The sequence below is a fragment of the Rhinoderma darwinii genome, chromosome 3 (assembly GCF_050947455.1).
Source record: "Rhinoderma darwinii isolate aRhiDar2 chromosome 3, aRhiDar2.hap1, whole genome shotgun sequence".
Lineage (NCBI taxonomy): Eukaryota > Metazoa > Chordata > Amphibia > Anura > Rhinodermatidae > Rhinoderma > Rhinoderma darwinii.
In genome coordinates this window covers 34,291,998-34,580,355 of record NC_134689.1, presented here as the reverse complement: position 1 = coordinate 34,580,355, position 288,358 = coordinate 34,291,998, and the positions used below count along the sequence as shown (strand labels likewise).

At 43.3% G+C, this 288,358-nt stretch overlaps 2 protein-coding genes across 3 annotated transcripts; one reads left to right on the top strand and one right to left on the bottom strand.

Moving 5' to 3' along the window:
• The first annotated feature begins 20,620 nt into the window (after positions 1–20,620).
• On the top strand, positions 20,621–31,261 carry LOC142750948 (proteinase-activated receptor 3-like). Its single transcript, XM_075859929.1, has 2 exons — positions 20,621–20,703; positions 28,642–31,261. The coding sequence occupies exons 1-2, from the start codon at positions 20,628–20,630 to the stop codon at positions 29,670–29,672; spliced, it is 1,107 nt and encodes a 368-aa protein (XP_075716044.1). The 5' UTR covers positions 20,621–20,627; the 3' UTR covers positions 29,673–31,261.
• A 24,100-nt stretch (positions 31,262–55,361) lies between these two features.
• On the bottom strand, positions 55,362–225,185 carry ARAP3 (ArfGAP with RhoGAP domain, ankyrin repeat and PH domain 3). 2 transcript variants are annotated; one of them, XM_075856211.1, is made up of 34 exons: positions 224,953–225,185; positions 153,365–154,414; positions 144,548–144,609; positions 139,563–139,633; positions 137,457–137,533; positions 135,100–135,366; positions 133,947–134,016; positions 121,363–121,483; positions 112,906–113,084; positions 112,092–112,198; positions 110,714–110,913; positions 109,377–109,462; positions 104,390–104,572; positions 102,870–103,014; positions 93,821–93,952; positions 91,133–91,286; positions 89,491–89,593; positions 89,207–89,405; positions 88,211–88,274; positions 87,805–87,968; positions 87,275–87,487; positions 83,271–83,376; positions 80,814–80,961; positions 77,570–77,638; positions 77,342–77,416; positions 75,642–75,756; positions 75,268–75,396; positions 73,342–73,475; positions 68,059–68,141; positions 66,462–66,497; positions 65,432–65,495; positions 64,905–65,042; positions 57,417–57,455; positions 55,362–56,409 (listed from the first exon to the last, which is right to left on the bottom strand). In XM_075856211.1, the coding sequence occupies exons 2-34, from the start codon at positions 154,336–154,338 to the stop codon at positions 55,792–55,794; spliced, it is 5,325 nt and encodes a 1,774-aa protein (XP_075712326.1). In that variant the 5' UTR covers positions 154,339–154,414; positions 224,953–225,185; the 3' UTR covers positions 55,362–55,791. The 2 variants fall into 2 exon arrangements, with proteins under 2 accessions (XP_075712326.1, XP_075712327.1); XM_075856212.1 differs by lacking the exon at positions 57,417–57,455.
• Between the last annotated feature and the right edge of the window lie 63,173 nt (positions 225,186–288,358).

The following is a 288,358-nucleotide window of genomic DNA, read 5'->3' as shown; positions in this document are numbered from 1 at the left end:
GTTGTTGTGAAAGGAAAATTTTAGTGCAGAGAATTCTATATAGATATAAAGAAGACAAATGAGTTTGCATGTATCACTTCTAGTTACTGCTCAATGTGAATGTTTAATGTAAAGATGTTATTTGTTAATGTTTTTCTTCAATTTAATTATCTGATTAAGATCAATTAATGATTATGCAATGAAAAAGATTGTTCTCCACAGGAAGAGTCCATTTGGGAGCGGAAGGCGTGAAAACCGGATTCTAACAGAATCTGGACGGATAAAGGAAGGTGAACCAGTAGCACCCAAGGCACTCTTGATGGCAATTGTATTGATGGTGTGACTTCACATATGCCCCAAGACTGCAAGGATCGATTTGGAAAGATCTAATTTGTATGTCCCAGGTTTTTACAGCTGATGCTGCTAAATTCTGTTAGAGCTGTTTGATTTGCCTACAGAACAGTCCTGGCAGACCGGTACCAACCTTATCATACCCGCCTCCCACGAAGAGAACAGACCTTGAAAGGCCTTCCCAGACAATACAAATCAGAGTAAGTAAAATTGGTTCGAGACATTTGTCAGATAAACATGGGGAATCTGTGAATATTTCTGTGAGTAGAAGCTGTTCCAGGTAATCAGCTCAGATAAAGGTAAAAATCCTGCTGAAAAGAGTAACACCAAGTGAAAATACAATGTACCCAGTAACTACACATCTTCTAGGTGCCCTGTCCATTGGGACAGAGACATTTTTCTTATATAAAGGTGTGTGTTTGATTTAGTTTAAGGGTCTCACATTGCTATTGTATGTACTTAGAGCAATTTTTATATTATGTAAATGTTATCACCAGATTAGTATTTATTTTAACAATTGACAAGGGTTTGGGGTCCCCAGCAAGTGCCAGTAAACATGAACTAAAGGACTTTAACATGATGAACTTTATCACTGAGATGCGGCAGGCGCAGCCTGAGCCAATACGACGCGCTTGTCCTGAACTGATGGCAGTTCACAATTCTAAGCAGCCACACAGACAACTAACTTACCGGAGGAAGAGGACAGATGCGGAGGGTTTTTGGTAGTCACAATAAAACTCCACTAATCCGTCTACGTGGGAACTCACCCCAGGCTCATAGCATGAGGTGCTATGTAGAGCCCGGTGATGTATACTAAAAGAGATGGTGTCTGACAGATGAGAAGGACCAAGCCAAGTCCTGATGACATTAGCAAAGGTCAAAGTAAAGCAAAGACCAAAAAAAGTGAACCCGTTAGCAGCATCCAAGTTTTTTAAGTAAGTGACTAGGAGGGGGTAATAATAAATCCCCCACTGGACACCACCGTACAGTCTGACACCATAATTGTGTGGGTTACCCTAAGGGTGACAGTCAGTGAAGAGCAGAAGATAGAAGAGAATGAATATGATGTACAGGACTTGTCAATGCACTGGTGGGACCCTATACCCAAATTGGACATTGGTGATGGCATCATATTAGTTGTGGCCCTATTGATATATTTTTTGAGTTTTATAATCATAATATATAATTTCTGTAATTTAATATGAGAAAAAGGGGTGTTTGTGAAGGATGGTTTATTTACTTATATTCTCTGTATGAAATTACATTATGAATTATCAAGCAAGATGCTGAATTGCTCAAATAAGTAGTCTCCATTTTGTAATGAACTTTCCTCTATATAATTCAAAGAAACATCTTATCTTCATGTGTTAAACGTGTGGCCTTCATAACCCATTGTAGCCGGTTGGCTGAACGCCCAGACATAAAGTGCCACTATTATCGCAACAAACTCCCCCATGAGAACAAATCACTGACAACTGCCCATTATATGCTCGTCTCCATGTGTTACCTGATGTCAGCATTTAAATGAAGAATTAGAATTATATATTTGAAATATTCTTATGGTCTGCTATTGGCTGAATAAGAGTTATTGTCACATTGCCTCTGATTGGTTAACCTCAAGTCTACAGCCCATTTGAATGATATTATTATAATTGAGTTTGGAAATAAACCTCCAGAGGAGTATTTTGAGCATACCAGCAGTGTCTGTATGTTATTTCTCCTCTCTCGATATATATTGGTATAAAATCTCCTGATTAGGATGCTGGATAAAGTACCTGGCGTGAGTGTCTTTTGGAACACTCGTCTAAATTTCAGTCTAATATATTTTGAGCCATTGACTTCCACGACAGTTACATAGTTCGTACGGTTGAAAAAAGACACATGTCCATCAAGTTCAACCAAGGGATGGGAAAGGGGAAGTAAAAAAAAAATCTACATATAGGAGCTAATATTTTTTTGTTCTAGGAAATGATCTAAGCCTTTTTTAAAGCCAGCTACTGTCCCTGCTGTGACCAGCTCCTGTGGTAGACTATTCCATAAATTCACAGTTCTCACAGTAAAGAAGACTTATCGCCTTTGCAGGTTGAACCTTTTTTTTTCCAGATGGAGGGAGTGCCCCCTTGTTTTTTGAGGGGGTTTTACATGGAACAGAATTTCACAGGATACTAGCATTCACTGCTGGTACTCTTTTATTTGAAAAATAGAAAACTTTACAAAAATATACAATATTTACAAGACAACTAAAACTTAGGTACATTCCTGTACATCTTCAAAAATGACCACGCCTGGCCATTCTTACATACATCCCCATGCATACTTAACTATAAACCCATACTCATTTATACTCACACCTATACCCCCCGAACCCCAAGAAAACATAATTAGAACACAATTTTACTACATACTACATACTTAATATAACACACTCTTATAACATTGTGCCAACCAATGCCCCCCCCCAAATTCCTACATATATATTTCAAATAATATTAATAATCAATAATAATAACAATAATAACAACAAAATAATAATAATAATAGTAATAACAATCTAACTCTAAAAAAATAAAAATTACCATCCCATGGTGCACTTACTTCAGTGCACCATGTAAATGAAAGAAAAAGAACAAAACACCAAAAAAAACTATGAATAATCTTATATTTAAATTTTTATTTTTTTTATTTTTTTTATATTTTATTTAACTTATCTACATTCATACCTAACTTTATACATACTAACTTATTCATCACCACCCATCACCTCCCCCCGACCAACATCATGCCTCATGTCCTCCCATGTCCGCATAGTTCAAATGCTGGCCCCCACCACCCAACATAACACCCACCCAGCCCGAACTCACGTCTCATGTCCTCCTCACGTCCACATAGTCCAGAATCGGGCTGGGCACACCCCCAGGCCCCCCACCCCACCTATCTACTGCCCATCTTACCTAAACATTCACACAAACCCATGTATACACCTATACACCATATAATCATAACAGAAACACATAACTATAACCAAAAACCATGCTATATACATAAACCCGAAAACCTAAGTTTGGACGCTTGTAAGCCCTTTTTCTGTCTCCAAAAAGCTCAAAACAAAAACCTACTTGTGCTTACTCAGCCCATCACCAGAGGGAAGAGAGAGGAATGCCCCCCCAGAGCACCAAACCAGAGGCCAAAGCCACCCCCAACCACCACCCCAGTCCCTATCGCTAAACCTATCCAGATTGCCCTATCTCTATCCCCTATTACTTTATAAACTAATCTTTCCCTCATTCTGTCCCTATCGCTATTTCCCGGTGTCATGGCCAGGTGTAGACCCCTACCCCCAGTCTAATACCCAGGGGCACTCCCTCCCCCTGAAGGTGTCAGGGATCATTAGCCTGTATATTGCTTGCAAAAACATTATTACTTTATATAAACTAAATATCAGTATATTTCACAAAGAACTTGAATGTAACAAGATGGAGCCTGCATAAGGAACACGCCTATGGAAGACACCACCCCTAGAATGCAAGAGGAGTGTACAGATGAACTCACAGCTGAATGGAGCCAATAGGGCTTAAGCATGTCCCACATCTCTAGGGAAGAAACTTGTAAACTCTTTGTTCAATAAAGTTTAATTGTACTTCCTACTTCACTGAGGGAGGATGTCTACCACCATTTATGTCTGGCATATCTCTTCCATGCATGCCCTCAGTTTCCAACTTACAGAGGTGGTTATTCGGTGTGAAATAACAGGGAAAAGGAAGTAACCCTGTCAAAGGTTGGTTCGACCTAGGGCACGCTAAAATTAAAGCCCCTCCAAAGTCAAGAGGCCTTGGGTGCACCCAGTCTCTCAACCTCCAGCGAACGGACCTTCACCAGGTCACCCATGATATTCCTACACACCTTGTCCTCCAGGAGGATTTTAAACTGAGTCGACACTAAACACTGTGCGTTCCACGTGACATAACTGACCACTAAACTAACTAAAAAAGAAGTGCAATGATCCCTTCCACCCATGTCTCCCAGTGCCCCATAGGCCCAACCAGCATAGGAGAGGTTGGTCAGACCGGGCCAACTGATGGAGGCACCAACCCATTTGTAAACCTCTGTATTGAAGGGACACTGAAGCAAGAAATGGTCCATGCTTTCCAGCGTATCACCGCACTCCTCCCGAGGACAATCTCTTTCATCTGAGTTTCTGTACTTCAGATTGCCCCTTACATACAGCCTCCCATGGAAGCAGTGCCAAGCCAGATCCCAAAACTTCTGGGGAATCCTCACAGAGCTTAAAGTTTTAATCCCACCCCAAGATCTCTACTTGGGCAGTCCCTAAGTGCCAGAGGCTTCTGGAAGCAGGTCAACAAGACCTTTCTGTCAAGAAATTTTCTCAACATGGTCTTGATCTCCCATGCTCCCAGACACCACCAATGAACAACCTTCAGAACTGGGGCGGCATAAGCCGGGAGGTGCCCATGGGGTGAGCTCAGCTCTTCCGCTTGGCCTACTGTCTCCCATTCCTGGAAGAAAGGCCGAGACCATCCCCTGCAGGAGGATATCCACAGAGGAGCCCTTTCTCTTTCAAAGAGGTTCTCCAAATTGATTTTAATGAAGGTGTTTACTAGAAACACGACTGGGTTAACCATACCTAACCTACCTAGTTTCCCCGGTAGGTAAGTAACCTCCCTCTTGATTGGGTTAAGCCTGTTCCCCCATAACAGTTGGAAAAACAGGCTAAATACCCTGGTCCAGAAAAGTTCTGGCAACATGCACACACTGCCAAGGTAGAGCAACATGGGCATCAGGTAAGTTTTGGCCAGGTGAACCCTTTCCCTAAGGGACAAATCCCTTCCATTGGCAAACTTTCTGGGCAGCTATTGATAGCCTACCTTCCCAGTTGTTCTTGGGATAATCACCCAGGCTAAATTCAATGCCTAAGGTTTTAGCAGACCCTTTTGGGCTCTGGGAGGGTGTCCGGGAGATCGAACTTGGGGTCTCCCCCTTCCAGCCAGAGACTTTCACACTTGTCCCGGTTGATCCTGGACCCAGTAGCGCTCAACTTCTGACATCACCCACTCTGCCTCCCCTCTCGAGGAGACAAAGATAGTGACATCATCCGCGTACGCAACCACCCTCTGAGTGGCTTCCGGCCCCTCCAAGTCCATCCCTGCCAATGGCCCACAATCGACCCGCCTAATAAAGGGCTCGATCGCGAAAACATACAGCAAGGGGCTTAAGGGACAACCATGGCAGACGCCAGACCCAAAATCAAAGGGGGTTCCAGTCCAACTGTTCACCAGTACAAAAGACTCCAAAAGAACCAATTAACAAACTCACCCGGTAGACCATACCTCAGAAGGACTGGCCAAAGGTACTTATGATTCACCCGGTGAAAAGCTTTAGCCAGATCCAAGGACAGCATGTACCCCTCTCATCGGACAGAATGTTCCTGCTCCACTTCACCATCCGATTAACTTCACCAGCCGATTAAACAGTACTTTTGCGAGAACCTTTCTGTCCGTATTAAGAAGCACTATGGGACGCCAGTTCTCAATACGGGTCAAATCCTTACCCTTAGACAGAATGATCAAGGCCGACTTGCCCCATTGAATTTGCCCGAGGAGAGACACTCATTAAAAACCGCAGTCAAGAGGGGAACTAAGGTTCCCTTAAAAGCCTTAATAAACTCAGATGTTAAGCCATCTGGGCCTGGCGACTTCTTGATGGCCAACCCATTAGTCGCCAGCATCACTTCCTCTTCCTTGATTGACTTTGTCAAAACACCAAGCGAGGGGTCTGCTCCTGGCTAATGGATGGTTTTATCCAGGAAAGCCGACATTTCGTCTCGGTTTAGATCCTGCTCACCCAAAGGCTGCAAATAAAAGGATCTGATGCCCTCCAGGATCCCTGATTTGAATCTCATCATGGAGCCTGTACTATCTACCAGTCCTGTCACCACCTTACGACTCACTGTCATCTTGCAGTTCCTGTAAGGGTCGGGCGAGCTGTACCTCCCAAAATCCCGTTCAAGAACCAAAGATGTGTGTCTATCATATTGGCATCTTTTGAGCAGAGCTTTCACCCCAGAGATTGCCTCTCGGCTACCTCCGGTTGAGACTAGATGTTCGAGTTTTCTACTCATGTCTTGATACAGATGATACCTGCTCATGGACCTGATGCATTTTTTGAACACCTCCCACCACTCAGACTTAGTACCACCTAGATCCAATAAAGGTACCTGGCTCTAAAGAAAATCCTCGAAGGCCTGTCTTATCTCTGCTTCTTCCAGGAGAGTAGAATTCAGCCTCCATATACCTCTTCCCATCTGGAGGAACTCTGCAACATTCAAAGAAAACATAATCATACAGTGATCGGAGAACTCCACGTCAGCAACGGACACTGCCGAAGAGATGGTTTCCTCCTTTAAAAAAAAACAGTCTATTCTAGACTTACAACTACCTATGTGCTAGGTGAACCCAAAGTGGCCTGGGGTATACCGAAGGTGGACGTCGTCCAGGCGAGCATCACTAACTATTCTATTGAACTCGACACTATCATAGACCAGTACATTTCTGGAACCTCCTCTGTCTCGGGGCCTAACGACAGTGTTAAAGTCCCCTCCAAAAATGTATTTTCGGCCTGTAAAAAGGAAAGGCTTAATTCTCATGAACAAACTTTTCCGATCCCACCTCGTCTGGGGACCATAAATGTTGATAAGTCTTAATTCTTGTCCCCCCATGAGGACATCTAAGTTCAAGCACCTCCCCATTTCTAACTCGATCATCCGCCGGCATGTGACCGGTGCGGTAAAAAGTACCGCCCCCCTGCTATATGGCTCAGCCGCAAGAGACCAGTAGGAGGGCCCATGTTGCCACTCCCCTCCTAGCTTTCACGACCTCTGCCAAAAGTGATAGTCTGGTCTCTAGCAAAAACAAAATGTGAGCTTCAACCCGGCCGAGAAAATTAAAGGCTGCAAATCTAGCCATATCCGACTTAATGCTGGCAACGTTAATCGATGCCAGCGTCAATGGAGTGGGGCCGCAATAAAAAATGATTGAGTTAGACGGTTTTCTTCTTCCCACCCCTTGCTTTTTCCTCTGAGGGGGACCCCTCTCCCTCTTTACCTCTTTTTTTTTAAGTCGAGGAGTCCATAACATCTACCCACTCCCCATTTTTTCTCATCTCCTGGGTCCGGGCCGACCCCCTCTCTCGGGGACAGTGGCCCCCACCGAAAAGGAGGCTCAACTACTCCAAGATTCCCTACCGCGTTGGGGGAGCGCACCAGGGGGGTGCAGGTTTTGCCTTCCTTGGCTGGGGCGGGGCCATATGTTTTTAGCCCTTTGGTGTTGTTACCCGGTGTCCCCTCTTTTGCTTTAGGCTGTTACCTCCCTTCCTCTTCCACACTTTCATAGTGGGAGTCCTCAGCCCTCTGCTCTCTCCATCCTCCTTGCCTCCTCATTCAATACGGCCTCCCCAAGAGCATCAGTGTCCTGGCGGGCATTCAGGTCCGAGCCAGAGGAGTTCCCAGTTTCCTGGGCCCTCCTCAGCTCACGTTCCCTTCTGCATTTTTCCGCCCTTCTCTGACGAGAAGGGGGTCCCCTCCTGGTGTTCGTCCTTTGCTCTTGGGCTCTATCGCCTCTGTCCATCCCCTTGCCCACGGAGACCTCCCTCCTTACACTCTCTGCAGGGTTGGAGCAGACATTGACAATTGAGCGTGGACACTGACTGAAAGGGTGACCTAGGTCACCACACAGGTTACACCTAATCTGGTTACACGATGCGGCCAGATGGTCTACCTCCCCCACAATGAAAACACTTCTACACAGGGGTCGCAACACCGGTGACACAGCTTCGGCTGCCCCTGGTAGAAGACAAGGATTCGATCTCTTCCCAAGAAAACAGAAGATGGTATGTTGGACACCGTCTGCCCCAGATGTCTAAGTTTCACCATAAACATCCAGGCTCCCGACCAGATGTCAAATTCATCACAGTTTTTCCATGGCATCTCTGCTGCCTCACCTTCTTCCCAACCAGGTCATGATGTCCACACAGGAAAGCAACTCGTTATGGGTAAGAACGGTCACTTTCCTGAGACCATTCTGGTGAGAGACTGCTTGCGCAGCAAACCCTCACCAGTCGGGCTCGCTCTTCACCAGCTCATAGTTCTCCCAGAAGACCTCAAGGCCCGCCGGGTGAACAAAGCTGATGTCAAACTCAGCCGTACCATGAGGATGTACCAAGGCATAGATGTCACTTGCCTTGAAGCCCATCTCCAGCAGCAGCTACACCACCCTCTTACGAGAAGGGCACGCATCATTGCCATGCCACTGGAGACTAACCACATTCCTCCTGGCTACGGCCGGCCCGGTTGTTGGGAGCGACCACTGATCTCCCCGTCTCTCTTGGAAGGCATCCAGACCATATCTATTTATCCAAAAGGATAGGTCCTTCTGCACTCCCCCTACTGTTAGTGTTTGCTTCCCCTCCCTTAAGGTTTCTAGGAGAAACCACATTAACATCATCAACATTAACATCAACAATACTACCACCACTATCAACATTACCATTAATATTTCTATTTACATTTTCACTTAAAGTTTTTACTTACTTCACTTCTCCCCACACCTTTCATTCCGGCCAGGCTGGTCACAGAGTTCTCTCTCTTATCCCCCGGTTTCACGTATATCTTACGCTTTGTTTCTGAGGTCTCTACATCATCGGGTGCTACTAGTTTTGGGGCGCCTCCAGATGCCACAGGCAGCGCTCCTTCAGCACCCTCCGTTTCACTTACTTTCATGTCTAATGCAGTACTGGGATTATTTCTGGGATGTTTGGGAGGAGGGGTGCCGCCACCCTTAGTGCCTGCTAAGCCCCTCCCACCCCCACCGCCTTTCGGCGATGCAGATAGAGGGACTCCAGACACAGCTGGAGCTGCTCCTGACACCAAACCACCCCCCTCCCATCAGAGGGGCTAGCAGTGCCAGAGCCTCCCCTACCACCATCGCCAACCGCCGCACTACTGTCCAGTATGTCCGCTGGCAGACTCACCTGACTTCCGGTTTCCCCCATCCCCCGGCCTCCAGCTTACACCAGAGGCTGGCTTCTGAGGTTCCCCATTCACTGGACACGGGGACACGCCCCCTAGCGCCTCGTAGCATTAAACAGAACAGGCACCATTTTTTCTGCCCGCTTTCCCACTCCGACCCCACCGCAGAGGCCGGAGCTGGGAAATTTGTTGGGCTTGCGTCCCGAACCGGGCTCTCACCCGGTCTGGAATGCAAGGAAGACAGGTAGAAATATTTGTCAGATACTCCACCTGTCTTCGCCTTTGTCATCTTCCTCCTTATCTTTTATAGCGTCTTCTGCTGCGTTTTCTCCTCCGGTAGCAAATGAGCTCTAAAAGTTCTGGAAGGACACTGGGGACTCCTGCAGCCATATTTGTGTGAGCAACCCGGGGTGTGCTCACTGCCCGATCCAAAGTTTTCCACACCTCGTCTGCAGGAAAGTTCCCCACTCGCCTCCCCATTTCTGCTTTTCCAGGGGGCATCCGAGCCCGTCTCCATCTCCTCACAGGTTGGCGCCCTTTCCTCCTCCACACTGTCCTCCATTTCTCCAGCCTCTACTTCCCCAGCCTCCACTTCTATGGCCTCTATCATCATGGCCTCCTTTTCTGCAGCCTCCTTCTCTGCAGCCTCTGCAACCATTGCACTTTCAGCAGCCTCTCCTTTTTTTCTTCCTTTTTTTCCTTCCCCTTTCCAGGGACTATGGATCTGGGGTTGCCCCTGACAACACTGTCCATATATAGACAGTGACGTCAGGAGCTGTGTGGCACTACCTGGGAGGAGGGGGCTGTGTGGCACTACCTTGGAGGTGGGGCTGTGTGGCACTATTTACAGAGGGCACTAAATTTATGGGTGTACAAACTGGGGGCCTAACTTCTATATGGGGGCATAAACAGGGCCTAATGTCTATATGGGGGCACAAAGTGATGATTTTTGGCATTTTACTGCCGCCATGAGTTCCCCCGCAAAGGGGCACACTAAGTCTGTGTCGCCCAAGGGCCCACATAAACCTGGAGCCGGCCCTGGCGAGAGATGCCAGATGGTATAGCCGGGGGCGGCAAGAGCTGCAAGATTGAACAGCGGGGCAGTGCAAGAGCTGCCAGATTGGACAGCCGGGCAGGGCGAGAGCTGCCAGTTGAGATTGCCAGGTAGGGCACAAGCTACCAAGTGACCACCAAAAAGACTTTGTATTGCTAGACTGAGTGGCTTATCGCTTGCTCAGCACTTCATATGAAAACAAAGATCCCCTGCACCCCCATTAGCCAACACGGTGTCCCGTTCTCACCAGTTAAATCAGAAAATGACAAGTATAGTACCTATTTATTAGTGAAACCGGCTAGCTCAGGGGTCTCAAATACGTGTCCCGTGGGCCGCATGCGGCCCATGAAGCTGTTATCTGGGGCCCGTGGGACACCGAAGTTCCCTCTGAAGAGAGCAGGCCGAAGGAGGAGTGCGTCGGCGCTCCTTCATTGCGTCATGAAGGAGCGCATTCCCTTTCCTGTTCTGCTGGATAGTTGGTGGTACAGCCCCCTGTAGATAGAGCAAGCCCTCCCCTGTAGATAGCGCCAATGGTGGATTATCATAGGTCATTTTGGGTGGCCGCCGGGGCCCGAGGTTCCCGGGGGGGCCCATGGCCGCCCAAAGTACATTGTAGTTTTGTCGTGTCTACAAAAACCGCGACGAAACTGCATTGTGTATGTCCTGTAAAAGGACCTTTAGACATAAGGTGACATGACCTTATCTCTGAAGTTCTTACTACTGCTTAGAGACCAGCTGGTCACATGACCGTAGGTCCGTGAGCAGTAGCAGCAGCAAGACTCCACAGAGAAGACTGAGCTGCTATGTAAGTATAAGGGGATGGATTTGTTTAAGGGGTCTGTATTTAGGGGGACTGTATTTAGGGGGCCTGGTGTGGGGGTCTGTATTTAGGGGGCCTGGTTTGGGGACTGTATTTAGGAGGTTTGGTGTCTGTATTCGTTTAAGGGGTCTGGTCAGAGGACTGAAATAATTTAGAAGGTCGGGGTCTGTATGTATTCTATGATCTAGTCTGGGGTCCAAACTTATTAGTCTGTGTAAAAGGGGTTGTCCGGGCACATCGATAGGCCATCAGTATAAAAAAACGGTCCGTGCGTGGACAACTCCTTTAATGTATGGTCCTGGGCCTTGGCGTCTAAATTTGTGTGTTTCTATAGAGGCTGGAAATGGCTGCAGAAGTGATGGGCAAAGATGTCTCATCAGGAGAAGTCGCCATAACGGTCTGCGTCAGATGAAGAGGAAAAGAGAAAGACTCCCATCAGAGAAGACGTCACTTGTGAGTCACTGAATCTATAGGGGATCAGTCCCCTCTCCTGACATGTCTGTTGCAGGTAATCCTTGTATTCTACATATCTTTGTGTACCCATGACTAATAGACAAATGTGTGTTACCATTCCCATTGCCAAGAGGAAATGTCCCTGAACAGTATGATACTGTCAGCGATGGTTGGAGATTGTCAGCATGTAAGGACACAGCCCTTTCACAAGGGGAATCGTAACAACCATTTGTCAATGCTCGCAAAGAAAGGTGGTGTTCACTATAGACACGGCAGAGCGGCGGTGGGGAAGGGGGGCCCAAGTTTGTGGAACAGCCCAGGGCCTATGCTCTACTTAATCCGTCACTGGATAGCGCCCCACACACCCCACCCTGTTGACAGCGCTGCATCCACCCTCACTGTAATTAGCTCCATTGGGGCTTCCTCTAGGAGTGGAATTCCCAGCCAGAGCGTTGCCGACTCTTTGGCCGGGGATTCCTCTGTTAGAGAAGCCCCTGAAGTCACTGTCCATATAGAAGTGCAGTCTGCAGAACTTTTGTATCCATGAAAAAAAAAAACGGAAACCTAGCGAATGGAGACAAACGCAAAGCAACTGAAACAAAAGAATTACCATTAAAATCAATGATAATTCTAATGGAACCGTTGCTTTCGGTTTAATCTTTCGATCCTCTCTTCGTATGATGGAAGAGAGGTAAACGTATATTAACAGTAGTGTGAAAGAATCCTTATATTAGTTCAAATAACTAATTGATTAGCAGTAATTTTATATTGTATCAACTTTTAAAGTAATGTGGCCCGTCAACTTCAATTTTTTCTATGTTTGGCCCATTTACCCGGCCGAGTTTGAGATCCCTGGTCTAGCTTACATACCAAATATTGTAACCATGACGATTGTGCCTCTGTTGGAGTAAAGTTCTGTTCAGCATCTTATTCCTGTGTTGTCTAAAGTTCTAGCTGTGGAATTTCCTCTGCGGAACAGTAACCATCCTAAACCCACTCCACCTGTTACATGACTAAGAGAAAAATTAGCCTGGTTGCCCATAACAACCAATCACAGAGCAGCTTTCATTTTCCAAGAGCAGTTTAAAAAATTAAAGCTGCTGTGTGATAGGGTGCTCTGGGAAACAAAGGCTAAGTTCCCACAGTGCAGATTTGGTACAGATTTTGCCTGCATTTTGGAAGCCAAAACCAGAACTGGATCCAGGAGAGCAGACCTGTAAGGCCTTTCTTTATATATTTCTGTTTAGGTTCCATTCCTGGTTTTGGCTTAAAAAACGCATGTAAAATCTGCAGCAAATCTGCACTGTGGGAACCCAACCTAAGACATGTTCACTGTTTGATAACTGAGGCCCAAAGTGTTAAACAATACCTTTACTTAGACTTTGGCTGTGCACGGTAGAGTTGGGAAATGGAATTTCCTCTCCATTCTTTTTATACATTTAACAGAATTTAGTTTTTACTGAAATGAGGAAGTCTTGTTTTTCCGTTTTATCACTAATTCTAAGAAAGTTTACTGGTAACTATTCTGGAAATGTTGTGTGCCTGTTCCTTTGCCCCGTTCCCTATTTTACCTAGGCAATACAGCTATTTTGCTCCATGGCACATTTCAAAAGGACATTTCCCCCTAAAAAAAAGTCCTTAGGTCTCATGCACACGACCGTAAAAACACCCGTTATTGCGGGTCGTAATTACGACCCGCAATAACGGGCACATAGACTTCTGTTACCCACGAGTACCTTCCCGTTTTCTCACGAGAAGGTGCCCGTGCCGTTAAAAAAATAGAACATGTTCTATTTTTCTATTTTACGGGCCGTGCTGCTATACTTTATAATGGCAGCACGGCTCGGAAAAGCGGCCGGCTGACCGTGGCCGGCCGTGCCCGGCCGTGCTCGTAATTACGAGTCGTAATTACGAGAACGGTCGTGTGCATGAGGCCTTAGGTCCCATGCACACGACCGTATTTTTTCCCTCCAGTAAATACTGGCCGTAAATACGGGCCCTTTGTCACACATTTTTAACCCGTATTTAACCTGTATTTACGGACCAGTGCTGGAAATGACGTCACAATCATGTCCAAACTCCTTAGAAGGGTCACTAGATTGCTCAGACTCCATTTTCTCTGCTTCTCTTTATTCAAAAATTGAAATCCCTTGACGTCGCCTAGCAACGCTCCCGTAATTACGGGTGCACACACGTAGCCACCCGTAATTACGGGAGTCCCATAGACTTCCATGGGTCTGCCTGTGCCGTAATTAAGGCCTGAAATAGGACATGTTCTATATTTTTCAATGGCCCGGGCACCTTCCCGTAAGCAAACGGGAATGTACCCGTGGGCAATAGAAGTCTATGGGCCCGTAATTACAGCCCGTAATTACGGCCGTTTTTATGGTCATGTGCATGGGGCCTTATTGTCCACCTCAGTAAGTACTGTAGATCAGTATTTAGTTTGTTCAGACATTTCAGATTTCACGGCGGACTTGCATTACCTTCTCCGCTGGCGGCCATGCATGGTGCGGAATGAAAATTCTGTACCGCAGTCTATTTTCCGTAATTACTTTTTCCGCATTGTCTGCACCAAGTTACCCATAAAGCGATAGAAAGTAACGGAAAAAAAAGCCTGATGTGGATTTCCACTGCTGACTGTTCGCAGCGGAATTCCACATCAACTCCGCCACGTCTGAACGTGCCCTAAAGGTGATTTCTTTTTTAATTTTATTTCTTCGTTTACCTTACTTAAATTGTTTTGTATTTTTTTTTGCAGGACACATAGGACTTTCTTTTTATTTCAAATTGATGCTGAAATCAATTCATTTTAAAGGTCTTATTTAGGGAAAAATGGTCGGAATCAGGAAAGAAAGAAAGAAAGAAAGAAAGAAAGAAAGAAAGAAAGAAAGAAAGAAAGAAAATATTAGTTTATTTCATTTTTTCATGTTCTGTTTTAAGCTAGTTTGTTCAGTGAATAATACTTACTCCAAACCGCAACCCTTTAATTCTTTATTTTAAGATATATGAGGGTTTTGGTTTTTTTTCAGGACGACTTATCATTTTTATTGGTTTCATGTTGGGATGCATACAACTTTTTGATGCATTTTTATTGCATTTTTTTAAAGGCACCCTGCCTTTCGCCCTGAACAGAAAACAGCAATTATAGCATTGTTTTTTTTATTACATTTTTTTTAAGGTATTCACTGTGCATTAAATAACATTATCATTTTATAGTTCAGGATGTTACAGATGCGGCAATACCAATTATGTGTACCTTTTTTTTTTTTTTTTTTTTTTTTAAATAAAGCATTTTTGGGGGTTTTTATATATTTTTTTTAAATGTGATTTTTAATTTCTTTATTATTAATTTTATGAAAATGTTTTATGGGACTTCACTATGTGATTGTTTGATCGCTTTTATAATACACTGCAATACTTCTGGAATTTCAGTGTATTATGCCTGTCGGTATAAAACTGACATTTTAGGCATACACTGATGACAGACCTGGGGTCCTTTGTAAGGCCCGTGGCTGCCACGGAATCCATCGGCATCCCACAATCGCGGAGGCACCCTCTAGTTGTTGGTGAAGTACAGCTGGGGAGGCAGTTTTGGCAGAAGTGATCATGAGCTGCACAGGACTTTTTCTGGTGGCACCAAATTCTGTTTCAGCACAGAATTGATTACTTTTTTGCATATTTTAAAGTTATACTGGGTTTAGGAAACAAATAAAAGGTAAATTAAGCAATATTTTTAATTTTGGCATTGGCATGAACTTCAACCACTGGTGCTAAGGCCCAAATATTGTTCTGGCTGGTGAGGACTCAGTGGAAAGATTTAGGAAGCCCATCTCTAAATAAATTCAGATTAGACGATCCTCGAAAATAAATGAAGACCCCATACCAAACTATCCTCTAAAACATACAAACCTGATTAGCCACTAAATAAATGCAGACCCTAAACTAACCCTGAAATGCAGACCCAGGACCAGACAATCCCCAAAATGTAGACCCCAGACCAGACGTTGCCCAAAATGCCGATCTCAGACCAGTTGTTCCCCAAAATGCAGACCCTAGACCAGAATTTGCCCAATATGCTGACCCTAGACCAGCATATCCACAATATGCAGACCCAGACCAGACTTTACCCAAAACACAGACCCCAGACCTGAGCAGTGGCGGATTAAGTAGACCATGGGCCCTGGGCTGTTACCCAAACTTGGGCCCCCCTTCCTCACCGCCGCCCTGCCGTAACTATTTTTAACACTACTTTTCTGGGCAAGCATTAACAGTGTTACGATTTCCCTTGTCACAGGGCTGTGTCCCTACATACTGAGAGTATCACACTGTGCAGGGACACAACCTCCTGACAAGGGGAATTGTCTATCAGTCCTGGACTGCAGAAAGACTTTTTGTGAAATACAAGGATTCCTATAATAAACATGTCAGGAGAGGTGACAGATTCTCTATAAATCTAGTGACTCACAGGTGACGACGTCTCAGATTCTAGTAGTTTTTTTCCTCTTTTCTTCTCCATCTGGTCCAGCGCTCATGACGACTTCTGCCGGCCATGACTCATTTCTGTAGAATTTGCCACTCAGACGTCTCCTCACTTTTCCAACATTTCCACACCTATAAACGAAAATAAAGTTATCATGGTGCCACATACTGTGCCCCTAAATATAATAGCACCAAACACTGCGTGCCTGAATATAATAATACCACACACTGTAAAACACCACATACACACAGCCCCCTGTACATAGTGCCACACACAGCCCCTGTAGATATTACACACACCCATAGATATCGCCATACACAGCCCCCTCTATATATCACACATCCCCCCCGTAGAGAGCGTTACACACAGCCCCATATAGATAGTGCCATACAGCCCCCTGTAGAGAGCGCCACACAGACCTCCCCCTCTTGTAAATAGCACCAAAAAGCCCCCCCTATAAAGAGCGCCACACACATACCACTGTGGATAGCACTACACAGCCCCCCTTGTATATAGTGCCACACAGCGCTCCCCCTTGTATATAGTGCCACACAGCGCTCCCCCTTGTATATAGTGCCACACAGCACTCCCCTTGTATATAGTGCCACACAGCGCTCCCCCTTGTATATAGTGGCACACAGCGCTCCCCCTTGTATATAGTGGCACACAGCGCTCCCCCTTGTATATAGTGGCACACAGCGCTCCCCCTTGTATATAGTGCCACAAGGTTATGTACACATTTAAAAACTTTATATCATCATTTTATATATATATATATATATATATATATATATTAGTATGCGTGTGATTGATTGATTTTATTAAAAAATATTTTCACTCTTTGAGATACAGCTGCTTTGTATCCTGTATCCGTCAGGTCAGCAGGACTGACAGGATCAGTGACACGCAGGATCCACCTCAAATCTATCACATCTAAGATTATAATTTGGCGCAAGGCCCGTTTCACTGATCCCGTCAGTCCTGCTGACCTGACGGATACAGGATACAAAGCAGCTGTATCTCATGGAGCCTGACAATTAAATTTGTTAGGACAGCTCTGCTATTTACTATTTCTATGGTTTATAGAGTGGGTCCGGTCCTAGGTTTAATGAACGATGAATTTATCATAAAGTGAATGTCCACCTTTGAACACAGTTTAATTTTTTTCAATAGGTCAAACAATTTTGCACTGATTAATTTCATTACATATCTTTATAGAGGTTGGAGCTCCAGTTTCATGCAGGCATATAGTTAAATAATAACATTCTGGCTGCCTGCAGCCATCACTAGGAGCTTGTCACAGACCAATTTATGCTGCTCGCATTATATTCAACTATACATTCTTGACTTAAAGGGCTTGTCTCATGATTTAATATTAATTCACTCTGTGAGGCCCCATGCTCACGACCATAAAAAATCTCCGTAATTGCGAACTATAATACGGTCCGCAGTTATGGACCCATTCAGTTCTATCGCTACGGATAGGTATCTGTGCCGTAGAACTGTGCCTGGAATTATGGAGCATGTCCTACTTTTTGTATTTTACGGGCCGTGCTCCCATACAATTGCGGGCCGCGATTATGGGCACGGCCGTGGGCATGAGGTCTGAGATCCCGCAAAACATTAACATTTTTCAATTGGAATCATTTAGCCCTTTCGGGATGCAGCCATTTTTTTATTTTGGTTTTTATTTTGTTCTTCCCACTACCCAAAAGCCATAACTTTTTTATTTGTCCGTCGATATAGCCCTATGAGGGTTTGTTTTTTGCAGGACGAGTTGTAGTTTTTCCACGGCACCATTTATTGTACCATATAATGTATTAAGAAACTGGAAAAAAAATCTCTGTGCGGTGGAATAGGAAAAAAACCGAATCCTCAATCTTTAGAGGGATTTCTTTTTTACGGCTTTCACTGTGCGTAAAAATGGCATGTTAACTTTATTCTACCGGCCAATACAATTACGGTGATACCAAATTTATATAGTTTTTTTGTGTTTTACTACTTTTACAAGGAAGAAGCTAATTGTTAAAAATAAAATTTGTGTTTTTTTGCCACATTCTGAGAGGCATAGTTTCTATTGGTACCATTTTGGGCTACATGAGACTTTTTGATCACTTTTCAGAAATTTTTTTGTGGGATGGGAAGTGACCAAAAAATAGTGATTCTGGCGTTTCTTTTTACGGCGTTCACCATACCCATTAAACAATGGTATATTGTAATAGACTTTGACGGATGCAGCGATACCAGTTTTATATATATTTTTTAATTTTTTACAATACTTCAGAGGAAAAATGGGAAAAGGTGTTTTTTTTTTACTTTGAATTATTTTAAAAATTTTTTACACTACTAAAAACTTTATATAACTTTTTTCAGATTGCTGGTACAATACACTGCAATACTAATGTGTAGCAGTATATTGTCATTTTCACAGGGTCCTGTTAAGCCCTTCATTAGGACCCTGGGCTGCCATGGCAACCAGTGGTGCCCCCCCGATCACGTTGCTGGAGGGGGCAATGAGCTGTCACGGGGGTACCTCCCTCTCTCTAACGTCTTAGATGCTGCAATTGTGCTTGATCGCAGCATCTAAGGCGTTAAACGACCAGGAACAACGTGATCGCTGTTCCTGGCCGCTAGTCCCGGGTATCATTTGTAAAACACAGCTGACACCCACAGCGTACGGAGAGGGCTTAGTGGGTGAGCCCGCTCCAAACATCACCCCCCCCACCACCATGACGCAATAGTACGCTGACAGGTTAAAAAATAAGCTCTTGTGTCTAGATATTGTTGTTACTTACTCGTTATGGCGCCCCTGATGTTCTTTTGATTCCCTCTGAGAACGTCCAACCAATGTGTCAAGTGTCAATGGTCACACATTCTCAGTAGCGCAATTTCATTGTCTGGATCCTCTTGTACACAGGCAGTGGGGTGATTCCTGCTATTGTGCAGACCAGCCAATAAGAATTAGAGCACTAGAAGTGGCTACTTTTCACCAGCAATGAACACATTAAGTGGACATTCTGATAGGGAATCAAAACAAAAACTTTGAGTGCCATAACAAGTATGTAACTGCGAAATCTAGACACAGGAGAATATTTCTTAAACAGGTTTTCCCATCAGGGACATTTATGACATATCCACAAGAAATGGAAATGTCAGATAGATGCGCGTCCCACCTTTGGGACTCGCACCTATCTCTAAAATGGGTCCTCTAATCCTCGCTCTATCACTCTGTGCTCTGGCTAACGCATGTGATTCCCAACCATGAAGAAGAAAACAGCGTAGTTCGCTGAGCTACGCTGTTTCCGTAAGTCCCATAGAACTGAGTAGTAGTTACAGAAACAGCATAGCATGCGAGCTACGCTGTTTGCGTAACTACCATTCAGTTCTATGGGACTTATGGAAATCACACACTTTAGCCGCAACACAGAGTAATAGAATGGGGTTTAGGGGGCTCCGTTCTAGAGATATGTGCGGGTTCCAAAGGTGGGACCCACATCTATCTGACATTTATGACATATTTTGTGGATATGTAATAAATGTCCGTTGATGGGAAAACCCCTTAAACCCCTTGGCGACATCTCCAAGGGGAGGTATGGAGCGGGCTCACATCAGCGTTGTCTGCCGTTACACCCTCTGGATGAATGCCATAGGGGGACAAAAACATTCACAATGCCAGAATTGGCATTCCACAAAAAATGGAATAAAAAGTGATCAAAAAGACGTATTTACTTGAAGAAAAAAAAGACGTATTTACCCTAAAATGGTACTAATAAAAACTACAGTTTGCCCCATAACAAACAAACCTTCACACCGGCCCCATTGACAGAGACATATAACAGTTATGGTTCTCAGAATAGGGCGACACACAGGATTTTTTTTTAACAAATCGTTTTTTCTTTGTAAAACGAATAAATTATTTTTCTTTGTAAAAAGTAATACATCATAAAAAAAAAATTACATAAATTTGGTATTACCGTAATCGTTTTGACCCACAGAAAAAAGTTAACATGTAGGATTTACTGCACAGTAGTAACTACAACTCGTCCTGCAAAAAACAAGCCCACATACGACTATGTCGACACAAAAAATGTGATGGCTTTTGGAAGGAAAAAATTAAAAAGAAACACTGAAAAATGCCTGAGACGCCAAAGGGGTTCAATGATTCCAATTGAAAAATGGTTATGTTTTATGTAATCTAAGAGGGGAAATTATTATTTAATCAGGGGAAATCCCCTTTAACAAAGGAAATAGGAATAAAAACTGCTCAAAAATGCCTATGAAAAAGCATACAAACACTCTAAATTTCATCACAAATATTCTCTGCCAGAAAAGGATGTGAAGGGAGGTATCTATGCAATGAACAGATAAGACAGTAACTCTTCAGAGTCTGTTCACTGACAAGTCATTCAGCAACTGTGAAAGAAGCTCTGGCACTAAGGATTTCGCAATGTCTTCACGGGTTCTTTGTACGCTTGTGGTTCTTCTATCTCTACTGAGCATTTTAAAGGCTTCCTGCCCTAGAGGTAAATGAAATGCTTTTTTGTATATGTGTATCGATCGATCAATAGATAGATAGATAGATTTAACTCTCAAATTTAAGTAATACCCTGCAGGCCTAGATAAAATTCTTATGATATAATGATGAATTGTGCAATATGACAAACTCAGAGCTGCTGCATTTACATATATTGTATTTACCTACTGTATATAATCTTCCTTTTATTTTACCACATCTACTGTACTTTTCTTGTACTTTTATGATTTCTCTCAAATTCCCCCGCCCCTCGTATCACAGCAGTCTATGTATAAGTGATTCATGCAGATAAAAGTACAAAAGAAATTACACTTGTATGACTTATATAAATGGAAGGAACTCTTGTACAGATGACTATATATGGAAGAGGAAATGCAACAGTTTTAATTTTGTAAGCAATTTACAAAGGATTAATAACGTTAATCCACTCAGTGAATAGGTCATGTATTGTAAGTTCATATCATCGTTGGGAGACCCCCATTCACATTCGATTGATGGTCGGTACAGTTGAAATTTTTATAATGTGTATTGTGAGCTTAATCCAGGGGAAGGCAAAACAACCCCCAAGAAGCAAAAGACAAATGTCCTCAAGTGAAAAATTCCATCCTGACAATCAGAATTGGTCCGTAGATTAACGACCCATTTCCAGTAATCTAGTAGTTCACATCATTTGTATTATTACTTTTAGGAAAAACATCTAAACTCCTTTTAGTCTTTCAACGAACTATCCATAATTTGTTTAAAGAGATTTAAAGGAGATGGATAGATGGATGGATGGATCGATAGATCGATAGATCGATAGATGATAGATAGATAGATAGATAGATAGATAGATAGATAGATAGATAGATAGATAGATAGATAGATAGATAGATAGATAGATAGATAGATAGATAGATGATAGATAGATGATAGATAGATAGATAGATAGATAGATAGATAGATAGATAGATAGATAGATAGATAGATAGATAGATAGATAGATATGTGATTGATAGATAGATAGATAGATAGATAGATAGATAGATAGATAGATAGATAGATAGATAGATAGATAGATAGATAGATAGATAGATAGATAGATAGATATGTGATAGATAGATAGATAGATAGATAGATAGATAGATAGATAGATAGATAGATAGATAGATAGATAGATAGATAGATAGATAGATAGATAGATAGATATGTGATAGATAGATAGATAGATAGATAGATAGATAGATAGATAGATAGATAGATAGATAGATAGATAGATAGATAGATAGATAGATAGATAGATAGATAGATAGATAGATAGATATGTGATAGATAGATAGATAGATAGATAGATAGATAGATAGATAGATAGATAGATAGATAGATAGATAGATAGATAGATAGATAGATAGATAGATATGAGAAAGGGAGATAGATCGATAGATAGATAGATAGATAGATAGATAGATAGATAGATAGATAGATAGATAGATAGATAGATAATCATTCAAATATATGTCCAAGACAGGCTGTGTACACCACAGTGGGAGCTATTCTGACCAGGCAGCATCTTGCTCTTGCTCATAGTAGGGGGTCCTGAGCGGAGAACTTTCCTCTATGAGGGCGTGTGGACAGGGGTTCTCATTGAGGCCACTTTTTTAAGGGTTAAAAATAGAAATATATAGATAACTAGTTGAAGTGGCCCTTTTTTTGGTTAATGATTTTAAATTGGAATATTTTTTGACCATTGCAACTTACTAGAATGTTTGCGCCATAGCCCTGCACGCTATTTCCAGCTGTGTTTTAAACGTACTTATGTCTGTATAGATTCACAAGGGTTTTGCTGATAAACTGGTCTTAACTATTGGAAATATTTAGAGGCACAATTGTAAACATATTCCACTAATGTCAGTAAATTAGAGAAGAAGGGGAAAGGGAATACTCAAAATGCTAAAAAAGCTAAAAAGTTGTGGTTGGGAAGTTTTTCATACAGTATATGATGTAGGTCAGTATGAATAGAGCCAAAGATATAGACAAGTACAACAAATGATTAGTTATGTATAGTTTGCAGTGTTTCCAAAGAACATTCAAACAATTCAAGCCTAAATGATTATCTTCAATAATGTGGAGAAAATAAAATGTCAAAGGCAAAGGCACAGTTATAGTTATGAAACAAAATAGTTGTGATTGGGAAGGGGTGAGCACATACTCCCCAACCATCCCATTTCTAACGAGATTGTCGAGCAAAACAGAACTCAAAGGTGTTTATGCAAATGATCCCTAAAGTGGGTGTTTCTGGGAAGTTTTGGGGGCGTACTTGGCAGGTCAGGGGGTAAAATGGCCCATTAATGGGGATTTAAATGTTGGCAGTTATGTAAACTAAGTGCCTTCATTTTCTTAATTGATAACTAGTAAGTTGGAGCTCCTGGGCCCCAGTGAAAAATCTCTAACAGGCCCCCCACTGCCATGTGTAATTTATAATATTGGTGTCTAATGTGGCAGAGGGGCCTTTTGACCCCCTCAGGTACCAGGGCCCATTTGCAGCAACCTCTGCAGCTATGCCCCTGCATAAAGGGATTATGCCATATATAAGGTTGACAATGAGGTTCTACTTGGGTCTCAGGAGCTTGTACGGAGTCCCTGAAGCGCCATACTAAGGAGCTGCAAGGATTATGTAGTGTCATTCAATGTTCTGTACAGCTCAGTATGTTGGAAATATTCTTTCCTAGAAACCTAAGTAAATACCACCATACATTGCTTAAATAATACCAACGTACAGTGACCAAATAATACACTGACAATAATACATTGACAATCACACTGACAGGAAGCCTATGAGGACCAGCTTCCGTGAATGGCAGACCGGAGGCCGTTGTATGGCCTCCGGTTTTGCCATGCAACCGACAGCAGCACCCGCAATCGGTCCTCGGGAAAGTTTGTTGTAGCAACAAACTTTCCAGTTTGTTGCTACAACAAACTTACTCTGCAATCACATGATCGGGACCTGAACCAATCAGGTCCAGGTCATGTCTCCGGGACTAGAGGCAGGGGTTAACAGCGCGATCCCGGTGTCAGCACTACTCTGAGACACCCAGATCGCGCTTTTAACACCCACTATGAATTCACGTCGGCGCTGCACAGAGCCCAGCAAGCGCCGACGTGAATTTACTGTGGGCGGTCTGGAAGCGGTTAATACCGGTGATCATATTCTCTGTAGCCGAACCAATCATGGCGTTGCAAACGTTACATGGCACCAAAAACCAATCGAGCAAAATACGTGCTCCAAAATCCAAATGGTGCTCCAATCAGCAGTTTATTACCACATATGGGGTATTGCCGTAATCGGGAGACATTGCTTTACAAATGTTGTGGTTATTTTATTCCTTTATTCCTTGTAAAAATTAAAAATGTCTATATTTTTTCAGAAAAAAAGTAGATTTTCATTTTCACGGTCTAATTTCACTAAATTCTGCAAAAAACCTGTGTGGTCAAAATGCTAACTAAACCCCAAGATAAATTCCTTGAGAGGTGTAGTTTTCAAAATGGGGTCACTTTTGGGGTGTTTCCACTGTTTTGGCACCACAAGACCTCTTTAAACCTGACAAGGTGCCTAAAATATATTCTAAAAAAAAAGGAGGCCCAAAATCCACTGGGTTCTCCTTTGCTTCTGAGGCCAGTGTTTCAGTCCATTAGCACACTAGGGCCACATGTGGGATATTTCTAATAACTGCAGAATCTGGGCAAAAAAATATTGAGTTGCATTTCTTGGGTAAAACCTTCTGTGTTACAATTTTTTTTTTATTAGAAATGAATTTCGGCAAAAAAAATTACTTTTGTAAATTTCACCTCTACTTTGCTTTAATTCCTGTAAAACACCTAACGGGTTAAAATACTTTGTGAATGCTGATTTGAATACCTTGAGGGGTGCTGTTTTCAAAATGGGGTGACTTCTGGGGATTTTCTAATATATAAGGCCCTCAAAGCCACTTCAGAACTGAACTGGTCCCTGAAAAAATGGCCTTTTGAAATTTTCTTTAAAATATGAGAACTTGCTGCTAAAGTTCTAAGCCTTGTAACGTCCTAGAAAAATAAAAGGATGTTCAAAAAACGTTGCAAATATAAAGTACACAATAGGGAAAATTTAACTAGTAACTATTTTGTGTGGTATTACTATCTGTTTTATAAGCAGATACATTTAAATATAGAAAAACGCAAATTTTAGCAAATGTTTTCTTAATTTTGGTGTTTTTCAGATACAAATACCAAAATGATCGACCAAATTTTTTTCACTAACATAAAGTACAACATGTCACGAGTAAACAATCTCAGAATCGCTTGGATATGTAAAAGTATTCCGATGTTATTACCACATAAAGTAACACATTTGAAAAAATCATCTGTGTCCTGAAGGCCAAAACCAGCTGGGTCCTGAAAGGGCTAAGTGTGCCACAAGCTCGCCTGTTCAACTGCCAGCTCAGCCTCCTGTCTTTAATTGCACCTTACACCGAGAGCGCCCCAATCGCCAACAGGCAGGAGTCTGCCACAAGGGAGAAAATAATGTCATCATCATCATTTGTGTAACCTCCTCATCACTAGCTGTGAGCAAGTCCTGAGAGTGTGGGAAGGCCTGTTAGTCACCGTGATCCACACTAAGAGCCTAGTCAGTCCCCATTTTGTGGTCCTACGCCTTTCCCTTCCGTTCTTGGGTCTCCCGCTCACACTCTACAATAAGAACTCTAGCAGTTACAAGTGCCCCTGAGGCAACCCCCTTCAGCAGGGGTGGCTGTGGCACTCTGTGCCGCCACACAGGACGCACACCCCTAGGGCTGGCCATGACCTGATGTATAACCTTTGTTTAGAGAGCAAACCAATCTCTAACATGGGTTTCCAGACATCTGTATATATTTAGGTCTCTTTACCAGGCTTATATTTACACATGCAGGATTATAACTCTATGTTTTACTCTGTGAGCACTGTTTGTGTATCTTAGTTTCCAAGTTTACCAGTAATAGCGTGTGCTAGCCAACCCACTTCTTGCCAGAAAATTAAATATAATCCTCATATGTCTTACAGATGGTCCGAAATTAATTCAAGCCAGAGTTTTTACTTCCTAAAAGAATAGCCACATGTAACACATATTGATGAAAGTGACATGACAAAACTCTATAAGGGGCATTTCCAAAGTATATTTGGTACACAATAGGCTTAAAGAGGCTCTGTCACCAGATTTTGCAGCCCCTATCTGCTATTGCAGCAGATAGGCGCTGCAATGTAGATTACAGTAACGTTTTTATTTTTAAAAAACGAGCATTTTTGGCCAAGTTATGACCATTTTCGTATTTATGCAAATGAGGCTTGCAAAAGTACAACTGGGCGTGTTGAAAAGTAAAAGTACAACTGGGCGTGTATTATGTGCGTACATCGGGGCGTGTTTACTACTATTACTAGCTGGGCGTTGTGTATAGAAGTGTCATCCACTTCTCTTCACAACGCACAGCTTCTGGCAGTGCAGCACTGTGACGTCACTCATCGTGTCGGCACCAGAGGCTACACTTGATTCTGCAGCAGCATCAGCATTTGCAGGTAAGTAGCTACATGGACTTACCTGCAAACGCCGATGCTGCTGCAGAATCATCTGTAGCCTCTGGTGCCGACACGATGCAGGACCTGTGAGTGACGTCACAGTGCTGCACTGCCAGAAGCTGGGCGTTGTGAAGAGAAGTGGATGACACTTCTATACACAACGCCCAGCTAGTAATAGTAGTAAACACGCCCCGATGTACGCACATAATACACGCCCAGTTGTACTTTTACTTTTCAACACGCCCAGTTGTACTTTTGCAAGCCTCATTTGCATAAATACGAAAATGGTCATAACTTGGCCAAAAATGCTCGTTTTTTAAAAATAAAAACGTTACTGTAATCTACATTGCAGCGCCGATCTGCTGCAATAGCAGATAGGGGTTGCAAAATCTGGTGACAGAGCCTCTTTAAAGAATTAAATATTTTATATTATGAATCTGACAGCTATTCAAAAAAATAACAATCTTAGTAAGTCTTTTATCTATTCAATTACAAACTTAAAAGACCTTAAACATAACATACAGAGAACACATGAAAAAAAAGTACTGAAATATAGAGGCAGAGTTGGTTGAATTTAAAGAGGCTCTGTCACCAGATTTTGCAACCCCTATCTGCTATTGCAGCAGATCGGCACTGCAATGTAGATTACAGTAACGTTTTTATTTTTAAAAAACGAGCATTTTTGGCCAAGTTATGACCATTTTCGTATTTATGCAAATGAGGCTTGCAAAAGTACAACTGGGCGTGTTGAAAAGTAAAAGTACAACTGGGCGTGTATTATGTGCGTACATCGGGGCGTTTTTAATACTTTTACTAGCTGGGCGCTCTGAAGAGAAGTAACATCCTCTTCTCTTCAGAACGCCCAGCTTCTGGCAGTGCAGATCTGTGACGTCACTCACAGGTCCTGCATCGTGTCGGCACCAGAGGCTACAGTTGATTCTGCAGCAGCATCAGCATTTGCAGGTAAGTAGCTACATCGACTTACCTGCAAACGCCGATGCTGCTGCAGAATCATCTGTAGCCTCTGGTGCCGACATGATGCAGGACCTGTGAGTGACGTCACAGCGTGATCTCTCGAGAACACGCTGTGTCTGCACTGCCAGAAGCTGGGCGTTCTGAAGAGAAGTGGATGACACTTCTATACACAACGCCCAGCTAGTAAAAGAAGTAAACACACCCCGATGTACGCACATAATACACGCCCAGTTGTACTTTTACTTTTCAACACGCCCAGTTGTACTTTTGCAAGCCTCATTTGCATAAATACGAAAATGGTTATAACTTGGCCAAAAATGCTCGTTTTTTAAAAATAAAAACGTTACTGTAATCTACATTGCAGCGCCTATCTGCTGCAATAGCAGATAGGGGTTGCAAAATCTGGTGACAGAGCCTCTTTAAGTCTACTCTGCCTACCTCTTGTCTTTGCCATGCATGCCAAGGCATGTTGTGAGCTACTATTGTTTAAATCAGAACATATTTCAAGAAGGCTCCCATCCATTTTCTAGTTTTGAGAAGACATTTGTCTTGAATTTGGCCTATTAAATACATAGCACTAGAGGGGGAACTCCAGTTTGTTGGACCCCAAAATTAGTGTGAATGCCATGACTCCATTTACTCTTTTGTAAGGTGCCCACTATGACTAATTTCTTGGGCTATAACAGGTTCTACATTGTATATGTGTTACCCCTGTATAAACTAACCTTGAATTGCACATGTAGCAATTTTTATCTTGACACTTGCGCCATGTTCAGATGTGGCAAAAATTTTCCACTGCAGATTTTGCCGCAAATTTGTGCCAATTACGCAATAGACTGAGCATGCTGCAGAATGTAAATTCTGCACCATAAGCTATTTTCCACGTTGTTGTTTTCTGCAACGTCTGCACTAACAAAGCTAAAAAACTATAGAAACCAAAGAAAGAAAAGTCTGCTGCAGATTTCCAGTGCGGCCTGTCTGCAGCGGATTTCTGCTGTAAATCCGCCACGTCTGAAAAAGCCCTAAACGCCTTAAATATCCAGTTGCAACAAACTTTAACTTGACTTTTTCAATTAGTTTTTAATGGCTTTTGTGGTGTGACTTTGCTATATCTGTACATGGAACAGAATTATGTCTGCCAATGAGATCTGACACTCTTTAACATGGTTGTATACATTGATAACCATTGGCTATATCAGGACCTTCATAGAGAGTAAAGCTACAATCCTCTCCATCACTATTTTACTAACGGTACCAATGTTTCTGCATCAGGTTGTACTTTCACCGCAAGAATGGTTGTGGCCAATAGTATACAGCCTCTTTATATTAACAGTTTTGTACAAGAAACCTTAAGACATATTAATGTAATCTCTTTTTTTTTTTTCTACAGCTCCTCTAAAGAAGGGCAAAATCTTCCAACTCAGTAATTGTAACTTGTCAAGACTAGACAATGAAATTCATAAGCAGCTGTCGTCTACCATCACTACCAGGGTTGTGCCTGCTTTCTATTCTGTGATCTTCTTCTTGGGTCTTCCAGCAAATGGTGTTGCTTTATGGGTGCTCATTTTAAAAGCTAAGAAGATGCCTTCTACCATTTTATTAATTAACCTGGCCGTTGCAGACTTATTGCTCATGTTGGCTTTGCCCTTCAAGATAACTTACTATTTCATGGAAAACAATTGGATTTTTGGTGAAACGCTCTGTCGGATAGTCACTGCCGTGTTTTATGGCAACATGTATAGCTCAGTATTCTTTCTCATGGCCATCAGTATTGATCGCTACATTGGTATAGTTCATCCATTTTGTGCCAAAAGTCTACGTGATCGGAGACGTTACACCTGTGCTTCTACTGGACTATGGCTTCTAGCAATAGCTGCTGTATCTGTATTTGCGTTTGTACCGCAGACAAAAAGTTTTCAAGAACCATACAGGGTCACCTGCCATGAAATCTGGGCAAGCTGCACAGGCTATAAATGGTACACACTATATTTTCTTGGACTTTTTTTTGTGGGATTTGTCATTCCATCGGTGGTCATTTTGTTCTGCTATGTGCTGATTTTTATGGCATTGGCAAAGAAAAATGAGTCCTATAGACGTGTCACAGGATTAATATTGCTAGTGCTTCTCATATTCATCCTGTGCTTTGCGCCCAGTAACATCTTACTTGTACTTCATTACTTGGAAACAGAGTGGGAGTGCCATAACCAACTGTACTTCTGGTATGTGGTGGCACTGTCTTTAACGTCAGTGAACAGCTGTATTGACCCTTTCATCTATTGTTATGCTTCTAATGATTTCTGGACCCTGGTAAAAGATACACTTTGTATTAGGAGAGAAGAAAACAGCATTTCATCAGGAAGCACTAAGAAGTCTAAGATTACATTGTCTTCAGATATAGAGATTTTAGGATCTGGGGCCTAGAATCTTAGTTTCAGGCACTCATGTTTGACTGTATCCTAATAGGACATTGTAAATTGCTAATTTTAAGGCTATATTCACACGACAGTGAAGAAAAAAAAAAGGCCATTAAAAACCGATTAACTGTCAGTTTTTCATGGCTGTTTTGCATCAGTGTGTGTCCAAATTTTCATCCATTTCCAGTCCGTCTGTCACTTTATCATCCATTTTTCATGGCCATTAAAAAAAATGGATGTATTTAATTTGTCAGAGTTTTTTTTGTCCCAATCCCCTGAAAACACCACAGTGCCCATGTAGATAGTGCCACAATGCCCCTGTAGATAGTGCCAGTGCCCACATAGTACCACGGTGTGCACATAGTGCCACAGTGCCCACATAATGCCACAGCACCCACATATAAAGTGACATAGTGCCCACATATAAAGTGTCATAGTGCCCACATAGTGCCACAGTGCACATGTAGATAGTGCCACAAACCCCCATATAGTGCACCATACACCCCCTAGGTAGTGCACAACAGTAGCTTCCTCTAGAGTGGAATCCATATATGGATAGTGACGTCATGGGCTCCGTCTAAGAGCGGAATCCCCTGCAAGAGCATCAGAAGCGCTCTGGTCGGGGACACCACCCCTAGAGGAAGCCCCTGACGTCACTGTCCATATATGGACAGTGACGTCAGAGCTTCCCCCTAAGAGTGAAATCTACAGTGGCACTATCTACAGGTGGGTGGTGATATATAAGAGTGGAATCCCCTGCCAGAGCGTTGGCAACGCTCTGGCCAGGGATTCCGCTCCAGTGGTAGCTCCTGACGTCACTGTCCATATATGAATAGTGATGCCAGGCACTTCTCCAGTAGCAGAAACCCCGGCAACGCTATAGACGGGGACTCTGGATATATTGCCAGTGACGTCAAGGGCTTTCCCAAGACTGGAGTCCCCAGCCAGAGAATCTGTGATGCTCTGGCCGAGGACTCCGCTTCTAGAGGGAGCCCCTGAAGTCACTGTCCATATATGGATAGTGACGTCAAGGACTTCCCCTGGTTCAGTGCTCAAAGTAGCACTGTGTCCAGGGAGTCTTTGGCCAGGATCAGTTTTTACAGTTCTTTCTTTTTTGACGGCCAGTATTCACGAGCCGTTAAAAAAAACGGCTATGTGAATATACCCATAGAACTTCATTGTTCTGTAAAGCCTTGTATATAGCCCAAAGGTAATCTCCCTAAAGTGGTTCAACCACCCCCTAGGTCATGAAAAGGTTTGTCCCCAGTAGCACAGCATACAGATGTGTCCTTCCTTAACTTTGCTCTTTTCTCAACATATCCTGAGATGTGCGGCGCAAGATGACCAGCTTTAAAAAAAATAAAAATAAAATTAGTTTGCTATAATCTGTCATGAGATGTTTATGCTATGAATGTCTATGTTTGGCCACCCAGTAGTTGTGATGTGACTTGCAGTCTGTCAAGCGTTTTTCTGGCATGTCGCGATATAGTCCTTAATCAATTTCACGAAAAGGTAAGGACACATCTGTACCTTACAAAAATATGTTTTAAAATGTCTTGAATCATATGTAAATGAGTCCTGAAGTGTCCGGCGATTTATATTCTAACCCAATCCATCTTTCCTTGATTGATATGGCTTCAATTCCCTTCTGCACATGCACCGATCTTGATTTGGAAAAGACTATGGATGACGCAGATGTTCACATCAATCAGGAAAAGATGGGTTGAGTGAGAGACGAAAATGACAGACACTTCTAAACTGAGTAAACCTACTGAGCTGAGTAGGTCTTTACATGACTAAGAGCGTGCTTCGACCACTTTAGGGGGTAAAAATTTATGACAGGTTCCCTTTCACGTTGCAAGTGGAAGAAACCATTCTCTGAGCTGAATCAAGCTGCATATAAACTTTTCTCACCAACCCCTTCTTCCACACATGATGTAGCTAATAGCTGGCTTCTTTAATGAGCATGATTCTTTATAAACATATCCTTACACATTATAAGCTGACCATACACATCAGATAAGTGCTGACAATCTAATTTAATCCGGGTAGCCCACTTTCCCCTAAAAATAAGTGCTTCCAGAAGTGTTTGCTTATCTCCCTCTACCTATGGCAGTACACATGCATGCTCAGCTGGTCCGAGCATGCATGTTTGATGGGTAGATGCCAGATATCTTATGTATATGGGGAGGGGCTTTAGTTTGATTAAGTCTATACCTTGAAATGTTCTGCCATCTTTGTTTGAACATTACACATTGTTTGGGCCAAATAAGTGTAGAAGAGTGACATTTCTGCATTTGATCTAAGATCCAACCATGTAACAATGCTTGTCTAGGGCTATTGCTATGCAGCTAAATCATGCCTCACAGTGATGCATCTGAGAACTTTATCAAGTTAGCTGATTTGCTTAAATGCAGGGTAGTCTTGACATTTTACCTATCAGACATGGGCTTGCTTTGTTAAGATATGACTCTATAGTGTAGGTAAATTGTACCAGGCAACCAGGTTCAACAAGACCTTAGGGTCTGCTTTTGGTTGGTTGGTGCCCTGTGTAGTACCATCTATTCTTATGGTGTATCATATAGTGCCCAAATAACATTGCCATGATGTGCCCAAGTAACACTACCCAATCATTGAACTAGGGGAGATCCAAGTGGCCAGGTCATCAGGAACAGTGGCACCCCGTTTAGTAGTGACAGGTGATGCGCCTTGTGCGACTGGACACTTCTTAGAACCGCCCTCGGTCTACTTTAAGGATTGTGTATAGGAGCCCCATTCAACATTCTAAATAATTAGGAAAGAACATATGGTAGAGTCTACTCTTAAATGTTGAGTATTCTTCAGAAACAAAATATTTGTGGTTTGCTGCTCAAGCTATGGTCTTTCTTTTGGCGTGGGGTTGTAAGTTACATTGTCTTACTAATCATAAAAGTTCTTAAAGAGGCTCTGTCACCACATTATAAGTGCCCTATCTAATACATAAGGAGATGGGTGCTATAATTTAGGTGACAGCAGTGCTTTTTATTTAGAAAAACAATCTATTTTTACCACGTTATAAGCAATTTTAGCTTTATGCTAATGACTTTTTTAATGCCCAAGTGGGCGTGCTTTTACTTTAGACCAAGTGGGCGTTGTACAGTGGAGTGTATGATGCTGACCAATCAGTGACCAGTCAGCGTCATGCACTTCTCTCCATTCATTTAGTCAGCGCATAGTGACATTGCGTTATTCACTTTGTGATGTCTTATACTGACACATTAACGTTACTGAAGTGTCTTGACAGTGAATAGACATTCCTTCCAGCCAGGACGGGATGTCTATTCACAATCCCGACACTTCGGCAACGTTTCTGTGGTATTTACAGCAGAGCAAAGCGTAACCTGTCAAGCGAGATTACGCTTGCTCTGCTGGAAGTACCACAGAAACGTTACCGAAGTGTCGGGATTGTGAATAGAAATCCCGTCCTGGCTGGAAGTGATGTCTATTCACTGTCTAAACACTTCAGTAACTTTAATATGTCAGTATAAGACAGCACATACTGATCTAGCAGGATTCCTATGGGCTGACTAAATGAATTTAGAGAAGTGTACAACACCCACTTGGTCTAAAGTAAAAACACGCCCAGTTGGGCACTAAGAAAGTAATTAGCATAAAGCTAAAATCGCTCCTAACGTGGTAAAAATAGATTGTTTTTCTAAATAAAAAGCACTGCTGTCACCTACATTATAGCGCCCATCTCCTTATAATCTGTAGTGTGTTTGATAATATTTGTAAATTATACACGGTATAATTTACCTGATATAACTGATGTATATATTGTATGTATATATATGATGTGATGATGTGTATTATATAATCTAGATGCCTTGGTGTGCATATATTTGCATATATTTCCTCATCTATCTATCTATCTATCTATCTATCTATCTATCTATCTATCTATCTATCTATCTATCTATCTATCTATCTATCTATCTATCTATCTATCTATCTATCTATCTATCTATCTATCTATCACTCGGTTAACTCATTTTTATATAACATTTGTATAACTAATGGTTTCCATTTTCACTTTTACATTCTGTTGCTTCAATATTAAACAGTCTTTGGTGTAAGGCTTTTTAGATTCTTTTTGAATTTTTACACAAATATATCAGGGGTGGATGGCTAACTGCTCTTTGCTCTTTAGCTAGCTGCCAAAAATGTATGTGTCACTCACAGTATATTTTATAGCTGTAACCCTCAAACCAGGGGCGTAACTAGGAAAGACTGGGCCCCACAGCAAACTCTTGACCGGGTCCCCCCCCCGGGTGCCACAAGCACCCCCCCCTTATAAATAGTGCCCTCTGTAGAATGTGCCATACAGCCCCCCTGTAGACAGTGCTATATAGCCCCACATATAGACAGTGTCACACCCCATTTGTAGATAGCGCCCCCACCTCCCCTTGTAGATTGTACCGTACAGCCCCCCTGTAGATAGTGCCATACAGTCCCCCTGTAGATATCGCCATAAAGTCCTACTGTATATAGCGCTATACAGCTCCCGCTGTATATAGTACACACAGCCCCCTCCCTTGTATATAGTGCCACACAGCCCCCCTTAGTAGAAAGTGCAGCACAGCCCCCCCCTTAGTAGAAAGTGCCACACACAGACCCCTGTAGATTGCGCCACACTCAGCCCCCTGTAGATAGAGCCACAGCCCTCCCCCTTGTAAATAGTGCCATACAGTTCCCCAAGTGTATAGTGCCACACAGCTCCCCCTTGTATATAGTGCCACACAGCTCCCCCTTGTGTATAGTGCCACACAGCCCCCCTTTGTGTATAGTGCCACACAGTCCACCCCCTTGTGTATAGTGCCACAAGGCAATGGCGCATCCGAGAAAGTTGTATCAGCCAGGGAGATGTCACTCAAACATGGAAAGGTGGGTTTGGAGGCAGGACTACGTGACTCTTCAGGAGAACGGCACCGCACCATAACCCTCTAATGAGTAATTAGCATATAGTGTGCACCGTTTTAAAAGTGGATTTTAAGGATTTTGGTGCATCTGAAAAAAACATACAAGGGAATGCTTGGAAATATTGTCAGGTTATGTATTACCGCATGGTGGCGGTTCAAGGGGTTAAAACTACCAGACAGGTTCCCATTAATAAAAAAATTAATTGAGAACAATTCCATCTGCCCTGCATTTTTCTTATTATAAATATATCCTATATAACTACAGATCCAGAACCAAGCTCTGACATATATACAGTACCACAACCAAGCTCAGTACATAAATACAGCACCAGAACCAAGCTCAGTACATATATACAGCACCAGAACAAAGCTCAGCACATATATACAGCACTAGAACAAAGCTCTGACATATATACAGCACCAGAACAAAGCTCAGTACATAAATACAGCACTAGAACCAATCTCTGACATATATACAGCACCACAACCAAGCTCAGTACATATATACAGCACTAGAACCAAGCTCTGACATATATACAGCATCAGAACAAAGCTCAGTATATATATACAGATCCAGAACCAAGCTCAGTACATAAATACAGTACCATAACCAAGATCAGTACATAAATACAGCACTAGAACCAATCTAAGTACATACATACAGCAGAAGGACCAAGCTCAGTACATAAATACAGCACTAGAACCAACCTCAGTACATAAATACAGCACTAGAACCAAGCATTGACATATATAGAGCAACAGAACAAAGCTCAGTACATATATAAAGCACTAGAACCAAGCTCTGACATATATACAGCACTAGAACCAAGCTCATTACACACACACACACACACACATATATATATATATATATATATATATATACATACAGCACCAGGACAAAGCTCAGTACATATACATCACCAGAACAAAGCTCAGTACATATATACAGCACTAGAACCAAGCTCTGACATATATACAGCACCAGAACAAAGCTCAGTACATAAATACAGCACTAGAACCAAGCATTGACATATATACAGCACTAGAACAAAGCTCAGTGCATATATAAAGCACTAGAACCAAGCTCTGGCATATATACAGCACTAGAACCAAGCTTATTACATATATACACAGCACCAAAACCAATCTCATATGTATATACAGCACCAGAACCAAGCTCAGTACTTACATACAGCATCAGAACCAAGATCAGTACATATATACAACACCAGAACAAATACAGCTCAATTTAGTCCAACCCCTGCCGTATAGGTTTGTACGGCATAAAACTACAGCTCCCAGCATGGCCCGAACAATGGTGAGGATATGCTGGGAGATGCTGTTTCACAAAAAAAAAATCATACCACTCATCATCTCGCTGCAGATCGAACAGTGACTACAATATTGACTGGAGGCAGAATAAACATTTCCATTAAGTGACTCACTGGTGACGTCTCAGATTCTAGTTCTTTTCTTCTCCCTCCGGTCCAGACATCTATGATGGATTTCTACCAGCCATGACCCACTTCTGCAGTTTTCCGCTCAGATGTCTTCAGCTTCTCACTTTTAAAACATTTCTGCACCTATAAACGAAGTTAAAATTCTCAACACCTCTAAATATAATAAAGCACCATACACTGCACCTCTAACTATAGCGCCATACACTGTGTCCCAGATTATAATAGTACCATACACTGTGTCCCACACGCACACACCGTGCCCCCTGTAGATAGTGCCCCCATAGCCCCCTGTAGACAGTGACCTACATAGAAGCCCCTGTAGATAGTATCCCACATACAGCCTCCTGTAGATATTGCCCACATATGGACTCTAGAGCTTCAAGGCAATAGTGCTAACCACTAAGCCACCGTGCTGCCCTACATATAGCTTCCCCTATAGACAGTGCTCTACGCATAGCCCACCTCTGTAGATAGTCTCACATATAGCTCCCTCTGTATATAGTGTCCCACATATAGCCCACCTTTGTAGACAGTGCCCTACATATAGCCACCCTGTTGCTAATGCCCCACAGGTAACCCACCCCTGTATATAGTGTCCCACATATAGCCCACCCCTATAGAAAGTGCCCTAAAAATAGCTCCCCTATATATAGTGCTCTACATATAGCCCACCCCTGTATAGTGTCTCACATATAGCTCCCCCTGTATATAGTGCCCCACATATTGACCCCCCATAGATAGTGCCCCACATCCTCACATATAGACCCCCCTGTATATAGTGGCCCACATCCCCACATATAGACCCCCCTGTATATAGTGGCCCACATCCCCACATATAGACCCCCCTGTATATAGTGGCCCACATCCACACATATAGACCCCCCTGTAGATTGTGCCCCACATACAGACCACCCCTGTAGCTAGTGCCTCACATCCCCACCTATAGACCCCCCTGTATATAGTAGCCCACATATAGACAACCCCCCTGTAGATAGAGCCCCCACTATATATAATGGAGCTGAACGAGCGTCGTCCAATGACACTGATTGGCTGGGCTAGTCAATCAGCGTCATTGTAAGGCGCTGAATGCCCGGCCCATACTTATTGGAGTCTCGGCGGCGCGGGCCCCATAGTAGGCTGGTAGCGGCGCCACCGGGCATATGGGGTGGGCGTGTCGGCTGGCGATACGGGCCCCCTCAAGCCACGGGCCCCGTATCCGCCGCTATGGTGGCTACCGCGGTAGTTATGCCACTGCCTCATACTTCCTCTTGTTATCTCGGTCACACCTGCAAAACCAACCCTATTTAAAGCCTCATGGCAATCCTGTAACGTCCGCCTCGGTGCCCAGAACTAGTGATACAAATAACACTTCAGAATAGTAGTGAAACCACAAATTGTCTTTTGTGTAGGGCCACAAAGAACCTGCACCATACATGATTTTGCCACCTAGCAGCTAAGGCCTATTATTTATGAAGTGTACCAGCACAGTAAAACATCCACACAGAATTGGTAATTCCCATTGTTCCTTACAGCATTACTATATGGTGCTACCCATGAAATACAGTACTTCTAGTCTACCTACTATTAACTCAACATTTCTAAATAGGTTAAATGAATATGGGTTTCTAAACAAACCCTTTAAGTCAGGAGAACCCAAATATGCCTGTGGTTGTCTACAATGAAAAAAATTGCTAATAAATAAACCAATGTCACTTTTTATCATGTGACTAAGGCCAGGATCACAGTTTTGATGCGGTTTGTGGCTCAGTTTTTTGAGCCACAGCCAGAATAGGATTCAAAAATAAGGAAAGGTATAAAGAAAAGAGTGATGCATCCCCTTTCTTTTGTGTCCACTACAGAGTTAGGCCCCAAAGACTGAGCCAAAAACTGCATAAAAAAATGTGTGTGTGATTCTGGCCTAATAATATCAAAATGTTTACTCCGGTGGTTTCATACATAGCATTTTCAGGAAAAACATCACTTTTTTTTCTGGCAAGAAACACTGCAGTGACAGGTTAGCGGTAAATCAATAGGGAAATATTAAACGCACTACAAAAGGTGCTTTCTTTTGTGACATTTTACCTCACTTTTGGTGTGTTTTTTTGGTTTATGTAGTTTTTCTTTCAAAACGCAGCATGCTCTAGGTGGGGCATTTTTTTCCCCCATACATTTTCTCATAGGCTTCCCAAAAAATGCTAGCAAACAATGCATTAAATTCATGGTGTTTTTGACAAGCCCCAAAAATTACAAACCTTTACAAACACTTTTTTTTGTGGTGTTTTCTTTGTGGCTTGTAAAAAAACACCATGTACTGTATTTCATTTGTATTTTACAGGCGTTTCTTTGGTGGCATTTTTTAACATGCATTTTTTCAGGCATTCAGTGCTATAGAACATCCTATGGGAAAGTGCCTATACAAAATACTACACCTGCGTTTTGAAAGAAAATGCCATGGCCCCAAAGGCTGACCAAAGTGAGGAGAAATGCCATAAAAAAACCACACTAATTGCAGTGTGTTTAATATTTCCCTATTAACTCACATCTGGACGCAGTGTTTTATGCCTGAAAAAAGCAATAAAATACCACCAAAAACCATTATGTGTGATACCACCCTAATGGCACAACTCACAATATATTAGTCACACTCCACCTCAGGGCATGCTGGGAACTACAACTCCCAGAATACTCTGATAGTCCATGTCAATCGGTGCATGCTATGAGTTGTAGTTTTACAACAGCTGGAGAGCTATGTTGCAGATTACTCATTTCCACATAACGGAAGTCTAGACGTTACTTCCTCTTCTGAAAACCCATACAGACGAAACAAATATTGTGAACTATACTTATTTTTTTTGTTCTGTGAAAGTGCTTAATAATTTATCACATGTATATAATATAAACAGCATACCATATCTGTCACATGACTGTGGTTACTAATGTTCTTTGTCATAAGCAGAAACTAGTGAAGTGGTTTATTCCTGTCACTGCGCCGTACTGTGAATCGCAGACACATTTGTAGCGGCAGTTCACAGTATTAGGCTGAGTTCACATAGGGGCGGATACACTGTGTAAAATGGTAATGCTTCCGTTGCTAATGGTTTCCAATTGTCTCCATTCCGCAAGGTTTCTGTTTTTTTTTTTACAAAATGAATTCCTCCTACGGAAAGGTCTGACAGAACCCATCAACGGAAACCGCATGCTGATTTGAACACAGCCTAAATAGAAGAAGGCTGTAATACTGCGAAATGCGACTACAAGTGTGTCGGCGATGCACAGTATGGAGTAGGCAAGGAATGAAGGGCAAAACCAAGAGTGGACAGGCACACCGCCTATCTGTGGAGTACAAAGTCTATGCCCTAGAGCAAACAACTAAAGCTACCATAGAAAGTAGGGCAAGAATTTTTTGACTTGCACCTCCAAAATGGTATCAAGTGAGTAACAACATTTTATTGACACCAAGAAGAAGACAAACAAGTTTAAAATGTTGTATACAAAAATTCAAACAGTGATCCATAATAAGATACACCGTAAAGTGTGCAAGAGACCCAAACTAAATCAGACCTGTTGGACACATTAATGGCGCTAACAAGGATCCCACTTCAATACATGTGGTAATTCCTAAAATAGGATGAGATCATGAATAAATGTGACATACAATGCAAAAAGGCACATACCTAAAACATCATAAGAATAAGACAATAGATACAAGCCAGGCAGAGGGGCGCACACTTAAAAATAAGACCAGCCCCACACGTATCGCCAGGAGAAACCTTTCAATATGTGCTGTGTGTGGCCTGTCGCAGGCAGGCGCGATGATGTCACGGCTGGTATTACATAGTGAATGGGGGAACAGAGAGCTGACGGCTCCCTGCTACACCATTGGATTCAACTCTATCTGCGTCCTGAGGAACACCGCCCGCAATCTGGGACTGCCCCGCCGGATCTGGGACGGTTACTTTTTAGGGTATGTGCACACACAAACTCAAAAATCTCTGAAAATATTTCTTACCACGTCACCACGTCACCTTAGCTGCTACTGTCTTGATGCCTCTGGTGTGGTCAATTACTGTACACAAATTGATGACGTCAAATGATACTTACTGGTATGAGTTGTGTGTTCAAAGGTAAGGTCACATTTTTGAGTTTGTTTAGAAAGTTAGATGTATCTCGTATGTATGAGGTAGCTTCCACTGCATAGGTTCTCAGTATCTTGTCAAGAAAGATTGCAATGTGACAAAAGATTGAGTCTATCCCTGATACAATAGGCCGACCTGGAGGGTTCATCAGTGATTTATGGATATTAGGGACAGTATATAATACAGGAGTTCTGGGTTGTTCAATGATAAGATAATGGGCCAGATTTTCATCAATAATCCCGCCCATTAGAGCTTCATCGATAATAATTTTAATTTTCCTATGTATTTCAAATTTAGGGTCGTAAGAGATTTGTCTATATATAGAGGTGTCACTTAGTTGTCTTTTAATTTCATTCAGATACATAGGAGTATCCATAACCACCACCGCCCCAACCCTTCTCAGCTAGTTTCATTGTGATGTTGGTGTCACTGGATAGTTCACCAATAGCCATTATTTCAGTTTTTGTTAAGTTGGGATGTAAGAAAGCTTTATCATTCTCATGAGACTTAAAGAGGCTATGTCACCAGATTTTGCAACCCCTATCTGCTATTGCAGCAGATAGGCGCTGCAATGTAGATTACAGTAACGTTTTTATTTTTAAAAAACGAGCATTTTTGGCCAAGTTATGACCATTTTTGTAGTTATGCAAATGAGGCTTGCAAAAGTCCAAGTAGGTGTGTTACCTGCAAACGCTGATGCTGCTGCAGAATCAACTGTAGCCTCTGGTGCCGATGTGGCCGTCACGATGCAGGACCTGTGAGTGACGTCACAGATCTGCACTGTCAGAAGCTGGGCGTTCTGAAGAGAAGAGGATGTTACTTCTCTTCAGAGCGCCCAGCTAGTAAAAGTATTAAAAACGCCCCGATGTACGCACATAATACACACCCACTTGGACTTGTACTTTTAAACACACCCACTTGGACTTTTGCAAGCCTCATTTGCATAACTACAAAAATGGTCATAACTTGGCCAAAAATGCTCGTTTTTTAAAAATAAAAACGTTACTGTAATCTACATTGCAGCGCCTATCTGCTGCAATAGCAGATAGGGGTTGCAAAATCTGGTGACAGAGCCTCTTTAAGTATATTTATATCATTTTTAACTGCTGCAATAAAGGCATTAATGGCAGGCACGCTAGTGGGAGGCAAAAAATGGCTACCTTTAGAAGGTCCACATTTTTTGCAGAATTTTCATTTGTTTTACATATTGTGCGCTCAGAAAACCACCATTTAACTTTTATAACTCTAAAAAATGAAACATATCAGTCTCTATTTTAAATCAGTCCGTCTGAGATGAGGGACAAAAAGATAACCCCTTACCCAGAAGTGAAATTTGAGGTTCAGATAATGTCTCATACCACTATCGTCTCCTTAGCGGCATCGCCCCTTTGGTCATCAGTGGTCTCGATATGTGGCTTCAGTGGCGTAGCTATAGGGGTCGCTGCGGTCGCAATTGCGACCGGGCCCAGAAGCCAGAGGGGCCCGCAGCCCCCCGCACCACATCAATGAAAAGTTACTATAGTAACCGGGGCCTATGTAATAAACTACACGGGCCCCTGTTACTATAGTGACTGACATTACTTACCCCTCCTCTTCCTGGAGCGCATTGGAGTGTCTGACGTCACAGCGCTTTGCGCAGCGCATAACATCACGATGCTATGCGCTGCGCACCGCATCCCGACAGTTGATGGAGTGAGGACCTACGGCAGAAGAGGAGGTAAGTTTAATTTTAGAGTCTTGCTGATGGGTTGGGGTCAGACACCCGGGACCCCCGCCAATCAGCTGTTTTGAAGGGGTTGCGGCCGCTCGTACGAGTGCTGCTTCCCCTTCATTCCGGTCACTTTCTCGCACTGAATCGCCGACACGGACGTGTCAGCGATTCACAGTGTGAGCAAGTGAGGGAAATGAAGGGGAAGCAGCATTCATACGAGCTCTGCACCCCCTACAAGACAGCTGATTGACGGGGCTCCCGGGAGTCTTAGTGACATGTCAGAAGTTTGTATTGGTGGGGGTCCGAGCACTGAGACCCCCACCAATCTCTAGAACGAAGCAGCTGAAGTGCTCGTGTGAGCGCTCAGCTGCTTCGTGTCTGTTCGGCTAATTCCGGAAATAAATGTATCGGTGTATGGACTCAAGAGAAAGTCTATGCGCCCGTCCTCTGATACATCGGCTTTCCGGAAAAAGCCGAACAGAAACGAAGCAGCTGAGTGCTAATACGAGCACTTCATCTGCTTCGTTCTAACGATTGGTGGGGGTCTCAGTGCTCGGACCCCCACCAATACAAACTTCTGACATGTCACTGACATGTCAGAAGTTTGTCGAACATTTAGCTACACTTTAAAGCCTACCGTGTGTTAGGCTTAGATACAGGGCCCCAGCTTATACTGCATATAAATACTGTCTGTTGCACCCTGTATCTAAGCCTACATTAGGCTTAGATACAGGGTCCAACAAACAGTATCACACATGCAGATGGGCCCTGTATCTAGGGCCCTGTATCACACATGCACATGAGCCCTGTATCTAGGGCCCTGTTCACATCATCGATGCCCTTCCGTTGAGGGGTTCCATCTGGTTAACCCCACAACGTAAAGGCAAACGGAAACCTTAGCTTCCGTTTGCATCACCATTGATCTCAATGGTGATGGAAACTTTGCTAATGGTTTTCGTTTGTCACCGTTGTGAACAGGTTCCGTTTGGCGGAATCAGTCGACAATGCAAAGCAGCGGAACCCTGCTACAAAGGTGAGAAACTGAAATCTTTAGCAATGCTTCTGTCACCATTGAGATCAATGGTGAGGGAAACTGAAGCGGAGGTTTCAGTTTGCCTTTCTGTTGAGGGGTTAACACGACGGAACCCATCAATGAAAGGGCACCGGTGAAAAGGCTAACACTAACCCCCATTATTACCCCGGTACCCACCTCCACCAGGGGTGCCAGGAAGAGCCAGGTGCGATCCAGTACCCGACCACCTGTAGTGATGGTCGGGCACTGGGCTGACCACAGGCTGGTATTATTAGGCTGGGAAAGGCCAAAAACAGCGGCCCTTCTCACCCTGGTAATGCTAGCCTGCTGCTGCTGTGTTGTATCTGGCTGGCTATGAAAAATGGGGGGGGGGACCCCACATCATTTTTTTAATATAAATAATTGGACAGCACGATGTGGGGTTCCCCCATTTTTATAACCAGCCAGATACAACATAGCCGCAGCAGCCTAGCATTACCAGGGTGGGAAGGGTCACAGTTTTTGGCCTTTCCCAGCCTAATAATACCAGACTGCAGCCGCCCCAGTGCCTCTCTGTCACTACAGATGGTCGGGTACTAGATCATACCCGGCTCTTCCTGGTGGCGATGGGTACCAGGGTAATAATGGGGATTAGTGTTAACCTCTCCATGTCTAACATTAAGTCCCCCCATTAGTAATGGGCGTTGTGAATCAGCCAGCGACAATTACTAGGGCGGTAGTTATAAAGTTTAAACAAATACAAAGACATAGATAAAATATTTTATTGAAATAAAAATTCCACACAACCCTCGTTATCCATTTTATTGAGAATAAAAAAAACGCAGTTATCGAAGTAGTCCTCAAATATGAAGTAGTCTAACAACCGAACTTGTAAAAAAACAACACACAAAAATAATTCGTATCACGTCAAAAAGGAAAATAATTATTATTCTTACCTTTCCCGGGTCCAGTGCTGGAGCTGTAATGTCAGCGAGCTGGGCCCTATATCCAATCCAATCATGTGTGATACTGTCTGCTGAGCCACTGTATCTAATCCTATCATGTGTGATAATGTCTGCTGAGCCACTGTATCTAATCCTATCATGTGTGATACTGTCTGTTGAGTCACTGTATCTAATCCTATCATGTGTGATACTGTCTGTTGAGTCACTGTATCTAATCCTATCATGTGTGATACTGTCTGCTGGGCCCTATATCTAATCCTATCATGTGTGATATTGTCTGCTGGGCCCTATATCTTATCCTATCATGTGTGATACTGTCTGCTGAGCCACTGTGTCTAATCCTATCCATAGCTATAGGATCGTAGTGCTATAGATATGCTGTCTCATATATATATATATGCACATATTCATACACGCACACATTTTTTTGGGAGGAGGGCACATATGTATTGGGGCTATTCCCCCTGATGATTTAAGTCCTTAGTGACGCCCCTGGCTGTTACTGCTGCATTGTTGGATTACTTAGGAGACCCAGCGATGCAGCTGAAAGCTGCGAGCCATCGGCCCTGAGAAGTTTGGGGGGGGGGTCCAAATCTTTGCATCGGGGCCCATGAGCCTTTAGCTACGCCCCTGTGTGGTTTCTTTGTGCTTGAATGCCAGTAGTGTCTTCTTCTCCCTCTCCTGGTACACTTCTTACTGGTATAGACTCTTGACCTAAAGACCCGGTTAAATCAACACCAATAGACAATAAGGGAAAAGAGGTTGGACTTACCTGTGTCCAAACATTTCTCAGAATTAGGACACAATGAGAATCAGCTTAGATTCTGGATACTGGATCGCATACGGGGGTAATAGAACAAAATTGCTTAAAATTAAAGAATTAAAATGGATTGAAAAACTTAATACATTGAGACCTAATATCTGCAATGTCTGAATTACTTGTCGAATATGCAAATGTTGGTGCAGATTCGTTGCGTAATTGCCCCGAATCTGCACCAACATTTGCAGCGGAAAAATTTGTGAACGTGGCCTAAATTGTCCTTGCAGAGATAGGTGTGGACCACCAGGGCGTTTATAGTCTATGGGCAGTCAGCATTTATATTCTACTTAGGGTAAGGCCAGACGGAGCAGCCCTGACACGGTCGCAACGCGGCCAACAACCGCGCCGGCACCATGTTCGGTACAGCTGTCAAATAGCCTATTAGTGGTTAGTTATTAATATACCCTTTATGCCAGCACAATTTTGCAGGTTACAACAAGTTACCCCCTATCCATAGGGTAAGGGGTAACTTGTTGATCGGTGGGTGTCCAACAGCTCGGACCCCCACCATTTACGAGAACATGGAGCCCGAAGTTGCCCGAACCCCAAGTTTGAACCAAGCGGCAGGTCGCTCATGCGCACTGCCGCTCCATTCATTCTCTATGGCAGCGCTCCGGCGCTCCCATAGAGAATGAATGGAGCGGCAGTGCGCATAGGCAACCTGACACTCGGTTCAAAGTTGGGTTTCGGGCAACTGCGGGCTCCCCGGTAAACGGTGTGGGGCCGAGCTGTCAGACACCTCCCGATCAGCAAGTTACCCCTTACCCTATGGATATTGGGTAACTTGTTGTAACCAGAATACCCCTTAACAAGTTATTTGACAGCCGTGCCTAACATAGTGCCAGCGCGGTTATTGGCTGTGTCGCGACCATGTCAGACCGTGTGTGGCCTTACCCTTATAAAAATAGCTAACTGCTAATTCCCTTTTTCAGTTTTTCTGTCTGTAATAAAGTTTCTCCTTTTAGTGAACAGATCAAGTTATGTTTGGGGGTAACTGGCATCAATGGAATGTGTATTGGTCGTCGTAGAGCAGGGTTCCATAACCGTAAGTTTATGGACAGTCCATAAAAATCAGGTACTTTTGGTGAAAGTCAGTAAAAAAACTAATCGATGGGTCCATGAATTTCGAAAGCTGGAGGAGATGGTGAAGATTATTGTGATTGTATTTATCATAATTAAACAGTTAATGATATAGACATATACTGTGTAATGACCAGCGGGTTGTGGACCAACTGTGCTACTCCCCCAATTTGACTTAGGGTCACATCTAATGGTGTTGTCTAATTAGGCTACCAGGTCGTTACCTCTTGAGGTGGTCCCTACAGGGGGGGCTGTACGGCGTTCCCTACAGGGGGGGCTGTACGGCGTTCCCTACAGGGGGGGCTGTACGGCGTTCCCTACAGGGGGGGCTGTACGGCGTTCCCTACAGGGGGGGCTGTACGGCATTCCCTTCAGGGGGGGCTGTACGGCGCTCCCTACAGGGGGGCTGTACGGCGTTCCCTACAGGGGGGCTGTACGGCGTTCCCTACAGGGGGGCCTGTACGGCGGTCCCTACAGGGGGGCTGTACGGCGTTCCCTACAGCGGGGGCAGTATGGCGTTCCCTACAGACCCCCTGCAGGGAACGCCATACAGACCCCCTGTAGATAACGCCATACAGTCCCCACTGTAGATAACGCCATACAGCCCCCTGTAGATAACGCCATACAGACCCCCTGTAGATAACGCCATACAGCCCCCCTGTAGATAACGCCATACAACCCCCCTGTATATAACGCCATACAGCCCCCCTGTAGATAACGCCATACAGACCCCCTGTAGATAATGCCATACAGTCCCCACTGTAGATAATGCCATACAGCCCCCTCTGTAGATAACGCCACACAGTCCCCCTGTAGATAACGCCATACAGCCCCCCTGTAGATAACGCCATACAGACCCCCTGTAGATATCGCCATACAGACCCCCTGTAGATAACGCCATACAGCCCCCTCTGTAGATAGCGCCATACAGTCCCCCCTGTAGATAACGCCATACAGTCCCCCCTGTAGATAACGCCATACAGACCCCCTGTAGATAGCGCCATACAGCCCCCTGTAGATAGCGCCATACAGCCCCCCTGTAGATAGCGCCATACAGCCCCCCTGTAGATAGCACCATACAGCCCCCTTTGTAGATATCTACAGAGGGGGCTGTATGGCGTTATCTACAGGGGGGGGCTGTAAAAAAGGCACTATCTACAAGGGGGGGGGGTTGTGTGACACCGAGGGGAGGGGGGGCCCCAGTCAAAAGTTTGCTATGGGGCCCAGTCTTTCCTAGTTACGCCCCTGCTTGTGCATAATCAGTTAACCTACCATACTGCATTTGAAGCAACTGTGGAAAATAACATCCTAGCCTAATAAAACCGAGTCAAATAAAACTTCATAGGGACTCAACCCTGTCCTTTTGTTGGGTGTATATCTCACCGAAAAGAGGCCTAATGGTAAACACTCGGTCCATGGTTTCCAGGTTTCCACCATTGCCTTTTGGATTTTTAATTTTAGAGTCCCATTTAACCTCTGCACCTTCCCACTACTTTGTGGATGGTATGGTGTGTGGAACGCTTGATCTATTCCTAAAGCTGTCATGATCTGAGTCATTACTTCTTCTGTGAAGTGAGAGCCTCTGTCACTCTCAATTACCTCGGGTACTCCATGCCGACATACCATTTCAGCCATTATTTTCTTGGCAGCGGATATTGCAGTCGCTTTGGCCACTGGGAAAGCTTCTGGCCAACATTAAAACAAATCGATGCACACAAGTACGTATTCATAAATTCCCACCTTTGGTAATTGGATGTAATGGATCTGTAGTCTCTGACAAGGATACAAAGGTCTTGGGGTATGTTTTTGAGGTACTTTTACAGTTCTTCCCACATTATTGTGAGCACATATCATACATCCCTGGGTGTATTTTGAGGCCATCAAGCTGAAACCAGGGGTGAATCAATGTCTATTTACCAAGTCACTCATGGCTGTTTTTGACTGATGTGTCTTACCGTGAGTTACCTGGGCCATCATAGGGTGTAACGTTCTGGGTAGGCAGAGCCTATCTTTCAAAGTCCATAACCAATCTCCTCTTTGGATTGCACCTTTTTCCTGCCATGTCCGCTGTTCCTCTGGGCTGGCTTGTTTCTGCAGAACTTTTAACATTTTAGGGTTAACAAAGTCACGCACATCCTCCGGGTGTAGTACAGTCATTGTGGCAGCAAGGGGGGCAGATGTTTTTGCTACTCTATCTGCTAAGTCATTACCCTTGGTTTCCATGCTGTTCACCCTAGTATACGCTTTTATTTTTATAATGGCTACCTGAGTAGGTTCCATTAGGGCTTCCATTAAGACTTTTACCAGGTCTGAGTTTTTGATAGGTGTGCCTGCTGACGTGAGGAACGCTCTAGTTTTCCATATAGGGCCATAATCATGAGCAATCCCAAAAGCATACCTTGAGTCCGTATATATGTTAGCTGTCTTATCTTTTGCTAACCTACAGGCTTCTGCGAGAGCTTTCAACTCGGCTTCCTGTGCTGACATGTGTGATGGTAGTGCCTCGGCTTTGTGTACTACTTGTGTATCTACTATTGCATATCCTGTATGGAAATTACCATCCTCAAAGTACCTTGAACCATCCACAAAGAGAATAAAGTCAGGGTTATGTAATGGTGAATCCTTGACATGTGAAAAGCCCACAGTCTCCTGGGCCATAAGGGCCATGCAATCATGATCTTCCATAGAAGGAAGAAATTTAGACCAAATACCTGTATCTTCTCCCCCTTGCTCCATAGGCAGTGAGGTAGCAGGATTCAGGGTGGTACATCTCTGGATGGTCACCTGCTCAGGAAGAAGCAAAGCACATTGTAATCTCAGATGTCGAGCAGTAGATGGGTGTTTCAGCTGGACCTGTGTGAGTACGTCTGAAATGTCATGGGGGGCGTAAACAGTCACAGGGTGGTTGAGTACAAGATCTGCTGCCTTGTCCAGGACTGCCTGCACTGCTACTATTGCCCTGACACAAGATGGGGCCCCTCTGGCTACCGGGTCGAGTCTGACAGAGTAGTAGGCAACAGGACGGTGTTGTTGACCATGTGAATGTGTAAGGACAGCGGTGGCATGTCCTTGTAATTCAGTGCAATAAAGCCTGAAGGGTTTGGTATAATCTGGAGTTCCTAAAGCGGGGGCTGTTTATATGGCTATTTTAAGAGAATAAAAATTATCCAGTGCCTCTCCTGTGAGAGAAAAAGGTTCAGCTTTAAGACAATCATAAAGTAGTTGCATAAGAGCTGAAGCATTGCAGACCCAGGGTCGACAATATGATACTAGCCCTAAAAAGGTACGTAGGGCACTAAAAGTTTGTGGTGGAGGTATTTTTGAAACTACTTGCACCCTTTCAGGTGTTAGGTGTCTAATCCCTTGTGACACACAGTGGCCCAAAAATATCACCGTGGTACAACAAAACTGACGTTTCGCTCGTGAAACCTTGCAGCCTTTTGTCGCCAAAAACTGCAGTAATGACAAGGATGTTTGGATACACTGATCCTGATTGGGGCAACATAATAAAAGATCATCTACATATTGAAGAAGGACCACTTTGGGGTCGGGATCCAAATCTTCAAGAACTAGGCCCATTGCAGCCGTATACATGCTGGGGGAATTCTGGGCGTCTTGTGGGAGCACCTTCCATGCGTACTGTTTGCTGAAATGAGTGAAGGAAAACAGGTACCAACAGTCAGGATGTAATGGCACCGAAAATAAAGCATTTGCCAAATCGATTACAGTAAAATGTGTGGCATTGTAAGGAATTTGGGCCAACAAGGTATGGGGATTTGGCACAATCGGGGAATTAAATACAGTAGCAGTATTGACAGCTCTAAGATCATGTACCATACGATATTGGACTGGTTCCCCCTTATCCGTCTTCTTTTTGACTGGGTACAATGGGGTATTACATGGGGACACTATTTCAGTGAGGATTCCTGCTTGCAGAAAATCCTGAACACTAGCAGAAATGGCTTCTGACTGAGCCATGCTCAAAGGGTATTGTTTCTTCTGTGGGAGTGGGTAGCCAGGTTTGAGACTTACAGTCACTGGTGGGGCTGGAAGAACTCCTACATCCGTAGGACAAGCTGCCCATAAGCTGACAGATATTACGCTAAGGTTTGTATCCACTTCTGATGGGGACAGACATAACATTTGAGACGACGGCCGTTCATGCCAAGGGTTAAGATCACACGAGGCAATAAGACATAATTCTTCCTCTCCCCAGTGTCCTGTCAGCTGCACTATCCCATCTTCTAGATATTCTATACTGGCCCTGAGCCTCTGTATCAAATCTGCTCCTAATAAATTTACAGGGGTAGTTTCACTAGTGACGATGTCAGTGACTACAGATTTGTGAGGACCAAACGAGAGGACAAGTGGCTTTGTGAGGGGATTCTGGACTACTTTCGCCTCTACTCCCACACATGGTTGTGTTTCACCAGAGATAAAATGAGTGGGTATTTGACTGGCACTTACTACTGTTGTGGCTGCTCCAGTACCAATGAGAAAAGGAATTGGCCTCTGCCCTTCTATGGATAGAGATACTAATGGGGCGGGTTCTAATTTAATGGGCAGGATTGAAGCTATTGTGCCAGCTCCTGGTTTGCAAATTTCTCATGATTGATACCCATAATCCTCCTGATTCGGGCGATGCCTGCCCGAGTGCTGCAGAGGAGGTTGTTCTTGAGCTCCTTCCTGTGACTGAGCTTGTGGCTGCCAATTGGGGTCTCTAGGTCTCCTTGGGGTTTACAATTTATGGAAATATGTCCAGGCTTATCACAATTGTAACAAATTATCTGTTTTCGGGGTCCCCTGCCTTGTCCCCCTTGATTCTGATTCTGGGGGTAGTAGGGAGCCACTCCCGCTACAGGATTTTTCTCTCTGTTGTTTCTGACTTTGTTCTAACCCTTGCGCCACTTTCATGAGGTCTCGTGGGTCTAGGCTCCTCCATTCGGGGCGGTCTACTCCTACAGCTTCTTTTATGGGTTTCTTTAACCCTTCCATAAAGGATAAATACCTTTTTCTCTTTCACTTCCTCATTCCTTTCTTTGTTCCCGTCATCATCCCCATCTCTTACCATCATAACATTCATAATAGAACTTTCCTCGACATTCGATTTCCCTAGTCCCTCCTCTCTGTACTTCCTTGGACACTTTTTCTCAGGCATTCTCTTGCTCTGTGAACTTTTTATCTTCGCTTTTAACCAACCTGTATGGGTTCTACATACCTCACCCCTTTCATAAATCTCCTCAGGTTTTTAACTGCATCTCTCCCTTGCCTTTATTTTACTATATCCACTGGAGAAACTCTGGGTTTCTTCTTCTGGGGTGTCAGTGTCACTAAATTCCCCATCTTGGTCATGCTACGTGTCCCAGCATCACTCTGTCTACTGGAGGATGGCAGACTGATAGCTACAGTCACCCACAACTTTTCCCAGCTTCAACTTGTCTACTGGGAAGGGACTGATAGCTACAGTCACCCAAACACGCACTTGTCCCAGCATCACTCTGTCTACTGCGACAGTGTTGATAGATACTCACTTACTATGTATTTTCTACAGTCACCCACAAAATACTCTGTCCAGAGCTTTAAACTGTGGACCAGGGTATCTGACACTGACCCACACCCAGACCAATACAATATAGTAACAAAACTCCAAAAATGGTAATGCAAAACAACAATCCTAGCATGAATGAGGCATGATCAAAAACTCATTCTTTACCTAAAACACATTCACACAACCGTTACAGAAATCAGGCACTTTTTCTGAGGGAACAAGGATTCATGGACCGGCAAGCATTTAAGTCCCTCTTACCTTATGTCTCCCACTCCCCGAACTCACAGTGTAGGGCAGAGAAGGTACAGAGCAAAGTTGTAAGAATAAAGGCTTCTTACCTTATGCTGCAGCGATGGTCTGCACGTTCCTGGCTAGTCACTGCAGGATATTCGGAGAGTCAGGGGAGCACCAAGGTGTAGCTTCCGGTCCCTGTTCGGGCACCAATTTCTGTGGTCGCAACGGTACAATTACACCTTGATTTCTGTAGGTTCCAAATTAGAAGTAGGTATATACCAGCTGGAGAATCAGTGACGCTGAGACCAAGTTCTCAATAGGAAAGATTCTAATTTATTATCATATACAGCGTATATATTTATAGGACACAGAACAACTCAGTTATGAGTTATGACTCAGAGCGTAATCAGCAAAGGGAGAATCCCTCCCTCTGACCTTGCGTGCCATCCCGAACTGTTACTTGTATAAACTGTTTTACTGCCAAGAGAAATAACTGAGTATTCTGCAGAGCATCTGCAGATTATTACAAGGCAATCTAAAAAAACAAAAATGAATATCACACTGTGCAGTGTATACAGACACAAAATACAAAACATAGAATTTTGAAATTATTCCTTCACAGCGTTTTACGTGCAGATTTCCTGCACAGGTAAATCTGTAGCGTAATACAGTACCAGCAAAGTAAATGAGACTTCAAGTAATCTCATCTACACGTTGAAGAATTTTTCTGCACATAAATTGAGCTGCTTTGCGTATTTTATAATCCGCAGCATGTCAATTTATCTTGCGTTTCCGTGTCAGCTTTACATCTGACAAGTTTCTAAAAAAAACAAAACGAAAAACGCAGCACAAAAAAACGCACCTATTTCCGCATCAAAATATATACATATAAAGCAAAGCATTTTCCTGCGGAACTATATGTGTTTACCTGCGGTTTTAATGCAGATTTTCCGCATCAAATTACGCAGCATGTGCATGTAGCCGTAGGATAAAAGACAGCTGTGTTGGATCCACATTTCCATACTGGAAATGTCTTATAAAGGGAACTTGTCACCAGACAGACCCCTTTAATAAGAAGCATCTCTAATATGGTCATAGTATTGTGCTTCATCAGGTGCTGCCCACAAAATCCTGTTCGGGCGCCATCGAATAGTGCATGCCGTATGCTAATTATGCCATCTACCAGCCTGATTGGGCGAGAAGAACCATGTAGCCTTGGGTGCTGCACCTTTCAGCACACAAGTGTGCAGATTCCCTTTTGTCGGCATATTTGCAAGATCTACCTACTCTTTTTAAACTGCAACTACAGCAAGTATCAATGTTAAAGGAAAACTTTAGGAATTACCATTGTAATCATTTGTCAAGGACTCTTTCAGACTCTCTAATAAATAAAGTCCCAACCACACGGATAACTAAGCATTTGCCTCGCTGCTAATGTACGCCACTAGGTGACAACACTAGTTATGTGTAGCATTGTGTAGATCCATATTTGTTACCTGCATTGAGATGAAGGGCTGGAGGTGAGAATTCGTCAGGTTCTCTGACACTTTTAGTCACAATGCCAAGGAGAGGAAAATGGCAGCAGTACATGGCACTAGATTGTTGAGTGTTCAATGAGCCTGGACCGCAAAACACGGCGGTAATAAGACATGTCCTATCTTTTTGCGGTCCACGGACCGTGTGCATGGGCCCATTGAAGTGAATGGGGCCGCAATTCAACCGCAGATTTGCGGGTGAATTGCGGCCGCAAAAATACGTTTGTGTGCATGGGGCCTTATACTGCTCCCTGTAGACCGAAGAATTGTCTACCTGACGCGAGTTGTCTGAAGCTGCAAATAATTTCCTTATTTAAACATTTCATGTCATTTGTCCTTTGCACTAAAAACTTAGTTGTGGTGGGGGCTCTTGCTGTTGCATGCTTCTGAAAGCCCCCATGATCAGCCTTCTGCTGCCAGGGAACCAAGCTCATGAAAATACCTGGCACCTAATGAAACCAATGGGTGTTTAGGAAGGTACCAATTGGGGGATCCCCATCTATCAGCTCAAGTACCGTAAACAGTAATAGAAGGGCCTACCAACTGCTCAACTGCAACATATTAACGGCGTTCTATGGGACTTAACATTGATAGCCTACCCTTAGACTAAACAAACTCAAAAATACATTGCATTGTACATTTGGGAGTGGTGACTGCCTAATTCTTAGTCGTGCACTCTTCCCATCTGTCCAATGCTAATTTTAATTACAGCAGAATAAATCTGGTTCCTGCCTGCCCTGAATTTCTTTTGTAGGCCCAGGACAAAGATAGGTGAGTTTCTTACTGTACAGGTAAAGTATAATGTTTAGTGTAGGGACTGCCTGTATGAGGTTGCCTTGTTTCGACAGGTGGGTTGGCACAATTTGCACCTCACATTTAGAAGTATAGTAAATATAGCGCTAATGCTCTTTAAATAAATCCCTATATATAATGTTGGTGTATATCTTGGCGCCCGCAGAGTGCTGCTGTATTTTTGTGTTTGTTTGGTTTGGAGTCAGTGCAGACGTGCACCTGCACATTTATTTCACTTTGTTAGGTGGTGCTGACTAAGGGCCTGTTCACATCAGCGTTCGCTTTCCGTTCCGGGGTTCCGTCTGAGGTTTCCATCGTGGAACCCTGCAACGGAAAATCAAACGGAAACCTCAGCTTACGTTTGCATCACCATTGATATCAATTCCGGCAGGTTTCCGTTTTAATGACGGAATGAATAGCGGAGTCAACTGCGCTATTGATTCCGTAAAGAAAACGGAAATCTGCCGGAATGGTGACGAACGGAAACCATTAGCAATGTTTCCGTCGCCATTGATATCAAGCTTTGGTTTCAGTTTGACTTTCCGTTGCGGGGTTCACCCAACGGGAACCTCCAACGGAACCCCGGAACAGAAAGCCAATGCTGATGTGAACAGGCCCTTGTTTTTTTGCACCTTTCTTAGGATAAGCCATCGATGTAGTATCAAGGGGGTCAGTCCTCCCAGAAACTCCCACTGATCACCACAACCAGGGTACCAGGCACAGGGGACCAGCTGTCTGTATGTAAACGAAAGAGATGTGGTGCTTGCAATGGCCTCTTCATTGTGTTGATCGGCAAGGGTCCTGGGGTTCAAAGCTTCATCAATGAAACATTGATGGCCTAACCTAAGAATATCTCTACAATGTTAAGGGGAATCTTTCAGCAGTTTTGAGGACTCAAAACTGCTGACAGAGCGATATAGGCGAGGGCATTGTAAACATACCTTTTGTCTTGGTCATGCAACTTGCACAATGTTTAATTCCTTTGGTGCCGCGATCACTAAGGTGGGCACTTGATGTTCAAGTGCTCCTGACTGCACACTGCCCCACCCCTATGCTCTGAGCAACGGCTCTAGCGGTCTCCTGATTGGTCGCTGGAGCCGTCACTCATAGCAGAGTGACACATGCAACTGCTATTGATTCCAAGGGAATCAAACATTGGCTTCTTGGTCATGCAACTTGCGTGATTGTGACCAAAGGCATTTTTACAATGCCCTTCGCCTACCCTATATCGCTCCATCAGCACTTTTGAGGCCTCAAAACAGCAGACAGATTTTGCTTTAAAGTCTCGGAGATGCCTTATGATATTGCCCTATGATAATAACCGATGTTTGGTAATTTTCTTGGCATAGCCTCCTGCTACACTTACCCATAGAAAGCTGCATTCCAGAAGTTGCCTTTTATAAGAGGGTACAATTTGTGAAATGTACAGTCATTAACACGGGTGACATTTTCACTATTATTTAATTTAAAGGACACGGTGTACTTACAAACTAGCTACACTTTAGATTACTTTACAGAAGTCTGTAAGACATCAGATAACGGCTTGATGCGAAGGCTGGCAGCTTTGTCTTTAAAATTATATAACTTAATAGTTTCAAGACTTAAATAGTTCACACAAGGACTCTATACATGGATAGTTTTGTGCAGAATCATGGTTCTATCAGAAAGACATACATGACCATGAGTTTATACAAAGCAGATACCTAGAATACATACAAGTAAAAGCTAAACTCAATCAGTTGGTTGCCACCATATAAACTTAGGTTGCAAACACCATTTTAGTCCTTTGATGGTCTATAATATATGGAAATACTCTAGGAGGCCATATTAACATTTACTGTTTGACATTCATCTGACTGTGACAGTTCTCAATCACGTTACTTGCTGACCTGGCCCAGACCCAGGGTCACTTTTCTTATTGAGCATGGTGTTGAGTTCCTGGAGCAGTTTGTCTTGTATATTAGAGGACATCGGGGACACCTTCTTCCAGGAAGGGATCTTTGTTGGATCTGAGGCGGCTGCTGGTTCAAAAAACAATGGTAATGTGCTCAAGTCTAGTGCACTCTTAACCACTTGGCTTCTCGTAGCAGTCTGAGTTCGATTTGGCTCCACCTGCCTTTCAAGGGAAGCCGTTTTCATGATTAATGCCCCAGGACCTCTGTCAGGCATGGGGGATCTAACACCATCACTGGGGACCGTCTTAAAATTATCCAAAATAAGGTTTCTGTCCAGAGATTGTGTCTTGGAGTAACTCTCCCGTTCTGGTGAATGGGTCTTCATTGGCGTTGGCTTTATTAGTTCATGGTTTAGTCCTGGCTTTTTTGTCCGGTCCAAGGGAGGTGGCAATTGGAGTCGTTCTGTTGAAAAAATACAGTCTAATTCTGTTGGCTGAATGCTCTTGAAATTTCCAACCTCCTCGTACAAGGGCTCATGTTCCTCATCTTGTTTCTCCTGTAGCTCCTCCAGGGAGTCTTGATGCATCTTCATTGGCTAGAAAAAGGCAAAATATTTTAAATTGTATTGTGTAATTTGGTATCTGTTATATTTAAAATTGGTAGTTATTCATGCAAATACTGATATTCAAGCACATGTATGAGTATGTCAACACAACAGACACATGCAAAGTGATGTGCATTCAGGTTAGTAACCAAATACAATATTTTTAAAACATTAGGTCAAGGGATTACTGCGTGTGCAAAAAATTATTTTTAGAGAAATGTGTTAAAGAAAGAACAAATGATTAAAGTTACACTTTAAATAACCAGGAAATGCTCTTCAAAGTACCAATTGTATATTTAGAGTGGTTTTGTAACTTTCTTATACACTTTTTGCATCAATTATTCATTAGTCTGAAGATCTCTGTTTGCGGTCATTGAATGGAAATCTTCTACAGCCAGAGACTGAAAATCCATCATGATCATGTCAGACTGACAGAGCTGTGCACTGAGTGTATCATAACTTTGTTTCGTAATGAGCTGTGCACCTGAGCCAGTTAAACATGATCAGGACAGGTTTCCATTCACTGATGACAATATTAAAACAATGAGGAATCAAAGTATAATAGAAAGTTGCAAAGCTTTAAAATAAAGGGGCTGTATGATATTAGAAATAAAGGTCTACTTGTGTTCCCTCAGAAACAGCACCACTCTTATTCAGTGGCTGTACTGGGTATTGCAGCTCAGCATTATTAACTTTAATGGTGTAGAATAGCATACATACTGAAAAACCATAAATGATTATGGCAAACAGTTGATGACTTTTATCTTAAACTCATACAACTCCTTTAATGCCTGTTTTTACAATGACATCAATGATTTGCTGATATTTCTTGGTTCACGTTGCTCTTTGGCAGAAGAAGTGGTTACAACGTTAGAACAAAAGTAGTGGTGACCACATGTTTAGTCTTCATGCTCGTTACCGCCTAGTAACCTGACATGCAATGTCCAAAGCATGTTAGGAGCACATGCAGGTGGGTATGTTGGCATGTAAATACTTACAAAGAACATTGACAGTGTCCTTCGTGTGTGGAGACGACGCTGAGGAACATAAATAAGGTATGAAAAGGGAACAAGAAATTCAAAGATATTTTTAGCAGGCCTGTTGAGGAAGAACCACCAATCCAAAGAAAGTTTAAGTTATTTACGCTGTCCTCCAGTATGTGAGTGCAGTATATGATAGAGGGATAGAAGCTAAACGCATATAAACCTATTAATTATAGAGATCTGCTTCTATCCCTCTATCATATGCTGCTGCCACATGGGGCACCATAAATCACTTATTCCTTTGTACTAATAGTTCTTCCCCTCCCAGCCTGTTACCGTTGAGCATTTGAGCTTTCATTTCATGTCTGTACTCTTAAAGGAGAAGTTCAACCCGGTGGAAATTTCTGTAGTTAATAAATGTATAAGGCACAATACATGGACAAAAGTATTGGGACACGCCTCTTAATCATTGAATTACAGTGTGTAACTCAGTCCCATTGCCAAAGGTATATAGAATCAAGCATTAAGAATGGGTCATTATAAAGAGCTCACATGGTACGGTAATAGGAGATTGCGGTACTGTAATAAGATGCCACCATTACAAGTCAGTTCCTGAATTTTTTTCCCTCCTAGATATTCCACGATCATCTGTGAGTCGTATTATTGTAAAGTGGAACCATTTAGGAACCACAGCAACTCGTAAAGTTAAAGAGCGGGGTTGCCGAGTGCATAAAAGTCGCCAACTGCAGAGCTTCAAACCTCTTCTGGCATTAACATCCACACAAAAACTGTGCTCCTGGAGCTTCATGGCAAGGGTTTCCATGGCCGAGCAGCTGCATACAGGCCTTATATCACCAAGAACAATGCCCAGCGTTGGATAAAGTGCTGTAAAGCATGCCACCACTGGACTCTGGAGCAGGGGAAACATGTTCTGTGGAGTGACGAATTACCCTTCTACCTCTGGCAGCCTGATGGACGAGTCTGGATTTTGTGAACGTTACCTGCCTGACTGCATTGTGCCAACTGTAAAATTTGGTGGAGGAGGAGTAATGCTATGGGGTTGTTTTTCAGGGGTTGCCCTAGGCCTCTTAGTTCCAGTGAAGGGAAATATTAATGTCTCCGCATACCAAGACATTTTGGACAGTTGTAGCTTCCAACTTTGTGGGAAGTTTAGGGAAAGCTCTTTTCTGTTTCAGCATGACTGTGCCCCAAAGCAAAGTCCATAAAGGCAAGGTTGGGGGAGTTTGGTGTAGAAGAACTTGACTGTCCCGCACAGAGCCCTGACCTCAACCCCATCAAACACCTTTCGGATGGACTAGAACGGAGATTGTGAACCAGGGCCTCTCCTCCAACATCAGCGTCTGACCTCAGAAATGATCTTCTGGATGAATGGGCAAAAATTCCCACAGACACACTCCAAAATCTTTTAGAAACTCTTCCCAGAAGAATGAAGGCTGTTTTAGCTGCAAAAGGAGGACCAACACAATATTAATGCCTATGGATTTAGAATAGGATGTCCTAAAAAGCTTCTGTAGGTGTAATGTGTAGGTGTCCCAATACTTTTGTCCATATAGTGTAGGTTCCTATTGCCTATCCATGAAAATCTGGATTAAGATAATCTATGGTGCAGTCACTAAACATCTTTCAAATCCCTGTGATTCTACCTCATACTGGACAGGTGCCCAGAAAACAAAAGTCTTTATGTCTATGGCCATCTCAAAGACCTTGTATAGACTCTTTCAGTCCATACCAGTCTTGGGACCCCCGTCTATGAGTCAGATCGGAAACAACAACTGATGGACCCAGCCCGTCTATGTATTACATTGATGGCCATACATTCGATTTGCCACATGCAATATTACATTTCACCTGTTCCCCAGAAATGAGTTGGCGGCTCTCAAGAAAGAAGACATCGTTTCTTACAGCTCCTTACTTCTTAATCGTTTTATGCACCGCGCTCAATGAATTCTGTACATACTATCAGTAGGCAGCAGTGCCGTCCCTTGAATTAATCCGGTGACCATGACTTTATAATGAACATTAAAGCTACTGTATAACTAATGCAAGGGATCAATAATCTTGGCAAGGGAAATACATATATTTTTTTAACACATTAGCAATAAGACAGACTGTAGTCTGACCCAATAGTGACCCCAATCACCAATAAAAGCTTGTATTGCCCTGATAGCGGAGGATGGGGTCACTGTTGGGTCAGACTACTGTCTATCTTATTGGATGTGTTTTAAAAATGTAAAAGATATCCAAAATGTATTTTTGGGGTAAATGTTATAATACAGGATGATAAAAAAAGGGCCCGTTTAAACTATGTAAAGCCCCTAGAGTTGCCCTCAAAACAGTAACCTAAAGGTTTTTGTATATGAGATCATAGGGACCCATTTTTATAACTAGATTTTAGAGACATTAATTGTTTTATATTTATAGGGGTATATTTTGTTCCCTATAACCCTAGTAAATAAAAATAAAAAAGCCTAATAATTCTAAGAAAAAAAACATACAGATACTAGCAAATAAATAAAAGACACAAAAATCACTGAAGAATATATGAAAAATATATATTCACTAAACCAGCACGTAACCAAACATTGGTAAGGCTAAATTCACACACAGTGTACTGTCCGTGCACACTGGGAAAATCTCCTGAAGTATACACTGACGTGGGCAAACATATGCCAAAAGTGTTGTCCTGGTGAATTAGAATAAGATTGGCCAGTATACGCCATTTAATTGCTGTCAATGGCAGATGTATGTAACTATATAAGGATACAGTTGAATACATCTGTCTATAAATTCAGCAGGACTGTTTCAAATGGTTCTGTCGAATGTGGATACTAAACAAAGTTTGAATTTAGCCTAAATAGTGTCTGGTCATAAGGGGGTTAAAATATGTGGTCATGACGTGGCCTTAGGGAAGGTTCAGACGTGACGGAATTGCTGTGGAATTTTACATTTGTTTCAATACATTTTTAGGCAAGTTAGTTCAGACGTTGCGGAACACTCCACTGCGGACCATAGGCTGCGGTGCAGAATTTCCCCTCCGCAGCATGCACTGACTGTTGCGGAGAAGCGGAATTTCACTGCGTATTTCAGCCTTTGCAATGCAAAAACTGAAATCTGGCAAGTCCGCTGTGTTTTCTGCAACGTCTGAATTACCTGTCAAATATGCAAATGTTGGTGCAGATTCGTTGCGTAATTGCCCCAAATCTGCACCAACATTTGCAGCGGAAAAACTCTGCGACGTCTGAACGTGCCCTAAATGTTTATCTAGCTTAAAGTAAATAAAGCGTAATCACTTTATAATGAAAAGTATTTCAACTCCTCACTGTTTTCAAATTCTCTCTATGATGTCAGTGAATGACTACACTCAGAGGCCGAAAACCTGTACAGACCTAATACTTCCCACAACTAAAGCTGACCATACACATGACGTAAAAGTCAAATGAACGATTTTGGCTGAACATGGTTTAAAAAAATGTCTTCCCAATGGCGGACTTCCGTCCGTCAAAAATGTGATCGGCCAAGTTGGAAAAACGATGTGTATATGGCATGATCTGCCCAATCATTTGCCACTTTGCATCAGCCCTAAGGAGCCATTTTTTGTTTAAATTGACTCCCTGATCAGCCAGTTTAGTCTCTACTGTTGCTGGTGGGATAGTTTTTACGAACGATCTCATGGACGATCAATCAACCACATTCTCGCCGATCAAAATCCTATGTGTATAGCAAGCGTAAAGGCTATGGGCACCTTTTAATGTTATTTTCTTTTATTGCATTCTACTGATTTTGGGGTAAAAATAATTTTCTCAATAGGTCTTTATCAAAAATGTTGTATCTTCTTTCTTGTGCAGCCTGCCTATATTCACACACATTGCAGGCCGCTCTGAACAGATCAACTTGACTGGGAATGGGGCAGACCAGCCTGCAATGTATGTGAATAAAAAAAAAACATTCAAAAACATTCAAAGATGTCCATAGCTTTTAAGAGTTTGTTACAATTTTATCTTGTCTAGGTAATTTTCTGTGTCTTTTAGGCTGAGTTTACACAACCATCAGAAGATCCATTCAGAGTCTTCCTTTATATTTAACAGGAAGAATAGAGCAGCATGGAGCGCTATTCTTCATGTCAAAACGACGGACACCACGATCGGGACCACGACGGATCCTATTACAGTCAATGGAGTCTGTCAGACGCCATTGGTGTCCGGCATGTCATGGTTCCTGCACCACCGTCATGGTTTCCGTTATAATGGATTCCATAACAACGGTGTGAACAGAGCCTTAGCATAACTGTCTAGACTGATATATTGTAGCAAACTATGTGGACCAGAGAAATGTTTGTGCTGCTTACAGGTGATATCCTAGATTGATACAACTGCAAATTCTGCATTAAATCTGTAAATGTTTGCTTCCTCTGATGGAAAAAAGAAAATGTTTATTTCCATTCACTGACGGCCAACAGAGATCTTGAAAATAGTAACGAATTAAAACACAAAAGAATTATATTAAAAAGTTGCATAATTTTTTATTATACGATGATTAAGCTTTATTTACATAAACCGTAGAAACCTTAATTTAGTTTCCCATACAACCAGTTGTCTTCATCTGTGCAGTTGTTAAAAATACGATTTAGCCAATTCAGTTATCTCAGTTTCTTGGAGAGGTTGGAGGTTGCTTTCTAGACTCCTGTGTAGATGGCGCGTTGCTTAAGAAAAAAGTTTATGGCCAGGTTTTGACACGATATGCGACACGACCTCCACAGCGACATTTGGTTACCTGCAAGTTGTGGTAAAAACGCGACTTGCACTTAACCCTAATGTTTCCCGAGTGCAAGAATTCTGACTCTGCACAACTTTTTCTCCCATAGGGAAACATTGAGGTTGTTGGTCGAGGTAATGCCATCATTTTCCATTCACTCATGGGCGACTATTTGTCACTATGGATACTAAGGGAGGATTTACACGAGCGTGTGCGTTTTGCGCGCGGAAAAGTTACTTGACAGCTCCGTGTGTCATGATCATATGGTGCGCGGCTGCGTGCTTTTCACGCAGCCGCCATCTTTTCTGTTTGCAATCATAGTTTGCCTGCTGTTGCGCAAATCACGCAGTCCCACGGAGGTGCCTCCGTGTGGCATGCATGATTTTCACGCACCCATTGACTTCAATGGGTGCGTGATGCGCGAAAAACGCAGAAATATGGGACCTGTCGTGAGTTTTACGCAGCGGGCTCACGCTGCGCAAAAATCACTGACAGTCTGCACTGCCCCATAGACTAGCATAGGTCCGTGCGACGCGGGTGAAAAGCACGCGCGTTGCACAGACGTATTACACGTTCGTGTAAATCCGCCCTAAGTCTACGGCTCTTGTAATACATAGTTGAGTCACATTATTTTGACCAACTCCTACTTTCGATGTCGGCAGTGTGTAGCCCATGAAGAAAGTGATGTGTTGTGAGCTGGCTTGGTGGTATATAAGGCTGTCTGAACACATATCATTCATTGTTGCCATGGGTAAAAGGGGCAATTTATCACAGTTCCAAAAAGGGATGATTATTGGCTTTCGGGACAAGGGTGGCAGTATTTATAAAACAGCGCAGTTTGTGAACTGTTCGCATGCTGCTGTGGTGAAAGTGAATAATAACAGACGTGGAAACTGCAGAGCACCACGTGCCATTAATGGGAGAGGTGAACGTCGACTATGAATGTGCACGAGGGCCGAATGACACGCCCAACCTGAAAATCAACCAGGGGGCTACCAGCGGTGTGTCTAAAACAACAGTTCAGCAAACCCTACTGCGTATGGGGCTCCGAAGCAGATGGATGGTCACTGTCTCTATGCTAACAAAGGTGCATTGGAAAAAAAAGGCTTCAATTTGAACGGCAGTATCGGAATTGGACCACTGATGATTGGCAAAGAGTTGCCTTCTCCGATGAGACACGTTTTCTGCTTCATCAAACGGATGGACGTTGACTTGTCAGGCAAGAGACATCAAAGAACAAACACCCTGCAACCATTGCTGGAAGAACACAAGCTGGTGGAGGCAGGAATTTTTTCATGGCATCCACTGGGCCCACTCAACCATGGGGAAAGCTCTGAACCGATTTGGGTATGAATCCATCGTTGCAGATCACGTCCAGCCACAAATGCTGTTTGTCTTCCCGGGGCAGATTGAATTTTAGCAGCAAGACAATGCGACATGTCACACGGCTAGAAATGTCCGAAAGTGGTTGGAAGAGAACGACCAAGACTTCCAAGTACTTCCCTGGTCCCCTAATTCGCCAGACTTGAACCCAATTGAGCATCTGTGGGACCACCTCGATCATCTTGTTTTCTCTAAGGATCCTCCCTCCACGCACGCTCCAGCAAATGTGGGATGTTCTGCAGTCAGCATGGCTCCAGATACCTGAGACAACCTACCAGCACCTTATTGAGTGACGGTGGTTACTCTGGATATTAGCTGGTGCTCATAATAATGTGACTCGACTGTGTATGTTTTCAATAAGAATAAATGCAGGATACAAACCATAACAGCTCTGTCACAAGAGCCCTGTCCTATCTCTCATTACAGTCTAAAAGCCATTGGCTGCAGCAAGTCACATGACACATATCATTGGGCATGGCTCATCTTAGACTATAAAGCTGTCATACACATGAGCTAAAATGTGCCCGAACCCGCTGATTTCGTCACGATCGGACAAAGAGTTTATGTGTATGGAGGCCTCCCAACCGGTTAGCAGACTATCTTCAATATCGGCCATTTTTTTTCCAGCAGTTTACTAGGTAAGAAATAGATAAATCAAATTCTTAAAACAACTTCCCGGTCCCAGGACAATATATATATATATATATATATTTATATATAATATAAAAGTGATGGAGTATATGGAGTAAACTTACCTGGTGCCACCAGAGAGGCGCCCCTCTGCCGTGGATACGCAGATTTGGGGTCCCAAAATGGCCACAGCACTTTACAGACTGACTCGAAGACACTTCATTTGTTATCGAATTGGCAAGAACTGCTCAAGTGAGCAGCTCTGGCCAATCCCAGAACAGTGGGAGTGTCTCAGACTCGTAGTCTAAGAAGCGCAGCAGCCATGTTGGGGCAACACAGGGGGGACCCTAAAATGGTGGATCCACGACAGAGGGTCACAACTGGAGGGCATCATATATTATTACTCCATATTCATCATATTAAAAATGTTGTTGCGGAATCGGAGGCTCGATTTAACGGTAAACAAGAGGCCTTATATATACATGGTATTCAGTTAAAGGGATATTGGACAAATACAAAAATGAGAATGATGGTGTGGACGCATCAATTGCTAACACTTTTCATATTACATTCTGTATTGGCGCTTTTATTGGCTATAGAGATGGGAGGTGAGGAGGAAGCAGAGAAGAAGGTAAGCATTTCTGCAGCTGCGCCCCGAGCACTGACGCGGCTGCAAACTCCCTCTCGGCCTTCCACTATGAATACAGTAGAACTCACCAGTTGCTGATTTGCAGTCACCATGGTGGTGTTGGTGTCATCTCCTCTGATTGGCACTAAAGGCATGGTGCCAAATTTTTGTTTTGTTACATCAGAGGAAGAGTGTCGCCTTAAAATTACCGGGCGGAGATCATCGTGCTGAAAAAACAAAGCAGGGCATTTCTTTTTACGCAAAAGTGTATGACATCTTATGGTGAGTTTTGAGTGGTTCTTCAAAAGTTAAAGGGGTATTCCGATTTCAGATATGTATAGCATACCTACAAGCAGATCATATACACTGGAGCCCACACCTATGTAGAGTATGGGACCCCTGAAACACATTCCACTAGGCAAGGTGGCTAGACTGAATAGAGAGATGGTCATTCAGGTCTAAGGGATTAATGGAAGGAGCCGAGCAACCTGTGGATATGCTCATAAAAGAAGGGAATGTGCCTTTAACCATATACGAAAAAATGTTTAATATTCTATATAAGCCACTTCTCATTGCACCCAATATTTACACTGCCGAGAACCCCCAGGAGTGTTACCTGAGCCTTGAGAATACTGGTGATCCAGTCCCACATCTCTGCCTGTGCTGTGCAACATAAGCACCTGCAAAATGCAAACAGATACACTTACAATGTTATACCTTCAAATTAGATCAATCACTAGTTTTACTACAAGCAACAGATTATACTGAAACATCAGGCGCCAGAACTATGACAGACAATAAATTGTTGGCCACTAGTCATATAGAAAAACCTTAAAGTGATCATCCAGGATGAGAAAAAAAAAAGGGCTTTTTCCCACAAACAGATTTTTTCTTATCAATGGTCTTTGTTCGTTATTGTATCTTATGCCCATTTAAATAAATAAGGCTGAGAAGCAATACCAAACACAGCCCATAAACAAAGGTGGCGCTGTTCTGGGAAAAATAGAAGATCCTTTTTTTTCCAATTCAGGACACCCCTGCAGGGAGAACCTGCAGAGAGCAGCATGAGTTAGAGACGGGGACATGCAGCATAGGCAGTTAGGTTTTTTGAAAACTGCTGCTGTGGTTAAGGCCATGATCACACATGCCGTTTTGATCGTTTTGATGCAGATTTTGGTCCAGGTTTTAGATTCTACAGCCAAACACAGGAGTGGACACAAAAGAAAGGAAATACATCAGTATTTTCTTTATAGCTCTCCTTCCTTTTGGATCCTCATCAAGCTTTGGATAAAAAAAACTGATTTAAAAACTTGCATCAAAACTGCATGTGATCCTGGCCTAAAGGATATCCTATCTTATGTATTGGGACACAGCCAGTGTAATGTGCCAGGCTCTGGAAGATGGGTCTAAAGGGGGGCTCCCCTCCTAACCACCTTGCTCACTATGACTAACATACATTATGTCTCCCTATACACTGATATAGAGATATTCCTATGCTCCGTGTCCCTGTAACTAGCTTATGCCTACCTCAGATTAGGCAGCATGATCTTAGTGATAGGTTACCTTTGTTTTGTTTTTTTTAAATGAGATTATTATTTTTGTAACCATTATCATAATTATTATGATCTATAATATATCATACTTACAACTGCTGTTTATCCATGTAGACTGTCAAGCCCCATCTAGTGGATAAATTAAGGAACTGCAGTTAGAACAGCAACAGTAACAATCTGGGTACTCAACTTTTAGGCTAGGGCTACACAGCGTCTTTGGGCGCAAAACAGGTCAGACGGCCAAAGATTACTGCGTTACGCTGCCTGCATTGCAAGTAATGTGAATGTGGTCGCGTTACGTCCCGCAATTTTTCTGCAACACGACAATCGCAAGAAGTCGCAAACCGCTGGATTTCTTGCAACTGTCGTGTCCTGTTGGCAGCAACTTTAGTGTTCACATTCACCTTCATTGCTTGCGATGAAGGCAGCGTAACACAGTGAACTTTGACCGTGTGACCTGTGTCGCGCCCAAAGTAGCCGCGTAGTCTTATTTGGAGCCTTATTTGAAAAGAAAGTAATACTTTGGGTTTAAATGAACAAAGGATAAAACATTAGTGCCATGTGAGACACACGTACAGCAATGAGTAGAGGGTTTTCACTCGACCGAGAATTTTTTTGTGTAGAAAAGTCATTGATTAAGTTTGGTTTGTCGAGGATTAGCGAAAAACGTGTGCTTTTTTTTTTTTTGCATAAATGGTGCCACTCTTGTCCATGGGCTGTGTGTGGTATCACTTGAATAGGACTCAGTTGCAATAACAGACAAATCCTATGGTGCTATTTCTGGAGAGAAAGAAGACCCTTTTTATAATTCTAGACAACCCCCTTTAATTTGATTAATTAGACTTAGGAGACCCATTATAAGGAGTGCCCCTCACTCTGGTTGACCTGGTTTGTCTGTGCAGGAGCGCTCATACCATATGTGCAACTTACAGGGGCCCAGTAAGTCTAGGGGCCCACTGTCACCTAAAAAGCAGCTTTCTACTGTTTACCACCATGCATGCAAGGGACTTGGGTAATGAATTTCATGGAGCACAATTACTGGTAGATTGTTAGAGAGACATGGGGGTAGTTGGATTCAATTCAAGAGCGATCAAACTGTTCTTCAATGGGGACCCTTCCCTGTGTGTGTCTTCAGATGGGGACCCTCTGCTGTCTGTGTCTTCAGATGGGGACCCTCCGCTGTCTGTGTCTTCAGATGGGGACCCTCTGCTGTCTGTGTCTTCAGATGGGGACCCTCCGCTGTCTGTGTCCGCCCCTGTGTCTGTGCATTACACAGATGACCCATTCATTTCAATGACCAGGAGCTCCTTCAAAGAAAGTGTGTTGCCCAAACTAGACAATCCCTTTACAATGCAGGAGTCATATATAAAATCTACTGTACAGGAAAACAGCAGTGTTACTTATTGCAACCAATCATATGCCTGCTGATGTTTTCTGAGAAGTGAAAACAGACTGGTTGCCATTGTTTGTTCCTATTCTTTCCCTTCTTTTTATTTTTAAGATTTCCATTTTTTTGATCCCTTATGTCAAGTTCATAAAAAATTCTAATTGACTATATGAAGGTTTTAGTTGGAAAACTAGGAAAAGAAAAGAAAGATGGCCGGTGAAGTTCCTGTATTAAACGTCTGGTAATTCTGAATCTTTAAATACATCGGTATTAAGGCAGTCCTTAAATAGGGGAAACACTTACGGGGTCGGAGGTTTCAGCTTTTTCCGGATTCCCATGTAAATTTTGGCATTTTCAAGAGACCATTCTCTCTCTGGTTTGGAACTCTGTGTAAAATGATACAGAAAAAAATCTGAATAAACTTGCTACATAAAGTGCGGTGCATTTCACATAATGAATCTACACATATACCAGACAGTTAAATAAACATCAATTCCCTAATATATTTTTATTATTGGAACCCTTCCCTTTACAAGTGAGAGCTACTGTATCAGCCTGCACAGTCTGTGTCTGATGATCCATAGGCAGAATACAGGCTGCAGTAAAGAGCAGCTTGCATTCAGCAGATGGACTTGTGGATTATTGCATTGAATAGCTTTTTTTATTTTGCTATTTATGCAGATCCCTAATACACAGTTAGGGGGGATTCACACGAGCGTGTATTCGGTCCGTGCGGGCCGCGTGGTTTTCACGCGGCACGCATGGACCAATACAAGTCTATGGGGCAGTACAGACAGTCCGTGCTTTTTGCGCAGCGTTTGTCTGCTGCGCAAAATGCGCGACAGGTTCAATAACTCTGCGTATTTCGCGCATCACGCACCCATTGAAGTCAATGGGTGCGTGAAAATCACGCGCACCACACGGAAGCACTTCCGTGGGACGAGCGTGATTCGCGCAACAGCAGTGAAAAGGATGAATGAAAACCGAAAAGCACCACGTGCTTTTCTGTTTCCGAACATCCAAACGGAGTGTCTTTGCGATGAGCGAAGCCGGACAAGCGTACCGAACTTCACCGGGTTCGGCCAAACTCGTTTTGGCCGATCCCGGCAAAAAAATTATCGGTACGCGACGTCAGGAGATAGTCACTGTCCATGGTGCTGAAAGAGTTAAACTGTTTCAGCACCATGGACAGTGACTTGCGATCCCAAAATACATGAACCTGTAAAAAAAACCGAAGTTCTAACTTACCGATTACTCCTGTCTCCTTCCTGCAGTCCGACCTCCCGGGATGACACTTCAGTTCAAGTGACAGCTCCAGCCAATCACAGGCCAAGCACAGGCTGCAGCCAATCACAGGCTGCAGCGGTCACTTGGACTGCCGCGTCATCCAGGGAGGTGGGGCCCGATGTCAAGAGAGGCGCGTCACCAAGGACGCGTCACCAAGGACGCGTCACCAAGGCAACGGCCGGGAAGTTCTCGGTAAGTAGGAACTTTATCTTTTTTTTTTACAGGTTTTTCGCTGTTGTGTTCGGCATTCACTGTCGAGGGTGCTGAAAGAATTAGCTCTTTCAGCACCTTGGACAGTGACGGGCGTCGACAAGCCTCATCTCTATGATGCCGGCTGCGCGAAAATCACGCAGCCGCGCATCAGACACGCATGACACACGCAGCTGTCAAATGGTTTTTGCGCTCGCAAAACGCCGCGTTGTTTGCGCGCGCAAAAACGCAACGTTCGTGTGAATCTCCCCTTAACAAGTGTTTTCCTAGATCCAGTAACATAGTCACAGATTTTGGATACTGTCCCGAAAGCTAAGACGATCTTAGTGAATTGGGAACCTTCTTTGTGGCAAAACAAGTAATGTCAGTTATGAGATATTACTAGCTTAAGCGGCTGCTGTCAAAAGAGAGAAGCACCACCCTCCTGTGAAGCGCAGAAGAGTTCATCGTCACCACAGGTATGAGAGAGAGGTAAGTAGTGATGCCAGAAATGTAGGCACTATATAGGCACCAGACGAACTGTCTGGGAACAGTGTGGTATTCTCTACGTTGTTTTGGCTTTATGTGGGCACAGCATGACTTTGTCCAAAATATGGCATTCTATGAGAACTTTATGGCATTACATGGGCACTATTTTGGGCAGTATTTGACTCTATGTAGTTATAGTATGCGGGCGCTGTGTGGGCATTGTGTGGGCAAAGTATTACACTCTGAACACTGATTGGGGCACGGCACAATGTGGATACTGTTTGCCTTTATGTGGGCACACTTTGACAATATTTGGGCACACTTTGCCTCAGTAACACAAAATGAAAGACCCAGGTAGCTGGTGGGCTGCAATACAAACAAAACACATCAATATTGCCAAAGGCAAATAGATTAGCCCTTGTTTCCCAGGTACCTATTGAATGATTATAGTATTAAACGTGTAACTTTATTTATCAATGACTATAAACGGACTGTCTGAACAGCCCCACTGACTAACATAGGTTTGTGCGACGCGTGTGATTTTCACGCGCGTATCACGGACGTTAAATACACTCATGTAAATAAGGCCTAACAGAAACTGACAGAAAAAACTCTGTATGCCTCCGTATGAATACAGAGGAATACAGAGGAAACAGAGGAATACAGAGGAAACAGAGGAATACAGAGGAAACCAGGAATACAGAGGAAACAGAGGAATACAGAGGAATACAGAGGAAACAGAGGAATACAGAGGAAACAGAGGAATACAGAGGAAACCAGGAATACAGAGGAAACAGAGGAATACAGAGGAATACAGAGGAAACCAGGAATACAGAGGAAACAGAGGAATACAGAGGAATACAGAGGAATACAGAGGAATACAGAGGAAACAGAGGAATACAGAGGAAACAGAGGAATACAGAGGAAACAGAGGAATACAGAGGAAACAGAGGAATACAGAGGAAACAGAGGAATACAGAGGAATACAGAGGGATACAGAAAAAACAGAGGAATACAGAGGAAACAGAGGAATACAGAGGAAACAGAGGAATACAGAGGAAACAGAGGAAACAGAGGAATACAGAGGAAACAGAGGAATACAGAGGAAACAGAGGAAACAGGAATACAGAGGGAAACAGAGGAATACAGAGGAATACAGAGGAAACAGGAATACAGAGGAAACAGAGGAATACAGAGGAAACCAGGAATACAGAGGAAACAGAGGAATACAGAGGAATACAGAGGAAACAGAGGAATACAGAGGAAACAGAGGAATACAGAGGAAACAGGAATACAGAGGAAACAGAGGAATACAGAGGAAACAGAGGAATACAGAGGAAACAGAGGAATACAGATGAAACAGAGGAATACAGAGGAAACAGGAATACAGAGGAAACAGAGGAATACAGAGGAATACAGAGGAAACAGGAATACAGAGGAAACAGAGGAATACAGAGGAAACAGAGGAATACAGATGAAACAGAGGAATACAGAGGAATACAGAGGAAACAGAGGAATACAGAGGAAACAGAGGAATACAGAGGAAACAGAGGAATACAGAGGAAACAGAGGAATACAGAGGAAACCAGGAATACAGAGGAAACAGAGGAATACAGAGGAATACAGAGGAATACAGAGGAAACAGAGGAATACAGAGGAAACACAGGAATACAGAGGAATACAGAGGAATACAGAGGAAACAGAGGGATACAGAGGAATACAGAGGAATACAGAGGAAACCAGGAATACAGAGGAAACAGAGGAATACAGAGGAATACAGAGGAATACAGAGGAAACAGAGGAATACAGAGGAAACACAGGAATACAGAGGAATACAGAGGAATACAGAGGAAACAGAGGGATACAGAGGAATACAGATGAAACACAGGAATACAGATGAAACAGAGGAATACAGATGAAACAGAGGAATACAGAGGAAACAGAGGAATACAGAGGAAACACAGGAATACAGAGGAAACAGAGGAATACAGAGGAAACAGAGGAATACAGAGGAAACAGAGGAATACAGAGGAATACAGAGGAAACAGAGGAATACAGAGGAAACACAGGAATACAGAGGAAACAGGAATACAGATGAAACAGAGGAATACAGAGGAAACAGGAATACAGAGGAATACAGAGGAAACAGAGGAATACAGAGGAAACAGAGGAATACAGATGAAACAGAGGAATACAGATGAAACAGAGGAATACAGAGGAATACAGAGGAAACAGAGGAATACAGAGGAAACAGAGGAATACAGAGGAAATGAGGAATACAGAGGAAAAAGAGGAATACAGAGGAAACAGAGGGATACAGAGGAATACAGATGAAACACAGGAATACAGATGAAACAGAGGAATACAAATGAAACAGAGGAATACAGAGGAAACAGAGGAATACAGAGGAAACACAGGAATACAGAGGAAACAGCGGAATACAGAGGAAACAGAGGAATACAGAGGAAACAGAGGAATACAGAGGAAACAGAGGAATACAGAGGAAACAGAGGAATACAGAGGAAACAGCGGAATACAGAGGAAACAGCGGAATACAGAGGAAACAGCGGAATACAGAGGAAACAGAGGAAACAGAGGAATACAGAGGAAACAGAGGAATACAGATGTACAGTAAGAGCCAACCGACTTATATAGGCTCTGTATTGAGGCTCCGCACAACTCAGATGTAGTATGGAGCCGTAATATGGCCATGTGAATGAGGCCTGACAACTGAGGAAAAAACGCAAGTCACACTATAGGGTTTAAAAACTGCACATTAATAAGAGAGTAATCTCACACAGATGGGAGAGTTTACTGCAGTGTCATGACAGAAAAAATAACTGCAGATCCATGACAAGAGAGTACATCTGCTCTTCACCATTAAAGAGCATTTCCAATGATAAAACAAAAACTCACTAGTAACTGTAAGGCCTGATTCAGACGAGCGTGTCCGTTTTGCGTCCGCAAAACACGCACAGTATTTAATGCATTTCAGTTCTGTGAGCCATCAGTGTTTGTTCTGTGTGCCATCAGTTTTTAATGTCAGAGTTGGTGCACATTTTTTTATTTATTTCTTTTTTTTTTCAGCATTTCTTTAATCACGGACAGCACACGGACGTACATCCGTGTGCCATGCGTTTTTCGCGCAACAGTTGCTAAAGAAATAATAAGGAAAATAAAAAACACCTCTTTCAGTTTATTTTGCTGACGTAAAAAACGGAACAGCAATGCAAGAAAAACGCTGTGTTTTTTACGCGCGCAAAAAAAAGGCCTAAAACTGAGACTTGTGTTGGTGAATTCAGTCAACCTTGACTATAGTGAGTAGCAGACAATATAGGCTAAACTTCAATCCATCTGATCCTATTGTTTCCAAGATAAGCGTCGACAGAGGTGTCTGGCAGCAGCTTATCCCTCCTCACACCACACAAATAACACTCTAATGATTGGGTATGACTGAGTAGCATTTTTGTTTATTATTTGACAACACCCAGACTTGCATTCACAGGTGACTGTTTGATGTGAGGTGGAAATACTGTATAACATTTTCATACTATTTTATGCTCTGAATTCTGCTTCATCTGTAAATATTGTAAAAAGCACCAATTCTAGATTATTGCATACCTTTTTCTCCTTAAGAAGCAGCAGCTTGCGATCCCTGATTACAAAGTATCTGCCCTGGAACTTACTGCAGAGCAGCTTCGGTGATTCCTCTCTGCATTTCAACAATCCACATTTTGGGGTTTCTCTTTTTGTACCTAACAAGAATTTTATATTAATCATTATGATGAGTTGTTTGCAAATCATGATTTATAATGAGAAATAGTACCGGGCCGTTTCCTATGTGCTATGAAGGATGGTGTACAAATGTACCCAGTTTTTTAGGCCTGCTTCACATGGCAATAATATGTCTATGTACTATGGCTACAAATCCTGCCACTGCTCCAGCTTCTTAACTAAACTTAGATTATCATTGGGTTCTATGGTAATGTAAGTTCAGTTCAGAAGAATCAAGGGGGAGAGGTATTTACCCTTTAATGTTTACCCAGGCGCCAGCAGCGCCATACATTTGGTTGTGGCTGTGCCTGGTGCTGCAGTTCACAGAAGCTCAGTCCTATTCAAGTGAGTGGGACTGAGCTGCAGTACCAGGCACAGTCACAACCAAATGTGCGATGCTGTGTCTGGGTAAACATTGAATAAGACACAGCTTCTTAATTTAGCTGATAGGCGAGGGTGCCGGGTGGGGAACCCCCACCGATCATTTATTGATAGCCTATACTAAGGACATGCCAAAAACATTATAGTCTCAGAAAAATCCCGCCCCATGCACACGACCGTATTTTTTCCATCCCGTAAATACTGGCGTAAATACGGGTCCTTTGTCACCCGTATTCCACCCGTATTTACGGACCCGTTTTCTCTGCTATATTGCACTGCACTAATCGGCAGCCACTTCTCTCTATCCAGCACTGATAGAGAGAAGAGGCTGCTAATCAATGCTGGATAGAGGGAAGGGGCAGCCCTTTCGGGCAGAGTTTCCGCAGTGGAACGCAGCGATAGAAAGAAAAAGAAGTTCATATGTACCCGTTGTCTTGGTGTTGTGTCCCTCTTTTGACATTCAGTCCGACCTCACTGGATGACGCGGCAGTCCATGTGACCGCTGAAGCCTGCGATTGGCTGCAGCGGTCACATGGGATGAAACGTTATCCCAGGAGGCTGGACTGGAGGAAGAAGCAGGGAGTTCTGGGTAAGTATTAACTTTTTTGTTGTTGCGGGTTTTTACTCACTGTCCAGCGTTAGTCACTGTCCAGGGTGCTGAAAGAGTTATTGCCGATCAGTGCAGCCCTTTCCCTCTATCCTACACTGATCTTTAACTCTTTCAGCAGCCTGGACAGTGACTATCCCCTGACGTCGCCTAGCAATGCTCCCGTAATTACGGGTGCACACACGTAGCCACCCGTAATTACGGGAGCCCCATAGACTTCTATAGGCCTGCCCGTGCCGTAATTACGGCCTGAAATAGGACATGTTCTATATTTTTCAACGGCCCGGGCACCTTCCCGTAAGCAAACGGGAAGGTACCCGTGGCCAATAGAAGTCTATGGGCCTGCAATTACGGGCCGTAATTATGGGCGTTTTTACTGTCGTGTGCATGGGGCCTAAAGTTGTGTAAAACTAGTCTAAATGAGACTTGTCAGTAAGGACATGCTGGCCGATCTATTCTCAGCTTGTTATAGAGTTTTATAAAGAACTATAAGAAACAGCCCAGAATTACAGCCCACAGCGAGTCCCTTAGCCGGCTTACTTCACCCACTGTCAGTGATTGACAGCCTTTAGTTTATGTATGCTTCCCCTATATGTGCCATCTTCTGTTGTAAGACCATTCTAACAAATCTTTTATGCTCCCACATCTAAGATTAGCCTTTGGGTCAGGCAGCAAATTGTACAGTTACTGATGGCTCCTGATAGGGTCCTATTATTACTCCCCTACAAATGTTCCTTTTCCACAAGAATCACATAAAATTAATAAAACCTTTAGCTGGAATTTACCTGTGAAAAGACAACTTCCTTCACCAAAGGAGATCTTCTTTACTAGCAGGAATGCAGAACTGGGCTCAGCCAACTTGCACCACTGCAGAGCTTGCTCTAGGACCCTCTCCTTCGGGTGTAAAGGTCTTTCTAGATAAAGATAATAAGTGGATAAAAGCAAGCAAGCACATACTCACAGGTATATAAAACCAGTCCTCTCCTTATTCTATATCTCCTACTCCACTATATTTCTATTCAGTAGAAGCTCTAAATAGTCAATGGAAATTGGTAAAAGGCAAACTAACTGAAATGAGAGAGGATATTTAGCTACTGGGCGTTTTTAAGGGAACGCGATACAATGTACTGAGTAACAATCTGTTAATTTTATTACTTACCCAGTTCTCCATTCTCAAAGACTTCAAAGGTCAACCAGATGTCCACACTGGCTGAAATATTCCGCATATCCAGGACCTGATTGGTGAGTTCTTCAGCTGTCATTACTGGAGAAACCTAAGTGGGAATTATACTTTAGTAACATGAATCCTATGGGAAATGTTAAAAGAGTCTAAAAGGCAAGGACTACTGTATATAGTGGTTTTTGTGTGTAATAAAATTGGCTTTATCGGAACAGGCTTTACTTTGCACTAAACTCCTGTAGCCCTCTAGAGGTGTCAATATGGTGACATGGTGATGCATCAGCAAGATTATTCACGTGTTTCTATGGAAACCCAACCTATGATTTCTTGTATTTATAGGGGCAATTCAGTCCAAATAATTTCCAAATATGCTGTAGAAACGTCTGGGAACACAATGATGAGGCTTGAAATTTCAGACCACCATTGATTACCAGAATGAAAGGGTTCTACAGACTGTTAAAACCCATTTGTACTGCTCAGATTTTTGTTAATAAAAATCTGAGACAACATTGTAAGCAAAGGTCCATTCAGAAAAATAAACGTGTGCTTAGTATGTTGTATCAGATTTTCATTACCAGAAGTTTCTGAGCAGTGCCATAGGGTTATAAAGAGGACCTGTCACCTGCCAAAAAAACCTGCAGTTGACATCTCAGTTAGATTGCAGACGCCTTACAGATTCTGATGCTTTTTATTTTTTTCTTCTAGCCCCCACCGTTTCAGAGATATCGGGGCCAATAGTTCTGGTGTCTGATATGTAAATGAGGCCTTTGACTGGCAAGTGGGCGGTTACCCCTTATCAAGTGACAGGTGTTACCCGCCCACTTGACAGTCAAAGGTCTTATTTGCATATCGGGCACCAAAATTAACAGCACTGATATCTTAGAAACGGTGGGGACTAGAAGGAAGAAATAAAAAGCGGTAGAATCTATTAGGTGCCTGCAATCTAAATGAGATGTCAGCTGCAGGTTTTTTGGGCAGGTGACAAATTCTCTTTAAAGGGGTTATCTCACGACGACAAACTCTTTATAAAGAGAAGCCGTCACAGTAACCAGCTGAATGCAACATTACATGCTAGTCTTTCCAGTGAAGGCTGGTCGTGTAGTTTTTTCTGGATTTCCTCTTTAAGTATTTACATAGAAATCAACGTAAGGAGCTTTCCCTTCATAGCGAGCAGCCCAGATATGGCTATGAACACTGTGCCTGCTCGCGCCTCATCCCAGTGCCCCTTAACTATTCTCATACACATGATTTTAACATGGTATACACTACAACGTGTGAGCACTCAATTCGCTTGTGTTGGCCTCATGTTGGTTTGTGCCTCGTGCAGCACCTTCTATTGAGACTCCTACTTATGGTGTGCTATATAATGCCCAATTAACATTGTCATATGGTGCCCAAGTAATACTGCCCAACCAATAAACCAGGCCATCAGGAACAGTGGCACCCCCTTCAGTACTGACCGGTAATGCGCCCTGTCTGACGGCACAGGTCACACACCCCTAGGTCCGGCCCTGGCCTGCAATCTCATGTCATAGAAGAGCAAAAAAAGAGACAATACACATACACCCAAACTACATTATTAAGTAGTATCACAAGTCAACCTTGCAGGATCTGCCGAGCGAGTGATAACTATGTTACCGAAGATGTGCCACATTTTAAGTAGTTTCAGAATTACTAACCTTTAAGGTCACACAACAATCTTGTTCCTTCCTTTCCAAGTAAACCTCTATAATGAGATCTCCGGCTTGTGACAGCTGTGGAGGGAAGAGAAAACAGCAGCTCAACATAGTGTGTTAATTGAAGAGCGGTTTTCTTTATACGTTTAGCATTTGACAATTCGGCAGAGCGGAGAAAATAACTTTAGAAGTCAGATATAGCCAGAGTCAAATCTGCCGCAGGCTCATTACCTGGACGTCTTTCCAAGTAGTGATTAAACTATTTTCTAAATCCATCTGCGTCACTTGTTCCTCATCAATCTGGAAGAGAAAGAAAAGATCTTTATGTCAGCGTATGTGTTAATATATCCTATTAAACTGGATAGCCCAGTAATTGCTTCATCTATTGAATTGGAAATAAATGCAAAAAGTGCAGATCCAATAATGTTCTGAACTCTCAATGTTTCTGACTCTCTATTTATAGTTTTGCTTTGTTTTTTTAGGTTTTTTTTGTTGCTGTTTTTGTCTAGGCTAATGTTAGGGCACAGTAAGTTATGCCTTAAGCCCCTTTCCCCCTGCAAGTTTGATGTATATATTGGGAAAGCTCCATGCACACACGTCAAACGTACTCATAGGCACCCATTATACCAACAGGGGCCAAAAGAGTGTCCTTTTGGGCTCTCCCGGGCAGTGTATGTTGATACAGTTTATTTGCTGGATTATATAGGGTAGAATCCAGCAAGAAAAGTGTACCACGCTGTATAATTTTTTTCTTTTTACATGGAAGCCTATGGGTGCTGGATGTCACTGTATGGCATATAACGCAGGCATCTGTTTAACATATACGTCATGAGCTTTTCAATAGTTTTTCATGACCCATCCGTTAAACAGAATCCATAATAGCCTAAGGGTGATAGATGCCTGTAATAGATGCCTAACAGTGGCATCCGTCACTCATAGACTATTATGGGATCCATTTAACTCATACGTTATAAGGTCATAAAAGTTCATGACAGATCCATTTAACAGATCCCATTATAGTCTATGGGTGACAGAAGCCACTGTCAGGCATCCATCACAGCCTCCATTGAACATACTGTATACGTCAGGAGCTTTTCCAGGTGAATACGTCAAGCGGAGACCATAAACGCAGTGTGAAAGGGGACTTAACATAGAGCATTGTCAATGCACAGCCCTGCGGTTCTACCCAGGACCAGGAGATGTCGTTATGTATGAAATTCCAGTACCGTATTTTCCGGACTATAAGGCGCACATAAAATGTTGAGAATTTCTCAGAAATAGAAAGTGCGCCTTATAATCCGGTGCGCCTTATATATGAACCCGACAGTAAAGAGAGGGGTTCATACAGGATCCTTTACCTCTATCGTGGGCGGCAGGGGTCGGCGGCGGCATACCACAGCACACACCATGCTCCTCCCCCCCGTGCGCCTATGAATTTATTCTTCACTTGGGTTTTTACAGTATCCATAAATGGATTGAGCATTACGGCCACCGTAATCAGGAGCCACACTGAGTGATACTTACAGCTCTGTAGGATCCTTGCAATATATCTTTGCTTTAGCGTTAACTATACCCACTACCCCAAAAAATGCCTCCTGTTAAGAGACATGCTTATGATGCAGGTTTCAAGCTTAAAGCTATAAGTTATGCAGTAGAGCATGGAAATAGGGCAGCTGCAAGAGAATTCAACATTAATGAATCCATGGTGCGTAAGTGGAGAAAACAAGAAGATGACCTCCGCCAAGTAAAGAAGACCAAACTGAGTTTCCGAGGAAACAAAGCAAGGTGGCCACAGTTGGAGGACAAAATAGAACAGTGGGTTATGGAACAGAGAAACGCATGTAGAAGCGTCTCCACTGTCTCTATTAGACTCAAAGCCACTGCTTTAGCACGTGACATGGAGATCAAGGACTTTCGAGGAGGTCCTTCATGGTGCTTTCGTTTCATGCAAAGGCGTCATCTCTCCATTCGCACCAGAACTACTGTGTGCCAGCAATTACCAAAGGATTATGAAGAGAAGCTGGCCATTTTCCGCACCTACTGCATAACCAAGATAAATGAAAAGAATATCCAGCCAGAACACATTATTAACATGGATGAGGTTCCCCTCACTTTCGATATCCCCGTAAACCGTACTGTTGAGAAAACAGGGACCAGTACGATATCTATACGTACCACAGGAAATGAGAAGTCATCTTTCACTGTAGTTCTCGCTTGTCAGGCTAATGGCCAGAAACTACCACCCATGGTAATTTTCAAGAGGAAGACTTTGCCTAAAGAAAATTTTCCTGCTGGTGTCATCATTAAGGCTAACCCAAAGGGCTGGATGGATGAGGAGAAGATGAGTGAGTGGCTGAGGGAGGTCTACGTCAAGAGACCGGGTGGCTTTTTTCACAAATCCCCATCCCTATTGGTCTGTGACTCGATGCGCGCCCACTTGACCGATACTGTCAAAGCCCAAGTGAAGAAAACTAATTCGGAGCTTGCTGTCATCCCTGGTGGATTAACCAAAGAGCTCCAGCCGCTAGATATCAGCATCAACAGGTCATTTAAAGTTAAATTGCGAGCTGCATGGGAGCATTGGATGACAGAAGGTGACCACACATTCACCAAAACAGGGAGGCAACGCCGTGCGAGTTATGCCACTATGTGCCAGTGGATCGTGGATGCCTGGAAGAATGTATCAGTCTCCAGTGTCATCCGAGCTTTCAGGAAGGCTGGAATCACCACTGAAGAGCCTAGCAGCAGCAACGAAACCGACTCGGATAATGAAGAGGAGGACCCCATGCTTGATGCCGAAATCGCCCAACTGTTCAACTCCGACACTGAAGATGACGGATTTGATGGATTTCTGGTGGAGGAATGAACTGAAAAAGTACGGTAAGGGTATGTGCACACACACTAATTACGTCCGTAATTGACGGACGTATTTCGGCCGCAAGTCCCGGACCGAACACAGTGCAAGGAGCCGGGCTCCTAGCATCATACTTATGTACGACGCTAGGAGTCCCTGCCTTGCTGCAGGACAACTGTCCCGTAGTATAATCATGTTTACAGTACGGGACAGTTGTCCTGCAGCGAGGCAGGGACTCCTAGCGTCGTACATAAGTATGATGCTAGGAGCCCGGCTCCTTGCACTGTTCGGTCCGGGACTTGCGGCCGAAATACGTCCGTCAATTACGGACGTAATTAGTGTGTGTGCACATACCCTTAACGTTTTGATTTGCAATTACAGCTGAACCAGTTGCAAGTTATTGTTAAAAAGTGTAATAAATTTTGACTTGCAGTCTGAGCAATGGTTTATTTAACGGTAATGTGCTGCGCCTTATAATCCAGTGCGCCTTATATATGAAACATGATTGCTTACAAGGCGCTCATAGAAAGTGCGCCTTATAATCCGGTGCGCCTTATAGTCCGGAAAATACGGTATTTGTTTTTTTAACTAATAGACATAAAAATTGAAGACTTCACTTACAGAGAAGACACTGGCATAGTTGTCAATCAAATCCTCCATTATTTTAACCTCGTGTTCTCCTTTTCCGTCAGTTTGAAATAAGCTGGGAGCGAATAACAGCGCGAGATTCTTGGTGCACATCTGGTTTAAATCTGCACATTTCTGGACCCTGCCATAGAAAAATTGGAAGAGAAGTGAATATGAGGAAGCAGTAGATTTGTATTGTATGCTATGGGGGTAAATTTAATGATGCAAACTAAGGTCCTATTCACACGACCTTCCCATTTCCCAGACCGAACACAGTTCAGGGAGCCGTACTGCTAGAATCCTAGTTATGTATGGTGCTAGGTGTCCCTGCCTCCCCACGGGAATACTGTCCCGTACTGTAATCATGTTTTCAATACGAGACGGTAGTCCCACAGGGAGACAGTGACTCACAGCACCATGGATGACTATGATGCTAGTAGTACGGCTTGCTAAACTGTGTTCAGTATGGAAAATGCGGCCTGACATATGTTCCATATCTCACGGACCGAACACGGCCGTGTGGATAAGTCCTTACATTATCCTTGAGTCGTACTCTCTACAGCCATTTCTTGGTTGTGTCTGTTTCTGGGAATTCTCAATGGCTGCCATTAGAGCTTTCTCAAGGGTTGTTATTGAGTTTCCCAGGTTCCTGAATGGCAAATATGTCTAGTTATCTGGTAAAACATCCTGCACTGCTGCATGACTAGGCAAATGTACCTTACAGGCCACTATGAACGCTGGCTAACAAGAGTGGGAATAGCAGCAAGAGTTGCCATTTTGGTTGTCACCCAGATTTCAGAGAAACAGATATGTCTAGGGATTGTTGAACAGAAAATTCAAACAACTTCTTGGAACTCTTGGTGATTTATTTTACTTTACATAGTAATGCCATTCAATTTATGAAGCAGGCAGAACAGGCTGAACAGTTGCTGTAGTTTTATGTAGTGCATTGTATTGTGGAAGAATATATAGGAGCAGTGTGGTCAGACTGGCATAACGTGGGCACGCCAGAGGAAACATGAATCTATCATTGAGCACACGTCATATCATCAATAAGTTATTTGTGAATGAACCCATAAGAATTGTCCCTAGCAGCAAGTGTAAAACTCAAAGTCAGCTTCAAATGGGGTTGTCTTCTGCTAGACCTTTGGGCTCCATTATTATTTCAAAACCTGCTCCCACCTTAGGATCCTCTGACATTATATTGGACCAGTCCAACAAAATATATATTAAATAACTTCCTAAAAAAAACATGTTTGTCATTAGAAAAGCTGGCAATAAAAAGTATTGACTTCCCTTCCTGAAACATTTATTACGGTGTAGTTTTTGGTCCTGATTTTGACATGGAAACCGCGTCGGAATCAGCGCCAAGTAACGCCCCCCATTAATTTCAATGGGAGGCGGAGACTTCTCCTTTCCAGAACGGCTTTCGGCCGCTCGCGGAAAAAAAAAGTGGCATGCTCTTACTTCGTGTGGTTTCTGCTTCTGACCTCCCATCGAAATCAATGGGAGGCAGAAAAAAACCGTAGCACTTGTTTTGAGCTTTTCAGTTTTTACATTAGATTTAACGGTTAAAATGAAACACAGGCAACAAACGCAGGCAAAAAAATTGGAAACAAAATTTCAAAAAACACTGGCAATTCAAAATCTGGGACATTTTTTCTGCCTGACAAAAATGTTTCCCCTAAAGAGCCCAACATAGCCCTATACTTGATATGTGGGGTATGATTTCCTATGTTTTTTTTTTTTTAATACATTTTACAAACTGATAGAACACATTTCCAAAGTGCAGAATTGATTGTTTTAATGTCACGGTGATCTATGACCACAATGATGACTTCTGGAACTCTGGCTCTCTGAAATTGACATCCCCGCTGTATACTCGCACTGCACGTTAATGTTTCGGTCAATGTTTACTTAATGACTGCAATCCTTGAGACCTGAATTTTCTAATGTTTAGTGTCTTTCAAAGGTATTCATATCCTTTCCTTATTATCCCATTTTACTGAATGTCAAATCCTATGCTGAAAAATATTTTTTATGTGCTATTTATAATTCAAAATTAGTGTTTTGCAAGTTTATATAGGTGACTTGTAAAATCAAAGAATTAGTCAAGGTTGTGAAAACTTTTTCTGAATACTGTCATTAATTATTCAAGTTAATACATATTATACTGAAATATACATTCCTGTACCTCATACCACTTACTAACTTTACTTTTATATTTTTACTTATCCCTCTCCTGAATATGCCGGATCTTTACATCTTTCTTCATACACAACGACCATGTAAATGCATGGTGATAATATATTCCAGGTCATATATGCCATTCCTCTTATTGCTGTGTTGATCACATTTGCCCAGTTATGTGTTTAGCCAAACTACTAGATAGGTCGCTGTATGTGCAATGCCAGACGCAGAGAGCAATAGCTGATTTGTAAAGTTCATTACCGATAGAGGTGACCGATCAGTGAAGCCAGTGTAGCCCTGTTGACTTTTGGAAGATGGTTTATTAACTCCACGTACTTCTCCAGTCTCTTTGCCCTTTCAGAGTGTTCTGAAAAACAATGTTTTGTTATATAGCGGCAAAATATTTACATACTCAAGATAGAACTATAAACTGTGAAACTTCTCCAAAGATCACCTCTTTGAGAAGACCACTCCCTTATCCAGACAGGATATTTTTATAGACATATATGCATGTCTGACAAAGACTTAGATGTTCCATGTGATGGAGAAGCGAAAAGAGTATTGCGATCACTGTGTTGGTCAGGGAAGGCAGGCAGTGTCTGTGGGCCCAGCAGCAGAGCACCCATAGGTCACCCTTCTGCCCCACAAAGAAGATAGGGCACTGGACCCTCAACTGGCAGTGGACTACTTTCTGCTCCTCTTCCTGTCACTCAGTTGGCCAATTGTGTCTCATATTAAAGGGGTTATACCAAGATCAACATTTATCACCTATCCACAGGACAGGTTTATCACCTGTTTGATCACTGGAGGGCCACCGATTGGAACCCCACTATCACTAGTGAGAACTTTGAATGAAGCGGTGGTCGAGCATGTGCAGAGCCATTTAATTCAAAGTCCGTGCCACTGACGGAGACAACCAAGTACAGCACTCAGCTTTTTCCGTCTGCCCCATAGACATTGAATGAAGAAGTAGGGTGCATTCTCGAGCACTGCTCCATCCAAGCTCCTCCTCACTGTGGGGGGGGGGGTGCAGTGAAGAGGAATGGGGGGCTCGGAAACCCCATTCTATGGACCATGGGGGGGGGAATCCCAGACATTTATCACCTATCCTGTGTGTAGGTGATAAATGTTGATCTTGGGACAGCCTCTCTAAAGGGCTTGTCCAGTTTAGAAAACCAATTTTCATATACCTTACTCAGGAATTCTGAGTTAATTGAGGGGGGGTCCTCTGTTCAGAATCCTCATCTAAAGACCAGAGAAGAGGGCAGTTACAAAGTGTCTCTCTCTCTCTAGAGGTCTTGTCCTGTCGTGTATCATATAGACAGCCCACTGATTTGAATAAGCACTGAGTAATACGTAATTTCACCAGTGGTGGCACTGCAGGGAAATGGAACTCTTGCTGCAAGGTTTTCCCCACATATTGCAGCTAATCCATGGGATCCAAGCAAAGGGATACTGTGTGATCAGCTCATTTTCAGGGCACTCTTCTAACAAGTAGGGATTGCCAGAAGCGGTGAACCCCTTTAAATGACTTTATTATTACCATTCAGGGAATCTAGTCCTGGAGTGGTACTAGAGGAGAGACCTCCTCCCAGTAGTGGATTAACCATTAAAATGATATCATTATTTTATGACATAAATGGTTGTGCCCTTAGATTGCAGCATTGCTTTCTAATGATAATGCAATATTTTTACATGGTGAATTTCTTTACTTTCTACATTGTTGCTCCCTCAATAACATGTACTGCAGAATACTCTCTGGTAGCAGAGACCTGTAAGGGCATGACCACACGTGGCGGATTTCCTCCGCAACTGTCCGCATCAATGCCGCACAGAATCTGCGTTGCAGATTCTGCTGCGGATCTGCACAAAATGTGCAGAAAATTGATGCGGACTAGCTGCTGCGGACTGCGGGAAAAGTGCTTCCCTTCTCCCTATCAGTGCAGGATAGAGAGAAGGGACAGCACTTTCCCTAGTGAAAGTAAACGATTTTCATACTTACCGGCCGTTGTCTTGGTGACGCGTCCCTCTTTCGGCATCCAGCCCGACCTCCCTGGATGACGCGGCAGTCCATGTGACCGCTGCAGCCTGTGCTTGGCCTGTGATTGGCTGCAGCCGTCACTTACACTGAAACGTCATCCTGGGAGGCCGGACTGGAGACAGACGCAGGGAGTTCTCGGTAAGTATGAACTTATATGTTTTTTTACAGATACATGTATATTGGGATCGGTAGTCACTGTCCCGGGTGCAGAAACAGTTACTGCCGATCGCTTAACTCTTTCAGCACCCTGGACAGTGACTATTTACAGACGTCTCCTAGCAACGCTCCCGTCATTACGGGAGCCCCATTGACTTCCTCAGTCTGGCTGTAGACCTAGAAATACATAGGTCCAGCCAGAATGAAGAAATGTCATGGTAGTAAAACCAATACGCTCCGCAGCACACATAATATCTGCGGACTTCATTGCGGAATTTTGACTCTCCATTGAAGTCAATGGAGAAATTCCGCCATGAGTCCGCCACTGCTCCGCAACAGACAGAGCATGCTGCGGACACCAAATTCCGCTCCGCAGCCTATGCTCCGCAGCGGAATTGTACGCATCGTCTAAACGAACACTGCTAAATTAAAGTGAAAGTCAATGGAGAAACGGCTCCGCTGCGGATTAACGCTGCGGAGTGTCCGCAGCGGAATTTAAGTGAAATTCCGCCACGTGTGAACCCGCCCTAACACTGTTCATCCGGAGCTTCCAGGTTCATGAATTGAATACCAGAACTATAATAAGAGCTGAGATTTACACAAGAAGAGCAGTGAGAAAAAGGAGGATGAGGGGGATTGTAACTCTGCGTGACAATGTGTGCACTTTTTGTTATGGTGTATGATTGTGTATGATTGTGACACTTTGTGATGTGAACACAAGCTTTATGTTTCTATTACAGCCCAAAAAACTGAAATGTCCCTTTGGCCTTTTAAAATTCAGAGAGGCACATAAGTAACCACGCTAGAAACAAAATAAATGAACAAACATAAAATTAATTTAATACAAGAGGAATGAGTAAGCAGGTGGATAAGTCAAGTATTTCGTTTTTCTAATTTCATGGCTTACTGAGCAGTACTTTAGTTTTATAGTCAATTGCAAACATATTACCGAGGAGGATAAATCGATCAATCCTGTAACAAGACTCTGGACATTATGTAGAGAAAACTGGTGATCTGAAGAGTTCTCTGCAGTAAATCAGGCCGTGTGACCTTACAGAGTGACTATCTGACTCCGCGGACACAACTCACGAGTATAATAGTCTGCAGAAGTGCTTGCAGAGGAGAAAATGGAGGTTAAAAACGGAAACCATGCGGACGCAACACGATGGTCCGTTTTTTTGCAGATGCAAACTGGACACCCCCGTGTGAATAAGGTCTCACAGTATTATTGTATGAGAGCTGGCCAATGTGTGATTTTTTTTTCCTTGCCAATGTGTGATTTTTTTTTCCTTGCCAATGTGTGATTTAGTCTCAAATGTTGATGTTTTATGTGTAATAGGTGACACTGCTAGAATGAGAACCACTATATATGACAGGCCCTTGAAAAATCTGACAGACATTTTTACTAGCTTACTTATCAGTATACTCCTCTGTCCACATGACAATACTTCCTGCCTAAGCTCTGGCCCTTTTCAGCTTTGTCATGGTAATTGTGTGGAACCAAATTATCATCCACACTTGGCTTGGCCGAGCGTGCATGTTTAGTTTAATGAGGAGACGGGCATGTGCTTATCTATTGGGCATGCTGGAAGGAGTAATGGTGTTTTTAAAGAGGACCTGTCACTAGGTCATATAAATTAAACTGATTAACCTGAATAGCGCTATCTCTCCTCTGATTCAGCGCTATTTTTTTTCCTAGACCCCCCCTCTCGTTCCAAAGGTGTGTTGCCTCCCTATATGCTAATTTGCTGTAGTTAGCCAGCAGAGCATGAACTATCCTCAAGCTGCCATGCACTATCCTCAAGCTGCCATGCACTGATTGGTCAGCATCAGACTCAGGGAAGCAAGCTCCACCCCGTTGGCTAACTACTGCAAATTAGCATATAGAGAGCCAACACAACAGTGGACAATATCTCTGGAACGGTGGGGTCCAGGAAAAAAAAGAAAAAACAGCTCTAGAATCAGAGAGACAGCGCTGATGATAAAAGTAATATAAACAGTTGAAAAGCTGAAAAATGAAATCTAATTTCTCAGCTGAATGTCCGTACATCACAGTGCTGTACATTACCTGCTGCCTCCCTCCATTGTGGGTGAAGTTCTGTCGTAAAAATTGGATCATCCAACTCTCTGAAGAACCTCTTCAATACATCTGTGACATCTTCAATAAAGTTATCACTGATTCGCAATTTAACATTTCGGGCATCTTTGCGGAACTCATCCATGAGCAGCTTTATTCGAGACTTGGCGCCATTTTTACGATAAATTCCCTCATGACGGAGGCCTGGAGAGAGATTTGTTTCAAATCACTCAATAATACAACCTGCCATACATTTATATGGGAGAAGAGGTGGCTATAGTTTGTTTTTACTATGCGGTCCTAACTTCTGTATTGTACAGACTGAATACACCAAAGCCGTGTGTGATGAATCTAGATTACTGCATTAATGGGGTAGATATGATTAATACAGCATTAATAAGATATATAGATATTCATAAACAGTTGTGTCATCTGAAGAAGTAACATGAAATAGACATAAGTTATTCTGGATTTCTTTGACTTCACCTAAAATTTCATACACCACATATAAAAAAACTCACCGTACTGAGTAAGGAACGCAATGCAGCTGTCTACAATGATGGGAATATCATTTCTACTGAGTTGCTGATCTCGTAAAAAGTTCCCTCCACTGCATGCGGCTGCTTGGATATCGAAGCTCCAAGATGAGAAGTCAGCACGTGTAATTCCTTGCAAATACAGCGTCCTTAGGAGCGGAAGAAAAATCCGTTTATAGGAGACAACACTCTCATTCTATAGTAACTGTAACCCTGATAATATATAGTTATGAAGATATATTATTGTACATTAAGTATGGCTACAGTATGTGATGTTCACAAATTAGAAGTAGAACGGTAACCTTTAGCTGCAGTTCCAAACATTGGCCACCAGATGGCACATATTTCCTATGTATCATCAAGAAGTCGAAAAACTAAAAATGGTACTCACCTTCCTTTCTCTACAAGAATTAAGATGTCTTTCTTTTCTGAGTTTTCTGTGATTGGTGCCACAGCTTTAATAAGAAATAAATTAAAAATACGTAATATGTCCAAAAAAAAATCGCAGTCATCTTCACCACACTATACAATCAGTTTCTCCAAAAAAGAATCAGTTTCTGTATGAGTAGATTTATGTAGCTTTTCAACACAAAAATAAAGGATTGACTGTTGACTGTACTCATTAAATATAATGAAGATAAGTGAAATGAACCAGCTTGGAGATTCTTTGGATGTACAGATGTGTGTCCCCTTTACCTTGTCTCTAAATCCAACATAACCCGAGATATATGGCGCGAGTTGTGAATCAAATATGTAAAACGTATACCTCCGATGGATGCCTTAGATGGAGGCCATCCGTCATTCATAGACGTCACAGCCATCCAGTAAAAATACCTTATACGTTAAACATATAAGTTTTTTTAACATGGGAGTCTATGGCATCTTTTAGAAGCATCCAACCGTTTCCCATAGACTCCCATGAAAAAAAAAGTGGATACGTTTAACAAATGCATTTTATATGGCTGTGTCGGATGCCATTTGTTGCCTAGCCATCACCCATGGACTTAAATGTTAAACAACTTATACATTTAATGTATACTTTTTTCACTGGATGGCACGTGATTGTATTAAATAGGCATCATGACAAATTCTATAACTTAATGCAATTCAAGCAAAGTAAGGCGGGCACATCTGTATCAGCAAGGACATCCAACATATCCATAGCTCTTAGTGAGTGGCCAGCAGGCCTCCTGTACTGGATTCAGCTCTTGAATTGAACTAAAAGAAGAGGATCTTATGTGGGGGACCCAAATCTATTAGCTAAACACGCACTAGTAGCTTGTGTCATTTGTGTTTTGCAGATCAAAATAGGTGCGCAAAGTATCCCCACTAGGTGGCGCTTTAGTGCACGTCTGACCAATCTGCATCTGTTACTGATAATACTCACTAAGCTCCTGCAGGCGACGTAGGTTCACACTGTCCTCTGCTGCTCCTTGTTCCTCGGGGCAGATGAAAAGGTGACATTTCTGCAACAGGAAAAAGCCTTCCATCCACTGGTCTGGATTTAGCATGGCCTTGTAACGCATTCTCCCCACGCGCTGGAACTCGTACCCCAACAAGCAGTGACAGCTGATCGGGGTGAACCACTGAATAGACAGGAGAACATTCTCTGTCAAGTGCTCACAAGTCATCCACGGACTAATAGCAGTAATATTGAAATCATCCGCTCACCTTCCCTATTGCATTGATCCAGGTCTGGAGGGTTTCAGCAGCATCTGTTCCAAATTGGTGAACTTTTTCTGACGTTAGGAAAATGTCAAAAGTGAAAATGAACCTAAAATACAAAACAAGTGTATATAAGAGGTATTGTATGATAACATCGTGGGGCGTAACTATGAGGGGTGAAGAGGATGCGGTGGCCCCTGGGCCTTGTCCCCTGACCCCTATGAGGATATCAATACTATGAATATTGTGCGATAGTTAGGGGCCCTGTTATGGATTTTGCATTGGCGCCCAAGATCTTCAAGTTACGCCCCTGGTAACATCTAATGGATCAGGGGATATTTTTACTCTACTACAGCTTGCTATGATAATGATTTCATTAAAATGTCCAAAATGATTATTTTATTTGACTTATGGATTGGATTTACTGTAAAATTACTTTAAACCAGCATCGATGGAAGTTGATAGGTCCTGCTGGATTATAAAATATTCTGAATTAGTGGGGCAGTCATCATACAGAAGTTCTCATTTATGGGATCCAAGTGCTGGGATCCCCAACGATAGCTAAAATAAAGGGGCTGCAGAGAACTCTATTGAGCACTGTGCCCCTTTATCTTCCAATCAGCTTCATGTAGGATGCTGCAGGTGAAGACGAGAAATAGTCCACGGACCGTCTTCACCTCTCCTGAATAAAGCTCAAATAAGCCGATAGTCAAGCCCCTTCATTCTATCGGTCGGTGGGGGTCACAGTTCTCTGATGTTTCTGCAATTCACTTATAATGAGAAGACGGAGGCAGGATTTCCCTTGATTCTTCTCATCTTTAATATTACTGTAGCCCAACTTCTACTGCACAAATGGGGGGTCACGCATCTCCCGTTCTCCCAAAATCGTAGGACCCCATCCATTAGACTATTCCCTGTATGCGATAAGTGTCTGCTGACAAAATCCTGAGGCCAGGATTACACACACAGTTTTGGTGCAGTTTTTGGGTCAGACTTTTGCGCTAAAGCCAAAAGTGGACCCAAAAGCATGAAAAGGTATAAAGAAAAGACTTATGCATCTCCTTTCTTTTGTATCCACTCCTGTGTTTAGTAAAAAAAAAACTAAGACAAAAACTGTATCAAAACTGTGTGTGTGATCCTGGCCTTAATATATAAATATACTTAGGATGCGTTAACATCTGCGTCGGGACTCCGTTCATGGGTTCCGTCAGACCTCTCTATCAGGAGAACCCATGAACGGAAATCAAACAGTAAGCATAGATTTCCGTTTGCATCACCATTGATTTCAATGGTGACGGATCCGTTGCAAACGGTTTCCATTTGTCCCCGTTGTGTAAGGGTTTTGCTGTTTTGACGGAATCAGTAGCGCAGTCGACTACGGTATTGATTCCATTAAAATGACGGAACCCTTACACAATGGGGACAAACGGAAACCATTTGCACCGGATCCGTCACCATTGAAATCAATCGTGATGCAAACGGAAACCTATGGTTTCCGTTTGATTTCCGTTCACGGGTTCCCCTGATGGAAAGGTTTGACGGAACCCATGAACGGAGTCCTGACACAGATGTGAATGCAGCCTACAGTGAACCAATATTTTAACATCCCCATTTCACATGTGTATGTATGACCTGTCTAGATTCATACCTTTCCACAGGTGCTGGGCTGTGTAATGTGTCAACCTTATTCACTCCCAGACAGACAACTTCAGATGTATCAATCCTTCCGATTTGTTCTGAGCTCTTGTCATTTTCATAAAAGGTGAGTGATCGTTCCAGGACACACCACTGCTTGTGAAATTCTAAATGCAGAATAAAATACACATTCTTAATACACTTTTGCATTTGACTGACTGAAATCTTTGATGTTTTTATTGAGCACTACCTCTTAATAAAATGGAAAATGAAGCGGACCTTGACGACTGCCCTACGCTGTGTTAATCTGTTATGCTTTGTTCTTAGGTTACAGATCCTCCTGGTCCCACCTTCCCACAGACTATATAGGACATATACATCTATATTGTCATGCAGCTACATCCCCCTGCTCCCTCATTCCTTCATCCCGGCATGTATACATATCTATAGTTCTAGCCGTTCAATAGACTGTTCAGGATGAACAGCGCCATAGGTCTCTATATTTCTAAATTGATCATTTTCCCATCTGCCGGCTTTCTATATTCTATTATTTCTTCTATATGTAGTAATAAAATCTAATGACAAAAAAATATATAATATTTTTGAATGCCAAAGTAGGTAATATGTCCCACCATACAGTTCAGCACCTACTGAAGGTGAGGTGGTGGTGGTGGTAGGTTAACGGGTAGGGGCCCTTGATGGCAGAACATAGGGAGGCCTCATGTGTCTTGGGATATGTCGCTTTAAGGGTTTTCCCACAATTAACACTCATGGCCAACTTTCAGGGGGTCTTAATGGTTGGATCCCAACAAATTAGACATTTATTAAGTTGATGTGTCATCAATTTTAGGCCTCAGTTACACGAACGTGATATACGTCCGTGCGACGCGAGTGCTTTTCACGCGGGTCGCACGGACCTATACAAGTCTATGAGGGCATGCAGACAGTCCGTGAGTTTTGCTCAGCGTGAGTGCGCTGAAAAAAACTCACGACATGTTCTAAATTTCTGCGTTTTTCGCCCATCACGCACCCATTGAAGTCAATGGGTGCGTGAAAACCACGAAGGTCGCACGGAAGCACTTCCGTGCGAACTGCGTGATTCGCACAAGAGCTGTCAAACTTTGAATGCAAACAGAAAAGCACCACATGCTTTTCTGTTTACAAACATCCAAACGGAGTGTCATTAGAGATGAGCGAACCGGACTTCACCGGGTTCGGCCGAACTCGTTTTGACCGAACCCGGCAAAAAATTTTGCGGTACGCGACGTCAGGAGACAGTCACTGTCCAGGGTGCTGAAAGAGTTAAACTGGTTCAGCACCCTGGACAGTGACTTCCGATCACAATATACATGAACGTGTAAAAAAAAAAAGAAGTTCTGACTTACCGATAACTCCCGGCTTCTTCCTCCAGTCTGACCTCCCGGGATGACAATTCAGTCCAAGTGACAGCTGCAGCCAATCACAGGCCAAGCACAGGCTGCAGCCAATGACAGGCCAAGCACAGGCTGCAGCCAATCACAGGCTGCAGCGGTCACATGGGCTGCTGCGTCATCCAGGGAGGTGGGGCCGGATGTCAAGAGAGGGACGCGTCACCAAGGCAACGGCCGGGAGACCGGACTGGAGGAAGCAGGAAGTTCTTGGTAAGTATGAACGTCTTTTTTTTATTCACAGGTTGGTGTATATTGTGATCGGCATTCACTGTCGAGGGTGCTGAAAGAGTTACTGCCAATCAGTTAACTCTTTCAGCACCCTGGACAGTGACTGACGTCGACTAGCCTCATCTCTATGATGGCGGCTGCGCGAAAATCACGCAGCCGCGCATCATACACTGATGACACACGGAGCTGTCAAGTGCCTTTTGCGCACGCAAAACGCTGCGTTTTTTTGCGTGCGCAAAACGCACACGCTCGTGTAAATGAGGCCTTAACCTGTGAGGAAACATCATTAGGGTAGGAACACACCGGGCGGATACACTGCGAATTTTCCATAATGGATTTCATTTCGGAAAATCCATAGCGTTGTACAGTACAGCAGAGTGAATGAGATTTGAACAAATATCGACCACACACAGCGGAAAAAAGCCGCAGCATGTTGATTTAACCTGCTCTGCTGTTGCGGGTTTACCCCATTGAATTTAATGGGTAGGTAAAACCCGCAACAAAGAGACATGTGTTGGGAATTTTGCTGCGGAAATTCTGCGATTTCGCCGCAAAATTTGCAAGCATTTTTTTATGTAAAATTAATAAAAAAGCTTATAATTACCCCCGGCCATAGTCATGGCGCCGTGTCTCTCTGTTCTGAGCGCAGACCGACCCCCTTCGATGACGTTTCAGCTCATGTGACTGCATAAGCCAATCAAAGGCTGCAGCAGTCACATGCACTACAGCGTTATCCCAGGAGGCCAGACTGCGCTCATAACAGAGGGAAGCGTCGCCATGACAACGCGTGGCTGGCAAGTATAAACTTTTTCTTTTCCTGTAATTTTTCCACAGCGAACATAGTGCCCGAAAAACTGCACCAAAATTTGGTGCGGTCTTTCGGGCGGAATTCTCTGTAATTTCGAGGACGGATACGCTGTGTACTTTTACGCAGCGTATCCTCCCTGTGTGTTCGTATACTTAAAGTGATTTCTTCTTTCCTGTCTTGTAATCATTATTTTCTGTATATTAAACCTGTAAAGAAACCACACAATGCTGCTTACCATCCTTCATCTTCTTCAATGTGAATGTTTTGCTCGCGGCGGCTTTGTTCAAGTACCCAGAGTGCACCACAGGCTGCATGATCTCATCGTAGACTCTTGCCTGATTCATGTCATCTGATGGCATTCCTTCTACTATACAAGTAAAAAGTGCAAAGTATAAATGACAAGAAATGTAATGATGTGATAAACATTGTTTTTTCCTCCATGTGGAATAGCTGTAATAAATGGGATAATGTAATCCCTACAATAAATTATAAAAGTATAATAATAATAATAATAATAATAATAATAATAATAACGGTGTAGATTGTACAATTAACAAAACCCTGTGATAACAGGAAGGATACGACTTCATAGAATTCGATTAATAGAGATTTTCAGTGATTGACTTGTAGTCCCTGCTTTTTACTCTCAAAGGGGTTCTGCAGCAGGTTGAGTGTATACAGGGTATTAAATTTTCTTCAAAACCTGAATGACGGGATAACATTGGAGTTTCATGGTATTCACTCAATATATGTCTGGATTGATTGACTGATATAGACTGATAATTGTCTCAAAGGTGTTCTGCAGTAGCTAGGATATTTATTCAAAGAAATGCTACCTTAAACCAGCTGCTGCAGAACATCTTGAAAAGAGGAAGTGGACGCTCCATGTCAATCAATGCAAACATCTTTTCAAGGATTTACATGAAACTTAAAACAGCTTTAATAAGCAATTCACTTTACAGCTGCTACATGACGCTCCCCCTGACATAACTGAGGTAGGGCACTATACAGAGACACATTTTATTTGGTTTCTAGGCAAATATCACAAGGGGAAAAAGGGTAAGAAGACATTAGATGCATATTTGAATAAAGGTGCATAGATTAACCCACTCCACTGACAATTCATGCCATGTCCCAGTGCCAGTTTTATCATTTCTGACTGACTATACAGGTATTGTTTCAATGCCACTCAACAGAACTTCTCTATTGACAAGTACTCTAAATAAATCAACTGTAATGTTATCTATGTGGTGCCAGGGAGAAGCCAAATAGCTGGAGATGGGGGGGGGGGGGGGGGAGGGGGGGAAGGTCAGGTACTCTTTAAGAAAAAAAAGTTCTGAAACTAGCTTTGTAATGACGGGGGTGGGGAGACAGACAAGTGAGCACTAATCTACCCGCCACTCAGTCCCTGCCTACTTGCAACGACCCACCCTAGGCGACGGGGTACAACTGGGCGACGGTCCCTACGCTCAATAAGTGCACGACAGACAAACAGACAAGGGTACACAGAGCTAGGGGGAGAAAGGGGCAGTTGCCCATGGCAACACCGTGAGCAACAAGAGAAGTGAACAAGCCGAGTCAAACCAGGAGACTACGAGGTGCCAAACGCAGAGCAGGAGAGTAGTGAACAAGCCGAGTCAAACCAGGAGTGTACGAGGTACCAAACGCAGAGCAGGAGAGTAGTCAGCAAGCCGGGGTCAATATGAAGCAAGGACAATAGTACAAGAAGCTGCAGCAGGGCCAGGAAACCAAACGAGGAACAGGAAAGGCAGGTATAAATAGACAGAGGGCAGGAGCTAACTCTGTCTGGCCAGGCTGTGATGGGTTCTCCCACTCCTAAGCCTGCCACCCTGAGTGGTGGAAGATGGAGTCAGTCTCACAGACATAGAAGCAGGTGCAGACTGATTATCTATGGGCGTTAACCCCGAAGCTGTGCCTGGCAGATCCTTTACAAGCTTCTCTTCAAGTTATGGGTTAAAAGTAAATATCCACCTTTTATTAATATGTCATTTTGAATCTAACATTTTGTGCTCATTCATATCTTATTATATATATAAATATCAAGTAAAGTTAAACGATTATCTCTTGGCTGCTTGTTGCCACCATTAGGGGGAGCTAAGGAGCTTACTGCATACTGTGTTATTATTGACCGCAATGTCAAAAAAGTATGAAGTAAGCTCCTAAGCTCCCTCTAGTTGGGGCTGCAGGAAGCCCAAATGTGATGTTTTAAATTTATGTCTATGCAGGGTATTTAGGCTTCATTCACACTAGCGTTAATATACGTTTACCTCTCTTCCGTCAGAGGAAGAGATGATCGATACATTAAACGGAAAGCAACAGTTCCGTTAGAATTACCATTGATTTCAATGGTAATTCTTTTGTTTCAGTTGCTTTCCAGTTGTTTCCGTTCACTAGGTTTCCATTTTTGTGAACGGAAGCAAAAGTTCTGCAGACTGCACTTTTGTTTCCATTCAAAAAAACGGAAACCTAGCGAACGGAGACAAACGGAAAGCAACTGAAACAAAGGAATTACCATTAAAATCAATGGTAATTCTAACGGAACCGTTGCTTTCCGTTTATTGTATCGATACTCGCTACCAGTGATGGAAGAGATATAAACTGATAATAATGGTAATGTGAACTTAGCCTTAGGGTCTGTAATCGAAACTGAGCTCCGACCGTTATAAAAAATTGACTTTATTTTAAAATATAGAAAGAATGATATGATACAATATCTGCAGATATAGTAAACCTAAACCACAGGAGCATTTTATATATACTATTTATGATATACATGTACTAATGTGCCCTCTTGTTGTTTTATACCTTTATGTATTTTTGTTCTACCCTAAAATGCTAAATAAAATGTTCTATTGCTATTGTATCCACAGTTCTTATGCTAATGTGGAATATGAGTCTTTTTTTTTAATGAATCAGATGTAAATGGTTTAATGAAGTCACATCTGTGGAGTATTCAAGTGGGTCACATGCCATGGGACAGCCCCCTGTTGGCAGCATGCGGACTACTACAATGAGCTCTTGTTTTTGGAGGAATTAAATAAAGGGGAATTTATACGCAGTATTAAATTTCCTTGTATGGACATGAAATGACTAGAACCTGGACTATTGAGGACAATAAACATTTTTTCATAAACGACACTTAAACAATGCATGTCCGCACATCTTGCTGTTGTGTAGAAATTATTAGATGCAGTATAAAATAGATGTCATGTTAATGCCTGGAAGGTATTTTCCACAGCATATACACTATTTTGTAAGTAATAAATTTGCTGCGATCAGAATAAGAGTAAGCGTATATGTATTCAGTTCAATTGCAATTTCAGTTTATAGGAACGGTGTCAAAACGGTCAAAAAAAATTACACTGGTGGGGGTCCTGCAGCTGAGAGCTTCAACAATTCCCCAACTGAAGGGGATGCGACAGTAATCCCATCATCATTAACCTTTTTTTTTTTGTCAAATAAAGCGTAATCACTTTTGCCTTAATTTCTCAACATTTTTTATATATCAGCTTGCTGTCAGTGAATGGGAACAATCTTGTATACATCCAGATCCTGAGAACCCATACAGACTTTCTCTTCACAGGGGAGGATTTGCTACAATTGTGTTCAGGCAATCCTGTGTTAGATAAATACATAAGCAGCCTGTAGTCTAGTCTGTTTAGCTCACAGAGCATAGGCTAGATTGAATACAATTATCACAAATGTTTCCATCCACTGACAGTAAGTAGAGATCTTGAAAATGGTGAAGAACTGAAAAACAAAATATACTAGAAAGTTGCAGAACTTTTCACTTTCCAATGACTTAGCTTTATAAACATAAAGCTGTAAATGCCCTTTATGGAGTTTTTCACACAAGTAGTATTTGCTGTAGATTTTTGGGGTATATTCGTCTGCAGTGGATAATATATATATGCAGATTTCAGGGCATGCCACCTGTTATGCTGATTCTATTGTAAATCCGATCATTAACATGAGAAATGTCTGCATCATATTTTTTTTACATTTTGCACAGTTCATGATAAATGTTCCTAAAACGAAGACTGGACCAGGCGTACATACAGTGCTGGCACCAGGTGTATGTGGGCGACACAGTGCGCCCCGTCTACTCCAAACTTAGATTGACAAGTATAGAACATTCAATCTCAGTGAGCGCTGGCATTTGCCCAGGTTTTCCTGATGCTGACACTGTGTACATGTGCCTCACTCGTACACTTTATAGATCTTTTGTACATTTAGGGGAGAACATACCATATGTGTAAACTACACATATACGGTGCCTTTACGGTGACAGGGGCCTAGTATGTAAAGGAGTCCACTGCCACCGTAAAGGCAGCTATCAGCTTTCTACCGTCTATTAGATTTCATATAAGGGACTGAGCAGGGGCGTAGCTAAAGAAGGCTCATGGGCCCCGATGCAAAAGTTCTTATTGCCCCCCCCCCCGCAAACTTCTCATGGCCGACGGTCCGCAGCTTTCAGCTGCATCGCTGGGTCTCCTAAGTGACACAACAATGCAGCACTAGCAGCCGGGGGCATCATTAAGGACTTAAAATATCAGGGGAAATAGTCCCAATACATATGTGTCCACCCAAAAAAAAATGCATGTATAGGAGACAGCATAGCATATCTATAGCACTACGACCCTATAAACTATAGATAGGATTAGATACAGTGGCTCAGCAGACAGTATCACACATGATAGGATTAGATACAGTGACTGAGCAGACAGTATCACACATGATAGGATTAGATACAGTGGCTCAGCAGACAGTATCACACATGATAGGATTAGATACAGTGACTGAGCAGACAGTATCACACATGATAGGATTAGATACAGTGGCTGAGTAGACAGTATCACAGATGATAGGATTAGATACAGTGGCTGGGCAGACAGTATCACACATGATAGGATTAGATACAGTGGGTCAGCAGACAGTATCCCACATGATAGGATTAGATACAGTGGCTGAGTAGACAGTATCACACATGATAGGATTAGATACAGTGGCTGAGCAGACAGTATCACACATGATAGGATTAGATACAGTGGCTGAGCAGACAGTATCACACATGATAGGATTAGATACACAGCTCCGCAGACAGTATCACACATGATAGGATTGGATACGCAGCTCCACAGACAGTATCACACATGATAGGATTAGATACACAGCTCCGCAGACAGTATCACACATGATAGGATTAGATACACAGCTCCGCAGACAGTATCACACATGATCGGATTAGATACAGTGGCTCAGCAGACAGTATCACACATGATAGGATTAGATACAGTGGTTCAGCAGACAGTATCACACATGATAGGATTAGATACAGTGGCTCTGCAGACAGTATCACACATGATAGGATTAGATACAGTGGCTCAGCAGACAGTATCACACATGATAGGATTAGATACAGTGGCTCAGCAGACAGTATCACACATGATTGGATTAGATATAGGGCCCAGCAGACAGTATCACACATGATTGGATTAGATACAGGGCCCAGCACGCTGACATTGCGGCTCCAGCGCTGGATCCAGGAAAGGTAAGAATAATAATTTAGCTTCTTTATGTGTTACTGATTATTTTTGTGTGTTTGTGTTTTTTTACAGGTTCAGTTGTTGGACTTCGGATTCGAGGACTTCAATGACGACGTTTTTTTATTCTCAATAAAATGGTTAATGAGGGTTGTTTTTTTATTTAAAAAAAATATTTTTTTCTATGTGCTTGTATCTTTTTAAACTTTATTATCACCGCCTTAGTAATGGCCGCTGGCTGATTGACAACCTCCATTACTAAGGTGGGGCTTAATGTTAGCCGGTGCAAAGGCCAACACTAACCCCCATTATTACCCCGGTACCCACCACCACCAGGTATGCTGGGAAGAGAAGGGTACGAACCAGTACCCGTCCATCTGTAGAGACGGGCAGGCACCGGGGCGGCCGCAGGCTGGTAGTATTAGGCTGGGGAAGGCCAAAAACAGTGGCACCTACCACCCTGGTAATGCTGCCTGCTGCTGCGTTGTATCTGGCTGGTTATGAAAATTGGGGGGGGGGGGGGACCCGACATCGTTCTTTCCAATTATTTTTTATTTTATTTTTTTTCAAATGACGTGGGGTCCCCCCCATTTTTCATAACCAGCCAGATACAATAAAGCAGCAGCAGCAGCCTAGCATTACCAGGGTGGGAAGGGCCACTGTATCTGGCCTTTCCCCTCCTGATACTACCAGCCTGTGGCCGCCCCAGTGGCCGACCATCACTACAGATGGTCAGGTACTGGATCGTACCCGGCTCTTCACAGCCCGGTGGGTACCGGGGTAATAAAGGGGGTTAGTGTTCGCCTCTGCATCGGCTAACACTAAGCCCCGCCTTAGCAAAGGATGCTGTCAATCAGCCGGTGGCCATTACTAAGGCGGTAGTAATATAGTTTAAAAAAAAACACAAAGACATAGAAAAAATATTTTATTGAAATAAAAAAAAAACCCACACAACCCTCATTAACCATTTTATTGATAATAAAAAAAAAAGCTGTCATCGAAGTAGTCCTGGAATCGACGTAGTCCAACGACCGAACCTGTAAGAAAACACACAAAAAAAACGATTAGTAACACGTGTTAGGCTTAGATACAGGGCCCATGTGTGATACTGTCTGTGGGACCCTGTAACTAAGCCTATCACAAGGTAGGCTTAGATACAGGGTCCAGCAGACAGTAATCTTATACAGTATAAGATTACTGTGTGCTGGGGCCCTGTATCTAAACCTACAGTGTGGTAGGCTTAAATACAGGGCCCATCAGACAGGATCACACATGGGCCATGTATCTAAGCCTACCATGTGATTGGCTTAGATACAGGGCCCAGCATACAGTATCACACAATCTGTGATCCTGTCTAATGGGCCCTCTAAGCCTGCTACATCGTAGGCTTAAAGGGGTTGTCCAGTCCCTAAACATTGATGGCCTATCCTCAGAATAGGCCATCAATAGCGGATGTGTTTCCCGGGACCCGCAAATCAGCTGTTTTGAAGGGGCCGCAGCACTCGTACGAGAGCTGCGGCCCCTTCAAAACAGCTGATTGGCGGGTCCCGGGAGTCGGACCCCGCCAGTCAGGGCTACTAATCTTACCTTCCTCTTCAGCCGCGGCGGAAGTTCTGTCCTCTCGATGTTGTGCGCGGCGCATAGCGTTGTGACGTCATGCACTGCGCACAGCGCTTGACGTCAGGACCTCCGCTGCGATCCGGAACCAGGAAGGTAAGTACAGTCTGTTACTATAGTAACAGGGGCCCGCGGCCCGAGTTACTATGGTAACTTTTTATTGATGTGGTGCGGGGGGCTGTGGGCCCCCCTGGCTTCGGGGCTCGGTCGCAACTGCGACCGCTGCGACCTCTATAGCTACGCCAGTGGCCATCATTATGACACTCCGTTTGGATGTTTGTAAACAGAAAAGCACGTGGTGCTTTTCTGTTTCCATTCATACTTTTCACTGCTATTGCGCGAATCACGCGCGTCCCACGGAAGTGCTTCCGTGTGGTGCGCGTGATTTTCACGCACCCATTGACTTCAATGGGTGCGTGATGCGCGAAATACGCACAAAGAACGGACATGTTGTGAGTTTTTCGCAGCGGACTCACGCTGTGTAAAAATCACGCACCTGTCTGCACGGCCCCATAGACTAATATAGGTCCGTGCGACGCGCATGAAAATCACGTGCGTTGCACGGACGTATATCCCGTTCGTCTGAATAAGCCCTAAGCCTAATGTTTTTATGCATCTTGTACTACTTTTAAGCAATCTTCGAATTTGTGATATGAATGGTGTGGTTTGCTGCAAGTTTCATAATCACGGCAAAACCGCGCCATTTTTGCCGCCATTACGAAAATCGCAGCAAAACGCATGGTGAATTAAAAAACGTAACAAACCCTACAGGAGTTGGGCTCAGGAGAGACAAGTAAAGAAGAGACAATGGGGGATGCAGGGAGAGAGGGGGTTAAGGAAGCGCTCACCAGGACCTGAGAGGTGGACGTGCCTTCTCTTCTCCCGACTCTGCTGCTGCTATATTGTGGCAGAAGTACCTGATCGGTGGGCGTGGCTTCTGTTCCTCAAAGGCGAATCAGGTCACATGGGCATGACGTCATTAAAGGTCCTTTAGAAAACGGCATCTGTCCAGCTTTAATGATGCTTATGCAGCGTTTTTACATAAGTAACCTCACGAAAATGTGGTGGGGGGGACGTGGGCCCCCCAGGCTTCGGGGCCCGGTCGCAATTGCGACCGCTGCGACCCCTATAGCTACGCCCGACTGAGCTAATACGTTTCACAGTTCCCAATTACTGGTGAAATTTTAGAAAAACATAAGGAGGATACTCTGTAAAAAACTATTGAGAAACAAGGGACCCATATACTATTCTAGCGTAGGGGCCCTATGGTATTTGTGTCTGCGCCTGTGTACATCTATCTATCTATCTATCTATCTATCTATCTATCTATCTATCTATCTATCTATCTATCTATCTATCTATCTATCTATCTATCTATCTATCTATCTCTCATACATTAGAAGATATTACACATAGAATTTATATATACCATCAATGTATAATTGCTTCTATTGTATGAGGTTTATGCATTATGTTATTGACACTTGATGCTATACAATTTTTGTACCTCTATATAATATCCATCCATGGGCTTTTTGCCCTTATCCGGCCGGGCATGTGATGTCTTTACTGTGATACAGGATTACCTTGATGTTGCTTTTTCACATATTCCTCTTCTATATAATTGTATTATCAAAATTTGGATATTTTTAAATCCATGAGTTGAGTGCCTTTGTTTTCTAGGTTCTTCTTGATTTTTTCTTTTTCTGGTTTATATAATCCTGACGGCACTGTACTATTTGTACTGTACTCAGGTTGTTTTGACGAGATCATTTAGCTCCACTTTTTTGTGTTTTTCTCATGTTAAAACATGCCTGTATTCTGCCAGTACCTCATATTTAGGTAATCTGAAGTTTCTTGCACCCTGTATATTATCAGAACATTCCCACACCTACACTCATGTTAGGGAAGTGCTAGTTATGAAGTTCCCTAGGATATTCTTTAAAGTCGTTTTAAAAGTTGTACTTTACTTGTACGATAGGTCGAAGCCCCCTGAAACATGATATTTCTGAATAGCAAAACTAATATAGGCTGACATTACCAGTGGCTGTATATGCTACTGAACATTCACCGGTAGCGAGAGTATAGCACTGATGTCATTACCATTAATGCTGTAAGTGCTCGCCTTCCAGTTCTCCGATGACTGCAGGGACAAGGTAGAGCTGTCAATGGGATCCGATTCAGCATCAGAGAAAAACTGCATCACGGTCTTCAGCAGGTTAGGTCCCGAGACCGCATTACAGAGCACCTAGAAAACACCACAAACTAAATAAGTCTAAACCAAGGTCTGTGGACATCCCATTGTAAAGACCCCTTCTCTACGTATGTCTAGGGGGATCAATGATAACATAGCACTTCACCAGTCTTTTAGCAGATTGGTATAGGCTGACAGTGGTGTCGAAAATGAATAGCTCCTCTATCAACTTCACATTGCTTCTGCTGCTAGACCCTGTGCCAAACATAGTGTAGCTGTGGTGGTCAAGAATTTCCATTGTAAATGACAGACATTTATGACATGTCCACAGGATATGTCATAAATGTCAGATAGATGCGTCTCCCACCACTGGGACCCGCACCTATCTCTAGAATGGGACCCCATTCTAGCTTTTTGTGCTCAGACTGTTACCCGGCCACTTTCTGATTACATGGTCGGGAGCTACGGAAATAGCGTAACTCGCTGAAATACGCTGCTTCCGTAACTGCCATTCTCTACTATGGGAGTTATGGAAACAGCATAGCTCAGCGAGCTACGCTGTTTCTGTAACTCCCGACCGTGTAATCAATAAGTGGCCGGGAGTCAGCCTGAGTGCAAAAAGCTAGAACGGGGGCCCCGTTCTAGAGCTAGCTGCGGGTCCCAGAAGTGGGACCCGCATCTATCTGACGTTTATGACATATCCTCTGGATATGTCATAAATGTCCCTCACGGGAAAGCCCTCTTAAGCGCCCCGCATACATAGCGGAATTGTTGACAATTTTCTGTTCGGATTTGGGGGGTGAAAAATCAGCAGAGCAAGACTGTTTCAGGCAAGTGGGATGAGATTTAAAAAATCTTATCCACACGCTGCTAAACATTGTACGTACAGAAATAAAAGCATGCTGCGGATTTTGAAATCTGTACCATGCTAATTCTGTTCTGGATGTTCACCGCAGATTTCAACCCTTTCAATGTAGTAGTAGTGAAATCCGCAGCAAACGTGTGCGGGAACCCTAACGCCTCTTGAGAAGAGACGTAAGAGACGTATTACGAATGATATTGGATCAGTATGTCATCAGTATTACAGATCCGTAATACTGATGGACTGACTTCTAGGGAGATACCTAAATTTCATAAGACAACCCCTGAAAAAAAGATGCAATACTGATGACATATGGATACAATACGGATCACAAACGGACCAAATACGGATGCATCTGTATTTTAATCACTATTAATAGACTTAAATGTGTGTTTTCCATCATGAAAGTAGTGCACGCAGTGTTTTTAAAATATGCGCATATTGTATACGCCCATTTGACTAGCCTCATTGATTAACATTAACTGCGTATTACGGATAGATAAAATGGATGGAGTACCGATGTAAAATACGCTCATCTAAAAGAGGACTTACTTATCCGATAAATACCTTGAGAATCTCCTCCTGTGTGCTGTAATGGGGGTGAGGACTTCTGTACTTCCCATCACGGTACTTGTGTCCTATGAAGTCTCGTCTTTGTTCTGTAGAGTTATCTGGATGAAGAACCTCTGACGGCGGCACACGCGCTGCCCAGAACCGGTTGGCTCGGTCATTCCCCAGGATAATAAATAGCTGTAAATGTTGACAACCATTTAAATTATAAGGGTGGATAGCGAATTATACACGGACCTCTAAAACGCTAAGCAAGGCAAGCCATCCTGTGCTTAGGTGTACTAAAAAGCTACGGCATGTCCTCATATGTTTCCTGTTGTTTTATATTCTATTACTGATTAGTAGAAAACCTGCTACATTGAGTTTTTCATGGACACGTCTGGTGTCCATATAAACCATAGCCATGCTGCTGGGCTTTGGAAACATTTTTGGTTCATGCTCCTTGATGATGGAGGGAAGCTATATAAAGTAAAGACTTTTAGGGGAATTCATTACGTTTCATACGACAGTCTTTATAGGAAACAAACTGGAGTAAGATGCAACAGATTTATTGGTAGGTAAGCGTTGCATCTTCGGCCATCCGTGTGCCACTGAGTGAAATCTGCGGCAGCAAAACGCTGGCATAGATTTCCGAGTTATTTGATGCCAGTTTTTGGCATAAATTATAGTATTTTTTTTGGGCCGCAGATGGCTCTACCCCGCTCACCACTCCAGCCTACTTTCCAGAAAAGTGCCTAGAGCGATGGAACTGGCCCAGAATTCTAAATTTTTTGCAACTTTTAAGCCGTTTGTGACTTTTTTTTATCAAAAAGAAATAAATCACTGGAATAGGACTGAAGTAGTTTAAAATTTTACTTTTACAGTAGAAAATTCATAAAAATTGTGTGCGAGCACATATATAAAGACATTCTGTATCCGCTGCAACATAAATATTCATAGCATCTATTCTTGATTAGGAATATAATCTTTTTCACTTTAAGAGGTTTTGCCACACATATAATAATTAAAGAGGAGCACAAGTTTCCTTCACAGAATTCCCATATCTTATGTATTTAGTGCATATAGAAATATAGAGCTGATTTTTTTCTTTTGTTAACTCCCCTACTTGTTCCGTTATGGGTTGCTCCTAATGCAATGGGATTTTTAGGGAAATTCCTGGGACAGCTCCTTGACCATTATTCTCCCAAAGCGTTTCTTCCAGGCTTTAGGTTCATCAGGGGAGATCAAGCCATTAGAGCACTTCTCTGTGGTAAGAGTTTTTTAACCCACGTTCCACTCTAGGCGCCCATATCAGGCGTTTGACGTCATCATTGAACATGTTTTTCCTCTGCCTTTTATACCGGTTATTATTCCTCCCCTAAACACACTCCCCCGTGACATTCGGGGGTGTCTGGTATATGCAGGCATGCTGATTGGTCGTTACCATTATGTGACCTCTGATGTCCAGTTTATGGGCGTCAGGGTCACATGGCAGTGTCGCCCAGCATGTCTTCCCCTCCGTGATGTGCCGCCGGAGAAAAAACCAGTAAGATGATGGTATGGTGCTGCCTCTAAGCAGATGCGCAGGCGCCAAGGAACAGGACATGATTGGGCAGTGAGGAATGATAACACAGAACTCTGCGTACAGACACTCCAAGCTCCGTGTCATAGAGGGAATAAAGTTAAAGAGGGGGTTTTTTGATATTCAAACTTCATGGGACCTTTCTTATTTTAAGCAGAGGATGGTATCTATAATGTATGAACAGATATTTAATCGCAGAAGCCAAGGTATGTGGTGACCATTTAATAATGGCCCATCAATTGAAATCTATCGATCTTTTCTAAGGTGCAAAAACACATTCAAGAATAAAGTGTTCATACTCGTAAAGCAAATGTATTATATTGGTACTGAATCACGTATCAAGTTATATGTTTGAAAGACATGCAATAGTGTACATATTAATTAGGGTGCACAACATCTTCCAGCATGTGTTTTATGCCTTTGCTAGAGTTTAAAGACACTTTCAGGTACTGATTCATAAGATATTCATACTTCTAAGCAGGCAAGAGTACTACATTGATACTGAATAATGTATACATTTATATGTTTGAAGGACATGCAGTGCATATCAATTCAGGTGCAGGGCATCTTCCAATGTGCAGTGTATTTGTATGTACTGGAGAGTCTTGAGAGGCTATTTCTTATGGTCAAGGAACAATTTAAAGGAAACATGAAAAATTTAGTTGTTCATTTAAACTGTTTGGTATGGTGGAATCTAGTTTGAAGATCCATTGTGATTCTCTCTGTAAGACCACCCTATCTATGTCCCTTTCTCTCTATGTTGGGTGTATTAGTTGTGACTCTTTTATGCCAGAAAACTGGCATAAAAAAGTTGATCAATTTCACCAGCCGGTAAATCACCAGTCCAGCCAGTATTCACTTGAGGAGGCCAGTGATGGTAAAAGTTTTTTACATGCAGTATTACTACGAGGAACTGATCTATCCAGAGGACTATGCACAGGCACTTTCCGCCCGTGCCAACATCGAAGTCCTGCTTCCTAGTTTACCCTGCTCCATGTAAACTACACCCGGCCCTGTAAAGACGCTTTACACAGAGATCGCAGCCTGCACAAATCTGCGCGAGATGCTTCATAGCGCTGCAGCTCCTGTGCTGCGCCTACAGAGACCGCTGGCCTTCACAGCCTATCACCTCTCCGGTGAAGAGAAAACCCAGGTGGGCACTCACTTGCTACAGGGTCTGACTGATGTCTCCGGTCTGCGACTGTGATCTGCACAGCTAGAGTGAACAGGGCTTGGTGCTCACTCAGCGAGCTATAGTGGGATATCCCACGGCTATTCTAGACGTCATTTAAAGAAATGCCATGCTACAAGGTCTATCAAACAAATGGTGTGAGAAGAGCTTCATGGCGACTATGAGTGGGCTCATATGGGGGATTGTTTAATGAAAATGTTATGTGGAATACCTTAATTCATAATCTAATTCATACAGCTTATATTGAGCTGTATGTGCCCAATCATTGCAATCCATGTAGTTGAACACATATACACAGTCGAGTAACATTATTATGACCACCAGCTAATATCCAGATTAACCGCCGTGTGCAGCACGGACAGCAGCTAGACGGGCTGGGAGTGACTCAATAAGGTGCTGGGAGGTTGTCCCAGGTATCTGGAGCCATAATGACTGCAGTGGATCCTACATTTGCTGGAGGGTGTGTGGGGGAGGATCCATAAAGCAAACAAGATGATCGAGGTGGTCCCACAGATGCTCAATTGGGTTCAAGTCTGGCGAATTATTGGGCGAGGGAAGTACTTGGAAGTCTTGGTCGTGCTCTTCCAACCACTGTCGGACATTTCTAGCCATGTGACATGTCATATTGTGTTGCTGGAAGATTCCATCTGCCCCAGGGAAGACAAACAGCATGTATGGGTGGACGTGATCTGCAACGATGGATTCATACCCAAATTGGTTCAGAATGCCTTCCACATGGATGAGTGGGCCCAGAGAATGGCAGGAAAAAATTCCCCAGACCATAACGCTGCCGCCACCAGCTTGTGTTCTTCCAGCAACTGTTGCAGGGTGTTTGTTATCTGATGTTTCTCGCCTGACACGCCAATGCCATCCATTCGATGAAGCAATAAAACATGACTCATCGGAGAAGGCAACCCTTTGCCAATCAACGGTGGTCCAATTCCGATACTGCCGTGCAAATTTAAGCCTTTTTTTCTGACGCACCTTTGTTAGCATAGGAGCAGTGACCATCCGTCTGCTTCGGAGCCCCATAAGCAGTAGGGTTTGGTGAACTGTTTTTTAGACACACGTCTGGTAGCCCCCTGGTTGATTTTCACGGTGAGATGCTCCACTGTAAAGTGTCGTTCGGCCCTCACGCACCTTCGTAGCCAATGTTCACCTTTCACATCAATGGCACGTGATGCTCCGCAGTTTCCATATTGGTTATTCCCAATGGTGCCATTTGTCCACTCACAATGCACTTTAACCACAGCAGCATGCGAATAGTTCACAAAATGCGCCGTTTGAGATATATTGCCACCCTTGGCCCGAAAGCCAATAATCATTTTTTTTTTTTGCAACTCTGATAAATTGCCCCTTTTGCCCATGGAAACGAGTGATATGTGTTCATGGGCTATGTGCTATCGATGTCGAAAGTCATAATAATGAGACTCAACTTTGTATAATCTATGAACTGCACCTCCGGACCATAATGAGTAGTTTTCAGGTGAGTGACTTTTACAGATTTCTTAGGGTGGATTCACACTGTGTTTGCAGTCCGTCTGAAGTATGCACCGGGAAAGCTCCCAGCACATACGTCAAATGTATCCATATACCCCCATTCACACAACACTGGCCAAAAGAGTGTCAGGCTTTTATTCATCGATTTACTTTTTTTCTGCTGTATGGAATAGTGTAAAATAGCAGTATACTTTTTTATCATGCGAGCATATAGGTGATGGATGTTGCTGTATGCCTATACCCAATGTGTATGTACCTCTGAAGCACACTGCAGACGCAGCCCAAAACGCTGTTAAAACCGCCGTGAAAAGCCACGCCCCAAAACCACTCCCCTTTTTACCTGTGTAAACCTGACCAGTATTTTTGGGTGGAAACAATGACAACTCTACCTAAAGGTAACAGAAGTGTACCCAACGCCTCACCTAGTACTTAATCAGTCAGTGGGCACGTACCTGGAAAACAATGCAACTCAAATGTCAAACTATTTGTATCAATGTTTCCAGTGGTCGTAGCTTGGCATTCAAAGTATGATAGGATTCTCTTATAAAAATCACAGAAATAAGGCCCGGTTCACATCTGCGCTGGAGGCTCCGCTTGGGGCCGCCGTCACAGATCTGTCCGAAAATACAGATCTAACAGCGAGAATATGAGAATATAAGAAACTATTCACAATGAATCGCTGTTCTTACTAGTTGTACTTATTGCAATCTTTCATCAGAGACATCTCACACCTGCACAATCTCATTGCTCCAGATGCTTGTATCTAGTTTCAGACTCTGCACTTTGGAGATGTTCGTCCCCAGACTTCTGTGCTGACCTGCAGAACAAACACAAGATGTGAAACTAGAAAAAAAAGAGTCTACAGCTGGAGTGATCAGACAAGTCTGGCTATGACTAAGACACCGTGGTGAGAGAAATTCCAGAACATTCATATAATGATATTAATATTATTTATTATAAATATATATAGCACCAAAACACAATCACTTGACATTAGGGCCCTAACCACAGTTTCATTTCCACTAATAGTTCTTTGATCAGATATTATCTATGTGTCTGCAGCTTGTCCTGCCTTTTCAATTGCCTTGAATCATCCAAAGTTAGGGTATGTGCACACGATAACTGCATTTACATCTGAAATTACGGAGCTGTTTTCAGGAGAAAACAGCTCCTGAATTTCAGACGTAATTGCTCGTACTCACGTTTTGCGGGGCGTCCATTACGGACGTAATTTGGAGCTGTTCTTCATTGGATTCAATGAAAAAACGGCTCCAATTACGTCCCAAGAAGTGTCCTGCACTTCTTTGACGAGGCTGTTATTTTAAGCGCCGTCTTTTGACAGTACATCGACAAACCCATTAAAATGAATGGGCAGATGTTTGCCGACGTATTGGAGCCGTGTTTTCAGGCGTAATTCGAGGCATAAAACGCCTCCATTACGCCTGAAAATAGGTCGTGTGAACCCAGCCTTAAAGATATATCCAAATTTTTAGCTAATCTCTAAAGGATATGTACACCTTTGAAGACAGATTTTTTTTTCCGCTAAAATAATGTAAAAAAAAATGGTGCAACTTTGTAAATTATTTCTATTATTTTTTTAATTTTTGAGATACAGCTTCTATGTATCCTGGATACATAGAAGCTGTATGCTGCACTGAAACCTGAATCAGTCAGGTCAGTGGCACTGACGGCTTCAGTAACAAAAGTGTCAGACACGCAGGATACAGCTATTATCGATTACATCTAAGCTACGAACTTAGATGTGATCGATAAACAGCTGGATCCTGCTTCAGAGCCACGCAGGACCCGCTGTCACTGAAGCCGTCTGTCTCGCTGGCCTGACAGATTCAGGCTTTAGCGAAGGTTACGGTTTCTATGCATCCAGGATACATAGAAGCTGTATCTCAAAAAGTAAGAATTTTTTTTTAAAATAAAAAACAATTACAAAGTTGCTCAAAACACTGTTTTATAAAAAAAACAAAAAACAAACGTCTTCAAAGGTTTACATGGCATTTAAAAATAAAAGGTATGAGAGTCCTAGCATTATATTGTATGAGCCAGCACCAACCTGCACACTGCTTGCATATGACAACACACAGGTTTATGGAGGCCCAGTCAGGGTTGCAGGCTTTGCAGTCAGCACAGGTCTTGTTGGTTTTGTTGGACCAAATCTTTTCAGCCACCTCATAGTCTGAGAATGACTCAGATATACATTCCAGCAGCGCTTCCATCCACTCCTTCTTCTCCCTGTCCGATTCTGCAGTGAAGCTGGAAAAAAAATTAAATTGTAACTTATTACAGACAAAAAAAAAACACATAAAAGAACAAAACATATATTATAATAATAACACCGCTTTAAACCTAAGGGTGCACACGACCTCTTTTCAGACATAATGGAGGCGTTCTACACCTTGAATTACGCCTGAAAAGACGGCTCCAATACGTCGGCAAACATCTGCCCATTGCTTGCAAAGGGCCTTACGATGTTCTGTGCAGATGAGCTGTCATTTTACGCGTTGCTGTTAAAAGATGGCGCGTAAACTTACGCCCGTGTCAAAGAAGTGCAGGACACTTCTTGGGACGTAATTGGAGCCGTTTTTCATTGACTCCAATGAAAACCAGCTCCAATTACGTCTGTAAAAGACGCCACGAAAAACGCGTGCACTTGTAAAAACGTCTGAAATTCAGGAGCTGTTTTCTCCTGAAAACAGATCTGTAATTTCAGACGTATTTGGCGTTGTCGTGTGCACAAACCCTTAGAATTCCGGGTTGAATGTAGTTAATTGCAACATCCCGCAACAATTGTGTCATGTTTGACTGAACTTTGTATTACGGAGGTATTGTCAATGATTCTAGAGGAGAATATCTCTGACATACAGCAGAGTTCCTGCAGTCCATTATCACCTAATTGTAATATTTCCTACATTTTACAGTAGCAAGGTAGCTTGTACACATGGGCCTCATTGATCAAAACTGGCTATCAATGGACCTGGTTTATTTTTCCAGTGAAAACTGAAAGTTTTGATAATTGAAGCTCAACTATACAGATATATTAGACCTTCAGGAGAGATTTATCAAAATTGTCCAACAGAAAAACTGGCCTTGTTGCCCATAGCAACCAGAGCTCAGGTTTAATTTCTTAAACTGCTCTGAACAAAATATGGGTATGTGCACACAGCGTTTTTTGTCTAGCCGAAAAAATCTGCCTCAAAATTCCATCCGGATTTTTGATGCAGAATTTGATATGCAGGTTTTTTTTTTACATATTTTTTATGCCTTTCTTACCTCCCATTGAACATAATGGAGGGAGATTTGGGGCATTTTTTGGCGCTGATGCGGTCTCAGCATCAAAATCAGCCTAAAAAAAACTGTGGGAATAGGGCCTAGAGGTGTTCAATTACTTATCAGATTGTCAATTTACAAGTTACTTATCACTTCCATATTACCTGAAAGTTTTGTGTGGAGTGATCAACTCAAAGGTCTTGTTGCGCCCATCTCGGCTGGTGGAGCCGTGCATATCGATTACAAACATTCCATTGCCCATTTTGAAAAACTGCAAAGAAGAATCATAAACAATTGTGGCTTCAGTTTTCAATCAAAATTTTGTTCACAGATGTAGCAGAGCTAAATTTGCCATATCACTGTTTTTGTAAGCTGTGACGAGTTAAGATTATGCATTATCTTCAGTAACCACTTATAATAGATCATGATATCACCGTTATCTGTGCCAAATGACAAACTCAGCTATATTTGTATATGTTGCATTTACTGCTATGACTTTACAGTGATATCATACACCTGTATACTGCAGACACAGGCTCATTGCAAAAGTCTGATTAAACAGGGCAGGAAGGGAGTTCTCCTATCCTAGGAAGAAAGGCGGCAATACATATTAAATAACTTTCTCCCACATGAATGTGCACGCTCGGCTCGGCTGAGTGTGTGTGCCTATTTCAATAAGGAAAGGAGAATACACCAGTGCTAGACATCTTTGGCACCGATTTTTTATCTCGTGGGAACAAAGGATCGGGCATATTGAAACTCATCTGCTCTTGGGGAAGAGTCGGATTGCCCACATACGCATTCGATCGTCAGCCGATCCTGCCAAACTCAGAGGATTCGGTCGAGCTTTGTCCAATCTGTATGTGCATCTGAAGATCTTACCGGTCTAGGAAATGCTGAATTCAGCATTTGGTTACATTGCATCATGATCTTAGATTCCCCCTACTAATGCAGATGTTATATTTTGCCTACACTTACCTGTTCATTTTTATGTACCCATAATTCTTCTGCTGTGAGGACTGTAAAGACTTTTGACTTATATCCTTTCAGCTCTAGGTAGCCTGCCCTGGAGAAGATGGTGGAGCGAGGACGCTGGTTGATCATACGCTGTTCTTTCACTCTGTTCTGTATGGTTGAGCACCATTCAGTCCTCTGCGCTGTGGGAGACAATAAAATGTACAGATGTAAAAATCTTTAACTTGACTTTTAATGCGTTAAGAATACAGTGGCAAGAAATTGTAACTTGATTTTTTCAATGGTTTTCTATGGTTTAGGTGATAATAAGTTATCCGCTGCAGCAAATTATTAAAGACAAGATAGGGATTGTATTATGAGCTGATGACATTTAGAAAATAAATAAAATATAGTGTACTACTCACAATGTGAAATGGACTATATACAAAGACTGCTGTTATAGGGGGTTCTCCAGTCTATACGCCAATACTGTTGTTATAGGGGGACCTCCAGACTACAGAAATATGGGGATACCAGAGTACACGTCCAGACTGCTGCGATATGGGGAGACGAGACTACACAACCAGACTGCTGTTATAGGTGGTGCTCCAGTCTATACGCCAATACTGTTGTAATAGGGGGACCTCCAGACTACAGTAATATGGGGAGACCAGACTAGACATCCAGACTGCTGTTAGAGGGGTGCTCCAAACTATACGTCCAAATTGTTGTTATAAAGGGTTCTCCAGATTGCACATATATGGGGGGACAAGACTACAAATCCAGACTGTTGTTGTATGGGGCACTCCAGACTACACAGCCAGTCTGCTTTTATAGAAGGAGGCAGGGGCGTAACTGGCAAAGACTGAGCCCCATAGCAAACTCTTGACTGCCCCCCGGAGTTGCCACACGCAGCCCCCTTATAGATAGTGCCCCCTGTAGATTGTGCCTTCCAGATCCCCTGTAGACAGTGCTATACAGACCCGCCTGGAGACAGTGTCATACCCCACTTGTAGATAGCGCCCCAACCTCCCCCTGTAGATATCGCCATAAAGCTCCCACTGTATATAGCGCCAAGCAGCTCCCCCTGTATACAGTGCCACACAGCCCCCCTCCCTTGTATATAGTGCCACACAGCCCCATTAGAAGATAGTGCCACATAGCCCCCTTAGTAGATAGTGATACACAAAGACCCCTGTAGATTGCACCACACACACCCACGGTAGATAGAGCCTCAGCCCTTCCCCTTTATAAATAGTGCAATACAGCCCACCTAGCAGATAGTGACAAACAGCCCCCCTTAGTAGTGGCACACAGCCCCTTGTATGTAGTGCCACACAGCTCCCCAATGTGTATAGTGCCATACAGCTCCTCCTTCTGCATAGTGGCACACAGCCCCCCTTGTATATAGTGCCACACAGCCCCCACCCCAAGTAGTACAAGGCAATGGCGCATCCAAGAAAGTTGTATCAGCCAGGGGGATGTCAATCAAACATGGAAAGGTGGGTTTGGAGGCAGGACTATGTGACTCTTCAGGATAACGGCCCATGACCCTTTAATGAGTAATGAGCATACGGTTTGCACCATTTTAAAAGTTGATTTTATAAATTTTGCTGCATCTGAAAAAAAACATACATTTGGAAATATTGTCAAGTCATGTTTTACCGCATGGTGGCAGTTCAAGGGGTTAAAACTACCAGACAGGTTCCCATTACATATACAATGAATTGAAAACAATTCCATCTGCCCTGCAATTTTGTTATTATAAATATATCCTATATAATTACTGCTCCAGAACCAAGCTCATACATATATACAGTAGCACAACCAAGCTCAGTACATAAATACAGCACTAGAACCAAGCTCATACATATTTACCATACCACAACCAAGCTCAGTTCATAAATACAGCACTAGAACCAAGCTCTGACATATATACAGCATCAGAACCAAGCTCAGTACATATATACAGCACTAGAACAAAGCTCTGACATATATACAGCAGTAGAACCAAGCTCTGACATATATACAGTACCACAACCACGCTCAGTACATAAATACAGCACTAGAACCAAGCTCATACATATATACGGCACGAGGGCCAAGCTCAATACATATATACAGCACCAGAACCAACCTCAGTACATAAATACTGCACTTGAACCAAGCTCTGACATATATACAATACCAGAACCAACCTCAGTACATAAATAGAGAACCAGAATCAACCTCAGTACATAAATACAGCACTAGAACCAAGATAAGTACATATATACAATACCAGAATCAATGTCAGTACATATATACAATACCAGAACCAAGCTCAGTACATAAATACAGCCCCAGAACCAAACTCAGTACATAAATACAGCACCAGAACCAAGCTCAGTACATATATAGAGCACCAGAACCAAGCTCAGTGCATAAATACAGCCCCAGAACCAAGCTCAGTACATATATACAGTACCAGAACCAAGCTCATACATATATAAAGTACCAGAACAAAGCTCAGTACTTAAATACAGCATCAGAACCAAGATTAGTACATATATTCCCTTGATTGGACTTGATGGGTGTCTTTTTTCAACCGTACTAACTATGTAATATATACAGCACCAGAACAAAGCTCAGTACATATATACAATACCAGAACAAATACAGCTCAATTTAGTGCAACCCCTGCCGTATAGGTATGTGCGGCATAAAACTACAGCTCCCAGCATGGCCCGAACAATGGTAAGGATATGCTGGGAGACGCTTTTTCACAAACAAAAATAAAAAATCATACCACCCATCATCTCGCTGCAGATCATACAGTGACTACAGTACTGATTAGAGGCAGAATAAGCATTTACATTAAATGACTCACCGGTGATGTTCTTTTTTCTTTTTTTTTCTCCCACCGGTCCAGATCTCTATGATGGATTTCTCACGGCCACGACCCATTCCTGCAGTTTTCCACTCAGATGTCTTCGGCGTCTCACTTTTAAAACATTTCTGCACCTATAAACGAAGATAAAATTCTCAACACCTCTCAGTATAATAGCCCCATACACTGCACCTCTAAATATAATAGCGCTATACACTGTGTCCCTGATTATAATAGTACCATACACTGTGTCCCACACACACACACCGTGCCCCCTGTAGATAGTGCCCTACATAGAAGCCCCTGTAGATAGTGCCCACATATGGACTTCAGAGCTGCAAGGCAATAGTGCTAACCACTGAGCCACCGTGCTGCCCTACATATAGCTTCCCCTATAGATAGTGCTCCACGTATAGCCAACCTCTCTAGATAGTGGCTCACATATAGCCCACGCCTGTAGACAGTGTCCTACATATAGCCCCCCCTATAGATGGTGCTCCACATATAGCCCACTACTGTAGATAGTGCCTCACATATAGCTCCCCCTGTATTTAGTGTACCACATATAGACCACCCCTGTAGACAGAGCCCAACATATAGCCCCATGTAGATTGTGCCCCACAGATAACCCACCCCTGTATATAGTGCCCCACATATAGCCCACCCCTGTAGATAGTGCCCTACATATAGCTCCCCCTGTATATAGTGCTCCACATGCCCACATATAGACCGCCCCATGTAGAGTCCCCACTATAGATAATGCCACTCACAATTTTAGTAGAAAAAAAACAAACTTGACATACTCATCCTGATCCTGTTCCCACGCCATCCAGTTGCAATGCAGATCTGCTCTCTCCTGAGCATGTCTGCTGGAGCTGAACGACGCCAGCGGCGCGTCATTGAAAGGCGCTGATTGGCAGGGCAGAATGACTTACCCCGTCAATCAGCGCCTTTCAACCATGGAAGCGGTGCGATGACATCATCGCGCTGCTAGCTTCGTTGAAAGGCTCTGAATGGTCGGGCTCGGTCATCCAGTGCTAATGCATGTATTTGTACCTGCGTGCTATAGATGCAGGTACAATTACTGCAAGAGGGGGTGGCTGTCGCTAGCACCGTGGCCCCCTCCAGTGCTAGCGAAGCCACCGGGCATGAGAGGGCCCGTTACGCCCGGCCCATAAATGTTAGCGGCTCAGTGGCGCGGACCCCGTAGTAGCGTTGCTACCGCTGTAGCAGCCATAACGGCTGCTAGCTGCGCCACTTATTTTCATAAGTTAAGTACATTTTCCACTTCATTACATTGCAGCACCTGTGAAGACCACATCCCTGTACAGGTACTCACTAATACTCATTAAAATGGGGGCAAGACCAACCTAGAATCGGCCCTCTCCCTCTCTCTTGGGACTCCATAGTAGATGCATGGGCTGCAACTATGGTACGTACAGCCTTATTTATTGGGTAGCCCATTAACATGTCCTACAACTGTAATAAGCAACAAAAAACACATGAAAACTTTTTTCGTATAAAAAAAATTATTAAGAAAAATCTAAATCTATTGTCTTTGGAAAACCACCAAAATATCACAAAAAAACCACAAGGGAACAGTAATGGAAACACTATCCTTGATGTGCCATTTCCTATTCATTATCATTAGACACACCAAAAATAATTTTGAGTTTTAAGGGAACCCACCAAAATAAACAGAGGTTACTTCATAAATAGCTTACAATACACTGTCATCTGCTAAATTTACAGGGAAATAATTTTTCCTATAAAAACCAGAGACATCCTGCACTAAGGAACAGGAAATCCTATTGAGGAGCTATTAAAGATCAGGAAGCAGGAAGTAACTACTGCTGCCTGTATCTTCCCTATGGATTTATGAAAGTATTTGGCTTTTTGTATCTTTGCATTAGTTATGTCTGATATTCTTAACATGATTTAAAATTGTGAACCCCTTGAAATCGTGAACCTCTTATGTTTTAGAGTCCATAGAAAATATAATGCAAAGGCAAAGGAAACTATCAGTCAATATCTTTTAAGAGCTATGGAATGTGTATTCTCACACTGCATATTTTCAGGCGTATTTTGGAGCGTAAAACGCTTGGATTACAATATGAAATACACTTGAAATACACCAGGAAAACTTCCCATTTCTATGTAAAATACACTGTGGTCACTGCATATTTTTACGCTGCTGAATTAAAAAACGCCTCATAAAATACATATCACTTCTTGGAGCGATTTACATGCTGATTTTTCCCCTTTCACATTAAGTCTATGTTCACATGGCATATGTTAAGGCTAGAAAAAACCTATGCTGATTTCAAGAGAAGATAGCCTCGGAATCCAGGCATTTTTGGAGCTGGTGTTCAAATTTTTGGGGGATTTTCTAAGCGTATTTTGAGGCATATTTTTGAAGTGACAATGGTAAGTTTGAAAAATCAGTTTGTAAAACGATTCAAGACGTGAATCTTTTTTATGAAGTCTATTTTTACGAGTCGTTTTTTAAAATTCAGCAGTGTCAAAATATGCAGTGAACTACACAGTGTATTTCCCACTGAAATCAATGGGAGGCTGTCTGCAGACATATTTAAAGTGTATTTCAAGGGCGTTTAATGCTCCGAAATATGCCGAAAAATACTGTGGAATACTGTGAAATAGGCATAAGGGTATGTTCACACGGCAGCCTCCGTTACGGCTGAAATTACGGAGCTGTTTTCAGGAGAAAACAGCTCCGGAATTTCAGACGTAATGGCAAGTGCAGGCTTTTTTCGCAGCGTCCATTACGGACGTAATTGGAGCTGTTTTTCCATGGAGTCCATGGAAAACAGCTCCAATTACATCTCAAGAAGTGACATGCACTTTTTTGACGCGGCCGTCTTTTGACAGCGGCGCGTAAAAAAAATGACCGTCGGCACAGAACATCGTAAAACCCATTCAAATGAATGGGCAGATGTGTGCCGACGCTTTGGAGCCGTATTTTCGGACGTAATTCGAGGCTAAAACGCCCGAATTACGTCCGTAAATAGGGTGTGTGAACCCAGCCTAACACGTCAAACAGCGCTTTAAGGGTATGTGCACACGAGAAGTGGCCTTTACGTCTCAAAAGACAGACTGTTTTCAGGAGAAAACAGCTGCCTCGTTTCACACGTAAATGCTCCTCCTCGCATTTTGCGAGGCGTCTTTGACGCTCGTAAATCTTGAGCTGCTCTTCATTGACTTCAATGAAGAACGGCTCAAATTACGTTGCAAAGAAGTGTCCTGCACTACTTTGCCGAGGCAGTCATTTTACGCGTCGTCGTTTGACAGCTGTCAAACGACAACACGTAAATGACAGGTCGTCTGCACAGTACGTCGGCAAACCCAATCAAATGAATGGGCAGATGTTTGCCTACGTATTGTAGCCCTATTTTCAGACGTAAAACGAGGCACTATACGCCTCGTTTACGTCTGAAAATAGGTCGTGTGAACCCAGCCTTAAAATCCATAAATCAAAAACTCATCAAATCAGTACCAAAAACGCCTCGCAGAGGCAGTTTTCTCTTCAAATCAGCCTTGTATTTTTCAACCCGAAAATATGCCATGTGAACATAGTCTAACTTGCTGGACATGTTATGCTGGTAGCCAAATGTCTATGGGATCTTTTAGACCCCCCTAGGGTTAGATAATACGGCAAATTTTGCGTGGCAGGTCCCACCGCAAAATCCGCCGCGAAATTATTCCTGCTGTCGGCAGCAAGATTCGTCCTCCCATTGACTTTAATGGGAGGCTTGGGCGGAACCCGCCCGAAAAACGGGCAGGATGCTTCTTTTTCTTGCTAACTGAATAAATCATATTGAAATGATTGGGAGTCTGAATTTTGCAGTGGAATCCGTGGCGACTTGTTACATCTGATTTAGATCTGAATGATTTACATTTAGATTTATCGGATAATGGAATCTGCCATGCACAGTATTTGTACTCAATCAGACATTATTGCACACTCGTCATCCCTCATAAGAGATCTATAAAATAATGGAAAGCCCTAAGCAAGTAAACCATGTATGATAGTATGATAATGAGGGGATTGGTGGCCCAAGGTATTTTATTATGCTCGCTATAGACATAAGATATCTGTTGGCAATATAATCAATTGGAGGGGGACAGGCAACAGCCAGAAAATTCTGGCGCTGTTAACCCTGGCAAACAATAGGATTGGACAAGTAAAAGTCCAACCTGTGAGGTCCCTTTTTTCACTGACGACAGTTTTAAGGGAATGGGGGAATGGAACGCTCGTTCCCGAGTATCGGCCCATGTAAAAGTACCCAGCAATGAGCCGACAAACGAGTAAATGTAAAAATCATCGTAGTCGGCAGAACATCTCCCCGTGTTAACTGGAAATATGCTGCCGACAATGATGCATCTCGTTCATCCCTATACGGTTCAATGATTGTTCCATTTAAATGGAGCAAAACAAGTGACAATCATCGCGCTATAGCATCAATCTGTGCTCATTTTCCAAAGGGACCTATGGGTTAGCGGATCTGTCCAAAATTGACAGGACCAGCAAACACAAATATTTGGCTAGTTTTACACCAGAATTCATTACACACAATAAAACAATTTGCAAGTCTTAAGGGCTTTTTACACGGAACGCTTATCGTGTAAAAAATGTAATATCGAGCAAACGTACACAATCATTGACCAATGTAAACATGAGCGATTGTTCAGCAAGAAATTGTTCGTTGGTTGTTGATGGACCTAAAATTTATCGTTTTTGGCGTTATATCTCCTTGTATAAACAGGCATCTGCTAGTCGTTATCAGACGAGACAGGAGGTGTGGAACTAAATAAAATGAAAGGTGAATGCTCATCCCTTGGTTGAACTTGATAGATATATACTGTATGTCTTTTTACAACCATGCTAAATATGCAACTATGCTTAAAGGAAGAAAGACTAGCGATCTTTCTAAAGATCAAAATTGCGAAAATACATACGAATATAGTTACATATAAATGCCTGTCTTTCGAATGTTAACAACTCGCAATTTCGTCGACCGGCGATAATTTTGACTCATTTATTTGCCTGTTTAAAAGCACCTTTAAAGAAAAACTGTGACCCATGCACAGAAATCATAGCATTCAATAGAAATACTCAAAATGGGCCCCATCCCCAACAAGGGTTAAAAAAGGTGCAGAACAAAAAAATGCTATAGGAACTAAAACTAGATATATAGTGTATGCGTGTATGGATCTCTCTGTATATGGATTTATACAACACACTGGGAGTTGTATGAATCTGTATGCAATGATCTCCAACTAGTGAAGGCTGCAGGTCAATAGAAGTCTATCGTGAAGGGATGAAACAAGCGCAGTTTAGTGCCGGGCCCTCTCTCATGAAGGACCCAGTAGCGTTGGCATGGTCTGCTTCCATGGTGGGTACACCACTACTTCCTTAGTAGATTTACGATCTCAAACTATGACAAAGAGTAAAAAGAAAGAGGGGATGAGAAGAGAAGAAGAGAAGAGAACGTATTACTGACAGAGGTATTCCTGTTATTATGTGTCTTTTGTTGGCTTTTTAATACCTCTCATTGTAAAAAAAATCTTATTGCATATTGATCTATACACACCTTCACACTCAGCGCGGAAGACGAAAATCCTGTGTTTTGTGACTACTTCAAACTTGTTCTCCTTGGTTGAACGAGCCATTTCTATAGAGGTCAGGGGGATCACACCTTTAGAATATATGTCCTGAAAAGAGACGTGGTACAACATGTTTATTCTAAATGCTTCTAATATATATTTTAGGTACTATGGCCGGGCTGTACATTTGTGGCATTATATCATATTTGGCCTTTGTTGTTTGACAGTGCCAGATAAGGTTCATCAACATTTGGAGACCACAATTGCTGTGAAGACGAAGTGGATAAAGACAAAACCATTGAGCATAAATTAAACCTATAAAACAGAATGCTAAAAAACTAGTAATTTTCAACATTTTCCGAGGTCATAATTGTTATGCTCATTTAAAATGACTACGTTAGGGTGCAGCTGTTGACCTTCATGGACTATATTAGAACTGAGTCAGGCCCCATGTACATGGTCGGATTAACTCTGGATCCGTAATATGCCACCCATAGACTGTCATGGGGCTATTTTATAAGAAGGACACATGCGTTTTTTTCTCATGGATTCTTATGCAATCTGTGGGGGAAACAACGTATGACATATTATGTAGGTTCCAAACAAGGCTTCTAGGAGAGAATATGGTGTCTCATGCAGGGGCGTAGCGAAAGGCTCATGGGCCCCGATGCAAAAGTCCTTCTTGGGCCCCCTAACAAATTTCTCATGGCTGACGGCCTGCAGCTTTCAGCTGCATTGCTGGGTCTACTAAGCAGCCAGGGGCGTCACTAAGGTCTTAAAACGTCAGGGGCAATAGCCCCAATACATATACACCCCCAAAAAATGTGTACACGTGTATGTATATGTGTATATAGGAGACAGCATATCTATAGCACTACGACCCCTGTAGCTATGGATAGGATTAGATACAGTGGCTCAGCAGACAGTAACACACATGATAGGATTAGATACAGTGGCTAAGCAAACTGTATCACATATGATAGGTTTAGATACAGCGGCCCAGAAGACAGTATCACACATGATAGGATTAGATACAGTGGCTCAGCAGATAGTATCACACATGAAAGGATTAGATACAGTATCTCAGCAGACAGTATCACACAAGATATGATTAAATACAGTGGGTCAGCAGACAGTATCACACATGATAGGATTAGATACAGTAGCTCAGCATACTGTATCACATATGATAGGCTTAGATACAAATGCTCAGCCAACAGTATCACACACGATTGGATTAGATACAGTGGCTCAGCATACAGTATCACACATGATAGGCTTGGATATAGGGCCCAGCTCGCTGACCTTGCGGCCCCAGCACTGGACCCAGGAAAGGTAAGATAATAATTGCTTTGCTTTTTTATGTGTTACTATTTTTTTTTGTGTGTTTGTGTTTTTGTACAGGTTCGGTTGTTGGACTACTTCGGATTCGAGGACTACTTCAATGACAATTTTTTTTTATTCTCAATAAAATGTTTAATGAGGGTTTTTTTTCTATGTCCTTGTATTTTTTTAAAACTTTATTACTACCGCCTCAGTAATGGCAGCTGGCTGATTGACAGCGTCCATTACTAAGGCGGGGCTCAATGTTAATCGGTGAAAAGGCTAACACTAACCCCCCCGATATTACCTCGGTACTCACCGCCACCAGGGGTGCCGGGGAGAGCTGGGTACGATCCAGTAAACGACCACCTGTAGTGATGGACGGTCACTGGGGCGGCCGCAGCTTATGTTGTATCTGGCTGGTTATGAAAAATTGAGGAACTCCCCATGGTTTTTTCACATTTTTATTTTTAATTACATGGAGTCTCCCCCATTTTTGATAACCAGCCAGATACAACATCTCAGCAGCCTAGCATTACCAGGGTAGGAAGGGCCACTGTTTTTGGACTTTCCCAGCCTAATAATACCTGCCTGCGGCAGCCCCAGCACCTGGACATCACTACAGATGGTCGGGTACTGGCTCTTCCCGGTACACCTGGTGGCGGTGAGTGCCGGGGTAATAATCGGGGTTAGTGTTAGCCTTCACCGGCTAACACTAAGCCCCGCCTTAGTAATTGACGCTCTCAATCAGCCAGCGGACATTACTAAGACAGTAGTAATAAAGTTTAAAAAAAATACAAAGATTTTTTTAATTTAAATAAAAAACCACCACACAATCCTCGTTAACCATTTTATTGAAAATAAGAAAAGCTGTCATCGAAGTAGTCCTCGAATCTGACGTAGTCCAACATCCGAACCTGTAAAAAAAAAAACCACACACAAAAAACCCATTAGTAACACATGTGGTAGGCTTAGATACAGGGCCCATCAGACAGGATCATGTGATCATGGTAAGATGCTTAGATACAGGGCACCAGCAGACTGTAATATTATATAGTAAAGGATTACTGTCTGCTGGGGAACCGTATCTAAGCCTACCATGTGCGTTGTGTTGTCATGATGTAAAGAGATGTCAGAACATCCACTGCGCTCCGGAACGAGGAGGGTAAGTATACTGTCAGTTACTATAGTAACAGGGGCCCATGCAGTTTATTACATAGGCCCCAGTTACTATAGTAACTTTTTGTAGACGTGGTGCGGGCTTCGGGGGCCAGTTGCAATTGCGACCGCTGCGACCCCTATAACTACGGCACTGGTCTCATGGAAGCACGATACAACTGCACATGCCCATAGAGACTTCACGTGCTGTCATGAAGAGTCGGTGCACCCAGATTTGCAGTATGCATGGACTCGAAACAACAGACATCAATAAAATGACATATCCCCCTTTTTAGCAATACATAGTTCCATATAGTATTTAGTCCTAAACTGGAAAGTAACTCTAATGAAGGTCTCTTTGAATGCAAGTGCCACCACATATTAGATACATCTAGCTATGATATACGGGGACATACTGGAAAGAGGTTCTTAACTTATAACAACTAGTACTCAGTTAGATAAAAGATAAAATTGCTATCAGCTTGTAATGCAAATGTTGTGACAATTTAGTCCCTGAGATCTCACAAACATCCCAAAGCTTCAATGTATGCTGAGGAGACTTCTGGATGGACATGTGTGTTTATACAAGTATCTTGTCACAGAGGCCAAACTTACAGCATATACATTACAACCTTTTTGCAATTTTCTCACTTGCCTAACTGAGCGCTAGTTGTTTACAAAGTTAGAATACAATTAAGTTGTGCAAATATTCACTTAGTGTGAATAGTGTCTATAGTGTATATATCCGTGTGATTATGAACGTCAATATAAAAAGAGAAGAGACTCCCTCCTAGTCCCCGATGCAAGTCCTGGATTCATTGTATAGATGACAGTCTCAAAGGGAAGCTGTTAGCAGCATTTTGCCCATCAATCTGCTGCAATGGGGGTGTAGGACTTTTAAATACTATTCCAACCATGCCAGAGTTAAAATTGTTAGGTGGCCCTTTATGCAGAATAATAAGTTTAATAACTGCGCTCGCTGTATGCAAATAGTGTACCTGGAGTCATTGGGCCAGTGCAGTAGCTTTCCAGAGGCGCTGGCTCCATGATTCTGCAATGCAGCTGCACTGTCCTGATGACTCCAGGTTTGCTATTTGCATACAACGCGTGTTGTTATCAAACGTATTATTCTGCAAAAATGGACACGTGACGATTTTAACACTTGGAACAGCGTTTAAAAGTCCTACAGCGCCATGCCAGCAGTTTGATGGGCAAAAAGCTGTTGACAGGTTAACTTTAAAGGTTTTCACTAACAACGAGAGTCAATGGACTAACTCTAAAGATGACCCTGTAAAGATTACCTGAGGTTATATCCAGCTCCTGTGGCTTGGCAGCAGAAAAGAACAGAAAGCAGGATATTTATGGAAAGTTAAATACAGTAAGAAGGTAAATGAAGGACAAAAAATACCATTGGAGGCTTTAACAGAATGCACAGTTTGTTAAATTGAGTTTTTAGCTTTATACAATCCATTTTCCTGACTATGTGTTGTCCCAAATAGCTGTTATCTGTAGGGGAATGTGGCAGCAAGTGTTCAAATCGCCTGCAGCACCCCCACAGGGAAAATTAAGCATTACATACGGATGTAGCCATCTTTATCTTGACTCTGATAACTTGCTGCAGTGTGATATCACACAACAAAAGCCATTGAAAGTAATTGAAAAAGTCAAGATAAAGGATCTAGCCACTGTGTATTTAATGCGTTAAAAGTCAAGACAAAGACGGCTACATCTGCAGTTTTCATAGAAATGAGTGTCATGTCATCATCTTTTTGTTTCTACCCTGACCCAGTGCTACTTACATATGAAGTTTTGTTACCATGTATCAGTCTATGCAATCCTCTGTGAGCTAAGCTTAGCAGCAGCACAAATCACTCAGCAGTTCAGGTCTTCCGGCTAAAAGCTCTTACAGAGACTGGTACATTGTTACAAAATCTGAGTTGTGAGAGCAGGATTCTGAGTGTAAACCACAATGTTTTCATTTACCAAGAGCAAGCAGAGATCTTGTTCCTCTGCATGCACTGTTCAATCAACTAATTGGATTCATGTGCTTTAAAATTTTGTTCAAAAGCATTATAATTACATGGCTATTGGAATTTCTAAAAAGATGAGTAGATCAACAAAATGCAAGTTTACACACCAAAGTGCAGCACAAATAATGCATGGAACTGCAAATAACCAATAAAGAACAATGCTCCATCCCTATATATATATATATATATATATATATATATATATATACACACATATATAGATAGATATAGATATATATGACTGTAACATTTGCACTTTAGCATTTGCATTTAGCGTTTGCTGCTATAAATATAGCAGCAAACGCTAAATGCAAATGTTAAGATCATAACTAAAGATGTCATAACTACTCCACCCTTCACTTTCTGTCCTAAACTGAAGGGACCATATTGTACTTTTAGTTTCAAAATGATGAGACTATACTGTACTTTCTATTATAAACTGAGGGGACCATGCTGTACTTTCTATTATATAATGAGGAGACCATGCTGTACTTTCTATTATATAATGAGGAGACCATGCTGTACTTTCTATTATATAATGAGGAGACCATGCTGTACTTTCTATTATATAATGAGGAGACCATACTGTACTTTCTATTATATACCGCGGAGACCATGCTGTACTTTCTATTATATAATGAGGAGACCATGCTGTACTTTCTATTATATAATGAGGAGACCATGCTGTACTTTCTATTATATACTGAGGAGACCATGCTGTACTTTCTATTATATAATGAGGAGACCATGCTGTACTTTCTATTATATACTGAGGAGACCATGCTGTACTTTCTATTATATAATGAGGAGACCATGCTGTACTTTCTATTATATAATGAGGAGACCATGCTGTACTTTCTATTATATACTGAGGAGACCATGCTGTACTTTCTATTATATAATGAGGAGACCATGCTGTACTTTCTATTATATAATGAGGAGACCATGCTGTACTTTCTATTATATAATGAGGAGACCATGCTGTACTTTCTATTATATACTGAGGAGACCATGCTGTACTTTCTATTATATACTGAGGAGACCATGCTGTACTTTCTATTATATAATGAGGAGACCATGCTGTACTTTCTATTATATAATGAGGAGACCATGCTGTACTTTCTATTATATAATGAGGAGACCATGCTGTACTTTCCATTATATACCGGGGAGACCATGCTGTACTTTCTATTATATACTGAGGAGACCATGCTGTACTTTCTATTATATAATGAGGAGACCATGCTGTACTTTCTATTATATACTGAGGAGACCATGCTGTACTTTCTATTATATAATGAGGAGACCATGCTGTACTTTCTATTATATACTGAGGAGACCATGCTGTACTTTCTATTATATAATGAGGAGACCATGCTGTACTTTCTATTATATAATGAGGAGACCATACTGTACTTTCTATTATATACCGGGGAGACCATGCTGTACTTTCTATTATATACTGAGGAGACCATGCTGTACTTTCTATTATATAATGAGGAGACCATGCTGTACTTTATATTATATACTGAGGAGACCATGCTGTACTTTCTATTATATAATGAGGAGACCATGCTGTACTTTCTATTATATACCGGGGAGACCATGCTGTACTTTCTATTATATACTGAGGAGACCATGCTGTACTTTCTATTATATAATGAGGAGACCATGCTGTACTTTCTATTATATAATGAGGAGACCATGCTGTACTTTCTATTATATAATGAGGAGACCATGCTGTACTTTCCATTATATACCGGGGAGACCATGCTGTACTTTCTATTATATAATGAGGAGACCATGCTGTACTTTCTATTATATAATGAGGAGACCATGCTGTACTTTCTATTATATACTGAGGAGACCATGCTGTACTTTCTATTATATAATGAGGAGACCATGCTGTACTTTCTATTATATAATGAGGAGACCATGCTGTACTTTCTATTATATAATGAGGAGACCATGCTGTACTTTCTATTATATAATGAGGAGACCATGCTGTACTTTATATTATATACTGAGGAGACCATGCTGTACTTTCTATTATATAATGAGGAGACCATACTGTACTTTCTATTATATACCGGGGAGACCATGCTGTACTTTCTATTATATACTGAGGAGACCATGCTGTACTTTCTATTATATAATGAGGAGACCATGCTGTACTTTCTATTATATAATGAGGAGACCATACTGTACTTTCTATTATATACCGGGGAGACCATGCTGTACTTTCTATTATACACTGAGGAGACCATGCTGTACTCTCTATTATATACTGAGGATCCATGCTGTACTTTCTATTATATAATGAGGAGACCATGCTGTACTTTCTATTATATAATGAGGAGACCATGCTGTACTTTCTATTATATACTGAGGAGACCATGCTGTACTTTCTATTATATACTGAGGAGACCATGCTGTACTTTCTATTATATAATGAGGAGACCATGCTGTACTTTCTATTATATACTGAGGAGACCATGCTGTACTTTCTATTATATAATGAGGAGACCATGCTGTACTTTCTATTATATACCGGGGAGACCATGCTGTACTTTCTATTATATACCGGGGAGACCATGCTGTACTTTCTATTATATAATGAGGAGACCATGCTGTACTTTCTATTATATAATGAGGAGACCATGCTGTACTTTCTATTATATAATGAGGAGACCATGCTGTACTCTCTATTATATACTGAGGAGACCATGCTGTACTTTCTATTATATACTGAGGAGACCATGCTGTACTTTCTATTATATACTGAGGAGACCATACTGTACTTTCTATTATATACTGAGGAGACCATACTGCACTTTCTATTATATACTGAGGAGACCATGCTGTACTCTCTATTATATACTGAGGAGACCATGCTGTACTTTCTATTATATACTGAGGAGACCATGCTGTACTTTTCATTATATACTGAGGAGACCATGCTGTACTTTTCATTATATAAGACCAAACTGTAATTTCTATTATATAATGAGGAGACGATACTGCATTTCCATTATAAATTTAGAAAGCCATACTGTACTTTCCATTATATACTGAGGAGACCATACTGTCATTTGAAAATGAGGGGACAATACTGCATTTGCATTATAAACTGAGGAGACCATGCTGTACTTTCTATTATATACTGAGGAGACCATACTGTACTTTCTATTATAAACTGAGGGGACAATGCTGTACTTTCTATTATATACTGAGGAGCAGGGGCGTAACTAGGAAAGACTGGGCCCCATAGCAAACTTTTGACTGGGGCCCCCCCTCCCCTGGGTGTCACACAACCCCCCCCCCTTGTAGATAGTGCCTTTTTTTACAGCCCCCCCCTGTAGATAACGCCATACAGTCCCCCCTGTAGATAACGCCATAGAGCGCCCCCCCTGTAGATAACGCCATACAGCTCCCCCTGTAGACTGTATGGCGTTATCTACAGGGGGGACTGTATGGCATTATCTACAGAGGGGGACTGTATGGCGTTATCTACAGAGGGGGACTGTATGGCGTTATCTACAGAGGGGGACTGTATGGCGTTATCTACAGAGGGGGACTGTGTGGCGTTATCTACAGGGGGGACTGTGTAGCGTTATCTACAGGGGGTGCTGTATGGCGTTATCTACAGGGGGACTGTGTGGCGTTATCTACAGGGGGACTGTGTGGCGTTATCTACAGGGGGACTGTGTGGCGAGTATCTACAGGAGGACTGTGTGGCGTTATCTACAGGGGGGGCTGTGTGGCGTTATCTACAGTGGGGGCTGTGTGGCGTTATCTACAGGGGGGGCTGTGTGGCGTTATCTACAGGGGGGATTGTATGGCGTTATCTACAGGGGGAACTGTATGGCGTTATCTACAGAGGGGGCTGTATGGCGCTAACGCCATACAGCCCCCACTGTAGAGAACGCCATACAGCTCCCCCTGTAGAGAACACCATACAGCCCCCCCCTGTAGGGAACGCCATACAGCCCCCCCTGTAGGGAACGCCATACAGCTCCCCCCCTGTAGGGAACGCCATACAGCCCCCCCTGTAGGGAACGCCATACAGCCCCCCCCTGTAGGGAACGCCATACAGCGCCCCCCCATGCAGGGAACGCCATACAGCGCCCCCCCCTGCAGGGAACGCCATACAGTGCCCCCCCTGCAGGGAACGCCATACAGCACCCCCCCCCCATGCAGGGAACGCCATACAGCGCCCCCCCTGCAGGAAACACCATACAGCGCCCCCCCTGCAGGGAAAGCCATACAGTGCCCCCCCTGCAGGGAACGCCATACAGTGCCCCCCCCTGCAGGGAACGCCATACAGCGCCCCCCCCTGTAGGGAACGCCATACAGCCCCCCCCCCCCAAAAAAAATGCGACCTATAGTGTGTCCTACAAATAACATGCATCCCCTATCCACAGGATAGGGGATACATGTGTGATCGCTGGCATTGATAGGGAGAACGGGGGACTGAAAGCCCCCTGAAGTTCTCCATGACTAACCTCTGACTTCTGGCGTCTGTGTCGGCAGCTCAATAAAAGTGAAAGGAGCGCTGGTCACGCATGCGCACAAGCGCGACCGGCGCTCCATTCATTTCTACGGAGCTGCCGACACAGACCCCGGAAGTCCGAGGTTTGTGATGGAGAACTTCAGGGGACTTTTAGTCCCCCGTTCTCCCTATCGCTGCCAGCGATCACACATGTATCCCCTGTCCTGTGGATAGGGGATACATGTCTTTTGTTTAATGGCAGAGCGGGGAGATACCTCCCTGCTCTGCCGTAGTGTTCAGTGGCGTCCCGCTGTAGCAGCCATAGTGGCTGCTAGCGGAGCCTGCGGCCATGGTGGGGGCCCGTGCCGGCGGGCGACACGGGCCCCCTCATGCCGCGGGCCCCGTAGCAGTCGCTTTGGCTGCTACGGCGGTAGTTACGCCACTGCTGAGGAGACTATACTGTACTTTCTATTATATACTGAGGAGACCATGCTGTAATTTCTATTATATACTGAGGAGACTATACCGTACTTTTCATTATATAAGACCATACTGTGATTTCTATTATATAATGAGGAGATGATACTGCATTTCCATTATAAATTTAGAAAGCCATACTGTACTTTCCATTATATACTGAGGAGACAATACTGTACTTTTCATGATATAATGAGGAGACCATACTGTAATTTGAAAATGAGGAGACAATACTGCATTTGCATTACAAACTGAGGAGACAATACTGTACTTTTTCTTTATATACTGAGAAAACAAAACTGTACTTTCCATTACATACTGAGGAGACAATACTGCATTTCCCTTATATACTGAGTACACCATAGTCTACTTTTCTTTATATACTGAGGAGACCATACTGCATTTCCATTATATACTGAGAAGACCATGTTGTTCTTTTCTTTACATACTGAGACCATACTGTAATTTCCATGGGATTAGACAGCATACTTACAAAAAAAATAAAAGATACCCAGTAGGAAAAATCTGACCTATGACAACTCCATTAGGTGGAAAAATATCAGTCACATCCTTCTTTATTAAAATTTAAACAAAACATAAAAACCATCATAAAATGTAACTTTACATTAACCAAAACTCAAGAGTCCACACTTAATCACATCAGCATTCGGCTTACGTTGATGGGTTCCTTCAGAACTTTTCGTCGGAAGAACCCATCAATGGAAAGGAAAACTGAAACCATAGTAAATGGTTTCCGTTTGTCTTCGTTCCGTAAGGTTTCAGTTTTTTTTATGGAATCAATAGCGCAGTCGACTACGCTATTGATTCCGCCGAAAAAACGGAAACCTTACAGAACAGAGACAAATGTAAACCATTACCAACGGAAGCATTACTATGGTTTCCATTTGCCTTTCCGTTGATGGGTTCCTTCGACGGAAAGGTCTGACGGACCTCATTAAAGGAAACCGAACGCTGATGAGAACAGTCCCTTAGACTGGAGCCCACACTTCAAGTCCCTGACATAGTCCACCCACACAGTGGGTGACTTTACCGCACTTCGAGAATATACATACAAAAAATTACAATTCAATTGGGAGGGCGGATGGGTGTATTCCTCCTTTTACACTTTAAAGTACTGGATATGCAGAAACCTGACGAGACCATACTGTACTTTCCATTATATATTTAGGAGATCATATTGTTCTTTCCATTATGTACTTAGGAGACCATATTTTCCATTTACTGAGGAGACGATACAGCATTTGTATTATAGACTGTGCAGGACATATTGTACGTTTCGTTATATACTGAGAAGCCCATAATGTACTTTCTATCCGATACTAAAAATACTATACTGTGGTTACACTCCTAAACTAATGCGGGCAATTCTGATTTTCCATTATATACTGAGAAGACCATACTATATTTTATATTTAAGTGGATGTCATATTGTACTTTCTATCTTAAACTAAGAATACCGTACTGTACTTTCCGGTCTGTACTATAATGATGCATTTCCAATCCTAAACTGGGGAGACATTACTGTTCTTATAGTCATTAACTCATGAGGACAAACTTTACTTTTCATCATAAACTGAGAATATTTCCCTTCAAAACTCAAGAGGCCACACTGTATTTTCACCATTAATTGAGGGACCCTTCTGTATTTATAATTCTAGGTTCACAAGGCTTTACTCTCAGATTACAGGGGTTTACCCACCGTATGCATTGATGACAATGCCTAGAATGATGGGGCAAGACACCTTTTGCCTTTTCCTCAACAGCACCACTCCAAACACAGCGCTTTATTGTACGTGAATACTTCATTCTCCCTCACCCATACACTAAATTTGGTTTTCAACTTTTGCTTGAGGGCTGACACTATACATATACTAATCTTTTTTCATATTGCTACCACCGACATTATTTTTTAAGATATCCTACATAAGCAGCTATCAGCCGATCAGCCGTCACTTTATAAGATAGGTGTTAGGAAGTGTATGTGTCTTTAAGATCGCCATGACTACTGATCTAGCTTATGGGCAGTTCTGTTTACTTCCTGAGCCTATCCCACTTCTCTGTCTTCTTCTAGTCAGGTGTAGGGTGGGGTATTGATACTTGGCCTACTCCCTCATTCTTTGCTTGTGAATTTTTCTCCTTTCTTAGGTTTGTTGATCAAGCTCTCACTTACTCTGTGCCCTAGACTTCTAGACTTCTTGGAAACTGACCTCGGCTTGTCTCTTGTTAACCCCTTGTTTACTGATTTTGATTTATCTGCTCCAGGCCGGTTTTGACCTCTGCAATGTGTTTTGGACTTTCTATTTACCCTCTGGTTGTCTGGTTACCTGTTCTGGTATAGCCTGCATTTCACCCCTTATCCAACACTGAACTCTGTTAGAACAACCTGGGTTCTGTGCAGCAAAAACCATCCCGCCTTGCGGTGGGCTCTGGCGAATACCTCAGAGTAGCCTTAGATTCTGTCGATCAGAGTTGTGACGGATTTGGGGATGCGGTTTTATTTGCACGCTTACTCCTGACAGTCTCCAGAAGACTTTTGGGAATTGAGCAACCAGTGATTCCATAACAGTAGGAATACCGCTTTAAACATGAATAGCCTATCCTTAGGATAGAAAGAAAGAAGAGAAAACTGCAGCACTCTAAAGAAAAGTAGAATTGGGAATTTATTCACCCCACAGCATTCTTTGACATAGGATAGGTCATCAATATTTCATCAGTGGGGGTCCGACCTATGGGACCCCCGCCGATCAGCACAATGAAGGGGCCGCGGAGTTCCAGTGGCAATGTATGCTATTGCAGCTTGTCCCATTCACATGAATGGCTGAAGACTGTAATACTGTGAACCGCCGCTACAAGTGTGTCAGCGATATACAGTACGGAGAAGCGACAGGAATGATGGGGCAGCTGATTGGCGGGGGTGCCAAGATTCGGACCCCCCCCCCATATCCTATCCTGAGGATAGGCCATTAATTTCTTCTCACTGGAAAACCCCTTTACGTTATAAATACTCGTGGGGATCATACCTGTAAAAAGATTTCCCTAAAATGATATGGTGTAGCAATTATGTGCTTACCTTGTCATTACTGAAATACATTAGATTCTTGCCATCAAATTTTACAAATCTTCTTTGAAAGACATAGTTTCTGAAAAAAATATCAGCAGTATCAGTAAAGTGAGGTTATAGATACATACACACCAAATACTATGATATATACTAATAATTTTTTTAAAATTTGGGCAAAAATTTAAAACGTAAGTATGGCCTGAATATGGCTCACTCTCCAAACTTTCAGAATATTACCTACCTGTGATCTCATTTAGTTACATAGGTTTAAAAAAGACACATCGCAATCAAGTTCAGACCTAGTTATTTGGTGAAGAGCAATACAAAATAAACCTGAATGTGGCTATATAAAACAAGAGGTTTTCTGGGATATAACATTGATGGCCTATCCTTAGAATATGTCATGAATGTGTGACCAGTGGGGTCTGACTTTCACAGCACCAACCAGTGAAAGAAGATTTGCAGCTCTTACAGAGTGGTCACCAATACAGGAAGTCATTAAGGGGCTTATTCCATTTGGACATGAAGATGGTCAACTGATCACTGCAGGTCCGGCTTTTCTAGCCCTCTGTGCCGCCACTCATTTCTCAGTTACTAAATATTGAAAGGGGCTGTCCTGAGAAGGATGCAAGCACAATGGGGATCTAAGGGGTGAATGCACAGCAGTAGGTTGCACGGTAATTTACTCTTATTTGATTACAGAAAAGTTGTTTTGCAAGGGGAATTAAACCTTAGTGCTACAGCATGCTGACATTGGATGTGATTTTTTTCCCCACATAATAATATAAATTCTTGGCAAAGCCAGAAAAATGGTGGAAACAGATGAGATGCAACGTGGTTGTTACATGAGGGAATAATAGAATATTAAAGGCCCTGAATGATCACTTCAGAGTATTGTAGGCAGATCTGGTAGTCTTTGGTAGCATCACATCTCGTGCATGCAGCAAGAGCGAAGCTACCAGCAGGTGAAACACCTCACCATGAAATCCAACTACTGGTGCTATTAAATAAAGGCAAGGTCTCTACCCGGCTACTGGGTCCATGCCAGGTGTAAAGACAACCCAGCACATGTCGTTATTGCCACAGACCTAAAAAAAGGAATTACAAGATGCATGAAGCCCACAAGACAAACACAGGACAGAGAATTTGGCATCTCACTTACCCTTGTGGCGATAGCTTATCCAGCCATCCACTAAGTACTGGCCGTAACTTATCGTGGATGGATGTGAAGCTGGCATATGGTGAGATGGTCAAGTCATCTAGTATTTCATCTTTGTACAAGTCTGAGGGGAGACTAAACCTTTTTTTATCCATAGGAGAGTCCACGGTGGAGTAACCTTCCTGCTCATTGTGAATAATTTGCGTGATTCGCTGAGTTTTTCCCTCTTCATCATCACTCTTTTTCTCCTTGGCCGCTTCACCGATATTCCTGTAATGAAACAACATCTAATCTTACAGCGGGATCTCATGAACATATTGTGCTTTACCTAAACTTTCTGGAATTACTGATATTATTGTTTCTTCCCTCCCACATCAGACATTAGGCAAGGGCTTGGGAGCCCTCTAATCATTGGAATCTTTTATCAATGTATCTTTCTGAATGCTCCTATTAAGATGGCCACAGACATTAGATTATTCTGATTTAATCCCATTGATGATCTGCTGTCCTTAGGGGCTATAGATTCCCCCTGGGTCCCTGTCGGAGGGAAATCTGACAACCCATTTTAGACTTTGCCCACAAATTCCTATCTCCTTGAACCAAGATAAATAGTGCTAGAGATATATGGCTCTGCCAACCCTCGTGGAAATATTGAGAAACACTAAATGAGAATGCCAATGTGGCTAAATCCATGCTAAATGCATGAAAGATCTTTTGGACAGTAGTTATCCTATTTCTATTGCCATAAAGTTTGAGAAAGCAATATTTTAATTGTATTTAGAGATTTTATATCTAGTGACAACAGATGGACCTCTTTTAAACATATATACTTCTGGAACTGTATTTATTTTCTTTAATTCTTGCAGGAAGTTGAGATATCGGGTCAATCGGTCATTTTCTATGATCAAGAACTGTATACTTCCTATTTTAGTTGCTTCATTTGCTTTCATAGTAAGAGCCTCTAAGGGCTAATGTTGCAGAGCCGTCTTGTTCCCTCACGTGCTGTCTAATAAGATATTATGTGATATATTTAAATAGGTATTACCCTCTTACAATTTTATATATAATATGCTAGAGTAATTCACACTAGGTGTACACCACCAATTGTCGATATATGAATAAGGAACGGGGAGTGGGAAAAGTAGTGTGTTTTGTAATTGCAAAAAAAATAAAAAATACTTTATTATTAAATTTATATTAAAACAATGTTAGATGAAAAATGATGTTGCGCCAAAGTCCCCTAAATTGGCGCACTATGACAAATTATGTCTGATTTAGATTGCTCCGGATTGTAAAGGATATATATGTGTCTAACCTCCCCCCTTATTTAATAATAGAGAGGAAACTATAATAGTCCCTAAACCAAAAATTGGGTTGTTAAATAATTGCAAATAACTGTCCCCCTCAGTGTCAATGATGAGACAGTCTGATTGCACATGAACCCAGAGGTTCCTTCAACGGGCTGTAAGTGAAGCCCAGCAGTGGAGAAACCCCTGTATTAATGTGACTGTAATGGGTTACATGTACATGTGTCTTATATGAATAGACACAGCACAGCAGAGTTGAAACTGCTGCATTCTAGGAACTGAACAGGAGGAGGGAATAGACTGGGCCACAGTCTGTAACGGGCGGCCGGTCCGCTGGAAGAAGCCGGAAGTACCGGCGAAACGCACGTCGGGTGTCTTTTAAATATCACCAATGTTAAATGCCAAATACTTTGCTCCGTACTGCTAAATAGCAGTTTAATGTTCAAATCAGCAGAATATCTGCTACAGTTAGCGAACAAGCACGTTAATACTGCCTGAGCAGCTCTTTGTACATGTACATGTAACCCATTACAGTCACATTAATACAGGGGTTTCTCCACTGCTGGGCTTCATTTACAGCCCGTTGAAGGAACCTCTGGGTTCATGTGCAATCAGACTGTCTCATCATTGACACTGAGGGGGACAGTTATTTGCAATTATTTAACAACCCAATTTTTGGTTTAGGGACTATTATAGTTTCCTCTCTATTATTAAATAAGGGGGAGGTTAGACACATATATATCCTTTACAATCCGGAGCAATCTAAATCAGACATAATTTGTCATAGTGCGCCAATTTAGGGGACTTTGGCGCAACATCATTTTTCATCTAACATTGTTTTAATATAAATTTAATAATAAAGTATTTTTTATTTTTTTTGCAATTACAAAACACACTACTTTTCCCACTCCCCGTTCCTTATTCATACTAATAAGATATTATGCTTATGACTGGTTCAAGGTTTAAAATACATCAGCTACGAATTAATCTGCCCTTTTTATGCCATTTTAAATGTTGTTTCGTGGCCAATATTGTAAACGCAGTCAGCATTACCAGAGGTGACTTCTATCATCTCCTGGAGTAAACATGGGCATTGTAGAACATGTCCGGATTTTGCCATTCCTGGAATCCTGTATAATTAGAATAAGGGTTAATTCTAGGTCATTCTAACAATCCAGATAACTTCATGCTTCCAGTCCCAAAAGGCAAAATATAATCCATCACAGGACATTCAGTTTATATGTTAATTTAAAGTTTTTTTGCACAAACTGAAGTTATGGCATATTGCTAGGGTATGCCATAACTTAATGATGAGTTGGGCACTGAGTGGAGGAACCTCCGCTGTTTATTAGAATGAAGTTCTAATGATAGCACAAAAATCCCCAGGCTAGACCTCTTCCCACCTGGCATTGTGCAGGTACTGAAAAACAACCCTATTCATTTAAATGGTGCTAAACAGTTCTTTGCAAACTACCTGGTTGGGAGTGGAAATCTGCAGAGAAGTTACTGAAGGGGGTCTCTTTTTTTCTAGGGATCATGATGTTATGGCATATGCTAGGATATTACTTTGCAAATGGAGTTTATAGCAGGGGGAGAAAGTCAACATAAGTGCCAGACCACAAAGTTGCTAAATCCACCTCCACAATCAAACAAAGTCCTATCCACTGCAAACCTAAAGAAAGGTCCTACATAGGTACCCTAGACATAGTATCTTACCCATAGGTGAAGCGTAATCCGTGTGCCCAAATAGCGCCCTGACACACGATTAACGTAGATAGCTTTTTCAAAGCTATCTTCCCATATGCCTTCAGTCAAATATTCATTCATGTGTTACGTATGTATCACTGAAGCTAAATATAATAGGGAGGTTTTTAGTGCACATTTTGATCAAAAAGTGTTTGCCCACCTGCCACGACAAGGCGACCTCTGTAAGGTGGGAACCTACGCTGCACATACACCCAGAACTGGGACTAAGCCTACATATTAATCAGTTCAATGCTGGATCCTACCATCCCCAGGTATATATGTAGGCTTAGTCCCAGTTCTGGGTGTATGTGCAGCGTAGGTTCCCACATTACAGAGGTCGCCTTGTCGTGGCAGGTGGGCAAACACTTTTTGATCAAAATGTGCACTAAGAACCTCCCTATTATAAGTAGATTTAGCTTTAGTGCATATTTATTTATATTTAGTGGTTTAGGTGGCATTAGTGTCGCAGGGTGCTGTCACCATTTTTTGTCTGCTGTATGTATCACTGCAATATTTTTACAATTGCTTTTTCTTGTGTAGCTCACATACAGTTAATCTTGGTGGAATCTTTTGTGTATTTTATATTCCCCATTTTTTGAAAATTAATACAATTTGAGAAGTTTTTACTTTCATATAAAAAATAGTTCTTAACTCCATGTCCTTTTCTGAATATATATGATTCTGTGGAGTTTCCATTTGTTACCACTAAGTACTTTTGGAGGTGTAATACCATATGTGGAATCACCTGGCCAACATTCTATATCTCATTTACATAGACTGGCATAAGATACGGTAGATGTGGACATTCAGTCTTCCTAATAAATATGTTGATACTTCTGAAGTTTCGAGGTCAAATCTAGCAAGTGACACCAATGAAAACCCAGGATCATGGATTTTTACCTTTAAGTCCAAACGGAGCAGTTCTGACCTGGTCGCGACGCGGCCAACAACTTCGCCGGCACTATGTTCGGCGCGGCTGTCAAATAGCCTGTTAATGGCCGTGTATTATTGCAGGTAAAACGGCCCTTTACCTGCAAAATCGTGCGGCCATTAATTAATACTCCCTTTATGGCCGCACCATTTTGCAGGTAAAAGGCAGTTTTACACACAATAATGCGTGGTCATTAAGAGGCTATTAACAGGCTTTTTGACAACCGCGCCAAACATGGTGCCGGCGCGTTTTATGCCCGTATCGGGACCGGGTCAGTGTCGCTACATTTGGACTTACCCTAATGCTGCAATTTTGAAGAGGGTGGAACGTTGAGGGGGTAAATCATTTCATGACCTCTGGAAAACTGACAACATAAATTGAAATTAAGCAGATCCAAATGAGCGTGCTCTAAACTATACTATACAAGAACCCCAATTCTTGTATAGTACTGGAATGTTGACATGGTACCTCCAAATCCTTACCTTTAAGTCTTGTGTATGAGGGAGGCGGTTGAAGACAGTTTCACAGTATGGGTTGATTGTTTCTGCTGATACTAAGTTAAAAGAAACCGATTTCAATAAGTGGGTATGAAACAATGTCTGCAATATTTATCTTGTGTGTTGTTATGGAGGAAATCTATAATTACACATCAATATATAACTCCAAATATACTAAGAAATGACATTTAATCACGGATGCAAATCGTGAAGTATTGTGTCATGAATAACAGTGTAAACTGGTGATAAAAATATACTATTAATGCTATCATCACATTCTGACTTCTGTAACTTTATCTGACAGTGTAAGGCCGTGTCCACACATAGCCTAAACATTGCAGAATTTACGACCCGATTTTCTGTGTGGAAATTCCGCAGTGTATTACAGTAGCAGGAAAGTGGCTGAGATTTCAACAAATTTTGTAAATCGGAAATTGACATTCTAAATGGCATTTCATTCGACAGCATGCCAATCGTTGTTGCGAAAAAGGCAGCAGAAAAAACTGTTGGAAATTCCACAGTGTTTACGCTACGTGTGTACATGGCCTAAATGTAGACCAAGGCACACATTGACCAAATAAATCACTCATTAAAAGAACACTAAACAAAGAAAATAGAAATCCCAGCAATTCCTCTCTTAATATCCCCCTTTTAGTTGTTCCTATTTTGTCTCACAATGCAACCAAAACTAAGAACTATATAAAGAATACTCCTTTCTGTGTCCCAAGAGATCAGACATTTCCCCCTCCTCCTTCTCACAATTCTGTGTGTGGTGAATTGAGTCAGTCATAGTAAGAATAGCTACATGTTGGCAGCGCTTCACGCTGGTCATTGAGGGGGTCTCTCTATGTCGTCTATATGCCGTAATAGGGCACCAACAAGATTTCTACGAGGGCGTTTGTTTCAGGAGGATGCAATGCGTGTGGGCTGTTTATTTCATTTTTACTTTTATTATTCATTTCTAGGTTTAGTGTTTCTTTAAACTTATCATAGTTGACCACTGGACTGTGGCAGCTTTACCTGGCTTTGTGGCAATCTTATCTAGCTATGCATAGATACAGAAGCAAATAAATGTATCACTACATATATAGACAGATCTACCAGATAGGGTAAGGCCAGTTGTCACGGAAAAAATATGTGGCATGTGTTACATGTGGCTTTTGCAGCGTATTTTCAGCAGATTTCAAAGAGTGAAATCTGCTCTGAAAAACTAGGAGAAATCCGTAGCAGAATTCACTTACTGTGAATTAGAAAATTTGCAGCATGCCTGAATTTTGCAAGAATTTTCTCCACCACATGTGGGTGGGGTTTTCAAAACCCCATCCGTATGTATATTACTGTAAATTGCAATTCTGAAACATATGAAATCACCTTTAGGTGGGAAAATATATGAGAATTATTATCAGTGGCGGATTATCATTAGGGCGGTTCGGGCGGCCGCCCGGGGCACAAGGCTCCCGGGGGGCCCATGGCCGTCCGAACAACACATGATCAAACGGCCCCCCTCATGCCCGGTGTGGAGTCGCTAGCACCGGAGGGGGCCCCGGTTCTAGCGGCAGCCACATTCACAAATCAATGAAAAGTTACTATAGTAACTGGGGCCTATGTAATAAACTACACGGGCCCCTGTTACTATAGCAACTGACAGTACTTACCCCTCCTCTTCCTGGAGCACATCGGATGTTGTGACGTCACAGCGCTGTGCGCAGCGCATAACGTCACGATGCTATGCACCGCGCACAGCGTCCCGAGATTTTATGGAGTGAGGACCTGCGGCCGAAGAGGAGGTAAGTTTGTGTGGCACTATGTATGGGGGGGTGTAATATCCACAGGGGCTGTGTGTGGCACTATGTACAGGGGGCTGTGTGTGGCACTATGTACAGGGGGCTGTGTGTGGCACTATGTACAGGGGCTGCGTGTGGCACTATGTACAGGGGGCTGTGTGTGGCGCTATCTATGGGGGGTGTAATATCTACAGGGGCTGTGTGTGGCACTATGTACAGGGGGCTGTGTGTATGTGGTGTTTTACAATGTGTGGTATTATTATATTCATGCGCGCAGTGTTTGGTGCTATTATATTTAGGGGTACAGTATGGGAAACCATGATAACTTTATTTTCATTTATAGGTGTTGAAATGTTGGAAAAGTGAGGAGTCGAATGACATCTGAGTGGCAAATTCTGCAGATATCAGTCATGGCCGGGAGACATCGTCATGAGCTCTGGACCGGATGGAGAAGAAAAGAGGAAAAAAAACTACTAGAATCTGAGACGTAGTCACATGTGAGTCACTAGATTTATAGAGAATCTGTCATCTCTCCAGACATTTTTATTATAGGAAATCCTTGTATTTCACAAAAAGTCTTTGTGCAGTCCAGGACTGATAGACAATTCCCCTTGTCAGGAGGATGTGCCCCTGCACAGTGTGATACTGTCAGTATGTAGGGACACAGCCCTGTGACAAGGGGAATCCGTAACACCCATTTGTTAATGCTTGCCCAAAAACTAGAGATGAGTGAATTTACTAAAATTTGTTTCTGGTCCTTTCGATCGTATCGCCGTCCGATTTGATTCGGTCTGAATAAATATGGCGCAGATCGCAAGTGCCCCGGTGCCCTTAAAACTAGTGTCTGACTCTCTGGTGTCTTCTAGGATCAGTGATAAAGTCTTTCCCTGTGAATCACCACCTCCTTGTTAGTATAGTCTTCTCTATGGATTGTCCGGTGCTGCCATTCTAAACATGGCCTCCATTGAATAACACTGCGCATGGCAAGGGAAATTAGCACATGCGCAGTGTTAATTAATAAAGTCTGCAGATGGACATGCCCGGTCACATGCCCCTCCATAAGAGACCATCTTCAGAATGGGAGCGCCGTACAGTGCTCTAATAACTTTGTATTAAAGATTTACAAAAAAAAAATGGGACATAGAATGTAATTAAAACCAAAGAAAAGGCCATACTCACAGATTAGGTGGTGGGTAAAATACCCGTTCCAAACAGGACGCAACCAGGTCAGAGAATGCTGATGATGGGAAGTGCCCAGGTGTGTTTAAATAATGATAGCCACTCCCACTTACCTTGAGGGGAGTGGTGTGTTGGGCATGGAAGTAAATGTGTAATAATAATAAATAAATAATAAAGTACTGTGTATAGTGCACATGTGAGGTATAGGGGACATGACTTAGTGTAGTGTGTAGAAATCAGGGCTGTGAGTGAAACAAAAACGTGAGTGTAGTGTGTAAACATGGAGGCATAGTGTTTGGATAGTGAGGCACAGCATATATCGCCGAATAGCAGCCTATTTATAACGCCCATATTGTAAGAGAGCGGGCTGCCCTGCATGCAGTGCCAAACATCCGCACACCAGGCTATCCCAGCATCATAAGACCCGGGCGCGTCCTGAAAAAAAGTATGTACAATGTAAGTAACCATGAGAAAACATGGGGTATTAGTTGTTATTTTGACCAAAAAAACGCAAGCTCGCAATCCACGTCACGGATCCCCACACTTGCGAGTCCCTACCTAGAACTTTTCGTTCCAAAATCTAAGATATACAAAAAAAATGGGACATAGAATGTAATTAAAACCAAAGAAAAGGCCATACTCACAGATTAGGTGGTGGGTAAAATACCCGTTCCAAACAGGACGCAACCAGGTCAGAGAATGCTGTTGATGGGAAGTGCCCAGGTGTGTTTAAATAATGATAGCCACTCCCACTTACCTTGAGGGGAGTGGTGTGTTGGGCATGGAAGTAAATGTGTAATAATAATAAATAAATAATAAAGTACTGTGTATAGTGCACATGTGAGGTATAGGGGACATGACTTAGTGTAGTGTGTAGAAATCAGGGCTGTGAGTGAAACAAAAACGTGAGTGTAGTGTGTAAACATGGAGGCATAGTGTTTGGATAGTGAGGCACAGCATATATCGCCGAATAGCAGCCTATTTATAACGCCCATATTGTAAGAGAGCGGGCTGCCCTGCATGCAGTGCCAAACATCCGCACACCAGGCTATCCCAGCATCATAAGACCCGGGCGCGTCCTGAAAAAAAGTATGTACAATGTAAGTAACCATGAGAAAACATGGGGTATTAGTTGTTATTTTGACCAAAAAAACGCAAGCTCGCAATCCACGTCACGGATCCCCACACTTGCGAGTCCCTACCTAGAACTTTTCGTTCCAAAATCTAAGATATACAAAAAAAATGGGACATAGAATGTAATTAAAACCAAAGAAAAGGCCATACTCACAGATTAGGTGGTGGGTAAAATACCCGTTCCAAACAGGACGCAACCAGGTCAGAGAATGGGTTTGGAACGGGTGTTTGGAACGGGTATTTTACCCACCACCTAATCTGTGAGTATGGCCTTTATTTGTATTAAAGATTGCCAGGACTTGTGCGCCCTAAAGTACAGCCAAAACCGAAAGTTTTAGGAAATTCAGAGCAAATTCAATTTGTGTAGAATTAATTCACACATCTCTTGTTGTAAACCATCTTTTTATGTTGCTGAATGACACAGAATTGGTAATAACAATAATTAAGTAAGTGGCTTAATTTATTTTCAATAGAGAACCATTTGTAATAAAAATGTTATCCTTGACATCCCCTTTAAGGCCAGTAGTGTAGATGATTACAAAAAGCTCCAACCCCATCCCACCATGTCACATTCATAGGGGTACAGATACAAGGAGCTGTTTGGTATGGCCCTCAAACAGACGTATATAATACCGCACTACAGTGCATAATGTAAACTGTACATAAGGACGTATATCAGGCATCATATGTCTACTGTAATGTTGACAATTAAAGCTGGTGTCTGATTGGTTGATGTAGTTTAATGAACGTTTTACAAGCTATTGCAATGTTAGTAAATAAGCCATTCTTGCTCGATTTAACTATCATACACAACAAAGAAAATAAACGATCCTCTGCTCACACTATACATTTTATCAGATAAATATTTCTTACCAAAACTAGATGTAGGCCTTTCTGGAACAGCAGGTGAATCCGCTTCTGCAGAACCTAAGCAACTTTTGGAAGAAAATAAGAATGTAAGTGTCATAGGACTCAAAAAGTATAACTTACTGTCTTCTGCAAATACAAAACTATCCGCACTAACAACAATAAAGCCCCGCGAAAACAACCACTTTCTAAATGGAAGACTTCTTCTTTAATCCCTGCAATAACAGTAACATTTTGCGGCCATTCAAATGAATGGCTCTCCATGTAATTCATGGATTTTCTGGGTCCCTGTAGTGGGAACTGCTCTTACAGAGCGTCTCTCTGTTCTGGCTCATAGACGGGGTCCTCACCGCAACAGTGCTTGTGGATATGCAATATCATCTCATTAAGTCCATGATAAAATGTTGCTGTGTAGAGGTACATCAACAATATAGATTCTGTCATGGAGTCATTTTGATAGCTTTGGCATTTCCTTGGTGACCCAGTTAAATATTTGCAGCAGTAGACTTAAGCTAGACCTCTGCTCCCACCCCATCCCACACATGACATTTAAAAATAGTGCATGGACGATGACATGTTGTCCATATTTGCCAACAATATTGAGTCTATGATCCCAAACCATCCCTATCCTGCCTAGAATCAGGTTTTTTTAATCCTTTAACCCTCTCAAGCAAATTACCTTAATATCAGTGGATTCTGCCAATACCAACAGGCTCCACTAAGGATCTAACAGGCATGGAGGTCATGGGGATGTAGGTTCTGCAGACAAGCCAGAAATTAGACCTTTCATGGTAGATTCTATTGTTTCTTAGAAAAAGAAGTGGCCTGGCCTGGGATATCTGGCCTGGCAGCAATTAATGCACCCACACCTTGCCCTGCCACCACAGTTGATTACTGCTTGCTTGAGAAAAGGCTGCTTGCTCGGCTCTTTCCATAACTCCCATAGACTTCAATGCTGAGGGCCATATGGAAATGCTGACATGTCTATACTGAACGCTATGGGGACCACTGCGGCCGCAAATCGGTGCAGATCACTGCTTTCATTTTTAGACCTCCTTACAAAAGAATAAAAGATGACTCCTGATTGGTTGCTTCAACAACGCCAGTTCTTGTCGGCACTAGTTTTCATACATGTTCCCCTACACATGTGTCCACCCTTATTTTATACAATTTGTCATTATAACAATTCAATAAAATCTCGCGTCATCCAGTAAAAAAATATATATGTTCACATATATGTTTTTCAGCATGGGATTCATGGTCAGAGGCAGTCGTCACAACCATCGAGTTAAAAAATGTATATGTTAAACTTATACCTTTTTTTTTTACCATGGGAGATTATGGGCGACGGGTGGCTGAAGATTGGTATCTGTCCAAAGCGTCCGTTGGAGGTATACTTTTTTCTATATGTTTGTTAAACATCTTGCGCCATACATCTCAGGATATGTAGGATTTAAGGATAAGTTAAAGGGGTTGTCTGGGCACGGGACGGTTTTTCATACTGATGAGCTATTCACAGGATAGGTCATCAGTATATGATCGGTGGGGGTCCGACACCCAGACCCTGCACTGATCAGCAGTTCTGGCTGCCTTTGGGCACCGGTTGTTATGCAGTGTTTAGTGCCGGAAGGGTATGGCTCCGTACACTGCATAGCGGCCATGCTGCAGAAATGCAACTCTGCTCCTATTCTCTTGAACATGAGCAGAGCTGCAGTACTGCAGCATCGCCACTACACAGGAGCCACCTGCTTCCAGCATGGATATCCGGTGCCCCGGAGGCAGCTGGAGTAGCTAATCGGTGCAGGGTCCGGGTGTTGGGAAAAACCCCTTTAAGGGAGGACACATCTGTATAATGTTCTAGTTCGACTATGTCTGTAGAAGACATGTAGACCACTGAAAGCCACGGATTAATAGGATGTGGAACGATGCAGTGTAGTTCACATGCCAGTACAGTCCTTGATATATATTCTATATACGTTTTACCGTATTGCTCCGTCCAGGATCATCTAATCTATTCAGACACACTTAGGAAAGAAGCACTATTATTGAGGACCTGTCAGCTCTCCTAAAATGTCAGTTTTCGTAAACACTTCCCTCATAAAAAAATTATTCTGGGGCATATTTTCTTACAACTGTGCATTGCGCCATTACTCTGTCACTCCTCCTGAAAATGTATGCATGAATAAATAAATACACAACTTCTGGTTACTATTCTCCATGTCAGTGGGCTGTATCCTTATACACTCTGACAATGTCCAATCAGTGCTAACAGCGTCAGATTGTGTATGGAGAAGGGGAACGGTAACACCCAGTTGTCAATTTATTCATACATTTCCAAAAGGAATAACAGAGATAAGGCACAACATATTGTTTTTTTAAATAAAGTACTTACTAAAACAGACTTGTCAGGGAAGCTGAATTAACAAAAAAAATCTGGCCAAACACAACAAATAAAGAAAACACTATACAGTATTATGGCCCAGGCACACAAATGTGCTTTTGCGGGCACAATTCCCCCAAAAATCCACAGGAGAATTGCGGCCTCATTCAGTCCTATGGGGCCATGCACACTACCGTGGTTTCCACGGTCCATGCATGGCCCAGGCTCATAGCAAATAATGGCCGCGGCCATGTGCACGGCCCGTGATTTGCGGGTGACACACCACCCCCGGCCGACCCGAAAATCACGGCCGTGCACATGGCTACGGCCGTGTGCATGAGGCCTTAACAACACATGTATGCATTTCTATATACTGAAATATTATTATCATACAAGACAAAAATAACATAAAATACAAAAACGTTGCCATTATGAATATGTATTGTTTTATTGTTCAATATTGACCACACACACACTTGTTTTGCAACAAACAAAAAATTATAGAAATACTGTATGTGTGCATTATAAATGTCAGGGATCATCCATTAGAAACAAATTAATAAAACCCATATCAGAGAAACTTCCTTTCTATAATTAATTTGCTTAGAGAAAGGAACATATTGTGCATGACATTCCCTTTGGATGGCCGGAGATATTTGTATATGCGTATATACATTACCTTTAAAAATAAAGAAGATCGAACATGATTTCCTCAGTGCCTTGCTCCCAAATGAGAAGGCTTTTTATTTACATGCTCTAAGTAGCTTTATGTAAGCGCTCCTTCTTTTTTTTACTTTCAAGAAGAAACGTTTTTGCACTGGCTCTTTTTTGCATTATAAATGGTCTTTGTACTATTGATTATTGCTCTTTATATATTATGATACGCGCAGATATTTATTGACATGTTTCGTGGTGAACATATGAACACATGAAGTTTTTCCCCCACAATCTTGAGAAATATCTGTAGTCCTTCTCACCGTCTTCCATCATGCCCACTGTATTAAACATAAGTACAAATTATACCAGACCCCGTAATATATCCTGTATTATACCCCAGGGAGTATTATCTTATGCAGCAGAAGGAGCTGACCGTAACACCATTCTGTGGCAGACACATTGAGGAAGAAAAATCTCCCAGACTTCCATTTTGGAGAACTCTTGAGTAGTCAGATTTTTAGACGTTTAAGCCACTAGCTATATCCTATAGGTTATTGTACATAGACACATCAGCATAATATTTGACTAGTTACAATAAATTGCGCCTTTGTAACCATAACACATTTTTGCCTTGTAGATCATTTGAACATGAACAAATGCATATATTTAAGGAAAAGGTTGGAAAAAAATGCAATAGAACATGCATTTTATATTATTATATGCAAGAAATATGACTGGAACTCCCCTTTTAACCCTCCTTACATTTTTGTGTTGTTTATGTTCCAAAAATGAAAAGTCAGAATTTCAAGACAACAATAAATAAATTTGCGTTAAAAAAAAAAAGCTAGAATTTTGCTTGGAGATACAAAAAGAAAATGTTTATCAAAAAAGTATCTCTACTGGGTAGAAGCATTGATTTATTGTCATATTTAATATTTTTATGATATTCATTATACATGTAATTTATTGGGCATCATTTCCTTATTCAGCTTTCTTTTAAGTGGTCTCATCAAGATAACCTCTTTTAAAATTGAAGCAGGCCCGGTGATCAGCTGTTCATTGCAGGTCTGGCTTAAAATAACCCTCCACTGCAGGGGATATGTAGTATTACAAGCCGGCCATGTAATACATTGACCACCAATTGCCAAACAAGAGCCACTCTTTGTAAGTGGCTTTCAGACCTGGCTCATAGAGGAGGGTCCCAAATGTAATGTCTATATCCCCTAATAGGAATATGGGAAGGGGTTGCAAAAAATAAAATAAATAATTCAAAAACAAGACGTGCTGAGGACGGCAAATTGGATCTACACCCTATAAGCAAAGGTCCAATACCCAAACTGCAAAACCATGCACATATTACTAAATAAAACAAAAACAAGAAAGTGCAGAAAAGACAAATTAGCATTTTCAAATGACACCCTCAAAGTTAAAAATAATATACATATTTATGTATTACATATCCTTGTTTTCTATTTTCTTTTTTTAATGAAAAGTATACAAAAATACAGATTTCATTCCGATTTAAAAAGTTACATAAACTAATAAAAAAAACATCTACAGCATGTTCCTCCACTATCCAGTAGTGGCAGAAAACCAAGTTATACAAAGTCATATTCTGGAATATATTCTTAATTACAGTGGATATTCCCAAATCCTCCTGTACTAAACCTATATGAACACTGTTCACTTACATCTGAGCGTTATAGAAACTAAATTAGTTATGCTTTGCCCTATAGACCCATCAGTAGCATGCAGGCTATTTTATGACAGGCTGTGCTTGCAGATGGGCATGCAAGACAAATAGAAGGAGTATTTCCAACAATTCCATTATATTGGGAGGCTGCCACTTCAATTCCAAATATATTTTTTCCACAGGTGGAGCTTCCCTCAAGAAAAGCAGACAGTATATTTATATACAGTAGTTCACATCCTGGATTTTTTTTGAAGCATGAATTGGGCAACTGAGAACTAATGGACATTTACACCTGTTCTCATGGATGTTATGGGTGATTAAAAACAAAAATACAACCAAGACTATCAGTCTTCATTGGGCGAGGTTGATGTACCTGGTCTACATCTAAATAATTTCCCAAACAGGGCCAAATGCAAAATTTAAAGGAGAAGATTTCAAAATGTCAAAGGCTCAGTGAGAATGAAGGTGAAAATACTTTGGAGTCGTTTACATTAACAAAAGCAGAGGAAGAAACACCCAAAGGGATATATGACCGATGATAGCAAATTGGATGCTTGTATCGTCTAAACTTTTTGTTTCCTATACACAATAGTTTTTATTGTGTCTTAATGCTGCTCCATTGCTGGTGGTTTAAAATACCACCTATTCTTGTATACATGTTTCCTTAGGTAAAAAGAATTACATAGTACAAAACAATTTTGCATTGGTGGGACTAGATATAGGCCCAACAAGGACTGAATTCTTTACAATTTTGCCTTTAAAATATCACCTCTTGGTATCTACTTTTGCACATAAAACAGCAATAAAAAAAAAATTCCCGAAATAAAACACATTTATGGAAAATATGGGGGATGTATAACCTGATAATATATTTCTAATGACAATAGGACCTTAAAAATACAAAATCATACAGCAGTAGACCATCAAGCATTGATACCAACATGAAGCTGCCAACTGACGCTACCGTATGTTTCAGGTAGAAAAGAACTAATGTAACGTTTATCTGCCTTCTGTACAGTTCAAGTAAAGAATTTTCTTTACTACCCGTCATTTGTTTTAGAAATCCGATATTTTTGCTCAAGAAATGCATCACTTAAGTGGGATCCCAATAACCTTGGCCTTACAAGAACTAGATGTTCATCCTGAATTGGGTTAAATGTAGAGGCACCTGCCCGTAGTGCAGCTTCCAAAGACTCTTCAGTTAAGTCCACGTCCCAAGAGTCTCCATATGTTTTATGCAAGTCAAGACTTTCATCAAATGAAGAAGATACATCCAGCAGTGGATTTATATCACTTTCTTCCTCTTCTGGGACATTTAGAGCAATTTTCCTCCCCGGAGAACACACTAAATAATTGTTCTCTCCCGCTCTGGAAGATGAAGTCTTCAAGAGGGACATTTTAGAAGGAGACTTCTTTTGCATAAATGGTAACCTTGGCAAAAGATTACAGGCAATTTTTTTCGGTGGAGTTCGAACAATTCCCTCAGAGAGTTTTTCATAGTTTAACGAGAGAGTGCTCTTTGATTTAGATACACTGGTAGATATATTTCCCACGGGTTGTGGCCTTAATGTAGTCATGTTGGTGACTGTGACATCCTTTTGTTTGGGTCTTGCTGACGGTATATTCTTGATCACCTTTGATAGTGATATTCCAGTATTAATTAAAGGCTTTATTACCTCAGCATTCCCTAGAGGCCTTGGCAAAGCACTACTTGGCTGTGAGTTTTTTGTACTTGACACAACATTCCTGCATTTAGGCGGTTGTGAACCAGTGTTTCCTGTTTGCTTTGGCCTCTGGAAAGTCACACTTCCTGCAGATTTCTGTATTGATAATCCATATTTTTCTGCTGGTTTCTGCTTCAATAAGAACTTACTTCCCTTCAATTTTGTTCTTTCTACAGAACAATGTTCTGACTCGATCGGCCTGGGTGATGAATCGTTTCTTGCAGCTTTTACTTTTTGTGTTGCCAAACTCACTATACATTTTGTCCTTGGCACCAATCCATCTAGCTTTGCTTTTGGTACAGCAACAGTTTCATAGGATCCCTGATGTGATGCATTGAGGTCTTTTACTTTTGATTCCTTAGGTTTGAGTTTAGGCAAGCTGCTCACTGTCGTTTTTGTTGAGGGAATATTTGGAGCAGTCTTCTTGTCAAATGATTTTTTAAGAGTTGAAGATGGTGATATTCCCATAGTTGTTGGTCTCTTTGACATATGGACATTGGTAGTTGTGACTATACTTTTCACAGATTCAGGCTCTGCTAAATGTGAATGTGTATAGACCGGCTTGTGTGGTCCCAAATGTGCGACTGGACCATTTTTTTGTATTGTAGGCCTTGTTGGAGTTGTGTACCTTAACAAAAAGGATTTCTGAGATGGAGCACTAAGGGATGTTGTGTTGGAAGAACCAGCTGGAGTTGGTCGGTGTAAAATGTCATTCACCCCAGATGTATATCCTGAGGAATCTTTTCGAACAACTGGTGCAGAACGTAATATGTTTTTTGTGACAGACTTTTGTCTTTGCAATGATGTGTTTCCTGTTACCTCTTGTCGCATTGTAGACTGTTTCTTCTTCACTTGCCTGGAAGATGAATAATTAATTAATGGTGGTATAGAAATGTCATCATTCTGCGGGCTCTCTGTCCTTTGTGGAGGAGACTTTCTTGCACGAGGCAACATTGGAGAAGCAGAATGCCCAATTGGTGGAGGTCGAGGAAAATCAGCCTGTCCTGTTCTTGGAAGCCTTGGTGACCCAGAATCTCCTACTGGATTTGGTCTTAAAGAAGCAGCAGAAAATGTGATAGGTACTGTACTCCTTTTCTGGTTTGGAAGTGGTTGAGTTTGATTACCAACAGGCAGTGGTCTCCCTGGGGCAGTAGTCCTCAACCGTGGAGTAGTCGGGGAAGCAGAAATCCCTATGGGAGCTGGCCTTGGACAAACACCATCTCGCATGCTTCCTAGCGTAGGTGAAGGTGTGTTCCTCATTTGGACTTGTTTTAGAGTAGAATTCCTCATCTGCGGTGATCTAAACGAAGCAGCCACTAATCAGGTATAAATGCTAGTGACGATGAAGTAACAATATGCATCCACCCTGCTTTTGCTGCAGCAGTGCCTATTATCCATGCAAGCAATTGCGAAGCAGGTATAGAAAAATCTAATTTTTTCATCAGACAAATACGAGGATCGTTCTCCCCAAAGCATGCATTGCTTGGGTGTAGCTAGTGCCTTTAACAAGTTATGTAAAGTCATTATTATAATTTCAGCAAGGTCAAGACTTCCTTCAATTGTCTGATTCCAGCTGTAAAGTAATCTCCACCCTTTCCTTAACCATTGGCTCCAGGAAACTATCTTAGACTTCCATGGTTGGCTCCCTCTGTATACTTATCTGTAGGGACCCAATGTTCCTTACAAAAAGACCTATATGGACTTAACATATTAACCTCCTCCTATCCTATTTTACAGTATGCATAATTCGAAATATGTTAATAAAGGTTTAGGGAACAGGATTGCAATATGAACATCATTCAGCAAGTATTGTTAAATATAGTGTTCTTTGTGAATAAAAATATGTATCATTAAGATATGCTAGTGAAATAGTTAATTCACTGATTAGTTTAAATATTTTAAGTTATCCGCCCCACCCCCGAAAAAGGTGTTTTTCACCTTTTAGTGGTACTTTTGAATGTGATTTAAAAAAAATTTTTAAATATACAATAGCAGCTGCAGTATATTTTATTTACAATGTGTATAAAAGCATATATAAGTTATATATGAACTTTATAACTTATATATGGACACAAAAATAACTCTACATCAAAACATGGGATATATTAATTCAGCAAAATTAAATTTCGTCGTCATGTAGTAAATATAGAAGTGGTTAAATATGATGAGGAATAATTTTTGACACAAAAACAGCAAAACATTATTTAAAAATTAATATACAAATTCTATAATTCTGTACTATATAAACATTTTTTGAATACAAATTTTATAAAGACTGTTTATGGTATTTCACAAAGCAAATTAGTAATACTATTTTCACAATACTTTAAAAAAAAAATAATATAGAATAGTTTCAAAATTGTACTTACTTTATTCTTTCTGGCGCTGACGTTGCTTCTTGGTTAATCATGTTAGGGGAATTTAAATATATTTGTGGTGCTTTAATGTCTGTACAACAGCTGAAAGAGTCAGTTCTAGCAACAAACCCAGAATAGAGCTCATTGGATATCATTGTTAGTGTTTCCTGTGGAGATGGAGGACTGGCTGAAAAGGAGGTGACTTCCTCTTGACTTCCAGTAAAGGAAGACAAAATCGATAACGGAGAACACTGTATGCTATCCGCTTCCATCTGTAGCTTGTATTGCTGGTAAGATGAACCAGTCTGTGGAGTTTCTTTGTTCTGACGCATAGGGAGAGAAGGAATGGGATGGAATGGTTTCCCAACCCCAGCGGAAGTATATCTAGAAGATCCTGCCTCCATCTCCACCCCTCCTGGCTTAGGCCATGGGCATGAATTACTAACGTTTTCTGAATCCAAGCTGCTTCCTCTTAGAACAGTTGTTTCCTGAAGAGAAGAAGCCTTTTTAACTGTGATTGAATTATGTTCTAAACAAGTAGGTAATGTGGTGGTGGTGGTGGTGGTGGTGGTAGTGGACATCATAGTGACTACAAACTCCTTATTTGTTGTAGTACTTTTATTGAATACTGTTCTTGGTTTTGGCACTGGCTTGACAACTAGTTCTGTATCAACAATTTTTCCATCTGTGTCAGTGCTGTTGTCTTTTTCATCTTTGCTTGGATATTCCAGAGAATCTTGTTTCTCCATGCTACTTGAAGGGGAAAGTGAGTTTGAGTCACCAGAAATGTTTCTCAGTCGACTAATTATTCTCTTCCTGTGGCCAGTGGCACCAACTCCAATTTTCTGTAGGACTTTATTGTCCACTAATAGAATATCCTTAACTCTGTGGTAGCCATTCTGCCTAAAGCTGTCCTGGTACCTCTCCAGATGGATGGCACAGAGCCAGTCTGCAATGTCCACCTCTTCATCAGCAGCGGACGTCATGGCCACACTGGCCAATGATCAATTTCTACCAGATAAAGTGCCAATTAAGCATTTTCACAGCATAAGAAGGAGAAACCTAAAAAATAAAGAATACAATTCAGATTGTGGTATTCAAATTCTTTACAATTAAGTGAACTAAATTCTATGAAAAACATTACTGTAATGCATGGGTCGAAGAGTATAAATAGGAGATTGCAAGAGATAAAACCTTAATGCAAACTAGGAAATATAATCTGGGCATGCAAGTAAAAACATTTTGTCCAGAAAGAAGCAGACAATGACAATTCTCCTAAAACGCTATTCTGGTTTCAACAAATATAACACATTTATAGTGTAATGAAACATTTTCTATTATACCTTGTGCATCAATTCCTCAAAATCTCTGCTTGAGTCATTAAATGGGAACCTTCACTATTTACCTCCAGATAATATACACCTGGCTTGGTCATGCCACAATCCAAGACAGAAGATTGATAACTGTACTGTAACTATAATGAGCCGTGCACCTGTGTGATCATTACATGATAAGGACAACTTCTGGAAGTAAACAATGAAGATTCCCATTCAATGACTGCAAGCAGAGATCTTGAAACTGTGCAGAATTGCTGCACAAAGTAAAAATGCATACATTTGTGAAATAAATATGTTTTAGTTAGTGAACCCGAAAAACTCCTTTCAAAGCATAATTAATTTTGGAATGACAGCAATAGAATAGTCAAGACAGTCCAAAATTCCCCCACTTAGCTGGAAACAAGATCCTTTCAAACAATTCCATTTACACTGGCTTATCAGTCACATTCCCCCATTTCAGTTGAATTAAGAAAAAGATCAGTGATAATTGATATAATTGATATTGACCGATCATGTCGCCATAAAAATTAATGTTAAAGGCTATGTATACCTTTTAATGGAATTTGTTTTTTTTTAATAAAATGTAATTCAGTGTGATTGGTGCAACTTTATAACTAGTCTTTATTAAAAATAGTTTTTACTTTTTGAGCTACATCTGCTCTGTATCCTGTATACAGAGCAGCTGTATCGTTTGCTGAATCCTGAAATGGGGGAAAGTGACTGACAGGACAGTGTAGATTTCCCAATACTTTTGTCCAAATATATATATATATATATATATATATATATACACATATTTTTTTATATATATATATATATATATATATATATATATATATAATGCATTCAGAAAGTCTTCAGACCCTTTACATTTTTACACATTTTGTTATGTTAAGGCCTTGTGCTAAAGTAAAAAACAAAAATCAACTTTTTCCCCATCATACTGCACTCAATACTCCATAATGACAAAGTGAAAACAGAATATTAGTAATCTTTGATAATTTAATAAAAAGGAAAAACTAAAATATTGCATTGACATCAGTATTCAGACCCTTTCCTCAGTACTTAGGGGAAGCTCCTTTGGCAGTGATAACAGCCTCCAGTCTTCTTGGGTATGATGCCACAAGGTTTGCACTAGGGTGTCACGATACCAGAATTTGGACTTAGATACTGATACTTTGTGTAGTATTGCGATTCTCGATAACAAACTTATGCCAACAATAATGAAATGTGAGGCACGTGGTGTAATGAATAAGTGAAAGAAAGGTTTTTACAGTGTTCACATCATAAATGAAGCTATAAACTTGTTGTGCAGGTTATTACGGTCACAACAATACAGAATATGTGTATATTTTATATATTGAGAGTTTTATTTAAATGTTTATTGTAAAAAATGAGTGTGTATTTTTTTAGGCAAGCTCTAAAAACAGGAAATATGGTCAGAGAGCTCTGGGGTCCTTCAATGGACCCTGGGCTGTCTGCCCATATATAGTATGTCCCTAAATTGCTTCACAGGGATTCCCTGTGACGGATCCAAGGGGCATCCCCCTTTTCATTTTTCCCTTGAATGCTGTGGTCAGCTTTGATCACAGCATTCAAGGGAATAGTGGTGGAGATCAGAGATTTCTCTGATCTCCGCCATTAGAGCTGGGCTGCAACTGTGTAATACAGCCATGGCCCCACTCCTGACAACAAGTGTGTGCGCGCAGTCAGCATGAGGTGATGAAGCCGGCGCTGCACTAATGAGCGCCAGCACTGAACACAGAACATGGGGGTGTTTTGCAGCGCACCCGCTATGTACTCTGTCTTCAGTCATGGCGCTCATTAGTGCAGCGACGGCCGCATTACATCATGCTGACAGCGGGCACACTCTTGTCAGGAGCGTGACAATGTCTATATTACAGAGCCGCAGCCCCGTTCTGACTAAATTCCTGTACTACAATACTTAGCTGTGCAGCCACACAGCTTAGTATCGAAATACATGAATTAACGGTATTGAACCGTTTCAGTGTGCACGGCATCGAAATAGTATTGATACTTCATTGCATCGTGCAACCCTAGTTTGCACACCTGGATTTGGGGATTTTCTGCCATTCTTCTCTGCAGATCCTCTCAAGCTCTGTCAGGTTGGATGGGGACCGTCGGTGGACAAACATTTTCAGGTCTCTTCAGAGATGTTTGATTGGGTTTATGTCAAAGCTCTGGGGGGCGGGGACTTAAGGTCATTCACAGAGTTGTCCCTAAGCCACTCCTGTGTCCTTTTGGCTGTGTGCTTAGGGTCATTGTCTTAATGGAAGGTGAACCTTCAGCCCAGTCTGAGGTCCAGAGCACTCTGGGACAGGCTTTTATTAAGAATATCTCTGTACTTTGCACCATTCATTTTTCCCTCAACCCTGACGAGTCTCCCTGTCCCAGCCGCTGAAAAACACCCACACAGCATAATGCTGCCACCACCACGCTACACTGTAGGGATGGTATCGGGCAGGGGATGAGCAGTGATGGTTCACCTTCTGAAAGTTTCTCCCATCTGCACAGAGAATCTTTAGAGCTCAGCCAGAGTGACCATTGGGTTCTTGATCACCTCTCTGAACAAGGCCCTTCTCCCCAGATAACAAAGTTTGGTGGGGCAGCCAGTTCTAGGAAAAGTCCTGGTTGTTCCAAACTTCTTCCATTTAAGAATTATGGAGGCCAATGTGCTCTTGGGAACTTTCAGTGCAGCAGGAATTTATTTGTACCCTTCTCCAGATCTCTCTCATGGCTTGGCTTTTTATGATAGGCATTGTCAGCTGTGAGACCTTATATAGACAGGGGTGTGTCTTTCCAAATCATGTCCAATCAAATGAATTTACCACAGGTGGACTCCAATCAAGGTGTAGAAACATTTCAAGGATGATCTAGAGAAACGGGGGGCCCCCAGAGCTAAATGTCAAGAGTCATAGCAAAGGCTCTGAATACTTTTGTCCATGCCAAATTTGAGTTTTTATTTGTAATAAATTAGCAAAAATTTCTAAAGTTCTGTTTTTAATTTATCATTATAGGGTAATGATGGGGAAAAAACGTGTTTTTTATTTTATTTTAGCACAAGGCCTCAACATAACAAAATGTGAAAAAGTGAAAGGGTCTGAGGACTTTCCGAATACACTGTGTATACTTTATATATATATATAGAGAGAGAGAGAGGAGAAGGCAGCAGCACTCACAAAGAAATCAATGATCAGGTGCCAGCAAAAACGTCCCGATCCTTGGACGGAATGTCAGATATAGTAAAATAAACTTTGCAGCACTCCAAGTAGAAAAAAATGGTGGTTTATTCAATCCAAATATAACAGCAACGTTTCAATCCTACAATAGGAGAAAGATCCTATTGTAGGATTGAAACGTTGCTGTTATATTTGGATTGAATAAACAACCATTTTTTTCTACTTGGAGTGCTGCAAAGTTTCTTTTACTATATATATATATATATATATATATATATATATATATATATATGTTACTATTGTCACATCCTTGGAGCGAGTGAAAGGGTGACAGTGGGTGGTGAGACAGCACAGGGCAAGGTGGTATTACTTAAATTGATGGGGTAAAGTTAAATATTCAGAATAACTCTTGTGAAGTGAGATTATAGTTAGATAAAACAAAGGACTGACAGTGGAGTCGCTACAGTCATCAGATACAGCACGTTGCTACAAGTAAGGCTAAGTTCACACGGAGTATTTTGGGGGAGGAATATCTGCCTCAAAGCTCCAAACGGAATTTTGAGGCAGATATTCCTCCCCCAAAATACTCCGTGTGAATAGCAATTATCGCGCCGTTTTTCGCCCGCGGCCATTGAGCGCCGCGGGCATAAAACACGCTTTCTCCTGCCTCCCATTGAAGTCAATGGGAGGTCGGACGCGGAAGCGCCCGAAGATAGGGCATGTCGCTTCTTTTTCCCGCGAGGCAGTTTTACTGCTCGCGGGAAAAAGACGCCGACGCCTCCCATTGAAATCAATGGGAGGCGTTCTCGGGCCCTTTCTGCCGAGTTTTGCGACGCGGTTTCCGCGTCAAAAAACTCGGCAAAAGACCCCGTGTGAACATAGCCTAAAGGTCTAACGCTTTTTATCCCATAAACAATAATGTCAAATTGTATACATTATATATATGCTTGAGCCAAAATAACAAATGACACAACTAGAAAATATTTCTGGCCATGGAGCCATCTCTGATAAAATATTTATGAAAATAAAAACTTGAATGTCTCTTGATGTAAGCAAATATCACATAAAACAACTATGTCTAGACGTAAACCTAAATCACAGAAGCCTCACATCCAGTGTGGGATAGAAAAAAGAGAATCCACAGCATATCAAGCCAAACAGAGCATGAGAGAGGTCAACAAGCAGCAGCAAAATATAGGAAGGAGGAAATCTACAACACACGGACATTTCTATATCTTATCTGGAGTCTCCTCGGTAAAGCTTCTAAAAAAAATACAAAAATAACGTAGACTGTAAGGCCCCATGCCGGAGGCGTAGCTGGGTTCTCCAGCACCCAGGGCAAAGATTCAGTTTGGCGCCCCCCCCCCAACCTCTTTCCCGACAGCTCCTTCCCCCTCGCCGTGTTTGTTTTCTCTACCAATCAAGGACATGTCATTTCTTTTACACATTTTTTTTATGTAACTCGAGCATAAAAACATTTGGACATTTTACAATATAGTTCTATACACAACACCAGAACCAAGCTTAGTACATGTATACAACACCAGAACCAAGCTCATTACATATATACAGCACCAGAACAAAGCTCAGTACATAAATACAACACCAGCACAAATACAGCTCAATTTAGTGCAACCCCTGCCATATAGGTATGTATGGCGTAAAACTACAGCTCCCAGCATGGCCCGAACAATGGTAAGGATATGCTGGGAGATGCTGTTTCACAAAAATAAAGCATATCATAATCATACCACCCATCATCTCGCTGCAGATCATACAGTGACCACAGTGCTGATTAGAGGCAGAATAAGAATTTACATTAAGTGACTAACCAGTGACGTCTCAGATTCTAGTTCCTTTTCTCTATCCGGTCCAGACCTCTATGATGACTTCTCACGGTCACAGACCATTTCTGCAGTTTGCCACTCAGATGTCTTGAGCTTCTCACTTTTCCAACATTTCTACACCTATAAATAAAGATAAAGTTCTCATTATACCACACACTACACACCTAAATATAATAGCGTACCATACACCATACACTGTGTCCCACACACACACACACACACACACCGTGCCCCCTGTAGATTTTGCCTGCCATAGAGCCCCCTGTGGATAGTGCCCCCATATAGCCCACCCCTGTATATAGTGTCCCACAAATAGCTCCCCCTATAGTGCACCACAGATAGCCCACCCCTGTATATAGTGTCCCACATATAGCTCCCCCTATAGTGCTGCACAGATAGCCCACCCGTGTATATAGCCCCCTGTAGATATAGCCCACCCCTGCATATAGTGCTCCACATATAGTCCACCCCTGTATATAGTGCTCCACAGATAGCCCACCCCTGTATATTGCCCCCTGTAGATATAGCCCACCCCTGTATATAGTGCTCCATAGATAGCCCACCCCTGTATATAGCCCACCCCTGTATGGTGCTCCATAGATAGCCCACCCCAGTATAGAGCCACCCACATAGATAGAGCCCCCCCATAGATAAAGCCCCCCTGTAGATAAAGCCGGACATTCATTGCTTCTAATTGTACCTGTGTCCTATAGACGCAGGTACAATTACAGTGCAGGATGGGGTGGCGCTGGCGCCCCCCTCTAAGTTGCGTTCGGGGCACATGCCCCGCCTGCCCCCCCTAGCTACACCCCTGCCCATGCACACGAACGTACTTTTGCGTCCGCAATTCCCCCGAAAATCCACGGGAGAATTGCAGCCCCATTCAGTCTTATGGGGCCATGCACACGACCGTGGTTTTCACGGTCCGTGCATAGCCCAGGAGCCCGCACCGCAGAAAGAACGGACATGTCTTATTACGGCAGTGTTCTGCGGTCCGGGCTCATTGAAAATAATTGACGCGGCCATGTGCACAGCCCGTGATTTGATGGCGGCTCGCGGTTGACAGTCCGCTGCCGGCCGACCCGAAAATAACGGTCGTGCACATGGCTACGGTCGTGTGCATGAGGCCTTAAGCTGACAAAGGATCGCTTTTGGCCTTCAAGAGCAAGGGCAGAACAAAAGGGCAGGACTTTGGTCCCCAAAGCAGGAGTTTCAGAACATGCCCTATAACCCTATGTCCCTGATGTTCACCGTGATAGCTGTTGGAAGGATAATCATTCATTTAATTGCCTCCTATCGCCCCCCTTCAATATCAATCCCTAGCATTTGTATTTATAATATTTGCTCTCCTTATCCCCGCAATTCAGTGCCATCAATTCTACCAAGTTTCTGCAGCTCTATAGATATTCACTGTCGCCTAACGCTTGCTCTCTTCAATCAGCCGCTTTTATTTTTTTAACCATAAATTGCGCTACCACCCCAATGGTGCAGCAGAAGGCCGAGATAAATGTAGCTTGAGTAATGCAAAGTCTCCTTGACACTTCTCTGCAACATTCTCTGTGGTGTGAATAGGTTTTTAATATGGGTGGCTCTCTCAAAGAAAAAAGTATACAGAATGCTTTTAAAGCGGATCTGTCATCAGACTGTGCTGCCCCATATATAAGGTCAGCATAGTATGGGGACAGGTATGCACTCCTACTAGCCAAAACAGCACAAAAAACATTGTTCCATTTGCCTAATAGGAGAGATCAAACAATGCCCTGGACTCATAGTTATGAGTCCGCTGTATTTAAGAGGGAAGCGCTCCAACCACATCTCCCCGCCTCCCACTTTCCTCCTCAAAGTGATTGATGGGCTGCCGTGCATGCAGATAACTATGTGTCCAGTTTATTCTTTGATCGCTCCTATTAGCCAAACGACACAGTATGTTTTTGCGCTGCTATGGCTAATAGGAGGGAGGACCTTATGGCAGGATCGAGTAATAACAGATCTTCTTTAAAGTGTTTAACTGGTTGCAGACGCAGGATGATAATGCACATCTTAAGCAGCGGGTTGTTGCCGCATTAGGACGAGCATTATCGTCCTCTAGTTAAACTGTCACTGCTTGTAAGCAAACGGTGACAGGACAGTGACTTCAGCTGTCACAGACAGCTGATCTTCACAGCCATCGGCGGCGGGACCAATCGCGGTGCTCCACCCCCGGTGATCGATGTTATTGGTCAGTCACTCCAGACTGACCAATCACAGCAGAAAAGTGAATTGCCGCCTTCCTCTATGACGGACCCTCTCATTTCTGTCACAGTTTGTAACAGTTCTGAGGAGATCGGACCAGAGAGAATTTAGTGTGCGTCCTCACAACTAAGACACTACACAAACCTATTATTTTAACCCCATAAAGCTCCCTGATCCCCCTCCCCTTTTGTGGACCTGTCAAAAGTTATTTAGTTTGTTAAAAAACTAAAAATTCTAAAAAAAATATCTATAGGTAGTAGGTGTTTATTATTATGTATATACATGTGTATATTATATACATACATATATACAATATATAGTATATATATATATATATATATATATATATGTATATATATAATAAATTAAAAAAAAACAAATAAGCCCACCTTCAGGAAGTCATCTGACTTATGTTATTCACTATATATATGTGATCTCATTTGTAAAATAGCAAGCTATGATTAAGGACCTTACTGGTCTGAAACGCGTAAGCGTGGTCCCGGGATTCTTTGTTTTAACCTTTTTGTTTTAAACATGACCTAATAAACCCTCTAACTTTTATTTTGAGTGCTGGATATACCTACTATAATGAATCGGGGAAAGGAGACGGACAGGTGAGCCCTAATCTACCCGCAACTCAGTCACTGCCTACAAGCACGGCCCGTCCTAAGTGACGGCGTACAACTGGGCGACGGTCCCTATGCTCAATAAGTGCAAGACAGACAACACAAGACAAGGGCACACAGAAGCAAAGGGGGAAGTAGGGGCAGTTGCCCACAGAAACACCGTGAGCAACAGGCAGTAGTGAACAAGCCAGAGAGAGTATGTAGTAGCAAAATCAGAGCAGGAGAATAGTCAATCAAGACAGAGTCAATAAGTAACAGCGGTCAATCAGGTAAATAGCAGGAATCGCAGAGCCAGGAAACCAGACAATCACAGGCAAGGAACATGCTGCAAGTGAGGGTATAAATAGACCAAGGGCGGGAGCGGAACCGTCAGGCCAATCTGTGATAGGTTCTCCCTCTCCTCAGCCTGCCAGCCTGAGTGGTAACAGATCGCGTTACTCTAGCAGACCTTGGAGCTGATGAAGACTGATTAACCCCAGGCGTCGACACAGAACCTGTGTCTGGCAAGCCCTTTACACTTACACTATACACCTCTATTGCCATATTATAAATATACCCTATATATATATCACATGCAGACGTCCCAAAAGGAGTATTAACCCATCCTGCGCTGACGTTTTAAGCGCTGTTTCCTGTTTTATCAAAGAATAAAAAGTTAAAATTTAAATAATCTAAAAATTATGGGTGCGGCGTGCGTGCCGTCATATGCAAACCTGTTTCTCAGATTTTAGGAGAGACAGGTTTTGCAGGGTGGCCGCTGACCATGTGCAGTGCTGGTTGCGTTATATTGACGACGTGTTTATCATTTGGCAAGGTACTGAAACACAACTGACTAGGTTCATGTCTGAACTAAATGTCAATACATTCAATATTAAACTGACATACATCCTTGATAGACAAAGGGTTGACTTCTTAGATGTGTCGATTGAGGCTAATGAGGAGGGGTTACTACAGACAGACGTCTTTAGAAAAGAGACATCGGTCAATTCCCTTTTACATGCATCCTCATCACATCTGCATTCTACGGTGAGGGCTGTCCCGGTTGGTCAGTTCCTTAGGATGAGGCGGATCTGCTCCTCTGAGGAAAAATTTGAGAATCAGTCGCGGGACCTTAAAGATAGATTCCAAGACAGGGGCTATAGCCAGAGATGTATCAAGCATGGATATAATCAAGCCAAAAAAACTGAACGAAAACAACTATTACATCCGACAGGAACAAAAAAGAAAGAGGTAGTTAATAATAAGATCAGATTTATCTCCACCTATAATAATCAGTGGCAAACTATGAGATCAATACTAGAAAAAAATTGGCCAATTTTAAACACGGAACCTGCCCTGTCGTCAGCCTTACCTGTAAGGCCTCAGATGACGGCCAGAAGTAGTAAAAATCTCAAAGATATGCTAGTAAAAAGCCACAATATACCCTGTCAATCGAACCCCTTTTCTAAAAGAGGTCCAGTTCAAGGCTGCTACCCATGTGGTAACTGTGTGGCATGCGCGAACATAGCACGGAAATCTTTTTTCAATTCCATCAAAAACGAACGTCAGTTTAAAATCCTACATTATATCTCGTGCAGTTCGACTTATGTTATCTATTACGCAACATGCGGATGCCCAAAGGTTTATGTTGGTCTAACATCTAGACAACTCAGAATCCACATTCGGGAACACGTACGGGATATAAGGGCTGCCAAGAATGTCAATGATCTAACATTACTAAAAACGATCCCCAAACATTTCAAGTTATACCATGGATGTGACCCCAAAACCTTTTTGGCATAGGGAATAGATATGGTGCACTGTGGAGTCAGAGGGGGTAATGCGAAGAAGATTCTTGAGCAGAAGGAATGTAGATGGATTACTACTCTGGGAACTCTGACCCCTTTTGGGTTGAATGAGCAATTGAGTTTTTCTGCCTTCCTATAAGGTCTTATCAGTCCATTGTCGTTTTTTAAGTGATTTTAGAATAACTGTGGTTACCTGTCCTACTCTCTATATGATATTAACTGTCGTTTTTGTGTTCAGGATTAGTCTCTCACTTGAGGATATCCATAATACTTGTTTTTCTGGATGTCTTTGAAGATATATCATAGACGAAGAATCGACGGGCATCTGTTTAACAATCCAAGCAAGATGGCGATGAGAAGAGTTCCCGTATGTCATTTAACATTTTCTGTCTTAAATGAATATCTGCTGTCATTTTGAATCTATGTACGTATACATATGATAGCTACACAAAAAAATAATTTTCCCCCCTCCTTTTCCCCCCCTTTTTTCACTTTTTACCTGGTTTAGAATATAATTCTGTGTAATTGTTATAGATTAACCATTTCGAGTCTGTGTTCTTGTAACATGAATTTCATGTACTTAAAGAGGCTCTGTCACCAGATTTTGCAACCCCTATCTGCTATTGCAGCCGATCGGCGCTGCAATGTAGATTACAGTAACGTTTTTATTTTTAAAAAACGAGCATTTTTGGCCAAGTTATGACCATTTTTGTATTTATGCAAATGAGGCTTGCAAAAGTCCAAGTGGGCGTGTTTAAAGTAAAAGTCCAAGTGGGCGTGTATTATGTGTGTTACATCGGGCCGAGTTTACTACTTTTACTAGCTGGGCGTTCTGACGAGAAGTATCATCCACTTCTCTTCAGAACGCCCAGCTTCTGGCAGTGCAGACACAGCCGTGTTCTCGAGAGATCACGCTGTGTCGTCACTCACAGGTCCTGCATCGTGTCGGCCACATCGGCACCAGAGGCTACAGTTGATTCTGCAGCAGCATCGGCGTTTGCAGGTAAGTCGATGTAGCTACTTACCTGCAAATGCTGATGCTGCTGCAGAATCAACTGTAGCCTCTGGTGCCGACACGATGCAGGACCTGGGGCAGGAAGTGAGTGACGTCACAGCGTGATCTCTCGAGAACACGGCTGTGTCTGCACTGCCAGAAGCTGGGCGTTCTGAAGAGAAGTGGATGATACTTCTCGTCAGAACGCCCAGCTAGTAAAAGTCGTAAAAACGCCCGATGTACGCACATAATACACACCCACTTGGACTTTTACTTTAAACACGCCCACTTGGACTTTTGCAAGCCTCATTTGCATAAATACAAAAATGGTCATAACTTGGCCAAAAATGCTCGTTTTTTTAAAATAAAAACGTTACTGTAATCTACATTGCAGCGCCGATCTGCTGCAATAGCAGATAGGGGTTGCAAAATCTGGTGACAGAGCCTCTTTAACTCACTGTCATATTTATTATTATTTATATTTTCATCTTATATATGTAGATTGTGGTGCTGTTGTGTTCACTTGATTCACGACTCTTTACTTATTTTATTTGTTTATTTATTCACATTTTTTATGATGTTTTCAGTGCTAGTTGTACTGTTGTCTATTCAACTGTTGTTGATCATACATATATCAGCCGAAATACTAGGCGCTTCACTTTCACATTTGCTTCTGTGATTCTGGATACTAAGTATGGGGAAAAACTTTTGAAATGTCCCTAGCATGACTGGTACAGACAGGTACTGACAGACTCACTTTTACGTACTCCTCTCCCTGGGGTTGCGCATACTGCGGTGATGTCAGGTGTCCGCCTCGGTATCCTTTCGTCAGCACACGGGCACGGCGCCTGCGCTGTCTCCATAGAGACGCGTCTTCTGAGGCGCGCACGCGCAGTGGCTGTGTGACGACGGGCGATGAAGGTCTCGCGGCCCTAGACAATCCCGCGCATGCGCCGTAGACCAGGTAATCAGAGACACCCGAACACATTCATTGACCTTATGGCACACTATTTAAAAGGACAGGAAACACAGCACTTTATACCCCCTGAGGAAGCGATACCCGCGAAACGCGCGTTGGGGTGTTCAGTTACCGTGTGGACCACTCTACCTGCAACTTTCATGGGTAAGACTCGTTACATTGGTCCCCCTGGTATTACCAGGCGGACACAGTCTTTTCACTCTGGGCCATTTCATGCTGAATTTCTTCCATGACTTGTGTCCGGAACGGTGTACAGCGCATGTTTATATATACTGCTTTAAACAGGACCGAATACGTGTCTTATACTCTTATGATATATATGGTGACATATGATTCAAGAAATACTAGATTCGATTAGCACTTGCTTAGGTTAGACTGTATGTACCTAGTGTCCTTGATCATCAGTTATTATATTTTTGCTCTGTCTAGCAATGACACTATACCTGTGGTTGTATTAGGGTTTTGTGAATGATCCACACACAGATTCCTTCTTTTAAAAAAACCTTGTTCTGTTTTTATATATTCTGTGTTTATAATATTGGATGTAATAAAATTTATATATTTTTCTATGATTTGTGGCGTAATGACTCCTTGTTCTCAAGTGTTTGGTATGTTGCATTGGAGTTTGCTACTCTGTAGTGATATTTTGGAGGTGTTTTGAAAACTTATTTACACCTAACCAGTTACTGCACCTGTGAGACAATTGTGTTGATAAAAATTAGTAGTAGTAGTTTAGGTAGAATACATATATACTTATACACACAAATACACCAGGTTTCTGCTGACATTTCAGACGCAGTTTTTTTGTTGGTCATAAAATTTTAAAAAAGTTTACAAAAACATTTTTTTTTTAAAAAGTTAAAAAAATATAGGTAGTTGTATTATAAGCTATATACATTTAGTATAGTTTAGTTAGGTTTTAAAAGCGTGTGAACTCCTTTTTGCGCTGACATTTCAGATGCTGTTTTTTGCTGTCATAAACATAAAAACTTATGGCTAAACAGAAGTACACTGTGGAAGAGGCCTACGCCATGCTGTGCTCAGACACAGACACAGAAACCGCCAGTGAGCATGAGGAACACTTCCTTATTATGTCATCCTCTAGCGATAGTGAGGAACACCCACAAAGACGGAGTAGGCAGAGTGACAGTCAGTCAAATTACTCCAATTGGGTTCCCCCAAATATTTTTTCACCCCAAATTCCTGAATTCAGTTCTGCCCCAGGAATAAAAATGTGTACCACTGGGTACAATGAATTACATTTTTTTCACATTTTCTTTACAGAGGAGTTGGTGAACCTAATGGTCACACAAACAAATCTTTATGCCGAACAGTATCTGGCCATACACCCCACATCATATTACGCTAGAGGCCTGATGTGGCATCCAACAAGTGCTGCAAAAATGAAAAAATTCTGGGGGCTCCTTCTGAATATGGAGCTTTTTAAGAAAGCCACCTTACAGTCCTACTGGTCCACCGACGTTTTGTATGCTACCCCAATGTACAGGGCTGTAATGGTGAGAACTCGCTTTGAGGCAATATTAAACTTCCTCCATTACACTGACAACAGCCAGTGCCCTCTTCCTGGTGACCCCAACCAGGACAGGTTATTTAAGATTAGGCCTCTTATTACACTTCTAAGTGAACAATACACCCCAAATAAAAACATCGCCATAGATGAGTCACTTGTGCTATTCAAAGGAAGTCTACGATTTAGGCAATACTTACCAAGTAAAAGGGCAAAGTACGGAATAAAAATTTATAAACTCTGTGAGAGTGAAAGTGGGTACACTCACAGATTTAGAATTTATGAGGGAAAAGACTCCCAAATCTGCCCAACAGAGTGTCCCCCTGTCCTCAATACATGCGGCAAAATTGTGTGGGACCTTTTGTACCCCCTGCTAGATAAAGGTTATAACCTTTACATAGACAGTTTCTATACTAGCATCCCACTGTTCCACTGTCTATTTGAAAAAAAATACAGTCACCTGTGGCACAATACGGAGGAATCAAAAAGACCTTCCAAAAAATTTGGTCGACCAAAAACTGAGACCTGTGATAGCAGGTTATAGTGTAATGGGACTGTGATGGTGACCAAATTTAGGGATAAAAAGGATGTTTTTATTATCACGTCCATTCATGGCGACAGCAGCACCCCTGTTCCAGTAAGAGGGCGTAATGCCAGAGCCCTCAAGCCTGTGTGTATACAGGAATATAACCAACACAGCCATACAACGCAATGAGGAAGTCCCGCATATGGTACAAGAAGACTGCAGTGCACCTCATACAAACAGCGCTGTACAATTCCTTTATTATTTTCCTTTATCGGAAGTCAGGGAATCAAGCAGGGTATCTTGAATACCAGGAGAAAGGGATAAAACAACTACTTATAGAAGACCGTACAATTTTTTTTGCGTCTGTTAGGAACGGTGAGTATCGTCTTTCCTGTACTGTACATTTTATTGTAAATCTGCCACTTCACCAATGTTTACTTAACACTGTATACACTGTACCGCTATACACACTGTTATAACAGAGGGCTCACACTCACTTAGGTTGTTATGTAGTAACCACAGTAACCACTAATGGATCACCTGTTCCTACTTGTTAACTCAGGTTGAATCACTGATTGTATTACCACACTGGGTTATATATACCCTGTTAAGATTGTTGGTCATTGCTTGACAAAGATCCCATAGAGACGGATCGAAACGTTGCCTGCCTGGGGTGAATAAACACACCACTTTTTTTCACCAATTTCCTTGGAGTGTTGCCTCTTCATTTTTTTGGATTTCATTAACAAGGGTTCCTAGCCTCAACCTAGGAGGCCTGCACCCACTGCTGTTGCTGTGCTGCTTTACTCTTTTTCTCAATATATATATATATATATATATATATATATATATATATATTTATAGTTTATATAAGAGGAAGTGTCTCTAAACCAGAAGATTTTTCCGTTTCAAAGAATTGAATACACTTGGTAGTGAGAAGCACACCCAAACAGCTTTAGTGTTGGTTTACTTTAGGGGAAAAAAATAGTCACTTGGTGAAAAAAATGCAGCACAATCTATTAATCTTTACCACAAGAAAAGTATGTTTCAGTCTGGTGGAGATTATAGATATGATCATTCTAAATCGTATTGCAAATCTGTCAGACTGGGCAACAATTATCTGATCTCTTTGGCACTATAATGTTGGCTATAAACATTAGATGTATTTAGTCAGATATTGTCAGATCAATTTTCTTACGTTTTTAGGGACTGCCCAACTATTAAACAAGGATTGGACATGTTAAATTACAAAGTGCCCCATCCTGTTCACCAGGAAATAAGTAAAGTCAAAGGTGTCTGGCACCTCCCTCAATGCATTCTTGGCTGATGTCAGCATGCATGTTTATAGGGGAGTCTGAAGAACCTTTGGGTGACGAGCTTTAGGATGACCATGGACATTAGATGTCATTAGATTTTGTTGAGATCTGCAGTGCTGACAATCTAATGTCTATGCTTATTCAACAAAATTGGCTGGATCTGCTAACAAATACCTATGACCTTCTAGAGTCCAGGTTTTCCAGGGAAGTCTCCTCTACTACTCCATTATCGTAACATTACAATACTTATCTTCAAATAATTAAAAGGTTTTCCACTTTTTTATTTTTGGATTTTCAGATAACAAAAGAGAAAATGAAACAGATGGCATTCATCCATGCCCAAGTATATAAACTAGATACAATTGCATAAGCGGACCAGTAAGGGTGTGGATGGTATTTCTTAAGGCCGGATTCACACGAGCGTTGCGTTTTTGCGCGCGCAAACAACGCAGCGTTTTGCGCGCGCAAACACTATTTGACAGCTGCGTGTGTCATCCGTGTCTGATGCGCGGCTGCGTGATTTTCGCGCAGCCGGCATCATAGAGATGAGGATTGTCGACGCCCGTCACTGCCCAAGGTGCTGAAAGAGCTAAATCTTTCAGCACCCTCGACAGTGAATGCCGAACACAACAGCGATAAACCTGTTAAAAAAAAGATTAAGTTCCTACTTACCGAGAACTTCCCGGCCGTTGCCTTGGTGACGCGTCCTTGGTGACGCGCCTCTCTTGACATCGAGCCCCACCTCCCTGGATGACCGGCAGTCCAAGTGACCGCTGCAGCCTGTGATTGGCTGGAGCTGTCACTTGAACTGAAGTGTCATCCTGGGAGGTCGGACTGCAGGAAGGAGACAGGAGTAATCGGTAAGTTAGAACTTCGGTTTTTTTTACAGGTTCATGTATTTTGGGATCGCAAGTCACTGTCCATGGTGCTGAAACAGTTTAACTCTTTCAGCACCATGCACAGTGAATGTCCCCCGACGTCGCGGACCGGAAATTTTTTTGCCGGGTTCGGCCAAAACGAGTTTGGCCGAACCCGGTGAAGTTAGCTTCGGTTGTCGGGGTTCGCTAATCGCAAAGACACTCCGTTTGGATGTTCGGAAACAGAAAAGCACGTGGTGCTTTTCTGTTTACATTCATCCTTTTGACAGCTGTTGCGCAAACACGCAGTTCGCACGGAAGTGCTTCCGTGTGACATGCGTGGTTTTCACGCACCCATTGACTTCAATGGGTGCGTGATGAGTTGAAAACGCTGAATCAACGGACATGTCGTGAGGTTTTTGCAACGGAGCAACGCTGCGCAAAAAACGCTGCCATGTCTGCACGGCCCCATTGTCTAATATAGCTACGGGCAACGCACGTGAAAATCACGCGCGTTGCACGCGCGTATTTTACGTTCGTCTGAATAAGCCCTAACCCTGTAGATCCACAGAGCTCCGTAGGATCTCTCGACGTTAAAAACTCCTGGTAGGACAAGATCCTATGTTTGTTTATTCCAGTAAAACGACGTGGATACCCCCAGCGATGTATCATTTGACATTCTCAGATACAGAGGATACGAATGTCAAATGATACATCGCTGGGGGTATCCACATAGTCCAATGAGCTCCGCAGGTTTTTTCTGCCTCCCAGTAATTTCAATGGGAGTCAGAGGTGGAAACCGCTCAAAGAAAGAGCATGGAGCTTCTTTTTTCCGCGAGCAGACAAAAGCCGCTCAGGAAAAAAAACGCCTCTGCCTCCCATTGAAATCAATGGGGGCTGGTTTGGGCCATAGTTTGGTGCAAATTCCGACGTAGTTTCCGTGTCAAAAGCAGCGCCAAAAAAACTCTGTGTGAACTGACCCTTAATAAGGTCTTGGAAAACTGTTCATTGCAGACATGACACAACTGGAAATTTTGAAATAAGCTAGCCTTCAGAAGAATTCCGACCTAAGATCGGCAAATGACCTAAAAGTACCTTCAACATATAGTTGTGTACGGTATTTGACGCCCCTTTTAGGCAAAAATTCATAGTCAGGTAGATGTAGCAGTTCTGTGAGTTTTAGGTTTCTCCAGTGTGGTATACTGGATATGGGGACCATTCCACACCTCCTGCTGAGGTCTCTGCAAATGAGTTCCAAATCATCACTGTTGCAGCCCTATTGGACGTATAGTAAATAGTTGGGTACACTGCTCCCTGTATACCAAATTCATAAGAGTCCAGTAAAGCTGCCTCCAGGACCCCAGCTGGAATGTTAGCATCAACCCTAAGCCACCATGCAGCATACATATTAGGTAGGGCCAGTCCTTCACAGTTATATGGTGCCTTTAGGGTCTGGTTACCCCACAGACAGGGGTTTAAAAGATTATCAATAGTGACAAAGAAGTCTTGGGTAATATTCTGGGAGCCGCTCTATACAGATACAGCAACTTAGGTAGAAGTACCATTTAAAAAATGTTTCTGCAACCTACTAATGAGAGAGGCAGAGTTTTCCATGCTTTTAGCCTCCTAAATTTATTGTTAGATTAAAATGAGTAATAACACAGGATTACATGTATAATGGCATGATTTGACCTACCTAATAGCTTTCAATAGGTTTATCACAAATAATGTTGGCAGAACCACATCGTTCTCAATTTTTTTTTTATAGATGAGTTAACCATATTTTTGTAACAATACATTTAGAGAAGATCCGAGAGAGCTACTTATTTTAAGGAACCTATAATAAGCACTGCTAAAAGGAAGCAGTGGGTGCACCTGAAACCACTAAATAGCCCTCTGATATTCCAAGTCTGTGCTTTAAAGCGGATCTGTCTCCTTTTTATGCTGCCCTGTTTGATTTCAGCGGTCTGACACGTATTTGTTAATGTTCAGTAGTTTCTGAGAACTTAAAGACCTGGATACGCATGATATTTATGATATTCCTGCTCCCCCTACCTCCCCCCGCCCTCCATCTGTTAATTGCCACATTTCTCAATATGCACAGTAATAGGGAGAAATGTCCCTTTTGGCCAGTTAGATGTACAATAGGGCAAATGTGTCTGCATTAACATATAGCACTTTCAAAAAGGGGCCATTGAGTAGGTGAATTTTTGGAATGTCCCAATCGGTGTATTGAATCAACCGATAATAAATATTACTATAAGCCCAACTATTCAATGATAAGACCATTCAACCCCACAGTTATTTACCCACCACAACTCTTCAGTGATAATGTACTTGTCACACATAGTTTTAGGCACTTTCAGAACCAGAACCAACAAAGCCCAGCTGTTGTAAGTGGCTGGCCAAATCCCAAGATCTCGACTGCCATGCCCATCTTGCAAAAAGTAACTTGGAGTTTGCCCCCAGGTAGATAATTCTGTTGGCACACCACTATTTTTCTGGCACTACTATATGCCTGACACTTCTTTTTGGACACTACTGTGAGGTTTGCAATACAGTGTGATTGTTTGCATGTGGCTGGCGCTGTTCTATGTATACTAAGAAGTGATTACCAGCACAATATGAGCATAGCTAATTCAGACATTATATTTGTCTGCAATTCAAATTTAGTCACTTCTATGTGTATGACAGTAATACATGGACACTACTATGTGCTTACCACTAGATTGTAAACACTAACAACGAAATAAATCTGTTACCAACTATCCAAAAAAAGAAAAAAACCTCAGTCTGGGCAGTCAAGGTAGAAAAGGCACCAACTTCCATATAGCCTCTTACAGCAAAAAATCCAACAAAATTAGATCTTCACAAACAAAGCCAAAGCCCACGACATCTGTGTCGGAGACTATAAGGAGCCTCCGTCGCAGATTCCATCAGCATGCAGCACTATTTTGTCCATCAAAATGTCGGAAACACAACACAATCCATGAAAGTAGGTGACCATCATGTGACGGTTCCAGCACTTTCATTATTATTGTTTTTCTGTTCCTATGACGGAACAGAAAAATGGAAATGAGGACACTGGCAAGTCCAATTATAAAAATAGACGTAATAATGCAATACAGATAAAAAGCTACAGCTTCCTGTCAGTTTCACTATTTATTAAGATGTTACAAAGTTTCACGCCTGAACATTTGGTGAGATCTTGTAAAGTGATTCAGTAATAGGAACAATCTGATAATAGGGGAGATAAGCAAATTCCATGAGCATGCCCCCCTTGTTACCTTACACAGAACACAGCAATTTACATCAATGTCAATTGATAGGGAGGAGCTGTCATAATGACAGTCAGGACATCATGACAACTCCTCTCAACATCCAGGAGATCTGTCTGCTCCCACTCTCCTATATTACCCAAATTGCTCCCTCTCATTAAAGGGGTATGCCCATCTTAGACATTTATGTGCTTGCTCGGCTGTTTCCGTATTACCCAATGAACAGAATGGAGAGAGCGGCGTGGAATTTGTTCCCAGCGGCCGCCACACCAGGCGAAGCGGGGGTTGAGTGACCCCTTTTCTCGATATAGGTGCATGTCCCAGACCTGTGACCCGCATTTATTACACATTTATGGCATATCCACAGGATATGCTATAAATGTCTAAGATTGAAATACCCCTTTAAAGAAGCAATTTAACGAATAGTTTGTTACAAATTAATGCTCAATATAAAGTAAACCCTTAAAGAAGGCGGATAAATAAGAGACTATGAGCCCGAATCGTCTCTAAAAGAAATACTGTCCTAGTTGCCTAAAGCAACCAATCAGAGCTCAGCTTACATTTTTAAACTGATCTGGAAAAATGAAAGTGGCACTATTATTGGTTGCTATGGGCAACAATGACAGTTTTACTCAGACCGTTTTGATAAATCTGGATATTTTTGTACTTTTTAGTAGTCCCTTTATTCTGACTTGTTCCTTATGTTTTGTGATTAGACAGGGCCTTAAAACGTGTCTGCACAAGTTAAAAAGTACAACAACACAATGGCAGATCACATAGAACAACCAACGATGCATTTCCAATATTGTATCAAGACCCTTAGAGACAGATGAACAAAATGAGAGTTGTCATAATTTTCTGCAATCCAAACGTACACATTTTATGATATAAAATAGTTCTACAGCTTTATCTGTGTAGACCGTGTAGCAGGGTGTGTGTGAGAGTTAGAGATTTACTCTCATCGCTAGGATATGCCGACACTTTGTGTCCTCAGAAACCCCCACCAATACTGAGAATGATCTAGCACTGCGACCCCCTTCTAAGTTTCAAGCCACCTAGCTGTAAAGGAAACTGCAGCCGGCTCCATTCACTCGAATGTCCAGAGAAAAGCAGTAAAGGCGATGTGTTGCTGAATCAATGCTACGGCCCTTTCATTCTCAGGATTGGTATGGGTCCCAGAGGTCAGACCCCAACCGATCAAAATATGATGGCATATCCTAGTGATATGCCATCACTTTATACGATGGGCATACCCCTTTAATGGACAGAAAATTGTTAATAGACATATAGTATCCAGGAAGTGATGGAGCACAGCCCATCCTAGGCGTCCAGCAAAACATTATTGCGGTCATTAATCCCCTTGCCCTCTAATGATAATGAGATGACTCTGCTCATTCTGTCCCAGTCGAGACAATAAAGCTAATAAATGAGCTCAATCTGCCCAGTCTACGGATTCCGGAAACAAGTGCCCATTATCAGACTTTATAGATGGTCAGATGCCACATTAAAAGACTTTTGCAACATCTATTTTCACACACCTACCTCAGACCTCCAAAGCCACATCTCTAAAGTCAGCCACTAGTTAGTTCCTCAGATATTTATTGTGGACAGATATGCTTCTCTATTCTGCTAGTTGGTGAATACATGCCGTGCCATGTAGGTCTCAATAGACAACTGAAAACACCCTAACAGGATCTCAGCGGTGAACCCATTGATCAAAATTGTGAGTAAACATGCCCAACAGCATATACATTAAAGGAGATGTTTTATTAGTAGTTGTCCATCTGAGCCTATTAAGGCACATGGACATTATAGATGCGAGGGTCCCTAGTCCTCTATTGTGATTCCCGCTTTAGAGCAATGAGCACATCCATTTCATTTGAATAGGTATCATATAATATTATAGATGTCGGACTCACAACTGGACTTTGAGCTGCCTGACCCTCAGTGGTCAAATGATCGTCAGCTGGCCCTCATTTAGAGATCCAAATGGATTGTCTCTGGACAGACAGTAAAAGATGCCCTATTACAGAAAGGCTAGTGGTGCATCTATACCCACAAAGGGTCTACCGATGCTCTGAATTGTCACTTATCACCATATTTGTGGCATTTACTTATATGGATCTGTAAGCTATATTTGTAAGCTAAATGTCCATTTTATCTTTAGCAGCTATCTTCCTAAAAAAAAGTTAATATACAAACTCAAATAAGCTTATTTTTTTAAACAAAAGACATAAAACATTAAAGTTGTGGGTTACTACTTACTTAAAAAAAGATCAGTGGGAGGCAACACTACATAAGTCAGTCCTGTGTTATTTAAAATGTACACAAATATGCTGTGTGTGGGGGGAGTAAATAATGGACAGGAAGAACGCATTCATCTTCAAGCTTAAGTGACCTCAGAATTGCAGCTTTGCTGTGAATCACAAGAGGCTGGTTGTGTACATCTGTTAATAATGACTAAGGTCAGAAAAGTTCAGACAAAGACTGATCACCTATAAGCAATGCAGGAAAGTAGAAAATTAGAAGACTGTCTCCGTGGTGGTGGTCAAGCAAGGCACCTATTTGAAATGGTCGGATGGTCATATTTGGCCCAATTTGTCAATTATAAGCACCAATATAAACAAAAAGTGCTAAGTCTTGCACAAGAACATTTAGGCTATGTTCATACCTGCATCGGGGCTTTCCGTTGTTCTGTTCCATCAGAGGAGAAGAACAAAGGAAAACTTGACAGTTCCATTGCACCACGGACACCACCGGCGGCCACGAAACCTATTGACTTTAATGGGTTCTGTCAGCTTTCCGTCAGGGTGTCTGTGGTTTTACCAGAAACAATTGTGCAGCATATTATGCTAATGTTTACGGTAATCTCTGCCAGATATGCGATAGAGGCCCCTAAGGGAGCCTCCAATGCAGATGGCAACAAGGCCTTACAATAAATAACCTTATAATGACCTTCTGAAGTATAAGATGCCAGGGCATAGTAGTCTCTTAGATGTCTCACTGCCTTTTTATATAATGACACCAGGGTGTATCAGGATGGGGTACCTTGGGTCCACCAGAGGAAATTATTCTGAAAGCCTAAACTTCAGATTTAGAGAAGTGGTTCATGTTTTCTGTAGATTGTATAGTAAACTTTTGCTGATTATATCATATCACAGAGATCAGAAGACTAGACATTAGATAAAATTGCAAATTCCACCCAATTGTTGGGAATTTCTAGAAATTTTGATCTGCCATGTTGGATTTTCTCAGCAGGTGGTCGGTTGTAACCCAAAGTTTATTGCATGATAAATCGAAAAAAAAAAGATCTATCGGATGTTATAAAAGTGTTGGGGGTTTTGTCTCCTTTTTTTTTTCCTTCTCCCTCTACTGCATTTGATGATTTTTGACTGCATAGTTGCAAATACTTGTAATGCAAAAATAAAGTTATACAAATTATTGCTGGTTTACACTACACAGTCTAGGGCTGTACAATTGTTTTGGCAACAGCTATTGCCTGCAACTCCTACATTAAAATGCATGTTTGGCTTGGCTGAATCCGCAGATTATTTCAATTGAACGTGGAGAGATAAGCAGCTGTCAGAGAATCTGGCACCACTTACCTTAGGGGACAAAGGTTTATACCCAATAGGTGGCTACTGTCACTGCTGGCTTTATCGGCTTCATATGGGGTAGTCATGGGATCTGTTTAGGCTGGGCTTCTCTCAGAACATCGACCCACCGGAGGATCCTTCTCATGATGGCTACATATTCCACAGTTCTGTATATTTCTCACAATAATGCTCACAATCTATTTTCGGAGGAAACAAATTTAACTAAAATACAATATAAAAAAAACTTGCAGCAAATTCTATATATGGCTCTTAAAGAGGAATTGACTTTCTGAGATGTCAAAGTGATGCAGAACAGTTTGAACTTTCTGGAAATGAGTGGGGGCTTAGTTCACAGATCCTTACCCTGTCCTGTCGTGTCTATATGACGTCTCCGAGGATACATTTTAGGTAGACTCCTCTTTAATGTTGGAGATTCACTTTTAGGCATCTTCTGGGGCATCAAAAACAATGTTATAAAATGCTTTTATATGTTTTATCGTAAGTCTATTTGGATGTTGAGGGAAACTCGGGGACTCTGCATGCCACCATACAATCTCTGTGCAAATGGATCATCAGGCCTTATTCCTACTACCCGGCGCAGGACGATGGGGTGGGCAAAGCATTCCATAATTCTAAATGCCATAATTTGAGCACTATGTATTAGATCTTTATTGCTTGCTCCACGCTGAGATTTTTAAGAAAGCTGAAATTAGTTTGCCACATTTTCTATGAAAATTATTGCTGCTGCGTCTTTTGCAGAACTTCTGAACTCAATCCATGGAGCCCTGGTTGGGAAGCACCTGTACAAAGTACATGTATGGTCCACATATATATATATATATGCCAAGGCTACTCTTTAAACGGGTTTGTCTGGTCTAGAAAACCCATTTTCAAATAGACTATTAGGGCATTCTGAATGAATAGTGTTGGAATCGCTCATTTGGCACCTCCATCAATTATCCTGGTGGAAAGCAGCTAGAAAGGGCATCTTTGTCACTGGAGCATGTCTGTGGGTTACATTAACTGCCCATTGATCACCACCTTGATGCCACTCCTCTCCTTGTTGCAGCGCCTCTCCCGTAAAACAACACACGAGACTGATTTGGAATCAATGATGTCTGTACAGGTGGTTTTGCGAACTTTGATCATGAAATAACATAATAATGAATAAATTAAAGGGGTATTCCGATCTCTGACATTTATGGCATACAAATGTCTGATAGATGCGTGTCGCAACTCTGGAACAGTACCTATCACTAAAATGGGGCCTTCTGCCGCTGTCTATGGGCTCCGGCCACTGTATGGCGAGGTAGCTGTTTTTTCCAAAAACAGCCGAGCGGGTTTTGCTACGCTGTTTCCGGAACTACTATTAAAGTGAAGCAGTGTAAAACACAGCAAGCGCATGACTTTAATTCACTTATATGAGAGTTCAGGAAACAGCTTAGGACGGGAGTTAGGGGGCCCTGTTCTAGATATAGGTGCGGGTCCCAGAGGTGAGACCAGCAAATTTATTACATATCCCGTGGACATGCCATGAATGTCCGAGATGGGAATACCCCTTTAAAGGGATTATCCACGATTAGAAAAACATGGCTGTTTTCTTTCAGAAACAGCGCCACACATGTTCATAGGTTGTGTCTGGAATTGCAGATCAGTTTCGCTGAAGTGAATCAGGCTGAGCTGCAATACCACACACAACCTGTGGACAGACGTGGCACTGTTTTTAGAAGAAAGCAGTCATATTTTTTATTCCTGGACAACACTTTTAATTTTCTCTTATGAACTAATGTACACAATTGTTGCAACAAATTAAAAGAAAAAAAATTGTCTTCCTGACAACTACTGTGACAAGGAACAGGTAAGAACTAAACAAATGTATATAGGAAGACGAATAAAATGATAGCAACATTTTATAAATCGTTTTATATTAATGGTCTCAAATATTTCCAGACAGGGTAAACTAACAGAGCACGGGATGAGAGTATGTCAAGAAATAACTCCTGCAGTCACGGCCCTTGAGATCTTGAGATCTCTACTCCATATCTGGCACTGTATCGCGCTTTATGCGGAATAATGCAACACTGTTTCTAGGCATGGATGAGCAATTAATACTGTAACTATCTGCTTGTCCCTCATGTTCAACTCACACAGCCCATCAAAGTTCATTCAACTGAGTTCATTGCCATTAAAAAGTAAAATAGTTTTCAAGGAATAAGAATTGAAGATGTCCCTTAAATCCATTATAAAAGAACTTGAGAATCTTCAGTTATCTCCCACAATATTGCATAAATAGCAATTCCCTTATGTAGGGACACCACTAAATAAAGTGAACATACACCAGGAATATATATGGTAATTGTGGAGGGCTGTGGAAGATGGGTGCCATATGTCTTGTTCTGCCATCCTGCTATGGGTATAAAGATAGGGATACATAGAGGCTTTTGCCATGCAACAATTGATATTTTCAATTGTGTGCCAGTGTAATGGGACGGCGATGTGACTTTTATCGATATGTAGATACATCTTTTTTTCCCTCATAAAGTAAGATTACTGGCTACATGTAAATGCAACTTTCATGTGACTAAATATCACGTTTTAAAGAAGCGGTAAAAAAAAGTGAAACCAAAATCACACACATGTCACATGAGCTTACCTAGATTTATACCAGATACAAACACACAAATGAAACAAGTTGTTGTGTCGCCCCAGTAAAAAAAAACGACTCACTTGACAGTGACAAGCTCTGTTCTGAGCTTGGTGGATTAAGTGGCTTGTGATATAAGTAGAGTTATAAAACCTGAGTTAAAAAGAGGAGTAAAAGCCCCAGTAAGTACTCTTCTTCTTTTCTTTTACTTTGACAATTGTTCACTGTTTTGTTGTAACTCGGATAATGGATAGCAAGATTGGAGGTTTTCTTCAGCGAACAGTTTGCCATATGTATGCACGACTGGAGCCTGAGTTCCAGGGTGAATATCTCTGTGGCATATGTGAGCATGTTGTTCACCTGGAAGCTCGCATTAGAGATCTGGAGGAGCAGAATGCAACACAGAGGAAGATAGCCAATCTTGAGCTGAACTTGCTGCTCACGGAGCATGCAGTTAGTGGGGTAGAACTGGAGGGTGAAGACATGGGTGAGCAGGATCAGGCAAGTAGCTGGGTTAATGTAGTTAGGGGCAGTAGAAAGGGGTCGAAGAAAAGGAAGGCAAATCCAGTTGGGTGATGATGCGAGGGTGTCTGTCTCAGAAATGGCAGCCCTAGTGGATACTGATCTCCCTAACAGCCGTGAGAACAGCCCAGCTAGTAGTCGGCAGGATGGTAATGCAGGTAAGGCAAGACAATTGATAGTTGTAGGGGATTCTATAATCAGGAAGACGGATAGAATAATTTGTCGCCAAGACCGCCTCAACCGAATGGTTTGCTGTCTCCCTGGTGCCAGGGTTCGGCATGTGGTGGAACGGGTGGACAAATTGCTCGGAGGGGCTGGTGATGATTCAGCTGTTGTGCTCCATGTGGGTACCAACGACAGAATAAATGGTAGGTGGATGAGCCTTAAGAATAATTTTAAAGAACTAGTGTAAAGGATCTGCCAGGCACTGCGGGGTTAACTCCCAGAACTAATCAGTCAGCACCTGAGAATACATCCCTGAGACTGACTCCTGCTTCCACCATTCAGGCTGGCAGGCTTAGGAGTGGGAGAGCCTATCGTAACCTGGCCAGACTCAGCTAGCTCCCGCCCTCGGTCTATTTAAGCCTGCACTTCCTGTCCCTCGGTGCTTGTTATTGCTTTGGTTTCCTTCCTTGTGGTTCCTGGCCCAGCTACAGCTCCTGCTATTTTTGATCCTGCTCCATACCGACCCTGGCTTACCGACTACTCTTCTGCTTTTCGTTTTGTACCTCGCACACTCCTGGCTTGACTCGGCTCGTTCACCACTCTGGTTGCTCACGGTGTTGCCGTGGGCAACGGCCCCTTTTCCTTGCTTGTGTTCCTTGTATGTTTGTCGTGTTTGTCGTGCACTTACTGAGCGCAGGGACCGCCGCCCAGTTGTACCCCGTCGCCTAGGGCGGGTCGTTGCAAGTAGGCAGGGACAGAGTGGCGGGTAGATTAGGGCTCACTTGTCCGTCTCCCTACCCCCTGCCGTTACATAATAACAAGCCCATACCTAGTCTACCCCTGGTCCCTGACACCACTATGGATCCCCGTGAGACCCTGGCTCAGCAAATGCAGGGTCTCTCCCTACAGGTCCAGGCCCTGGCTCAGAGGGTCAACCAGCCTGATGCTACCCTGGTAGTTCCCCGCACCGCACCTCTTGAACCCCACCTCAAGTTGCCCGACCGGTTCTCAGGGGACCGGAGGACTTTTCTCTCCTTTCGGGAGAGTTGTAGGCTTTACTTTCGTTTAAAGCCTCATTCCTCAGGTTCTGAGAGCCAGCGGGTGGGTATAATTATGTCCCGGCTCCAGGAAGGGCCCCAAGAGTGGGCCTTCTCCTTGGCTCCTGACGCCCCTGAACTTTCCTCCGTTGATTGTTTCTTTTCTGCTCTCGGACTTATTTATGACGAGACTGACAGGACTGCCTTTGCCGAGAGTCAGCTGGTGACCTTAAGTCAGGGTAAGAGACCTGTTGAGGAGTATTGCTCTGACTTTCGGAAGTGGTGCGTAGCTTCTCGGTGGAATGACCCTGCCTTAAGGTGCCAGTTTAGGTTGGGTCTGTCGAATGCCCTGAAAGACCTGCTAGTTAGCTATCCCTCTTGTGACTCCCTAGACCAGGTTATGGCTTTAGCGATACGACTTGACCGACGTCTCAGGGAACGACAACGTGAACGTTTATGTGTTTTCTCCTCCGACTCCCCCACGATGCCTCCCGAAGCTCCGTTGCTTCGTTCCTCCCCGAAAGATTCAGAGATACCTATGCAACTCGGGGCCTCCGTGTCCCCCCAACAACGTAGAGAATTCCGCAGGAAGAATGGTCTCTGCTTCTACTGTGGGGACGACAAGCATCAAGTGAACAACTGTCCTAAGCGTAAGGTTGCAGCCAGAGAACTTCCGCGTCTAAGTGATCATCGGGGAGGTCACTTGGGCGCACAGGTATTTCCCGTAAATATGAAACGTACTAAGATCTTGCTTCCCTTTCAGGTCTCTTTTGGTGGTAGGTCTGCTACCGGCAGTGCTTTCGTGGATTCAGGGTCCTCTACTAATATCATGTCTGTGGAATTTGCTATGTCCCTTGCTATGCCTCTTATTGATTTGCCTAAACCTGTCCCGGTAGTGGGTATCGACGCCACTCCTCTTGCTAATGGTTATTTTACACCGCATACCCCTGTTTTTGAACTCCTTGTTGGCTCCATGCATTTGGAGCAATGCTCTGTACTGTTGATGCAGGGATTATCGTACGATTTGGTGCTAGGTCTTCCCTGGTTGCAGTTGCATAATCCTACGTTTGACTGGAATACTGGGGAGCTAACCAAATGGGGTAATGAATGTTGTACGTCATGTTTTTCTGTTAATTCTATTTCTCCCTCTAAGGAGGCGAATACGCTACCCGAGTTTGTTCAGGACTTCGCTGATGTTTTCTCTAGGGAGGCCTCCGAAGTGTTACCTCCTCATAGAGAATACGATTGCGCTATCGAATTGGTACCAGGAGCTAAGCTTCCTAAGGGTAGGATATTTAATCTTTCTTGTCCCGAACGTGAAGCTATGAGAGTGTATATCCAGGAATCCCTGGCCAAGGGTTACATTCGTCCCTCTTCTTCTCCGGTAGGTGCTGGCTTCTTCTTCGTGGGGAAGAAGGATGGTGGTCTTAGGCCATGCATTGACTACCGTAGCCTGAATAAGGTCACGGTAAGGAACCAGTATCCCCTTCCTTTGATTCCTGATCTCTTTAATCAGGTTCAGGGGGCCCAATGGTTTTCTAAATTGGATCTACGGGGGGCGTATAACCTTATTCGCATCAAAGAGGGGGATGAGTGGAAGACTGCGTTTAACACGCCCGAAGGCCATTTCGAATACCTCGTCATGCCCTTTGGGTTGTGTAATGCCCCTGCGGTCTTCCAGAATTTCATAAATGAGATTTTGAGAAATTACCTGGGGATTTTTCTGGTAGTGTACCTTGATGACATACTGGTGTTTTCCAAGGACTGGTCCTCCCACGTGGAGCATGTCAGGAAGGTGCTCCAGGTCCTTCGGGAAAATAAACTGTTTGCCAAAACCGAAAAATGTGTGTTTGGGGTACAGGAGATTCCATTTTTGGGTCAAATCCTCACTCCTCATGAATTCCGCATGGACCCCGCCAAGGTTCAGGCTGTGGCGGAATGGGTCCAACCTGCCTCCCTGAAGGCGTTACAGTGTTTTTTGGGGTTTGCTAATTATTACAGGAGATTTATTGCTAACTTCTCGGTCATCGCTAAGCCCCTTACGGACCTCACTCGCAAAGGTGCTGATCTCCTCCACTGGCCTCCTGAGGCTGTCCAGGCTTTTGAGGTCCTTAAGAAGTGCTTTGTCTCGGCCCCGGTGCTGGTTCAACCCAACCAAATGGAGCCATTTATCGTGGAAGTTGACGCATCTGAGGTGGGAGTGGGGGCTGTCTTGTCCCAGGGTACCAGGTCCCTCACCCATCTCCGCCCCTGTGCCTACTTCTCCAGGAAGTTTTCGCCAACTGAAAGTAACTATGATATTGGCAACCGCGAACTCTTAGCCATTAAATGGGCATTTGAAGAGTGGCGCCACTTCCTGGAGGGGGCTAGGCACCAGGTAACGGTCCTTACCGACCACAAGAATCTGGTGTTCCTAGAATCTGCCCGGAGGCTAAACCCGAGACAAGCTCGATGGGCGTTATTTTTTACCAGATTCAATTTTTTGGTTACCTATAGGGCTGGGTCTAAAAATATTAAGGCTGATGCACTGTCGCGTAGCTTCATGGCCAGCCCTCCTTCGGAGGAAGATCCTGCTTGTATTTTGCCTCCAGGTATAATCATTTCCTCGATCGATTCTGATTTAGTCTCTGAAATTGCTGCTGATCAAGGTGCAGCTCCCGGGAACCTTCCTGAGAACAAGCTGTTTGTTCCCCTGCAATTCCGGCTAAGGGTACTTAGGGAAAATCATGACTCCGCACTATCTGGCCATCCAGGCATCCTGGGTACCAAACACCTCATTACCAGAAATTATTGGTGGCCTGGGTTGCCTAAAGACGTTAAGGCCTACGTCGCCGCTTGTGAGGTTTGTGCTAGGTCCAAGACTCCCAGGTCCCGACCAGCGGGCTTACTGCGTTCGTTGCCCATTCCCCAGAGACCTTGGACACATATCTCCATGGATTTTATCACCGATTTGCCTCCATCTCAAGGCAAGTCGGTGGTGTGGGTGGTGGTGGACCGCTTCAGTAAGATGTGCCACTTTGTGCCCCTCAAGAAACTACCCAACGCCAAAACGTTGGCTACCTTGTTTGTCAAACACATCCTGCGTCTCCATGGGGTCCCTGTCAATATTGTTTCGGACAGAGGGGTACAATTTGTTTCATTGTTTTGGAGAGCCTTCTGTATGAAGTTGGGGATTGATCTGTCCTTCTCCTCTGCCTTCCATCCTGAAACCAATGGCCAAACGGAGAGGACTAATCAGTCTCTAGAACAATACTTAAGGTGTTTTGTCTCTGACTGTCAATTTGATTGGGTCTCTTTCATTCCCCTCGCCGAATTTTCCCTTAATAACCGGGTCAGTAACTCGTCTGGGGTCTCTCCTTTTTTTTGTAATTTTGGGTTTAATCCACGGTTCTCCTCCGTTTCACCTGGTAGTTCCAACAATCCTGAGGTAGAGGTCGTTCATCGGGAACTGTGCACAGTCTGGGCCCAGGTTCAGAAAAACCTAGAGGTGTCCCAGAGCGTACAAAAAACTCAGGCTGATAAAAAACGTTCTGCTAACCCCCTGTTTATGGTCGGGGATCTGGTGTGGTTGTCGTCTAGGAACTTGCGTCTCAAGGTTCCGTCCAAGAAGTTTGCTCCCCGGTTTATTGGGCCGTATAAGGTCATTGAGGTCCTCAATCCTGTCTCCTTCCGGCTGGAGTTACCCCCGTCTTTTCGGATACACGACGTGTTTCATGCCTCCCTCCTCAAACGCTGCTCCCCGTCCTTGGCTCCCTCGAGGAGACCTCCTGTTCCCATCCTCACCCCGGAGGGGGTGGAATTCGAGGTGGCCAGGATTGTGGACAGCAAGATGGTCCAAGGCTCCCTCCAGTACCTGGTCCATTGGAGAGGATACGGGCCCGAGGAGAGGACTTGGGTACCCGCCCGGGATGTTCACGCTGGGGTATTGGTCAGGAGGTTCCACCTGCGTTTCCCCAGTAAGCCAGGTCCACTTAGAAAGGGTCCGGTGGCCCCTCATAAAAGGGGGGGTACTGTAAAGGATCTGCCAGGCACTGCGGGGTTAACTCCCAGAACTAATCAGTCAGCACCTGAGAATACATCCCTGAGACTGACTCCTGCTTCCACCATTCAGGCTGGCAGGCTTAGGAGTGGGAGAGCCTATCGTAACCTGGCCAGACTCAGCTAGCTCCCGCCCTCGGTCTATTTAAGCCTGCACTTCCTGTCCCTCGGTGCTTGTTATTGCTTTGGTTTCCTTCCTTGTGGTTCCTGGCCCAGCTACAGCTCCTGCTATTTTTGATCCTGCTCCATACCGACCCTGGCTTACCGACTACTCTTCTGCTTTTCGTTTTGTACCTCGCACACTCCTGGCTTGACTCGGCCGTTACAACTAGGCTACAAGCTGAAGGGAAGGACCTCCAAGGTTGTATTCTCAGGAATACTGCCTGTGCCATGCGCATCACAGGAAAGACAGCGGGAGGTCAGGGAGTTAAATGCATGGCTTAAGTCTTGGTGTAGAGGACAAGGCTTTGGGTTCCTAGAGCACTGGGATGACTTTTCATTGGGGTACAAACTGTATTCTGCAGATTATTTGCACCTAAATGGAAGGGGGTCCGCTGTGCTGGGGGAGAGAATTCTAGCTGGGGTGGCGCTGTATTTAAACTAGGGCTTAGGAGGAAGGTTAATGTAGAAAATAAAGGGGTAGTTAGGTTAAAGAGGGGTCAGACTATATTGGTGGGGGGGGGAGAAACAGACTGTGGGAGGGGACTAGGCAACAAGATAAGGAGATCATTTTGTTACAAAACAGCAGTGAAAATTAAAATAAAAATCCCCAAATAATGTCAAATAATCACATTTCTGATAATGAAAGTGAAACATTTAAAGGCAAGTTAAAGTGTATGTTCACAAATGGCAGAAGTCTAGCAAGCAAAATGGGGGAACTGGAGGCCTTGATACTGGAAGAAAATATAGATATAGTTGGTGTTGCTGAAACATGGCTAGACTGTTCGCACGACTGGGCTGTAAATCTACAGGGTTTTACACTGTTTCGGAAAGACAGGGCGAATAGGAAAGGTGGTGGTGTATGTCTATATGTGAGAAGTGATATGAAGGTGAGTGTGAATGAGACATTAGAGGGTGAAGATTGTGAGGAGATTGAAACCTTATTGGTGGAATTACATATGGAGGTAAACACTGAAAAAATTACTTTTGGTGTTACCTATAGACCCCGCAATATAACTGAGGAGATGGAAGGTCAGCTATATAAACAGATGGAGTGGGCTGCACAGCCGGGTTCTGTAGTGATAATGGGAGAATTTAATTACCGGGATATTAATTGGTGTCATGGTTCGGCTTCAACTGCAAAGGGGAGACATTTCCTCAACCTGTTGCAGGAAAATTTTATGGGCCAGTTTGTGGTAGACCCGACTAGAGGTGAAGCTCTGTTGGATCTGGTCATTTCTAATAACGCAGAGCTTGTTGGGAATGTCAATGTTGGTGAAAACTTTGGTAACAGTGATCATAATATAGTTATATTTTACATATACTGTAAAAAACAAACACAGGCAGGGAGGGCAAAAACACTTAATTTTAAGAAGGCCAATTGTGCTGAAATTCAGGATATAGACTGGGAAGAACTAATGACAAATAATGGTACAAATGATAAATGGGAGATTTTCAAATCTACTTTGGGTAATTATAGTGCAAAATTTATTTCTATAGGTAACAAGTATAAACAACTAAAATTAAACCCCACATGGCATACACCTTCTGTAAAAAGGGCAATACATGACAAAAAAAGGGCATTTGAAAAATACAAATCTGAGGGTAGCCTTTGTAAATTATAAAGAGCTAAGGTAATAAAATCAGCAAAAATACAAAATGAAAGGCAGGTGGCCAAGGACAGTAAAACAAATCCCAAAAAATTCTTCAGGTATATAACTGCAAAAAAGCCAAGGTCTGAACATGTAGGACCCCTAGATAGTGGTAATGGGGAGTTGGTCACAGGGGATCAAGAGACGGCACAGAGTTACTAAATGGGTTGTTCAGCTCTGTATACACAACAGAAGAAAGATCAGCTGATGTAGGTGGTGCCAGGGCTGTTAATATATCAGTTGATATACTGAATTGGATGAATGTAGAGATGGTGCAAGCTAAATAAAATAAAATAAAATAAATGTACACAAGGCCCAGGGACCAGATGGGTTACACCCTAGAGTTCTTAAGGAGCTTAGTTCAGTTATTTCTGTCCCCCTTTTCATAATATTTAGAGGTTCTCTAGTGACTGGTATAGTGCCAAGTGACTGGCGCAGGGCAAATGTGGTAACTATTTTAAAAAAGGGCACTAGGTCTTCCCTGGGTAATTATAGACCAGTAAGCTTAACATCCTTTGTGGGGAAAATGTTTGAGGGGCTATTGAGGGACTATATACAGAATTATGTGACAATAAATAGTATTATAAGTGACAGCCAGCACGGTTTTACTAAGGACAGAAGTTGTCAAACCAACCTGATTTGTTTTTATGAAGAGGTAAGCAGAAGCCTAGACAGAGGGGCCGCTGTGGATATAGTGCTTTTGGACTTTGCAAAGGCATTTCACACTGTCCCTCATAGATGTCTAATAGGTAAATTAAGGACTATAGGTTTAGAAAGTATAGTTTGTAATTGGATTGAGAATTGGTTCAAGGACCATATCCAGAGAGTTGTGGTAAATGATTGCTACTCTGAATGGTCCCCAGTTATAAGTGGTGTATCCCAGGGTTCCGTGCTGAGATTACTATTATTCAACTTATTTATTAATGATATAGAGGATGGGATTAATAGCACTATTTCTATTTTTGCAGATGACACCAAGCTATGTAGTAATGTTCAGTCTATGGAAGATGTTCGTGAATTGCAAGCGGATATAAACAAACTGAGTATTTGGGCATCCACTTGGCAAACGAAGTTTAATGTAGATAAATGTAAAGCTATGCACCTGGGTACCAACAACCTGCATGCATCATATGTCCTAGGGGGAGCTACACGGGGGGAGTCACTTGATGAGAAGGATCTGGGTGTACTTGTAAATCATAAACTAAATAACAGCATGCAATGTCAATCAGCTGCTTCAAAAAGGCCTGCAAGATATTGTCTTGTATTAAAAGAGGCATGGACTCGCGGGACAGGGATGTAATATTGCCACTTTACAAAGCATTAGTGAGGCCTCATCTAGAATATGCAGTCCAGTTCTGGGCTCCAGTTCATAGAAAGGATGCCCTGGAGCTAGAAAAAATACAAAGAAGAGCGACGAAGCTAATAAGGGGCATGGAGAATCTAAGTTATGAGGAAAGATTAAAAGAACAAAACCTATTTAGCCTTCAAAAAAGACGACTAAGGGGGGACATGATTAACTTATATAAATATATTAATGCCACATACGTTCAACCTGCAGAGGCGACAAGCCTTCTTTACTGTGAGAACTGTGAATCTATGGAATAGTCACCCTAGGAGCTGGTCACAGCAGGGCAGGAGATATCGTTAAAAAAGGCTTAGATAATTTCCTAGAACAAAAAATGTGTAAATTTTTTACTTCCCCTTTCCCATCCCTTGGTTGAACTTGATGGACATGTGTCTTTTTTCAACCGTACAAACTATGTAACTATGTATGTAACTATGTATGTAACTATGCAACTATATATGTAACTATGTAACAGGGGTCATTACCAAACGGATATGATGGATCCGGTGAAAATGGTTTCTGTTTGTCCCCCTTGTGTAAGGGTTCCATCGTTTTGACGGAATGAATAGCGCAGTCAAAACGACGGAACCCTTACACAACGGGGACAAACGGAAAACATTTGGACCGGATACGTCACCGTTGAAATCTATGGTGATGCAAACAGAAACCTATAGTTTCCGTTTGTTTTAGTTTGGATTCTATTAATGGGTTCCCCTAACGGAAAGCTCAGATGGAACCCATGAACGGAGTCCCGACGGAGATCTTCCGCTTTTTTTGCTGTGTGTTTTTGGATGGAGATTAAAATTAGTTTTTTCTTCCTTTCTAAATCTGTTGGATTCTTATGCACCTAGCAGAGGGGATATTTCCTATGCAGATGTTCCAGATCGGATCTCAGTAGGGGTCACAATTTAGGGTGGGGGATTTAACCACACGCTTAAAATAGCTGTCGGCCGACTCCGCCATTAACAGCACGGCCGAGCGTGCATGTTTATTTTCAAAGGGAGATGGGAATAAGCCGCTATCAGACCACTCTGGCAGCAGCTTATCTCCGGAAGTAATAAAAGAACGAGGCATGTTCAAATCCAACATGGGTGATTCTTCTTTCGTCTGACATCTGCCGTTGCGGGAGTGTCGGGACATCCCCATACACATTGGATAGTCGGCTGGTACTATCGAAATCTGTGGGCTTGGCCGAATGTCATCTGATGAGTATGGGCACCTTAAAACAGAATTTAGAGTTATGCCTAATACACACGACCGTTGCGTGCCGGCCGGGTCTCGTCTGTGATCCGTGGAAAGATAGGACATGTCCTGTCTTTCCACGGATCGGAAAGTCGGGTCAGTTTTCACGCGCTAAAGTGAATGGGTCCGTGAAAACTATCGGGTGCTACTCGGATGCCGTGAATAGGGCCCGAGTGGCACTCGGTCGTGTGCAACGGGCTTTCGACTTTAAATTAAAAACAAAACAATCATAGGTTGTATTTTATGCATTATCGTTGAGCCCTAACATATTGAATGAATGTAATAGCTCCATTTTAACCTTTCACATGCCATAATCGCAAATGTTCCATTACAATAACCAGTCGATAGGGAACACGCGTAACAGTTTCTGTTTCAGAGATACAGAAAAAAAATAGCAACTTTAGAAAGGAGATGTGGCTTTTAGAAGTAATAGAGCAGTGTGACTTCTTTCTTTCTCTAATCTCTATTTTTGGGCATTTTTTATACCAACTGTATAAAAGAAAGGGTATCAGTTAATGTGCCATTTTAATACAGGCTGGCTTAAGAGATAGATTTATTTTTATTAATTCTTCCCCTTTAATATGAAAACTATGCACTGAGAGCATAATAGGAGCATTGTGTGGTGGAGCAGGATTTAGTTCTACATGCAGCCTGCAGCCAGTGCAACACTAAATGAATTATCTGATGATTCTCCAGCATGGCTCCCATTTACCTGAATGTCTGACCTAGCGACGTCCAGCCCCTCTCTCTGTATACGTGAATGGGCTCTTGTCGGTGGATCTCTGTCTGCGTTAGGATTTGGGCATCATCCCAGCCAGAACATCTCTTCTTTTTGCACTAGGCATAAGGGCTCTCTTGCAAAGGAAAAGGAAAGGGAAGTGACGGCAGCTGAGAACTGAACTGTAAGCACTGACCATTGCTGTCGATGTTATCAGTACCAGTTGTTGCTTTATCTTCCTCTTTAAAGGGCTAGAACTGTAAGAGTATTTCTATGTGTGTGAAGTTAATTCTCAGCTCAATCATTTGTAAGATAGTATATACTACATGAAACTGGTAGAGAAATGGTTAAAAAAAAATTCTGTCACCTCTCCTGCCATGTCTCATTTAGTAAATATTCGCATTCCCCATAAAATAACAATTCTGGAGCATCTTTTCTTAAAACCTGCATTGTGCAATTCCCCTGTTATTCCTCCTGGAAATCTAGGAATAAATTGACAACTAGGCATTACTATACCCCTAGTCAATATGGTGTGTCCCTACACAATCCGAGGGTGCTCATACATGGCTTGAGCGTAAATGACTGCAGTTTTGTGATTACGTTTTTGCCCTAGTGGCTTGTCCAGGTGAAACTTGTGATTTTCAAAGTGCTTCACCTGTACAGATCTCAAGGTTTTCAGCTGCGCAGCTCACTAACGCTACGTGTATGGGCACTCGGACACTGTAAGCATGCACCACATTGAAAAGGGGAATACTAATACCCATTTGTCAATTTATTCATACATTTCCAGGAAGGATAACAGAGGAACAGCACAATGCTGAGTTCAAGGAAAAAAGGTGCTACAAAATTATTATAATTTGTGTATAATTTATGTTTTTATTGTAAATATTTTCCAACTTTTTACAACCAGCCATGGAATTCCACAGCAAACAGGAACAGAACAGAAGGGGGAAAAAAAGGGGATGGGGAGGTTTAAAGAGTCCAGAAAGACAAAAGTCTCTTGGCCATTTAGGGGTCATTCCGATGAGGGCTCCAGGGAGCAGGTCATCAAAATTATTAGGGCCTGTTCACATCAGCGTTGCCCTTCTGTTAAGGGGTTCCATTGGAGGTTTCCGGCAGGTTAACCCCTCAACGTAGCCAACTGCGCTATTGATTCCGACAAAAACAACAGAACTCTGTCACAACGGTAACCAACGGAAAACATTAACAACGTTTCCGTCACCATTGAGATCAATGGTGAGGGAAACGGAAGGTTTCCGTTTGCCTTTCCGTTGAGGGGTTAACCTGACGGAAACATCAGACGGAACCACTCAGCGGAAGGGCAACACTGATGTGAACAGACCCTTATTTTATGGGGAATGCAAGTATTTACTAAAAATGCATGTTAGGAGAACCCAGGTCCTGCTTAAAGGACAGGACTTGCGTTCCAGCGTAAGAACGCAGTGTAAGGGCCTAGTGTTGCAAGGTAACAGTGCTAACCACTGAGCCGCTGTCATGCCTGTGTTTTTTTTATGTATAATAGTTGTAGAAGACTATGAATAAAAATTATAATAAATTATATTTGAATACATCAAGAGAAGAAACCCTAAATGCACTAGAACTGGTCCCATTAAATCACCATGATGCAATAATTATGTTTAAATGCTAACAAACTGTATAGACCTAATACATATCACAGCTGAGGGCTTGCTACAATGTGTCTAGCCTAAGCAATCCTCTGTGAGCTGAGCAGGATGACCTTCAGAATAGGAGTGTATAGCTCTGGCTCTGTTCATATATACGCCGAATCCAGACTCCAAATCCCCACCAAATCTGAACGTAGCTGAAGGGTTTTCAGCTCCTTCAAGTAGCGAAATGTTGACATTATAACTATAAGGCTTCTACAGGAGAGGAAGGTTTTCACACCACCCATGGTGCAGATCTCGCTGTACAATTTGCCATTTTAGTTGGAATTTCTCTTTAAGAAGGATTAATAACTATTTAATCGCTAGTATCACTACATTGCATTTAATATTAATTGACCCAGAATTTTTCACGTAGGGCAATGAAAATTTTAAATTTGAAAGATTGTTACTATGATCAGATTGAATTTTCGATGGGAAAATTCTTCCGATTGCAGCAAAAAGTTTATATAGCATAAAGACAAATGTTTCAATATTGTTCATGGTCAAATCTTTGACTATCGCCAGCAAATACAACATTCTGAAGCATCATTTATTTTAGACTGGGAATAGGATGAATCCACAGGATATGCCATAAATGTCAGATAGATGTGGGACCTGCACCTATCTCTAGAACGGGACCCCCTAAACCCCATTCTACCTTTGTTGGCTCCCGTTGGCTCACGCTGTTTCGTAACTCCAATAGACGTGACAGGCAGTTATGGAAGCAGCGTAGCACGCGAGCTACGCTGTTTTCGTACCTCCCGACAATCTAAACCAGGAAGCAGCCGAAAGGCAGCAACATCTGATCCATAAAAGCAGACTCTATATATCAGAGAGTAGCTATGATTAAGAACTGAAAAGTTTGAAACGCGTAGGCGTTCTCTCCCCAGGATTTTTTAATTTCTTGTTTTAATTTTGACTCAAATAAACAGTTTTGTTTTTTTCATACCATATCATGTGCTGGACCTCTAACTTTATTCATTGGAAGGCAGCGGGTGCCAAGAAAGGTAGAACGGGGTTTAGGTGGTCCCGTTCTAAAGATAGGTGCGGGTCCCAGAGGTGAAACCCTCATCTATCTGACATTTATGCCATATCCTGTGCAAATGTCCCTGATGGTCAAATCCCTTTAATCATGTGAGTCCCACATTATTCGAATTTTACTGTAATTGTTTTTTACTCTTTGTTTTGATACGGCAAACATTTACTTCTCCAGCCCCTTCCTTCCCACAAACCACTAAATGAAAGAGTTCAATAAATCTTGTAACAAAGCATAAAGTATTAAGACACAAATGTCCCCACTTCCTCACTTTGAAAGCCTCTTATGCATAATTCTGGGAATGCATGGAAAATCAATGTTGTCTTGTGTATCTATATTTGTATCTATATTTGTGAATCACATCAGTGGTTTCTGGTTGATTTATGTGTCCTAATTAATTAGTTCTGGGATTGTGCTCTGTGGAGCTGCTCGGGGCTAAATCCTCTCTAAGTATACAGTATAAACAAGTCCTAAACCGTTAGTTTGTGTTATTACTCATTTTAGTTTATTCAGTACTATAGGGTCCTAAATCAGTTCACAGCAAACAATGAACACAAAATAAATAAACACTCTTTAGATACAATGTATGGTGACAATTCCATGGTGGACAGGAAGACGTCACTGCCCAGCAAAGCAGGTCTATTGTAAGGAAAGTTTACCCTACAGACATGGACTGTGTATCCACAAAATAAGACATCTGACTCATAATGTAGGAGCTTTGTTTATTTTTAGGTTTTTTTTGGGCAGAACTTTTCATTTCTAAACAGTGGCTCTTTTTTGGTGGAGAGGTCTGCCCCAAATACCAAAGTGTTCCTAAAACAGATTTGTCTTAATACATTTTAAATGTAGCTTATTAGCCCCCGGCTGGTATACTATGCTATGAATCTGTTGCTATTTGCTGCTTATAAGTTGGTTTTCACGGTATTCCCAGAAAAAGGTAAGGATAAGTGATGACTAAATACATTGGACCACAGTTTTTGGCGTAAAAATGCATCTTTTTAAAAAGTGCATTGGAACGTACGCCAAAACAGTGCAGATTTTTTTTACTTTTCTCTTAGCTAGCCAATTTTGAAAAGCGACAAGCAAAGTAGGTGTTGTCTTCCAGGAGATATAGTTTAAGGATGAGGGCCCACAGAATGGCATTGACCTGGTCGCAACACGTCCGATGCGGTTGTCAAATTACTTGTTGATGGCCACGCGGTGTTCGGTTACAACTGCTGCTTACCTGCAAAATCCTGCAGCCATAAAAGTCTGTTCATTAATGACTGCACGATTTTGCAGGTAAACAGCAGTTTTACCCACTATACCTCAGTCAATGCCGCTCTGTAGGGCCTTAGGCTAAGTTCACACTTGCGTTGTATAATCCATTACTCTGATCCGTTTTAGGTCAGATTATGGATAAAAACGGATCAGTTGAAAATTCCAATGAAATAAAAATAACAGATGCAAACGGATTACAATCCGTTTGTATCCGTTTTACAGTGACACCAATGATAAAAATATCCTTTCCGTTAGACATCCATTTATTTTAATGGAGTAAAAGTCCTGTACTCTGCACTTTTTTCTCCATCCAAAAAAACGGATGACTAACATAACGGACGCAAACGGATGCAATTAAAACGCCCATTGATTTCAATGGGATTTTTAACGGATTCATTTTTATCCTTATTCTGATCTAAAAACGGATCAGAGTAACGGATTATACAACGTGAGTGTAAACTTAGCCTTACCCTAAGACACATTTAACAAGTTAAGTGATGGGAAATGGTGCAAATTTATGGCGCAAATCTACGTCTGCTCATAGTTCTCGAAAAAAAATAATTCCTGTCAGAGTTCAAAATGCACCAAATTTATAAAAACGGATCTGGCAGCTTAATATACTGCAGCAACTTACAGCTACAGGTCCGTACTCCTAGTAACCAAAACGGCCCTAAACAAATTTGTGCCGTTTGGGTAATAGGAGCACTAAGGCTTCGTTCACATCTGTGTCAGGGCTCCATTCAGGGGTTTCGTCAGAGCTTTCCATCAGGGGAACCCATGAAGGGAATCCAAACTGAAACAAACGGAAACCATAGGTTTCCGCTTGCATCACCATTGACTTCAATGGTGACAGATCCAATGCAAATGGTTTCCGTTTGTCTCCGTTGTGCAAGGGTTCCGACTACGCTATTCATTTTGGCAAAACAACGAAACCCTTGCACAACGAAGGCAATCGGAAACCATTTGAACTGTAACCGTCACCATTGAAATCAATGGTGATGCAAACGTAAACCTATGGTTTCAGTCAGGGTTTCGTTCATGGGTTCCTCTGACGGAAAGCTAAGACGGAACTCCTGAACGGAGCCCTGACGCAGATGTGAACGAATTTTATTTGTGCTGCTTTGGCTACTTGGAGTACAGACCTGTAGATGTAATATGCTGCTCTAGCATAGGGCAGTATATTCAGTTGACACATCCACTTTAAGAGGCGTGCGCCATTTAATAGATTTGGCACAAGACTACAATACCCTCTCCACTTTGACAGGAGTGCAATATGTCGTTACTAGTAGAACTGTATTTAACTGATTTATTTTAGGGTCAAAGCTATTTTAATAATGTGGATTTTTTTTTAAATTAAAGCGCCAATGGACTACCCTTTACCCAGGGCCAGATTTACCTACCAGTAGCCTTGTGCATTCAGACGGCCCTAGTTTCTAGTAAAGGGAAGAGATGCATTCTACTATTCAATTTTAGCCTGCAAAATCTCAAGCGTATACGAGGGGTACACTTTAAGCGCACGTTACGCTGCAGATTTGCTGCAAAATTCCATTGAGACCTGTCCGCAGCAGACTTTTTTCCCATTGGTTTCTATAGCTTTTTAGTTAAGTTAGTGTAGACGTTGCGGAAAACTGTGCGAAAATAGCATTCCTCAGTCTATTGCGGAGAAGCAGCGGATTTTCACTGTGGATTTCAGCCTCTGCAGTGAAAAGGCTGGACGATCTCTCAAATATGCTAATTTTGCTGCAGATTCGTTGCATATGGGCTGCGATTTGTGGCAAAATCTGCAGCGGAAAATTTCTACCACGTCTGAACGTGTCCTAAGCAAGTTTGTAAAAGTCTCTCACTGCTTCAATAGAGAGAAATGAAGCCAGGCTTTGTTCTATCCATGCTAATCGATTGTGCCCTCACAGACCAACAGCTGTGCTGCCGTATCCAGCCTACTGACTGCCAGTTTCCATCTTCTTGTCTGTTTCCAGCTATTGTTAAAAATGTTGACTTCCTTCCTTTCTCCAGATCTCCCACGCGCCCATTCTCTCTCCCCAGGAGAAAGAATAACAGACACACTCAGTCTCATTTACTGCACATTCTAATATTTTCTATGACGCCCAACCCAATTGGAGTCCCATCTGGAAATGGTAATCATAAAAGTACAAAGGATTATGAGATATATAATACAATATAAAACAATGGAAGCATCAGACTATAGATCCTGTCAGACAGTACATCTGGAAGCAGTACATGTTATAAAAACATATGCAAACACATCAGGGGGTCGGCTATTGACATTTTTACGGTAGCCCAGCCTAATGATATTTCAACCATTCTGACATACAAGTAATTGGCGAGATAATCTATGTCGATGGTGATTTCAGTTTAAAGAGGTTGTCAAGATTGGAAAACGGGGTTTGATTTTATTTTTGTATAAACAGCGCCACTCATGTCCATTGACTGTTCTTGGTATTGCAACATTTAAATGAATAGGACTCTGATGCAATACCAGACACAGACCATTGACAAGAGTGCCGCTGGTTCTGAAAAATAAAAGTAAGCAGACAATATTTCAAATTCTAGACAACCCCTCCAAAATCAGATCTATTGCTCGGAAACGTTATCAGAATTGATTAGAAATGCTGGTTGAACCGTAGTTGTAATGTCTACAACTGTGATGCCTAACAACTATTGACGCCACCTAGAATAAAAAAATAATCACCAGTTCGGGCTTATTCACTCGAATGTTGCATACGTCTGTGTGATGTTCGTTAAAACAACAGCCATCACATGGACGCATGTATTTCAATGGGACCGTTCACATGGCCGTTGTTTTAATGGACCATGTGAAGGATCCGTTGAAAAATAGAACATGTCCTATTTTCCTCCATTTTCACAGATCCCTCGATAGGCTCAAGTCTATGAGGGATCCGTGAAAAAGGGTCCTGCACAGGTGCAACTCGGGCGTGGAAAACGACAGTTTTTCAAGTTCAAGTTTGCACTTGGTCATGGGAATAAACCCTAAATATAAGTCCTTCCTCAGGAGTAATGTGCTGCCAGAGGCAGTTGGCATCTCCCTATCTCTAAGCCAGTAAACATGCACGTTAGGCAAATTCGAGGAATACTACACCTAGAAATGAAAGATGAGATTAACTAGAAGATAAACTTGTTCTCAGTGTTTGTCAGGATTTTCTGCATTTTCGTGAGGCAAACAATTTTGCAAAAATCTTGCAGAAAACACAGGTTAATTTCCTCCTTATCTTTCCATTTTTAGCTGGCAGACACTGTGGGCAGGGTTTATCTATTGGGGGCGTGGAATAGCCAAAATCATGACAATGGCCTGGTCTGACAACTAAACACTTTAAAAGGGTTTTCCCAACTCATACATTTTTGGCATATTGTTAAGTTATGCCATTACTTTCTAATCGGTAAAGGTCCAACTGTGGGGTCCCCCACGATCCTGAGAATGAAGGGGCCACTACATGCTGCTTTTATATTAACCACAATAGTAGTGCTTGTTGTCCTGCCAATACTTTACAAAAGCTTCCAACTAGTCAATGCTCCTAAAAGGGCTTATTCCGGATATAAAACGGGATCTGTTTTAATTTTTTCCAGTATCTGCGCCCCTCTTGTCTTTGAGCTGTGACTGGTATTGCAGCTCATCCCCATTCTAATGGACAATAGGAGCGCAGTTTCTTGAAAACAAAAAGCAGACCCTTTTTTTTCATCCTGGATAACCCCTATAAAGAATAGTTCTTAGTGGAATCTCTCATAGGCCCTGTTGTGTTTCTCCCGCACTCTAAACCTGTCTATAGGGCTCCATTGACAGACATGGGCCAAAAGAGTGTCCACAAAAAGGTATGGACCAGCATAGTAGCCTACACTATTTCATCCTGCGGAGTCCAGTAAAAAACGAATATACGTTAAATAGAAACTTTTTTTAACATGGTAGCGGATACGTCATGAGCTTTTTAATAGCTTTTCATGACGTATCCATTAAACAAACACCATTGTAGCCCATGGGTGATGGATGAATTTAATGGATGCCTAAGGGTATGTTCACACGGCCTATTTACGGACGTAAATCGGGCGTTTTTGCCCCGAATTACGCCCGAAAATAGCGCCTCAATAGCGCTGACAAACATCTGCCCATTGAAAGCAATGGGCAGACGTTTGTCTGTTCACACGAGGCGTATATTTACGCGCCGCTGTCAAATGACGGCGCGTAAATAGACGCCCGCGTCAAAGAAGTGACCTGTCACTTCTTTGGCCGTAATTGGAGCCGCTATTCATTGACTCCAATGAATAGCAGCGCTAATTACGGCCGTAATTGACGCGGCGTTCAAGCGCTTGCACATGCCGGTACGGCTTAAATTACGGGGATGTTTACAGGCTGAAACATCCCCGTAATTTCAGCCGTACCAGCATGTGCAGGCGCTTGAACGCCGCGTCAATTACGGCCGTAATTAGCGCTGCTATTCATTGGAGTCAATGAATAACGGCTCTAATTACGGCCAAAGAAGTGACAGGTCACTTCTTTGACGCGGGCGTCTATTTACGCGCCGTCATTTGACAGCGGCGCGTAAATATACGCCTCGTGTGAACAGACAAACGTCTGCCAATTGCTTTCAATGGGCAGATGTTTGTCAGCGCTATTGAGGCGCTATTTTCAGACGTTATTCGGGGCAAAAACGCCCGAATTACGTCCGTAAATAGGCCGTGTGAACATACCCTCACAGTGCCATCTGTCACCCATAGACTATAATGGTATCCGTTTAACGCGTACGTTTTTAAAAAGGTCATGAGAGTTCATGTATTATCCATTTAGCGTATACTATAATAGACTATCGGTGACGGATGTCACTTCCAAGCATTCATTACAACCTACGTTTAATGCATTGTATACGTCAGGAGTTTTCCTGGCAAATACAGTACGTCAAAAGCAGGTAAAAAAAACTTGGTGTGAACAGGACCTTAAATCAAATATCTACTACCCTGGGTTAGAAGAGCTCCCAAAATTAAGAGGAGTGTCAACCCGCCTAGTAGCAACAAAAGGCAGTCCAGAACTATTGGTAGCATTCATTATATGCACTTTGTTGTCAATATTATGACGGAATTGCCCTTTAACCCCTTAATGACCAGCCTATTTTAAACCTTAATGACCAAGCCATTTTTTACGTTTTTCCATCGTCGCATTCCAAGAGCTATAACCTTTTTATTTTTGCGTCGACATAGCTGTATAAGGTCTTGTTTTTTGCGGGACAAGTTGTATTTTTTAATAGCACCATTTTGGGGGACATATTATTTATTGATTAACTTTTATTAACTTTTTTTGGGGGGGGAATAGAAAAAACCCTGAAATTTCGCCACACTTTTTCGTGTCTTAAATCTACGCCATTTACCGTGTGATATAAATAACACAATAACTTTATTCAGCGGGTTATTATGATTGCAACAATACCAAATTTGTATAGTTTTTGTATGTTTTACTACTTTTACACAGTAAAAACGATTTTTTTTCAAAATTATTTGTTTTTGTGTCTCCATATTTTGTGTCTCCGCAACGTTTTTATTTTTTCGCCGATGCGGTTGTATGAGGGCTTTTTTTTTGCAGGAAGACTTGTAGTTTTTATTGGTACCATTTTGGAGTAGATGCTACTTTTTATCACATTTTTTTAAGTCAGGATTCACAGAAAACAGCAATTTTTCCATAGTTTTTTATCACATTTTTACGGTGTTCACCGTGCGGGTTAAATAATGTAATAGATTTATAGTCTGGGTCGTTACGGACGCGGCGATACCAAATATGTGTAGCTTTTTTTACTTTATTTTGGTTTTTTAATAGTAAAGCATTTTGTAAGGGGAAAAGCTGGGTTTTTCTTTTTTTTTTCACTTTTTTTTTTCATTAACTTTATGAAACTTTTTTTTTTACTGTTTTACTAGTCCCACTAGGGGACTTCACTATCCTCCGATCGCTATTATAATACACTGCAATACTTTTGTATTGCAGTGTATTACTGCCTGTCCGTTTAAAACGGACAGGCATCTGCTAGGTCATGCCTGCGGCATGATCTAGCAGGCATTCGCTCCAGGCAGACCTGGGGGCCTTTATTAGGCCCCCGGCTGCCATTGGAGACACAGACACTCGGCGATCATATCGCCGGGTGTCGGTGGGAGAGAGGGGGAGCTCCCTCCCTCTCTCCAAAACCACTCAGATGCGGTGCACGCTATTGTGCACCGCATCTGAGGGGTTAAATGGGTGAGATCGATACTTATATCGATCTCACCTGGCAGAGCAGGGACGCCCCCAGCCCTCAGCTGCCTCTGGCAGCTGAGAGCAGGGAGAATTGACGGCTCCCTGCTCTGTTTATTTAGTCCCCATGCACACTAAAGTGTTTTTGCGGCCGCAATTCCCCCAAAAATCCACGGGAGAATTGTGGCCCCATTCTTTTCTATGGGGCCATGCACACGACCGTAGTTTTTACGGTCCGTGCATGGCCCGGGAACCCGCACCGCAGAAAGAACGGGCATGTCCTATTACGGACATCTTCTGTGGTCCGGGCTCATTGAACACAATGACGGCGGCCATGTGCATGTCGTACGATTTGCGGGCGGCCCGCGGCTGACAGTCCGCAGCCGGCCAACCCGAAAATCGTGGCCGTGCACACGGCTACGGTCGTGTGCATGAGGCCTTACTCTGATGCAGCTCTGTGAAAAGGCTTATGCATCAGAATAAAGCCCATTAGTGGCCGCCGTGAAAAGGCGTATTGGCGGTCACTAACGGGTTAAGTTGTCCAAAAATACATTATATTCGGGTTGTTTACAGTAATTTTGAACATAAGTCCTAAAAGGAATTAAGATCAGGTTTAACCACATCAAAGGCGGTTGAGTTTAGTGCTGAGATGCTTCTAAGGAAGTGTACATAAGACTTAGAGTCTCTCCATCACTTTATCTACTTTATGCGGTTCCATGCAGTAAAGTTACAGATGCCTTATATAACACGCGGTCTTTAAAACAAACCGAATAATGTATATGTTTCCAGTAGTCTTAACATGAACAATGCTCACAGTCTTATATCTCATTCAAAACCTAGTTGATTCAAAGGCGTATTAAAAAAAAAATGGAAAAGCTTTTTCCTCTGTCACTCGCCCACTGTTCACAGGTCTTTGAAACTGACTCCCACTACTAATATACAAGGATCTATTATTTTGGCTTCTGTACGGTGTTCTTGTTGCATGGCTTGGCTTCGTACAGCAGACATGTCAACACTTGCTCGCTTGCTCACGACCTGAATACGCTCCTCACTTTTCTCAGAATGTAGTATATGAAGAAGGTCCTTAGGAAGCCGCACGACTACCGCACCAGAAAGAAAGGTCCTGTTCACATCTGTGTTCGGCATTCCATTGTTTTGCTCCATCAGAGGAGCAGAACAACGAAAATGCCGGAAGCGCAGGCTCCATGGAACAACTGAGACAACCGGCGTCTGAAAGAACCTACTGTTTACGGTAATTTTGGCGGAATCTGCAATGCAGATGTGAACAGGGCCTAAGAAATCCATGTACAGTTTGATGTCCTCACAGTCAAAGAAGGATACTCACTGAATAGACTTATCAGAACAGCAGAGAGGATTGGGATTTCTATTTTCTCCAAGCTGGACCACATTGATGAATGTGACGGTATGTTCACACGTAGTGTTTTCAGCCGTTTTTCGGGCCTTAAACGTCCCAAAAAACTACTGAAAAATCGGAAGCAGATTCAGTTCTGTTCCGACGGGGCATTTTTTACGCGGCCGTTTTTCAAAACGGCCGCATAAAAAAATGTCTGCCAAAAAGAAGTGCATGTCACTTCTTCAGCCGTTTTTGGAGCCGTTTTTCATAGACTCTATAGAAAAACAGATCTAAAAACAGCCGTTAAAAACGCAGCGAAAAACGCGACTTTGATTAAAAAACTTCTGAAAATCAGGAGCGGTTTTCCCTTGAAAACAGGTCCCTATTTTCAGACGTTTTTCATTTTGTGTGTGCACATACCCTAAGACTGTTCAAATCGGGTTGAGACGCCATCGGGAGATATATGTCGCTGGGGTTTTCTGACGTGTACTTTCGACAGAAGGCTGCAATGTATACCACTGTGTTGGAATATAGTGACATACGTGGCCAATAGTCTCCCATTGTAAAAAAAATATATATATAGTATGCAGTGTATGGTTTTTACTGTAAGTCTACTATGCTATTCAATACAGAAAAAAAAAAGTATCTAAACACATACCGGCCTAGCATGTGCCGAAAGGACACCAAATTGGCATATGCCAGGTGAATGGGATCCTATGGTTACGTTTGAGGCATGCACCAGGAGCTTTTCCTCCGCATACGCCAAATTTAGTTCATAAATGTAATCTAAATATTATTCAATTATTTCATATTGGTTGCTGTCTTTTTGTATACATACAGTAGATTAACTGGGAGCGTGTACATTGTTGGACTGGAGCTCCCTGTGCCCACTAGAGGAAATAATTCTAAGAGTCCACACTCATTCTATAAAGAACTTCTACTTTAATAGCATCATAAACTTTCTTAAGCCTTGTTCACACAACAGAATTATCACACTGAATCAACCTGAATTTCCATGGTAACAAGGCTCCCATAAATGCCAATTGGAAACTGCCCTGCTGTTCAGACGGGGCGGAATTTTCAGCAGGCGGAATGGCAAACTGCTTCGCTGGAAGAAAAAGTTACCTCTTGAGGCTTTTTCCGCTGCATATTCCACCGTGAAAATAGTGTCGGAGCCAACAAACAGCCAGTCCCCATTGAATGGCGATAATCTGCGTACAAAAAATGCAGCTGTAAACTGCCACACCGAAATTGAAATGCAAGGGTCAGCCTTGGATTTCTGCCATGGAATATCGTCTGAGTACACGTCAGATTTTTCCACTGGATTTTTTCGTGTGAACAAGGTTTATCATTGCATACAGGAAATAAGACTGTTCACATCTGCATCCTGGTTTTCGTTTATAATGGAAACCAGGACACAGTTCTGGATCCATAGTCTAGTGGATACTGCCGGTGCCCGATAGAGTACATTAACTCACAATGGGGTCCATACGACTTGCCATGGTGATCGTAAGGATAGGGAAAAAGCGCTGAAAGCAGCGCTATTTTTCCCGTCAAATATAACAGAATCTACAACCAATACTCAGAATGGAGCCTCTAACATATGTGTGAACAAAGGCTTAACATCTATAAGATGTAATAAGTTTTGTGTGTTAACCCATTATTGGTTCCAAGTCAGCTTCAAATGGTTGTTATCTGCTGGACCAATGGGGCCCATTTCTGGGTCACAGCCTGGGACGACTGGAAGTCTCTCTGGATGTTCTCTTTGTGTTTGCCTGAGTTTCCTCCAGGTACCTCGATCTCCTTGCACACTCCAAAGAGCAGTTATTGAACACCAGCTTGGGGGGGGGGGTGCACATAGGAGAGACCGTGGCTACTAAACACCAGCTTTGGGGGGGGGGAGTGGACATGAGAGGCCGGTCGGACATAGGAGAAAGTTTTCCTTGGGCGGAGCGGGGACACACATAGGCAAAAGAGTTGCTAGATATTTCATTGTGGTGGGTGGGGGAGTGCGTGCATACACAAAGAAGCTTGGAATATTTGCCACAGTGGCATTGCTTTCTAAAGTGAGTTTAATTTACTTTTAGAGGGATACAGTGATGGCGGCGGCGCTGATCACCAGGAGAAAGAGCGGTGCTGCATTGCTTAGGACTGAAAAATATAGAATGAAGCACCGTTCTGTTTGCCTGGTGATCAGCGCCGTCAAGGTCATAATAAAGCACCACTCTCTCTCCTTGTTTTCAGCGCCACCAAGCATACAACGGCGCTGTAGACGGTGAGAGGGGAGTGTGCCAATAATCCATGCTCCACGTACCAGCAGAGTGTGTGTGTGTTAGTTGTAAGCCCTATTGGGGACAGGGACTGATATGTCATGACAGCACTGCAAAATATGTTGGCGCTATATAAGTAACAGGAAATAAATATTCTGGTGGGCCAGTCTGATTTGAAATCTGAGTGTAATGACAGTAAATATGGTATAGTAGATAACAAATGTTTCCAGCCTAGAAGAGCGCACTGGGCACTAGTTCCATTACAAGGGCGGAACATTAGAAAACTTTTGATTAAGTAAATAATTCCATTTGATGGTTCCAATTGACTGCACAAGCTGACGATGAACTTGGACAAGTTCTTAATTTTTTGATGTCTAAAATAGCCTTGTGTCCAGACAGAATCATGGCAGGGAAAAATATAATTGTATAGTAATATCATATAACAATGTGCAGAGAATGTATTCATCCACAGTAAAGCCTACAGTTGCCAAAAGCACTCTTATTTTTGTGAAGCAGGGACATATTATATAGCAAAAAGTATGTGGATATCCCTTCTACTTACACATCCATTGCAGATCCAAAAAATCTAGCATACAGCCATGAAATCTCCATAGACTAAGGTTCCTATTACATGAGATGACGTGGGCCGTGTAAACGAACACCGATCAACAAGACAGCTGGATCGGCGCTCGTTTGCTCCTTTCACACGGAGCAATAATTGCTTATGTATATGGACGAGCGCTCATTACTCCGATCGCTCGTCCCCATACATTTTCATCATGTCGGCAGCGCATTTCCCTGATTACACAGGAAGATGCGCTGCCGACAACGATGATTTTTAATGTTGCATAAAAGAGCAGATCAGCCGATGAACGAGTAAACGCAGATCAATGCTCGGTTTTACACAGGGCAATGATCGGGAACGAGTATTCATATGAACGCTCGTTTGCACGATCATTGGCCCGTGTAATAGGGCATTAACAGACTAGATCTGCCTGTCCTCAGTTGCGACAATCACTAATCGGTTCCAAACTTCTTCCGGAAGCAAAATCGTTATTCTATGAAATTGAGTCAGATTCATGGATAGGCTTTACATCCGCAATCAGCCGAGTAAATACCTGCCCAAATACGTGCAGACAACTATGCAGTTTGGCGAAGGAGGAATAATGGTCTGGCCAGGGCCGGCTTTATGGGTGTGCGACCTGTGCCTTTGCAGAGGACGCATCACTCCAGCAGGTGGAAGGGGGCACTGCGCTGGCTCCCTTCCCCTGCTTGTTTCAGAAGTTCCCCCGGCCCGGCGACTGCTTAGCAGGCTGCTAGCGTCAGTACCGGGCAGTAGCCAATGACATCACTGTCCGTAAATGGACACAGACGACAGGAGCTTCTCCTGGAGTGGAATCCCCGGTCACAGTATTGGCAACGCTGTGGACGGGGATTCCACTTCAGGAGTTTCCTCTGATGTCACGGTCCATATATAGACAGAGAAATCAAGCGGAGCATTCCAGGGAGCTACAGTGGCGCTATCTACAGGACGAAGGGGTGCTATCTACAAGGGGGCTGTGTGGCACTACCTACAAGGGGGCTGTGTGGCACTACCAACAAGGGGGCTGTGTGGCACTACCTACCAGGGGGCTGTGTGGCACTACCTACCAGGGGGCTGTGTGGCACTACCTACCAGGGTGCTGTGTGGCACTACCTACCAGGGTGCTGTGTGGCACTACCTACAGGGGGCTGTGTGGCGCTATCTACAAGGGGGCTGTGTGACGCTATCTACAAGGGGGCTATGTGGCGCTATCTACAACTGGGCTGTGTGGCACTACCTACAAGGGGCTGTGTGGCACTACCTACAAGGAGCTGTGTGGCACAACCTATGAGGGGTCTGTGTGGCACTACCTACAAGGGGGCTGTGTGACACTACCGACAAGGGGACTGTGTGGCACTATCTAGAGGGGGGAGTATGTGGCACTATCTACAGGGGGCTGTGTGTGGCACTATCAACAAGGGGGCTGTGTGGCAATACCTACAAGGGGCTGCGTGGTACTACCTACAAGGGGCTGGTGGCACTACCTACAAGGGGCTGTGTGGCACTATATACAAGGGGGCTGTGTGTCACTATCTACAAGGGGGTTGTGTGGCACTATCTACAAGGGGGCTGTGTGGCACTACAGGGGGAATCTGTGAGTGGGGGGCTGATGGTCTTCAAGTACTTTCCACCTCTGAGCTCCAATTGAAATTAATAGGAGGCAGAAAATACCTGCGGTGCTCGTTTGGAGCTTTTTTGCCAGCGTCTTTTGCATTCGCTTCAATGGCTTAAGAAAAAATGCAAAAAAAAAAAAGGTCAAACAACGCTGTCAATACAAAATCTGCTTCACAATTCCTGAAGGAATTCTGAGGCAGATTTTTTTTGCCTTACAAAAAACGCTGGGTGAACATAACCCTAAGGCTGGGTTCACACGACCTATTTTCAGGCGTAATGGAGGCGTTTTAAGGCTCGAATTACGCCTGAAAAGACGGCTCCAATACGTCGGCAAACATATGCCGATGTACTGATGACGACCTGTCATTTTACGCGTCACTGTCAAAAGACGACGCGTAAGATTACAGCCTCGTCAAAAGAAGTGCAGGGCACTTCTTGGGACGTTTTTGGAGTAGTTTTCTCATAGACTCCATTGAAAACAGCTCCAAAAACGGCAGAAAAAACGGTGCAAAAACGCTGCGAAAATGGCGCAAAAAACGCCGCGAAAAACGCGAGTTGCTCAAAAAAGTGTAGTGCTTGTTTTTAGCCGTTTTCTGTCTTTCTCGAAACAATTTTTGGTAGGGGTGCCCTGAGGAAATTTTATTTTTCCAGTGCTGCCTCTAGTCCGAAAAGCTTGGGAAACTCTGTACTAGGCTACAGGATCACGCCGGCCTACGCAAAGATCCCGTCATGGAGTTCGTTTTGGGAACGGGGCCTAGGCGAGTACAATTTCTGTTTTCGTTTGGGGGCACTGTCTACAAGGGGGAAGTGGGGGGGTGGTTGTATTATACTGTGTGGGGGCCACTAAGCGGACAGTGTACTGTGAAAGGGTACTACAGGGGGCATAATACTATGACAACAATTAGAGGACAAAATACTGTGTCCTTGAAAGGGTTGTAATATATTATATTATTAAATATTATTATTATACTGTATGGGGGCACTAAAGGGGCATTATACTTTTTTTATGGGGCATTTTTTTTTAATGATGGGGGTGGGGCACCAAAAGATAATTTCGCACGGAGCTCCATCTATCCTAAGGCCGGCCCTGGGTCTGGCACAGCTTTCCATGATTTGCCCTGTTCCAGAGAAGTAAAAGGTTAAGATGGCCATTTACATAAGATCAGAATTGTCTGAACCTGTTATTTTTGGCAGGATTGGTCGACAAACTAAGGGTATGTTCACACAGGCTATTTTCAGCAAAATCGGAAGCAGAACGCCTACAAACATCTCCCATTGATTTCAATGGGAAATACGGCGTTCTATTCCGACGGGCCGTTTTTTTACGCCTCATTTTTTAAAAACGGTGTGTAAAAAGACGCCCCGTAAAAAGAAGTGCATGTCACTTTTTTTGGAGCCGTTTTTCATTGACTCAATAGAAAAACAGCTCCAAAAATGGTTGTAAAAAACTCTGTATTTTCAGCTGTATTTTGTTAAGCGTGCGAACATACCCTAAAGTGTAAGGGGCAGCCCAGCAGTTCCTCGATGACAATTGGTGGATAGGTCAGAGTTCAGCATACCTGATCCTTTGTTACCGTAGGAGATAAGCCGCTGCCATAGTTGTCGGGGGAGATAGTTGTCTGTCTGGTCTAGTGTATGACTAGTATGACACTATAGAGAAATGTTTGATTCCAACTTTGTGACAACAGTTTGGCGGAGAAGCCTTTCCTTTTGTGACTTGACAACAATTGACTATCCTATCCATCCCAATGGGATTTGCAGAAATTACTCCACATGTTGCTGAAACATCCCCATTCACATGTATGGAATGAATTTTTCAGTTGAAGAAATTTCTGCAATGAATCCTCAATGTGGGAAATTAGGCCCCACGCCCACTGCGTTTCCCCTGCACGTTTGACATATGCGTTGGCGAAAGCTCCCGGCGCATACATCAGAAGTACCCATAGGCTTCCATTATACGGACAGAGGCTAAAAGTTTTTCTTTTGCCTCCGTCCAGTGGTATACGCTATGGATACTGTTCTCTTTGCTTTCGCTAGATACAATAGCGAAGTCAATTAAAGCTACTCTATACAGAGGCATCCTACAACAAATATATAACACATGGTATACATTTCTATTTACACGGGAACCTATAGGTGACAAATGCTACTGTTACTGTATGTCATCCGTTTAACATATACGTCACGAACTTTTCAATAGCTTTCCATGACGTATCAGTTAAACAGATGCCATAATAGCCTATGGGTGACATATGGCGTCCGTCACCTACAGACTATTATGGGATTCATTTATATACAGTATACCCATTTATATGTACTTATGCATAAAAATGCACTGTGTAAAGAAACATCCCCGCCATCCGTTGCCACAATTGAAACAAAGGGGCAAAATGTAAAGTCTATATAAAACATGACCTGTATCCATCCTATAGTACGCCTACACCTACATTATAAGATCTAGTCCACACATCTCTAATGGCCATTGCATTGGATGCTTTATTAAATACTTGTTTTTGATCTATTCTCCCACATTTCACAGTGTGTCAACATTCTCCTATATGGGTGGAACCTATAGGATTGAACCTCCTGGTTTGGGAAGCGTGAAGAGAATGCTAGAAAAGCAGTGAAGACTGACACTTAAATATGAAGAGCAGCATGAAGCAGGAAGAGGAGGTATCTCTGCATAACACTCAAAATTGATATGCTACTCAAAGTTGTGTGACAACCTCTATAGGCACAGTAACACTTTAAATAAATATTTAAAGACTTAAAATAACTTTCCGTGCAAAATACTGATTAATGCTATAGCAGGACCTGAGGGGGTAGTACATGGGATTCACACAGAGGGATTCAAAAAACACCACATATAGAATCCCTGTCCATATACCACCCCCTCAGGACCTGCTTAACGCAGTGTACCAGTTTTAATAGAGTATTTCTTTAAGACAAGAGGAAAATGTAAATGTTCTAGTTGTTTTTTTATCTGTGGGGAAAAGGCTGTTTAAGATTTACAGTCTATTTGTTTCCAGAATACTTTTTTTATTTTCTGTTAACTTTAAAACCTGTCACATAGAAAAAAATATGATGATACTCACACGACCGTAAAAACCTCAGTTTTTGCGGACCGCAAAAACGGAGCCATTCACTTTCATTGAACACTGACACCTTTCCGTAGCACTACGGAAGGGTGTCCGTGCCGTGGAAATGTTCCGGGAATTATGGAACATGTCCGTTCTTTCGCATTTTGCGGGCCGTGCTCCCATACTTTGTATGGGAGCACGGCCCGAAAATGCGGCTGTCAGTCAGCGGCCGGCCGTGCCCGCAATCGCGGGCCGTGGTTGCGGGCACGGACAGTTGAATATGTATATGAAGATAGAGAACTCCTCAAATGTGACATCACCTGCCTGACTACTCACTAGTGACGTAGAAACAGGTACAGTTATGGGGCACTGTGGCTGTTACAGTTATGGGGCACTGAGGCTGTCATATTTTTGAGGCATATAGAAGAGGCTGGACGCAGCCGCAGGGTTAAGGGAAGCCGGCATGACCGTCCTGGTAGGGAAAGGGTTAATGAGGTGAGGGAAAGTTGGGTTGGAAGGAGCTGAAGGAGGGACGGGGAGGAGTTAAGGGGGACGGGGGGGGCTGTTACTGCGCTTCCCGCTGTTTCTCGGCATTGAGCCGGAAGCAGCGGGAGGAGTAACACATAGTAAGCAAGCTCCCCGTTGCCCGGTTTTTTAGAAATGGCAGAAGCCATTATGTTAGAGCGGCTGCGGGCCGCTGCTGTGCACCACGGTCCCGGATGGCTAGAGGAGACCGTGGCTGCAATAACGAGGATCCCGGACGCCGTTTCGCCACGTCGGGCACGGCGTTCGGGGTCTGTGGAAAGGGACAGGCTCCCCTCCCCCGGCCCCCTTACGAGCATGGCTATGGCGGCGGGGGGGGAGTCGGCAACAACCGCTCCTGCGCTGGGCAGGCAGAGAGCGGTGCCAGGGGTGACGGCGATGCAGGCTGGGTCGACCCGTCCCTCTCGGCGGTCCCGACCTCCAGAGCGCCTCAGTCCGGAGGTAGTCCCGCGGACACGGCGTCGCAGAGGGAGCCCGATCCCGGACGCTGCAGGCCAGGCAGCTGGGAGGACCGCCCCTTCCCAGGCCCTGCGTCCTGGCAGGAATCCCAGGCCGCGACGGGGTCCGGCGGTAAGCAGGGAGTCGCAGGCTGGGCTCCCTGTCACCCCTCCCCCATCAGATGGAAGACGTGGAGAACAAGGTACGGCCGCCCCGCATGGTGATGTTCCGGCCAGGGAGCAGGCTTCGTCAGGATCGTCTAGACGGACGCCTAGAGCTGCAGCGACGTCGAGGCAACAGGTCCGGTCGGAAGTCTGGGTCCCGGCGGTCGGGCGGCAGGTTGCCGGCCCATTGGTCAGCGCGTCCTCATCCCCGTTCCGAAGAGGTCGTTGGGAGGGACAGTCGTCGGCGAGAGAAGAACTGGAGGAAGGTGAACTGGACGTGTATCGTCGAGGTCAGGATGGTCCGGCTGACGGGAACACAGCGCCTGTGCAGCCCGGTGAGTGTATAACTCCATCATTGTCTTATCCAGCGATTTTTATGTCGGGTGTCGGCGGGGGGGCTGCTAGCATTGCATCGGGGGCTGGTAGTGGCGCGGGCGGACGCGACGGAGCGGGTTTGGCAGATTTAGTGGGTTGCTTACGGGAGCTGGTGGGGCGCCTGGATAGGGCCGCGGCGCCGGTAGTAACGGAAGTGTCTCCTGCGATAGTTTGGGAAGGCCCCAGGGACGTGGGATCGTTACAGGCGCGTCCTGCGGTGGCGGTTAGAGAGGCGGTCGCGGTGTCGGTACAGACCGAGGCACAGAAGGACGGCGATCGAGTGCGTATGGACGATCGTGCTCGGGGGGAGGTGTATGTTTGTTTTGAGGGTCCGTTGGGTGCGCATTTAAAGCAGGAGGTGCGCGATCGGATCTGGAAAGACGAATATGTTGAAATTTTTTCTCTCTTGCCGCTGGCTAAATTTAATTTGGATAAGAGCAAGCGGGATGAGAGTAAAAAGGACGAGGAGGAACGGCGGCGGTATAGGCTGATCCCGCAGACGTTCGTTAATTGGTCGCAGGCGTTCGCCATATTGGCTAGTGTGATAGGGGAAAAGGCGCCGGAAAATTGTTCGGCGCTGTTTTGTTATTTTGATGCCATTGGGGAGGCTCATAGGGCGTATGGGGGTCAGGCGTGGCTGCGATATGATGAGCAATTCCGTCAGCGGAAGGCGGTTCGGCCGGCGATTCGGTGGGACCAGAAGGATATTGCTCTCTGGTTACGGGTTACGGCTCCGGTTAGGCAGCCCTTTCCCGGGAGCGGTGGCCAGGGAGGCCAGTCTAGTCAGAGTGGACAAAGCGGCGGGGGAAAGGCGGGGTTTTGCTGGCAATTTAATGAAGGTCAGTGCAAGTTCGGGGCCACGTGCAAGTTCAAGCACGTGTGCTCCGAGTGTAATGGTGCATCACACGGGGCGGCAAAATGCTTGCGAAAAAAGAGGTCAGGGAACCAGCACGGGACTGGTCAAGGGGGTGTCGCCGGTGAGGGTGGAAAGGATGGCCCCTTATCTAAATGAGTATCCGGATAGGGCGGCAGCTAAGTTGCTTTATGAAGGGTTTCGTGTTGGGTTTGTTATTCCTCCACCTCCTTATGAGGTTCCGGTTACGCGGAGGAATTTAAAATCGGCTTACTTGCATGCGGAAGTCGTGTCGGAAAAGTTGTTAAAGGAAGTTTCGTTGGGTCGCATGTCGGGACCATTTGTTGAGTCGCCGGTAAAAGATTTAGTTGTGTCCCCTTTGGGTATTGTCCCTAAACGCGAGCCCGGAAAGTTTCGTTTGATTCAACATTTATCGTATCCCAAAGGTTCGTCGGTAAATGACGGGATTGATCACGAGTTGTGTTCCGTAGTTTATACCTCATTCGATAAGGCGGTGGGGTTAGTGCGGGCTGCGGGTCCTGGGGCGCTGCTAGCAAAAACTGACATCGAGGCGGCGTTCAGGTTGTTGCCGGTTCATCCAGAAAGCCAACGGCTGTTGGGTTGTTTTTGGAATGGGGCTTTTTACGTGGATCGGTGCCTTCCGATGGGGTGTTCCCTTTCTTGTGCATACTTCGAGGCGTTTAGTAGCTTCGTGGAGTGGGTAACGAGGGGGGCATCCGGGGTCGACTCGTTGATACATTACTTGGATGATTTTTTGTGCGTTGGCCCGGGGGGTTCGCCGGTTTGCGGTAATCTGCTTCATGCTCTACAGAAGGTGGCGAGGGATTTTGGGATTCCTTTGGCGCCGGAAAAAACGGAGGGCCCGGTAGCGACGATTTGTTTTTTGGGAATCGAAATAGACTCGGTGGCAATGGAGTGTCGTCTCCCGGCGGATAAGTTGGGTGCTTTGAGGCTGGAGGTTCGACGGGCTTGTAGAAGGAAGAAAATGTCGCTGAGGGAGCTTCAGTCGCTGCTGGGGAAGTTGAATTTCGCTTGCCGGATTATGCCGATGGGAAGGGTGTTTGGTAGAAGGTTGGCGGCGGCAACGGCGGGAGTGCGTGCGCCGCATCATTTTGTGCGGCTCAAGGAGGAGCACCGAGCTGATCTTCAGGTTTGGGATGACTTCTTGGGCCAGTACAATGGTCGCTCGCTATGGATGGCCCCAGCGCAGGATACGAGTGATTTGAATATTTTCACGGATGCGGCTGGGGCGGGTGGCTTTGGAGCTTACGGGGGAGGTCCGTGGTGTGCAGGTCAATGGCCGGCTAGCTGGGTGTCCAGTGGACTCACGCGGAATCTGGCCCTGCTCGAGCTGTTTCCCATCGTGGTGGCGGCTACCATTTGGGGGGACAGGCTCAGGGATAAGAAGGTCCGTTTTTACTGCGACAACATGGGGGTGGTGCTTGCCATTAACAACATCACGGCGTCTTCTCCTCCGGTAGTTCAATTGTTGCGACATTTAGTGTTGGTGTGTTTGTCGTTGAACGCGTGGGTGGTGGCGGTGCATGTCCCGGGTGTACGGAATTGTATTGCTGATGCTCTTTCTCGCTCGCAGTGGGACCGGTTTCGGCAATTGGCCCCGGGAGCGGAACGTCTCGGTTTGGCTTGTCCGGAGCATCTTTGGGATCTGGTATCGGTCCCGTAGAGCAGCTGTTACAAAGGTCTTTGGCGCGTACGACGTGGAGTGCTTATGCTGCTTGTTGGAGGCAGTGGGAGGAGTGGGTAAGAGAGTTGGGTGACGTCAATACGGATAGAGACAGGTTGGTGGCACTTTTGTATTGGTTAGGGGATGCCTGGGAGGCGGGGTTTTCAGTAGCGAAGGTGAACCGGTTCATATCTGCTGTGGCGTTTGGGCTTAAGTTGCGGGGCTTGCGGGATGTATCGAAGGAATTTCTGGTATCGCAGGCTTTGAAGGGGTTGCGCAGAGGTAGGGTGGAGGCGGATAGTAGAAGGCCGGTGTCGTTTGCTTTGCTTGGCTCGTTGGGGGGTTCATTAGCATCGGTATGTCGTTCTTCAGATGAAATGGATCTGTTCCGGTTGGCTTTTTCGTTAGCGTTCTTCGGAGCATTTAGAATAGGTGAGTTGGTGTCGCCAAGTACTAAACAGGCAGGGGGGCTGAGATCTGGGGAGGTGAGCCTTTTTGCAGATCGGCTGGAGGTATGGTTGCGTAGATCTAAAACTGACCAAGTAGGGAAGGGTAAACTGATAGTTTTGTTCGCTCTCCCGGGGTCGGTCATGTGTCCAGTGGAGTGCATGCGGGGTTTTACGAGAAACAGGGGGTCTCCAGATTTGCCTTTGTTACGTCATGAGGACGGGTCGTTTTTGTCCAGGTTTCAGTTTGGAGCTGTATTTAAAAAATGTTTGACGGCAGTGGGGGTTGCGGCAGGCTCATATTCATCTCATTCCTTCCGGATTGGCGCAGCAACGGAAGCGGGGCGCTGGGGGTTGGATGACGAGGGGGTGAGGCGTATTGGTCGTTGGGAGTCTAAAAGGTTTAAGTCCTATGTCCGCCCCCATATGTTGTAATTTTGTTGTTATGTTTGAAAATGTTATATGGTGGTGCCTAACTGTGTTTTCCGTTTCAGATTCGCCTCCTTGTCTGGTGTGGTTGATGGGTCATTCGTACGTGCACTGTGGGGCTTTGAGGGCGGACGTCCGCCCTGATGGTCGCCAGTTGCGCATTCCGCGACAGGATGCGGTTGTGCATTGGCTGGATTTTAGAGGTATGTCTTGGAACAGGGTGTTGGCGGAATTCCTGACATATGTGCGGCTTGATAGGGTTCCGGAGGTCTTAGTATTGCACGTGGGTGGGAATGACTTAGGAGTCCGCCCCTTTCGTGAGTTGGTGCGGGATATCAAACATGATATGTTGTGTTTGTGGGTATCTTATCCCAAGTTGGTGGTAGTGTGGTCGGACATAGTCCCAAGAAAGCATTGGCGGTTAGCTAGATCGGTGGAGAGAGTCAATAAGGCTCGCATAAAAGTTAACCGGGCGGTGTCTCGTTTTGTGGCAAAGAACGGGGGCATTTGCGTGAGGCATAGGGATTTGGAGTCAGGAGTGGGGAATTTCTGGAGAAGTGACGGGGTTCATCTGACCGAGGTTGGCATTGATCTTTGGAGCTTGGCGATAGCAGAAGGCATAGAAAGGGCGGTGGTGGTGTGGAGGAACTCACAGGCTTAAGGTGGTCAAGGCCTGTTTCGCGGTGGCGGGGGGAGTCCTTGAGGCCAGTCAGTACAAAATGGTGGGGGGGTCGCATCGGGGGTATGCGTCCCCCAAAAAAGGTACATGGTTGAAGACTTCATCGGGTGTTATCCCTTTGAAGTGGTCTTCTGGTAGAAGGTATATCACTTGAAGGCTTCATCGGGTGTTATCCCTTTGAAGTGGACTTCTAGTGGTCGGTATATCACTTGAGGGCTTCATCGGGTGTTATCCCCTTGAAGTGGACTTCTAGTGGTTGGAGCCATCTGCAGAGGTGAACGGTGCTTCCGAGCTGGTTTACGGCTGGAGGTAATTGGTGGTTTGCAGATGGCTAATTCGGTGTGTTCTTGAAAGGAACATCTGAAGGGGCTTCAAGGACTTCCTCTGCTCGGGTTAATGTTAACGTTTAATTGTTATTTATGATTCTGACCCATGTTGGGTCATGTGAATTATTAGGAGGAATTCTCTGGTGGATTCCTAACTAGTTATCCGAATGTTTCGGATTTAAATTGTTTTTATAAAACTGTGAAATTAATAAACGGCTGCTGTGGCCATTTCACATCCAACCTCGGTGTCATGTGTCTTTACTAAATGGGGGTGGGGGGATAGTATGGTCTAAGGTTAACACACGACTCTACCTAGGCAGGTCAAGAAGAGGCTGGACGCAGCCGCAGGGTTAAGGGAAGCCGGCATGACCGTCCTGGTAGGGAAAGGGTTAATGAGGTGAGGGAAAGTTGGGTTGGAAGGAGCTGAAGGAGGGACGGGGAGGAGTTAAGGGGGACGGGGGGGGCTGTTACTGCGCTTCCCGCTGTTTCTCGGCATTGAGCCGGAAGCAGCGGGAGGAGTAACACATAGTAAGCAAGCTCCCACCCTCCCACCCTTGGTTTGTTACTCCTTAGGTCTTATGTACGTCCGTCTATGAGTGTTGTGTGTTATTTTGTGTGCTTATTTAACTTGTTTTTCTTTTTCCGGAGTAGGTTCTGTTGTCATGGCAGCTGGCGGGGGGAGTCCTTGAGGCCAGTCAGTACAAAATGGTGGGGGGGTCGCATCAGGGGTATGCGTCCCCCAAAAAAGGTACATGGTTGAAGACTTCATCGGGTGTTATCCCTTTGAAGTGGTCTTCTGGTAGAAGGTATATCACTTGAAGGCTTCATCGGGTGTTATCCCTTTGAAGTGGACTTCTAGTGGTCGGTATATCACTTGAGGGCTTCATCGGGTGTTATCCCCTTGAAGTGGACTTCTAGTGGTTGGAGCCATCTGCAGAGGTGAACGGTGCTTCCGAGCTGGTTTACGGCTGGAGGTAATTGGTGGTTTGCAGATGGCTAATTCGGTGTGTTCTTGAAAGGAACATCTGAAGGGGCTTCAAGGACTTCCTCTGCTCGGGTTAATGTTAACGTTTAATTGTTATTTATGATTCTGACCCATGTTGGGTCATGTGAATTATTAGGAGGAATTCTCTGGTGGATTCCTAACTAGTTATCCGAATGTTTCGGATTTAAATTGTTTTTATAAAACTGTGAAATTAATAAACGGCTGCTGTGGCCATTTCACATCCAACCTCGGTGTCATGTGTCTTTACTAAATGGGGGTGGGGGGATAGTATGGTCTAAGGTTAACACACGACTCTACCTAGGCAGGTCATGGCTGTCACCGTTATGAATCACTGTGGCTCTAGCAGTTATGTGGCACTGTGGTTGTCACAGTTATGGGGCGCTGTGACTGTCACAGTTGTGGGGCACTATGGCTGCACAGTTATGGGCTGCTGTGGCAGGTAGAAGGGATATCGCAATACATGACTACTTAAGCCCCTATTACACTGGCCGATAATCGGCCGATGCAGAGAGCGCCGATCAACTAGACATCGTTGATCAGCGCTCGTTTGCTCCTGTCAGAAGGAGCTACCTTATGGATGGGGACGAGCGGACTCCGATCGCTCGTCCCCATACATTATTATCATGTCGGCAGCGCGTCTCCCTGTTTACACAGGGAGATGTGCTGCCCACAACGATAATATTTTACTTTTTTAAAATGATACAATCAGCGGATGATTGAGCGTTTGCTCGTTCATTTGCTGATCGCTGCCCTGTTTGCGTTCTATGAACGCTCGTCTGCCTGATAATCTCCCAGTGTAAAACCCCCTTTACTCAAGTCAAGTACACGGGCCTCTATCTATTGAAGTAATTCAATAGGTAATGGCTGATTTTCTCCCTCCCCGACACTTGGATGAAAACTATACATCACCAGGCGACCAGAGATTTGACAAGTCCGCACCTATGTGTGACATGAAGATACTGGATGAGTTGATATGTCTGACGTTATGTATTTACGGGGTGTAGCAAAAGTCTGCACCGCAGCTCTCTGTACATCCTAACTAAATGGGCTAAACCGAAAACTAAAAATGCAGAACTTGTGAAGAATTACACCTGATCTTATACAGTATATCTCTAGCTTGTTTCAGGAAAACATCCAAACTTATAACTCTAATAAAGGTCACTATTTAAACAAGAAGCTCAAATATACATTCTACTCTCAAGCCAATATTTCAGTGAAAACCCATTAGGCCAGAGGATTTTCACAGAGTTATTTGCTTCAGAGTATATTGGGCTAGTGCAGAAAAGGCATAACGCCAGGCAAGGGTAGCAGTCGCCACTCATTGCACCTTACCGATAACCCTATGACATCAACCCTAAGAGCAGCCAATGATCAGCGGCAGCTCTGACGTTTCTGTCCTACGGCTGGCTTTGAGTCTTTCCTAATCCTCCTGCTGGTGCCAAATGTGCAGAGTAGGATTAGAGGGGTGGCATAGCCGGCCATGGTGCTCTTGATCCCTACAACGCTGCCTGCTTCTGATATGGCAGTAGCGTTGGTATATGGATCTTAAAAAAATAAAAGGCAGAGCGAAAAATTTATCAGGACATCTGGGGCCAGGTGAAAAACATTATTGAGCAGGTGACCGGGCAATGGGCCTAAAAAGCGGGCAACTTGCTGGTAAAACCGAGTAAGTTGACATGTCAAGGGTGCATTTTGTCCGTGGAGACTTTCAGCACTTCTTATTCAACTCCCTAGGGTGCCGTATGAACGGAGTTATTCTTCCCTAGAGCATTTATTTCTACCGGATTTGTATGAAATTCAACAGAAAACCCCTCCGTATGCCTCAGAGCTATAAGGAGGTACAGCAAAAACCCTGTGCACTACAATGGGGGCCCTATTCCAGCTCTACAAAACGGAGCCGTTATAGCGCCTTGTGCTTGAAGTCTATGGGTGAAAAAGTAAAAATACATACAGTATACATTTATATACCAAACTGATATTGTTAATACTAGGAACGGCTCTGCACACCAGCGATATACAAGTATTCTTAATTAAAATAAACTTGTAGAAATCTGATACAATAACACAGACTGTTCTGCAAACGGATGTTCAGGAATTGTTGACAACTGGCACCATTTTATGAAAATGCCCAGGAAACTATTTTAAACAAAAGCATTCTACCCTCTATAGCTAACGTAAAGAAAGCTTAGAACTGAGGACAGGATAAGCAACCCTCCTGTCTCAGGACAAAATTATAAATATAATGAGGTAAATGGAGCAATATTACCTGGTGCCCTCCAGTTGAACCCAAATGGCGTGGATCCGCAGTTTTAGGGTCCCCTCTGTGTTGTCTGAAAATGGCCATAGCATTTTTCAGACTGAGTCTAAGACACTCTCTCTGTTTACGGATTGGACGGAACTGCTTACGCAAGAAGCTCTGGCCAATCGAGAACAGTGGGAGTGTCTCAGACTCGTAGTCTAAGAAGCCATTTTGGGACTGCACCCTAAAATGGCAGATTCATAGCAGATGGGTACAACTGGAGGGCACCAAGTAATATTACTTCATATACATGTTGTCCCAGTACCGGAGGGTCGGTTTTAAATTCTGTAACATATCTACTGTTTTAAAGATCCACATGCAATTGTCCTAGTAGATTGCTACAGAGGAAATTTGGAAACTGATAGTAGCGACCCCTGGCGATCATCTCACTGTCTGTGGAGCTGTCAGATTAAAGGGAGCTAGACATCCACCTTAAAGAGTAACTCCAATGGAGATGCCATCTGTGTTTCCCACCAGACGTTTAAAGGTGACGGTGGGAGACGATGGGAAAGTGGGTGGTTCAGTTGCATGGGCAACCATACAACGCTGGGCAAGTTTTCAGCATCATATAATTGCCTAGGCAACTGGCTGAAAGTACTCCTGGACACGTCTTCCGCTACCATCTTCAAATTTTTTGTCCGGAGACGCAGCTGGCATCAGCGTTGGAGGTACATTTGAAGTTGACTATAGACATAATTTTTTTGTTAGTGGGCTTAAATGGTTTCAACAGGACTTGCCTACAATACAAAGTCAGAGGAACCCGGCAGGCCATTGGGGGAAATAATTATCGAATAGGATGGGTTTCTCTGTCAAATCCTATTGTTTACCACCAGAGATGAGCAGTGCCAAAGGAGTCTGATAGCTGCTTATCGCCTTGCCCTATCGTAATAACCGAACATAAATGCTATAGTCACATATGAATGTTAAAGAGGATTTCCACAGTAAACATAGCGCTTTTCTCATTTGTTGTGGTGGCCATTTTTGCAAGTGACAGGAAGTTCAGCCATCTTATTGTAAACATACCCTGCTGTTGCTGTGGAGCATGTTAAAAAGGAGGTGTAAGTTCAGGCAGGCCTTCATCCGCTTCTCCAGAGTCACTGTCAAGTAGATGGAGATCTGAGGATCCCAACACCCTCCTCCTATACAGGGGATGGGTAGAGACAAGCGAGCGCCAGTCCGTACAGTCCAGGGGTGGTTGGTAGGTCAATCAATCAACAAGGGGTGGTCTCTATTGAGAGTTTAGCTGTGGGGTCCCTGGTTGCAATGTTTCACATACTATATGATAAAGACCTTCATGTAAGTATATTAGTAGCCAGTTCCAGGGGAAGGAAAAGTAGCAATATCAGTCAAAAAAATCTAAACAACTGCACAAATACAGAATTTCATCACTTTCTTGGCTGCACTCTTAATAGGGAAGTTCAACATACACGCAAAATAAAGAACAATGCCAAGTGAATACAAAAACTGGTGTATCCCCCTACAAGATGCATGACATGGCTGTTTGAGACCCCTATATTAAAGCACGGCTACAACTCGCATCCGACCTCTTCCTTGAAAAAATGACTGAAACAATAGGGCCCTGTGAGTACATAATGGGCTCCCACTGGAACCAAAGGGTTAAACTGTAAACAGGAGACACTTCTCTGACTTGGCGAGAGTATAATCAGTCTCTTCCTGTCACTCGCAGAGGTTAAAGGTCACGGTGACTTTAGTGCATGTCCAGTTACCATTTTTCTTTTCGAACGTATAGTGCTATTTCCTGTTGAAAGAATAGTGGGCTTATTTTAGGAAATCCCTTTTTCTTCCTTTCTACGCCGGCATTGAGGATAAAAATGTCTATTATGCTTAGATTAGGTTTTCCCTTTGCGATACGAAATATGGAAATGGACCATTAATTACATGTTAGTCATCACATACAGATGCTAGTGTCCTCGAAATAAATTGGGGCACATGTATAAAAGGGTGGTGGTGGGGGCAGAGTGTTGGTGTCACTTTTATGATGGGGTGTAGAACATATTTACCCTGTTTTACAAAACTAAAATGTTACTACGGTCAGCCGTACATGTGAGCCACAGCTGAATTTATAACCTGAAGTGTTGCATAGATTAGAGGGAGACTTCATGTTAAATCATTTTTTCAGAAGATGTAGTTGGAAATGGGACATGAGCTTAGACCCCTGCTAGTACCCAAATAGAAGGGACTGCAACACCCTATAGAGAACCTGAACCTATTTTGGACATAACTGGAAGTTTCTGTGACTGAAAATCTCATAATTCTCACACTTAACATTGAGAGACTGTGCAGACAGAGTAGTCACCCATACCGGAAGTCATTTACAGCTGAGAAGAAGGAAGTGTCAGAACATGTAGACTAGAGTATTTTTAGTAGAAAATGTACAGCAATGCGGTGCAAGATACTTAATTGTCATTATATTACAGAACTGTGGTGTCGTAAGTGGAGTTAGGCTTTAATTGGATTTCCCCTTTAAGTGGCAATTTCCAGCACCATTAGCACCAACATAATGTGCACAAAAAACTGCATACAAATAAATGCCAAAAAAACTGCATGTGTGACTCCAGAAATAAGACCATGATCACACACATAGATTTGATGAAGCTTTTGGCTCCGTTTTTTGAGTCAAAGTCAAAAGTTGATCCAAAAGGAAGTAAAGGTATAAGGCAAGACTGATACTTCTTTCTTGTGTGTCCATTCCGAGACAAAAAGTGCGTGTGCGTGATACTGACCTAATCATGAAAGGTCTTTTATTTTGTCTGCACAGGAGCCAAAACACTGTCATCTCCTATTCACCGGGGTTATATTAACCTCTAAATAACCAGACCCGTTTTTTAAATATTTGCTTTGTTCAGATTCCAACCTTTTTTATTGATTTATATGTTTTTTTATTTTTTTGGTCCTATTAGATAAGGTGTCAACTTAAAAGCGCTTTCAGACTAGCGTAAGGGTATGTTCATACGACTTATTTGCGGCCGTTTTTCAGGCCGTAAATGGATGAAAAACGGGCGAAAATTTGCAAGCTGAATGCCCCCACACATCTGCCCATTGATTTCAATGAGAAATACGGCGTTCTGTTCCAAAGGGGCGGTTTTTTACACGGACGTTTTTAAAAATGGCCGCGTTAAAAAACGTCTGCGAAAAAGAAGTGCATGTCACTTCTTGAGCCGTTTTTGGAGCCGTTTTTAATTGACTCTATAGAAAAAACAGCTCCAAAAACGGCCGTAAGAAACGCCGTGTGAACATACCCTGACTATAGAAAAACAGCTTCTTTTTTAAAAAAAAAAAAAACGGCTGAAAATCAGGAGCTGTTTTTCCTTGAAAACAGCTCCGTATTTTCAGACGTTTTTTGCTAAGCGTGTGAACATACAATTATACGTGTGCTTTTTTGTGCCAGTATTATGTACGAAACACCTAGACCTCCTGCGGTTCGTTCATCAGAACTAAAGTTAGATCACCACAGGCTTCTAGTACAGCACGTACAGCGCTCGGCTATCTTCGGCAGTCCAAAAAAGTTGAAAGGAGCGCATACTTGCATGTTCGAGCACATACTTGATTGCAACTCCATTCAAACGGGGAAACAGGGACCCAAGTTCTATGCTGATCTATTGGAGAGCAAGGGCTCATACGCTCTTTTTGCCCGAGACCCTCTCCTGTCTGTGTCCATTCCTGCTCCTTTGCTAGATGTACAATGCAATGTATTATGCAGTGACTATTTTGGATATCTCAGCAGCACCAATAATTATTTCCTCCTCTGGTCGTTGTCTCCAATGCTATAAGCCTTCCAATGTATATTCATGACACGTACTTAATGTGAATACTTCAAAGAAAATAGCTTTACAGATGATGCAAGAAAAGAGAACAATCAGCGCTGTGCTATTGAAATCATGCACGACTCAAACAATGCAATAAAGTATTAACGTAGAGTGCAATTGTAGTCTCTGCGTATATGACGTACATATAAAACCCACAAAGAGTCTTGGATCTACTTATCAAGAATACCAATAATATCTTCAGCAAATAAATCAGACCCAATCATTTCTCAGATCAGACCCGATCATTTATCACATCAGAATCAACTGTTATCAGATCAGATCCAATCATTTATCAGATCAGACCAAACTATTATTAGATCAGAGCCAATCGTTACCAGATCAGACCCAATCATAAATAAATCCTACCCAATCATTATCAGACTAAACCCAATCATTTTAGACTATATCCCACCATAAGATCAGACAAAAGCATTATTAGATCAGAATAATCAGTATGAGTTTAGATCCAATCATTATCAGATCAGACCCAATCAGTATTATACCAGACCCAATCATTATCAGATCAGACCAAATCATTATCAGATCAGACTCAATCATCATCAGATCAGACATAATCATCACATCTGACTCAACTATTATTAGATCGAACATAATCTCAACCAGATCAGACACACTCATTATAAGAACAAACCTAATCCCTATTAGACTCGGGTGTTCACATGTGGCAGATTTTTGCAGAAATTCCTGTGACTGAAAGTCAGTTCCATGCATCTGAATGGGTTTGTTTCTGCAGCAAGCACAACCCCATTCAAATGAATGGGACAGTCGTAGAAAGTTTCTGCAACAAATATGCCGCATGTGAATATACCTTTAGTAGATGCAATCACAATATCAGGTAAATTCCAAGCATTATCACACCAAACACGATCTTGAACAGATCCAATATTTAACAGATTAGGCCCAATCATTATTAGACCAGGCCCAAACATTTTTAGACTAGACTTAATCATTATGGAGTCAGACACAATCATCATTATAATACCAGACCCAATCATTTTTAGATCAGACTTAAGCAGTATTAGATCAGACCCAATCATTCTCAGAACATATGTAATCTTTATCAGATCAGGACCAATCTTTAATGGATCAGACCACGTTTATTATCAAATCAGATCCAATCATTATTAGACCAGACCCAATCACTATCAAGTCAGACACAACCATTATTAGACCATACCAAATCAGTATCCGATTAGACTCAGTCATTATCAGATCAGATCAAATCATTATCAGATCAGACCCAATCCTTATCAGATCAGACCCAATCATTATCAGATCAAAAGTAATCTTTTTTAGATCAGACCCAATCATCATTAGACCAGACCCAATCAGTATCAGATCAGACCCAACCATAGATATATGACTATTTGCCGAGTGCAGTGTAAACAGTGATCAAAGCTGAACCCATATTATAGGGAACAATGGGGGATTTCTGTTCTATTAAGGGGTTAATGGCCAGCTAATAATAAATCTAACTGGGCCAAAGTCAAAAGTGTGTCAACACAAACATACATAAACAGTACACAAAATAACACAAACTAACATACATAAACAGTACACAAAATACAGTTGTAGCAGAGCTGAATAGTCATTTCTGTGTTCCTTTTGTTCACTGCGATAAATCAGCTAAGGCAGCTGTGATGTAGTAGGCTTCCCTGCAGTCCTATGTAAAACCCACAGATAACACATGCACAGCACATTGTTACAAACTCTGCTCTGCTACATGCAACACTATGACACATTGTCCAGCGGACATACTGACCTCAGGGAGAGACGAGACCTTGTCCGTGCAGTCTCCTGCCTGGCGATGATGAGCGTCTCTGCAGTCACCCTCTGTGTATCCTCTGTGTTCACAGCCCACACCCAGCAGTGATCAGACAGCGCAGGGATGCAGTGTCGGTACAGCCCCGGCACCTCAGCTTTTTAGTCGGCAGTGGGAGGCACAAGAGCCGCTGATCCCTCTCCTGGTTATTACTGGGAAGGATGGAGAAGATGTGAGGTGCTCTGTGCTCCGACCTCACCCCTCCTGTCCCTGTCACTAGCACAGCCTCTGCCTCCCCTCACTCATGCTGCAGAGACTACAGCAGCCAGGGACTACAGGAGCCAGGGACAATAGCAGCCAGGGACCATAAGAGCCAGGGACAACAGCAGCCAGGGACTATAAGAGCCAGGGACTACAGGAGCCAGGGACTACAGCAGCCAGGGACTCAGTAGCCGGGGACTACAGGAGCTAGAGACAACAGCAGCCAGGAACTCAGCAGCCGGGGACTACAGGAGCTAGGGACAACAGCAGCCAGGGACTCAACAACCAGGGACTACAGGAGCTAGGGACAACAGCAGCCAGGGACAACAGCAGACAGGGATTAAGCAGACATGGACTACAGGAGCTATGGACAACAGCAGCCAGGGACTATAAGAGCCAGGGACTACAGGAGCTAGGGACAACAGCAGCCAGGGACTAAGCAGCCAGGAACTGCAGGAGGTAGGGTACTCAGCAACCAGGGACTACAGGAGCTAGGGACAACAGCAGGCAGGGACTCAGCAGCCGGGGACTATAGAAGCCAGGGACTACATGAGCTAGGTACTACTGCAGCTAGAGACTACAACAGACAGGGACTACAGCAGCAAGGGACTACAGAAGCTAGGGACAACAGAAGCCAGGGACTACAGGAGCTAGGGACTCAGTATCCGGGGACTACAGGAGCTATGGACAACAGAAGCCGGGGACTCAGCATACAGGAACTACAGGAGCTAGGGACAAGAGCAGCCAGTGACTATAAGAGCCAGGGACTACAGGAGCTAGGGACAACAGCAGCCAGGGACTATAGCAGCCAAGGACTCAGCAGCCATGGACTACAGGAGCTAGGGACAACAGCAGCCGGGGACTCAGCAGACAGGAACTACAGGAGCTAGGGACAAGAGCAGCCAGTGACTATAAGAGCCAGGGACTACAGGAGCTAGGGACAACAGCAGCCAGGGACTATAGCAGCCATGGACTCAGCAGCCACGGACTACAGGAGCTAGGGACAACAGCAGCCAGGTACTCCGCAATCAGGGACTACAGGAGCTAGGGACAACAGCAGCCAAGGACTACAGGAGCTAGAGACTATATCAGCAAGGGACAACAGCCAGAGACTACAGCAGCCAGGGACTATGTAGTATATAATGCACACTTTATTCTCTAATTATCAAGTTGCATACATCAGAATGGCTGAAATGTCAATGATATCACCACTTATTACATCTTGTATATTATCTGTATCATGGTATATTGGGGTACACAATAATTTATGGTTTATTTCCTCATCATATTTTTCTGCAATGCTGTATATCTCAGTCTTAGGCCTCATGCACACGACCGTAGCCATGTGCACGACCGTGATTTTCAGGTCGGCCGGCCGGCCACGGAGTGTCAGCCGCGAGCCGCCCGAAAATCGCGGGCTGTGCACATGGCCACGCCCATTATTTTCAATGAGCCCAGACCGCAAAACACAGCCGTAATAAGGCTTGCCCGTTCTTTCTGCGGTGCGGACTCCAGGGCCATGCATGGACCGTGGAAACCACGGCCGTGTGCATGGCCCCTTAGGAATGAATGGGGCCGCAATTCTCCTGTGGATCTCCCTGGCGATGACTGATCAACAGTGGGTAGTCTTCTTGAGAAAAGAGTGTCAACCCAATGTTGATACCTGGTGGTTAAGGCTGGGTTCACACGACCTATTTTCAGACGTAAACGAGGCGTATTATGCCTTGTTTTACGTCTGAAAATATGGCTACAATACGTCGGCAAACATCTGCCCATTCATTTGAATGGGTTTGCCGACGTACTGTGCAGACAACCTGTCATTTACGCGTCGTCGTTTGACAGCTGTCAAACGACGACGTGTAAAAATACAGCCTCGTCAAAAGAAGTGCAGGACACTTCTTTGGACGTTTTTGGAGCCGTTTTCTCATAGACTCCAATGAAAACAGCTCCAAAAACGGACGTAAAAAACGCCGCGAAAAACGCAGCGAAAAACACGAGTTGGGCTGGGTTCACACGACCTATTTTCAGACGTAAACGAGGTGTATTATGCCTCGTTTTACGTCTGAAAATAGGGCTACAATACGTCGGCAAACATCTGCCCATTCATTTGAATGGGTTTGCCGACGCACTATGCAGACAACCTGTCATTTACGCGTCATCGTTTGACAGCTGTCAAACGACGACGCGTAAATGGACTGCCTCGGCAAAGAAGTGCAGGGCACTTCTTTGCCACGTAATTTGAGCTGTTCTTCATTGAACTCAATGAAGCACAGCTCAAGATTTACGAGCGTCTCAGAGCGTCTCAGACGCCTCGTAAATTACGAGGAGGAGCATTTACGTGTGAAACGAGGCAGCTGTAAACAGTCTGTCTTTTCACACGTAAATGCCTCTCATCGTGTGAACATACCCTTGCTCAAAAAACTTCTAAAAATCAGGGGCTGTTTTCCCTTGAAAACAGCTCCGTATTTTCAGACGGTTTTGGTCACTACGTGTGCACATACCCTTAGGGTATGTTCACACGGCAGCGTCCGTAACGGCTGAAATTACGGGGATGTTTCCAGGAGAAAACATCCCCGTAATTTCAGCCGTAACGGAATGTGCAGGCGCTTGAACGCCGCGTCCATTACGGACGTAATTGGCGCTGCTTTTCATTGGAGTCAATGAATAACGGCTCCAGTTACGCCCCAAGAAGTGACAGGTCACTTCTTTGACGCGGGCGTCCATTTACGCGCCGTCATTTGACAGCGGCGCGTAAATATACGCCTCGTGTGAACAGACAAATGTCAGCCCATTGCTTTCAATGGGCAGATATTTGTCAACGCTATTGAGGCGCAATTTTCGGACGTAATTCGGGGCAAAAACGCCCGAATTACGTCCGTAATTAGTGTGTGTGAACATACCATTAGGAATTAGTGTGTGTGAACATACCATTAGGATGACCAAGGGATAAGGCTGGGTTCACACGACCTATTTTCAGACGTAAACGAGGCGTATTATGCCTCGTTTTATGTCTGAAAATAGGGCTACAATACGTCGGCAAACATCTGCCCATTCATTTGAATGGGTTTGCCGACGTACTGTGCAGACGACCTGTCATTTACACGTCGTCGTTTGACAGCTGTCAAACTACGACGCGTAAATTGACTGCCTCGGCAAAGAAGTGCAGGACACTTCTTTGCAACGTAATTTGAGCCGTTCTTCATTGAAGTCAATGAAGAGCAGCTCAAGATTTACGAGCGTCACAGACGCCTCGCAAAATACGAGGAGGAGCTTTTACGTCTGAAACGAGGCAGCTGTTTTCTCCTGAAAACAGTCTGTCATTTCAGACGTAAAAGGCACTTCTCGTGTGCACATACCCTAACGCGTCGTCGTAATTTGAGCCGTTCTTCATTGAACTCAATGAAGCACAGCTCAAAATTTACGGCTGTCAGAGAAGCCTCGCAAAATGCGAGGAGGAGCATTTACGACTGAAATGAGGCAGCTGTTTTCTCCTGAAAACAGTCTGTCTTTTCAGACGTAAATGCCTGCTATCGTGTGCACATACCCTAAGGCTGCTTGTGATGTACGTCCGGCATATTTGGAAGGAAAATCTCCCGACGTATATGCCAAATGGATGTTTTGGATGTATGAACCTCTATAGTTTGATACGTTGCTCATTGCCTCCCATTTTAAAACAATGTTTACGGTACCGCTGTGTATGCATTTTATGCATTTTATGCAGGATACTTTTCTTTTTACTACGCTTTTGATTACAGTAAAATGAATACGTTCTCCATATGCATTAAAGGGAAGGTGTCACGTAAAAAAACTTTTTTTATATGTTATTGCTTTTAGTATGTCATTAAAATACATTTTATTTATTTGTGTTTTTGTGTTGTACTTTTTATTTTCTATTTCTTTTACTCCTCTATGGGGGCTGCCATTTTTTTTTTCATCTCTGTACGTGTCGATTAACGACACATACAGAGATGGAATACGGCACATACAACCCCATAGAGATTTGTGTGACATGTGTGATTACCACTATCTAATCCTCCTACACTGTGCATTCGCTCAAAAAATGGCGGCACACCGTGTAGGAGGTTTGAACATTCAACCCCCTCCTTTCTCCTGGCACTAGCCAGGAGAAAGGAGGGGGAATTGTTTGAGGACACTAGAGCGAGTGTGTCTTCTCCAATTTTGCAGCATAAAGCAATGAGGTTGCTTTACCACATGCCAATTCTGCAATTTTGGGAATTGCTCCCTCTAGTGACCAGCACATGGAAATGTTATAAATTAGAATCTAATTTATAATATTTTCTGACTAAAAAATTAGAACAATGTGTAATCATTTATATACTAAGTGTTTAACTAAAAAAAAAAATTTTTTCAAGCGACACATTCCCTTTAAGAGCATTTCTCAGCGTATACACCTGACGTATACAACAAAAATTATCTGTGGTGGCTGCAGTGCACATAGAATATTATTTTATTCATCTAAACAGGTCCAAAATTTTGTCAAAAATTTGGGGTCACCCAGACAATTTTGTGTTTTCCATGAAAACTCACACTTATATTTATCAAATGAGTTGCAAAATGACTAGAAAATATAGTCGAGACATTGACAAGGTTAGAAATAATTATTTTTATTTGAAATAATAATTTTCTCCTTCAAACTTTGCTTTCGTCTTGGAATGCTCCATTTGCAGCAATTACAGCATTGCAGACCTTTGGCATTCTAGCTGTTAATTTGCTGAGGTAATCGGAAGAAATTTCACCCCATACTTCCAGAAGCCCCTCCCACAAGTTGGATTGGTTTGATGGGCGTACCATACGGTCAAGCTGCTCCCACAACAGCTCTATGGGGTTGAGATCTGGTGACTGCGCTGGCCACTCCATTACAGATAGAATACCAGCTGCCTCCTTCTTCCCTAAATAGTTCTTGCATAATTTGGAGGCGTGCTTTGGGTCATTGTCCTGTTGTAGGATGAAATTGGCTCCAATCAAGCGCTGTCCACAGGGTATGGCATGGCGTTGCAAAATGGAGTGATAGCCTTCCTTATTCAAAATCCCTTTTACCTTGTACAAATCTCCCACTTTACCAGCACCAAAGCAACCCCAGACTATCACATTACCTCCACCATGCTTGACAGATGGCATCAGGCCCTCTTCCAGCATCTTTTCAGTTGTTCTGCGTCTCACAAATGTTCTTCTGTGTGATCCAAACACCTCAAACTTCGATTCGTCTGTCCATAACACTTTTTCCAATCTTCCTCTGTCCAATGTCTGTGTGCTTTTGCCCATATTAATATTTTCCTTTTATTAGCCAGTCTCAGATATAGCTTTTTCTTTGCCACTCTGCCCTGAAGGCCAGCATCCCGGAGTCGCCTCTTCACTGTAGACGTTGACACTGGCGTTTTGCGGGTACTATTTAATGAAGCTGCCAGTTGAGGACCTGTGAGGCGTCTATTTCTCAAACTAGAGACTCTAATGTACTTGTCTTGTTGCTCAGTTGTGCGGCGGGGCCTCCCACTTCTCTTTCTACTATGGTTAGAGCCTGTGTGTGCTGTCCTCTGAAAGGAGTAGTACACACCGTTGTAGGAAATCTTCCGTTTCTTGGCAATTTCTCGCATGGAATAGCCTTCATTTCTAAGAACAAGAATAGACTGTCGAGTTTCACATTAAAGCTCTCTTTTTCTAGCCATTTTGAGAGTTTAATCGAACCGACAAATGTAATGCTCCAGATTCTCAACTAGCTCAAAGGAAGGTCAGTTTTATAGCTCCTCTAAACAGCAAAACGGTTTACAGCGGTGCTAACATAATTGCACAAGAGTTTTCAAGTGTTTTCTAATCATCCATTAGCCTTCTAACACAGTTAGCAAACACAATGTACCATTAGAACACTGGAGTGATGGTTGCTGGAAATGGGTCTCTATACACCTATGTAGATATTGCATTAAAAACCAGACGTTTGCAGCTAGAATAGTCATTTAGCACATTAACAATGTATAGAGTGTATTTCTGATTAATTTAATGTTATCTTCATTGAAAAAAACTGTGCTTTTCTTTAAAAAATAAGGACATTTCTAAGTGACCCTAAACTTTTTAACGGTAGTGTATATATACAATGTATATATATAGAGAGAGAGCGGCTTGGGGGAGCTCGCTATATATGGATTTATAAGTATCCCATTGAATTGAATACTAGACATATAAATCAGGAGCTCTCCCTAGTGGCAGCTGCAGGGAGAAATAATTGTAAAATTTAAGGGGGTAGTCCGACCATAGACATTCTTAGCATATCAATCGGAAACGTAATAAATGTCTGATAGATGCGGATCCCACCTCTAACACCCTCATGTGTCAGGAGAATCAAGTGTGACAATCCAATGTGGCAAGTGGTTGCTGAGAAAAGGAGGAGAGGAAGGAAAGGGTATGTCAAGCATGCACCCTGCTCTCTCCACTCCAGTCTGTGGGAGTTATCATCGAAATAGCTGATCACTATCTGTCCAGTATCACCCATGTATCACTTAAAGCAGCACTCCGATGATTATTTTTTTTTATCTAGGCCCCTTTTGGAAAGTATACTTGGTACAACGTCAGGCTATCCTCTTACTGGGCACTTTGTTGCTGAACAATCTCCTCTGATCCTGGCCGCCGACATGTCATGCGAACGGCCGATTCCCACAGCGTTTGTTGTGTAGACCCGAAGTCACTTTCACAATGCATTATTGTGAAGCTCAATGTGGGTCTCATAGGAATTCATAGTGAAAGTGACTTCCGGTCCATACAGCAGACGTTGCAGGAATCGGACAGTTAGGCTGAGTTCACACGGGGCGTATGCGCTGCGTAGTAGCACGCAGCATATAAGCCCTATGCGCCGCAGGCAATTCCGGGCTAAAAACCGCACCAAACTGTGGTGCATTTTTTCGCCCGGAATGTCAGCTGCGGAAAACTACAGCACTTAACCAGCCTGCTAACAAGCTGGTCTCCTGGGATGACGTTTCATCCCAGGAGACCTCTGCAGCCTGTGATTGGCTGCAGCTGCGGTCACATGGGATGAAGCGCCATCCGAGGTGGCGGGCCCTCTGACGTCATCCAGGCCGGCCTCTTGGGTTCATGTTTCATCCCATGTGACCGCCGCTACAGTTTGTGATTGGCTGCAGTGGTCACATGGGATGAAACGTCATCCAAGGAGGCCGGCCTGGTGGAAGAAACACAGACTCCTGGGTAAGTATGAGAATTTTTTTCTGAGTTGCGTTTTTTGTACCGGAATCGCTGCGAAACAACCGCAAAAAACCGCAACAACTGCTATTCAATGGGGAAATTCCACAACAAATAAGCAGCATTTACGCAAATACAATTGACATGCTGTGGAATAAAATTTTGCTGCTACTGTGTTTGCTGTGGATTTTCAGCAACCAATTCTGTTGCGGAAAATCCGAAGTATTTATGCAACGTGTGAACTGACCCTTTCAGAGCAAACACGTGACACAACGGCGGCTGGGATCGGAGAGGATAGTTTGGCAACAAAGAGCCTAGAAAAGAGGAGTACCTACCCTACGTTTTACCGGGTGTACTTTCCAAACAAATTCACTGAAGTTATCACTCAGCTTTCCCAGGAAGGTTTATAAAAATAACCTATTCACGATGGGGAAATGCTCTTAGGAATATATATATATGTGTATTTTTGTATACATCTCCATTTTACAACAAGTCATATAGTTTGGGGTTTATAGTCATGTTTAATGATACATTCCCTCTAAGACACTAAATTGTAAGTTGCATGAGAAATACTTGGGAGGTACAACAAAGGATTGCAGTGTATCCAGGCATTCAGCATTCCAGTGCTCAGTTATAGAGGTCCTGACCCCGAACGTCCCGGTGATCCCTTCCAAGTAGTCAGGTGACTTCTTCAATGACACAATACACGTTTTCACTTCATTACTGGTATATTTAAAAAGCATTGAAAACACCCAAATGATCATTACCCTTAGGGCTCATTCTAACCGTAAATTACATATCCATATTAATTTAGTTTTTTTTGTCATAGAAAAAATATTGCCAATTTAAACGGTTTTATTCACATTTCCGTTTTTTTATAAACATGTATTTTTTATACGAATGGCATTTTTTTCAATACGCAGCATGTTCCAGCATATCATATGGTTACCGGTTTCAGCCCAACAAAATTTGTTGAATTGAAAGCGTATGCTCGTCGTTTGCATAGTTCACATGTGCCTATTTGTTATGTTCAAATCTGCGGGTGAATTGCGGCCCCATTCATTTCAATGGGCCCATGCACACGACCGTAGTTTCCACGGTCCGTGCATTGCCAGGGAGCCTGGACCGCAAATAGTTAGGACATGTCTTATTACCGTCGCATTTTGCGGTCCAGGCTTGTTGAATTGAATGCACATGGCCAGGCGCACGGCCCGTGATTTGCGAATCACGGCCCATGCACACCACTACGGTCGTGTGCATGAGGTCTTATTTCACATCCGTATTTGATCTTTATTTTCATGCGCAAATGGGAATGAACTCTTATGCCCATCTAAAAGCGGCCGAGGACAAGTGCCTTTTTGTGCCTGTATTATGGACGCAACATCCGGACCTCCCGCAGAATCAGAGTTAGAACATTATAGTAGCCTATAGGTCTGATGAACCACGGGAGGTTCGGGTGTTGCGTCTGTAATACTGGTACAAGAAAGCCCCCGTATTATGCCCGTCTGAAAGTGACTTTAATTTGAGATGTCGCCAAATTATACTAATCTTAACTTAGTTCTAAGTGGGTAACTACCACCAATGGCCGCTGGATTAATGTTCTGTGACATTACTATGGACGCATTACTATGACAGCCTCCCCAGAGACCAGTGGACCAGCAAGGAATTTTAGGAGTAGAAATATTATTATTTTAAATTTTTATTTCAGATTGGCAGGGTTTTTGGGTTTTCTCTTATACCGGGCAAGCCCCACAAAACACACAATTTTTGTGTGCCATTTTGTGTAGCATTTTTGTGCCCAAAAAAAAGCTGCTAAAAAAAGTTTTTTAGTTCATATATTTGTTATGGCGTTTTTTTTTGCAAATAGTGTGTCTTACTACCTGCGTTTTGTTTATGTGGCGTTTTCCACATTGCTAATCATGTGATTAAAAGATCATATGATGCAAAGTTTCCTTTTTTGCAGCACATGATTTATTCTGAAAAACTATACATAAAAGCACCATTAAAAAACGCGACACAGTAAAGAGGCAAAAATAACAAACTTATGGAGGTCTATTGAAGAAAACTAAATGCTAGACAAGTGTCAAAACAGCAATGCTACGATTTTTGAAAAAATGCTATTGACCCAAAAACGTAAGGCATAATAAAAAAGGCTCCTACATTTTTTTAAATATTTTTTCTGTTGACTTCAAACAGGCTGCAGCATTTTTTTTGCTACAAAAAATGTGACAAAAAATACCAGGAACAATGCCACTAAAACGTGCAATTTTTTTCCCTAAAAATGCTGCGTGTGAATCCACCCTTACAAGAGTTTTCTTATGGAGACAACCTTTGGCCTTTTGCCTTATTAGCAGTCAAAACTTTTGATTGGCCGTCATGTATCGCTACATTTCCCCTGCAGCCGGCTTCCATTTAAAAACAGGTTGTCTTCATGTGACAACCCCATTAAATGAAAACCGAGCATGGGAACAAAGTAACGAAATAAAGTGAAAACAAAAAATATTGTGAGAGGCAGGGAGATGTTTATGACCCCTATTTCTCAGGACCCAGTCAGTTCTTAGTCTATCTTTGGCTACAGTTCAGACATGGTGGAATAAAGTCTGCAGCACGTCCTGCAGCTCCTTTAGAAACACTGCGGCAGATTTACTATTCAAAATGTTTTTCATGGGAATTAAGCTAATTTGTTGTTGTCTTCTAGACATCCTCTCGGCACTATCTCAGTACCCTGGTGGTCTCTTCTTCTTTCCGGTCCAGATGTGAAATTATGTGACGCCATTATAAATTCCTCTGGGAGTGTCAACTAGTTTTTCCACACTCCTGAATGTTAAATCATCCTGGTGGTATAGGCAGGGCTGGCTCGAGGATTGTGTGGGCGCTTGCGCGATAAGAGTCTCAGTGGGCCCTTTTGTGGTGTGTTACACTCGCCAGTAAAACTGCATGTATTGTAGATATTGCTGAATATTTTACCTGATTTCTGCGTGGAAAATATTCAGCAACATGTGGATGAGATTTGTAAAATCTCATCCACTTGCCTGCAACAGTCTTATGCTGAGGATTTTCCACCTGAAATTTCCTCTCAGTACTTAAATACAGCACCAGAACAAAGCTCAGAACATAAATACAGCGCCAGAACCAAGCTCAATACATATATACAATAAAAGAACCAAGCTCAGTACATATATACAGTACCATAACCAAGCTCAGTACGTATATACAGCACCAGAACCAAGTTCAGTAGGTAAATAAAGCACTAGAATCAAGCTCAGTACATATATACAGCACCAGAAAAAAAAACTCAGTACATAAATACATCAGCAGAACAAAGCTCAATACATAAATACAGAACCAGTACAAAGCTCAGTACATAAATACTTCTCCAGAACCTAGCTTATTACATATATACAGCACCAAAACAAAGATCGTTTCATACATACAGCACCAGAATCAAGCTCAGTACATATATACAGCACCAGAACAAAGCTCAGTACATAAATACAGCACCAGAACACAGCGCAGTACATAAATACAGTACCAGAACAAAGCTCAGTACATAAATACAGCACCAGAACCATGCTCAGTACATATATACAGTACCAGAACAAAGCTCAGTACATGTATGCAGCACCAGAACCAAGTTGAGTACATAAATACAGCACTAGAATCAAGCTCAGTACATATATACGGCACCAGAAAAAAAGCTCAGGACATAAATACATCAGCAGAACAAAGCTCAATACATAAATACAGCTCCAGAACCTAGCTTATTACATATATACAGCACCAAAACACAGATAATTTCATACATACAGCACCAGAATCAAGCTCAGTACATATATACAGCACAAGAACAAAGCGCAGTACATAAATACAGCACCAGAACAAGCGCAGTACATAAATACAGTACCAGAACAAAGCTTAGTACATAAATACAGTACCAGAACCATGCTCAGTGCATATATACAGTACCAGAACAAAGCTCAGTAAATAAATACAGTACCAGAACCATGCTCAACACATATATACAGTACCAGAACCAAGTTCAGTACATAAATATAGCACCAGAACCAAGCTCAGTACATAAATACAGCACAAGAACAAAGATAATTTCATACATACAACACCAGAATCAAGCTCAGTACACAAATATAACAGCAGAACCAAGCTCAGTGCATATATACTGCACCAGCATGAATACAACTCAGTACAGAGATTATTTGCAAACTCAAGTTAGCCCCTGCCATATAAGTTTGTACTACAACTCCCAGTATGGGCTGAACAACGGTAAGGATATGCAAGGAGTTGTTGTTTCACAAAAAAGAATGCTACCACCCATCATCCTACTACAGATCATACAGTGACTGCAGTACTGATTAGTCAGAAGGAAAAAAAACATTTATATTTAGTGACTCACAGGTGATGTCTTCTTAGATTCTAAACATATTTGCTGTTAAAGCAAACAAAAGCCCTATTTTACGGCTAGCTGCATTAGTGTAGGCTAAAATATAACTTTTATTAATTATTCCTAAAAGGACAATGCAAGGAAAACACACACACTTTAAAATTTCGCCAATGTTCACTGACAGGGAGCGGACTGATTGACACGTTGCTATAAAGCACTCGCTCAGTGGGGACTAAGTGTCAGGATGAGGACAGCGCCTGCAGCCCCATTTGAACCCCTGAGGACGCTACGTTCGTAGCCAAACATGTCGGGGGGGGGGGCTTCTCTTCAATTTTTAATTCAATGTTCAATCGGCAGTCAGTGATACCTTCTGTTTAACTATAACAATACAGCGTTCTTGCAGGCGCTGTCCTCATCCTGACACTTAGTCCGCACTGAGCGAGTGCTTTATAGCAACGTGTCAATCAGTCCACTCACTGTCAGTGAACATTGGCAAAATTTTAAAGTGTGTGTGTTTTCCTTGCATTGTCCTTTTAGGAATAATTAATAAAAGTTATATTTTAGCCTACACTAATGCAGCTAGCCGTAAAATAGGGCTTTTGTTTGCTTTAACAGCAAATATGTTTAAAATTTTGTGGTAATATAATGCCCGTCGGCCAGCAGGGTCTTTCTTGCTTTAGTGTCTTCTCAGATTCGAGTCGCTCATTTCTCTTTTCTAATCCATCTGGTGCAGACCTCCATGACAACTACTCCAGCCACGAGCTATTTCTGCAGAGTTTGCCGCTCAGATGTCTTCGGCTCCTCACTTTTCCAAGATTTCCGCTCATATAAACTAAGATACAATTCTCATGGTGCCACACACTATGCCCTTAAATATAATATCACCATACACTGCACCCCTGAATATAATAGTATGATACACTGTGCCCTAAATACAATTGTGTCAAACACTGTAAAGTAAAGCACGACACACAGAGTGCCCACTGTAGATAGTACCACTCACAATGCTTCCTATAGACAGTGCCAGTCACAATGTCCCCTGTAGATAGAGCCTCTCATAAAGCCCCCAGTAGATTGTGCCCCTCATAAAGCCCCCACTAGATAGTGCCCCTCATAAAGCCCCCTGTAGATAGTGCCCTTTATAGAGCCCCTTGTAGATAGTGCCATTCACAATGCCCCGTGTAGATTGTTCCCTCCATAGAGCCCTCTGTAGATAGTGCCATTCACAATGCCCCATGTATATAGTGCCCCTTATAAAGCCCCCTGTAGATAGTGCCATTCACAACCCCCCCTGTAGATAGTGCCATTCACAATGTCCCTTGTAGAAAGTGCCCTCCTAAAGCCTCCTGTAGTTAGTGCCATTCACAATGCCCCCTATAGAGTGTTCCCCACATAGAGCCCTCTGTAGATAGTGCCATTCACAATGCCCCCTGTAGATAGTGCCCCTTATAAAGCTCCTTGTAGTTAGTGCCCTTTATGGAGCCCTTTGTAGATAGCGCCCCTCATAGAGCTCCCTGTAGATAGTGTCATTTACAATTTCCCCTGTAGATAGTGCCCCTCATAGAGCCCCGTTTAGATAGTGCCACTCACGCTGCTCCCTGTGGGAAAAAAAATACTTACTCACCTGCTCCCATTCCCACTCTGTCCTCCAGTGATGCAGGCCTGGTCAATTCTGACCAGGCCTGCTTCAGCGTAATGACGTCATCACGCTACTTGCATCACGGGTAAAGCGCCAAATGGTGAAGCATGGAACTGAGAGTTCCCTTGCCTCGCCAGCACTAGACTATGGATGCGGATACAATTGAGTGCAGGGAGCAGGGGGGGCCGGTCCTTCTCCCCGTTTTCGCAAACCAGCTTTAATTTTAACAAATGGTTCGGGAGAACTGGGCAGAACCGACCTAATCCCAATCCTGGGTGGACCAACCAACGCAGTGGGCCCCAGCACTTGCCCGGGTTCGTCGGGTGCTGGCGCCAGCCCTGTGTATAGGGATACTTTCCATTTCCAGTATTGCAAAAAAACTAGACAGACCGGCTGTGTAGGGGATTCTCTAATGAATTCAACGCCTTTCCATATGCCGTAATAGGACATGTAGACATCATAGAGAGGGTCCCCACTTGGGGTCCTGCTCTATTAACCAGAGCAGAGAACCACTAACATAGTGCATCTCTCACTCCGGCAGACGTGGACCATCTAAGTATGTCTCTTTCTACTCCTGCTTTACTTTTGTAATTCACAATCACAACATTATCAGTACTGTACATTATCGCATAATAAAAAGGACTGGAATATAGCTTTCCTAGATATTCACTATATATGATCTAATGTATATAGTCATTGAAAAGTGTGGCGATAATGATGATGATGATCAACCTCCACACATCACAACCTTTGACTCACTGGAATTTTATTCTTTTCTATTCTTAATGCTCCCACTTCCTTTCCTGTTGCTTTGGGATACTTTCTAAACTTAGAAACAATAAAGAAAGAACAATCTGTTCTGGAAATCCTATGTGCCTCTATATACAAAGGTAAACTATCAGAAACGCTCTAAATTACACTGTATAATAGCAAATACCACAGAGAGACACACAGCCGATTGCCAAATGCAGCACTCTTTCTGGAAAAACTATTTTTCTAATCTCCTATAACCCAGTTAATCTCTTAATGTCCATACGCCTTTTCACGGCGGTCAATAAGGGTACTTATGGCACAGAGCATCCTTTTCACGAATGCCCGTCCCGGCTAGAGTGGGTGTTCGGCAGCCGAGCTCTGGTCCCAGCTGTTTATCCCCTTAGATGCTGGGGTCAGTAGCGACCGAAACATCTAAGTGGTTACATACAGAGGCCGGGGGCTTGCTCTCTCACCCCATTGGGACCCACACAGATCAGCCATTTCTTTCTGTGGCTCTAATACCAGGTATTACCCGCTCTAGCAGAAGCAACCTCCAGCAGGCATGTCTTATAAGTCTACATTCAAACTGCATGAAATCCTGAATGATTTGAGGAATTTCTACCATGGAGGTACCGAGGATGTACTGCGGGTGTACAGAAGATCCACACGAGGATTTAATCTATTGTCATTCAATTGGGTTAATCCTCTGATTATCCACCCCAAATCCACGAAAATAAGTAGCAGGCTACATATTTCTGCAGCCGATTTATTTCTGCAAGGTGGACAAAAATCTGCACAGAAATTTGCCGCAGCAAGTGAAATCTGACACATGTGAACGGGGCCTAAATGTCTATCAGTCGCTGAAATTTTTTTCCCCACTCCTCCATGGAAAATGTTGCGAGCTGTGCTATGAGGGGTTTGAGGGGTTTCTTGCATATACAGGTTTCAAAGTTCAAGTTGACCGTGCGTGGAAAACCCCTTTATGAAATTTTATTTACTTTTTTTTAAAGCCATTCTTTGGTGGAAATTTTATCTTGAGAAGTTCTCACATTATTCATAATGATTTTTTTTGATGAGGAGCTGCTCAAGCCCCGATGAAGCAAAGTAAACGCAAGCCATTTTTTTTGCACCACCATGCCTTACAATGCTGTTATCAGGTACAGGTGAATTGCTGTCTTTTGAGACTGAATTAGGCTTTGTTCACATCTGCGTCAGGGCTGCATTCAGGGGTTCCGTACGAGCTTTCCGTCAGGGGAACCCATGAACGGAACCCTGACTGTATTAAACGGAAACAATCGGTTTCCGTTTGCATCACCATTGATTTCACTGCCGAGAGGCAGTGTAGCGCTTCGTCCGTCGCGTGAGCGGGGCAAGGTAACTACAATCTTTTTGTTTTTTGAGGGGCATTGTGGTAATATACAGGGGAGAGGGGGGCTCTATAGCACTATATACAAGGGAGGATTGCTGTGTAGCACTATGTACAAGGGGAGGGGGGGCTGTGTGGCAGTATATACAAGGGGAGGAGGATTGCTGTGTGGCAGTATATACAAGTGGAGGGGGATTGCTGTGTGGCAGTACATAAAAGGGGAGGGGGAATTGCTGTGTGGCAGTATATGCAAGCGGAGGAGGGTTGTGTGGCAGTATATACAAGGGGAGGGGATTTCTGTGTGGCAGTATATACAAGGGGAGGGGGAATTGCTATGTGGCAGTAAATACAAGGAGAGGGGGGATTGCTGTGTGGCAGTATATGCAAGGGGAGAGGGGATTGCTGCATGGCAGTATATACAAGGGGTGGGGGGCATTTCTGTGTGGCAGTATATACAAGGGGTGGGGGGATTGCTGTGTGGCAGTATATACAAGGGAAGGGGCTGTATGACATTATTTACAGGGGGGCTGCATGGCGCTATCTCAAGGGGAGGGGGGATTGGGAGGGGGGATTTCTGTGTGGTAGTATATACAAGGGGAGGGGGATTTCTGCGTGGCTGTATATACAAGGGGAGGGGGATTTCTGTGTGGCAGTATATACAAGGAGAGGGGGATTTCTGTGTGGCAGTATATACAAGGGGAGGGGGGATTGCTTTGTGGCAGCATATACAAGGGGGCTGCATGGCATTATCTACAGGGGGCTGGATGGCGCTATCTACAGGGGGGTTGTGCGGCAATAACTACAGTGGGGGTCTGTGTGACAATATCTACAGGGGGGGTCTATGTGGCAATAGCTACAGGGGGCTGTGTGGCGCTATCTACAGGGGCTGTGTGGCAATATCTACAGGGGGAGTCTGTGTGGCACTATCTACATTGGGGTCTGTGTGGCACTATCTACAGGGGGGCTGTGTGGTACTATCCACATGGGGGTGCCTGTGTGGTGCCATCTACAGGGGGTCTTTGTGTGATTTTATCTACAGGGGGAACTGTGTGTGGCAATAGCTACAGGGAAGGGGTGTGACGCTATCTACAGGTGGGCTGTGTGTGGCACTGTCTACAGGGGGCTGTGTGTGACGCTATCTACAGGGGGTCTGTGTGGCGCTATCTACAGGGGGGTCTGTGTGACACTATCTACAGGGGGTCTGTGTGGCACTATCTACAGGGACAGTGGTGTAATGAGGGATTCTTTCATTAATGTCTATAATTGGTGTTTATAACGGTTTATTTTGCTGGTGGACTTGTAATATTATAGTTTTTAAAAAAGTTATTAAAACTAATTTAAAATAAGTTATCTTCTCTTATATAGTACGCTATATTAGCATTTACGGGGGGTATTCATTTTGGTCATGAAATCTCCCACAATTGATGGAGAATTGCCCTGCTCCCCAACTGCCCTGCTCAGGAGCTGCCAAGAATTAGAGGGAACATTGTCTGCGATGGCCTGACCTGGGCATGTTGGCAGTAATCTTCTCCACTTGTAGATGATCTTCCAAACAGTTGAATGTTTGATGTCCATCTGTTAGGCACTCTTTTAAAATCCCTATAAAATTTACCCTAATGTGTGTGTCTGTGATAGGGAAATTAAATTGTGAGCCCTATTGGGGACACGGACTGATGTGAGCGCCGACAAGCTGTACAGCAGAAATATATAAGTACAACTGTGTGGAATCATCATCATTTAGATCAAAAGAGCTCTAAGGGCTTTAGAAAAAAAAAGATTATAGATGTCTATGAGTCTGGAAAGGAAGATAATTTACCTATCAATATGTTTTTGGAGTGTGAGAGAAAACCGGAGAACACTCAAACTCTACGCAGATGTTGCCATTGCTTAGATGTGAACCCAGGACCCCAAGACAACAGTGATAACCACTGACCACCTTGATAGCTACTGGTTCTCTGGTTATTGCAGACCAGAAGTGTTAACAGGTTATAGAATATTAGGCCACGTTCAGACATTGGGAAATTGTTGCTGCGCTACAATTTGGTGCATTTTTTTTCCCAAAATTCCCTGTAGGTTCTAGGGCGGATACGTTGCACACTTTTTCAACGTGTGATCATACATTTATAAGGCCTGGTATTTACTACAGCTCACTAAGCCTGATGAAGGGCATACTGTATGCTGCAGACCAAGTGGTGTGTTATATCCGACATGGATCAATAAAATATATATATAAATTAAATTCACCCATTTCTTTTCATTGAAAAGAAGACTTGAAATTGAGAACCTTTAGGGTATGTTCACACGCAGAGTTTTCAGACGTAATTCGGGCGTTTTACGCCTCGAATTACGCCTAAAAAAACGCCCATAGTACGCCTACAAACATCTGCCCATTGCTTTCAATGGGAATTACGATGTTCTGTTCCCACGAGCCTTTACTTGACGCGTCGCTATCAAAATACGGCGCGTAAAAAAGAAGTGCAGGACACTTGTCGGGACATTTTTGGAGGAGTTTTTCATTGACTCCATTGAAAAACAGCTGCAAAAAAAAAATGCAGCGAAAAACGCGAGTTATTAAAAAAATGTCTGAAAATCAGGAGCTGTTTTCGCCTGAAAACAGCTCCGAATTTTCAGAAGTTTTTGCTCACTGAGTGTGAACATACCCTTAACGTTTCCATTGAGATGGGAATATTTAGCAGAAGACATTGTTTCTTTTGTTTTCTGCTTCTTTGCTAAGTGGTGATAAGGTCTTGTTTAAGTTCCTCTTAGAGACTTTGCCAATGTCAAAGAGGAAGCATTAAAAGCAATTGACACATATTCTGTGTCCACACACACTTACACTTGACTCACACTGTGCAGAAGCTTAGTGAATGATGCAACTAATGCCGTTGTGTAAAATAACTGATGACTGGGAAGAGGATTTCAATGTTATTTTACAAAAATTTAGCATAAAACTAACAATGTTCAGGTCATTTTACCTCCTTCCCATCTAAATCTGTAAAGACTCATTTGTGAGTGATGGCACCTCGGCCTCCTGTGCAGATTTGCTGGAGGGGGATGTCTCTTACACAATACCTCATATTAGGTGGAGACTACAGCACAGCATACACCATCCACACAGGAAAACGAAAAATCTGGGTTACTGTCATACACATTTAATCTGGATTACTCATTGGGGTCTCATACACATTTTGTAGACCTCCTAGAACCCAATTCATTAATTCAAAATAAAACAAAATACAAAACAAAATTGTACCTGATCAGTCCCCTCACTACTCCCTCCTATTTGGGCTCAAGTTTGGTTCAAAACTACATATCTCAACATTAGAGATGAGCGAACCGGGACAACCGAACCCGGTTTCGGTCCGAACTTCCGGTAAAGTTCGGTTCGCAGCGAATCCGAACTTCACCGGGTTCGGCCGAACCCGTTTTGACCGAACCCGGTCAAAAACATTATACAAATCGGGAGCCACTTATCTCTATCAATCACTGATAGAGAAAAGAGGCTGCTGATTAAAAATAAAATAAAAAGCATTTCATACGTACCCGGTCGTTGTCTTGTTGACGAGTCCCTCTTCTTCCTCCAGTCCGACCTTTTCTGACGCGGCAGCCTGTGATTGGCTGCAGAGGCCTCTGCAGCCTGTGATTGGCTGCAGAGGCCGCGGCAGCCTGTGATTGGCTGCAGCGCTCACAAGGCTGCATCGTCATCAAGGAATGTCGGGCCGGATGTCGAGAGGGACGCGTCACCAAGGCAACGGCCAGGAGACCGGACTGGAGGAAGCAGAAAGTTCTCGGTAAGTATGAACGTCTTTTTTTTTACAGGTACTGTGATCGGTAGTCACTGTCCAGGGTACTGAAACAGTTACTGCCGATCAGTTAACTCTTTCAGCACCCTGAACAGTGACTATTTAGTGTATGTGCACACACACTAATTACGTCCGTAAATGACGGACGTATTTCGGCCGCAAGTACCGGACCGAACACAGTGCAGGGAGCCGGGCTCCTAGCATCATACTTATGTACGATGCTAGGAGTCCCTGCCTCTCTGCAGGACAACTGTCCCGTACTGTAATCATGTTTTCAGTACGGGACAGTAGTTCCACGGAGAGGCAGGGACTCCTAGCATCGTACATAAATATGATGCTAGGAGCCCGGCTCCCTGCAGGGTGTTCGAAAAACACCCGTTATCACGGGTCGTAATTACGACCCGAAATAGCGGGCCCATAGACTTCTGTTAGCCACGGGTACCTTCCCGTTTTCTCACGGGAAGGTGCCCGTGCCGTTAAAAAGATAGAACATGTTCTATTTTTTTATTTTACGGGCCGTGCTCGTAATTACGACTCGTAAGTACGAGCACGGCCGGCCGGCCACGGGCAGCTGGCCGCTTTTGCGAACCGTGCTGTCATTATAATTATAGCAGCACGGCCCGTAAAATAGAAAAATAGAACATGTTCTATTTTTTTAACGGCACGGGCACCTTCCCGTGAGAATACGGAAAGGTACCCGTGGGTAACAGAAGTCTATGAGCCCGTTATTGCGGGTCGTAATTACGACCCGCAATAACGGGTGTTTTTACGGTCGTGTGCATGATGGGAGCACGGCTCGGAAAAACGAACGGCTGCCCGTGCTCATCTCCTGAAATAATCTGTGCTGCCTTAAACTCTGTGGACAGGTCAGGATCCTGTTTCTTTTAAATGCTGCTAGGGAACCCGCTCGATCCACTATATAAGGCTACGCTACAGTGCAGCATTTAAAAGAAACAGGATCCTGACCTGTCCACAGAGTTTAAGGCAGCACAGAGTATTTCAGGAGATGAGCGTGCGGATCTTGTGCGTGGTGGTGACTTGCCAATCATGTGAACGTGTTATAGAGGACAGGAGTGGAGGAGATGTAACAGACTGAGCTACGTAATGGTAAGAACAGAGTTCACAGCAGCACAGAGTATTTCAGGAGAGGAGCGTGCAGATTCAGTGCTGCTGTGAACTCTGCTCTTACCATTACGTAGCTCAGTCTGTTACCTCTCCTCCACTCCTGTCCTCAATAACACCTTCACGTGATTGGCAAGTCACCACCCCGCACAAGATCCGCACGCTCATCTCCTGAAATACTCTGTGCTGCTGTGAACTCTGCTCTTACCATTACGTGGTGACTTGCCAATCATGTGAAGGTGTTCTGGAGGACAGGAGTGGAGGAGAGGTAACAGACTGAGAGCTACGTAATGGTAAGAGCAGAGTTCGCAGCAGCACTGAATCTGCACGCTCATCTCCTGAAATACTCTGTGCTGCCTTAAACTCTATGGACAGGTCAGGATCCTGTTTCTTTTAAATGCTGCACTGTAGCGCAGCCGTATATAGTGGATCGAGCGGGTTCCCCAGCAGCATTTAAAAGAAACCGTGTTTGTGTATGTGTGTTTGTGTATATATGTGTGTTTGGGTATGTGACTTTGTCTGTTTTTGTTTTTATATGTGTGTGTGTATATATGGGTGTGTTTGTGTATATGTGTTTTGTGTATATGTTTGTGTATATATGGGTGTATTTGTGTATATGTTTGTGTGTAGATGTTTGTGTGTGTTTTTGTATATGTGTATATGTGTGTATATGGGTGTGTGTTTGTGTGTATATATGGGTGTGTTTGTGTATATGTGTTTGTGTATATGTGTGTTTGGGTATGTGTGTTTTTGTGTGTATATGTGTTTGTGTATATGTGTTTGTGTATATGTGTTTGTGTATATGTGTTTGTGTATATGTGTTTGTGTATATGTGTTTGTGTATATGTGTTTGTGTATATGTGTTTGTGTATATGTGTTTGTGTATATGTGTTTGTGTATGTGTGTATAACTGTGTGTGTGTGTGTTTGGATATGTGTGTTTTTGTTTGTATATGTGTGAGTTCGTGTATATGTGTGTGTTTGTCTGTTTATGTGTGTGTGTATATCTTGTTGTGTTTGTGTATATATGTGTGTGTCTGTGTATGGTTGTTTGTTTGTATGTGCGTGTATATATGTGTGTAGGTGAGTAGAAGTATTGGTATTGTTCACATTGATAACTGTTTTTTTACGTTGTTGCAGATTTTGATGTACCGATTGGACTACATCTACGATTCGTTGGACTACTGCGTAGATCTGCGTTTTTTCAAATTTTAATAAAATGGTTAACGAGGGTTTTGTTGGGGATTTCTTATTTCAATAAAAAAGAATTGTCTTTGTGTTTTTTTTTTCAAACTTTATTAGTGCCTAGATAATGGTAGTTGGCTGATTGACAGCGTCCATTATTAAGGCGGTACTTAGTGTTAGCCGGTGCAGAGGCTAGCACTAACCACCCATTATTACCCCGGTACCCACCACCACCAGGGGTGCCGGGAAGAGCTTGGTACGATCCAGTACCCGACCATCTGTTGTGATGGTCGGGTACTGGGGCGGCCGTAGGCTGGTATTATGAGGCTGGGAAGGGCCAAAATCAGTGGACCTTCCCACCCTTGTAATGCTAGGCTGCTGCTGCTGTGTTGTATCGGGCTGGTTATAAAAATGGGGGGGACCCCCACGTCGTTTTTTTTTTGGAATTTAACAAATTTAGCAATAGACGGGTCCCCCACATTTTTAATAACCAGCCATATACAAGGCCGCAGCAGTCTGGCATTACATGGGTGGGAAGGGCCACTGGTTTTGTCCATTCCCAGGCTAATAACACTGTGTTGTATGTGGCTGGTTATGATAAATTGGGTGGAACCCCATGTCTTTTTTAAAAAAAAAATGTAAATAAATAAATAATTTAAAAAAATGACGTGGGGTCCCCCCCACTTTTATAACCAGCCAGATACAACACAGCAGCAGCAGCCTAGCATTACAAGGGTGGGAAGGTCCACTGTTTTTGGCCCTTCCCAGCCTCATAATACCAGCCTGCGGCCGCCCCAGGGCCCGACCATCACAACAGATGGTCGGGTACTGGATCGTACCTGGCTCTTCCCGGCACCCCTGGTGGTTTTGGGTACCGGGGTAATAATGGTGGTTAGTGTTAGCCTCTGCACCGGCTAACACTAAGGGTATGTTCACACGGCCTATTTACGGACGTAATTCGGGCGTTTTTGCCCCGAATTACGTCTGAAAATAGCGCCTCAATAGCGCTGACAAACATCTGCCCATTGAAAGCAATGGGCAGACGTTTGTCTGTTCACACGAGGCGTATATTTACGCGCCGCTGTCAAATGACGGCGCGTAAATAGACGCCCGCGTAGAAGAAGTGACCTGTCACTTCTTTGGCCGTATTTGGAGCCGCTATTCATTGACTCCAATGAATAGCAGCGCTAATTACGGCCGTAATTGACGCGGCGTTCAAGCGCCTGCACATGCCGGTACGGCTGAATTTACGGGGATGTTTTCAGGCTGAAACATCCCCGTATTTCAGCCGTTACGGACCCCCGCCGTGTGAACATACCCTAAGCCTCGCATTAGTAATGGATGTTGTCACTCAGACAGCGGCCATTACTAAAGTGGTAATAATAAAATTTGAAAAGAAAAAGACAAAGATATAGATAAAATATTTTATTGAAATAAAGCACCCCCAACACAACCCTCATTAACCATTTTATTGTAGAAAAAAAACCGTCATCGAAGTAGTCCTCGAAACCGACGTAGTCCAAACACCAAACCTGTAAAAAAAAAAAAAATGAAATAAAACATGTCGTAGGCTTAGATTCAGTTTAATGTGTGATACTGACTGTTATACCATGTATAGAAGCCTGCCGCGAAGTTGACTTAGATACAGGGCGCCAGCAGACAGTATCATACATGGCCATACATACATATATACAAATATACATACATATATACAAACATACATACATATATACAAGCATGCACATATATACATGCAAATATACATACATGCAAACATACACACATATATACATGCAAACTATCATACATACATACATACAAACAAACATGCAAAGATACATACATACATATATACAAGCATGCACAAATATACATGCAAACATAAATACATGCAAACATAATTACATACATGCACATATATAAACATACATGCAAACATACATGCAAAAATAAAAACATGCAAACATACATACATGCACATATATACATACATACATGACAACATACATACAAACATACATGACAACATACATACATGCAAACATACATACATGCAAACATACATACACACATGCAAACATATATACATGCAAATATACATACAAACATGCACATGTATACATACATGCCAACATACATGCAAACATACATGCACATATATACATACATGACAACATACATACATGCAAATATACATACATACACACATGCACATATATACATACATGCCAACATACATGCACATATATACATACATGACAACATACATACATACATGACAACATACATACATATATATATATACACACATGCAAATATACATACATTCATGCAAACATACATGCAAACATACATACATACATACAAATATACATACACACATGCACATATATACATACATGACAACATACATACATACATACATGACAACATACATGCAAAAATACATACATGCAAACATACATACATGCAAATATATACATGCAAATATACATACAAACATGCACATATATACATACATGCCAACATACATGCAAACATACATGCACAGATATACATACATACATACATGCCAACATACATACATGCCAAAAAATAATAATAATACGTTCATACTTACTTTCCTCCTGTCCGGCCTCCAGCGATGACGTTTCATTCATGTCGCCGCCGCAGCCTGTGATTGGCTGCAGAGGCGGTCACGTGGGATGAAGCGTCATCCTGACGTGCGTGACCGCCACTACAGCCTGTGATTGGCTGCAGCGGCGAAAGGGATGAAACGTCATCGCTGGAGGCCGGACAGGAGGAAAGTAAGTACGAACGTATAATTTTTATTTTTTTATTACATTTAAATGGTATTTTCCGCGCGCCGAGCATGTACTGTGAAGGTTGCTGAAAGAGTTAGTGCAGCCCATTAACTCTATCAGCACCCTGGACAGTAGCATGCTCGGCACACGTAAGTGACAGGTTCGGTCAGAACTAGTTCGGTCCGAACCGAACTTTTTTGTGAAATTCGGCGAACTAGCCGAACCGAACTTTTGATAAGTTCGCTCATCTCTACTCAACATAATAAGGTTGGGCACTCTATCTGGGGGGCTCTAGTTTGGCCCCCTGTAATACACAATAGGCTGGAACAAAAATGACTTTCTCCTGACAAAACTACATTTTATCTATTAAATAACTTACAACCATTTACTTTTAAAACATCATACATTTTCAAAAATGACATTTAGGCAGTACTATACCACTTGCCTGCATGTGTGAAAACACAAAAAAAAAAAAAGAAAACAAAAACAAACAAACAATTGTAATTATTTATCCAATAAAACAGAAAATAATATATCTGATAACATTAATTACTGCAAACCAATAAACTACATGTGAGAATAGGGAGCAGTAGGGGTAAAAACATTTTCAAGACCCCGTGTCTCACAGTATCTGTATTTTAATTCATTTTAATTAACTTCAAAACATTACAACATTAACCCCTCAATACCGAAGGTATTTTAAACCTTAATGACCGAGCAATTTTGTAAGTTTTTCCATCGTCGCATTCAAAGATCTATAACTTTTTTAATTTTGCATCGACATAGCTGTATAAGGACTTTTTTTTTGCGGGACAAGTTGTATTTTATAATAGCACCATTTTGGGCTACATATAATTTATTGATTAACTTTTTAATAACTTTTTTAGTGGGGTACTGGAAAAAAAACTGAAATTTCGCAATTTTTTTGCGTCTTAATTTTACGCCGTTTACCGTGTGGTTTAAATAACATAACAACTTTATTCAGCGGGTCGTTACTATTGCGGCGATATCAAATTTATATGGATTTTTTTATGTTTTCCTACTTTTACACAGTAAAAACACATTTTTCCCAAATTATTTGCTTTTGTGTCGCCATATTTTAAGAGCCATAACTTTTTTATTTTTTGACCGATGCAGCTGTATGAGGGCTTTTTTTTTGTGGGACGACTTGCAGTTTTTATTGGTACCATTTTGGAGTGGATGCAACGGTTTGATCACTTTTTATCAAATAATTTTGAAGGCAGGATGAACAGAAAACAGCAATTCTGGCATTGCTTTTTATTATATTTTTTACGGTGTTCACCGTGCAGGTTAAATAATGTAATAGTTTTATAGTTGGGTTCGTTACGGACGCGGCAATACCAAATATGAGTAACTTTTTACTTATTTTCATAATAAAGTATTTTGTAAGGGGAAAAAGTGGGGGGTTTTATTTTTTTTTTACTTGGGACATTTATTTATTTATTTAAAACTTTATTTAACTTTTTTTTTACTTTATTTTTAGTCCCATTGGGGGACTTCACTGTGCAAACTTTTGATCGCTATTATAATACACTGCAATACTTCGGTATTGCAGTGTATTATTGTCGGTCAGTGTAAAACTGACAGGCACCTGTTAGGCCATGCCTCTGACATAGACGAACAGGCTATCACTAAAGGCAGTTTATTATATTTTGGAAGTAGGGAGAAAGGAAAAGAGTTGTGGTTCCTATTAGAAATTGAAAACAATAAATTTTATTAATATATTTAATTTAAAATATTTCTCAATGTAGGTCAATTATTCAGCAGTGCAGAGGACCCCTTGTCCTGCACTTAAAGAACAGAATTAGTCTTTTATGCTACTATCATACAACAATAAAGTTGGACTTGGTTATTAGCTGAGGTAAGTATAAATCCAATCCCATAGGCATATTGTATGCACTGTGTGAATCAGTGTTAGCTGTCAATCATTAAACATTGTATCAGTTTTGTGTGCACTGACATTTGCAATGTTTTCTATTTGTAAATAGACTTTGTATCAAATTCTATTGCTGTGCACTAGATGTATTACTATAGGCTTGCTATTTTGTAAATATTAGTTATGCATTGTATCTATTCCTTATGTGCTGTAAATTAACAGGTACAATCTGCTATTTCATTGATGTTGTCAGTTGTTTGAAGTTCTCTTATATTTGTTGCATATATCAGCGTTAGCTGTTAGATCATATTATTAGGATAACTTGCAACAATCAATGCTGGTATTTAATTATTATTTTTAATTTTTATTTATATTATTGTCTATTATACAATTTTTCGTTTAAAGGGGTTGCTCCAGGGGTTGCGCCATAAAACACATGTATCCCCTATCCACAGGATAGGGGATACATGTGTGATCGATAAGGAGAACGGGGACCGAAAGTCACCAAGAGCGCTGCATGAGAAGCTTTGACTTCCGCGTTCTGTGTCCGGCAGCTTCATAAAGATCAATGAGATTCTTCTGCGCAAGCATGAGCGGCTCTCCATTGATCTCTATGGAGCTGTGGAACAGATAAGCCTTCTCATGTAGCGCTTTGGGTGACTTTCAGTCCCCTGTTCTCCTTATCGCTGGGGGTCCCAGCGGTCAGACCCCCAGCGATCTCCCATGTAGCACCTACATGTGTTTTATGGCAAACCCCTTTAATTAGTTAAATGCCGCTGTCAATAGCGACCGCAGCATTTATAGGGGTTTTTCTATGAAGGACATTTATGACATATCCAGAGGATATGTCATAAATGTCAGATAGATGCAGGTCCCACATCTGGGACCCGTACCTATCTCTAGAACGAGGCCTCCTAAACACCGTTCTAGCTTTCTGCGCTCTCCCGGCCACTTGATTGCATATGTAGTTACTGAAACAGCGTAATTCTCTGAGCTTCCGTAACTCCCATAGAACTGAATAGTAGCTACGGAAACAGCGTAGCTCACATGCTACTCTGCTTCCGTAATTGCCATTCACTACTATGGGAGTTAGGGAAACAGCGTAGCTCACTGAGGTAACTTTGAACGCGTGGGTGGTGGCTGTGCATGTCCCTATTGTGTGGATAATTGTGTTGCTGACGCTCTTTCTCGTTCGCAGTGGGATTTTTTTCGTCAGCTGGTGCCAGACGCGGAGTTGACTGGAATGGTTTGTCCCGAGCATCTGTGGGAGCTAGTTTCCGGGCGGCAGGGGCCCTAATTGAAAGGTCATGTAATGTCGGGGTAGGGAGACAGACAGGTGAGCCTGTGAGGGTTACAACGGGACTTACCCCTCTCGGAGGACGGTGCAGGAGTGCGAGCTTGTAGGGCGCTGAAGAGGTGGCGGCTCAGGAGGAAGGAGCGTCTGTAGCGTCATGGCAACGGCTGCACCGCCGAGAGCCATGACGCATGCGCCCGACGGCAAGGAGGGCGAGGTCTGCACGGCGGGACAAGGAGGAGGGACTCGGCAGGAAGGGAGAGAGGGCGACAAAAAGAGAGGGGGCGGAGTAAAGAGTGGCGCGAACAAGGAGTGGGGAAGAGCGGGAGTGGTGTAAGAGGAGCAGGACGGGAATGGGATGGGAGAGACAAGCAGGGAAGAACAGGGGTCCGGACCGTGCCAGTGACCGTGACAGTGAGAGCTGTCACTGGAGACCGCAGGAGGCAAGAGAAGGCAGGAGCCTGGCAGAACGTGGGCTCTCCTAAGATCTAGAAAAAGGACAGAGGACCGGCCGGAGCACAAGGAGTGTGCCAACAGCCACAGGTACCGTGCTCAGACCCCAGGACCCCAGATCAAGGACTAGAGTCCCGCCATAGAAGATAGGGCCCTTGTCCTAATCAGGACTGATTCACTCTGTGACGTCCATCGCTAGCTACCGTCAAACAATTCACCCTGAGCTAAGCCCAAAGACAGGCGGATTTGCCATCATATTCACTGCACCAGTGTCGCGGCGTGTCCTCCAGAGTAAAAGCACCGTATGTAACCCTGCATGGAACTGTTATTGCTAAAACACCGCATGTAACCCTGCATGGAACTGTTATTGCTAAAACACCGCATGTAACCCTGCATGGAACTGTTATTGCTAAAACACCGCATGTAACCCTGCATGGAACTGTTATTGCTAAAACACCGCATGTAACCCTGCATGGAACTGTTATTGCTAAAACACTGCATGTAACCATGCATGGAACTGTTATTTATGAAGCTTGTTGGAGCAGGAGCAGACAGAAGGAACGGTCGGGTTGACGGGACTTTGTTGGACTATTAGCTGGACTTCGTGTAACCCGTAGCGTCAGCCCGCCAGTTCAGTTGCGTCCTAGGGGGTCCACCGCTCGGACCACCGACTGAGGAGAGAGAGGGTTTGTCATGAAAGGTAGCGGATAGCTCCGCAAGGACCTGTGACGATGCTAGTAGGTACGGTAGTCGCTGATTCCCACGACGCGATCCGTGGGCCTAGAGTGTGACTCTTACCCTAGGGTAGGCTGTCAGTAGTGGGTAGCTCCCGCCGTGACTGACAGCGGCATGTCCGTAGCCAAGCCGGCAACGTGGGGTCAGGCACAACCTCTCTCCGGGGGACTTCCAGCGGGATCGAAGTCCTCAACCTCAGCCTCCCTGTCTGCTCCATCGTGAAGAAATTATTGTTGTTTGCTCGCGGCAGTAAAGAAGTTACCCAAACAGAAGGTGTGTTTTGTTCATTGCGTCCTAACCGCGGTAGTTCCTCCTACATAATTTGGCGCAGTCGGCAGGATCCGAAACCTCGACGCGATGGAACCGTCCAGCAGCGGGACCTTACCACCGACCCCGACCGTCATGATACTAATGAACATTCCCAAGTTTGACGGAAAGAGTGTATAGATTGCGGACTGGACGGAACGAGTTCGTACTGCGGCCCGGTTATTCCAGGTACCGGTGACCCACCAAGCCGACCTGGCCTTCAACTCACTCGAAGGGGACGCGAGACAAGCTGTCTTGGTTTTATCGCTAGAACACCGCGACACGCTAGAAGCAATCATCAGCCAATTAGAGTCCCTATATGGAGATGTCACTTCAGCCGCTGACCTCCGGAAGAAATTTTATACCCGGGTACAGAGGAACGGGGAATCACTCCAGCAATTCGCGGTAGGATTACAAGGAATGTGGAGTCGACTGGTACGGAAGGATCCCGCGGGGTGCGCGGCCTTAACAGTGCCGGACCGAATAGTGCGAGACCAGTTTGTATCCGGGCTAGACAGTCGGACCATGAGGCGCGCCGCGAGAGACCTCGTCCGGGTCACCCCTGCCGCCACGAGTGAGGTGTTGCGAGAAACACTCGAAGTTCACCGAGAGGAGTTGGGAGAGGCGAGTATGGCCCTGCAGAACGTGGGTACACCCGAACCATCTTCAAGGGAGACCGGACGGCCAGATGCAGTGTTCACCGAATTCGCCCGGGATGTCAAGGAGGCTATTCGGGAATTGAAGACCGATGTTGCGCAATTAAGAGTAATGGCCGATCGACCGGAACCCCTTCCTCGTCCACCCCGATCGACACAAGGAGGGCCTTGACGCTGTTGGCAGTGTGACCAGCCGGGTCATTTCGCCAGAGATTGCAGGATGAGACGCTACCCAAGACGAGAGCAGCCACCTTTAAACTAAGATACCCCGCCGCTGAGGGCCAAGCTGCGGGCATTCCATCGACAGGCCCAAAAGGAAGGGTGGAACTACTGACAGGAAAATGCCCCGTAGTGACAGCCAAGATCGGGGGGTTAACGTTCCTTGCCTTATTGACACTGGGTCGGAGGTAACCACCATGACTTATCAGTTGTTCCATGAACAATTCCAAGGTCACCAGACTCTAGAAGCCCCTTGGATTGAACTTACGGCGGCTAATAGCCTGCCAATTCCCATTGCCGGTGTGACGTGGTTAGAATTAGAAGTGTTTAACCGTAATTTTCCCCGTGCTGGTATTGTGGTAGTACATAATTGTGCAAGGCCAGGTATACCTGTTATAATTGGCATGAATGTGTTGCAGGAAATACATGGCATGATGTTTAACGAGACGAGCGGTGCCCGATGGGAAGAGCTGGCAACTGATGGAACCGCCCGGCAAGCTTTGTTTCATGTGCATCAAATCTGCCAACGACAGGCTGACTTGAAGACGCTACGGGGGCGAGTGGGGTCGGTGAGGGCCCCAGGTAAAGCTGTGCTGCAAGTACCACCTCTACAGGAAGTAGCCATTCCCCTCTCCGTAGGGACTCATCATCACCTAAGGGATGCCATGGTCATGGTGGAACCCATGCGAAGTCTCAAAAGCACGCCACCCTGGGTGGTAGGAAGAACGGTGTGTCGGATAACCAAAGGAATGGCGACCGTCAGGGTGTTGAATCCGACCCAAAGGGTGGTCGAGATACCGGCCGGCACAGTGCTAGCTACTGTTGAGATGGTTAGGCCAGAGGACGTGACGGACCCGGCCATGGTCGAAACTTTCAAAGAGACCTCGCCGAGAGACGAAGGGAGTGAGGCCGACGTGAACGAGCAGACTGATCGACTGTGGCGCCAACTCGAACTGGACGGAATAGCCCCGGATACCAAGTCAGAAGAACAACTGAGGACGCTTCTGCAACGCTTCGGATGGGTTTTCGCTCAGCATGAAGAGGACTTTGGGTGCACCACTACAATCGAACATGGGATTCACACAAGGGCGGCGCCACCCATCCGAGAGCGATATCACAATATTCCCCCGGCGCTGTATCGAGAGGTAAAAGAGCTCCTCCAGAAGATGTTAAACGGACAGGTGATTCGAGAGAGTCAGAGCCCCTGGGCAGCCCCGATTGTGCTGGTAAGGAAGAAGGATGGGTCGCTCCGGTTTTGTGTGGATTACCGCAAATTGAACACCTGTACTCATAGGGATGCTTACCCACTGCCCCGAGTGGAAGAATCACTAACCGCCATGCAGGAGGCTCGGTACTACAACTCGCTCGATTTAGCAAGTGGGTACTGGCAAATACCCATGAAGGAAGCGGATAAGGAGAAGACGGCGTTCATCACTCCCTCAGGCTTGTTCGAATTCAACCGGGCTAACAAATGCGCCCAGTACTTTCCAACGGCTAATGGAGCATTGTTTGGGAGATCTAAATTATGAGTCAGTCTTGATCTATCTGGACGATATTGTCATTTTTTCAAAACCTTCCCAGAACACCTGCGGCATCTACAGGTCGTGTTGGAACGATTGGGAAGGTATAGACTCAAACTAAAACCCAGCAAATGCCGACTGGGCCGCCGGCAGATCAAGTACTTGGGCCATGTCGTGAATGCAACGGGAATTGCACCTGTCCCAGATAAGATTAAAGCCATACAGGAGTGGGCCATTCCCCAGAACACAACGGAAGTACGAGCCTATCTCGGATTGGTCGGTTACTATCGGAGGTACATCTGAGACTTCTCAAAAATTGCAAGTCCTCTGAATCAGCTCCTCTGTGGACAACCCACCCAAAAGAAGGGGAGCCGAAGCCCCAGTGTAGTGGAACAATGGCAGGAGCCACAACAAGCGGCATTCGCAGCACTGAAGGCACGACTGGTGACCGCACCCATCCTCGCGTTTGCAGACTTCGCCCAGCCATTCCGGCTGTACACAGACGCCAGCCTGAAGGGACTGGGAGCGGTCCTGGCCCAGCAGCAAGGAGACATAGAGCGCCATATCGCCTATGGTAGTTGTAGTCTGCGACCGTCAGAACGCAATCCAACCAATTACAGCTCATTCAGGCTCGAGTTATTGGCCATCGTGTGGGCTGTTACCGAACGGTTTGCCGAATACCTGGTCGGAAGTCAAGTGGAAATTTACACGGATAACAATCCCCTGGCGTACCTTGGGACGGCAAAATTGGGGGCGATGGAACAGCGATGGATAGCCCGACTGGCTCGATTCAACTATACCCTCCGCTACAAGCCCGGTAAGAACCATACCAACGCCGATGCACTCTCCCAACAGCCGTGTGAGACCCCGGTCAGAGAGGTGGACGAGGAGCAAGAAGAGGTAGAGATACCCCCACTGCGCGTGGTGCATCCCCCAATGCAGCAACAGCGGGTAGTGACCGCAATACAAGGGATTGAGGATCTTACTGAGATGTATGATAGGGCCGAGTGGAAGAAGCGGCAGCAGCAAGACCAAGACCTCCAAGCCATCGACAAATGGGTGCGGCGGCAGGAAAGGCCCACGGCAGCGGAGCGAAGCAGGCTGTCAGCACCAGCTAAAGCATTGGTTCGGCAATTGGAGCGACTAGAACACCATGATGGGGTATTGTACCGAAGAGTGCGGACACCACGGGAATCGCGCGATATATGGCAGTTGGTATTGCCCATCGCCGACGTCAAACCCGTGTGCAAGTGGATGCACGAGAACCGAGGTCATTTTGCAGTGGAAAAGACTGTACAGAGCATCAGGAATCACTTCTATGCTTCAAACCAGGAAGAAATAATGAGAGGTGTCTACAAGGAATGCACAGAGTGTGTCTTACACAAAGCGACGGAACAGGCAGAAAAGCCCATGACAATTGTGACGGGTGAACCATTAGAACTACTGACGGTAGACTTCTTAACAGTCCAAGAAGTCACCTCGGGGCACCGATATGCGTTAGTATGCTTGGACCATTTTTCGAAATTTGCCGTGGTGATTCCTACGAGGGACCAGACTGCGACAACTACCGCGACTGCATTGTGGAGGTATGTCATCCGTCCGTACGGGTGCCCCAGGCGCATCTTGTCGGATCAAGGACCGAATTTTGAGTCGGATCTCTTTCAAGAGCTGTGTATCTTACACGGAATTCGGAAATCCAGAACGACCCCTATCACCCCCAATGGAATGGGGCTTGTGAACGATTCAATCGCACCTTACTCAGCCTATTAAAAACCATCGGGGACGAACGGCAAGAACGGTGGCCCGAGTATGTGGACGACCTGGTGTGGGCCTATAACAACACTGTGCATCGAGCTACCGGGTATACCCCATATCAATTGATGTTCGGCCGACCAAGCCGAGTTCCGTTGTTCATTGCGTCCTAACCGCGGTAGTTCCTCCTACAAGCCCTAATCTACCCGCCACTCAGACCCTGCCTACTTGCAACCACCCGCCCTAGGCGACGGGGTACAACTGGGCGACGGTCCCTACACTCAATAGGTGCACGACAGACAAACAGACAAGGGTACAAAGAAGCCGGGGAAATGGGGAAGTTGCCCACGGGAACACCGTGAGCAACAAGCGAGGTGAACGAGCCGAGTCAAAGCAGGAGATGAGCGAGGTACAAAAACGCAGAGCAGAAGAGTGGTCAGTAAAGCCAAGGTCAATAACAAGCAGAGGGTCAGTAGTTCAAGAAGCTGCAGCAGGGCCAGGAAACCAGCAGAGAAGAATCAAAAGCAAAGTAGGAACAGGAAAGGCAGGTATAAATAGACAGAGGGTGGGAGCTAGCTCCGTCTGGCCAGGCTGTGATAGGCTCTCCCACTCCTAAGCCTGCCATCCTGGGTGGTGGAAGATGGAGTCAGTCTCACAGACATAGAAGCAGGTGCAGACTGATTACCTATGGGCGTTATCACAGAAGCTGTGTCTGGCAGATCCCTTACAGGTCATTAGCTAGATCAACGTGGGAGGCATACTCGGCGAGGTGGCGTCAATGGGACAACTGGGTGGGGTCGTGTTTTTTGCGTTGTTATATTGGCTTGGGGAGGCTTCTTCGAATGGGTGCACGACCGCCAGGATTAATCGCTTAGTGTCAGGGCATTCCTATGTCAACTGGGGTGCCCTTCGAGCGGACGCTATGCGTGATGAGCGGAAGCTCTGTATCCCGTGGGATGACGCTGTTATTCATTGGCTGGTGTTTCGGGGTATGAGCTGGAGCCGTGTTGCTCGAGTCCCACACATTTGTACAGCTGGATAGGGCACTCGATAATTTAGTTCTGCATGTCGGGGGAAATTACTTGGGCTTGCGCCCTTTTCGTGAACAGGTCCGGGATGTAAAGCACGACCTGCTTTGTCTGTGGGCATTACATCCCCAGTTAGTGACGGTATGGTGGGAGATGGTCCCGAGGAAGTTTTGGCGTTTTGCTAGATCAGTCGAGTGGGTTAACAAGGCCAGTATAAAAACTAACTGCCCAATTTCCGTCTTTGTGGTAAGGAACGGGTGTATCACAGTCCGTCATTTGGATCTAGAGTCTGGGACAGGAAATATTTGGAGAGCAGATGGAGTTAATCTGAATGACGTGGGCATGGACTTGTGGAGTTTGGTGGTGGCGGAGGGCATTGAGAGGGCAGTGATGGTTTGGGGGAACTCTCAGGGTTGAGGTGTTCAAGGCCTGTTTCGTTATGGCAGGGGGAGTCCTTGAAGTAAGTAAAAAACAGTGGTGGGGGGATGCATCACAGGAGGCACCCCTTGAATAGTTGGGAGACGGCTTCTTAGGGTGTTATCCCTTGGAAGGCTTGGTGATACATTAGTGGTCACAGTGGCGAATTAAGTAGACTATAGGCCCTGAGCTGTTACCCAAACTTGGGCCCCCCTTCCGCGCCGCCGCCCTGCCGCGCCGTAACTATTTTTAATACTACCTTTTTGGGCAAGCATTAACAAATGGGTGTTACGATTCCCCTTGTCACAGGGCTGTGTCCCTACATACTGACAGTATCACACTGTGCAGGGACACATCCTCCTGACAAGGGGAATTGTCTATCAGTCCTGGTATGCAGAAAGACTTTTTGTGAAATACAAGGATTTCATATAATAAACATGACAGGAGAGGTGACAGATTCTCTATAAATCTAGTGACTCACAGGTGACGACGTCTCAGATTCTAGAAGTTTTTTCCTCTTTTCTTCTCCATCAGGTCAAGAGCTCATGATGACTTCTCATGACCCATTTCTGCAGAATTTGCAGAATGTCAGATTTTTTCGGCTCCTCACTTTTCCAACATTTCTACACCTTTAAACGAAAATAAAATTATCATGGCTCCAGATATTGTGCCCCTAAATATAATAGCACCAAACACTTTGCGCCTGAATATAATAATACCACACACTGTAAAACACCACATACACACAGCCCCCTGTACATAGTGCCACACACAGCCCCCTGTATATATCACACTTCCCCCTATAGATAGCACCAAACACATCCCCCGTAGAGACCGTTACACACAGCCCCCTATAGATAGCACCATACAGTGCTCCCCCCTTGTATAGTGTAACACAGCACTCCCCCTTTGTATATAGGGCCACACAGCACTCCTCCTTGCATATAGGGCCACTTAGCACTCCCCCTTTTATATAGGGCCACATAGCGCTCCCCCCTTGTATATGGTGCACACTGCTCCCCCCTTTGTATATAGCGCCACACAGCATTCCCCCTTGTATATAGGGTCACACAGCACTACCCCCCCTTGTATATAGGGCTACACAGCTCTTCCCCCTTGTATATAGGGCCACATAGCGCTCCCCCTTGTACATAGTGCACACAGCGCTCCCCCTTTGTATATAGTGCACACAGCGCTCCCTTTGTATATAGTGCACACAGCTCTCCCTTTCTATATAGTGCACACAGCGCTCCCCACTTTGTATAGTGCACAAAGTGCTCACCGCTTTGTATATAGTGCACACATCGCTCCCCGCTTTGTATATAGTGCACACAGTGCTCCCCCTTTGTATATAGTGCACACAGCACTCCCCCTTTGTATATAGGGCCACATAGCGCTCCCCGCTTTGTATATAGTGCACACAGCGCTCCCCCTTGTATATAGTGTCACAGAGCACTCCTCCCCTTTGTATATAGTGTCCCACAGTGATCCCCTCCACCTTGTATATTGGCCCACACAGCACTACCCTCCCCCTTGTATATAGGGCCACCCAGCACTCCCCCCTTGTATATGGTGTAACAGAGAACTCCCCTCACTTGTATATAGTGTCACGGAGCACTCCCCCCTCCTTGAATATATACACAGCACTACCCCCACCTAAAAAAAAAATATATACTTACCTTGCATGGTGGCCTGGTGGCCGCTTCAGGTGGACGCATGTGAATCCTCCGGACTAGACATATGCGCAGACCGGCGTGATGCAGGACCTCATCACGCCGGCCTGAGAAGGGAGGCTTCCCAGCGCTTTATAGGCTGCAAGCCTAACGTGGCCTGCAGCCTATAATATTAATTGGTATCTGAGTCCTGAGGTCTCCGATACAAATGAATGTGGCTGCCGCTAGCACCGGGGCTAGCGACGCCACTGGGCATGAGGGGGTCCGTGCGGTCATGTGCGGTTCGGGCCTGGGTGGCCACCCGAACCACCATAATGATGATCCGCCACTGAGTGGTTATCTGCAGAGGTAGTCGGTGCCTCCGAGCCGGGTTACGGCTGTGGGTAAGGAATTGGTGTGCGCAGACGACCAAGGTAGATATGGGTAGCGTCAAGGACTTGCCCCTGTCTTTTTCCATGTTAGGAAAAATGTTTTAATGTTATGACCCTGATAGGGTCGTGTTTTAGTTATTTATGGTTAGATTTGTTTTTATTGAATATCTTATAAAAGTTAAGAATTTGTGTTTTTTTCTGTACGTAATAAAACGGCTACTATGGCCATAAAATCCAACTCTGTTTTCGGTGTCTATTTTTATTTATTTATAAAGTTTTCAATTAAGAGAATAGTACATTACAGGATTCTACTTAATTTGAGGCATGAATTCTCCTTGTATTATGATGCTGTATTTATTTCTTTGCTGTGACATCACAGTGGTCTTTAGCCTTTAGCTGTGACATCACTCTTATATTTTTCCTGTTCTGTGACTTCACTGTGCACATTCCTATGACTTTACAGTTTTTAACTCCATCTACTGTGACACTGCATGTGAGCATCATCCCTGCACTATGACATCATGGGGACTATTATTCTTGTGCTGTTACTTCACTTTTCCTTCCCCTTGCCGTGACATCACTGTTTTTATTATACTTGCGCAGGGATATCACTGTTATCCCTGTGTTGTATGTTCACTGTGTTTAATCCCTGTAGTAAGATATCATTGCACGCATTATCCATTATTCCTGTGCTGTGACATCACTGTGTGCATTTTCAGGGCATGAGTATTGATGTTCAGAGGTTGCAGTCAGAACTGGGAACTGGTGCATGATTTTGCCCTTTAGATCCTTTCACATAAGAAGATACTACAGTAGTACAGAAAATCATGTCAATCACATGTAAAGTTGGGGCCCTGGTAAAGATTTGCATAAGGATCCAGGAACTTCATGTTTTGCCTCTGGGTGTAGCCATACAATAATGCCTTATCTCACCCATACACACTAAAAACATACCAAGGTGAATATAAGAAGCCACTCAACCTTTGCATGTTTTCGAAGTAAGTGGGTAGGCAGGGGGTGGCAGCCCACGCAAACAACATACAATCCCAATGCCGATGCTATCTTGGTTGGATGTGATCTCATCTGACCAATGCAGGGCTATACTAACCACTGAACCACCATGATGCAAATGTTTCTTATTTGGGCTTATCCTTATATCAGTGTCAAGATTTTATTCGTAAAATGAAAATATCTAGTTATTTGTCAAGATTTCTTATAGGATGTATTGCTGAAAATATATATTCTTGAACCTTTTCTGAGGCTGTAATCTCTATTAAAATGAACAGGAACCGAAAAAGGAGTTAGCATTGCCTGCTGCAAGAGAGTATTATATGTGGGCTGTCATGTGTAAGGCACTAAAATGTGGCTATAGGAATACACCAGATCAACAGAAGAGGTGAAAAGAGGATGATGGGAAGAGCTGAAAAAATTTATCTACAATCTGTAAACAGATTGGGTGATTGTGGGACCGAACACAAGTGACCGAACACAAGCTCTCCGTAGCCACCAAAATGATTCCCTCTGGATTGAAAATGTAAAGTTTAAAGAGGCTCTGTCACCACATTATAAGTGCCCTATCTCCTACATAATCTGATCGGCGCTGTAATGTATATAACAGCAGTGGTTTTTATTTTGAAAAACAATCATTTTTGAGCAAGTTATGAGCAATTTTAGATTTAGTTTCTCAATAGACAACTCGGTGTGTTTTTACTTTTGACCAACTGGGTGTTGTACAGAGGAGTGTATGACGCTGACCAATCAGCGTCATACAATTCTCATTGTTCCAGCCCGGCATGATCCACAGCACAGTGTCATTCTGCAGTGAAAGAAGCTGGGCTGGAACAATGAGAAGTGCATGACACTGATTGGTCACTGATTGGTCAGCGTCATACACTTCTTTACAACACCCACTTGGTCAAAAGTAAAAACACACCCAGTTGTCTATTGAGAAACTAAATCTAAAATTGCTCATAACTTGCTCAAAAATGATCGTTTTTCGAAATAAAAACCACTGCTGTTATCTACATTACAGCGCCAATCAGATTATGTAGGAGACAGGGCACTTATAATGTGGTGACAGAGTCTCTTTAAAGAAGGAAGATCAGCTCTAGAGTAATAACTTCTGCTCTATCAAGTGAACTAATTAAGAAAACCTAGATGAGCATATGTAAGTTTTATTATTTGGGCTGGGACAGGTTTTAAAAATACTTAGATGTCTTCTAAGATTACTGGGAATTTATAGTTCCACAATTAATAAAGAGTATTGCTCTATTTTGCAAATTTTAATATTTTATTTCCTATTATGTATACAATTCTGACATATCCTGCAACCCCCGCACACAGCATGTATACACTCATCACAAGTCCATAAAATTGAACTATTGACATCGAAGAGAGGGTACTGTAAGCATACTCCGTGACATATGAAGAAGTCACTGTGCATGGAGGAAGGGGAGGAGGTGATCTGTCCTCAGCACCTATTATCAAGGGTGGATCTTGTGCTATCTGCCTCTAGCTTTATATTAGAGGTGTTACCTTATATTGTAATCCTGTCCTGTGATAATGAGATGACAGCTGAAAAGTGATCTCTACAAAACAGGAAGTATCATATTGCGAGGGTAAAGGTCAGTGTAAAAACTACAATATTCTATGGAAAATAAGAAAAAACACAAGCACATTTTTATTTAAAAAATATGCACATTTAGCATAAAACTTCCTTTAAACATTAGGTAATTTTTTATTTGGGCAGTACGGTGAATGAGTGGTTAACATTTCTGCCTTACACCACTGTGGTCCTGGGTTTGAACCCTAACATCTGCATGGAGTTTATAAGAGTAATTTATCAACCCTTCTACGCTAGAAACATAGAAAGGTTGCAAAAGGACATTTTCTCCTTTTTTACGTTGCCCTCTTTACGTTTGTGAAAAGGGGCTTGGGTTCAAGAAAGGGAGTGGAACAACAGCGGGCTGATAAATTTAGTATAATTTACACAAGAAATCTGACGTATATTATAGTGGAACTCTTTGCCAGCTGGCGTAGGTTTCACTGTGTGGGGCGTGGCAAGGTAGAGGCCCGTGCCGGGCCCAGTACCTTGACCCTGCGATTGGACTACCACCCCCATCGGACAATTAAATTAAAAAAAACTATGCTCACCTTGTTAGGAGGATCACTCACCTCTTTGTTGTTTTTGTCTTGCTGTGCAGGAACACAGGCAGGTGGTGCAGCAGGGAAGTTTGGCTCCCGAGCAATAGCGTGGTGCTTCCTGACGAGGTTGCTCCCATACATAGCAACGGAGGGAGGCATTCCTACGGCTCTGTGAAGGGGGGATAGTGGGAGCGGAGCAAGGCAGCAAGTGTTGTGACGTCATGCCCAGGAAGGAGCAGGAGCCTAATCACAGCCACAGTGAGGGATCAGCTATTGCACAGAGCATATTTGTTGCTCTTAGGCACTTTTCCACCCTGGAGACATAGTTATCAGAGGGTAAAGGGTGACTTGTGTGCACAGTAGTGAATGTGTATGAACTCTTAAAGGAAGCAGTTATGGTGCGTTTATGGCGTAGCATTTTATGCAGTGGCGACTGAAGTATTGTAGCATCAGCCCAGGGGTCATTAGCATCCATGATCCTCCTATAGTACCCACCAACAAATTTACAGGGGCAGAGTGACAAAATAGATTTGTGGATGGACAACTAACGTATTTGTGTTCATAACCTGCTCCCTTTAATTGGTTGCGTTACTAGCCTGAACAGCAGAGGCCGCCGGCTGAGGGCAGGAGAGAGTTGCTGTGAAAGGTAGCGGTCAACACCACAAGGACCCACAGTGGTGCCAGAAGGTCCGGTTAGTTCCACTGACACCCACGGCGCCACTAGGGGTCAAGAGTTTAGCTCTTACCTCTTGAGTTATTCTGTGTAGTAACGGGTAGCTCCTGCAGTGACTGACAGAGGTGCTTTCCTACCCAGATCTGGGCAACATGGGACCAGGCGCAACCTCTCCCAGGGGTACTCTAGGGGAATCGACGTCCCCAATCTCAAGTTTTTCCTGCCTGCTCCCAGTTAAGGAAGGAATCCTTAATCTGTTGTAGCTTCAGTAAAGAGTTAAATCAAGAATCCGTGACAATTATTCTATCAGAATCTAGAAGAGGCTGGACGCAGCCTGCAGGGCTTAAGGGGAAGCCTCCATGACCTCACTGGTAGGGAAAGGGTTAATAGGTAGGGGAGAGTTGGAGGGAGAGTTAGGAGGAGGTGGAGGAGGGACAAGGAGGAGTCAGGGGGCCGTTGCTGAGCTTCCCGCTGTTTGCGGCATTGAGCTGGACGCAGCGGGAGGAGTAACACAGGGAGAGACAAGCTCCCACCCTCCCGCCCTTGGTTTGTTACCCCTGTGGGTCTTCATGTACGTCCGTTTATGAGTGTTGTCTTTGTTTTGTGTGCTTATTTAACATGTTTTTTCCTTTTTCCGGAGTAGGTTCTGTTGTCATGGCAGCTGGCGGGGGGAGTCCTTGAGGCCAGTCAGTACAAAATGGTGGGGGGGGTCGCATCGGGGGTATGCGTCCCCCAAAAAAGGTACATGGTTGAAGACTTCATCGGGTGTTATCCCTTTGAAGTGGTCTTCTGGTGGAAGGTATATCACTTGAAGGCTTCATCGGGTGTTATCCCTTTGAAGTGGACTTCTAGTGGTCGGTATATCACTTGAGGGATTCATCGGGTGTTATCCCTTTGAAGTGGACTTCTAGTGGTTGGAGCCATCTGCTGAGGTGAACGGTGCTTCCGAGCTGGTTTACGGCTGGAGGTAATTGGTGGTTTGCAGATGGCTAACTCGGTGTGTTCTTAAAAAAGGAATATCTGAAGGGGCTTCAAGGACTTCCTCTGCTTGGGTTAATGTTAACGTTAAAATTGTTATTTACGATTCTGACCCATGTTGGGTCATGTGAATTATTAGGAGGAATTCTCTGGTGGATTCCTAACTAGTTATCCGAATGTTTCGGATTTAAATTGTTTTTATAAAACTGTGAAATTAATAAACGGCTGCTGTGGCCATTTCACATCCAACCTCGGTGTCACGTGTCTTTCCTAAAGGTGGGGGTGGAGGGATAAGATGGGTAAGGGAAGGTTCATTAACACACGACTCTACTTAGGCAGGTCATGGCCTCTCCTACAACCTCACAACTTCTCTTGCTCCCTCAGCATGTCACATTGAATATAATGCCCTAACGCTGCTCGGCGTCAGGACCTTGTATGAGCCGTCGCATGTACAGGGACCTGGAGGAGGGAAGAAGATCAGTGTATACTTATTTTTTTATTTTATGTCCGATGGGGGGTAATAGATGGTGCATAACAGAGGAGCAGATAGCTAAGATAAGCACGTGAAACAGCAGTCTTAGTATATCCACCCCTATATATTCTCCCTGTGTTACCATGGATTTCCTCTTGTTTCCTTAAACACTCCACAAAATATACTAAGCTTAATTATCTACCTATGAAATTGACCATACTGTGTTTTTGTCTGAAATAGGGAAATTAGATTGTAATCCCCATCGGGGACAGGGACTGATTTGAGTGATAGTCTCTGTACAGCACTGCAGAATATGTTGGTGCGTTAAAAGCAACAGGAAATAAACAAGTAAAATAAATAATAGTTTAGAACCTACAAGGCCCACGTTATCTTTAGGTCACTGTAGTCTAGTATTATAGCGAGGCACAGAAAACGTCCTGCAGTTTGTGTTTTCCTCTGCCTTGAGAGGGATGGAGGTGCCCAGATAACAACAGATAATGGTAAACAGGGATGACTTCTCCGACCACAGGGTTTCATTTTAATTTACGAGTCCAGGAGAGATAGGAGTGTAGTCAGGAATTCCCAATACAAACTGAAATAACACAGACATCAAAGACACCGGCAACTGAAAGACTTTTAATCTATTTTCTGTGTCTGACTCCGGGGTTATCTTATTTAAGTGAAATATAAACCATTAGGCCCAGATACATGATGTCTCATGAGAAACGTCTGTGCTCTTGTTGGATTTCCCAAGTACCAAACCAAAACTTTATTAATTTGAGACAAGTTATATCAGAGACATACTGTAGGTATGTAGTAATAGTGAGGCATCTGCCGGAGCTGCTGCGGGCCATAGAGAGGCATCAACAAGCCATTTTGCAATGGCCAAGCTATTTATTTCCGGGCAGGGGCGTCGCTAGCATCAGACCTCTGGGGCCCAAGCCCCGGATCTTTGGCCCGACGTCCCGGTCGACTGCCGCTACAGGGGTCGCAGCAGTTGCAATTGCAACCGGGCAGTGGTCGCGATTGCGACTGAGTCTATAGAAGCTTACTATAGTAACTGGGGCCTATGTCATAAAATACACGGGCCCCTGTTACTATAGTGACGACACAAATACTTACCCTTCTTCCTGAGCGCACCTAACGTCTTCTCGCATCATGACGCTGTTCGCCACGCATGACGTCACGACGCTGGATGGTGTCGGGACATCCGCTGCACCGATGAGCTGGGTAAGTGTAACATCATTACTGCCTGATGGAGTCCTGTATCTAAGCCTGCCTTGTGGTAAGCTTAGATACATGGTCCAACAGACAGCATCACCCATGGGCTTAGATACAGGGCCCATGTGTGGTACGGTCTGTTGGACCATGTATCTAAGCTTACCACAAGGCAGGCTTAGATACAGGACACCAGCAGACAGTAATCTTATACTGTATAAGATTATTGTCTGCTGGGGCCCTGTATCTAAGCCTAACAAGTGGTAGGCTTAAATACAGGGTCCAAAAGACAGTATCACACATGGGCCCTGTATCTAAGCCCATGTGTGATCCTGTCTGTTGGACCATGTATCTAAGCTTACCACAAGGCAGGCTTAGATACAGGACTCCAGCAGACCGCAATCTTATATACAGTATAAGATTACTGTCTGCTGGGGTCCTGTGTCTTAGCCTTGTTGTAGGCTTAGATACATGGTCTAACAGACAGTATCACACATGGGCCCTGTATCTAAGCTTACACATGCGTTACTAATGGATTATTTTTATAGGTTTGGTCATTGGACTACATCTGATTCGAGGACTACTTCTATTACGTATTTTTTTTATTATCAATAAAATGGTTAATATGGGTTGTGTTGGGGAGGTTTTATTTCAATAGAATATATTTTTACTATGTCTTTGTATTTTCTTTTAAACTTCATTACTACCGCCTTAGTAATGGCCGCTGGCTGATTGACAGTGTCCATTACTAAGACGGGGCTTAGTATTATCTGGTGGAGAGGCCGACACTAACCCCCATTATTACCCCGGTACCCATCGTCACCAGGGGTTCAGGGAAGAGCTGGGTACGATCCGGTACCAGACCATCTGTAGTAATGGTCGGGCACTTGGGCGGCCGCAGGCTGGTATTAATAGGCTGGGAAAGGCCAAAAACAGTGGCACTTCCCACCCTGGTAATGCTAGCCTGCTGCTGGTGTGTTGTACCTGGCTGGTTATCAAAAATGGGGGGGGGCATGTCATTTATTCATTTTTTTAAATGGAATAAACGTCGTGCGGTCCACCTCATTTGTCATAACCAGCCAGATACAACACAGCAGCAGCAGGCTAGCATTACCAGGGTGGGAAGAGCCACTGTTTTTGGTCTTCCCCAGCGTAATAATACCAGCCTGCAACCCCGTCCTGCACTACAGATGGTCAGATACTGGATGGTACCCAGGTCTTCCCGGTACCCCGGGTGGTGGTGGGTACCGGGGTAATAATGGGGGTTAGTGTTAACCTCTGTACGGCTAACACTAAGCCCCACCTTCGCTGTCAATCAGCCAGCAGCTATTACTAAGGCAGTAGTAATAAAGTTTAAAAAAATACAAGGATAGAGAAAAAATATTTTATTGAAATAAAAAAAAAACCACAATCCTCATTAACCAATTTATTGAGAATAAAAAAGCCGTAATCTAAATAGTCCTTGAATCCGACGTAGTCCAACAAATACACCAAAAAAATGTGTAACACGTAAAAAAGCAAAACAATTATTATTCTTACCTTTCCTGGGTGCAGCATTGGAGCCGCAATGTCAGCGAGCTGGACCCTATATCTAATCCTATCATGTGTGATACTGTCTGCTGAGCCACTGTATCTAATCCTATCCATAGCTATAGGGTTGTAGTGCTATAGATATGCTGTCTTATAAATATATATATACATATATATATATATATATATATATATATATATACATATATATATATATATATACACACACATACACACATATATATTTTTTTGGGGGGTGAACATATATTAGTTCAAGGATACTTACTGCTGGGGCCCTGTATCTAAGTATCATGTGTGATACATTTCTGCTGGGCCATGTATCTATGCCTCTCATGTGTGATACTGTCTGCTGGGCATTGTATCTAACTCTATCATGTGTAATACTGTCTGCTGGGCCATGTCTGCTGGGGCCATGTATCTAAGCCTATCATGTATGATACTCAGTGGCGGATTATCATTAGGGCGGTTCGGGCGGCCGCCCGGGGCCCAAGGCTCCCGGAGGGCCCATGGCCGTCCAAACCACACATGATCGAACGGCCCCCCTCATGCCCAGTGTGGCGTCGCTAGCACCGGAGGGGGCCCCGGAGCTAGCGGCAGCCACATTCACACATCAATGAAAAGTTACTATAGTAACTGGGGCCTATGTAATAAACTACACGGGCCCCTGTTACTATAGTAACTGACAGTAATTACCCCTCCTCTTCCTGGAGCGCATCGGAGGTTGTGACGTCACAGCGCTGTGCGCAGCTCATAGCGTCTCGACAGTTGATGCAGTGAGGACCTGCGGCCGAAGAGGAGGTAAGTTTAGTTTTATTGTTTTGCTGATGGGTTGGGGTCAGACACCCGGGACCCCCGCTAATCAGCTATTTTGAAGTGGTTGCAGCCACTCGTACGAGCGCTACTTCCCCTTCATTCCGGTCACTTTCTCACACTGAATCGCCGACACGGACGTGTCAGCGATTCACAGTATGAGCAAGTGAGGGAAATGAAGGGGAAGCAGCACTCGTACAAGCTCTGCACCCCTTACAAGACAGCTGATTGGTGGGGGTCCCGGGTGTCTGACCCCAACCCATCAGCTATTGATGGCCTATACTGAAGGTAGGCCATCAATGTTTAAACCTTTAAAGCCTACCGTGTGTTAGGCTTAGATACAGGGCCCAGCTTATACTGCATAAGAATACTGTCTGCTGGACCCTGTATCGAAGCCTACATAAGGCTAAGATCCAGGGTCCAACAAACAGTATCACACATGCACATCGGCCCTGTATCTAAGGCCCTGTTCACATCACCACCGCCCTTCTGTTGAGAGCTTCCGTCTGGTTAACCCCACAACGGAAAGGCAAATGAAAACCTTAGCTTCCGTTTGCATCACCATTGATCTCAATGGTGATGGAAACTTTGCTAAAGATTTCCGTTTGGGGGGGGGTATTCATTTGTATCTATAGGGGTCTGTGTATAACGCTCTCTATGGGGGAGGGATGTGTGATATCTACAGGGGGCTGTGTGTAGCGCTATGTATGGGGGGGTGTAATATCCACAGGGGCTGTGAGTGGCACTATGTACAGGGGGCTGTGTGTGACCCTTTATACAGGGGGCTGTGTGTGGCCCTATGTACAGGAGGATGTGTGTGGCACTATGTAAAGGGGGCTGTGTGTGGCACTATGTACAGGGGCATGTGTGTGGCGCTATCTATGTGGGGGCGTAATATCTACAGGGGGCTTTGTGTGGCACTATGTACAGGGGGCTGTGTGTGGCACTGTGTACAGGAGGCTGTGTGTGGCGCTATCTATGGGGGGGTGTAATATCTACAGGGGGCTGTGTGTGCCACTATGTACTATGTACAGGGGGCTGTGTGTGGCACTATGTACAGGGGGCTGTGTGTGGCACTATCTATTGAGGGGGTGTAATATCTACAGGGGCTGTGTGTGGCACTATGTACAGGGGGCTGTGTGTGGCGCTATCTATGGGGGGGTGTAATATCCACAGTGGCTGCGTGTGGCACTATGTTCAAGGGGAGTGTGTGTGGCGCTATCTATGGGGTGGTGTAATATCTACAGGGGGCTGTGTGTGGCACTATGTACTATGTACAGGGGGCTGTGTGTGGCACTATGTACAGGGGGCTGTGTGTGGCACTATCTATTGAGGGGGTGTAATATCTACAGGGGCTGTGTGTGGCACTATGTACAGGGGGCTGTGTGTGGCGCTATCTATGGGGGGGTGTAATATCCACAGTGGCTGCGTGTGGCACTATGTTGCTCTTTCTGAGCTTGGTGGTTTAAGTGGCTTGTGAACTAAGTGGAGTTCTAAAACCGGATTGTATTGCTGTACTTCTGTATTGTGTTGCTGTATTTCTGTGTTTGTGAATCTGTTTTGATTGCCAGCAAATAGAAGATAGCAAAAACTCACACAATTTAAAAAAAAAATTTTGTAAATTTTTTTTTTTTTTTCCCTTGCAGATTCGTTCCAGCTGAGCAGTTGACGAGGGGGAAGGGGTTAACTGGACACAGGTGGTATAAATTAGTCATCAGACCTCATTTTGAGCTTGCTCTTTCTGAGCTTGGTGGTTTAAGTGGCTTGTGAACTAAGTGGAGTTCTAAAACCGGAGTTGAAAAGAGGAGTTGAAGCCCCAGTAAGTACTCTTCTTTTTCTTTGACAATTGTTCGCTGTTTTGGTGTAACTTGGATAATGGATAGCAAGATTGGAGGTTTTCTTCAGTGCACAGTTTGTCATATGTATACACGACTGGAGCCGGGGTTCCAGGGTGAATATCTCTGTGGCAGATGTGAGCATGTTGTTCACCTGGAAGCTCGTATTAGAGATCTGGAGGAGCAGAATGCAACACTGAGGAGGATAGACAATTTTGAGCGGAGCTTGCTGCTCACAGAGCATGCAGTTAGTGGGTTAGAACTGGAGGGTGAAGACATGGGTGAGCAGGATCAGGTAAGTAGCTGGGTTAATGTCGTTAGGGGCAGTAGAAAGGGGTCAAAGACAAGGAAGGCCGATCCGGTTTCTGGCATTCCAAGCAAAATTGCCAGGTTGGGTGATGATGCGAGGGTGTCAGTCTCAGAAAAGGCAGCCCTAGTGGATACTGATCTCCCTAACAGCCGGGAGAACAGCCCAGCTAGTAGTCGGCGGGATGGTAATGCAGGCAAGCCAAGACAATTGATAGTTGTAGGGGATTCTATAATCAGGAAGACGGATAGAATAATTTGTCGCCAAGACCGCCTCAACCGAATGGTTTGCTGTCTCCCTGGTGCCAGGGTTCGGCATGTGGTGGAACGGGTGGACAAATTGCTGGGAGGGGCTGGTGATGATCCAGCTGTCGTGGTCCATGTCGGTACCAACGACAGAATAAATGGTAGGTGGAGGAGCCTTAAGAATAATTTTAAAGAACTAGGCTACAAGCTGAAGGGAAGGACCTCCAAGGTTGTATTCTCAGGAATACTGCCTGTGCCATGCGCATCACAGGAAAGACAGCGGGAGCTTAGGGAGTTAAATGCATGGCTGAAGTCTTGGTGTAGAGGAGAAGGATTTGGGTTCCTAGAGCACTGGGCTGACTTTTCATTGGGGTACAAACTGTATTCTGCAGATGATTTGCACCTAAATGGAAGGGGGTCCGCTGTGCTGGGGGAGAGAATTCTAGCTGGGGTGGCGGAGTATTTAAACTAGGGCTGAGGAGGGAGGTCAATGTAGAAAAAAAAGGGGTAGCCAGGTTAGAGAGGGGTCAGACTATATTGGTGGGGGGAGAAACAGAATGTGGGGAAAGGACTAGACAACAAGATAAGGAGATCCTTTCGTTACAAAACATCAGTGTAAATAAAAAGGACCGATTAATGTCAAATCACATTTCTGATAATAAAAGTGAAAAACTGACAGGCAAGTTAAAGTGTATGTTCACAAATGCCAGAAGTCTAGCAAGCAAAATGGGGGAGCTGGAGGCCTTGATACTGGAAGAAAATATAGATATAGTTGGTGTTGCTGAAACATGGCTGGACTCTTCACATGACTGGGCTGTAAATCTACAGGGTTTTACACTTTTTCGTAAAGACAGGACAAATAGGAAAGGTGGTGGTGTATGTCTGTATGTGAGAAGTGATATGAAGGCGAGTGTGAAAGAGACAATAGTGGGTGAATACTGTGAGGAGGTTGAAACCTTGTGGGTGGAACTAGAAAGGGAGGTAAACACTGAAAAAATTACTTTTGGTGTAATCTATAGACCCCCCAATATAACTGAGGAGATGGAAGGTCAGATATATAAACAGATGGAGCGGGCTGCACAGGCGGGTACTGTAGTGATAATGGGAGATTTTAATTTCCGGGATATTAATTGGTGTCATGGTTCGGCTTCAACTGCAAAGGGGAGACATTTCCTCAACCTGTTGCAGGAAAATTTTATGGGCCAGTTTGTGGAAGACCCGACTAGAGGTGAAGCTCTGTTGGATCTGGTCATTTCTAATAATGCAGATCTTGTTGGGAATGTCAATGTTCGTGAAAACCTCGGTAACAGTGATCACAATATAGTTACATTTTACCTATACTGTAAAAAACAAACGCAGGCTGGGAGGGCAAAAACATTTAATTTTAAGAAAGCCAATTTCCCCAGGATGAGGGCTGCAATTCAGGATATAGACTGGGAAGAACTAATGTCAAATAATGGAACAAATGATAAATGGGAGATTTTCAAATCTACTTTGAGTTATTATAGTGCAAAATTTATTCCTACAGGTAATAAGTATAAACGACTCAAATTAAACCCCACATGGCTTACACCTTCTGTGAAAGGGGCAATACATGACAAAAAAAGGGCATTTAAAAAATACAAATCTGAGGGTACAGCTGTAGCCTTTGTAAAATATAAAGAGCTTAATAAAATCTGTAAAAATGTAATAAAATTAGCAAAAATACAAAATGAAAGGCAGGTGGCCAAGGATAGTAAAACAAATCCTAAAAAATTCTTCAAGCATATAAATGCAAAAAAGCCAAGGTCTGAACATGTAGGACCCCTAGATAATGGTAATGGGGAGTTGATCACAGGGGATCAAGAGAAGGCAGAGTTACTAAATGGGTTCTTTAGCTCTGTATATACAACAGAAGAAAGAGCAGCTGATGTAGCCGGTGCCAGTGCTGTTAATATATCAGTTGATATACTGAATTGGATGAATGTAGAGATGGTCCAAGCTAAATTAAATAAAATAAATGTGCACAAGGCTCCGGGACCAGATGGGTTACACCCTAGAATTCTTAAAGAGCTTAGTTCAGTTATTTCTGTCCCCCTTTTCATAATATTCTGAGAATCTCTAGTGACAGGTATAGTGCCAAGGGACTGGCGCAGGGCAAATGTGGTGCCTATTTTCAAAAAGGGCTCTAGGTCTTCCCCGGGTAATTATAGACCAGTAAGCTTAACATCCATCGTGGGGAAAATGTTTGAGGGGCTATTGAGGGACTATATACAGGATTATGTGACAATAAATAGCATTATAAGTGACAGCCAGCACGGTTTTACTAAGGACAGAAGTTGTCAAACTAACCTAATCTGTTTTTATGAAGAGGTGAGCAGAAGTCTAGACAGAGGGGCCGCTGTGGATTTAGTGTTTTTGGACTTTGCAAAGGCATTTGACACTGTCCCCCATAGACGCCTAATGGGTAAATTAAGGACTATAGGTTTAGAAAATATAGTTTGTAATTGGATTGAGAATTGGCTCAAGGACCGTATCCAGAGGGTTGTGGTCAATGATTCCTTCTCTGAATGGTCCCCGGTTATAAGTGGTGTACCCCAGGGTTCAGTGCTGGGACCACTATTATTCAACTTATTTATTAATGATATAGAGGAAGGGATTAATAGCACTATTTCTATTTTTGCAGATGACACCAAGCTATGTAATATAGTTCAGACTATGGAAGATGTTCATGAATTACAGGCAGATTTAAACAAACTAAGTGTTTGGGCGTCCACTTGGCAAATGAAGTTTAATGTAGATAAATGTAAAGTTATGCATCTTGGTACCAACAACCTGCATGCATCATATGTCCTAGGGGGCGCTACACTGGCGGATTCACTTGTTGAGAAGGATCTGGGTGTACTTGTAAATCATAAACTCAATAACAGCATGCAGTGTCAATCAGCTGCTTCAAAGGCCAGCAGGATATTGTCGTGTATTAAAAGAGGCATGGACTCGCGGGACAGGGATGTAATAATGCCACTTTACAAAGCATTAGTGAGGCCTCATCTAGAATATGCAGTTCAGTTCTGGGCTCCAGTTCATAGAAAGGATGCCCTGGAGTTGGAAAAAATACAAAGAAGAGCAACGAAGCTAATAAGGGGCATGGAGAATTTAAGTTATGAGGAAAGATTGAAAGAATTAAACCTATTTAGCCTTGAAAAAAGACGACTAAGGGGGGACATGATTAACTTATATAAATATATTAATGGCACATACAAAAAATATGGTGAAATCCTGTTCCTTGTAAAACCCCCTCAAAAAACAAGGGGGCACTCCCTCCGTCTGGAGAAAAAAAGGTTCAAGCTGCAGAGGCGACAAGGCTTCTTTACAGTGAGAACTGTGAATTTATGGAATAGCCTACCGCAGGAGCTGGTCACAGCAGGGACAGTAGATGGCTTTAAAAAAGGGTTAGATAATTTCCTAGAACAAAAAAATATTAGCTCCTATGTGTAGAAATTTTTCCTTCCCTTTTCCCTTCCCTTGGTTGAACTTGATGGACATGTGTCTTTTTTCAGCCGTACTAACTATGTAACTATGTAACTATGTAACTATGTACAAGGGGACTGTGTGTGGCGCTATCTATGGGGTGGTGTAATATCTACAGGGGGCTGTGTGTGGCACTATGTACTGTGGGCTGTGTGTGGCACTATGTACAGGGGGCTGTGTGTATGTGGTGTTTTACAGTGTGTGTTATTATTATATTCAGGCGCGCAGTGTTTGGTGCTATTATATTTAGGGGTACATTATGTGGCACCATGATAACTTTATTTTCATTTATAGGTGTGGAAATGTTGGAAAAGTGAGGAGTCGAAGACATCTGAGTGGCAAATTCTGCAGAAATCAGTCATGGCCGGGAGACGTGGTCATGTGCTCTGGACCGGATGGAGAAGAAAAGAGGAAAAAAACTACTAGAATCTGAGACGTCGTCACATGTGAGTCACTAGATTTATAGAGAATCTGTCACCTCTCCTAACATGTCTATTATAGGAAATCCTTGTATTTCACAAAAAGTCTTTGTGCAGCCCAGGACTGATAGACAATTCCCCTTGTCAGGAGGATGTGTCCCTGCACAGTGTGATACTGTCAGTATGTAGGGACACATTGTTAATGCTTGCCTAAAAAGGTAGTGTTAAAAATAGTTACGGCGCGGCAGGGCGGCGGTGCGCAAGGGGGGCCCAAGTTTGGGTAACAGCCCAGGGCCCATCGTCTACTTAATCCGCCACTGATGATACTGTCTGCTGAGACAAGGTGGGTATGTGGGACTACCTACAGGGGACTGCATGGCACTGTCTACAAAGAGTATGTATGGCGGGGGGACTGTGTGTGGAACCATACAGGGGAATTTTGACACTATATACAGTGGGCATTGTGTGGGGAACTCAGAGTTTTTTGCAGGCATCTGCCTGCACGTCATTTGCCGCGTTTTTGCCCATGGCACTCAATGGGCACGAGCAAAAATCGCCGTGAAAAACGCGGCAAACGGCGTGCAGGCAGATGAAAATTTGCCTCAAAATTACAAACGGAATCCCACACAATGCCCCCTGTATATAGTGTCAAAATTCCCCTGTATGGTTCCACACACAAAATACGCTTTCTCTGCCGCCCATTGATGTCAATGGGAGGTCAGAGGCGTAAACGCTCGAAGATAGGGCATGTCGCTTCTTATTACCGGGAGCGGTTTTTACAGCGAGCGGTAAAAATCCACGTCCGCCTCCCATTGAAATCAATTTTTTTTCCAGTGTAATAGATGTGTAAATATATGTCTCGGGTCTTGTGCCCCTGATCTTTTAAGACCCTAGCAGCGCCCCTGGTTACGGGGCTAGGGTAGCTTAAGAATTCTTTATCCCAGGTAAAGAAAAGTCTAGATACACCAATAGCAAACCATCCAGTCATAAAAAGCAATCCTACAGAGCCATCCAAAAAACCTACAGCAGCCGGGATGTAACAATTGCGGTCGCAGGGGGTGCCACCAGGCCTGGAGGGGAAGGGACTCGCTCAAGGCTCAGCTTCCTGGACGAGAGCCGCTGACTATGGTGGGGCAGAGAGCCCCGCCACTCACTAAGCCACGGCCTGTTTTAGACGTAAGTCCAAGGTAGTCCAGTGTGTCGGTTTACTTGTTTTATTTCACGGGTAGCCGCTCTGTTGCAGGCCATCGTCTGGTTACATGATTTCTATTCTGACTCCCTGAATCCTACAGCGTCTTTGAGAGCATTGATGTGAGCGTCATAGACTTGCATTGAGACTGACTTCCGGTTTCTACAGCAGACATTAGAGCGGCCTGGAACAGAGCAGCTACCCGTAAAATATAGCACCAGCTAAGCAGACACAAGACTACTTTGCACTCCATTACATTTTCAAAAAAAGGGGGGGGGGGGCAAAATAAATAGCTACATTTGTTCTAAAGTAAATAGTTTGGACTGGATAAAAAAGGTTTGTAGGGGTTTTCAGTCTCTGGTACTAAACAAACATTACTATTCACTAACAGCAAGCAGAGGTCTTGAAAAAAGTTCAAGGATTGAACCACAAAATATATTAGAAAGTTACGTAACTTTTTATTATACAAGGATGAAGCAAAAAAACCTTCAATGGATAGCTTGATTTTTATTAATTTTGGTTAGTGGGAACAGCTGCACAAGAGCTCAGTAAGGGTCAGTTCACACGTTGCGTAAACACTGCAAATTTTCTGCAATAGATTAATTACGGAAAATCTGCAGCATATTACAGTAGCAGCAGTGTGGGTGAGAATTCAACAAATCTCGTCCCCAAACAGCGGAAAAACGCAGTAAAAAAACGCACATAAATTTACCTGCGGTGAGGTTTCTACAGCCGCAGCATGTCAATTAATGCTGCAGAATCGCTGCTATTCTGTCCCGGATTATCCCCATTGAATTAAATGTTGTGCTTAAACCCCCAACAAAGTAGTGTGTGTTGCGACATTCGTGGTAGAATCGCGGCGTTCCCTGAGTTCCCTGCTTCTGCTCCAGTCCAATCACAGGCTGTAGCGGTCACATGGCCTGCAACGTCATCCCAGGAGGCCGGACTACGCACAGAAGAGAGCGAGGGGGTAAGTATGAACGTTTTGTTCGCTGCTTTCCGCAGCAGAAATTACGCCCGAATAAACGCACCATAATGTGGTGCAGCTTTTCGGACGACATTCCCTGTGGTGTTCAGGGCGGATACGCTCTTCAGCTTGACACTCCGTATCCGCCCTGAACATGCCGTCTTTGTTTCTACCCTACTAGAGCTCCAGGCAGCCATTTAGAACACGTATGCTGTAAATGGTTCATAGGCGCTTCACATCATACATAACACAGACAAAATCGTGTATAGATACATATATTTGTCCTTAAAAATATAGAAAAAGCACTACAATTCACAGGTGTTTCTTTCAGCATAAAACGCCATACTGTTAGTAATTTTTAATTCTATGGATTTTGCGTAAAAAATTACCTCAGGAATTTACAGAAGAAAGGTAATGAAAATGTGGGCTTCTTATTAATGGGCGATGCTTGAGCTCCCTCCTGCTATTAGCCATCATTTTGCAGGCTCCTACTCTGCCTTATTTCACTGGAAATTTGGCTTAATACAAAGGGAACTTCCCCACACTGAAATGACACGGACGCTACTCGTTGTATATAGACCAATGTCCTTGTATTCTGTGCGGTATATTATCCTGCATCTAAACAAAGGAAAATCAAATTGGTTGCAGGGTCTTTGTTCGCTAACATGCTCGCTACTGGCTCACAGCTGCCTACTTATCTCAGGTCAGACAGAACTTCCCATTTCCTGGACTATACAGTGTACGGAAGACAGACGTCAGGACTCAATCAGTGGCAGGAAGTCAATGAGCTACTCTGTTGAGTCAGAATGCAGCCATATGATTTATGAAATTGCTTCTTTGTCTAATGATACAATTCATGATCTCTCGGTATTGTGTATTCTTCTATCTGGGAATAATAGGGAATTTAGCATTGAAATGTGCATAGCGGTTGTTCAATATTTCCACACTATAACTCATGTCTGGTTAAATAGAAGTGATGCAAGGACAATGGAAGGAAAAATATACTGGAGAAGATACATAAAGTTTGGTGCAGGAATACTAATTGCTTTGACTCACACACGCCTCCTGCTGGCCTGCTCCATGCATAGCAAAATACTTCTGTAGAGCTTTGCATAATAGAGCAGATGGGTTGTCCAGGAGAAGAAAAACATGGCTGCTTTTTTTCCGGAAACAGCGCCACACCTGTTTATGGGTTGGGTCTTGTATTGCAGCTCAGTTCCACTGAAGTAAATATGGCTGTGCTGCAATACCAAACACAACCTGTGGACAGGCGTGACACTGTTTTTAGATGAAAGCAGCCATGTTTTTCTAATCTGGTACCTGCAAGGAATACTTGGTTTAGGAATTAATGTATCAAGTACAGTATTCTCCCCTAAAAGCATTGTGGAACACAGAGGTAATACCGGTTTGTACGTAAACATGTATTGTAGTCTTGTGTACATCCAGGGCCAGCGGTTTATGTGGGCCCTTGGGGGCGACACAGACTTAGTAGGCCCCTTTGCGGAGGAACTCACGGCAGCAGTAAATTTACAGAAAATGTCACTTTGTGCCCCATATAGACGTTAGGCCCCGTTTATGCCCCCATATATAAGTTAGGCCCTCAGTTTGTACACCCATAAATTTAGTGCCCTCTGTAGATAGTGCCACAAAGCCCCCTCCCAGGTAGTGCCACACAGCCCCCTCCTCACAGGTGGTGCCACACAGCCCCCTCCTCCCAGGTGGTGCCACACAGCCCCCTCCTCCCAGGTGGTGCCACACAGCCCCCCTTCTTGGTGGTGCCACACAGCCCTCCTTCCTGGTAGTGCCACACAGCCCCCCTTCCTGGTAGTGCCACACAGCCCCCCCTCCCTGGAAGTGCCACACAGCCCCCCTCCCTGTAGGTAGCGCCTTTGGGACTCCCTCTAGAACTGGAATCGCCAGCCAGAGCATTGCTGACACTCTGGCTGGGGATTCCGCTTCAGGAAAAGCCCCTAATGTCACTGTGCATATATGGACAGTGTTGTCAGGGGCAAACCCAGAGCCATAGTCCCGGGCACTACGAGCACTCTGCTTGGGACTCCTGCTTTGCTCCTGACATCACTGTCCATATGTGGAAAGTGATGTCCGGAGCAGAGTTGAAGTCCCGGGCAGATGGCTAGTAAAGGCTCTGCTCCGGTATTCCGTCTCTGGGGAAGCCCCTGATATCACTGTCCATATATGGACAGTGATGTCAGGAGCAGAACAGTGTCCCAGGCAGAGTGCTAGTAACGGCTCTACTCCGGCTTTGTGGAAATCCAATGTCCAAACCAATGTCCATATATAGACAGTGATGTCAGGGGCTCCTTCTCTCCTCCTGACATCACTGTCCAAATATGGAAAGTGACGTCTGGGGCCTACCCAGAGCCAGAGTCACGGGCAGAGTTCCCAAAGCGGCTGCTAGCGGGGCCACTAGGCATGAGGGGGCCTTGACGGCTGGTGGCACGGGGCCCCTCATGCCGCAGGCCCTGTGGCAGCCGCTATGGCTGCTACAGCGGTAGTTACACCGCCTCTAGAAGCAGAATCCCCAGCAAAGACTCTGGCCGGGTATTCCACTCTTGGAGGAGCCATGACGGCAACGTCAGCACCCGGTGGTCGAGTGGGACCCCCAAGGGTAGTGGGCCTCGGCACTTGCCCAGGTTCGCCAGGTGCGGACGCCGGCCCTGTGTACATCCATTAGCACAAAAAATCCTGTGTCTTAGGGTATGTGCACACACACTAATTACGTCCGTATTTGACGGACGTATTTCGGCCGCAAGTACCGGACCGAACACAGTGCAGGGAGCCGGGCTCCTAGCATCATACTTATGTACGATGCTAGGAGTCCCTGCCTCGCTGCAGGACAACTGTCCCGTACTGAAAACATGATTACAGTACGGGACAGTTGTCCTGCAGCGAGGCATGGACTCCTAGCATCGTACATAAGTATGATGCTAGGAGCCCGGCTCCCTGCACTGAGTCCGGTCCGGTACTTGCGGCCGAAATACGTCCGTCCATTACGGACGTAATTAGTGTGTGTGCACATACCCTTACAGTGCACCCTGTTCTATACATGGATTTCATGGGTTAAATTACCTTCACATGCTTTGAGATATTTTTTTTAATGTTGTTCATCATCGCATTCCCAGAACCAAATCTTCATTGTATTAGGGCTGGCTTTTTGCCAGACTAGTTGTATTTTTAAATGGCACCATTTTGGGTTATGTATAATTTATTCATTAGCTTTTATTAAAAAAAATTGAGGGAAGGGAAATGAAGAAAATACAGCAATTCTAACATAGTTTTTTGCATCTCCTATTTTGCAGTTTCCCATGTGGTAAAATTAAAATAAAGTACTTTTGAACAATAAAACATGTTTTATGTGAAAAAAATAATAATTTTTTTGGTGTTTCCTCATTCTGAGAGCCAAAACATTTTTCTTTTTCCGTCGACATAGCCGTATGAGGGCTTGTTTTTTGCGATACGGGTTGTAGTTTTTATTGGTACCATTTTGGGGGGGGGGGGGGGTTTGTTAACCTAATTTAACCTTGTTTTGTCCTCATCGGGGACCTTAAGCGTTGAACTCTTGATCGCTTATATAATGCTTTGAAATATGTAGTAATCTAAAACATTAGTGCCTGTAAGTGTAACAACTTTGGCATGACCATTTGTTAGAGATACATCTGCTGCAGTAACAACCACATTCAGATGAATGGAGCAGATTTTCAGAAATTTCTGCAACAAAATCTGCCATGTGACTGCAGCCTAAGGGTATGTTCACACGCTGTGTTTTCAGGTGTAAACGCCCCGAAATACCCCTGAATAAACTGAATAAGGGCTTATTCAGATGAACGTATAATACGTCCGTGCAACGCGCGTGACTTTCATGCGACTCGCACTTACCTATGTTAGTCAATGGGGCCGTTCAGACAGTCCGTGATTTTCACGCAGCGTCTGTCCGCTGCGTAAAACTCACGACACGTCCTATATTTTTGCGTTTTTCACGCATCACGCACCCATTGAAGTCAATGGGTGCGTGAAAATCACACGAAAACACTTGATTCGCGCAACAGCAGTGAAAACTATGAATGAAAACAGAAAACCACCACGTGCTTTTCTCTTTACAAACATACAGAGTGTCATAATGATGGCGGCTGCGCGAAAATCACGCAGCCACTCATCATACGCTACTGACATATGGAGCTGTTATGGACCGTTTGCACGCGCAAAACGCACACACTCATGTGAATCCGGCCTTAATTTGTACAGGGTCGGGAGGGACAACTCCACCAGATTACTGCATCTGATTCATCATGCTAATGCCCATAAGATCCTTCTTGTTCTTTTGATCTCTGCTGCCGAAAAGGCATTTGACAGGGTCGATTGGCTTTTCATGGTTAAAACCTTGCAATTTTTTGGTTTCCCTGAACAGTTTGTGTCTGCTGTGTTGTCCCTCTACGCCCAACCTCATGCACGTATGAGGGTATGTTCACACGGCCTATTTACGGACGTAAATCGGGCGTTTTTGCCCCGAATTACGCCGGAAAATAGCGCCTCAATAGCGCTGACAAACATCTGCCCATTGAAAGCAATGGGCAGACGTTTGTCTGTTCACACGAGGCGTATATTTACGCGCCGCTGTCAAATGACGGCGCGTAAATAGACGCCCGCGTAGAAGAAGTGACCTGTCACTTCTTTGGCCGTAATTGGAGCCGCTATTCATTGACTCCAATGAATAGCAGCGCTAATTACGGCCGTAATTGACGCGGCGTTCAAGCGCCTGCACATACCGGTACGGCTGAAATTACGGGGATGTTTTCAGGCTGAAACATCCCCGTAATTTCAGCCGTTACGGACCCCCGCCGTGTGAACATACCCTTAGAATTAATGGGACCCTGTCCAAAAACATCAACATTTCTAGTGGTACGAGGCAGGGATGCTCCTTGTCTCCATCCCAGTTTGTCATGGTAATGGAGACTCTGATTCAGCACATACGAAAAAATCCTAAAATTCAAGGCATTTCTTTAGATAATACCAGTCATAATACTGCCGTAGATCCCCTGAAGAATTATATGCTAAACTATAAACCACTGCTATCTAATATTAGAATACAAGTGGAACAATATTATCTTCCATTGTTATCCTGGATGGGCAGAAAGAATGAACTAAAAAAGTTTATTATGCTAATACTTATATATGTCATGTCTATGGTTCCCATCAAACTACCTCTAACCTTTTTTTAAATTAATCTGCAAATTATTCTCCAGATTTCTGTGGAAACACAAACATCCTAGACTTGCGTTCTCTCTCTTGACTAGAGGCTCCAGCGGACTAGGCATATCAGATGTCCGATTAGATTATAAATTAATTTAAGTTGATGGTTGGATTTGGTTCATACCACCCCTAAATCCTTGAGTGTTGAGGCAGAACTCTCTTTACTTGGACCGGACAGGATCCATTATTTATGGGTCTCGAACCCTACTTACCAAATAATTCCTCGCTCAGCAAAGTCACACAAACGACTCACTGAGTGGCACAAAACTAACTTCCTGCCCCCTCTCCACTAGCACCTCCAAGCATTTTTCCATACACTTTGGACCACTACAATTTATAGAAGGAATTGTCTAAAATCCCTTTAACTCAATTACTCCCTCAAGCAAAGACTCCTTCCTCGTCTGAGTGGAACATGTTTTTAGGCAATCGCGCTTTGAGTTTTATCCACCACACTTACCTGACCAAACATTATGACACCTTTCTCTCTATAAATTCTCCACAAAACAAGACCTCATCTGTTTTGAATGCTATACCCGAATGACTAAACCAATACCCAAATTACTCTCTAAGTTTTATCTCAAACTGCTAATGTGGGAAAAGCCAATGTACAGTTTGTCATGGGAGAGAAAACTGAGTATACAGCTTTCAGACTCGGACACAAAAATCATACTAAATCAGTCTCCTGGTTTTTCGAGGTGTACTCACTTACAAGATAACTCTTTCACACTTTAATCTCGGTGGTACAGGACACCTGAACTCCTGTATCACTTTAATTTGACAGACAACAAGATATGCTGGGGATGTAACTCAGCTACTGGTTCTTTATTCCATATATAGTGGCACTGCCCCTCCATAAAAATGTACTGGGATAATATTGAAAAAGCTTTGAGGGATATGGGAGTTCTACCTTTCTCTCTTAACACCTGACATGGTAATTCTATCTAGACTTTCTACATCGTACTCTCCATCTAAAAATAATCTTTTGTCCAACTTGCTTGGAGCAGCTGAAATGTTAATTCCGCTTCATTGGCTTTAAAAAGAACCACCAACCTTTCAAGAATGGCTTAACATATCTCAAATTTGCAGATTAGAAGAGCTTTCCCATTGGGAATCTCATCCTCATCCCACCTTTTAAAAATCTGGAAACCCTGGATACAGTGGTGGAGTGCTCGGACCATGACTGCCTAGTAATGCTTTCATCTATTTTATAATTCATGGATTATAATTGTACATAATGTTTATTATATGTACATAATGTATGAAGCTGAATTAACGTCCTCCTTTTTGCTCCATTTTTGATTCCTCTTTGTGGAAATACTTGTTACATGTCTCATGGCTCATAATATTGGTCATCCTGTACTTTACCCCCCCCCCCTTTTTTCCCCTTCCCCACTCTCCTGTAAATCCCCTCCTCCAGTTAACTCACCCCCTCCATGGTACAATATACTGTATGCTGACACATTCATGATACCGTCTCTATCTAACATCATGTGAGACAATGATGATGCTATGTACTACTTGGCTTTAGCTCTATATTTATACGTGTATATAACATTGATGTTTTTCTATGACTTCTATGACATATGTTGTCATTTGCATAAGCTGTATATTTTTGTTTCTCAAAAAATTAAATAAAGAATTATAAAAAAAAAAAATAGTTATTCCCCATTGTATTTATATTAGTTTTCTACCCGGTTTACTAAACATCGCCATTTTCTTTATAGTATGATTTATTGCAGGTATCCCACAAGTCTGTTTCATTGTGTATTTTTTTTTTTTAAATAATGAACAAAAAAAGGGTTTATTTTATTTTTACATGTGATAGTTAATATTTTTGTTAGGCTCTGTTCGCATTGTGGTTCACTATAGACCGAGAACGGAAACCATTGCCAAATCTATTGCACGAAAGATACCAATAGCACCCGCCGGACCCCTTTTACTTACAATGCGGTTCGTCGGGTCCCATCATGGTGTTTATAATTTTAACGGGAAAAAGCTATTTTTCCAATTAAATCTGATGAAATCTGCGATAGAGGTAACATGAGACACATATGTGTACCATTTAGGGATTTCCAAGTTTAAATATTTTTTTTTTTTTTGTATGAGAATATCTGTTTATCATAGGACAGCTCTGGGGGCCTTATATAGGCTCCAGTTTTCCATGGTAGCACTGTCAGCCCCAGAGATTGCAATGCTGGTACTGATGGGAGTGAAATAGAGGGATCTTTGTTTATTCTCCTTAGATGTTGCAATCAGTATTGATCTAAAGGGTTAAATAACCAGTTTCTTGGTTCCCGTCAGTTAAAGTGAAATGGTGGCGGTCAATCCCAGCCATGCGCCAGCGGTAATTGCCTGCATGATCATCAGGGTGTACTTTTAGTGACCTTTAACTTGACTTTTAGTCCCATTAGGGATCTTTTTTTTTCTACTATGGTGTACGAAAATACTATATGCCAGTACAGTATACTTGTGCATAATAATATGCACAGGCATCTGTAAGGGCATACCTGGAGTATGCCCTAACAGGCATAGTCACAGGACCATCCATTTATTATATTGGGAAGTACAGTTGTCATATGGCGATTTTGCCATAGATTTGAGTGGGAAATCTGCGGTGAAGATTTACGGTAAATTCACAAAATAATAATAGGCATGCTGCAGATTGAAAAATCCACAAATGCACTCAAATCTGCAGCGGTAAAATTATGTAAAACCGTAAATCTGTTGCAGCTTTTCAGTGTGAAATCTGCACCATGCACCAAACATCCTCAATGTCTGCACGCGGCCTAATACTTTTTAAATAAACATAGATACATCTTACGCTGACAATATTGGTACGTATCTAGTTAGATTTGAGGGGTCTAAAGTTTTGGGTCCATGGGAGAGCTCAGAAGGAAAGGACCACCATTTGGCCTACTGGGGATTTTCTGGTGCAAAGTCATGTATGCAGAAGCCCCTGAGGTACCAGTACAGTTGAAACCCCAAAGAAGTGACCCCGTTTTAAAAACTACACCCTTAAGGCATTCATCTAGAGTTGTAGTGAGCATTTTGACCGGAGACCTACACCCCATAAACTGTAATGTGGTTTCTCACGGGTACGGCAATACCCTCAATGTGGCTGTTATCAGCTGCCTGGGCACACAGCAGGGCTCAGAAGGGAAAGATGAGGGGGATAAGCTGTGCGGAGTGCATCAGGGTAAGTAAAACTGGGGTAGATTAAAAATCAATGGATACATTTTAAAACACTTTCACACAGATTCTTTTTTTTATCAGGACACGTGTCACATTGATATATTGTGTCCTCCCTTATCTCATAGCAGACTTTGCACCTCTTGACTTTTTCCCTTCTTGCCAGATTGGGGAACTTCTCCTGGAAAGTGTTGCCCTGGTACAATGCGTGGCCCCCCTTCTTGGTCCCTAAAGATTAGGTTCTTGATAACCACCTCTTGAAATTCCAGGAAAGTTCCTGTCTGGCCTGCACATCGACGTAGCACGTACGCATTGTACAATGCCATTTGTATGATGTGCACGGCCAGCTTCTTATACCACACTGCATGGCGCTGTAGGGCTTCAGGGCTTGATCTGACAAGTCCACCCCTCCCATGTACCTATTGTAGTCCATGATGCAGTCTGGTTTGGGGAGTCTCTGTACTGGTACCTCGTACAGGTACATGGGTACTGGTGTGGCCATGTATTGTTGTCAATACAAGGACACCTCTCATGTCCTCAGGGGCGTAGCTAAAGGCTCATGGGCCCCGATGCAAAAGTTCTTATTGGGCCCCCCCCCCGCAAACTTCTCATGGCCGACAGTCCGCAGCTTTCAGCTGCATCGCTGGGTCTCCTAAGTGACCCAACAATGCAGCACTAGTAGCCAGGGGCGTCACTAAGGCTGGGTTCACACACCCTATTTACGGACGTAATTCGGGCGTTTTAGCCCCGAATTACGTCCGAAAATGTGGCTCAAA

Bases quoted from the DNA above. Each gene is read 5' to 3' on its own strand.
- LOC142750948 (XM_075859929.1), top strand. From the start codon at position 20,628: ATGTCTTCACGGGTTCTTTGTACGCTTGTGGTTCTTCTATCTCTACTG. The intron at 20,704-28,641 runs GTAAATGAAATG...TTTTTTCTACAG, and splicing joins AAAGGCTTCCTGCCCTAGAG to CTCCTCTAAAGAAGGGCAAA.
- ARAP3 (XM_075856211.1), bottom strand. From the start codon at position 154,338: ATGACGTCCGCTGCTGATGAAGAGGTGGACATTGCAGACTGGCTCTGT. The intron at 87,488-87,804 runs GTGAGTTTTTTT...ATCTCTCTCCAG, and splicing joins TGCGTTCCTTACTCAGTACG to GCCTCCGTCATGAGGGAATT. The intron at 77,639-80,813 runs GTAAGTGAAGTC...TTTCTCTTCCAG, and splicing joins ACTATGCCAGTGTCTTCTCT to ATTGATGAGGAACAAGTGAC.